The sequence below is a fragment of the Sorex fumeus genome, unplaced genomic scaffold (assembly GCF_029834395.1).
Source record: "Sorex fumeus unplaced genomic scaffold, SorFum_2.1 ptg000022l, whole genome shotgun sequence".
Lineage (NCBI taxonomy): Eukaryota > Metazoa > Chordata > Mammalia > Eulipotyphla > Soricidae > Sorex > Sorex fumeus.
The window spans coordinates 2114025-2368842 of NW_026606079.1; the positions used below are offsets into that span (position 1 = coordinate 2114025).

A 254818-nucleotide genomic window follows, 5' to 3' on the forward strand; every position below is an offset into this window, starting at 1 on the left:
TTCATTTCTGGGGCTGGAGAGATAGCCCAGCGGGTAGGGTGTTTGCCTTGCACGCAGCTGACCCAGGTTTGATTCCCAGCATCCCATATGATCCCCTGAGCACTGCCAGGAGTGATTCCTGAGTGCAGAACCAAGAGTAACCCCTGTGCATCGCCAGGTGTGATCCGGAAAGCAAAAAAAAAAAAAAAAAAAGTTTTAATTTCTGTTTAAGAAATACCTTTGAAACTTGTTGGAGTTGTCTGGTTCAGTTTGGATAGCTAAAGACAGAGCTCTTATTGCGTGTGTTTGTGTGTGTGTGTGTGTGTGTGTGTGTGTGTGTCTGTGTGTATATGCATGCTTAGAAGCTGGCTGTTCCTGTGTGTGCGTGCGTGCGTGCGTGTGTGTGTATGCGTGCTTAGAAGCTGGCTGTTCCTGTGTGTGCGTGTGCGTGCATGTGTGTGTGTGTGCGTGTGCGCGTGCGCGCGCTCGTGTGTGGCCTGAGAATCAGGAGAGTGGAGAGTCTGGTTCCTTTTCACAGACCAGTGGCCCAAGATCCAGAGAAGTGGCTATTGTGGTTCCCGCAAGAGGCGGCAGAGGGTGGGTGCCTCCATGTGAAGGACGCCGGGTACTTTCCTTGGGGGAAAATGAGCCTTTCTTCTCTCGGCCCTGCATTACTCAGCACCCTGAGTCAGATGGGGCCCTCATCCAGCAGCCTCACTGAGATCCAGAATCTTCTGGGGATGGGAAGGTTCGGGTGGGCTTTGGGGCCACGCCTGCCAGTGCTCTGTGCTCAGCCCGTGTAGCTCTTTGGCCAGATGTCTTGGCGCCCGTGGACGTCACGCTGACACATAAGTGAACCGTCGCGGGTTTTACAGAGGGGCTTCCCTGGTGGTGCCTATGGCCCAGGACCCTCCTGGAGGTGCTGGGGGCCCTCAGGGCTAAACCTCGCTGTGCTATGCTTTGCCAACCCTGTGCTGCCATTTCAACAACATACATTACGTTACCCAGTCCGTGTGCATAAATTAATTTGGGGTGCCTTGCCTTTTGTTTGTGTCGCCTTCCGTTTCTTGCAGCATTTCTTTTGTAGCTTTTGTCATATCGGCCACACCTGGTGGTGCTCAGGGACTCCTCCTAACTCTGCTTTAGGGTCACTGCTGGTGGTGTTTGAGGGACCGGGCCTCGGACTGAACTCAAGCCTCCTGCGTGCAAAGCAGGAGTCAGTCATCTGCACCTTCTCCCTGACGAGATACCGACTAGTGATCTTTTTGAGAAATCATTTTGGTTTTGGCCACACCCCGCTGTGCTTGTAACCTACTCCTGGCTCTGTGCTCAGGGAATCATTCCTGGCAGGCTCAGGGGATCCAGCCCAAGTTGGCAGTAGGCAAGTGCCCTACCTGCTCTACCCTGAGAAATCTTTGTTCTTGAGAAGTCACTTCTCAGTTGCTACTTTCAAAATGTCTTTCTGGGGCTGGAGCAGTAGTATAGCGGGTAGGGTGTTTGCTTTGCACGCAGCCGACCCAGGTTCAGTCCCTGGCATCCCATAGGGTCCCCTGAGCAAAACCAGGAGTGATTTCTAAGTGCAGAGCCAAGAGTAAACCCTGAGCATCACCAGGTATGACCAGTATGTGTGTGTGTGTGTGTGTGTGTGTGTGTGTGTGTGTGTGTGTGTGTAATATGGACCCCTTCCAGTGTAATGTGGATGTCTTTGAGTTTGGTTGGATCTCCTAGATGGACACGTGAGTAGTGTTCATCATATGTGGGGAGTTGTTTTTACCTTTCCTCAAATACTCTTTTCAGGGCCAGAGCGATAGAACAGCGGGGAGGGTGTTCACTTTGCACATGGCTGACCTGGGTTTGATCCCCGGCATCCCATATGGTCCCCTAAGCACCGCCAGGAGTAAGCCTGAGCATCTCTGGGTGTGATGTGTGATTCCCCCACCACCACCATCACCACCAAAAAATATCCTCTTTTCATCCCTTTCTGTCGTCTCCTTCTGGGCATCCCATAATGCTTGTGCAAGGACAGTTGGTGTCCCGCAGGTCTCGGGGGATATGTTTATTTTTCTTTATGAAAATTTTCCTTTTGTTTCTTTTACTAGATAAATTGAACTGTCTTGGAATTTTCTTACTCTTCTTCAGCCTGTTCAGTCCCTCCATTTAGCCCCTGTAATTAATTTTTCATTGGGTTATTGTAGCGTTCAACCCTGAAGTTTCTTTTTGTTGAATTGGTTCTGAGGCTGCTCCAGTGGTGCTCAGGGCTTACTACTTTCTGTGCCATTGCCCCAGCCCTGTCAACCCTAAAGTTCCTATTTGATTCCTTTGCAAAGTTTTTCTTTAGAGATGTTCTGTCGGGGCTGGAGCCATAATAGCACAGCGGGTAGGGCGTTTGCCTTGCAGGCGGCCGACCCGGGTTGGATTCCCAGCGTCCCATATGGCCCCCTGAGCACCGCCAGGGGTAATTTCTGAGTGCAGAGCCAGGAGTAACCCCTGTGCATTGCTGGGTGTGACCCAAAAAGCAAAAAACAAAACAAAACAGAAACATAGAGATGTTCTGTCTCTGGTTTAAAAAAGAAAGTTTTAAAGGGCTGGAGTAATAGCACAGTAGGGAGGGTGTTTGCCTTGCATACAACCTGCCTGGGTTCAGTCCCCGGCATCCATATGGTTAACCCTGCACCACCAGGAGTAATTCCTGAGTACTGAGCCAAGAGTAACTCCTGACCATCACCAGATGTGAACCCCCCCGCCCCGCACACAAAAAAAAGTGAAAATGAAGGGTTTTTTTTTTTTAAGCTTGGTGAATTCTATTCATTCATTTATTTATTTTTGCTTTTGGGTCACACTCAGTGATGCTCAGGGGTTACTCCTGGCTCTGCACTCAGGAATCGCTCCTGGCCATGCTGGGGGACCACAAGGGATGCTGGGGATTGGACCTGGTTCGACCGTACAAGGCTGTACTGTCCCTCCAGCCCCCAAATAAAGTTTTGATTGGAGGCAGGAGGGTGAATGCAAGGAACCGTTCCCAGGACTCACACATGCGAGGGGTTCCTGGGCCAAATCGTTGTTGTTGGTGATTTAGATGTGGTTTCTTTGATTGCTGATCACATGAGAAGCAGCCGTTTTAAAGTTGTCTCCTGAATGTTCAGTGTCTGGGTCTCCTGGGCAGTTTCTGTCACTTGTCCATCCCTTCTGTGTCTGCCCTACTTTGTATTTCTCCGTGAGCTTTCTACCTTTGGTTGAAAACTGGACATCCGTAAGATGTGTTCAGCGTAGATGTGTCTTCTGTCTCCCCGGGTGCTCTGGTTATGGTTCTCACGTGGTGACTTCTGCGGCTCACGGCGTCAGCACACTGCCCTGTGCCTTCTTCCGATACCAAGGTGTCCCGAGTGCTTGTCAACAAACACCCCTCCATCTCGGCAGTGGGGTCCAACTGGGGCACCTGCCACCCGGGAATCTCTCAGAGGCACAAGCTTCGGGGCCTGGCGTGTGGGCGGCCTCCGGGTTCCGGGTACACAGAGGAGTTTCCACGGCTCTTTCCCCCACAGCGCCTCGTTCCCCGACTTCTCTCAGCCTTTTGGTTGATGAATTATTTGCCTTTAGTAATGATTGCCCCTGGGAGCAGTGACTAATGCGTTTGCCTATAAATATTTTGGTGTGAACACTGCCCTCTATTGTCACCAACATCATTGCCGCCACCACCACAACCATCGTCACTGCCCCCACCACCATCGCCACTGCCATCACCATCACCACCTCTGTCACCATCACCTTTGCCACCACCATCACCACTGCCGCCACCACCATCACCATCTCTGCCACCATCACCGCCACTCCCATCATGCCCGTTGTCACCACTACTGCCATTCCCGCCATTACCACCCCATGCCACTGTCACTGCCACCACGTCCACTCTCACCACCACACCCAGCCCCCGGTGGGTAAAGCAGGCCCTGGGTCCTGCAGGGAGCATGGAGCAGGTCAGCCACACACTGAACGTCTCCACATCGCAGTCTGTCCCCTCCCACCCTCACCAGCACCTGGACCATTACTGCCGCCTGTATCTCCTTGCACTGCCTCTGGCAGACGGCACCAGGAGAAGGTAAAATGACACTGAATTCCATCATTTTCCAGAGTTCCTGAAAGTCATTCCTACCATTTGCACATCTTGGCTGGCATTTCACTTCTACCTAAGGGTTGCCCCGACGCAGCCTTTTTTTTTTTTTTTGCTTTTTGGGTCACACCTGGCAATTCACAGGGATTACTCCTGGCTCTGCACTCAGGAATTACTCCTGTTGGTGCTCTGGGGACCCTATGGGATGCTGGGAATCGAACCCGGGTTGGCTGCGTGCAGGGCAAATGCCCTGCCTTCTGTGCTATCACTTCGGCCCCCCTGCTCAGCCTTTTCTACTGGTATCTACTAGACTCTTCTCAGCATTTTGACTGATTCTGAGTTTGCCTGACATATACCCCACCCAGTTTCAGAAGGGCTTAAAGGATGGATCTGAGGCCAGGGGTTGCCTGTAGGCCGCCGCGGAACAACAACCCTGGTGTAAGTCCCAGCCCCACATATGCTCCCCTGAGCACAGAGCCGGGAGTCACACCTGAGCGCTGCCAAGTGTGACTCACAAAACAAAAGATGGCTTCCAAGGTAATAAGGCAAAGAACAAACTCATTGCTGGTGTTCGGTGTGTGGTCATCAGCTGGGAAGCATTCTTGTAAAAACCGTGCACTCCCCGTTGCTTCTGGAGGTGGAATCTTGCAGGTAGAAACGCTGCCTTGGGGGCCTGAGCGATAGGGCAGCAGGGAGGATGTTTGCCTGTACACAGCCGGCTCGTGTTCAATCCCCAGCGCCACATCTGGTCCCCTGAGCCTGCCAGGAGTGAGCCCTGAGCACAGAGCCAGGAGTAGGCCCTGAACATCTCCAGGTGTGGCCCAAAGGCAGAACGGAGAAAGGAAAGAAGAGGTGGCAGCAGCCCCTGCGGGCAGCCTCTGAGCGTCCGGCCGCAGGTGCCCTCGTGTGCCCCAGTCTGCGTGAGGGTCACAGCCAGGGCTGTGAACACTTCCCCTTGTGGTCCCAGAACGGAAACAAAGGACCCGGAAAACAGGGTTGGGCAGATGCCCAAGGACCTGGGATGTGGAAGCCTGGTCCTGGCTGGAGTAGCCCCCAAACACCTCCAGCTATGCTCATCCCCCCAAAAAAAGAGAAAAAGAGAGACTAAACCCCCACGATCTGTCATTTCCCCCTAAACACCGCCTTGAAGGGGGCCGGGCGAGTGCTCCCCGTGTGCCGCTGCGGCTGCTCCTGGCTTGCGCCCTGGCCCTGAGCGCTGGCGAGTGAGCAGGCACCCAGGGTGCAGACGCAAGCCGCTTGGGAAGCAGCTGGCTGAGCCTTCCGGAGAAGCGAAAGGAGCTTGGCGTCTCGGTGAGGATTTCAGGGTGCTGGAGCCGCAAGATGAGGCCAAAAGCCGGGAGGTCACTTACCACAGTGCCAGTGGCCCCGACCTCCAGAGCACCTGCTTCTAGAAAGTTCTGGGCACAGTAGCCTCAGCCCCGGCTGGGTGGGGATCGTCCATGGAGGGCGCCTGGGACCCCGGGTGAGACTGGGGCGGCTGCTCGGCGCCCTCTGCTGCCACGCTGCCGGGCACTTCCACTTCCCGCTCGTCCATTTCCCCGCAGCCGCCCTCCGCTGTCCCGCAATGGAGGCGAGTAAGAAGGTGGAGTCCCCGGGCCCGCTGCAGACCAACGCCCCGCTGAAGCTGCACCCCGACCGTGGCGCCGGCGCGGCGGTGCTGGTCCCTGAGCTCGGCGGCTACAAGGAGAGGTTCGTGAAGGCCGTGGAGGACAAGTACAAGTGCGAGAAGTGCCACCTGGTGCTGTGCAACCCCAAGCAGACCGAGTGCGGACACCGCTTCTGCGACAGCTGCATGGCCGTCCTGCTCAGGTAGTGCTGGCCGCGGCCACCTGCACCTCCCCCCGGGGCTGGCCTCGCCTCTTGGCCAGGGCGGTCCATGTTCTCCCTCCCAGCACGAGGCCCCGCCCTGTGGACGGGCTGGGTTTGGGTTCGGGTGTTGGCAGGACAGAAGCAGAGATGCCCGGGGAACCGCGTCTCAGAGTGCGTCCGTCTGCCCAGGCCACAGTCCCCCGTGTGGGGCAGCCTCCTCGGGCCCCGCTGCTTGCATGCCTCCCGGGTGGCGACTTGGTCCTGAGCCTGGGAACAAGGCGAGGTGGGGCGGGTGTCTCTTTGAACTGGCTTTGGAACCCTGCAGCCACGGGAACGGGCCGGCGTTTCAGAACGCCCTGGATTCGCCCCCATGGACTGACTCTCGCGCTCTGCGTGTGCCCAGTCAGTTCTGGTTTCTAAAACGAAATTTCACTTTTATTTTAATTGAGCGGGGCTTTCCAGGGGACTGAACTAAAGCTGTTCTGCTTAAAAATTCCCTCTGAGAAGTTGCCGTGAAAGCGTCTGCCCTTTGCTCGGCCGGACCCTCCCTGCCCGGCAGAGGGACTCACAGTGCTCCTGTCTGTCTCCCTCAGCGCCGCCAGCCCGAAGTGCACCGCCTGCCAGGAAGTCATCGTGAAAGACAAGGTATTGGGGTGTTGCCTGCCTTAAACGAGGGGACTCCCACGGAGTGTCGCCTCCGCTCTGGTCTCAGCACTGGTGCCATGGGAGCACAGACACCCCAGGCAGACGGAGCCCGGATGGGGCTAGATGGGGCAGTGGCACCAGCCCAGGTGCTCTGCCTCCTGCCCTGGGTATATGTGGGACCTTGAGGTGCTCCCTGTCTTTGCTCTGTCCTGGGTATGTGGGGGGATTGTAGGTGCTCTCGTCTCTGCTATGCCCGGGTGTATGTAGGGTCTGAGGTGCTCCCTGTCTCCGCTCTGCCCTGGGTGTGGGGGGACTGTGAGGTGCTCCCTGTCTCTGCTCTGCCCTGGGAATGGGGGGATTGCAGGTGTTCCCACTCACTGGTCATCCCCTGAGCTTGCCCCCACCCTGCAGCTCCCCATCAGACACGTGTGAGATCTGACACGTACCTGTGTGTCTCTGAGAGCTAATGGGTGTCACCACAGAGCCACCCCCTCCCCGCTGCTTCTCTCCGGTGCGCCCTCCTGGGCATCAGCGCGTCCCAACCTCCCGCCACTGTGGGTCTGAGTGACTCTCAGCTCAGTGTCCCTGTGTGCTTCTGCTCCTGCCAGGAGGCCTCCCCGATGCGACGCACAGGTCTCAGTTTGGAGGAGAGCCCCTGCCCGGGCTCTCCCACAGTGCCCGCTGTCCACATGCCCTGTCCCGGCCCCTCGGGGACAGAATGGCTGGAGGGCTGTCACCTTTCCTTCCAGAGCGGCCCTGGCACGAGGGATTTCGGTTCCGAACAGGAGTCACTGTCTAGGACCCCGCACGCTGGTGTGTGCCAGGGAGGCCTGGTGAGAGGGGATGCCGAGCGGCAGGGCCTGGGAAGGTCCTCTGGTCACCCTGTCAGCAGTGCTGGTGGCAGAGAAAGCACGACCTCTGACCTCTGTTCAAGAGAACCTAGTCCTCGAGGGCCTGTGACGCTGCTCACGCAGGACCTCTCAGTGTTGGCCAGGCCCCCGCCAGGGCCACACCTGCAGCAGCACAGCTGGAGTGAATGGTCTGAGATCCTCAGCCTAAGGCGGCACCCATGGAGGGAATGAATGATTGTGAGATCATCAGCCTAAGGCGCACAGCTGGAATGAATGAATGATTGACATTGTCTCAGCCTAAGGCAGCACAGCTGAAGTGAATGAGATCCTCAGCTTATGGCGGCACCACTGGAGTGAATGAATGATTGAGATCCTCGGCCTAAGGCAGCAGAGCTGGAGGGAATGAATGATTAAGATCCACAGCACAGCTGGAGTGAATAAATGATTTATATCATCAGATAAGGCAGCACAGCTGGAAGGAATGAATGATTGAGACCATTGCAGTCTGAAGCTCCGTCCTTTCCTCCGAGATCAAAAGACTTATTTTGGTGCCTGGAAGCGAGCCCAGGGCTCACCACCTATAGGTCCTTAGCCCCACCAGGAGTGATCCGTGAGCGCAGCCAGATGTGGCCCGAGACTCCCCCACAGAAAAGCCATCGTCAGGGCCAGGGCAGTCCGCAAAGGGCTGGAGCACGTGCATGCATGTGTGAGACCTGCACTTCCATCCCTGGCACCTCATGGTCCCCAGAGCATCACACAGGTGACCCTCGTGGCCCTTAGCACCACCAACTCAAGGCCTGAACTATTCAGCCTCACAGCTGTGCTAAGTGTTCCCAGGAGTGGTCCCTGGACCCCCAGCACTGCTTGGGAGGCTCTTAAAAATCTGTTCTTTTGGGACTGGAGAAATAGCACAGCGGGTAGGGCGTTTGCCTTGCATGCAGCTGACTCAGGTTCGATCCGCAGCATCTCATATGGTCCCCAAGCATCACCAGGAATGATTGCTGAGTGCAGAGTCAGGAATAACCCCTGAGCACTGTCGGGTGTAGCCTAAAAACAGGCAAACAAAAGAAATCTTTTCTTTTGACTTTGGTATCTTAAATTATGGGATTTTAAAAAATAATGGAAGTACAAGAACAAAAACAACTGGTGCTGGCGCGAATGTGGCGAGAAAGGGACCCTCCTTCACTGCTGGTGGGAATGCCGACTGGTTCAGCCCCTTTGGAAAACAGTATGGACAATTCTCAAAAAATTAGAAATTGACCTCCCATTTGACCCAGCAATACTACTCCTGGGAATATATCCCAGAGAGGCAAAAAAGTATAGTCGAAGTGACATCTGCAATTGTCTGTTTATTGCAGCACTCTTTACAATAGCCAGAATCTGGAAAAAACCTGAGTGCCCTAGAACAGATGACTGGTTAAAGAAACTTTGGTACTTTTACACAATGAAGTACTATGTAGCTGTTAGAAAAGATGAAGTCATGAAATTTACATACAAGTGGTACTACATGGAAAATATCATGTTAAGCGAAATGACTCAAAGAAAGGGATAGACATAGAAAGATTGCATTTATCTGGGGAACATAAAGTAACAAAATAGGAGACTAGCACCCAAGAATGGCTGAGATTAGTACCAGGAATTTTACCACACGTGCTAGGGGAAAAGGGAGCTCAGATAGAGAAGGGAGCACCAAATAAAGGGTGTTGGGAGGATCCTCCCAGGATGGAGGAAGTATGCTGAAAGTAGACCATAGACCAAACATGATTGTCACCCATTGCCTCTTTTGCAAACCACAACACCCAATAAGAGAGAGAGAACAAAAGGGAATGCCCTGCCACAGAGGCAGGGTGGGGTGGGGGGGATGGGGGGTGGGAGGGATACTGGGATCCGTGGTGGTGGGAAATGGGCACTGGTGGAGGGATGGGTATTTGATCATTGTATAATTGAAACTCAAGCACAAAAATTTGTAGGTCTACAACTGTACCTCATGATGTCTCACTAATAAAAATTAAAAAAAACAATAATGGGAGTGGGGCTAGAGCGATATTACAGCAGGGAGGACGTTTGCCTTACACGCGGCCAACCCGAGTTCGATCTCCAGCATCCCATATGGTCTCCTGAGTGCAGAGCCAGGAGTAACCCCTGAGAATTGCCGGGTGTGACCCAAAAAGCCAAAAAATAAATAAATGTAGCACTGTCCTCCTGTTGTTCATTGGTTTGCTCCAGTGGGCACCCGTAACATCTCCATTGTGAGACTCGTTACTGTTTTTGGCATATCGAATATGCCACAGGGAGCTTGCCAGGCTTTGCCAAGCTGACGGGATGGATATTCTCGGTAGCTTGCCAGGCTCTCTGAGAGGGATGGGGAAATCGAACCCAGGTTGGCCCGGGGCCACGTGCAAGGCAAACGCCTTACTGCTGTGCTGTCGCTCCAGCACAAATAAAATTTAAAAAAATAATAATGGGAGCCTGGGAGATAGTATGTGGGTAGGACACTTGCACATGGCCAACCTGGGTTTGATCCTCCACATCCCATGTGGTCCCCCAAGCGCTGTCAGGAGTAACTCCTGAGCACAGAGCCAGGAGTAACCCCTGATATAGCCAGGTGTAGCCCAAAACCCCCGCCCCCCAAAAAAATATCTTGATGGGTGGGAAATGTACAGTGGTGAAGGGACAGGTTTTGGAAAATTGTGTGACTGGAACCCGATTATAAACAACTCTGTAACTGTTTATCTCACGGTGATTCAATAAAAAAGGAAAAAAGAATCATGATGAGTTAATTTAGTTCCAAACTAGCTTTTGATTCTTTTATTTTTGTTTTGTTCAGTGTTCAGGGGTTACCCCTGGCTCTGTACTCAGGGGATCACTCCTGGCAGGGCTCAGGAGACCAAACAGGATGCAGAGGGTTGAATACAGATTGGTCTGTGAGAGGCAAAAAAAAAAACCTCTACCTGCTGCTCTATTGCTCCAGCCCTATTTTTAAGTCATAGCAGCTGCTGATTCTATTTCTTTGCCTGTGGAATCAAAAAAGATTTAATAAGACCCTCTCTGTTCTTCGCTCTTGGGAGTAGAAACGGGTGTGTCCAAAATGCCTGAGGTCTTAGGACATAGATGTTCTGTGAGAAGGGGTAGCTGCTGTCCAAGGGAAAGTAAAATGAAAGGTCCCACTCGTTTGTAAGGGAGAAGATTTTTATTGCACTCATCTCTGTTATAAGATTAAGGGATTTTAAATTCTCATCATGTTCCCCCTCCCTGTCCCTTTGTTGTGATGATGGGTGCTGGGGTGTGCCTGGGCCCAGCTGGTCCTTGCCTGGACCTCAGGAGACCGAGCCGAGGTCTTGGGGCTGTGCCCCAGGGGACAGTGTTTCTCCAGCCTCTGTCTCTCGGGCACTGCACGGCCCTGGCTTCTGCCCATGTCCCCTTAGGGCCCCCTTGGCAGGGCAGCTCTCAGACACCTCCAGAGTTCAGAGGTGACCGTGGTCCTGGCGTGGTCCGGCAGGTCTCCCCGAGCACCGTGACTCTTGCACACGGCATGTTTTCTCTCAGCCCGTCTGAGCAGAATGCAGGGAAGGAGAGGTGAAGTCGGTCTCCTTCTGCTCGCAGAGATCAGGACGGCCGCGAGCTTGCAAGGTGTCCTCCAAGGTGCCCTGAGGGTTTTGCTCCAGAGTAGCAGCGTGTGGAGAGTCAGAGCTGTTCCCTGAGAGGCCTCTCGCCCCCTCCCAGGTGTTCCGAGACAACTGCTGCAGGAGGGAGATTCTGGCCCTTCAGATCCACTGCCGCAACGAGGGCCGCGGCTGCGCAGAGCAGCTGACGCTGGGACAGCTGCTGGTACGTACCGGGAGCCTCGGAGGTTCTCTCAGAACCAGGCTGCTTGTGCCCAGACCGGGGCTGAGGTGCAGGGCCCTGGACAGCCCCAGCATGTTCTTGAGTTCTGCCCAAAGGGTCTTTTCCAAGGAAGGAGGGAGTCCCCGGCCATGTGACGGGCACCTGACGCCCTGTTCCCAGAGCGCGGGAGATGGTGGATGGCATGGGTGGGATGTGTGCCCTGTGCGTGGCTCACCCAGTTCCATGCCCAGCACAGCCAGGACTGAGCACAGAGCACTACTGCATGTGGCTCCCAAGCCAAGCCTTTCTGCAGGGTGATGGGCAGGAGCCGGAGCAGTTTGGGCCACACCCCGTGGTGCTCGGGGCTTCCTTGACCTTGTACTCGGGCATCACTCCTGGAGGTTCTCATGGGACCATTGTGGGGTGCTAGGGAACGAGTCCAGTTGGCACCGCAAGGCTACCTTACCCCTTTCCTGTATCTGTGACCCAGACAAACCCTTTTGGGATAAAATTCCACGTAGCTTCTGAGGTTTGCTGTGGGTGTCGGATTTTATCCTGCAAAGTTGGGCGGTTGAACCGGAATGGAACCAGGTGCCCGCAGACGGCCATCGGAGCCGTTCGCAGCAGGATGCTGCCGGAGCTGCTGTTCATGCTGTCCATGGGCCTCTGGACACGTCTGTGTTGCAGGTGCACTTGAAGAATGACTGCCAGTTTGAGGAGCTGGCGTGTGTCCGCGCCGACTGCAAAGAGAAGGTCCTGAGGAAAGACCTGCGGGACCACGTGGGCCGAACCTGCGAGTACCGCGAGGCCACGTGCACCCACTGCAAGAGCCAGGTCCCCCGGATCAAGCTGCAGGTGCGCCCCCTTTCCTCAGCCGCCACACGGGGGGCCCCCCGCGTCTCCCATTCTCTGCCTTCACTGGGTGTCTGAAGCCACGTTTGCTTTTCAGATGAATCTTTTGTAAAGGTACAGCTTCTCACTTGTTCTGGGGAATTGCCTCGGACTCCTGGCACACGCTTGGGGCTCAGCTCACTTGGCCGGTGGATTTCAGGAACGACGTGTGACACTGAGCGGGAGGGGAGGGTCTTCTCAGGAGTGACACTAGCACAGCCGGGGTAGGGGATGATGGTGGGATCACAGTACCTGCACACTGGGCCCGGGGGGTGGGAGCAGGGCGCGCATGAGAGATGGGGCCCAGTGGGATGGGCAGAGCAGCTGGGGACAGGCGAGGCAGCTACAGGCTGGAGCGGAGAGGGAAAGGCCAGGCTCAGGTGCCCGGGGCTGGGGAGGGCCCAGGACAGCAGTGTCCAGAGGCAGCATCTGCGCATGGCTGGGCTGGTGACCGGTGGATGACTGTAGAGGCCCCAGGGGAGGGCTCTTGGGTGCAGTTCTGGACCCCCCCCTTCGTTAAAGGTTAGGAGGGACCCTCCTCTTTCCTGGCCTCTGGGTCAGTCTGCTCATAGCTCCAGTTGTTGGGAAGAATTTTTGGAAACTGTGTCCTTCCCTGGGGTGGTGGGAGAGTACAGCGGGAATGGCAGTCTCTGAACATGGCTTACCCAGGTTCACTTCCTGGCCCTGCAGGAGTGACCCCCTCGCCCCCACCCCCCACACCCCCCACACCCCCAACCCCTGCTAGGAGCTTCCTGGGCCTTGCTGTGAAGGAGGGGACAAGGGGCTGCCTAGGCTGTGGGCAGACCGCTGCCTGCTGGGAGGGGCCCTCCCCCTCTTGCAGATTTGAGGTCCACGGTCCAGGGCGTCTCACTGAAAGACAGGGAAGGCCTCAAGCTGGGACTCTGGCTCTGAGCTCAGCCTCGTGGCAGGTTTGGCAAAACCACGCTGGTGGGTCCAGAGCAGCCCGAGAGCTCCCATGGCCTTGAACCTGCCCTGGGGCCCTGCAGTCTCTGAGGACCCCAGAGGCAGAGCAGCATGTCTGTGTGCATGTGTAGGCATGTCTGCATGTGTGCATACTGTGTCTGCATTCATGTCTCCATGTGTGTTTGCGTACATGTCTGCACATGTGTGCGCACATGTATGTGCGTGTGTCTGTGTCTGCATGTGTAATTGCCTCTGTGTGTGCATGCGTATCTGCACATCTCTGTGCCTGTGTGCATATGTGTCTATGCATGTGTGTGAGCCTGTCTGCATATCTCTGTATGCATGCATGTCTGTACATCTGTGTGCATATCTGTGCCTGTGTGTCTGCATTTCTGTGCATGCATGTATTTACATGTCTCTGTGCATGCTTGTCTGCGTGTCTACATGTGTGTTCACGTGTCTGTATGTGCATGCATGTGTGTACATGTCTGCATGTGTGTGTACATGTCCCTGGTGTGTGTCTGCTTGCATGTGGGTAGTGTAGTGTCTCTGTGCATGCTTGTCTGAGTACGTGTCTGTGCATTTGTGTCTGTGTCTGTGTCCGTGTGTGTGTGTGTGTGTGTGTGTGTGTGTGTGTGTGTGTCGTTCCTTCCCTGGCCTGCCGCAGCTCCTCAGAGTGCCTAGACAGCGGGTGTGGGTGGGGCAGAGAGCACCAGCAGCTTTGACGGGGCCCCAGACTCTGGCATTGGAGTCACCGTCACCCCGCTGTGACAGTCTGCACACTGATGGTGGTCACCGATAGAGTGACCTTCTCGGGAGAGCACTCACTCCATACTCTTTCTCAGTTTGGGGAAACACTGGAAGCTGGGGCTGTGCCCCCCATGTGTACTGCTGAGGTAGGCTCAGATGCTTCCTTCTGGGGTCGAGAGAGAGCACAGGGCTCAAGGCCTCTGCGTGTGCTTGGTTGAGGTGGGCTTACAAGCACCCAGCACTGCAGGGCAAGCAGCCCCGTAGCCTGAGCTCTTGGTTGACTTGCCCCTCCAGTGGCCAAGAATTGCAGGGGTGGCCCCAGACCCCTGAAGGCTGTTTGGCCTCCCCCTCTTCCCTCCCCATGACTTACAGTGAGTGGTGGGCAGGTGGTTCTCCCACTCTTGTGTGCCCGGGTCACCTCGCAACGCCTCTCCTCAGAGATTGGGAGTGGCCAGTGGCTGTGGGTCCAGATCTGTCCCAGGACAGCAGAGAAGCATCCCAGCACTTCCGGGACATTCCTTACCCAAACCCACATGACAGAAAGGCTGCTGTCCTCACTGCAGGGCCCTGACACCAGCCTGGCCCGAAGCCAGACTGACCCGAGCACTGGGCGTCTGCTGAGGGCCATGGGGTGCCACGTACTAGCCTCGCAGTCCTAACTCAGGGCTTCTCCGGCGACACCTGCTCTGCGTGGACTCGGAGCGAGCGGAAGCGAGTCCGCATGCGCGACAGGAAGGTCCCTGAAGGACGGCTGTTCTCTGTCCCCCCTGCAGAAGCACGAGGACACAGAGTGCCCCTGCGTGGTGGTGTCCTGCCCACACAAGTGCAGCGTGCAAGCCCTGCTGCGGAGCGAGGTAAGGGCTGGGGCAGAACCATCCGCGGAGACGCCTGCTGCCGGGCCGGGGACTCAGCAGCGCGGGGTTAAGCTGCAGGGTACCAGCACAGATTAAAAGACTTTTGCACTGAGGGGAGGGAACGGTTTGTCATGCAAAGGTGATGCTTTTAGTTTAGTGGGTTTTTTTTTTAATTCATTTTAACCTCTGTAAAGTAGGACTCACTGTAAGATCTCCTGGAAGTAGATCAGCTTAGAGACCCCCCAAGAACCAGTGGCCACGCCTGCTGCCCAGTCACTGTGTGGGGCAGCACGGCCGGGGAGCCGTTCCGGGCATCTCATCTGCACCAGGTTCTGCCCAACCCCCTCTGTGACTGTCCCCACAGCTGGGGGGCCTGTGACGCCTGCTCTCCGGCCTGCAGTCTCTGAGCATTTGCACACCTTGGCGTTCGAGCAGTGGGTGGTCTAGTGTCTGCAGTAAACTGAGGCCCTGTGTGGGCCAAGACTGGGACACGGGGCACAGAGAAGTCCCACGTCTCCCCACCCAGGCCTGTCCCCACGGGATGCAGTTCCAAGGGCGAAGGGCACGGCCTTGCCGTGCCTTCCACAACAGCAGAACCCAGAAGAGCCGCGACAGGCGTTGATGGTCCTGCGGGATGCCCGGGGCGGCTTCAGCCTCTTGCCTAAGACGGGGTTCCCACGGGCGCGGCAAAGCCGATGGTCAGGCTCCCCGCCCCTGGGCTCCCAGGGCGGAGCGGGGCGGACAGGAGCGTCAGCGAGGGCCACGTGCCGAGTTCCTGGCAGGACGCCGAGCGGGATCCTTGGCCACGCGGAGGCCTGGAGCAGGCGGGGGCTGAGGGGCTGTGTGTGCTGCGTGCGGGGCGTGGGGCCCGGTGCACCGGATGCTTTCTCTTCTGTGTTCCATGCAGTTCCGTTTAAAGTCCTTAAATGTGCATTTCAGTTTATGTTTTTTTTTCCTCCTTTTTTTTTGAATTTCTGGCACTGCAGATGACATGTCCCCTTTTGAACGGTCCGTTGTAGAGAAGCTGCGAGTCGAGAGCTGCTGAGTGACTGTCTCTGTGTGTGCATGGCGGCATGCACGTGCCGGGCCGGTGCTCACTCCTGCTCCACAAGCAGGAGTGGCCGTGGCCGTAGCTGGTGACACCATTTGTGATGGGACATGCCAGATGCTATCTGTGCCCTTGATATGTCGGAACATTTCCATGCAGATGTTTGTGCCACAACTCACGTCTCTTTCCCGTTGCAGTTGAGTGCGCACTTGTCAGAGTGTGTCAATGCCCCCAGCACCTGTAGTTTTAAGCGCTATGGCTGCGTCTTCCAGGTCAGTATTCACCATCTGTCCTTCTGCTCGCTGACATTCCGCCATGAGAGAGAGTTACCGTACGACCATTGTCACCCACGAGTCCTGAACTTGAGCGCTTGTCATGAGTCCCAGCCACACTCTGCCCATGAGTGCCCGCTGGCCCGGCCCGGGGGCTTCTAGACAGTCGGGGTCCCCCAGTGAGACTCTGTCAGGAGCGCTCAGGTGCCCCGTGGCCCACCACACCCGCCCACTGCCCTCGCTGCGAGCCTCTGAGCTCAGCCGTGCCTGGGAACTGAGTTTCCGCTTTCGTGTGCAGTGGATGTCGGGTTTTGTGCGTTCTCCGGCATCCTCAGACTCCCCAGGCCCGTGAGTAAGGAGGCCTTCATCTGCCACGGCGCCCACCCTGTCGTGTGTGGTCCCATCATTCTGTGTGTGTATATATATATGTCCATATGCAGAGGAACTGATATCGCATATATATATGATGCCCTCTACAGAGTATATATTTTGGAGATCATCCAATTCTTCGTGGCTTCTGAAGCCCCTGTCAGAACTCACGGTTCACACGGGCTCCTGCGGGCCTCAGGAGAGGCCGCGACCGTGCTCCCCACCTGATGGTCTGCATCTTACGTACTCTGTAGACTCTTCATGTCCTGTATGTGGCCTTCTGACGCCCCTTGGAGTAGAGAGGAGCGGTAGAGCCCCTGAGCCACGCGGGCCTCCTGACCCGCTCTAGACCAGAGCAGCAGCTGCCTGAGGTGGCCGATCACGGGGCAAAGAGCGAAAGCGAAATGTCTCAATTTAATTCCGTGACACTCCACTCCACGTGTGAACTGAGACGCCCCAGGCCAGACCGGGAGAGGGTGGGCCTGAGCCGCCCCGCCCCCTCCTCTGTCGCTGTGGTGCCCTCCAGGGCCCAGAGACCTGGGAGGGAGCAGAGCCCTCGTGAGCTTCTCCCTGCTCGAGGGTGGTCCAGTCTGTGTGTGTGTGTGTGTGTGGGGGGGGGGGGGGGGGGTGGGGTGGGGGAGGGGGGGCAGGGAGAGAGAGGGGGAGAGGCACCCAGGGGGCCAGCTCAAAGCGCTTCACTCTGTCGTGGCAGGGGACGAACCAGCAGATCAAGGCCCACGAGGCCAGCTCGGCCGTGCAGCACGTCAACCTGCTCAAGGAGTGGAGCAACTCCCTGGAGAAGAAGGTGAGCCGGGGCCGAGCCACGGCACAGGGGTGGGGGCTGACCCGGGTTCGACCCCCGGCATCCCGTGTGGTCCCCCACACCTACTGGGCATGAGCCCTGAGCTCAGAGCCAGGAGTCAACCCTGAGCACAGCCAGGTGTGGTACAAAAAACTAAAAGACCAAGGGGCGAGCGGCCACAGCCCTCACGCTGTTCGGAGGCCCCCGGCAGGCTCAGGGAAGGGGATTCTCTCGAGCTCAGGAGCGATGGTGCTGGAGCCGGAGGTGGTGCAGAGCCACAGGTACCTGCCAGAGTGCGAACCCCCAAGCCACCAATGCCCCCCAGACACTACCAGTGTGACCCCAGAAAACAGCACCAAAAAGAAACGGGGCTGGCAAGACAGCACAGCCATGGAGGAGACCCCCGGGTGGGCCGTGGGGGAGACCCCCGAGGGGCGTGTGGGGAGACCCCAAGTGGGCTGTGGGGCGACGGCACAGCCTCAGTTCCTGCAGGAGCGCATGCGCCCACTGTGCTGTGTGTGGCTGTGGGCTCCGTCCCCACCCGTCAGCAGGGCCCGCCTGAGCGCCCAGGAGGCTGCAGGACCGTGGGCGCCTCCTGGCCAGCTGCTCCGAGGAGAGGTGTTCTGAGAGGGATGGGAGAGACGTCTGCACTCGCTGCCGGGGCTGTTTGCTAGGATGCAGACTGAGTTGTAGGTGCTCAGCAAGCCCCTGCCGGGACCTGGAGGGAGGCAGGTGGAGCAGATGCCCTCGAGAGCGCCCGTGCTCCAAGGTCGGGCACGGCCGCTCTTGCCCTGGAAACGGGGGCGAAGCCGAGGGTGGGAAAGGGCTCGTGTGCGTGTGCGGCTCGAACCCGGAGCTCGGTAGGTTTGCCTCAGAGCCTACGCGCTGCTCCAGCGTGGCCGCGGCCTGGGTCTGGCGCTCTCCCTGAGCGCGTTCTGCTTCTGCTCTAGAATGCAGCTCTCGGGCCAGTGCTGCAGTTTGCTGAAGGTTCTCCCGTTGGCTTAAAAGGAGAGGTTTGTCCCAGTGGTGGTGGCTGTGGTGAGGCTTAAGGGGGCTGGGATGCGAGTCACCCCCCTTCCTGCCAGGCCTGGCCCACTCTGGGTGAAGCCAGGATGGCTCCCAGAGAAACAGCACAACAGGGCTCTTGCCTTGCATGTGGTTGGCCCTGGTTTGATCCTGGCACTGTGTAGGGTCCCCTGAGCACAGAGCCAGGAGTAAGCCTTGTGTGCGGTCTGAAAAAAAAGCAAAGCAAGGAAGCCGGACAGAGCAGCCCTGTGACCTCGCTGAGGACCCGCTCGGGGCGGCTCCGTGTTGCATGTGCGCCCCTCGTCCCAGCAGCAGATGAGACCGAAAAATGAGATGTTTGTGTTGTTTGCAAATGGGAATGTATTTCTCATTCAAAAGTCATTCTGGGACGTGAGGCACAGGACAGGGATACAGCGTCTGTCTGGCTACAGCCCATAGAGTCCGCCACAGCCTCCTCCCAGGCAACACCAGGTCACTTCTAAGGAGACAGGAACCTCCCCGCGTGCCGCCACCACTGCAGTCACCCCCAAATCCAACAACATTCTGTTGGAGTCTCTCAGACATCTTTATTGTCCTTAAAGGAATATGTGAGTTCACCAAGGATCCTTTCAAGATCTGGATTAGAGGGTGCTTCCCTTCTCTCTCACAGGAGCAGGCCAGCAGTCCTTGGGTCAGGTTCTTTGATGTAAAAGAATGAATTTAGGACTGGGGAGAGGGGCCGGAGCCATAGTACAGTGTACAGAGTACATAGTACAGCGCACTGGTCTGCTGCCAACCCGGCCTCAATCCCCAACGAGCACCATCAAATGTTTCCTGAGTTCAGAGCCAGGAGTGACCCTTCAGCACTGCTGGATGTGCCCCCTCCAAAAAACAGTAAACAAAATAAAGAAGGATGAGGAAGAGTCCCTAAAATGAGCAATGGAGAGTTGAGTATGACCAAAGAAGGATTTGAAAGAGTTCCAAAAATGAGAACATTCGAGCGGAGTGTGACTCAGTGTACGTTCATTCACGTGAAATGCTTCTCTGTATACTCATCCTCATGGTCACATTATTTCTGGTGACATTCTTGAGGTTTTGCTCAAGAGTTGGCGTATGTCCATGGTAGAAGATCGTATCAGGGACCAGACTCCTCTGACCACTGCAAGCAAGGCATGAAGTGTCACTTCAGAAAGGCAGCCCCACCTCAACCGCTTCCAGTGACCAGATTCCCTATGGCCCTGGAGACAAACTTCAGGCAGCAGGGCCAGCCAGGACGCTTAGGCAGATGAAGCTGGGAAAAGGAGAGTTCTGTGGGGCCATGGGAGACTCCTGGCCAGTCCACATTTGCTCCAGAATTAAGCAGAGGCTGTCGGCTGCTGAGTATTGTGTCAGGACTGTCGGAGGTTCCTTCCCCAGAGGAGCCCTCGGTTCCCTGTGCCGCCCTGAGTACTGCTCTGGGGCGTGGGGAGACATGCATGTGGCGACGCACGCACATAGATGTATGGGCACATGCACACAGGGATGCATGCACAGAGATGCATGGACGCACATGCTCATGGAGACACGTGCACATAAATATATGGACATACAGGCACATAGATTCATGGACACATGTACATGTGGGAACACACGCAGAGATACATGGATGCACAGGAGGACACATGCAACAATGCATGAATGCATACGGGTACACACAGATGCATTGACGCACACAGGGACATACACCCATAGATGCATGGACATGCATACTCACACATGCACATAGGTATATGTGCACGTAGATCATGGACACACTTAGGCTCACATATACATGTCCGTGCTCGCATTCACACACAACATGGGGTGAACTGTAAAAATACTGTTTTCGGGGCTGGAGCGATAGCACAGCGGGGAGGGCGTTTGCCTTGCACGCAGCCAACATGGCCAACCTGGGTTCGATTCCCAGCATCCCACATGGTCCCCTGAGCACCGCCAGGAGTAATTCCTGAGTGCAGAGCCAGGAGTAAGCCCTGAGCATCGCTGGGTGTGACCCAAAAAGGAAAAAAAAATACTGTTTTCTGGTCAAAGTCTGAAAGTCACTCTGGTAAAAGATTCGTGAGTTTTCAACAAAGCCTTTTAAAAGCAGCCCATTCATTCTGAAGTTGTATCAGCCGCTGCATTTTGCCTCATTTTATTAATCACTGAGATTTTGAGAAAGTTTATAGAATTCCCTGTTACCTACTATTGCATGTGTGAAGGGATTTTGTTTCTGAAACTCCCTGTTGAAAAGGCCTAGATTGTGAAGTTTTAATAATCATTATTATACAGTGTTGTCAGTAGTAAAACCACTTTTTGTTAGGGTAACCGAAGAATCTCTTTTGCAGGTCTCCTTGCTGCAGAACGAAAGTGTAGAGAAAAACAAGAGCATTCAAAGTCTGCACAATCAGATCTGCAGCTTTGAGATTGAAATCGAGAGGCAGAAGGAGATGCTTCGAAATAATGAGTCCAAAATTCTCCATCTGCAGGTAAGGCTCTGAGGACTGTGGGCAGCAGAGACGGGGCCCTGCCTGTCTGTGCTCTGCTCTGTTGTGTGGAGACGGGGCACCCTCTGTGCTGCCACGGGGCACCCAGTGCCAGCACGTGCTCACGGCTGCCTTAGAGTAGGCGCTGTGGCAGGACGGGACGTGTAGCCCCAGAATCTCAGTGAGTGCAGTGACATGTGGAACCCTGGAACTTCAGTGCGGGCCTGTGCTGAGTATCTCCTGAGCGAGCCCTTTGTCAGGACTTTGATGGGGCGACCTTCAGTGACGCCGGGGCAGACAGCACCAGCAGTTGAGTCCCGTGGCCTGCAGAAGACCAGTCAAACTTCAGTAGTCTAGAACATTCTCCCAGAATATCAATACAACTCTAGCTATGGGTTCCGGAAATGTTCTTGCTTTTTTTTGGGGGGGGGGAGGTCACACCTGGCGATGCTCAGGGATTACTCCTGGCCCTGCACTCAGAAATTACTCCCGCTGGTGATTGAGGGACCATATGAGATGCTGGGAATCGAACCCAGTTCAGCCACGTGAAGGCAAATGCCCTACCTCCTGTGCTGTTATTCCAGCCCCGTTCTTGCTTTTTATTTTTATTTTTTATTTTATTTTATTTTTGCTTTTTGGGCGGGCTGGAGTGATAGCACAGTGGGAGGGCGTTTGCCTTCCATGCAGCCAGCCCGGCCGAGCCGGGTTCGATTACTCCCCCCCTCTTGGAGAGCCTGGCAAGCTACCGAGAGTATTCAATATGCCAAACACAGTAACAAGAAGTCTCACAATGGAGATGTTACTGGGCCCGCTCGAGCAAATTGATGACCAACGGGAGGACAGTGGACAGTGTTTAGTTTGCTTTTTGGGTCACACCCAGCAATGCACAGGGATTACTCCTGGCTCTGCACTCAGGAGTTACTCCTGGCCGTGCTCAGGGGACCATATGGGATGCTGGGAATTGAATCTGGGTCGGCCGTGTGCAAGGCAAACGCCCTATGTGCTGTGCTATCGCTCCAGCCCCTGTTCTTGCTTTTTAAATGTCAGCCCATATCTGGGTTTCTTCGAAAGTGGAGGAAGAGCGTCATTGCTGATGGTGGCAGGAGATAGCTGTGGGCACCACGCTCCAGCCCATAGCAGCTTTCTTCAGGCCTTTCTGGTGCTGCTGAGCTCTGCATGGCCACCACTGGCCCCGCTGGGTGGCCCCTGGTACCCCGCAGCAGTTCTGGGGTGCCCCCTGCAGCAAAGAGTAGAGGCCCCAGAGTCTACTGCCCTACCGGGGGAGCAGTCGTGCCTGTGTCTCTAGTAGGGATGGCCCGAGCCATAGCACAGCCGGAGGCGGGGGTGGGGGCGGGAAGGTTGCTTCCAGCACCCCAGCACCTCATAGGGTCCCCTGAAGTAATTCCTGAGTGCAGAGTCAGGAGTGACCCCTGAGCATTGCTGGGTGTGCCCCCACCCCCCAACAGAAAGAAATCCATGTGGGCCTTAGGCAAGGGCCACGTGAGCTGTTTGCCCTAGACGGGTGGAAAGGGGGGCGCCCCCGGGGCTGGGGCACACCTGGCCCACCGGACCTACACTGCCAGGCCACGAGATGGCACGGACCAGGGTGTGGGCAGCAGGTGAGGAGCTGGGAGCCAGGCGGCCCTCCCACCGTCCGTGTCCAGTCGCGGACGCTGCCCCCTGTTTCTCTCTGCTGATGGCTCCGTTGGGCACGGCAGCTGGCCTGGTGGAGTTTCTTGAACCAGTTTCTTGAACCGTTGCCTCGGCCTGGGTCGTCTTCTCGGGCGGTGTCTGTGGCAGAGGGCGCTGTTAGGGACCGTCACTGTGCTTTGCCTTTTTGGTGCCTTTGATCTGGAAGCGCGTGATCGACAGCCAGGCCGAGAAGCTGAAAGAGCTGGACAAGGAGATCCGCCCCTTCAGGCAGAGCTGGGAGGAGGCAGACAGCATGAAGAGCAGCGTGGAGTCCCTTCAGAACCGAGTGACCGAGCTGGAGAGCGTGGACAAGAGCGCAGGGCAGGCGGCGAGGAACACGGGTGAGCCCGAGAGAGGAGGGCACGCAGATGAACGGAGGGCGGGCCCCGGGGCTGGGCGGCAAAGACCCTGCATGGCCGGCCTAGCCCCGCGCTGACCCCTCACCAGACGGGCAGTGGAAAACCGCTGGCCTCGTGGCCCTTGGCCCTGGAGTCTCCAGTATTGGCAGGGGGTTCCCCGAGGGGTGGGGAGGGGGGTGGGGGCCAAGTCCTGGCCCTGCCGTGCGCTTGCTCTCCGCATCTTCCCCATGGCTGTCCCCATCCCCGCAGGCCTGCTGGAGTCCCAGCTGAGCCGGCACGACCAGATGCTGAGCGTCCACGACATCCGCCTGGCCGACATGGACCTGCGCTTCCAGGTGCTCGAGACGGCCAGCTACAACGGCGTGCTCATCTGGAAGATTCGGGACTACAAGCGGCGGAAGCAGGAAGCCGTCATGGGCAAGACCCTGTCCCTGTACAGCCAGCCCTTCTACACCGGCTACTTCGGGTACAAGATGTGCGCCAGGGTCTACCTCAACGGGGACGGGATGGGCAAGGGCACGCACCTGTCGCTGTTCTTCGTCATCATGCGCGGCGAGTACGACGCCCTGCTGCCCTGGCCCTTCAAGCAGAAAGTGACGCTCATGCTCATGGACCAGGGCTCCTCGCGGCGGCACCTGGGGGACGCCTTCAAGCCAGACCCCAACAGCAGCAGCTTCAAGAAGCCCACGGGGGAGATGAACATCGCCTCCGGCTGCCCCGTCTTCGTGGCCCAAACTGTGCTCGAAAACGGGACGTACATCAAAGATGACACCATTTTCATCAAGGTCATAGTGGATACTTCGGATCTGCCCGACCCCTGACTGGTGCCCGGGGAGGTCGGTTGAGCAGAAGGCGACTCCTCCGGGGGGTTTGAACGGGCGTCTCCACCCAGGTCCGCGCGGAAAGGGCCTCGTGGGGCGAAGGAAGCAGCAGAGGTGCGGGGGCGCAGGAGGAGCCCGCGGAGGGGCGGCCGCCGCACGTTCCCACAGACTCCAACACCTCGGAAGACTGACCTCCTGGCCGGAGCCACCGGCCGCCAGAGGCTTCCATCTCCATTGTTCAAGCTCTAGTTACTCAAGGTCGGAAACATTTATGCTAACAAAAGAACCGTGATTGTTCTTCCGTAAACTTGGTCACCAAAAAGAACACGTGCGCAAACCCACACACACCCACACACACACATGCACATACGCCCCGGGGTAGCTGGACATGTCAGCATGTTACATACAAGAAGAAGTTATGAAATAATAATGCAATTCTGGTATATTCATTCTAAACTTCAAGAGTGCAATCTTGTTTCAAATATAGTATATTGTCTATTTTTAAGGCCTCATCTGGTCTCTGTTTTAATGATTTGTTTGTCAGAAGACCCTGAGGTAGGCCTCGGTCTTTCTGGAAAGTCTAAATTCAGAATCATTTTTAATTTCAAGTTCTACCGATACCGTTACTGCAGACATTGTACTTGAAGCCGTGGTAGACGATGTCCGGGAGGAAGCTGCACGCTGGCCGCGGGCTGGGAGCGCCGCTGAGCGCGCCGTTATTTCTCGTTGGAAATGTACCTTGCACTGAGATGGGTTGTAGTCAGTAGCTGCTCGGAGCTACGGGACAGGAGGTTCGCTCTGGATGCTGTGCATCGTTCTCAGTTCTATGATTGTTTCACCCTAAAATAGGGCATTCGAACTTTGGGGTTCTCAACAAAACGCTGTCGGTCTTTCATTCTGCCCCGCGGGGCCCCGGGCCGCCCTCGCGTGGGGCCGGGCGGGCGCGGAGCGGCTGCGTGGAGCCGTGGCAAGCTGTCCATGTGCCTTAGACGGGCGTGCTGCTCCGCCCGCGGCGCGCTGGGAAGTGCTCGCCTGGCCCGACGTGTGTGACCGCCAGCTCTGTCTCCACGAGGGCCCTGCTCTGGGGAGCGGGGTCTCCCCCACCCCCATTCTGAAGCTTCCTTGTCACACAGTCCCCGAGGCAGGTGTGGTGGAAGCGACACCCCCACAGCCCCAAGTTGAGCCCTCTGAGCCTCGCAGAGGCCACTGTGCCGAGGGCCACCCAGCGCCCCGGTCCACTGGCCCCTGCCCCTCCATGGTCCAACTGTGATTCGAAGCCGGAGCCCGGCCGCCAGGGCCCCTCTGCTATGCACCGTGCTTCAGGGTGCTGTTCCCATGGGTGCTACGTGACGGGTGCTTCCCAGGCCAAACCACGCGTGCCACCGTGCACCTGTGCCAGTCCCCAAGGACGTGCCCGCAATTGGCCGGCAGGGCTGCGCCTCAGACTGCCCGCCCGCCTCTGAGCTCCGGGGCTGAGCGGCGGGGACGGCGCGCCGGTGCCCAGTGGCCTGCGTGTCCTGGTGCTGCCCTGGGTGTGCCTTCGCCCCAGTGCCTGCTGGAAACGCCCGCTGTCCTGGCTTCCCCGTGGGCCCCGGCCCCCCGTGACCCCGTCCTTCGCTCACGTGCTCTCCGCTCCCGGGGCTGCAGCCAGCACGCGTGCCCGCGCTGCCCACCGGGAGCCACAGCGTGGGGCTCCTGAGGAACCTCGGCTGGTACCCCGGCAGGGTTCCCCGCGCAGGGCAGGCACCGGCAGGCCAGGCTTTGGGGGCCCATGGGACCAGGCTTCAGTGGCGGCTCTGGGGAGGGGCTGGTGCCTTTGGTCCCGCCCAGCCCCGTGCTGCAGACCGGAGGGCACCCCCTGTGCTAGTGCGGGGCTGGGAACCCCTGGTACCCTCTATTGGTGCTTGCCCACCCCCTGGCCCCCCAAGACAGCTCCCCCGAGCAGAGGAAACGCCCCGGTGGGCTCTGCCAGGCACCCCAAGGAGAAGAGGCTGGGCGGGGTCCCGTGGTGGCTCTTTGGGACGGTCAGAACCAGCCTTCAGATCTGGGCCCAGAACAGACAGCGGGGGCCGCCCCAGCCCCCCCAGCCCCGTGCACATGCTTGCTGCACCCGCACCGCCCTACCCCGCAGCCCTCAGGGCGCCGGGGCTAGAGACCTGCCCGCAAGCCCAGCCGGGTACCCCTGAGCCCCTGTGGCTGCCCCAGAGCACGCGTGACCCAGGCGCCCCCTGGGCCGCGGGCGCAGCCGCCCGGGGGCTCCAGGCTCAGGCTGCCAGCCCAAGGGGGTGGGAGAGCAGCCGCCCGCCTGCCCGGGCTCCCGGCCTGGCCCTCCCTGTCACTTGCCTCTGGCCAGCCTGGTCCGAGAGCCCGGGCGCCGGGGAGCTGGACAGCAGCCCCCAGAGCCGCCCCCGGAGCCTGCAGAGGGAAGCGGGCGCCCCATTTGCATCTGGGCCGCATGCCACAAGGAAGGGTCTGGCACCCACACCGATCTCAGCCCAGGGCCCGGCGCCGGCTTCTGTCTGCAGGTTCCGAGGGTTCTGATGTCTCCGAACTGGAGCACGTCCGCGGTGAGGCAGGCCAGGTCGCTGGGAGCAGGCGCGGGCCGCGCAGCCTAGTGGCCAGCGCTCAGCAGCTTTCCCCTCGGCCCCTTCCACATCGGCGAGCCACAATCATCTCCCACGTCAGCGAGAGGAAGCGTGTGGGCCCCGTGGACCAGGTGTCACATTTCTAGAACTGCGTCTTCTCTTCTTCAGTTCTGTCACCCAAACACCAAGACCAAAGAAGGCCCGTCTGACGTGACTGTGGAGTCTGCCGGGCCAGCCGCCGGACTGGCCAGTGACCGCCCCTCTGCTCCCCAGAACCCTGACCTGACGCCCCCTCGGCGGGGCGCGCTGCGGAGTCACCACCACGCGGGCTTCCTCATAGCATTACGATGTCGTGTACTTCTGTTCACTGTGGTTTCATTTGGTATTTATTTGTGTTCTGAGGTCTTGCAATGTCTGTTTCTGATGCTAATAACTGAAGTTTGTAAGAGTAGAATATTCCAGCTCGGCGCTCAACTGTGTAGGAAAATAAACCTGCCAAGGGTCTCCTGGTCTCTCTGTGACCTTGCTGGCGGCGCGGGGCTTCCTGCCATGGGGGTGGGGGTTCCTGCAGGGAGGCAGACCCCAGGGTTGCTGGGGAGGTGACATTGGGGCGCCCCTGAGGAGAGCCTGGCAGTTGAGGCCCAGGTCTCATTCCTAGCCCCAGTGGGAACAGTGCGTGGCCCAGAAACCACCAGGCGGGGGCGGGGGGCTCGGGGTTGCCTCTGGGACGGGGCACCAGTGTGTGCAACATCCAGCAGGTTGGCCGCTCTGCCCGGGGTGCGGGCTGTTTGGGGAGACTGCCCTGGTGGCCGCCCAGCTCTGCTGGATCCCGCCAGGAGCCCCCCGCCCCCGCCACACCTGACAGTCCTGGTGTCCTGTGCCCCTGGAGAAATGGCTCAGACACTGAGGGGCAGTGAGGCTGCCTGGGACAGTTCTGGGGTGGGGATGGTGAAGAGACCTGGGTGGGGCATTCTTCAGGGTCCCCAGGCCTGAGCTGGAGTCTGCAGGAGCAGGGCCTTTGGAGAGGTGACCGTGGAGGCTGAACACAGGGGCCATACTGGAGAGAGCCACACTGCTGAGCCTGCTCCCGGCAAGGGACAGCCAGGCCCAGAGGGCCAGACCCTGCCTGTGGACACAGCGCGTCAGGGACAGCGTGGGGAGTCGACCTCAGATCAGGTGTGAGGGTCCCCCACAACCCGAGGGTGCCCTTCCGCACCAGTAGGTCTGTCCACTCTCTGTCGGGAGGAGAGGATCGTGATAACCTGTCAAAACAGCAACCCTGGGCCTTGATTGGAGCCAATCACAGGCCTCCCTCAGAGATCCCTCCGGGTGCCTCCTGCCAGGCCTCTTCCCCAGCATTGTGAACCGCCTGCAGAGAGGGTGGGAGAAGGCCCTGGGCAGGGACTTCCAGAGCAAGAGACATGCAGACTCAGCCCCAGCGCCAGAGCTGCTGGATCAGTGCCAGGCCTGGAGCAGCTGCCTCGCACTGCATCCAACCAGCTTGAAAGCATGGTGGTCAGCTTCCAAGTGGTCCTGACATTAGTGACTGCAGCTGTGAATGGCGGCAGCGCCTCGAGTCTGGGCTCCAGAGCCTGCCAGGGATCCAACTACAGCTCTGGGGGAGAGTCGATGCCTGTGCCCACGCTTGGCAGGGCTGCAACATCTGGATGCCTGCTAGTCTCTGTTTCCAGGACCCCTCTCACCGGGCAGGGAGGTCACTAGTACCCCACAGCCGCCTTTTGCCCGTCCTCCACGTCCTCAGCTGCAGCTGTGAGTTGCTTCCATATCTCAGCAGTCACAGCACCTCTTCCAAGAAGCCTTCCCTGGCCTCCAGGTGAGGTCTCACCACCTCTGCAGACAGCAATCCCCACCCTCAAGCAGCTTCCTTTGGGCATTAGTGCAGCTCATTTCTCCCTCAGGAGGGTTCCCAGCGTTCAACAGAAACTTCAGGCTTAGTTCAGACATTTGCCAAGTCCCCCAGGCTCTGCATGAGACCCTAATTAGGGTGATGGAGGGAGGCCAGGAAGACAGAACCAGCAGAACCAGCCCCTCCTGGGGCGAGTCCCAAGGTCCTAAACCTCCAGCCGCAGCCTACCCCCATGGAAGCAACAGGGGCAGCGCACAGACACTGCCCAATGGGCTGGTCCTGGGTGAGGCAGAGCTTCAGCTTCAGCGGCCCCGCGGGAGCCCTCCCCCCCCCCCCCCACCGACTGGGGAGGGTTCACCCATCCTGACTGGCAGCAGAAAGCAGGTGCCAGCCCTGCCGGGAAAAAGGAAGTGGCTCCGTGGCTCCGGGAGGGAGTCTAAGGGCTGTCTGCCTTGAGGAAAATGCTGATGCGCAGGATACTCAAGGACCCGAGGGGAGGAGCGGGGGAGGGGGGTTGGGGGGAAGATGCCCCCTTCACCCCGCGGCCCACCAGCGCCCCTTCCCCAGTCCATCCACCAGCCACAACGAGCGTGGGGTCGGGGCCCGAGACCGTGGGTAAGTTCCCTTTGGAGCCCCCTGAACCCACCCCAGCCGGCAGGCACCCCAGCCCCTGGGTAACAGGTAACTTCCCTGCGCCCCGCCCCGCCGGTCACGCGGACCCGGGTCAAAGTCCCCGCAGGGAGCTGCGGGCTGCAGGCGAGATGGGCGCGCTCTGCCGGGCTCTGCTGGTGCTCCACCTCTGCGGTAAGGGGGCGACACCCGGGGGGCCCGAACGGGGACCCAGCGCTCAAGGCTGCGCTGCGGGTCTGTTTCCCCGCCCTGGGGGAGCCGCCCGCTGGCAGCCCATGGTTCCCTGGACTGGCGCCTTGGGGCGCCTCAGGCCCCGCCCTAGCAGCCCCACCCTGCAACTCCTGCCCCTGCAGGCCCGGCCTTCGCAGGTCCCGCCCCTCCGTTCGGGCGCCACCCACCCCTGCAGGCTCCGCCCCGCTCAAGCCCTGTCACTATGGCCCCGCCCCTGCAGGCCATGACCCCGCCCCTGAAGGCCCCGCCCCCGTGGCCCGCCCCACTCAAGCCCTGTCCCTGTGGCCCCGCCCCTGCATGCCCCGCCCCACTCAGGTCATGACTCCGCCCCTGCAGGCCCCGCCCCGCTTATGCCCCATCCCTATGACCCCGCCCCTGCAGGCCCCGCCCCGCTCAGACCATGGCCCCCGCTCCTCTCAGGCCGTAGCCCCGCCCCCTCACGCACCTTCCATGTGGCCCCGCCCCGCTCAGGCCCCGCCCCACTCAGGCCCTATTTCTATGGCCCCGCCCCTGCAGGCCCCGCCCCGCTTATGGCCCGTCCCTGTGGCCCCGCCCCCCTCAGGCCCCATTCCTATGACCACGCCCCTGCAGGCCCCGCCCCGCTCATACCACGGCCCCCGCCCCTTTCAGGCCATAGCCCCGCCCCCCTCACGCACCTTCCATGTGGCCCCGCCCCGCTCAGGCCCTATTTCTATGGCCCCGCCCCTTCAGGCCCCGCCCCGCTTATGCCCCGTCCCTGTGGCCCCGCCCCCTCAGGCCCCATTCCTATGACCACGCCCCTGCAGGCCCCGCCCCGCTCATACCACGGCCCCCGCCCCTTTCAGGCCATAGCCCCGCCCCCCTCACGCACCTTCCATGTGGCCCCGCCCCGCTCAGGCCCTATTTCTATGGCCCCGCCCCTTCAGGCCCCGCCCCGCTATGCCCCGTCCCTGTGGCCCCGCCCCCTCAGGCCCCATTCCTATGACCACGCCCCTGCAGGCCCCGCCCCGCTCATACCACGGCCCCCGCCCCTTTCAGGCCATAGCCCCGCCCCCCTCACGCACCTTCCATGTGGCCCCGCCCCGCTCAGGCCCTATTTCTATGGCCCCGCCCCTTCAGGCCCCGCCCCGCTTATGCCCCGTCCCTGTGGCCCCGCCGCCTCAGGCCCCATTCCTATGACCACGCCCCTGCAGGCCCCGCCCCGCTCATACCACGGCCCCCGCCCCTTTCAGGCCATAGCCCCGCCCCCTCACGCACCTTCCATGTGGCCCCGCCCCGCTCAGGGCCCGTCCCTATGGCCCCGCCCCCTCAGTCCCCGCCCCTGCGGGCCTCGCTCCGCAGACCTGCCCCGGCCCCGCCTCCCCGGTTCCTGAGCTTTGCCCCAGGCCCTGAGCAGCAGGGACCTGCTGTCGCCCCCAGCGCTGACTCGGGCCGCCTACAAATTCTGGGTCCCCAACACCAACTTCGATGACGCGACCAACTGGAGCCAGAACCGGACCCCGTGCGCCGGCGCCGCCGTGGAGTTCCCCGCGGACAAGGTGCAGCAGTCGCGGGGCGGGCGTGTGGGGATGCCCGGGTGCGTGGGGAGCAGGGGTGGGCGCGGGGCTGCGGAGATCTGGGGGGACCCGCCACTGACGCCGCTTCTCCCCGCAGATGGTGTCGGTGCTGGTGCAGGGGTCCCATAGCGTCGCGGACATGGTGAGTTCCCCCAGCCCCTGGCGCCTCTGACCCGCACTGAGGGAGCGGCCTCCTGGAAGGGATCCCAGGCTGGTCCGGGCACCCCCCTAGGCCTGACCAGTCCCCTCCCTGGGTTCGGGCGGACCCTTCCCCCAGCTGCTCCCTACCTCTGCACTGAGGGTGATGAAAGGGTTCGGACGAGTTCAAGTTTGGGAAATGCAGTGTCACCGGGACTGTGCGGGGCTCACCCAGAGATCACTGGGCTTGTGGGAGAAGTTGGTCCACACCCACATCCCACGTACAGGATCTGCTACCTTTCTCCCCTGGGAGGAGTCGGGTCAGTGAGGAGGTCTGTGCTCAGGGGACCCCCTCCTACGGCCACCCAGAGTCCTGACTTCCTGCCTAGGAAGAGGGGGCCGGTGAGGTTCCACCTGCTGCCCCCACAGTCGTCCTATCCCGGGTGGGAGATCAAGTGCTCCTGGCTCTCGAATCTGGGGGGCCGGGCAGGTAGTTGGGGTGCCGTTGACTTTGACCACTGCAGTGCACTTGACCTCATGGGTGGGCAGTCCCGGGAGTGGAGACAAGCTGCCTCAGCTGTTCACCCACCCCCAGCCTCAAGGGACTCACGTGTGGCCTGGAAATAGCGACTTCCAGATCCACGGGCCTGGGTCTGGGCCGTGCAGTGGGCTTCCGTGGCCCAGCACAGGACAGGGGTCAGCGTCATTCCTCCAGTTGGAGCTTCTTTCCCTGGGGGTCCCTCCCCCCCCCACTACCCTGGCTTGTACCCCGTTTCTGCATCTCTGTCCAGTGGGTGGCTTCAGAGGCTGAGTGTGGGCCTGACAGAACCCACATCCCCCCACCCCTACAACTCCGCCCTCGGGCTGGGGCCTCTTCCACGCAGAGGCACCAACTGCATGTTCTCCACAGCAGTCCTGTCCCCTGGGCTCTGTGGGGCAGTAGTTGGGGTGCAGCTTTGTTTTCCTCTTTAGAATGAGCTCTGCCAGGCCCTCCCGCCTCCCCCCAGCCTTCCCCTCCTCTCTCCCCAGCCCTCCCCACCTCACACTAAGTCCTCCTTGCCTTGCCCCCAGCCCTCCCTGCCTCACAGGTCTGGCTCCATGGCTCAAAGCCCAACACTCTCTGGGAATGACCATCCAGAGCTGGGCACTGGGTCTGAGAGACAGGACCTGGTCAGGCACTGTCCCTTCTGCTGACCCCTGGTCAGTCCTCAGAACTGATTATGGTCCCCTGAACCCTGCCAGGAGGGATCCTTGAGCACAGAGCTGGGAGTAAGCACAGCCGAGGGTGACCAAAAAACCACACTGTCCTCCCATTGTTCATCGATTTTTCGAGCGGGCCCAGTAACGTGTCCATTTTGAGACTTGTTGTTACTGTGTTTGGCACACTGAATATGTCACAAGTAGCTTGCCAGGCTTTGTCGCGCGGGCGAGATACTCTTGGTAGCTTGCTGGGCTCTCCGAGAGGGGCGGAGGAATTGAACCCGACTCGGCTGGCTGCGCGCAAGTCAAACGCCCTACCGCTGTGCTATCACTCCAGCTCAAAAAACCAAAAATAATAAGCTTGTTGAACTTTATTTATTCTTTTCACATCCCGAGGAGTTATTAGTGAGATTTGCTGGGCTTGAGCCATCCTTGCCCACCTGCAGGCACAGATCTAAACTTGCTGCAAGATAGAGTCCCCGCTGCGTGCAGCGCACCAGACACGCCATTCTCACCCATGAGTGTGTGTATTTGGTACAAGACCGGAGCTGATAATCCAGGATTTTTGCATCTGTGTTTAGAGGTAGCACAAGCGTATAATTTTGATCTTGTGTTCCTTCTGATCTTGAAATTCATAGTTAAACTGGCCCATAAGAAGAAGCTGGCACTTTTCAAAACTCTTTTTCCAGGTCGGAGTGGGAAGGGTATTTACCTTGCATGTGGCCGACCTAGGTTCGAACCCCGGTATTCCATATGGTCCCCTGAGCACCGCCAGGAGTACTACCTGAGTGCAGAGCCAGGAGTAACACCCCTGAGCATCACTGGGTGTGGCTCCCCCACCCCAACAAAATTGTTTTTCAACAAACAATTCGAGCAGGAAGGAATTATTGTTCGAGAGTTGGGTGTCTTACTCACCTATAAAAACATCTTGGGTGGGAGTTTGAGAGCAGGAAGTCTCTGGCTAACACTGAATTTCTTCATTGATTATTTAAATTGTTGATTTTTGTGTACATTTTGACATTTGTTAAAGAAATCAATATATTTCCTTCAGGTTTTCCAGTTTGGTGCTCATGCTGGTTTCTTAAATTTGTCAGTGTCTACCCACAGCTCCTTCAAGCCAGCAGCTTCCTTGGAGTAAATCTAAGTCTTTCTGTCTCTGCCATGCCCTCACCGGCCGTCTTGTTTTCATGAGCTTTTCAAGTTTGTAAAATGGTGGCAGTGATGAGCTTTGTCTGGGCCTCTTCTCTGGACCCCTCATCTCTGCTGTGTGTCCGCCCCATTTCAGACAGGGCATGTGGCAGTCATTCTGTGGGCGGTGAAGCTTATGGGCATTGGTACCTGCCCTGGCCTTGAGATGCAGCTCTGCTCCATATAAACTGTAGGCAGTTTTTTCCTTAGATACATAAAATATTATTACTGTCTTGTTTTTTCTTTTTGGGTCACACCCAGCGACGCTCAGGGGTTATTCATGGTTCTGCACTCAGGAATTACTCCTGGCGGTGCTCGGGGGACCATATAGGATGCTGGGGATTGAACCCTGGTTGGCCAGGTGCAAGGCAAATGCCCTACCCACTGTACTATCTTTCTGGCTCCTGTCTTTTTTTTTTTTTTAATCTATGTATATTGGGGCTGGAGCGATAATACAGCCGGTAGGATGTTTGCCTTGCAAGCGGCCAACCTGGGTTCGATTCCCAGCATTGCCAAGAGTAATCCCTGAGTACAGAGCCAGGAGTAACCCCTGCACATCGCCAGATGTGACCCAAAAAGAAAAAAAAATCTATTGGTATTGCGGATTTCAGAATCTTTCCAGCCCCGGTCACGGTCCCCTTGGAGTTTGCGCATGCCCGGGCAGACACCCTGTCTATGAGCCATTTTCTTGATTTCTGTTGGGCACCTGAGGCTGCCTGAGCGCACAGTTCCCCACTTGGATCCCATCTGGAAAGTTTCCCTGCAGTTACTTCTGTATTTTTCTTCCCCCCACCCTTGTATTTGGATTCTGCCAATCCCAGATTGAGTTTCATCTTTCCCTACCTCTTCCCGAGAGTTCCATGACAGGAATGGAAGTCACCTTCGCGTTTACCTCACTGTTAAGCTCCTCATCAACTCTAGTGTGTCTAATACCTTGTGTTTTCCCTTGGGGGGGAAGGTGTCTTTTTTTTGTTTTGGGGACACACCCGGAAATGCTCCCGGCTTACTCCTGCTCTGTGCTCAGGGATAAGTCCTGGCAGTGCTCAGGGGATTGAAGCCAGGTCAGCCATGCGCAAGGCCAGCACCTGCTCCAGTGACTGTCGGGTCACTCTGGCCTCTGGCTCTTCACAGGCCAGTCCCTGTGGGGCTCGCAGGTGCGGGTTGGGGACTTGCACACGAGGCGCTGCTCTCAGGGCTGTGCTCTGGCGTCCGGGCCAGGTCAGGCCAGTGCGGGAGGAGCAGAGCAGCCCCTGACCTGCAAGCTGACACGAAGCTAAGAAGTCCCAAGCGGAGCCGCAGGGATCCACCCTGCCTGTCCACCCCAGCCCAGGAGGGAGCGGGGCGTCAGGACCCCTGTCCTTACGTGGGGCCCGAAGGTCGGGGGAGCTTCGGGGAGACAGGCTGAGCCATCCCTGCTCGCTTGCCTCAGGCTCCACTCGCCCGACAGGGAGGGCTGCCCTGGCAGGGTCACCCCGTGCGGGCTCCCCGGGGCCCCTCCTCCAGGGCCCTGCTCCCTCGGGTCTGTTGGCACCCGGCTGAGAAACGCGGCTGGACGCTGAAGAATATGGCAACCGTGACCACCCCGTGACACCGCCTCAAACTGCGCTTCCTGCAGTTGCTGCCTCTGGACGGGGAACTGGTCCTGGCCGCAGGAGCGGGCTTCAGCGCCGCGGACACTGCCGCGGGCCGGGACTGCGGCGCAGGTAAACCCTTCGCTGGGGTGGGGAAGGGGCGTGTCCAACGGCCTGTGGGCGTGTCGGGGCGGGACGCGGGGCGGGGCCTGCGGTGGGGCTTCGGGCGGCCCCGTGTTGGGCGTGTCCGGATGGGGGCGGAGCCCGAGTGGGCGTGCCAGGAGGTGTGGGCGGAGCCTGGATGGGCGTGTCTGGGTGGTGGGGGTGGATGGACCTTGGATGAGCACGTCCCGGTGGGGACGGGACCCGGGGTCGGGGCGGGCCCTGGGGACGTGCTTGGGGAGTAGGGGCGGGGCCCCGGGGGCGTGCCCGGGATGTGAAAGCGAATCCCTGTGGCAGTGCCCGCGGGGTGTGGTGGCGGGGCTCTGGGGGCGGGCCGGGTCCTGGGGGCGCGTCGGGAGGGCTGGGCCTCTGGGTGGCCGAGTCGGGCGGCTCTCAGGGCCCGCGACCCCAGGTGCGCCCGCACGTTTCCGGGACCCGGACCGCTTCTCCTGGCTCGACCCGCGCCTGTGGCGCCCGGCGGATGCGGACGCGGCGCGCGGCCTCTTCCTCGTGGACACCGAGCGCGTCCCGTGCCGCCACGACCACGTGGTCTTCCCGCCCGACGCCTCCTTCCGCGTGGGCCTGGGCCCGGGCGACACGCGCGTCCGCAGCGTCTCGACGGGGGGCCAGGTGAGCGGGCGGGGGGCCGGCGGAGCGGGCGGGGGGCCGGGGCTGCGCTCACCGGGTCCTTCGGCCCCGCAGACCTTCGCGCGCCCCGAGGACCTGGCGGCTTTGCTGGCGTCCCGCGCCGGCCGCCTGCGCTTCCACGGGCCGGGCACGCTGAGCCTGAGCCCCGAGCCGTGCGGAGACCCGTCGGGCTGCGAGTGCGGGAACGCGGCGGTGAGTGCGGCGGGGGCGGCGCGGGGCGGGCCCGGGGCCCCGCGCGCGCTGACCGCGCTCCCCGCCTCGCAGGCGCAGCCGCACATCTGCCGGGCGCTGCTCGGGCCCCTGGGCGGCAGCTGCGCCCCCGCCGCCTGCCTGGACGCCCTCCTGCCGGCCGGGCAGTGCTGCGGCCTGTGCGGTGAGCGCCCCCTCCCCCGGCCGCGCCCCTCGCCCCCCCCCCCGGCCCGGGCACCGCCGCGGCTGAGCCCCTCGCCCTCCGGCCGCAGGAGCCGTCGTGTCGCTGGCCCACGGGCCCGCCTTCGAGCTGGAGCGTTACCGGGAGCGGCTGCTGCGCGACTTCCTGGCCCTGGTAACGGGGTCCGGCCCCGCCCGCTCCCCGCCCCTGGGGCCCGGCGCCCCCGGCCCCCTTTTAATCCTGCGCCCCCCCCCGCAGCCCCAGTACCAGGGCCTGCAGGTGGCGGTGTCCAAGGTGCCCGGGGCGCGCGAGGCCGACGCGCACATCCAGGTGGTCGTGCGGGACGGCGGGTCCGGCGGGCCCGCGCCGGGCTCTGCGGGGCGGCTGGCGCGCGCGCTGCTGGCCGACGTCGCGGAGCAAGGTAACGGGCGTCCCCGCGGCCCGGCCCGCGCCCCCGCCGCCTGCGCTCACGCTTCCGCCTTGCAGGCCCGGCCCTCGGGGTGCTGTCGGCCAGTGTCCGCGAGTCGGGCGCGCCGCTGCGGGGCGGCTCCGCGGCGGGACTGTCGGGGCGCGGCCGGGCCGCGGCGCTGGGGGTCGGCCTGGGCGCCGCGCTGCTCCTGGCGCTGCTGGCCGGGGCGCTGCTGCTGCGCCGTGCGCGGGGGCTCAGGTACGGGGCTGGGGCTGGGGGCCGAGGTACGGGGCTGGGGGCCCGAGGGCGCGGGCCCGGCGCTGACACCGGCCGGCCCGCCCCCAGGTGGAGGCTGCGGGACGAGGCGGCCCCCGCGGCGCCGCTGGGCTTCGACAACCCCGTGTTCCACGTGGCAGTTCCGGAATCGCAGGTGAGGGGCCGTGGGCATGGGGGTGCGGGCGCCCTCACTGCACGCCACCCCTCTGACGCCCCCTAATGTGCCACACAGCCCCCAGATCCCCCAGCCCTGCCCGCGGACCCCCGGAGCAGCAGCCACAACTACTTCATTAACCCCTTATTTGCCGAGGCCGAGGCTGAGGCCTGAGTGCCCGACCAGCTCCTCCTGCCCACCCCATCCCCCAAGCCCCCTGCGCCCCAGCAGGGCCCCAGCTGGCTCAATAAAGGCGTTTTGCCTCCAAGCGTGGCCTCACGGATGGTGGGAGATGTAGACTGGGGTGATACCGTGAAGTGGGGGTGTCCCCAGACCTGGAGGGTTCCCTGGGAAGAAGTGGGGTGCAGTGGAGGCCCCCGCCACCTGGGGCGGGTGGAACTGCTCCAGGCTTGGTGCTTCCTCCTTGGCACAGGCCCCGTGGCCACTCCCAGTGGCCGGTTCAGCTCTGCCCCCGGGAGGGGGGTGCAGGGGCCATACTAGCCCAGGCACGGGCCACAGACACTGCCAGCCCTGCCCGGTCCCGCCGCCAGCAGGGCAGCAGGCAGCCGACCCAGGTGGGTGGGGAAGGAGCTGCCTCCCCCCCACCCCCAGTATCCTACTGCCTGGAGAAAGGCGGAGCCTGCCCAGCCCCCGTTGACCCGTCCCTGGTACCACTCCGCAGTCTGGTCTGTCCATGGGTACCCAGTGGGAGGGGCCCTTCCGGCTGCCAAGACCCCCCACCCCGGGGGCCCCCATAGGCCTCACCCCCAGCTCCTGGAAGTCCCTTCTAAAAGCGTCAGCCCGGAGCAATAGCACGGCAGGTAGTATGTTTGCCTTGCATGCAGCGGACCTAGGTTCGATTCCCAGCATCCCATATGTTCCCCCCCCCCGAGCACTCAGGAGTAATTCCTGAGTGCATGAACCAGGAGTAACTCCTGTGCATCGCCGGGCGTGACCCAAAAAGCAAAAAAAAAATAATAATAATAAAAGCGTTAGCCCTGTTGGCCTCCAGGCTTGGGAGATGCTGGTCACTGGGGGCTGGAACCAAGCAGACTCTCAGCCACCTCTGGGGGTTCCTGACCCCGCCCTTCCCCATTCTGTGGGTGCTCTCAACCCACCCCCACCCCCCATCCTGCTCTTGGCCCTGTCCCCCCCGTCCTGCCCTGGGCCCTGCTGTCCCCTTCACATCTGAGTGGCTCTTCAGACCTGAGGCGACTGCACACTGCAGTGGGGCAGAGACCGAATCTCTGCCTCTGAGTCTGGCTACAGCCACGAGAGCCCGCACGGGAACACTGGCCGGGAAGGAGCCTGCAGTCTTTCATTTCAAGATGAATAGTAACTTGCTTAGAAGTTGAATGATTCTGGTAGGTGGCAACTGCAGATTTTAAAGATAAGGCCTGGGGCTGGAGAGAGAGCACAGCGGGGAGGGCGTTTGCCTTGCACGCGGCGACCCAGGTTCGATTCCCAGCATCCCGTATGGTCCCCTGAGCACCGCCAGGAGTAACTCCTGAGTGCAGAGCCAGGAGTGACCCCTGTGCATCTCCAGGTGTGACCCAAAAAGCAAAAATAAATAAATAAAGATAGGGCCAGGGCAGTGGTCAGGGGGCTGGAGCACATGCTGCACAGGTGGCAGCAGAGTCCTTCCCTGAGCACTACACGATGAGTAATCCCCCACTTCCGCCAAGAGCTGACACGGGAAACGGGCACTGCCAAATTATGGCTAGTAATTTAGAGGTAGCTGGTCACTGACTCAAGTAGCTAGCACAAAAATATTTAGTAGATGCTTCACAGATGGAGGGCCGAATTTTTAGAAAGTAACACCCAAATTGAGGGTTGGAGAGATAGTACAGTAGGTAGGGTGCTTGCCGTGCATGTGACTGACATGGGTTTGCGTCCCAGCATCCCATGTGGTCCTACAAGTAACTCCTGAGTGCAGAGTCAGGAGTAAGCTCCAAGCACTTCTGGGTGTGGCCCAAACTCCCCACCCCCTCCCCAGTACCTCCTGTTGCAAGACATATGTCCCCCAAGAGCCCCTTCCTGTATAGCATCTGGGCGCCTCTTCCAGGGTCTTCCCCCATCACGCATGTGGCATTCCCATCCTCCCAGTCAGCTGACGTCTTCATTTGTCTTCTGTACAAAGGCCCCGACTGTTTCAGCCATTGTGGGCTGAAATTGGGGACTTTTCACCTGTTAGTGCCGCTGCGCGGGGGAACTGTTTGTGATCGTGACTTGCTGTTGTGAGGACACACTGCTGCGGCCTCCTCGCCAGGGAGGGTCCTGGGCCACGTGTTCACACAGTTGTCAGGTTCACTCACACCTTGTGCGCACACACAGCTGGATGCAGTGCCGGAGAACCATCTGGAGCCCCAGGTATGAGGCAGCAGGACCACACTGGGACACTGAGCACTTGAGGGGGACCATATGGGGTCCCAGAGATTGAACCTCATGCAAGCCCAGCATCCCCGCTGTAATGGGGCTCCGGCTGCTGGTCCTGTTTGAGGTCTCACATCTCCTGTTTCATGTCCTTATGTTCCGTTAGGATGTTGTCAGGACTGAAGGCCATCCCAGCGGGGTCGGGGCCACGCCTGGCTCTTCTGAGATTGCACCTGGCAGTACTGCTTTTGTTTTATGGGCATTTTGACTCTGAATTAAAATATATATATATATTTTTAGCTTTTGGGCCACACCCAGCGACGCTCAGGGGACCATATGGGATGTCAGGGCCGGCCACCTGCAAGGCCAGTGCCCTCCCTGCTGTGCTGTGGCTCCGGCCCGTTTGGACTGTTAGTTCTGCCCATAGCATGTGCATGGGGTGCCTTTCTGGACACTGTAGCGCCACCTGCACGGGCCTTCGGTGCGTTTGCTAGGTCTGTCGTTTCCTTCTTCAGTGACTGGGACTGTTCTCGCTTCTCATCCCATCCCCTCCTGAGCCTGCTGCCGCTCTCACTGCTGCAGGGGTCTAAGAGGGCGCTGCCCGGGGCTGGGCCTGTGCCAGGGCATTTGCCTAGTGAGCCGGGCAGTGTCCAGCTGGTGGAGGGAGGCGGTGTTCGCAGCACTCAGCCCTTGACACCGGGGGGGGGGGGGTGCTCCTTTAGCGCCCCATAGCCGAGCACATGCTCCAGCTGCGGGATTGGGGGTGATGGGCTTCCTGCTCTGGGACTAGGTGTTGTCATGGCGGGTGCCACTGCCTTCTTCCTGGGCCACCCCGGCGGTGCTCAGGGCTTCCTCCTGGCAGGGCATGGGACCATGATGTGGTGCTGGGGTCAAACTTGTGCCTTGTCACTTATCATCCTGGCCCTTCCCAGCTGTGGCCGCACTGCCTCTTCCTTTAGAAAGTTTTTTTTTGGGGGGAGGGGCTCCCAGACAGTGCTCAGTGCTTCTCAGGGCACCTCCCAGTGGCGCTGGGCTCAGGCCTATACTCAGCCCCGAGCCACCCGCTGATCCTGCCTCACTGCCCTCGGGCGTTCTCCTGGCCCTCGCCTGAACGGGCAGGTCTCTCCTCGAGGCTCCCTCAACCCGTCTTTGGCATCCATCTTCCTTCTGTTGGACTCGTTGCCTTTCTTCACACATCTAAGCCCGGGAAAGAGAAGTTTCTTGAGTCTTGAGACAACACGTAGGTGGATGCAGATAATCGACACAGATAATCAACACGGAACCGCGTCTCAGGGACTGGACCCTGTGCCTTTCCTTTGGTGCCGACGGCAGTGGGGCTGGGTGAAAGCCAGGGCTCTGGCAGGCCTGACCCGAGACTGTCTCCCAAATAGATGAAGCGCGAGGGCTGGAGGGGCGGATTCTGCAAAAGGTCCCACTGTCCACCGTTCAGGAGAAACGACAGCACTCTGTGCCCCAGGAAATGTACTCTCGGGTTCAAGTGAACCCTGCCCCGAAGCACCCAGCATTACCCCCACCCTGGGTGTCCCAGTGCCTGCGGCTGGCACTGCCCACTTGGGGTCAAGCCGCTCTGGAAGCAGTGTGGCCGGGCTCAGCACAGTGGGCGTGGCCGTCTGTGCGACCCTCCCATCAGGATGTCTGTCCCTTTAAAGCAGAGGGCATACAAAGGGACCCCGAGGAACTGCTGGGTGTCCCGAGGGTGGCTCCACCCCTCAGGGGTGCTCTGCGCCTTGGGGTGGCCTCTTGTGTACCAGTGACTTACAGGTGTTCTCTCTGGGGCAGACACGTGGACACGGAGTGTCAGATGGCCCCAAGGTCCCACACCTGCACACCCCCGCCCCGCAGAGCCAGGCGCAGCTCCCCGAGCACTTCAGTCCTTTGCGTTTCTTCCATGCCACCCCAGCTGTCACCAGGGGCTTTGTCAATGTTCAAGGTGCGGCACTTACTGGGGCTACAAAATACTGGGCCGTGCGGCTTTCAGTTTAAACTGAAGTCTAAGATTTTGTTGTTTTGGGGCGACACCCAGAGATGCTCAGGGTTTACTCCTGGCAGCACTCAGAGGGCCATACGGGATGCTGGGGACTGAACCCAGGTCAGCTTTGTGCAAACTTTGTGCAAGGCAAATGCCCTACCCACTGCACTACTGCTCTGGCCCCAAAAGTCTAAGAGATTTTGTGTTTGACGTTTCAATGACTAAGTTTAAATACTGTATTTGTATTTAAATATTGGGACCAAAGGGCTGGCAAGACGGTACATTGGGGAAGGCACTGGCCTTACATGCGGCTGACCCGGGTTCCATCCCTGGCACCCCATCTGGGCCCCCGAGTCCAGCCAGGAGTGACCCTGAGTGAAAATTCAAGAGCAGGCCCCGAGCACAGCCAGGTGTGATACCAAAGAGAACAGACAGAACGTCTCTCCCCACACACAGAACCCAGAAAGAGCCCTGTACCACAGCTCTGCTCGGCTGCTGTGTGGGGGTGGCCACATTCATGAATGGAGCCCGCGTCCGAGTGGGGCTCGGTTTTCTTTCCCCTGCTGGGTCACTTATTGTCCAGACTTGCGCACCCGCCTGTGACATTCCGGGTCGGGTCGTAAGGGCAGTGCCACCGAGATCCCCCTCAGCGATAGGGGATCAAACTCTTGGTCTTGCACCGACTGGCGCTGAGTGGCGCCTTCGGTCTGTGAGCCCGGGCGGACCCACTCACGCCTCTGAGGCCCGCAGCTGTCACAGCCCCCCAAGTGAGCAGAGTTCCTCCCGGGTGGCGCCCCGTTCCATACAGAGATCTGTGTGCGGGGAAGCGGGCAGGTTCGGGTGAGGGGCTGGCTTCCCGAGAGCTTCTGTGTGTTGTGTGAGCAAATGACACGCGTGACATCGGCGGGGGGGTGGGGGGTGGGCTGCTCCCCTCCACAGCCCCCAGTGGCTGGTGTCGGGCTCAGGCCAACCACGGGAGAAGCGGCAGCCACTTTCAAGCGGCCCTTCTGCTTTATTAACAGAATTGTTCAAAAATGTTCTTCACGGTTCAATAATTACAAAGACTCAGACTTACATTAAAAAAGTAAAAACCAGCCCCACCGGCAGACAGGGAGGTTTCTCACCCACGGGGCACACCCACGGGGCTCCACAGCAGCCTGACGCCCGCAGGACTCGGGGCAGGAGCTGGGAGTGGGGAGGACACAACTGACTGCGCGGCAGAGGATGGTGACCGTGATGGCCGGCCGGACACACGTGAGGTACTGGGGGGCGGGCCGGGCGGTGTTGCAGCTGCCCACGGCCTCTGCAGCCCCTGTCAAGGCCACCGACCACCTCCACCCCCGCCCTCCAGCCAGCAGCCGCGAGCGGCCCATGACGTCCTGTTGTCCGGGGACAGGCGTGTCCCCTGGTGCTGTGTGGTCCTTCATGTGCAAACGGACAGTGTCGCTCAGGCTGGGCCTGCTCCGCCTCCTATCTACAAGGACTCTGCATGTCCCTGGCCAGCACTGCAGGGTCAGCCCGGATGCTGGGCCGGCCACTCCGGCTTCAGGCCTCCGAGGCTGGGGGCTCCAGGCCTTCAAGGGGCAGCTGGCCCCTGTGCGGGGAGTTGGGGCTGGGCGGGCCGCTGGGGTTGGAGCTGTTGGACGGCGTTGAGTGCTTGGTGGAATCCGAGTCGGGCTGTGGACAGAGAAGGGAGGGGTGAGCCCGCGCCCAGGGAGCCGCCTGCTAGAGGCGCCGTGGGTGCACGAGGGGACCCCCATGCCACGGGCGCAAATGCAGACGCGACAGGAAGCTGTGTCAGTCTCTGGAAGGAAGAAGGAAAGTCACATGGGTCCCAGGTGTCAGGATTCTAAGTACAGAAACAGGCGACTCACAGCAAACAGTGGGAAACACCCAGCACCTGCTAACCGCGTCCCGACAGGACAGGAAAGCACCACCGGGGCCAAGGCGATGCCTCACATCGGGACTGGGAGGGCCACAGGTTGGGATCCCCGAAGCGTGAGCAGAGCCAGGGGTCTGGGCAGCGGGAACAAGATAGAGCCAGGACAAGCCAGGGACTGGCCCGTAGGCGCGCGGACACACGTCGCACAACAGGACGCCTGTGGCTCTGGCCAGGCTCCAGACCATCCCATGGCACATGGGCCTGTGACAACGATGCAGCACGAATGACCCTCCGGCCACACATGCCCCGGCCACGGCGCTCTCCAAGGAACATGAACTCGTGCCGGCCCGTGGACTTGAGTCATTTCTTGGCTTGGGCTGCACTCAGCAATGCTCAAGACTCACTTCTGGCATGCTTGGGGACCATAAGGGAGGCACCCCCCGTCTGCTGCCCCATGGCCTTGGGCTTGCCGAGATGCGACTGCGGGCGCAGGGCCGTGAGGACAGACCCGCTGCCCGCGCGCTGAGGGGGCAGTGTTCGGGGGTGGAGGGCGGCTCACAGGGCAGGAGAGGAGCTGAGATCACGCGCCAGGCAAGCAACCAGCACAGAGAGATTCAGTTCTGGGGCCACACCTGGTTGTGCTCAGGGCTTACTCCTGGCAGGCTCAGGGCGTCCTATGCGCTGCCAGGGATCAACCCGCTGGGCTGGCCTTGGGCAAGGCAAGCGCCCTGCCCCCCGTACTGTCTCTCCAGCCTCTACATAAGGTGTTCTCACAAGCCAGCAACAAAGAGAGAAGTAATCTAATTTTAAAAACTGGGCACTGGGGCTGGTGAGAGCTTTCCGGGTTGGATGCCAGCCACTGCAGGGACCCCAGCACTCCCCCCAAACTCAGAAGGACTACAAAGTGTACTGGCGGGCATCATGGTCCACTACAGCAGTGTGGGCTGGGGACCAGCCGGGCGATGGCTATAGCTAACAGCTGGACCACATCCAGAACCCAGGGCCGGGAGGGCGTTTTTCCCAGAAACGGGAAAAGGTTTGGCTGAAGGGACCGTGACTCCTGCACGTGCGGCTGCGGCAGGGAAGAGCAGGGCAGAGTGGGCATCCACACACGGTTCTGGGAGGAGACACCTCGCGCCTGCAGCAGAGCTCACTGAGCTGTCCAGAAACACTGAGCCAGTGTGCTCTGCAAAATGCTGTGGCACCACAGAACTCAGCAGACGGCCACGCTGGAGGCGTGGCTGGAGGGGCAGAACACCCCCACTCTGAGAACGGGCACGATCTGGTCAGCCTCTGCAGGGAGAGTGAGCGCCCACGTGCAGGGAGTGTGTCTTGGGAAGTGCCAGTTTTTGGGGGGGGCCACAATATTGTAACAAACCATGTGAGGAACAAGACTCTGGACCGAGTCGTGCCATGACGCCCAACAGGAAGTGGACCCGTGGCCTGAGGAGCCGCAGAGAGAGCGGGGAGGCTCTGCCCGGGGCATGTTGGGCCCTGGCCGCTGAGCACCGCTGCCGCTCCCCGGACATCCGGGTGAAGCCGAGACGCTGAGGCTTTTCTGCAGGCTTGGCAACTTCCAAGATAGTTAAGGGGGAAAAAAGTGAGCGAAAGAACCTATTGCGAGCATCAGCCAAGAGCCCATTTGTTCCCGTTTCCGAGCCCCAGCCAGGCTGCCCAGGGGCACGAGGCCGTGTGTGCAAAGCTGTGCATGAGCCCCAGCGTCTGGGGGACGCACACGCGGACTCCGTGCAGAACCCGGGCCAAGCACTGTGGCAGTATCTCACCCCAGGAGAGCCACGCCAGCCCGCATGCGACAGAACATTCCGGTCACCGACCAGCCCGCTGAGATCTCAGCAGTAATCAAATACACAACGAATACAAGAGTCCTCAGGCCTCGAACAGCGGGATTGGGATGCTCTCAACCACCTGACATACCACACAGGCGCCCCCGGGGGCCCCATTGCCCCGAGAACGCAGCAGCTCTCAGGCAGGGCGGCCGAGGGGCCCAGTGGGGGCCGCCAGAAACTGGGAGCACTGATGGTTTTCACACCGACCTGAGGTCAAGGGGAACAAAGCTTTGCTCAGCCTGATTCCATCAGGTCACGGTCACATGAGCTGGAGAAGCTCAATCTTTCCTCATACCACCACACACACAGGGTCTCCCCTCCCACATACACACAAAGGGCTCTCTCTCTCTCTCTCTCTCTCTCTCTCACACACACACACACACACACTGGGGCCTCTCTCACATACACAGGGGTCTCTCTCTCTCTCTCACACACACACACACACACACACATAGGGGTTTCTCTCACATACGGGGGTCACATTCACAGGAGGCTCACACACCCAGGGATGACCTCTCTCTCACATATACACAAGGGTCTCTTTCTCTCACACACAGGGGTCTCTCTCTCTCTCTCACACACAATGGGTCTCTTACATAGGGGTCTCTCTCACAGGTGTTTCACACACAAGTTTATCTCATAAGGATCTCTCTCTCACACACACACGGGTCTCTCTTTCACACAGGGGTCTCTCACATAGGGTTCTCTCTCACAGACGGGTTTCACACACACACAGGGGCCTCTCTCACATACACAGGGTTGTCTCTCTCTCTCTCACACACACACACATACATAGGGGTCACATACACAGAAGTCTCACATACCCAGGGATCTCTCTCTCACATATTCACAGAGGTCTCTTTCTCTCTCTCTCTCTCTGTCTCACACACACACACACACACACACACACACACACACACGGGTCTCTCACACACATACACGGGTCTCTCTTTCACACAGAGTTCTCTCTCACACAGGCCTGTCTGTCCCTCACACACTGTGACTGGGTGCGACAAGCTCACGTACGTGAGACGAGTGAGGTCCCCTGCCCAGTGCCACCCTCACTCTTCTCCCACAGTCCCTGACCACTAGAACGGCCTGGCGGGAGAAGCCCCGCCTAGCCCACAGCGTCCCACCAGTGGCCGAGGACACATGGAGTCAGGAAGGGGTCCTGGCATGGGCCGGGCAGCTGGGGTGACGAGGGGCGGAGCCCAGATCTCCCAACAGCCTGGGCCCTCAGTCTCGCGTGGCGGGGCTGGCAGCTCTCACCTCTCTGTCAAACTCTTGGTCAGGGTCGGACATGCTCCGCAGAGGCACGGCCACTCCGGGCTCCGATGCACCTAGGGCACGGGGACAGCGTCAGCTCGGGGGTGTCCGAGCTCGGGGAAAGCAGCCCCGCTCCCCGGGCCCCGCCGCTGAGCCGTACCTGCCGACGGCCAGGAGATGTAGGGCTTGTTCCTGAGCGGAGGCTGCCGGGCCGCGCCGGGCCTCTCCTCCTGGGACGGGGGCATGGCACTCTGGCAGGGGAGCGGCTCGTGAGCGAGTGCAGGGCCTGGCCGGGCCGAGGGGAACCACCCCGGCTCCTCTCCACCTCCCCCGTACGCCGGGAAACGGCGGCACTCACCAGGGGCAGGTCCATGAGCACCTGCAGCCCGTCGCCAGGGCCCATGTGCGCCACGTGGTTGAAGTTGGTGGGGTTGGAGATCATCTTGGAGCGCAGCTCCGGGTCTCTGAGCATCTCTCTGTGGAGGGCCGAGCGTGAGCGCCCGAGGGCGCCGGCCCCCCACCCCCCCGCCCCGGCCCCCACTCACCGCCGCTGCTGCAGCCGCTCCTCCTCCGGCACCTGGAACACGAAGCGCCTCTTGCTCCGCGTGCGCAGCATCTGCTTCCTGCTGTTGTCCGACGTCTCGGGCACGTTGAGCGCCGGCCCTGGGGGGGGGGAGGCGGACGGTCAGGCCTGGGGCCGGGGGCGCCGGCGTGGGCAGTGCCCCTGGCTGGGCTCACCTGTGAGCTTGCTCCTGAAGTAGACGAGGCGGGGGGGCTCACAGCTCAGGAGGTTCAGGCTGCCGTCCAGGTTCAGGGGCCGGATCTGGGGACGGGGGGACGGGGGGACGGGAGGCCGTGGGCAGCTGCCCATGGAGCCCAGGCAGGGACCCCTCCCACGGCTGGCCCAGCCTTACCCTCCGCAGGCCGATGGTCTGCACCCACTCCATGGTGCGCACGTCGAACACGTCCACGCCGTACTCGCTGTACACCGTGACATGCGAGGAGGTGCAACCTAGGCAGGACGGAGCGGTCAGCGGCGGGCAGCCGCGCTCTCTGCGCTTTCACAGGCCCGGAGGCAGGAGGTCAGTGCAGAGGCCAGTGCTCTGCCAGCCTCACCTCCAGGCCAGAAAATCATTTGGAAAAACCTCCGCCTGCACGAAGGACCGAGTCAGTGTGACATTTCCTCAGACCGAACCCATCCCTGGCACGCGAGGAGCCCGGTGCCGTCTGCGCAATCAGTGTGTGTATCCCGGGCCCCCGCACAGGGCCAGCCCTGCACACGCCATCTCTCTGCCTGCCATGAAGTGAGGTTGGCAAGCAAATAAAACATCGATCAAAAAGCAGTGCTCAACTTTGGAGCAAAAAGTTCGCTAGCCCTGCCACCATGCTATAACGTGGCTTTCTCCAGGAAATTAACCCATCTACAACGTTCTGAACCCAAGAGGGAGAAGGGCTCCCCTACCAAGGCCCAACCCAGTGGGCCCCAGGCACTGGCAGGTTACGGGGAACTGCCCCTCTGAGTCTGAGAGAGCAGGGCGACTGTCTGGAAGGATGGAGGCAGCAGCTGGCCCAGGGGCCTGTCTGCAAAGGGCCCTCGTGGCTGCGTCGTGGATATGACAGAAAAATTAAACATGGTCGGGAAAGAGACAAGAGTGCTGGGCTTGGTCATCAAACCGCTGCAGAAGACATGTTTCACTGACTGTGAGGGTGCTGGCAGCCGAGGGCTGGACACTCCGAGGAAGGGTCCTGCCCTGTCCCTCACCAGGTCACTCGGCACAGCTGGCTCCCAGCACCCCTCAGTCACCTGCGTGGGTTTTTTAATTTTTGGGTTTTTGTTTTAATTTTTGTTTTTTGGGCTACACTTAGCAAAGCTCAGAGATTACTCCTGGCTGTGCTTGCAGGGATCATTCCTGGCAGTTCTTGGGAGCTGGGGATCGAACCTGGGTTGGTCGCCTGCAAGGCAAATGCCCTCCCCGATAAAGCAGCAGGAAGCCCATTCCCAGGCGGGAGGAGGGCAGGGGCGCATCAGGACCAGCACCCGCCCAGGGGTGCCTGTGGCCCGCCCTCACAGTCCGCCAGAAGGATCCTCAGGGACCTTCGGGGGCAGCACCGGAAATGCTCACCCACTCAACGCAGACCCCGGGCTGTGGTCAGCGGGGCTGGGGGTGCACGGCCGGACCCCTCCCAGCTGTGCCCTTTCCACCTGAGACCCCCGCCTGGAGCCCTCCACCACCTGGCGGGGCTTCGTCCTGGCCTCCAGCGTTGGTTTGTTTTGGGTCACACCTAGCAAGACTCAGGGGCTCCTCCTGGCTCTGCGCTCAGGAGTTCCGGCTGGTGGAGCTTGGGGGACCCAGGTGGTGCCCGGGATGCAGTGTGTGGAGAGCACTCTCCCCACTGTGCTCTCCACGGGCCCCCGTTTCCACAGGAGACACCCCAAGCTCTCTCGCCCAGGCGGTGGTCCGGCCCGGCCTCTTCCTGCCACCTTCCGCTGCAGCTGGGTGGTGTCAGCTGGAACGGTCGAAGCGTGCTGGGCCCTGCAAGGCCCTTCGGGGGCCAGAAAGCTGTGGACACGGGCCGGCCAGCCTGAGACACCGGCGAGGGGGTGTGAGCGGGCCTCGGGCGAGCGCAGGCAGGAGGCAGATACATACTGCAGGCGACCGGCGCCGCAGGCCACATGAGCTCCTGCGCGCGCGCCCTGCGGCCCTGCGGGTCCACGTAGAGGCCCAGGTGGCTGAAGCAGAGCAGGAACTCGTCGCTGGCGAGCTGCACGGCGCCCAGCGCGTCCAAGGGCTGCTGGGACAGGAAGGCGAGCGAGGGGTCGCTGGGGCTGACCAGGCTCACAGTCTGCCCGTCGCCCTGGGGGCTCCACAGGCAGAACCCGGACGGGTAGCCCACGCAGAGCCTGTCCCTGATCACGGCCATCCACTGCACGTGGCCCGGGACCGTGGTCTCGCAGAGCTTCCTGTGGAAAGGCTTAGTTCTCTGCAGCTCGTAGCACAAGACCAGCCGCTTGGCCGCCACGAACAGGCAAGTGGCCGCGCCCTTCCTCAGCGCCCCCACGGCGATGAGCTGGCAGCCTTTGGTCTCCGGGAGCTTGATGTCGGCGCTGCTCTCCGCGCCGTCCAGGGAGGCCCAGGGGCAGAGGTGCACGTGGTGGTTGCGGCCGCAGAGCAGGGCGACCACCCTCTCCCGGGGCGCCAGCTCGATCTGGTACACTTTCTTGTAGTCGGCGGCGCGGACGATCACTGCGGGGTGCAGGGACCGTGTGAGGCGCCGGGTCTGTCCCCGCCTCATGCCCCCTCCCGGGGAGACCCTGGACCTGCTCAGGCCGTCTTTGGGGAGCAAGGGGCGGTCTCTAGCTCACCTGGTGCTGCTGGAAGCATCTGGCCCCTCCCCGCACCCCAGAGACCTCCGCTCAGGGCGTGCCTGGCAGGCGAAGGGCCCCTCTCGGCGGGTCTCGGTGCTGCCCTGACCCGCTGGGGACCTGCCTGCTGCCACTGCCCTCCGCCCTCTGCTTTCCCGTTATGGAAGGTTCTGGGACCTGACCAGGTCTACTAGCGGGACAACAGGGGATGTTTACTACTCACCGTCGCGGTTGACCTCAATGACATATAGCCCTTCCTCCAGGCCGATGGCGATCCTGTCCCCATCTGTGGAGGGGCGGGAAAGCGTTACGGCCAGCATGGGGGCGCAGGGGCTCACGGAAGCCGTCACGCAGGGCCCACTGGCACGCACCCACGATGGCGGCCGCCAGCACGGTCTTGAGAAGGGGCAGTGAGCTGTCGTAGGCCTCCTGCGGGACGTGCACCGCCTGCGACCGCAGCTGGTTCTTGTGCAGGATGGCCTGGAGGCCCTCCAGGATCCCCACCCACTTCCGCTTCTCAGTCTCGTTCTCCGTCAGGATCAGCAGGACGCTGGTCTTCGAGGGGGTCCCCAAGAGGGAGGCTGTGACCTGTGCGACAGGACAGAGGGGTTGGAGAAGGACCTGAGAACAGCGTCCACCAAAAAGGCCCGTGTGGCCACGCAGCAGACGGAGGGGCCTCTCAGTCCATCCGGGGGACTGGGTCCCACGTGCCCTCCCGTGCTGCTCCCAGCTCCGTGCTGTGCCAGGGACAAAAGGGCACCCTCCACCGTCCTGGTAATGCAGACGCCGTGCTCTGGTCTCGACCCAACATGCCCGAGAGTACCCAGGACGCCTGGGGGCTGCTGCCACCTAAACCCACCAGTTCCTGCTCTCCACGGCCATGTCTGTCTTACAGACAAGGGGCAAATTCTAAACAGAGATGGGATTTGGGCCAGGCCCGGCAATGCTCGGGGGTTACTCCTGGCTCTGAACACAGGAATCCTTTCCTAGCAGTGCTCACGGGACCCTCTGGGATACTGGGGAGCAGCACCAAAATGCCCTTCCTACTGTGTGATCTCTCCAGCTCCATGAACAGAGATGGGATCGAACTGAAAAAGTCCCATGTGGCTGACCCTAGTTTAATCCCCGGCACTCCATATGGTCCCCCAGACATTGCCAGGAGTGATCTCTGAGCACAGAGCCAGGAGTCAGCCGTAAGCACTGCTGGGTGTGACCCAATAACTCGACACCCCTCCCCCACCAAAAATAAAAAGAAAAAACATAACCAGAGACATATTTGTGCTCTCACCCAAAATCCTACTGTTTACAGAAATACAAAGAACAGGGTCAGGGAGAAAAAAAAAGTTCTTTTTCTGGTTTTCTGGAAGCTTCCTAGTGTCCGGTGCTGAGCCTTGGAGTCGTAGGAACTTACCCTGAAGATGCACGGGATGTCTCGGCGCGTGGCGTGGATGACATCGGACGCCAGCACGGAGCTCACCGAGAACTCTTCGTCTCTGGGGAGAAAGAAGCGAGTCAGGACACGGAGTGGGGGGACGCTAGGGCGGCCACGGGGCAAGTGAGAAGCATCTTTGCTGAGTTGGCTCCCGGGTCTCTCGAGCACGTTCCCGACCGACAGCTGCGTGCCGAACCATCAGGGATGAGACTGTACGAGCGAGACTAAACTCGCGCTCGTTTAGGATGAAGGGAACAAAACACGCAGGGTGGAGGCCAGCATGTGGTCCAGGGTCGAGAGCGTGCCGGCCCTCGGGCCTCCGAGAACCAGCACGTGTGCAGTCCCCAGTCCCAGAGCCTGGCGCACACACCTGAGGTCCAGCACCTGGCTGGCCACGACGCTGGGCTGGGTGGCCTTGCCCTCGGGCAGGTCGTACAGGAAGAGTCTGCAGTCGCAGACCACCGCGTAGGCCCGCTGCCAGCCTTTCTTCACCCCGGTGGGCTTCGGCACCTGCGATCAGACGCACACGGTCGGCGGCTCACACCACGGGCCCCAGCCTCCCAGGGCTGTGCGTGTGCAGGGCCCGGCTGACCACGACTCCCGTCCCACTCCCTGGGGCTTGGCCCTGCCAGCACGGCGGCCCTGGGCGGGGACTGTGTCCTACCTTGACGTAGCCCTTGTAGGCTGTCCCAATGCCGCGCTGCACGTCCACACCCAGAGGCCGCTTGGCCTGCTCCGGGGGGAGGGGGCACACTTGGGGGGCGCTGTCCTTGCAGGACACGTGGCAGGCGAACGAGCACACTGCAAGAGGAGGCGGCTGTGAGTGGGCGCCGGCCCCCAGGGACACACGCCGCGCCGAGACACGCACCGTGGGCGCCCACTCACCCTCACAGGCGTAGCCCTGCCGGATGAGCCCCACCATCAGGGACGTGCAGTGGCTGCACTGCGTCGGGCTGGAGAAGGACTTGATGCTGAACTGGTGAGCTTTCGGCTGCGGGCGAAGGGCGAGAAGTGAGCCTGGCGCTGCGGCACGTCCAGACCATGCGGATGCCCCGTGGCCAGGCAGAATACATGCAGTTTCCCCGGGAGGTCTAGAGGCTGAGCCCCCAGAGGTGGCGAGCCCCCCCGCACCCCGCCAGAAGACACTTCCTCGCCAGCCTGCAGTGAGCCCAGCGCCAGGCGCACAGGCGTGAGTGGGCGGTAGCCCAGCACGCTGGATGGGCTCCACTCCAGCAGGAGGACGTTGGCCGGGAAACAGCAGGTGGAAGTTGGGGGGACAGGCTGGGGGTGGTTCAAAGGACTGAGCGCAGGCCCCCCACAGTCCCGACAACCCCTGGCACCACCAGGAACGGCCCAAAGATCCAGAAACAGGGCAGAGAGATGGTGGGCAGCCAACCCAGTTTGATCCCGGCACCCCACACAGTCCCGAGCCCTGAGCACCACAGGCCGCAGTCGCCCAATCGAAAAAAAGAGATCGTCAATCTCGAAAAGGGGGTGATGTATCTGAGACACAGGAGTCTGGGCCCCCTGGTCTGACCCCGGGTACTGCGTGGTGGCCATCACCACTGGGGGTCCTGAAGTGGAAGCAGAGTGGGTGGTCCAGGTGAGTCCACACTGGAGACCCCAACAGCGCGCCCCACCCCACCCCCAGCCCTCATCCAGCCACAGTTGGGGCGAGCCCCACGGCTAGCACAGGCCCGATCCCTGGCAATTCAGACGGTCTCCCGAGTGCAGAAGCAGGAGTGACCCCTGAGCTCAGCCAAGTGTCGGCACCCCCCTTCCCCCAAAAAAAATCACCAGGAGAGGGGCTGGGGAGATGGTACAGTGGGCAGGACGCTTGCCTTGCACACGGCCGACCTGGGTTTGATCCCTGGCACCACATGTGGTCCGCAGAGCCCACCAGGAGTGATCCCTGAGTGCAGAGTCAGGAGTCAGCCCTGAGCACAGCAGGTGTGGCCCCTCCCACAGCCTTCCCAAATAAAAGAATCACCAAGAGGGGTCCCCAACACCCCTTAGGAGACCCGGACGAAGGCAGAGGGGCCTTAGAAGCTGCGGAGAGCAACCATCAATCCAGGAACTCTATAAAGCCCCGAAGCCCAAAAGCCAGGTGACTGCCCTGGCCCACACTCGAACCCCAGGCTTCGTGCCGTCAGCGTGGCACACGTGACTCCATGTGGAAGCCCACCGCATCACAACCCCGGATTCCATGTGCAGACAGACATGGAGACTGATGTGGGGGTGGGGGGCAGAGGAGAGGCGGGGGCTCCTTCGAGAAGGGAAGGAGTCGGGGTACAGGGGGGCTGAACCTGAACCCAGGGCAGGTTTCCGCAGGCCTACCTTGGGTCCAGCCAGCGCTGGGGCCTGTGTGCTGGACAGCGAGCCGGCAGGTGGTCTATGTGGGGTCCGAACCATGCCCTGGGAGACAAGCAGGCAGTGAGTGGGGCCCCTTCCTGCCCTCGGGAGTGACCCGTGGGCTCGTACCCACCCCTGCGCCCGCCCAGACTTACTTCCTGCTGCTCCGGGCTCTCGGCCACGGCTGCTGACGGGCCCACCTCTGTCTTCGGGGCAGATGCTTCCTGCTCTCCCACAGAGCTGGCCTGGGAAGACAAGGAGGCCATGGTGGGCAGGGCACAACCCCACGGCGCCAAGGGTCCAGCGCAGACTCGCAGCCCTGGACTGTCCACTGGGTCCCTCCTCCCGCCCAGCCACTGTCCCGGCACTCCCTGGAGGAGGAACCAGGTGCACAGGGGGTGTGGAGGCATGGCCACTGGCCACCCCGTCTTCCTGCCCGCCTCCTCCAACAGACAGCACCCTGTTGTCCCTCCCGGGCAAGCTCAGGCACGTCTGGGCAGCCCGGCGCTTCTGAACCAGAAGCCCATTTCAGGTACCGCGAAGGCCAAAGAAACCCTGAAAGCTTGACTGCCACGAAGCCCCACCTCGTTGTCAATGAGCGAAAGCCCGCACTCAGGAGCGGGACATGCCGCCGGCCCCCGGCACCTCGCAGCTGCCTCCCGCACGGCTAGACCCCACCGAAATCAGCGTGCCGTCGAGAAAGACTGGCAACAGTGAGAGAGCTCCGAACAGTCAATGAAGAAAAGTGAATTCAGTGAACCCCATAATGAATCTGAGGTGAGTCATGGGCGGAAGGAGCGCAAACATCTGTGCTCTTGGGGCGAAGGACAAAGTGGGTCCATGCTAGCCAGGAAGCAGCAGCGAACCGGTCACCACACAGACGAGCACCCCGGGGCGGGGTCCGCGCCCCAGAGGCCAGCAGAGGAGAGCAAGGCGGCTGCATCCCGGCAGGGGGAAGGGCCAGAGACCCCCGAGCAGACTTGCTGGCTCGGCTCCACCCAGCGGCCTCCCCGCTCAGCACGAGTGCAGCGGGGGAGCTAAGTGAGCCCGGCACCGCCCAGCACAGCCTCGGCCTGTGGGAACTGGGGCTCGGCCCACGCAGGGGCGCAGCTGCACGGAGGCAGAAGCGGGTGTCTGGTGGTGAGGTGAACCACCGAGGCCGCAGGGAAACCAGTGTCAGCTGTTCAGACCTAAAGGGCCACTGAGCAGGTGTGTGTCCAGACCTGCAGGACGTGGTTGGGACTGTCACAGCGATGACCCCACCACGGTGCCCATGGCCCAGAGGTGCTGTGCTTGCTGCTGTGGCCTGGCACCAAGATGCTACAGGAGCCTGTAACAGGCAGGCGGAGCCGGGACCGGGAAACAAGCCACCTGCCACCCACCGCCCCGCTGTGAGCTGTGGGCACGTGCTGTCCGCCAGCCTCGCCCGGGACTGGCCAGGCCTCCTTCAGCACAAGGTGGGGACACGTGGGGGGAGAGGCAGCTGGGGGTCCGTTGGCACACTCACTTCCCCATTCTCAAAGGCGCATAACGTGCTCCTGAGGTGCAGGACGCCGAAACGCCAATAGGCCCCTCAGGGAAGTCGGCACGCTACGGGAGCCTGGCCCGCACCAAGTGTCGCTGGGGTGTCCTGCCCAGACGCGAGACCTGCTGAGCCTGTCACCCCCGTGGAGGAAGCCTGTCTGGGGGCCTCTCCAAACCACCCGACTCCCGGGGTTGTCCTGGGTCAGTGACCGAGACGAGCTGCCCGAGATCTGGTCACGGGGCTGCTCAGGTCCCCAGGTCCTCGGCACTGACTCATCTGTCACTTACTCTGAATGTCAGATCGTGCGCGAGAGGCGCCGTGTTGAAATACTCAAAAATCGAGTCCTGGAAGTCTGGAAGCTTGAGTCCTGGAAGAAAAAAAGATGCAACCTTTCAAGCCGGCGCACACCCGCCACACTGCCCCCGGCGTCCTCTTGACGCTTGCCCTCCTGCAGTGAACTCAAAGAACCAAGACCATCCCGGGGAGCTCTATGGAGGGGGCTTGGGGACAGAGCGGGGCTTTCTCTGACTTCCTCTCTGCTCGGACGCTGGGCTCCAGGGCTGCAGTCCAGCAGCTAAGTGGCCCCAGGACCACTTAGCACCAGCAAGTGAGCTGGTAAAGACAGGAGAGCGGGGAGGGCGCCAAGCGACCATGTGCCCCCAGCACCACTCCTGGCATCACACACGGCACAGCTCTGGAGGCCCCGGCACCACCGTGATGGCCCGTATCCCCCCAGCACCGCAGCCTCGGACCTTACACTCAACTAGTAGCTGGTCCGAGTGTCCGTGCCCCTCCTGGCCCAGACACCACCGTAGGGAAAGCAAGGTGAACCGTCCGACAACTGGGGACTGTGCAAACCCGAAAGGCTGACGACCTCAACAGACGCCAATGAGAGCCAATGAGCGCGCCGAGCGGAACCCCGCAAGGACACAAGAGAGGACAGACGCGCCACTATGAACACAGGCGTCAGACGGCAAGAGCAGTCTCTGTGCTTTGGGCCACACTGGCGGTACTCAGGGGACCAATGTGCTGACATGGACACAAAAAATAATCTCACTTCGTAAACAGAAAAGATGAGCGGTAGTACAGGGGCTGCAGCTACAGTTCAGAGGACAGGGAACTAGTGGCTTGCAGAGCCGAGCTGGGCTCGATCCCTGCACTCCGTAGGGTCCCCCCAAACCCTCCGGGAATGATCCCTGAGCACAGAGCCACAAGTCAGCTCTGAATACTGCGAAGCGGGCCTGGAACAAGAAGGAGAGGAGGGTGTGGGCTGGAAAGGGGGAGGGCCCCAGAGGCTGTGGGAAAGGAGACCGACACCTCCGGGACGGAAGAGGTGGGCTAAGGACACAGCCCTGACATGAAATCCTGTACACCACAGGGCCGAGGGCAGGTCTGGGAGCAAACGACGGCAGTACAGCCGCAGAAGAAAGGGAGTCGGGAGACACGAGCGTGCTCCCCCTTGCCATGTGATTGCAAACCGGGTGATGCTCGCGCCCTCGGTCCTCACATTGGGAGACGCTCCCTCACTGTCCTTACCCAGGGAAATGCGCCCCCCCCCATTCCAAGCATGAAGATGAACGCGACATCTACAGTGTGACTCTCCCCCCAAGTAGGCAGTCTCCCAGGTTGAAAATGGGCTTTGGGCCAGGCTAGGGGGGCCGAGATCTTTTCTTTTTTGCTTTTTGGGTCACACCTGGCAATGCACAGGGATTACTCCTGGCCTCTGCGCTCAGGAATTACCCCTGGCGGGCTCAGGGGACCATATGGGATGCTGGGAATCGAACCCGGGTCGGCCACGTGCAAGGCAAATGCCCTACCCGCTGTGCTATTGCTCCAGCCCCAGGCCGAGATCTTTTGATCTTCTCCGGCCCGACACTGTGTGGGGCTCAGGGGACAGGTGGCAGGGCTCTCCAGGAGGCCGACGGCAAGGAGGAGGGCAGATACTTTTGGAGCCGGTGCACACTGGCCCCAGTCTGCATCCCACACTCCCCCACCCCTGCACCGCAGTGCCCCGCACAGTGGGTTGAGGGGAGATGGGCCCCCATGCCATAAAACAGAACCCACAAAGGCTTCCGGTGAGTCCCAAGCCATGGCTGCCTTTTGGAGTGTGCTTTGAAACCATGGGATTTCTGCTTACAATTTTAAATGAGTGAATATAAAAGTAAACAAAAGATTTCACTAAAATGACTTTTAAATCATTCCAAACCTTGTAGCTTTACCTGTATCCGCTCGGATTTTGCCTTCCATCTTTTTCTTCAGTATTTCCATTTCCTCTAACAGTTCTCTGTTCCGCGCTTCCGAGTCCTTCAGTTTACTGCGACAGACAACGCAACGCTAAGCGGCGCCCGAGGGGGCGAGCGCCAGGGCCCTGCCCGCCCCGCCGGCGCCCGAGGCAGCACCTTTCGAAGGCGAGGTTGGCGTCCTTGACCTGGCGCAGCTCCTCCTGCACCAGCTGCTTGGCACGGATCTCCGCCTCCAGCGCCGACTGCAGCTCGAGACGCGCCGACATGTCCAGCTTCTGACTGCGGCGAACTTTCCAAAGGGGGTCCTGTTAAACGCGGTTTCAAACAGGGACACAGACATCAAGTAAACAGGTTCAACGAAAATTACCCAAAGAATCAAGGTACTTAGTTAACATAATGAAGGGTAGCAGGAGCTGCCAAGTTTTCTAATCTTCGACTTCTATCATCACATTTAAATGGTCCCCTTCAGATATAATCAAAGTACACGGATTCAGTTTTAGATATTTAAGGCCTTCGCTCCTCTTGAGAGAGCAGCTGAAGAATAACGCATTTCCGTCCGGACTGCGCACAAGGTTACTGTCGCCAGACCACCCCGGGGGGAAAGGGTGCTGTCCATCTGCCTGCTTCCCCTATGCGGCTCGGTGGCTGCCATCTTCCAGACGCCACTGGACAGTCAGGTTTGGACCCACAGTGATGAGACACGCAAGGCTTCACAGGATGGGGGTGGAGCCAGCCCTTTTCTCCCTGCCCCAACGAGACCCCGAGTCGCCACCCACGAACGGCCTCTCTGGCTCCTGATCAAACTGCTTAACGGCCATGATCCCAGAGACTCAGGAATGAATCTCGGAGCCCAGCAGGTTTTGGCAGAAACCCTCCAGATTTAAGTGTTAAAATTTCAGAATTTCAAAATCGCGCGGCCACTACTGCAGCCATGAACATCACATGCTATTCATAACCAGCATAAGAAAACAAATTATTGGGGGCTGGAGCAATAGCACAGCAGGAAGGGCGTTTTGCTTTGCATGTAACGGACCTGGGTTCGATTCCCAGCATCCCATATGGTCCCCTGAGCATCACCAGGAGTAATTCCTGAGTGCAAAGCCAGGAGTAACCCTTGAGCATTGCCTGGTGTGACCCAAAAAGCAAAAAAAAAAAAAAAAAAAAACCCATTGTCTACTGTTGTATTTTCAGCAAATCTGAGTGCTGAGTGTTGGGATAAAATCCCAAATAATAATGGTGGGTCACTGTCCTCCCATTGTTCATCAATTTGCTTGAGTGGGCCCAGTAACGTTTCCATTGTGAGACTTGTTACTGTGTTTGGCACGAATACGTCACGGGGAGCTTGTCAGGCTTTGCCGTGGGGGCGAGATACTCTCGGTAGCTTGCTGGGCTCTCTGAGAGGGGCAGAGGAATCAAACTTGGGTTGGCCATGTTGGCTGTGTGCAAGGCAGATGCCCTACCCACTGTGCTATCGGTCCAGCCCCCCAATGGTGGGTCTGGTGTCAAAATATTGAATATAATCAAAGGAGAGAGAAAGTAATGTGGAAATCATCTGCTCCACAGGTAGAGGGAGGGTGTAGGATGTGGGTATACTGGGTTTTTTGGTGGTGGAGAATGGGCACTGGTGAAGGTACGGGTGTTTCATCGTATGACTGAGACCCGAAAGCTTTGTAAATGCTCCCATGGTGATTCAATAAATAAAATTATATTAAAAAAATGAATAACGCATTTCAGGCACGGGTGACAGTCCTGGAGGATGTCAGCCTTGCGCACGGCTGACCCGTGTTTGATCCCCAGCATCCCTTAGAGACAGTCCCCTGAGCCTGCAGAAGTGATCTCTGAGCACAGAGCCGGGACTAGCCCTGAGGACAGGTAGGTACGGCCCAAAACAAAACAAAATGTCCGGTGGGAGCCTGAGTAAGGTGTGAGTCACTTACTACTCCTGTTGGAAACACACCAGCTCTTCGCAGGACTAGCCATGACTGACCACCACACGGGTGGCAACAGACGACGGATGAGGACAGAACGCCCAGGAAGGCGGGCAATGGGGAAATGACACGCCGGAGCATGGCACGGGGCCACTGGGCTTCCAGAGCCGTGTCACAGCCACCTGCTGCCCAGCACTGTCTCTGGTTTGCTTTTGGCCACCACTGTGGGTGCTCGGGGCTGCTCCCAGCAGAGCATGACACCTCCTGGTCCCCAGGCACCGCTGGAGGTGAGCCCTGAGCACAGAGCGGAGAGCAGCGCCCAAACCCCGCTGCGTTTCCTGCCGCGAGAGCAGGAGTGTCTCTGGAGCCCAGTGTGGGCGCAGCGTGGCCAAGGCCAGACCCTGACACACCCCTGACTGGGCGGCCTCACTCTGCTCCCCGGCACTCAGTCCATCGAATAACAAGTCAAAAATATATATATATATACACAATATACACACATATAAAATCAAAATCAAACAAGTCAGCAAAAAATGGGGCCGCTAAAACATGAGTCAAGCATGTCTCCTCTCTGCGCTCCCCGCAAGCTGGCCAGGCCACCATTTCTCCCGATACTGCCCGCGGACCTACCAGTGTCCTCGAGCCCAGGCTGGAACTCCGCAGCGTCTCCAGCTCCTCCGTCATCTTGGAGGCGAGCGCCTGAAGGTAGCCGCGGGCGTCTTTCTCGTCACTGACCCTGGGAGGGCAGAGGTCGCTCAGCCCTGACTCCCCCCCCCCATCCGTTTCCGCATCCCCAGGACCAGGTCCGCTGGACAGCCGTGCAGGAGCCCGAGGCGAGCCTGGGGGCGGGGCCGGGCTGCTCCGCGCTTACCACTGGATGATCTCGGCGATCTGGGCCTCCCAGTGGGCCACCGACTCCTTCTTGGCCGCCAGGTCCTGCAGCTCGTCCTCCAGATGTCTGTTCTGCGCCGTGAGTTTGTCCACAAAGGAGCAAAGCTAGAATCGAACATTTGCCATGTGGCCAGTTACTCAGGCCCCTCGGACACGGCCTCAGTGCTACCGAAACCAGCCCTTCCTGGCGAGTTGGGAACAACCATCGTGGATTTCCAAAGACGTTTTAGTCATATCAAAACATCCCATTAACACACTTGAAACTGAAAAGGATTTAAAATCCAACGAGGCACACGTTGGGGGAGACGGTGTCGGACACTGCAGTGCTCGGCGCTAATAGAGCCGCAAGTGGGAGTCCTCAGTAACTCAGGACTGAGGGGCCAGGGGCACAGGACAGCAGTAGGACGTTTGCCTAGCAAGCAGCTGACCCGGCTTGGATTCGCAGCACCCGCGTAGTTCCCAGCTCCACCAGGAGAGATCCCTGAGCACAGAGCCAGGAAGAAATCCTAAGCTCCGCCAGGCGTCGCCCAATGCCAACCAAAAACAATGGACTAAAATTAAGTTATCTGACGAGGCTAGAGCAAGAGTATAGCCGGAGGGGCGTGTACCTCGCAGGAGGCTGACGCAGGTCTGACCCCCGGCAGCCCGTACAGTGCCCTGAGCGCTGCCAGGCGTGATCCCTGAGCGCAGCGCAGGATAAGCGCTGAGCACCGCCGGCTGCGGCGCAAGCTTGTGGCCAAGCTGAGCAAGTCCACGCCCCGGCACTGCAACCCCCCGCCCGCCCCCACTCTACTAGGTGGACCCCCACCCCCGCAGGGAGCCCCCCCTCCCGCCCGCTCACCCTCTCGTTCTCCACGGCCAGCTTCTTGCTCTCCTCACACAGCAGGGCGCGCTCCCGCTCGTACTTCTCCTTGGCTGTCCCCACGGCCTCCTCCACTTCGCTGTGGCTGCGAGGGGAACGGGCAGATGCTGGGGGACCCGAGGCGGCCGGAGCCTCCCCTCCCCCCGCCCGCGCCCGCCGCCGGAGCCCCCACGCACCGCTCGCGCTTGGCCTTGTCCAGCTTGTCTCTGAGCACCAGGACCTCCTTCTGCAGGGCCAGCTGCTGGCTCTCCGAGTCGTGCACCTCCTTCTTCACGTTCTTCACCTCCAGCACGTGGGACGCCTCGCGCCTCACCAGCTCCTCCTCGTAGAACAAGACTTTCTTCTCCAGCTCGGAGCGGATCTTGGACAGCTCCTGCTGGTGCTCCAGCGCAGCGCCCGGGCCCCGGGCTCCCTGCTTCACCTGAAGACCGAGGTACGAGGGGACAGGCCACGGGGTCCTGAGTGACCCCCACGCGGGCACTGGAGACGCTACCTCCTCCCCCCTCCGCTCCCCCCACCACGACAGACGCCATCCGCAGACACAGGGCTGGGGACAGGGGTGCCGGTGCTGTCTAAGGAGTTCAAGCGAGACTCTCGGTGGCACTGCCCGGCAGAAGGGAGGTAGGCGGAGCTGTCTGCACTCCAGAGGGGCAGTGTCACTTGGGGTCACACTGACCCCAGCCGGGCCGGCTGAGTGCCAGGTGAGCGGGTTCCAGGCAGGCCCGTGTCCTGGCGGGACGACAGCCAGCCAACAGCAACAAACCAGCAGCCCCAGGTCGGTGCTGAGGGGCAAGGGTGGCAAGACGGGGCTGCGGGGATGCCACAGGAGTGCAGCCTCAGGGGGAGGCAAGAGGGAGGAGGGGGCAATGGACTCTGCAACGTCACGGAGAGCTCGAGGGCGCGAGGGGCACGCCAACGGGGGACCAGGGAGGCTGGGCCTGCGGCGGAAACCAGGCCGCTGGCACTGTGTGGGGCTGACTGGGCGGCCGACAGCGCGATGGAGAAGCTGCCGGCAGGGGCACAGGGCAGATGATGGAGGGGAGGGACGCCCTGGGAGCTGGCACCCAGGCCCAAGGCGGACCTCACCCCTGCCCAGCTCCTGGCCACCAGGGCCCCTGATGGCTGCCTGTCCCCACCGCCTCCAGCAGCAGGGCCAGGGCCTGGACAGGACCACCACAGAACTCTGGGAGCCGGGACCCCAGCGGGGGGAGGGATGGGCCCTTCGTGGGAGGGTGGGCAGGGAACTGGGCACTTCAGGGTGACACGCTCCGGGACAGGCAGGCCCGTGAGCCACCCCCGCTGGAGCTGCCAGGAGGCGTCACAACGGACAAGCGCCGTGTCCAGGACACTGTCCAGCACGCCAACTAGCCTGGACCAACTCGGTCTCCCGCCGCAAGAACACACCCGAGCCAGGCACTACCTTGAGGGCCTCAAGCTCACTTTCTATTTGCTTGGAGAAGTTCTCGCTGTGCTCACGAAGCTTGCGCTCCTTGGAGGCCTCGGCCCTGGCGTCCTCAAGCTGTGCTTCCAGCTGCAAGGACAACACGTGTTGCCACACAGAACACACACACACACACACACACACACACACACACACACACACACACGATGCGCTATCACACAGAACCACACTGTTACACGGCACATTCTACCACCCCAGAACACCGCCGTCTACACAGCCGGCCGGCCCTGCCCGGAGAGCACCCCGCCTTCAGTGGCCCTTTGACCTAAAAGGAAAGCTAAGCAAATCGTTTGCAAGTCTGTAATTCTCCTTTCCCCTTTGTTGGGGTCACACCTGGAGATGCTCAGGGGTTGCTCCCGGCTCTGGCGGTACTTGAGGCACCATGTGGGCCGCCATATGCAAACGTCCTGCCCGCGGTACTATCGCTCTGGCTCTTCGTCTGTGATTCTCACTCTTCATCAGGTTTGAGAACAAGTCACAGGCTAAGAAACACTTTTTTGCTGTTCTGTTTTGGGGCACACCCAGCCGTGCTCAGGGATCTGTCAGGGCTCGCGGGCTCATGTGGGGTGCCGGAGAGGGGCTCCGAGTTGGCTACGCGCAAGGCCAGCACCTTCCTACTATACTATCGCTCCGGCCCGAGAAACCCATTTTAGGGTTTCACTGAAATGTTGGTGGTAATAATACAAGCTTAAATTCTAAGTTCAATTCCCAATTCGGGATTAAGTTTCAAGGAGGGACAGAAATTTGTGAAAATGGGTTTATTTAAGGAACATGGAAGCAGCAGGTCCCTAAGAAACTGTGCCCTCGTCACAGGCCTAGGCCGGGCCGTCATCGACAGCCTCTCCTGGGGAGCTTTAACGCACATCCCGACACGGAATCCTCAGATCTGGAAGCAGAAGAAGAGTGCCAGGTTAGAGGTTTGCTAATCTGAACTATGCCGAATTCCGACAACAAATGCATCTGGGTTTCGAAATGACTAAGTTTCTCGGGTGGTCCTTCTCAAAGTGCCTATGACCCGACATGCGAGGCCCTGGGCCCTCCTCCGTCCTCCTCCCCTCCCTGACAAAGCTGCTGTGTTGCTCTGTGGCGCCAGGGAGGAAACCCAGGTTCCAGGCGCTCGGGGGTGCTGCTCCGTGAGCCGTACGCCAGCAGGAAGGCTGTCTTGCATGTGGCCAACCCGGCACCTCTTCTGGCCCGAGCCCCACCAGGAGTAAGCCCTGAGCCAGAGCACCGTCCTGTAGAGCAGTGCAGAAACGGGCAGGAGCCGAGGTGCTTCCCAGAACGCTGGTTTTTAAAAAGCACCAAAATAAGGGCCAGAGTGATAGCATAGCAGGTAGGGTGTTTGCCTTGCATGCGGCCGACCCAGGTTTGACCCCTGGCATCCCATATGGTCCCCTGTGCACCACCAGGAGTGATTCCTGAGTGCAGAGCCAGGAGTAACCCCTCAGCATCACTGGGTGTGACCCAAAAGACCAAAACAAATAAATGATTAAAAAAAAACCAAAAGTGCCAAAATACGAGAAAATACTAGTCTTCTCACTAATTAAATCTTTGGAAAATAGCCACTTCCCATCTGAAAATACGACTTTAACATGTGAATCATTGTGCTGGGGGGGCGGTGGGGGATCCGTTTTCCTCTCTACTGGATAAACAGTAAATATACACAAACAAAAGCTCTTTGAGGGCATCAGTGACTCGAAATGTGAGTCTGAGCCCACACTTCGGAAGTGTTGGTCTGAGGCAAATGAATGAGGCTTGAGTCTGTCGGGGCGCATCCCCTGGTTTGTCCTCTCCGTCTGTCCACACACTCTGGGCACCATCCATGGTGCACTTCTATCTCGCCTCTATCTGCCTCTAGACTTTATACAATTATCGCTACAGGAAACTCGACCAATTCACGGTGAGGCGTGGAGAGCCAAGAGCTACGAATCCGTGTGTGGCGACTGACTGGGCTTCTCCTGAAATTTAAAATGTATTTTATAGTAATTTTAATGGCCGTCACGTTTGCAGAAATGTTTCTTCTTTCTTTGGTTTTGGTTTTTGGGTCACATCCGGCAGTGTTCAGGGCTTACTCCTGGCTCTGATCTCAGGGGTCATTCCTGGAGGGGACTAGGGAACCATATGGGGTACGAGGAGTGTAGATAGCTCAGCAACATGTAAGGGAAGTGCCCGGTCCACTGGTCTATCTCTCTGGCTTCACAACCATTTCCTCGGGGCTGGATCAATAGCATAGCAGGCAGGGTGTTTGCCTTGCACGCGGCCAACCCGGGTTCAATTCCCAGCATCCCATATGGTTCCCCAAGCACTGCCAGGAGTAATTTCTGGGTGCAGAGCCAGGAGTCACTCCTGTGCATCGCTGGGTGTGACCCACAAAAAGGCCCTCCCGTTGATTTGCTCGAGCGGGCCCAGTAACGTCTTCATTGGCGACTTTGTTGTTACTGTGTCTGGCATATCGAATACTCTCGGTAGCTTGCCGGGCTCTCCGAGAGGGGCGGAGGAATCGAACGCGGGTCGGCCATGTTGGCCGCTTGTAAGGCGAACGCCCTACCGCTGTGCTATCGCTCCAGCCCACAAAAAAAAAACAAAAAAACACCAAAAACGTTTTCTGAAGATTGTGCAGAAGTGAAACAAACACGCCCCCGACAGTGCAGAAAGCTACCTCTTTCCTGCCCTTGTCAGCTCTGCGCATCTCCTGCCGCATGGTGTCGACCTTCTGCATGACCACCTCCATCTCCTCCTCTTTGTCCCGGAGCTGCCGGGACGCCTTCTGCTTCTGGGCTCGGAGCTCGGCCGTGCGCTCGCTCAGCTCCGCCAGCTCCTGCAGGGCCAGTTTCCGCTGCTGCTGGGCGTCTCGGAGCTCCCTGCCCTGAGATTTCAATCGCTCAGAAGCTTCGACCAGTTGCTAGGAAACAAGAATCAGAGTTTTCTGTACTTGCTTTTGTTGTATTTTTCCTCTGGGGGCCACCTCTGGCAGTGCTCAGGCTGACTCCTGGCTCTGTGCTCAAGGATCATTCCTGGAGGGGCTCAGGTACCATCCGAGCTGCTGGGATCAAGCCTGGGTTGGCTGTGAACAAGGCCAGCGCCTTAACCCCTTATTATCTCCCCAGCTAAACGACAGGCTTTATGCAGGCCTGACCAACATCTGGAGGCCGGAAACTCAGTGCATCACGTATTTGGCCGGGATGGAACTGCCAACGCTCTGACACACGTGCAGACCCAGGCTCCTCTGCCCACAGGGTGGCTGCTCTGGGGGTGCTCAGGGCCGTCAGTGCCAGGAAGGAGAGTGCACGGAGATTTCCGAGAAGAAAGCGGCACCTAGAAGCCATGCCGGGACCACTCGTGGAGGTGGAGGCCGGGCCGCTGGCGGCCCCTCGGCTATACTGAGGGCCTCGGCGCAGCCCTCCCGCTGCCTACGCGGGACCACAGCAGGTCCCTCAGCTCACCCAAGGCGAGGCGTGCAAGTGCAAGGGAGCGACCGGGAGGATCGACTTCATGAGAATGGCAATGCTCCCCAGAGCACTAGCTTCAACGCACTGCCTGTAAGGGTACTTAAGGACACTCATGGCATTTTTCAAAGAAACAGACCCAACACTCCTGAAATTCACACGGAACAAAAAACACCTTCGCCACCCCCACCCCCTAAACAGCTAAAACAATCCGTGGGAAAAAGAAGACGAGAGATATCACTTTCCTCAACGTCAAACTGTACTACAGCACAGTAACTAAACGGCACGGTACTGGAATCAACACAGACCTTCAGATCAACGGAGTAGACTCACATAGCCTGAGACAGGCCCTCAAGGACCAAACATATGACGTGGAGCAAGGAAAGCCCCTTCGACAAGTGGTGCTGGAAAAACTGGGCAGCTAAACGCAGAAAAATGAACTCAGACCTCTACCATGCACAAAAGTCAAATCAGAATGGATTAAAGACCCTGATATCAGACCTGAATCCATAAGGTACATGGAGGGAACGTAGGCAGAACTCTCCACGATACATCAAGGATGAATCACCACTGACCAAGCAAGAGGCAGCCAAGATAAACGGAACTGCATCAAACTAAGAAGCTTCTGCACCTCAAAGGAAATGATGACCAGGACACAAAAACAGCCCACGGGATGGGAAAAATCATTTACCCAATACCCATCTGATAAGGGGTTAATATCCAAATTACAGAAGGCACTGGCAGAACTTTCCAAGAGAAAACATCCAATCCCAAAAAGAAATGGGAGAAGAGATGAACAGAAGCTTCCCCAAAGATATACAAATGGCCAAAAGGCACACGAAAAAATGCTCTACACAGCTAATCACCAGGGAGATGGAAATCAAAAGAACAATGAGATATCATCTCACACCACAGACTGGCACGCATCAAAAAGAACCACCGGAGACCAGAGAGAGTACAGCAGACAGGGCGGCGGCCTTGCACACAGCTGTCCCGGGTTCGATCCCCGGCATCCCATACGGTCACCTAAGCACCTCCAGGAGTAGTTCCTGAGTGCTGAGCCAGGAGTAACTTGAGTATCCCTGGGTGTGGCCCCCAAACAAAAACAAAGACAAATGAACAAACAAAAAGAACAACCGGTGCTGACCAGGATGCGGGGAGAAAGGGACTCTAACTCACTTCTGGTGGGATTGTGACTGGGCCAGCCTTTCAGGAAAACAACGTAGGCATTTCTCAAGAAACTAGAAATTGAGCCTCCATATGACCCAGCAATACCGCTTCTGGGAGTATATCCTGGGGGCACAAAAACAGTGCAGAAAAGCATCTGCACGCCTATCTCACTGTCCACTAGCACCAACAGCCGGAGTCCGAAAACAACTCAGGTGCCTGAGGACGGATGAGTGGATAAAAAAACTACAGCCAATCGACATGGTGAAACACTACACAGCTGTTGGGGAAAATGGTAAAGGTAAAGGTAAAGGCCCTCCCGTTGATCGTCGATTTGCTCGAGCGGGCCCAGTAACGTCTCCATTGGAGACTTTGTTGTTACTGTGTCTGGCATATCGAATACTCTCGGTAGCTTGCCGGGCTCTCCGAGAGGGGCGGAGGAATCGAACTCGGGTCGGCCATGTTGGCCGCTTGTAAGGCGAACGCCCTACCCGCTGTGCTATCGCTCCAGCGAAAATGAAGTCATGAAATTTGCTGATACCTGGGTAAACGTGGAGAGTATCACGCTACGTGAAATGAGTCAGAGGGAGAGGGACAAACACAGAGTGATCACCTTTGCAGGATACAAAAAACGGTATGAGAATAATAGCCAACGACAATAAAAACACGGTCAGGAGGCCTGGTCCACGGGAGGAAGCTTGTCACAGGGGAGGGAGTGTAGTTGGGACAGATTAGGGAGCACGACAGTGATAGTTGGAAACCGTCACTGGGTAAGAACCGAGTGCTAAGAGGAGGAAAGGCGACACACATGACGACCTCTCAGTGACAGTACTGCAAACTACAGCGCCTAACGGAGAAAAGAAAAGGAAACCAGTGGCGAGAGGAGACAGAAAAAAGTGTCTCCCAAAGAGGAAGGCTGGGGATAGCAGGAGAGAAACCAGGGACACTGGTGGCAGGAAATGTCCACCGGTAAAGGAAGGAGTGTTGGAACACTGTATGACTGAAACCCAATCGTGAACAACTCTGTACTGTATATCACAGGGTGACTTAAAAAAAAAAAAAGGTGTGAAATTTGCAGGTTTAGAAAAGAAGGCACTGGCAACCGAGTTCAGTAACGGGGAGACCTAAGAGCTGAGGGTCAGCTCCTGTGGCCTCCTGTCCATTCACATGAGGCAGTTACTCAGGGCTCCCCCGGAACCAGCAAACACACAGTGTCTCCAACTGCACCCGAGGTTACTACAGCACCCCCAAATAGTCTGGGACCCCCATACACAGGGTAACACCTTTCACTTAGGGAAACACTTGCATAGGGAAACACCTTAGAAAACACAAACCAAACTGTGCTGACGCCTGTTCAGAGTTGGGCACACTGGGGGCGCGTGTGCCGACCTCAGAGCCGGGCACGCCAGGGGTGACTGCACTGGCACCTTAACTCAGAGCTGGGCAGACTTGCTGACAATCAAAGCTCCCAAGAGGCCAGCGGGTGCACCCATCTCCCAGTCTCGCTGCTACGGCCTCTGGAGCCCAGCGCCTCTGGAAGGAGGGGGAGGCTGCGAGGGGCCGGGCGAGCAGCCAGCCGGGATGGGGCACCGGGCATGGGACACGTGCGCACACTGGCCAGCCAGGCGGCTGCCGCGCCACCGGGAAGGCCCGTTCCACAAGGAACGAGCACTCCTGCTGTCCCGGGTGCTGGACACTGAGGATGCAGCCCGCATGCCAAGCGCAGGCAGAGCCGGGAGGGCCCCACGGTCCCCTGCGGTCCCCGCTCACCTTGTGCAGCTCCTCCTTCTCCTGGCGCGCCACGCGGTACTGCTTCTCCAGCCCCCGCAGCCGCTGCGTGGAGTCCTCATGCTCCTGGCGCAGAGCCACGGTGTCCTCGAGCTGACGCTCCAGCCTGCCTGAGTCTGAGCAGAAGGAAACACATCCGGGGCCCTGAGAGCAGAATCTGTGACCCGCTTCGCAGCAAGGATTTAGAACTCTGAACTTCGAGTGTCACCGTGCCGAACGGCCTTTCTCATCAAGGGTGACACTGACAATGGCACAGCCTGAGTCAGCCTACAGAACTGAGTTTGTCAACAAAGCAGGGCCAAGGGTGGGGCTGTGGACGCTGCAGACATTAGTGGGAGGAGGCCAACGGTGGCGGACAGGGTGCTGGAACTCTGCATACCTAAAACTTTACTGTTCACAGTATAATCCATCACGTCTAAACAAAACTTGAAAATCTGAAAAGGACCCCCCCCCCAAAAAAAAAGAAAAGAACTGCCTTCGACAGTGTGTGTGTGCTTGTTCTGGAAGAGCCACTGTCCCCTGTGCGCGGTCCACCACCGCTGGGTGACCTCAGGGCATCGGCCGGTGCGTCCTGATGTGCCATGTGCCACATGGAGCCAGAGCGCGAGTCTGCCCAAGCACCGTCACTCTGCAGTCGGGGGCAGTGCCGCTGCCAGGGCTGCCCGGGGCCACGCGCTCCTCACTCACTGTGATGGGGCTGAGCGCTGCGCGCACGTGGGGCTCCGACGGAAGGACAAACCGCTGCACGGGGGCCGCCACGCGCTCCCAGGAAGGAGGCGGGTCTGAGTCGGGGCTGCAGAGGGATCGAAACGGCAGCATGCAGTTCCAGGCGGAACGCACCACCCGACAGGACACCCTCGCTCAGGCCCCTGCACAAGTCTCTCGCAGCAAGACAGAAGCTCCCAGCAGCGACGAGCTCGGCCCAGCAGGGCTAAGGCCTCCGCTGTGGTCAGTCCGGCCGTTTCCTCCTCCCCAGTGGCCTCACAGAAGAGCCCGGCGGGGCCCCTGCCAGCCTGAGGCCGCTGACTGTGGCACCAGGAAACAGCAGCTGCTAGTGAGCTCAGCGCCCGGACCCCACCCTGGCGCACAGGGCTCCTTCTTGCCAAGTGTCTCATGGTGAGCTGCACAGGCGTTTCCCCACGCCCTGACCCGACACCACTCCGCAGGCTCACTGATGCTCTACCCGCCCGTCCACCTTATGGAACGGACTTCAAAAATCCCTTTCCAGGGGCTGGAGAGATAGCACAGCGGGTAGGGCGTTTGCCTTGCACGCGGCCAACCCGGGTTCGATTCCCAGCATCCCATGTGGTCCCCTGAGCACCGCCAGGAGTAACCCCTGTGCATCACCAGGTATGACCCAAAAAGTAAAAAAAAAAAAAAAAAGAAAAGAAATTTCTTCTCAAAGGACTCACGCCCACCCCGAGAGGGGACATCAGGCAGGGTGCTGGCCTTGCACAGAGCCAACCTGGGTCTGACCCTGGCACCACAGTCGGCCCACTGAGCCCGCCAGGAGTGATTCCTGAGCACGGGGCCAGGAGTCAGCCCCGAGCACTGCAGGGCATGGCCCCCACGCACACAGAAAGAGGAAAAGAGTCAAGCCTGAGAAGCCGGTCCTGAGCAGCGAGGCCGCGGACCCTGACCTGCGAGCTTGTTCTTCAGATGCTCGACCTCCTCCTTCAGCCTCTTGATCTCCTTGTCTCGGAAGGAGGTGCCCAGGGTCCTGGTGGCGCCGTGGAGGGACTGCACCGTCTGCGTGGACTCCTGCAGCTTCCGGCCCAGCTCCAGCTTCTCCTGCTCCAGCCTGCGGATCCTGCGCTCGTACGCCTCCACCTGCAGGCTGTTCTCCAGGTCCCGCTGCACGCCCTCGTCCTTGCTCAGCGCGCCGCTCTGCGTGACGCTCTTCAGGGAGCCCCGGTCGGAGAAGCAGCTGCAAGGCAAGCCCCACGGTCGGACTCGCCGGGAAGGCGTGGCGGGCGCTCCCGGCTCGACCCCCGCAAGCCCCCGGCCAGACTGCAGGCCCCCGAGGTGGCCTCTGCCCAACACAGACCTTTCTGGGGAGACCTCAGCCTCGTTCGGAAAAACAGAAGCCCTTGGTGTGCCGCTTGGGAAGTGAAGACTGAGCGGACGGCTCAAGGAGATGGGTCGGCGAGAGACGCCGTTTCAGAACCGGGAAAAGAAACTTCCCGTGGGAGACACGAGGGGCTGTGCGCGCTGCCTTCGGGGGTCAGCACTGTCACAACTGCATGCCAGCTGGTGGAGATGCGGGAGCACAGCCCAGCCCAGAAGACAACGGGGCCGCACAGGGCCAGGCCCGGCACACCCTAGCAGGCAGGCCTGGGGGCCGCGTGCTGGACGAGAGCCTGGTGAGCGGGAGCATCAGAAAGCTCGCGCCAGGTGGCACAGGCGCTGCGGCCCTGGGCACTGCGGCATCAGAGGCTCAGGCACAAGTGCCCTCACCGCCTCTCAATTCAGATGCTCTGAACGAGACCCGGGTCCCGAACAAGGCACTGAGGCGACAGCGTCACTCAGTTGCTTCCCTTCCTAGTCCCGGCCTCTCCCGGCTTCCTTTTCCGAGAAAAGCTGAGCTCTCCCCAGCAAGGTCTGTGGAGGGCAGAGGCCACCTTGGGGGCTGCACTCCAACCAGGGGTTCGGCCCCAGCTCTCCGGATTAAGCACTGCACCGGGGCCGCCGAGGCGACCTTCCAGAGGCAGGAGCGTGCTCTGGCCAGAGGCGCACCGTGGAGCCAGCGTGGCTGGCCGCAGTGCGGAGCGTCAGGCCAGCGAGCCCCCGTGTCCTGGCACTGGCTGGGTCATCCCCAGTTAGGGAGGGAGGAGGAGCTGCACCAAGGCTGCGTGGCCTCCGGGCCTTTCTGGAACTGCCGCCCCCTCTGTGCAGGCCACCCTGGCCTGACGCAGTTCTCAGAAGGCAGCAGACTGTCGTGAGCACCAAGCGCAGACGTACCTCTCGGTCGTGAACGTGAACCCAATGAACGGCAGGTGCAATCCAGAGAAGCCAGTGTGGGAGCCGGGAGGCAGGATCTCCTGCACAAGGACACGTCGCGCATGAGACACAGCACACGGGAGAGGGGGCAGGCGCGGGAGCCGGGCTCCAAGGCCGGCCGCACAGTGGGGTGCCGAGCACGGCGCTCCTGCAGGGACGCGCAGGCCACCCTGCAGCTGACGGTAACATTCCAGTTTCTTGAGTCACAAGAGCCCCCTCAAGGGCTGTAAAAGCAAGTCAGGGAAAAAACCCTCGAGATCAGAAAGGGAGTCGGAAGCACAGGAGAGACCCAGGGAAGTGTCTGTTCCCGGCAGAAACAAAGGTGTGACTCTCGTGGGCCTGAGACCTCAGGGCACGCTCACACGGAATGCGGGGCGAGCGGGGTGGCCACACCTCTGGGCGGAACGTCGAGCCTGACATGCTTCCATGCAGGGACGAGAACTCGGGTTCTCTCTAAGGTATTCCTTTCACCTCCTTAAACCTCAACGCCCTCACATGTACAGCCAGCTGCATGCAGGCACCAGAATAACTAGACCATGATTGGGTTTGATGAGCCCCGAATAAGCTCGCGATGAGCCAGCTCCGGGAAGGGGCGTCCCGTGTGTGGAGGCCCGGTGGACGCAGGCCCACGGGCCCCGGCAGCTCCCCTAGCCAGCACCTGCCTTGAACCATACACATCCTCCTCCCAGGGACCCCAAGCCCGTGTAACTCCTGAGAGCGAGCCAGGTGCAGATGCAGACAGTGGGGATGCCGGGCGTGGGGCGGGGGCAGCGCGAGGTCCCAGGCTGGGTTCCTCCCAGGCGCCAAGCGGTGAGAGAAAAGGCCTCAGCCGCTGAGACGCCATGGGAATGGCAGCAGACAAAGGAGCTGTCTCCCCAACAGAGCAGTTCTCACTTTGCAGGGCGTGGGGGGCACACCCGGCAGTGCTCAGGGGTCACACAGGATGCTGAGGATCGAACCCGGTCAGTCACGTGCAAGGCAAGCGCTCTCCCCGCTGTGCTCACTGTAAGGGTGACGTTAAGGGCCCCGTGGCCAGGCTGAAGGCACCCTTCTCCACACACCCGTGTTCAGAGTCAGTCTCCCAACCAAGCAGCCACTCACAGCGTTCCGGAGCATGTCATCGTCCACGTCGAAGTTGGACGTGTCGGAGGGACTGCTCACGTCGGGGATGTAGGGCGCCTCGAGGTTGCGGATGTTGTCCCAGTTCAAGCCCTCGAAGAACGCGTGCTTCTTGAAGTCCTCGATGCCGTTCTGGCCCAGCCGGCGCTCCCTGGCGCAGATGAGCCTCTGAATGAGGTCCTTGGCTTCCTCAGACACGTCCGTGACGTGGGGAGGGAACTGAAACCGCTCCTGGGGTAGGAAACCGGGGCTGAAACCAACGCCGTGAGAACACTCTCGCTCGGAAGACGCAGCTGCCACCGACGTCCCGGCGACTGAACGCGGACCGGCGCGTTCCAGGAAAGCAGGAGAAACGGCCCGTCTGCCCGCTTTATCCCTGCGTGACGTGCGGCCACACTTCGCACAGAGGGAAACGGTGCTCAGCGCCCCTCCCAGCGGCCCCGCGTGGCCCAAACGCAGTAAGCGGGGGACAGACAGGCACAGCTGCCTCCGAGGCCTCCTAGACCTCCCACAGCGCCACCTGCAGAAACGTGCCTGAGGCCTGCCAGCACACCTGACCGAGGAGACGCCAGCCCTACCTGCACTCCCAAGGGGGACTGCTCGCGTGCTCATGCACACGCGTACACACACACACACACACAACACACGCATGCACACGTGCACACACAACCCATGCGCTAAAGAGGCCAAACCCAGTCTGACATGACATCTGGCTACCAGCCGGACAGTGGTCAGTGGCCTTGCAAGCCTGAGGATGTGAGCCAGGCCTCCAGTGCCGAGCGCACCCTGGCCGTGTCACGAGCATCCAGCCACATCTCGGCCGAGGTGTGTAAGCACCACACGCAGGGCAGTCCCCACAGGGACGTGCAGGGAAAGAAGCCATCCTGGGGCCGGGAGCAGGTCTCGCCACCACGCAGGCCGCCCTGTGGCACGGCTCCGGGGGCTGAGGGGCACCTGCAGGCTTCGCAGGAACACGTGTGAGGAGGAATCAGGGTGCTCGGCAGGACTCTCCCGTCTGGAGCGTTCAGTGAGGGTGGTGGGGGAGAGAGAGAAAAAGAGAAAGAGAAAGAGAGAGAGAGAGGTGCCCGGGGCGTCTCTCGCCATCCACACACACGCAGGCCCTTCCCCGACTGAAGTGTTTACAGTGCACACAGATGAATCACGAGTGAAATGCAGTTTCGCTATGTGGAAAGTGCACTCAAAACAGACACTGTGTGGCTGGGGACGGAACACACACCCGGGCGTGCACGCAGTAGAAAGGTCTGCAAAGCCTGGTGTCTGCCTCCCCTCACGGAGCGCTGAGCACAGCAGGGCTGGGGGCCGGGCCCACAGCCCCAGGGATGCCTGCGGTGTATGTGACGGCAGGAAGTGCTCACAAGCAAGCGATGGGCCACAGCAGAAAGAGCCGATGGGACAAGGGAGAGACGGGTGACTGACTCGTAGAAGACATGGAGAGAATGAAGGAGGCAGAGGCAGCAGAGGGAAGGCGGGGTCCAGGCGGGACAGGGAGGGCAGGGAAGGGAGGGGAGTCACCCGCACCTCCACAGGGCACTTCTCCTCCAGGAGACGCCCCCACCAGTGACTCACCCCAAACTGCCCGCTTGGGTGGCCAGATCAGTGGGCCAGCAAGCCGGAAGCGGCCACCAAGCCGCTGCATTCCTGAGTCTTGCCCGTGTCCGACCCCACCCACTGCCCGGCTCGGCCGCCCAGCGCGGGGCTCACCTCGTGGTTCATGATCTTCCCGTAGGTCTCCACCAGGGACTCGGCATAGAAGGGGGTCTCCCCGTAGAGCATCTCGTACACGCACACGCCCAGCGACCACCAGTCACACTCGGGGCCGTACTTGCCCATGCCATCCTCCATCGCCTGCAGGATCTCAGGGGAGATGTAGTCGGGTGTGCCCACGGCCACCGAGGACTGGACCTGAGGGCAGACAGGGACCAGAGCTGACCAGCTGAAAGCATCGAAGACTGTCAGGGAGGCCAGTGCCTCCAGATGCAGACAGCTCCCTGAGGCCCAGACAGACAGGCCCGCGCTGCCCCAGAGGCCTGAACTCCCCACTCTGCTGCTCCCCGCTCAGCCCGGCACGGTCGAAGCCCCCCGAGAAGGGCACGTAACAGAGACGCTAGGGAGCCTGTCTGTGTGTCCCCTGCGTGCCCCCTGAGAGGGGAGCCCGGGGCACAAGGCCACCCGAGTCAGTGTGAATGAAGCAGTGGGCAACGCTGTCTCAGGGGCAGCCGGCCGGGCACGGCAGGGTGAGGACACTGCGGCAATGGTCAGTGGCACCCGACGGGGCGAGGCCACTGTGTGTCCTTCCCGAATAGCAGCAGCGTATGCAGAGCTGCCACCAAAACCGTGGCAGGGAGGAAGGGACCTTGCCCCGGGGCCCACCACAGCCACTGACTCAGACTGGCCGGCTCCGGGCCTGAATTCTACCTCAAACAAAGCGCAACTCAGAACCACGCGGGACCTCGGGCCCAGATACCTACAGTCCCATCGTCATTCATCTTCAGACACGACCCGAAGTCGGCCAGGCGGATGTGCCCGTTCACGTCCAGGAGAACATTGTCGGGCTTGATGTCCCTGTCAGGGAACAGCGGAGATCAGAGCACAGCGCGGCCGGCAGGGGCGGACTGAGAGGCTCCGGGCCAACAGCACCGCCACCTCCCTCCCGCCATGATGCTGACCCAGCACCGCCCCGGGCGACACTGCGACACTGGCCCTGCCCAGCGCGGCTCGTACTGGCCGGGGGTCAGAAAGGGGCCACGCAGGTGCACAGACAAGCTGCGCCCAGAGTGAGGCCGCGGGGAAAGTACAAGGGCACTGGCGCCCAGAGTGAAGCCGGAGAAGGAGCAGGCCAGGGCCGTGCGGGGCATCGGGTGGACGCTGGCCACTCCGGGGCAGACACCCTGAGCCAAGGCTGGAGGAGCAGGGCCACACGGCCAGGGGCTGCAACCCCCAGGCAGCCCGCACTACACCACACAGAAAGGACAGGAAGTGGCAGGGGCTGTGCCGGTGGCAATGACAGTGCCATGAGACCGTCCCGCCTGCCACTCTGGGAGCCTGTCGCCCTAGGCAGGGAGGGGACGCAGGGCCTCGGGGCCAGCCTGCTCCCGGGACAGGGCGTCCCCACAGCCACACTCTGCGGGGTCCACAGAGGAGACAGCCAGCGGTCCCCGGGACAGGGCAGCACCCTCCTGAGCACGGACAGACACAGGCAGGCCCGAAGGTAAGCAGAGGGAGCCGGGAGGCACTGCGCCGACACCTACAGCAACGGCCAGGGCAGGAGACCAAACCCTTCAGAGTCCAGACAATGGCCAACAGGACGAGACGGGGCTAGCGGAGCGCTGGTGCCCAGACCAGTCTGCAGAGGCCATGGGCCGGGCCGGCTCAGAAGGCGAGAGCACATGCAGTGCAAGCAGAGCCCCAGAGTAGATGCCCAGCACTGCCCGAGTGACCCCTGGCACTATGCAGGGGCACCAGCGGCGGCAGCACTCTTACCGGTGCACGTAGTGGAGCTGGTGGATGGAGTCGATGGCCAGCACCATCTCGCCGATGTAGAAGCGGGCCATGTCCTCGGGCAGCCGGTCCTCGAACTTACTGAGCAGCGTCAGCAGGTCCCCGCCCACGTAGTAATCCATGACGAGGTACTGCGTGGGGGCGGGGCAGAGAAGGCCGGTCAGCCCCGACTGCCAGTCTGCGCCCCGGAAGCAGGGGACGCTTCCCCGGCCACGAACACACTTCGGCAGCAAGAGCCCGGAGCTAGTGGCCAGGTGGAAGCAGAAAGAACTCTCCAGATCCTCCTCTCATGGGACCGAAGAGGAGGGGAGCGACTGAGACCACATGGAACGGGTCGGGAGAGCCAGGGCCGGGCCAGGCTGGGCCACGCTTGGCGCGCAGGAGGCCTGTCCCCCAGGCACGCGGGAAATGAGCCCTGACCACGGCCCCCAAAACAAAATGGTCAGCGGAAGTAGGAACATCGGCTGAGCACAGAACACAGGCACCGGAAAGCTGAGCACCAGAGTTCAGAAGGAGGGAGGACCGGGAGGCCCCTGCTGTGCTGACAGGAGCCCGGGGCGGGGTTTGGGGGCCCGGGGGGCAATGCCAGGGCCTGGACAGGAGGGTCTCACCCTCACACACTGACGCGCTTTTTCAGAGAAGACTCGAAGCTGGTGACCGCGGCAGGGCCAGAGAAGAGGCAGGAGCGGCCCCCCGGGGAGCAAGGCCTTCTCACGCAGCTTCCTGCCCCTCGCAAGCTGCCTCTGGGGGCCCCAGACCGCACCCAGCGGGCCCACAGACTGTGAAGACACACCCGGGTGGGTCAGCACGCGGCCCCAGGGAGGGGGCAGCCTCCCTAAGCCCTGGGCCTGACCCAATCTCGACCCACCATGGCTCCTCCTGCGACAGAAACAGTTTCAAGACTCACAAAGGACGCCTCTGCGGAGAAGCCCTCCCTGACTGCCTACCCTCTACCCCAGGGGGTCCACACGGTACACGGAGCAGGCTGGACCGCTGGCTTGTCTCCTACCACCTCAGCTGAGGAAGCCACAGGAGCCCTCTACCTGAGTCTCTCTGTGGAGCCTTGGAGCAGAGAGCACACACACGCACACAGGCACACACTGGCACAGGAGGGCGCACGCACACGCTCAAACACACAGACACACATGGGCACGGGCAGGCGTATGCACACGCTCACACAGAGGACTGCACACGAGACATGCACACACACAGACATACGCAGACACGCACACAGGCACGGGGAGTGTATGCACACGCTCATGGGCATGCACACACGAGACATGCACACAGACATACGCACACGGAGGCACAGGTGGTCGTGCACATGTTCACACACAGCAGACACAGGCATAGGCAGGTGCGTGTGCATGCTCATGCGTGCTCACACACACACGGGCCTGAGGGGGCTCAGGCACACACACACACAGGCATGCACGTAAGAGTCACGCGCGCACACACACACACACACACACACACACACACACACACACACACACACGCTGACCATAAGCTCTAAGGGTGCAACCATGAAGCACCTGGTCAGCAGACCCGAGCGGGGAGGGCCGCGCGCCAGAGAGAGAGAGCGCAGGGTGGGACAGCCAGGCATCAGAGAAAGGGCAGGAAGGAGGGACCAAGCGGGCAGAGGCCCCGGTCCCATGTCTACAAGATCCTCGGAGAAGCAGGAGAGCGGGCTGGGGAAGGTGGCCTGCAGGAAGGATGCAGCTGGCCCCACACTTCCACAGCCCACACGAGGTCAGAGGGCAGGGGCCAGCCTGCCTGAGGGCAGCAGAGGTGGGAGGCGATCCCTGGCCTGCAGGGCCACCGCCCTGTGCCACGCTCCCGCCAGCACCCTGACCAAGGAGGCAGCAACCGTCCCCAACCAGAAGAAGCCTGACCCAATGCGGGACAGCCCAGGCGGACACAGGGGCTGAACCAGCACTCAAACGCCATTCCCCTCCGGACCACAGGGGACAGTGACTGCCCAGAGACAGGTACCCCAGCGGGCTCTTGGGAGGACAGTGGGCGAGCCACGGCCTTGCCACCCGCTCCCTGGGCGGGGGTGGGCAGGGAGAGATGAGGGCCAGGCCCTCAGCCCACCTGTCGGACCAATCACAGGATCAGAAAACCCGGACGAGCACTGGACCTGAAGCGGCGAGGCACCCTCATGTGACAGTCCGGCCTGGGCAAGGGGCCGCAGGGAGGGGGTCCAGGGAGCCTGGCCAGTCGCTCGAGGACAAGAAGCCCACACAGGAGGCGAGTGGCCAGTGCCAGACACAGGTCTGGAACCCCAAGCCTGACTTCCTGCAGGCCCATTCTGTGGGCACCAGGCTCAGAGCTTTCGAGGCGCCACCAGGGCCACCTCTGCCCCCCCCCCCCACCCCCAGGATGGGGGCTCAAGATGGACAAGGCCACGCACCAGAGACCACACATTGATGTGGCCCACTGGCCCTTTTTCAGGCAGGAATCCGCCCCCGCTGCACCCAGGCTGCCCACGGCCCCCAGACCATCCCTGCACCGGGCGAGGCAGGGGCAGGAGCTAAGCGCTGGCGTCCGTGCCAGTGATGGAGCAGAGCCTCCGTGTGGCTGACAGACGCTGCGTCCCACAACGGGACCCGCCGTGTGCGCACGTACCAGGTGGTTCTCGTCCTGGAAGGCGTAGTGCAGCGTGGTGATCCACTGGCAGTCTCCGTTCACCAGCACGTCCCGCTCTTCCCGGAAGCAGGCGGTCTACGGAGAGGGGAGCGTGTCTGCCGCAGCCCGCCCCCCCCCCCCCCCCCCCGTGTGGCGCCCTGGACCCTCCCTTGGTTCCCCGGACCCCGGGACCCAGCCTGAGGCACAGGCTATGTCAGGGGCCAGTGGCCTCGCCACACCCGCGATCAGCAGCTCCCACGGGAACTGTGCCAGGGCCCAGTCGGGGTGGCTGTCCCTGGAGAGCTCCCTACGGGGACAGACCAGGGGCCACCTCCAACTGCGCCTGACAGATGTCAACGAACAGGGCACTGCCGGGAAGACCCACACACGAGAGCGACAGGGACACATGTGTGATCCCATGAGAGAGGACAGGACATGTGTGTGACCCCAGGAGAGAGGACAGGACATGTGTGTAACCCCAGGAGAGAGGATGGACAGTGAGTGACCCCAGGAGAGGGGGACGAGACAGTGAGTGACCCCAGGAAAGAGGGACTGGATAGTGAGTGACCCCAGGAGAGGGAGACAGGACATGTGTGTTACCCCATGAGAGGGGGATAGGACAGTGAGTGACCCCAGGAGACAGGGGTGGGATCGTGAGTGACCTCACATAGAGAGGAGGCCCCGTGGGTTCACAGTCCCGGCGCTTCTGGAACCCAGCCATGCTCCGGCCCAAACCCTGCTGTGTCTGACCCCACCCCTCGAGCCGGGAAGCAGCGGCCGGGCCTCGGTCACCAGGGCACCGTGCAGAGAAGCAGAGCTCAGACACAGGGGAGCAGCGGCAACTCTAGGGGTGTTCCTTGTGGGTGGGCTGGGGTGGCAGGGAGCACAGGGCCCAGTGCTAAGGAGATACCCGGTGACAAGCCTCTGCCAGATGGCAGGTGGGGTGTAGCAACGGAGGGACATTCCGGAAGGGGGGGGCAGACAGGGGAACACAGGACAGGGCAGGCAGGGAAGGGGGCCGTGAGCGGGCGCTGCCGTTCCCCTGAACAGGAAGGACAGAGGAAGCACGGGGCGAACCGAGACAGGGGTCAGGGGCTCCCCCATCCCACCCCACGCCTGGACACCTCCAAATTTCTCGGGACCCCGAGCCCGTTAACTCCTTTGGCAAATGGAGCAGAGTGTGGCGGGCACGTCTGGTTCCCGGACAGGCTTGGATCTGGTCAACCGACTGCGTGGGCGTGAGGGGCTGGTCTCACGGCTTCCTGGGGCTGCCCACCACGCAGCGCGGCCAGCACAGCCTCCCAGTACGACCCCGCGTCCTTACCTCTGCTCTTTTCAGCATCTCCCACTTGTTGAGGATCTTCATGGCGTAGATGCGTTCCGTGTTCTTCATCTTGACAACGGCAACCTGGAGGAGGATGCATTTAACCATGACTTCATGAACGAATGAAAAGCTTTTCCCCAAGTATAAGTGAAATCCGAAATGCCTGGAAGCCCGGGAAAAGCGGCTGTTATGCTAAGTTTTCTGCCCAGAGATTGGACATCAGCTTGATCGCTCAAAACTGTCAGTACTAAACAAGGCACAGGCTGCGGGGGAGGGTCCCTAGACCCCCACTTTGGGTTTGTCTGGAAATTTCAATGAGAAAGGAAAACGTGATCACTGGCACCCACTTTCCTGGGGCCCACCCTCACTCCTGCTGCTCTCTGCTAAGTGACACCCATCTGGGCCCACGGTCTCTGCAACAAACAGGAGCATGGTCTGACACAGCCAGAACGTTCAGTGGACAGTCTTTGAGGACAGTCTTTTTGTTTGTTTGAAACTTACCCACCTTTATAATTTTTATTTTATAGAGTAAAACAATCACGGGGCACAATGGAGGGCATATGTGACAATCATTCCTTTAGCATATACTTTGTGCTACGAAGCAGGCAGTTCAACCCAGGGACTCAGATCTCAAAGGAATTGTCTTCAGAAACAAGAACAGCAAATACTTGTGATGAAATATCACAGTGTTTAAATGGGGACATATAACTGCGCAGTTGTGATGTTGGTGGGTCCCACGGGTGGCTCACGCAAGTTGGGGAGGAGAGAAAGACGGTCACCTTCTCCCAGTCTGTCTCCGCCACCCGGGACCCGCTGGAAAGCCTAGGACTGGTAAAGTCTGCGACGAACCCCTGCTCGGCCTAGGCCTGAGCCCCAGTCAGCCCCACCAGGTGCTCGTGAAGCCACACCTGAAGTTCGCTTGGTCTGCCAGGCATGGGAGTTGATCCCCGCCACCCGATTTCTCAGGGACCCACGGACTCGGGCTGGAGCGAGGATTCGTTCTTTGCAGGAAAGGACAAATCAGTCCAAGGCCTGACCTAGGGTTTTCAGGGTTCTTGTCTCGCCTCACAAACAAAAATTTCTGGAGTAGAAGAGCAATGAAGTGAAGTAGATTTTATTTGGAGGGTTTTTGAAGATGTGAGAGAGAGAGAGAAAAAAACACTCAAGGGAGAACCCGCTTCTCCAAGGGCGGAGAGAGCCCCTACATTCCAGCATTAGAGATGTAAGCATGAAGGTCCACATCTCAAGAGGGGAGATGCGGGCGCCACATGTGCTTGAGTGCCACATGTGCTCGGCCACGTGGGCACAAGCAGCACATGGGCTTGGGCAGCGTGAGACTAAAACCCCTCAAACTGACTGGAGCAACCCAATCACTGGGAAAGCGAGACACAACATTCTGAACTCAAAAATAGAGGATGAACTTGCTGTTTTTAGTTTTGGGGCCACCCAGTGGTGCTGAGGGCTCACTCCTCCTCAGTGCTCAGGGGTCACTCCAGGTGCGGGTGCTGGGATTGAACCCAGATGGGCCACCTGCAAGGCAAGTGCCTTGCCCGCTGGCCCAGGGATGGAATTCTGGAGGTCTGTCAGGGCACAGGCTGCTTCTGAGGACAATGCAGAATGACCGAGGACATGCATGGATGGTGAAAGTCTCTGTTCCCCGAGAGACACGTGCAGCTTGAAACTACGTCACGGGGTCACAAACAAGCCAGCGGCGGGCACACACCAACCTGCCTGTGGAAGCCCTGGGGCTGCTCCCCAGAGCCACACGGCTCCCTGACACGCCCACAGCACTGCTGCTGCCACCAGGGCCGGCCTGGTGCACACGAGCCCCACAGTGCGGGCTGGAGACAAGCTCCTCTTTCCCATGAGCCCCAAGTCATCTCGTCCTCTCTCTCCCTCTCTCTCTCCCCCTCTTTCCCTCCCTCCTTCTCTCTCTCTCACATACATACACACACAGCAGTGGCAAAATGGTGAAGCAAATTCAACATTAAAAAAAAAAAAACTGGGGCTAGAGCGACAGCACAGTGGGTAGGGTATTTGCCTTGCACGCGGCCGACCCAGGTTCAATTCCCAGCATCCCGTATGGTCTCCCGAGCACCGCCAGGAGTCATTCCTGAGTGCACGAGCCAGGAGTAACCCCTGTGCAACGCCAGGTGTGACCCAAAGTGGAAAAAAAAAAACCAACCAACTCACAATCACAATATTAAACAACCTTTGTCTAGTGTACAATTTCTTATTTTCTATTATATAATAATTTGCTGAAAATCTTGGCTTACCAACAACCTCTGACCCAAAACTCAATCTTCGTTGCTATTCTCTGCCCTGATGCTACCAAGTCCCCACAGGCCCAACTGTCCTGTGTGCTGGGTGACGTGGGAACGGCCGAGCTGCTGACCGGGTGGGGAGGGGGAGGCGGGGAGAGCCTGACCTCCGCTCTCCTGACAGACAGGCCAGGCGGTGTGCGAGCCCGAGCTCCAGCAGCACGTGGCCCTAGTGGACACACAAACAGGCTTCTGGGCGGACCAGCATCAAGACCTTCCGGCTCCACACCTGGGGCCTGGTCTTCAGGGCGTCACCCAGAAGAGGACAGACGGCTGCAGCCTCCCTGTCCCAGCTCTGCCTCTGCAAGAACAGCGGGCCAGGAGTCAGTCCCTACGGTGGCCCCTCCACGGCCCTGAGAACATGCGGTGGCCCCGGGGAACTTGGCGGAATTGGCCCTCGCGGAGGAAAACCCAGGCGGAAGTGGCTGCTGTGCACGGCATGAAGCCTCCCGAGGCAGTGTGTGTGCCGGTCACCACGACAACCGACACCCGGCGAGAGAAGGGGAGCGCAAGACAAGAGCACCGGGCACCCCCCAGGCTGACTTCAGTCAACGGAAGCAAAAGGCACTCACTGAAGGGTACAGAGCAATTCCGGGCACGGTGACACACAAGGGAAATTCCGCTGCTACCAGATTCTCGAGCACCGGGACAAAGGACAAGGCGGCAGAGGACGGGGGCAGTGGAAAGGAGTGTCCACGGGGACAGACCATGCACTACGGCAAGGACAAAGTAGCCTGACGTGTGGGGCGAGGAACCCTGCACGTGTACACACACACATACGCACATTTGCACACATACGCATGTGTGTACACACACAAGCACTAGGTGCCCAGGCCACAGGAGAGAGCAAGGAGAGCAACGGGACAGGAGGCCAAGGGTCCGGCGCGCCTGACCACTCCATCAGTCAACCGTTGTGTTCGCCTACACTGGTTCTGCACAGAGGTTCACTTCTTCTCCGGACAGAAGTGCAGGGTCGAGCAGCCGGGCACGAGCTTTGGGATTCAAGTCTACCCCTCAGGACCGCTGGCCCCGGCCTCGGCTCTGCGCCTCCCTCCAGCCAGGCCTACTGTTCCGGGCCACGCTGACACGCGGGGCTTGCCTACTGCCCGGCACAGGGGCCGCCGTCTGCCAGCTGCTCTCTAGCCATAGAAGGGCCCTGGGCGCTACACCTCACCAGCCCAGCTTCCGCCCCAGAGGCGTCCAAGGGCCGTCCCAGCCTGGCTGTGCCCGGGAGCCAGAAAGGCGTTGTAAGGCTCAGGTGCCAGGGGCCCGAGGGTCAGCTCAGCATCCGAGCCAGGCGTGGCATGGAGGAGGCCTGGGTTTGGGCATTCAGGGTCCCCGAGCATGGTCACTGTCAGGGGTGGCCCCAAAATAAAAGAACCAGTGTGCTTCAGATGGAGCGCAATGCAACAGCGCAACCCATTAAAAAGACAACCAGAAACACAGCTGTCTCACACACAAACACACACACACACATACACAAATGGCCATGACCTAGGGCCACACAACACACACACACAGCCATGACCCCAGGGGACACACAAACACACACACTGCCATGACCCAGGGCCACATACACAGCCATGTCCTAGCGCCACACACACAGCCATGACCCAGGGCCACACACACACAAACACACACAGCCATGACCTAGTGCCAAACACACACACACACACAGCCATGACCTAGGGTCTCACACACAAACACACACACGGCCATGACCCAGGGCCCCCCTCCCCACATACGGCCATGACCCAGGGGGACACACAAACACACACACTGCCATGACCCAGGGCCACACATACAACCATGACCTAGTGTCTCACACACACACACACAGAGCCATGACCTAGTGCCACAAACACACACAGGCATGACCCAGGGTCTCTCTCTCACACACACACACACACACACACACACACACACACAGGTCATGACCCAGCCCCCCCCCACACACACACTGCCATGACCCACACACACACACATAGGGCCATGACCCAGGGGCACACACACACACAGCCATGACCCAGAGTCTCTCACACACACACACATGGCCATGACCTAGTGCCACAAACACACACAGGCATGACCCAGGGTCTCACACACACACAGACACACACACACACACACAGGCCATGACCCAGCCCCCCCCCACACACACTGCCATGACCTACCCACACACAAACACACACACACACACACACATACACACACAGGGCCATGACCCAGGAGGACACACAAACACACACACAGCCATGACCCAGGGCCACACACACACACACACACACAGCCATGACCCAGGGCCACACACGCACACAGCCATGACCCAGAGTCTCACACACACGGCCATGACCCAGGGCCACACTCACACACAGACACACGGCCATGACCCAGACACACACACACACACACACGCACACACACGGCCATGACCCAGGGCTCCTCATGGTCACTGAGGGCCCTGCAGAGTCGCAGACCCCAGCCTACCAACAGGGAAAGCGTATCAGAGCCACAGGAATGGAACTCTGGCCCGCCCGCACTGACACTGCCTTCCTCTTATGCCCACGCAGACACATGAGCCTGGCACGGCGTAGGGAAGGGAGCCAAGGGCATTCACTCAAGTCCAAGTCCAGAAAAGACTGCAAGAAGCCCCCACGCGCCCCCAACAACCTCCGTCGGAGAACAGCCAGAGGTCCGGGGAGGAGGCCTGGAGGGCTGGGAGGAGGCAGCGGCTGGGTTATAAGGGGGTCTCCACAAAGAAGCTGCTGGGGCCCAGAGAAGAGAGGGGAGGGGAATCACAGCCCAAAGGTCTGCGCCAGGTGAATCCCTCGGACCTTAGACCTTGCAACAGGCTCAACATTCTCCTGGGCATCAGGGAGCCCAGCCCAGGGGCAGCGGACGGGGCACTTGGGTCTGTTTTTCCAGCAGGACCGTCCCAGTTGTGGGGATGCGGGGCCAACAGGAAGACTGTGCGCACACCGAACCCCTCGGACCTTCCGTCAGCCTCAGGGCTGACAGCGGGGCTCCGGTCAGTGCTGGGGCAGGGGGCCACTCCCAGCAATACTCGGGCTGGCGGTCAGCGCTGCCAGGGCAAGACTTGGGCACCGGCAATGTCGGGGAGGCTCCGGGGTGCTGGAGCGCACACCCACCCACTGCACAGAGCAAAGCAGCCATTTGGGAGCAGCCCCGGCAGGCCCGGCCCAGATGGGTCGCTCATGCCCTGGGGGCGGAAGGGAGGAGCGCCTCTGGACAGCAGGGCTGCCCTCATTCAGCGCCACCTTTAGGTGACCCCTTTCTTTTGGACCGTCAGAGGGGCACTTCTCTCGTCCCCTGCTAGAAAAGTCTCTGGACACTTCCTTTCCGTGTGTGCCACTGTGTGGGTGCCCGAGCCAAAGAATCAGCACATAGTGAGGCAGCAGATACGGGGGTTAAGGAAGCTCACCAGGCATGTGACGGCCCCACCCCAGCTCCACAGAGCCAGGCGGAGCCTCAACCACCGGATCGGCCCCAGACTGTCCCGGTGCCCGAAATATCTGGATGTTCTCTAGGACAGATGCAGGCCAGGGTCAGCCCGAGTCCCAGCAACATCCCGAGGGCAGAGCTGCTGGGTCGGTCCCACGCCAGGAGCTTCCAGCCTGGAGGGCGGCACACACCCCGAGGATCCAAAGGTCCCCAAGTGCTGAGACGGCGTCCCAGAGGCAGCTGCAGGAGCCTGAGCCCGGCGGCCAGCAGGGAAGCAGCGCAAACGTCGGCGACCGCTCAGGTCCTGACACTGCCCGGGTCATTCGCCAGCCCTTGCCCTAGCTCGAGGCGCACCGCTCACCTCACCGAATGCTCCTCTTCCGATCACTTTAATGATTTCGAAGTCGTCTCGATGCAGCTGCATTTCCTTCACCAGTTGTGTGAACGGCTTAGCTGTAAATTTGAGGGAAAAAAAAAGCAAAATTAACGATTTACTCCAGGAAGTCAGTACTATATAAATGTCATGGGGGGACGGGGCAGAAGAGTTACACGGCAGACCAGGCTGAATCCTCAGCAAAGACCCAGGAGAAACCCTAAGCACATCAAGCGTGCCGTCCCACCCCACCAAAAACAATGTCACTGGACACTCCACAAGCACGACTCTTTCCAGCGCTCGCTCTTTAGGGGCTGGAGACAGCACAGGGGTTAAGGAACACGCTGTGCAGCCCGCTGCCCCGAGTCTGGCCTCCAGCACCCCAGTTCCCGGCACGGCAGGGCCCTCGTGTGCAGCACCTTATCCTGGGGCCCACACCGAGCCACCAGATGGCCAGGAGGGCCCCCAAGCACCACTTGGGAGAGGCCAGCTGTCCAGCAAACCTCTCCAAGTGGGTATTTTCCTGAATGGCTGTATCGTAGCTGCCACAAGCGGCCAGGCCACCCGCCACTCCTCACCGTCACCACGCAGACGCTGGTCGTCAGCACCCAAACCTCGCACCACTCAAACACCCCTGACAGGGGAGGGGCCCCACAGTGACCTGGAGGTGGCCTCGGTGAGGACAGAAGTGCCGCCCACCTGTCTGCAGTGGATGCTACCCCATAGACTGACCATGGGAAACGGAGCCAGGCTTGAGGACAGGGCCCCCCGGCACCCCATTCTGCAGGAGGCATGACCAAGCGATTCCCGGGAAGTTGAGCCACGACGCGGTCTCCCACAGAAAAGGCGTCGCCCAGTCCCAACCTGCCAGGTGTCCTTGCCCACCGAGGATTCTGCACTCGGCCTCCAGAGGGAGCCTTCCTCACCCAGCCCTCAGGGGTGCGAGCCACCCAGGAAACCATGGGGTAACCGAGGGGGACTTCCCAGAGGCAGCTCAGAGCCACAGGGTGGCCATGAGCAAGCCTGGCGTGAGGCCCCGCATCTGCTCGGCTCCGGAAGCCCCACGTGACACTGACTCGTGGTCTCACCACCAGGCTCAGAGCCCCACCACGGTGGCCAGAGCCCGAGAGGGCCCGTGAGTCACGAGAGGATCTTGACCCACGAGACCAGAGAGTGGAGGTCAGGGTCGCTGGAAGCAAAGGTCAGCCCTGGAGGTCATCTTCCTGCCTTCCGGGCATCACCAAGACCACATTCCCCAAATCTACCACTGAAGCCTTCTGTCTCGCCTGGGTCTTTTGGGAGGATCGGCGGCCTCCTTTGTTCCACTGTGAAGTGACACATCCCACAGCTGCCACAAGCCGGCGAGGCCACACTTCACTTGCGTCGGTCCACCCCAAACTCGACATGCAATCCGCACTTTCCAACCGACTCCCCACCACACCACTTGCCAGCAGTGCTATGAGCCACTGCAGGTTTGCAAAGGCTAAAGGATGCTCCGAGGAAAGTTGGGACCTTATACTGCTCAGCTGACATCTTGACACATGCAGTTTCCCTAATCCAACAGCCTAATCGTTCAGTACTGGCCATCTTAACACAGGTTCAAAGTTTAAATGGGAGAGCTAGAAAGATAGTACAGGGGGTAGGGGCTGGAGCGACAGTACAGCAGGCAGGGCACGTGGCTCGACTCCTGTCACCCTACATGGCCCCCCGAGCCCCACCAGGAATGATCCCTGAGCACGGTCCAGCGGGGACGATGCTTCTCTTGCATGAGGCCAAACTGGGTTGGACTCCTGGCACCCCAAAATTGTCCCCTGCGCGCAGAGCCAAGAGTAAGCCCTGAGTACCACTGGGCGTGGCAAAAAATGTAAATCCCATTTAAGTGGGAGGGGTATGCGGGGCTCCACAGCTGCGCTCAGGACCCGCATGGGGTCAACAGGATGCAAGGCAAGGGCCTCTTCCACTGTGCTCTCCACACGCAAAGGTTTAATATGTAAAGTTATTGTCTTAGCTGCAAGTCTGCGACAGACACCTTCCAGCACAGGTCTGGGTTCTTCACGGAGCAGGTCCCCTGCCCAGGAGGAAGGCACGCCTCCCTCCGTCTCCTGAGCCGCCAGCGGGGGGCGCTGCACTCCCAGCTCCAGGCCACTGACCACCCCTGGGCGCCAGAAGCCATGGGCAGCACTACGATGCCTACTGCCGTCTGGCAGCAAAGCACACGCGGGAGCTCTGCCTTAACTTTAAAACTGCTGGAAAAGCCAGGCCACGTTTTATTTTCACTTCACAAAGTCATCGTTTTGCTTTTATGGGTCACACTCCGAGGTGCACTCAAGGGACCACATCGGGGGTCAGGGATCAAACCCCAAGTCAGCTTTGTGCAAGGCAAATGACCTACCTGCTGTGCTACTGCAACAGAAATTACTTTTATATTTTTTATTTTTGATGTAAAACGGAGTTTATTTGGAGGTTTTTGAAGGAGAGGAGGGAAAAAGATAGAGAATATAACGTGCCCGAGTATGCGGGCTTCTGCGAGGGCAGAGAGAGCCCCTACACACACCCCAGCATCAGATACAGAAGCAGGAAGGTCCACATCTCAAGAGGGGAGATGCCAGCGACCTGTGCTCAAGCACCGCATGTGCCTGGCCACGTGAGCACAAGCAGCAGCACATGAGATCAGGCAGCATATATGCCGAGAAATTACTTTTAATGGAGTTATCTCCGGAGTGACAGTACAGCAGGTAGGGTGTCGACCTTAGGTAGGTTTGATCCCTGGCACCCCATATAGTCCCGAGACTGCCAGGAGTGATACCTGAGTGCAGAGCCCAGAGTAACCCCTGAGAACTACCAGGTGTGGCCTGAAACCAAAAAAAGGTATTTTCAGTAAAACTGAATTCATTTTCTTGTTATTAAGGCTTAGAAAATCATCAGCTTGGGGTTGGAGCGATAAGGCACTGGCCTTGAATGCAGCCAACCTGGGTTTGATCCCCAGAATCCTATATGGGCCCCCGAGCACCACCAGGAGTAAGCCCTGAGCACTGCCGAATGTGGCCCAGAAATGAAAGACAAGAAAAGAAAAAAAGAAAGAAAAGAAGAGTCAAGTCATCTCTGACTCAATAGCGCCTGGCGTTCAGCCCTATTTTTGCCAAATGGATTTTTTCTCACCGCTGTGGCCACCACAAGCGGTGGTGCTCAGGGTGGGACAAGGGGTGTCAGGCAGGGATCAAGCCCAGGGACTCACTGTACAAGTGCTCCCCCACATACCGCAACACGTAGGGTCAGTGCTCCCCACATCCCTCAATGTCCGAATGTTCCCCCTCACAGCATGAGTGCTCCCACACCCCTCAGCGTGTTCCACATTCCCCTCGCAGCGTGAGTGCTCCCACATCCCTCACAGCACCCCATACTCATCACAGCACGAGTGCTCCCAGATGCCTCACAGCATGTGTTCCCCACACCTCAGTGAGTGCTTCTATAACCCTCACAGCGTGAATGCTCCCATGTCTCACAGCGTGAGTGCTCCCCTATATCCTTCACAGTGAGTGCTCCCATTCCCCCTCAGAGTGAATGCCCCCCACACCCATCACAGCATGAGTGCTCCACCACATCCCTGGACCCCTAGATGGCTTTTTTAATTAGTATGTCTGGGACAAGGAGATAGGACAGCAGGTGGGGCACTTGCCTTGCAGGCAGCTGACCCCAGTTCTATCCCTGGCACCATAAATGGTCCCCAAAGCACGGCCAGGAGTAAGCCCTGAGCACAGCCGGATGCGGCCCCTCCAAAATAGTAGCATGATGAAAGAATAATACCATCGCACATCTTTGGTTGCTGCTTAGAGTAGCTGGAGCGTGCTTGGGTGTTCACTCTGATTTCCAGTTGAACCATCTCTCTGCATTTAAGTGGAATGCAGGACAGGGTCCCTTCCGCTCTAGGCAGAGGAAAGAGGGGGTATCTGCTCTGGGGGCCCCAGGAAAGACCCTAAGTTTAGGCATCCCTCGAGAGATGCAGGTCCTAAGCGCATGGCTTGGTGGCTCGTCCTGGGAAAGGGTCTTGATGACTTTCCTCTGCTGCAGGGCCCGAGGGCCCCAAAGAAAGCCCCTTGCACAGCCTCCTCCACCTTCCGGCAAAGACCCTACTCAACTCTCCTCTTGCTTTTTGGTTTTGGTGTCACACCTGGCATCTCAGGGGTTACTCGTGGCTCTGCACTCGCACTCAGGAATCCTCCTGGTGGGGCTCGGGAGACCATATGGGATGCCGGGGATCAAACCTGGGTTGGCCACGTGCAAAGCCACTGCCCTCCCCGCGGTCCCAACTCCCCTGCTGTCTTGGGTTGCTCTGGACTCGTCAGGGTTTCCAGAGCTGGGTGAGAGCAACTCCTCAGGGCTGCTGGCAGACAGGAGCCCTGCAGAGACAAACTCAGACGACGGCGAAGAGAAGGAAGAGCAAAGCAACCAACAGAGGGACACGTGACCTTCACGCCGCACCTTCCAGGTTCCGGGACGCCGTGAGCTGAGCGCCAAGGAAGGCGGTCAGCAGGGACGAGGGGACAGGGAGGCGGAGAAGCAGTGGTGTCAAAGGGGTGTCAAACAGGCAGTCTGTCCCGGGCCCGGCAGATCAGGCGGAAATCGCCTCAGCCACATCAAGGAACTGCCCGCTGGGAAGCAAAAGGGCAAAGGGAAACCCCCGAGTCCCAGAGAGAAAGCAGGTCTCGCTCCAGCAGGCCCTCGGCAGGGAGCCGTTCTGCCGGGCTCTGGGCTCTCTGAGTCTGGGCCCCTGCCAGGGCCGGAGGAGACGGCCGCTTCATCGGGACTAGGATCAGGGCCCAAGGGGACCTGCACCAAGGGAACCAAGTCACTGGACAGTGGCGGGGGGGGGGGGGCCAAGAACAAACCCCCCGACTACGCTGGGCCAGGTCTGCGGGCACCAGAAAGCTGGTCTCCAGGAGGTGGCGAGCACAGGAGCGAGCAGAAGCAGACACTGCTGGGGGTGCTGGTTTCAGGGTGACCCCGAGAACCAGTTTGCAGCAAAGGAAGCCAGAGCCGGGCCTGGCCCAGGAACGACAAGGCCAGGGAGAACTGGTGCCACCCGCAAGTCAGGTCGCATCCAAGACAGTCACCCGAGTGGACCCCGGGACGAGAGGCTGACCCACCAGGGAAGAGGTGCCCGTGCTCCCCGCCACCCCCCCCCACACACACAGCAGAGCCAACAGCAGCGCCCGCGCTGGGGGGAAATGCTGGGTCGCACCCGCATTCCCCTGCCAGACCCTGGAACCTGAACTGACTCCGGAAGCCAGACTCAAACCTGAGCTAAGGAACTTTCCACACTCCCGTGACCTAGAGGCTGACCGGCGTGCCCAGGTGACCAAGCAGGGAGGTGGCAGCCCTGCGCTCACAGGACACACCCTGCTCTGGCTGCCAAGGACAAGGACGTCACAGTGGGGGCCCGCGCCCATGGCGTGAAGGATGGGCTGGGAACAGCATGTCAGGGCTCAAGTTGCAACCCTGAAGGTTACAGCGGGTCCAGGGCAATGGGCACTGTGTGAGTCTCATTCCGACCCTCGGGAAGGGGCGGGCAGGGGAGCGTTACCTGCAACTTCCCTGTACTAGACGTTGGTGCCAATATGGCCCTTTTCTGCAGAGCCCGGCCCTGATCCTAGCCAGCGTGGAAATGCAGCCTGTCCCTCCACTGCGCCCCCCCAGGGAACATCACAGGGGGCTCAGGAAGTGGGGGTGGGGGCCTCTGGGGGAGAGGAGGAGCTGCCTGAGAAGGGCCTGAGAAGGAAGTGGGTCGGGATGACTCAGGAGACAGCAGGGAGCGGCGGGCGGGGCCGGGCGGGCAGGACCCTGTTCCACCGGCAGCTCCAGGAGGAGCCACGTCCGGCCGCTGCCCCGTCCCTCAATCCCAGGGCCTTGGCACGCTGCCGCCCCCATTCAGCTGACCACGGCTCCGTCCCTAGCTCATCTCGGGGCATAAGGAAGTCTGTTCCTCTCCACGCACAGAGGGAGGTCAGGGCGCCCCCAATGGTCTCCCCTGCAGCAGTGAGCGCAGGCACGACCCCCAGGACGCAGGGCTGGAGCCTGGCAGAAGCAGGCACGGCGCAGTGTCCTGAGCACCCGTTCCCAGCCTGGCTGCAGCAGCTTCCAGCAGCCCTGCACGGCTTCCCTACCCAAGCCGAGACTGTGGCAGAAGGGCCGGGGCTTCTACTGACTGGCGGGAGGCGGCCCTTGACGGGAGGCACCCAAGACCCTACTGGTCTGACGCCCATGTCAAGAAGGCTGGGTGTCTCCAGAACTTTCCTCAGCTGGGAACGAGGCTGCAGGGAGAGCAGGCTCACCCCGAGATCACACCGCTGCGGAGCAGTGAGACACCTCCCACACTGCCGCCCCTGGACGGAGGGGCCCCATCACGGTGGCAAGGGAACAGCCTGGCACAGGCTAAGCGGAGACGAAGCCGAGTGCCCAGGAGGCCGCAGAGGCCCGGGCGCCCGCCAGCGAGCCAGCCTGCTGCCACCACCTGCGGGCAACGCTGTTGACTGGTGGGCTAGAGTCGTGTTGGCCACAGCTGCATGCAACACAGCAGAAGAGGCCGCCAGCACTCAGCCTAGAGCCGGCCGCAGGGTCAGCCAGAGCACAGCCAGCTGCAGCGCCCACTGCCAGGCCACCCGTAAGCAGGGGCTCCTGGAGACTGGCCGATCCCCTCTGAAGTGGGCACAGCAGTCTGCCAGTCTGTCTCTGCCAGGCGCCAGGCACATGCCAGGCTCCCACCCGGCTGTGAGGCGGGATTCAGCAGGGCTGCGGGCGGGCCCTGGCTCCCGTCTCCGCCCTTCCCGAGGCCGGTTTCCGAGTCCCCGCACCAACAGGAGCAGGCAGGGTCTGCGGGAGCGAGGCCCCAGCCTGGGCAGGACGGGGTCGCCCGGGGGCCTCCCCAAGCCGGGCACAGGCCGGTGTCTGTCAGTGCAGAGTCCGCTGGCCCCCAAAGAGACGCCCATCTCCCCCATGCGGCAGGGGCTCAGGGGGCAGTGAGAGGCCCACCAGGCACGGCTCCCAGGCCACTGGGGCCTTCCCGCACACACGACCGCCTGTGGAGCAGCCACAGCGTCCACGCACCCAGCCAGGGCGGCATCCTGTGCCCGTCTCCTAGAAAGGGCCTTGCTTCCGGGGCGCGGGGGTGCTGGGCGCCGTGCTAGAGGCGAGGGCAAGTGCGGGCTCTGCTCCCTCCAGAGCCGCCCCTCACACCCGCCCAGCACGGCTCTCGCGGGCTCTCCCTGGCCTTCTCCCCGCATGCTGAGCCGCCTCCTCTGGAGTCCATGTGATGCCCGTGCGGGGCGCTGCTGCTTTCGGACCCCGCAGGGAAGAGACTCTGGCTCCGGCTGGTCAGGGCCGGTGAAGGGAGGGGGCAGGGCACAGCAGAGGCTGCGAGGACGAAGCTCCAGGCCACGCCTGGGTCAGACGTGGTGCTCGCGGCCGAGTCCCGAGAAAGGAAGCATCGTGGCCAGGCTGGAGGGGCAGGGAAAGAGCGGGAGAGGGGGGCCACATGGTGAGGCGGCGTGGGGACATTTCGGGGCCTGTGATGCAGCATTCAAACGCTGGTGGCCACTGACAGAACTCCGACCTGGTCGGCATGTACCAGCAAGGTGCTGGAGTCAGGGGAAGCCCAAAGCACTGCCAGGAAAGGGAAAAAAAAGACCAAAGTCTCGGGGGTAGGGGGGCTCTGGCTACAGATAACCACCCCCCAACCATAGGCCAGACGGGGAGGACTCTGAATAGTCGCCACCGCGAGGGGACCCAGGGGGGCACGCTGGAAGGGACAGAGGAAGCGCGGGAAGCTGCTGGGGGGAGCAAGGACGAACGTCACCAGCTCAGCATGCAGATCGGGCAGGGAGGACGGGCTGTTCCCAGAGCTTCCCTCCAGGACCTGCCTCCAAGGATGGAGCACAGGAGGCCGCGGCCCGAAGCTTGAGAGCCAGGTCCTCACCGGGTTCTGCTTCCTGGCCTAAAGGATGCACAGACACACGTTTCTAAATGGTCTATGGAGCACTGCCAGGCCTGAGCCCTGAGAGCAGAGCCAGCCGTAAGCCAGCATGGCCCCAAACCAAACCAAACCAAACCAAAGGACGGTGGCGCTGACGCCAAAGGAAGGCGATTTACCCGAGTCACCAGTGACTTGGGGCGGCGAGCAACTGAAGAACCCCCATCAAGGTTCTGCAATGACTAAGACATCGTGCTCTCCAAGAGCCAGTTCGATAAACTTGTCTTTACATCTACACCACTGCTGGCGACAGGCTGTCATGTCCCAAGCACCAAGGCAGTGTCAAGCATGTCCAGAATCATCTCAGGCACTCACAGGAAATTACTGGCCACGTGTGATAAACAAGCCAATGGAGAAAACACAAAGCCCAAACCCATCCCCCCACTGGCACCGGGTCCCAGACACTCGAGATAAGAGCCCTATCGCTGAGCGACATCCGTGCCCATGCCTTTTCTCTTCCTGGGGGGCGGGCGCTGTGTCCATCCATAGCGAACGGTGCTCGGGGCTACTTGCAGCATTGCGCCCAGGGAGCTACAAGGTGCCAGAGATAGAACCAGGGGCTCCGATGTGCAAAGCCCCGTAAACCTTCTTCCCACACCACCACATACCACTTTTGTTCATTTGTTATATGTGACTTTTCAGTTAATCTTTCTATGTGTTTTTAAACTGAAAATTTCTCATTTTAATTTTGTAAAATTTAATAAAACTTAAATTTTCGGTTTAAAAGCACATGGAAAGATTAACTTCACTAATTTTTCTAGCTTCTAATCTTCTACTAGGCAATATCCAAAATTTCCGTGCCAAATTCATAAAGTTCTGGATTTTTTTCTGCAGACCCAAATGACTACGTTTCCTCTCAGGGAAATGACTACGTTTCATTTCTTCTGAGAAATGGACAGAGGGGGCCAGGGCCCTTTGAGCTGAAGGTGAGTTGTACCATTTCTATTTCTGTCAAACTGATGTCCCACAATCCCTGAGCCCCTCTTTCAACAGGGCATTGCATTCCCACCCTTCAATACCCCATTTTGAGTTTGGCCCCACACCACAAAAATTCCATCCTGGGGCTAGAGCGACAGTATCCTACACGCGGCCAACCCGTGTTCTATCTCCGGCTTCACATACGGTGCCCCTGAGCAGCACAGGAGAAATTCCTAAGTGCAGAGCCAGAAGTAAGCCCTGAGAACTGCCAGGTGTGCCCCCCACCCCCAAAAGAAATTCCATCCGATATGAAACCCAGCAGAAACAAGCAGAGGATTTCTACCAAGGTAACGCTTTCCAAACATTCGCAGCAGGGGCCAGAGCAATAGGGCAGGTAGGGCATTGGCCTTGCATGAGGTGGACCCAGCACCCTGGCATCACATTTGGTCCCTAAAGCCCCGCCAGAAGTGAGGCCAGGCAGAACTCAGACCCACGAAAAATCAGACCCACAAATCAGAGGGAGAAAGAGGCCAGGGGTAAGGCACTCGCCCTGTGTGCGGCTGACCCAATTCCATCCCCAGCACCCCAGATGGTCCTGTCGCCACCACGAGTGATCCCTGAACACAAACAGGTAGAAATCCAACCTTTCTCACACACATACCCCCAAAACAAGAAATCTAATCCAGTATACTATTGCAGGAAGCCTCAAAAGAGACACAACTTCAAAATGATCCACATGGAGCTGGAAACCACAGGAAGTAGAATCCTAAGTCCCTGTCTCAAGCCAGACACAAAATTCAACCCGAATGAACGAGCTCAAACTATGAAACTCCTAGAAGAAACTCTTAAATCTGTGACCTCAGGATGACAATGGATGGACGTTCTTAAATATGACAATAGAAGCACAGGCCAGAGAGAAGAAACTGGACTACAACCAACAGTTAAAATGTGCTTGAAATGTGCTTGAGGGGCTGGAGCGGTAACACAGCGGGGAGGGCGTTTGCCTTGCACGTGGCTGACATGGGTTCGATTCCCAGCATCCCATATGGTCCCCCGAGCACTGCCAGGAGTAATTCCTGAGTGCATGAACCAGGAGTAACCCCTGTGCAATGCCGGGTGTGGCCCAAAAGCAAAAGAAATTAAAATAAAATAAAATGTGCTTGAGATTAATTTAAAAAATAAAAAATGTGCTTGAGAGAGAGAGAGACAGAGGTGCCTTCCCCAGAGGCAGGGAGGGAGGGAAACTGGGGACACTGGTGATGGTAAATGTACACTGGTGAAGGGAGAGGTGTTGGAAACATAACTGAAACCCAATCATGAACACCCTTGTAACTGTGTCTCTCACTGTGACTCAATAAAAAAACTAAAATAAAATAAAAACATCTGTGCTTCAGAAGATACTGCTAAGACATCAAACAAAAGCAGCTACAGAATGAAGAAAGTTATGTGCAAACTCATATACTGGACATCTGGTGGGGGGGCTCAAGGGGGAAATAAACCCTCCTACATATCATTTAAAAAAAAAGGATTTTGTGGCTAGAGAGATCTAGTACAGAGGGTAAGGTGCCTGCTTTGCACACGACCACTCCAAGTTTGATCCCAAGAATCCCAAGTGGTCCCCTGAACACCACCAAGAGTGATTCCTGAGTACAGAGCCAGGAGTAATCCCTGAACACTGCCAGGCGTACCCCCCCCCCACCAAGATTTTTTAAAGACAAAGAATTTAAAAAACACAGGACCTAAACAGATATTCTTGCAAAGAAGATACACAAATGGCTAAAATAAACAGGGGAAAATCTGTAATACAATCTGCCATGAGGAACGTGCAAGGCCCTGACTACTACAGTGAGGCTCACTCCCTAGGATGGCGAGTGAGAGGCAAACAGAGATGCCCCAGGACTGCATTGCCCCCGGGTGTCCAGGAACTTGGGTGATGTCCAAATCAGCAGGGGTCAGAGTGACAGCTAGCAGGGGCACTTGCCTTGGAGGCTCAACCATTAGCACCCTTTTTATGGTCCCCTGGGCTCACGGGAGTAATCCCTGAGTGCAGAGCCAGGAGTGAGTGTGGCCCAAAATCCAAATGTGTGTGTGTGTGTATACACACATGTAAACACATACACATATATATGATTGCGCGCGCACACACACACACACACGATATCCCCAAAGCAGAAACAAACCAAATGTGATGTCTTAGACAAAAGTGGGACGGCGCACTGTGGTATGGTTCCATCTGTGAAGGCCTTCACCATTGCGCGCGTGCGCGCGCGGGATGTGGCTCTGTCCGCGGGGCCTCCGCATCACACGCGCATACACACTCTGCGGGGTGTGGCTCTGTCTGTCTGCAGGGCCTACACCACCACACACTCGTGTTCACGCACTCGGCGGGGTGTGGCTCTGTCCGGGCGCCTTCGCTGTCCGAGCCGAACGCACCCTCGCATGTCCCTGCAGAGGGCTTCGCCCCGCTGCCAATGCTCACAGCAGGGCAGGATCTCCTCCTTCGCGGCTCCTGGGCATTAGGGGACTTCGGCGAAAGGGGGCAACAGGCAGGCCGGGACCAGGCTCGTGAGTCAGGGGAGCTGCGCCACTGCTGCTGCGAGACACCTAATCTGAGCTCCTGCTTCCTGGTAGGTAAATGTCGGCTAAAGCCAGGATGACGGGTGACGGGGATTAGAGGAGGCCTGGGCGTAAGCCGAGCTCCCCGGTGTCATCACGGCCCCTCCCAGGGCGGGCAGCTCGGCAGGTACGAGGCCAGCACGCGGCCAGCGCCTGGGCACACAGCCCTTCCTCCACTGGCCTCGCCCAGCAGGCGGCCGCCACTTCTCTCCTGCCTCCCGGGGCTGCTGCTCTTCCGTCACACGGGCAGTCTAAGAGGAAATGAAACAGAACAATCCGGGCAGAGGTGAGGGGGGCACGTCCCCGCGTCGCCCCTGAAGCTCACCAGCCTCACACCACATGCACACACGCAGGAAGGAAGGAAGCCTGTCGGCGGCGCTGCTCTTGCCCGAGAGGCCGGACGGGCAACGGGCAGGAGGCGGGCGCACAGGCCCTTCGTACACCAGCTCCCCCGGGGGGGCCCAGCAGGCCGGTGGCCCGGAGCGCGGGTTCAAAGCCGTCGGCGGCATGCCCACGCATGCCTTAACCCTCGCACGCACTCTCTGCGGCCCTGGCACACGCTTCCCTCTCACAAGAAGACGTGGCGCTTGTGAAGGAGCGTCCAGAGGTGCAGAACCGGTCCCCGCAAAGACAAGGCGAGACCGAGGCGAGAGGGAGCGGTGCTGGCCGAGGGCAGGTCCCACCCAGTCTCGGCCGAAGCATCCTGACGGGGCCCTATGGTCATCCACAAGGTTCTCACCACCCCCACCCTGGCCCAACCCTCTCACCCTAGCCTTGCCCTAACCCTAACCTCACCCTTACCCCCCCATGCCCACATCCCCCACCCGAGCCCTACTCCGCCCTCACCCTCACCCAACCCTACCTCTAGGCCTACCCTACCCCAACCCTCACCCGCACCCTAATCTCACCCCAGCCCTCACCCTCGCCGCACCCCTAACTCTCCCCTAACCACAGAGGGGACAGCACTTAGGGAGGCTGGAACATTTCCAGGGACTCACTCAAGAGGCCCGCCTGGACCGGGCCAGGGAGGGCCTCGCCTCAGGCCCCTACACGCATCACTCCACCGCCCTGTGCCTCATCCCCCCCACCACCCTGTGCCTCATCCCCCCCACCGCCCTGTGCCTCATCCCCCCCACCACCCTGTGCCTCATCCCCCCCCACCACCCTGTGCCTCATCCCCCCCACCGCCCTGTGCCTCATCCCCCCCCACCACCCTGTGCCTCATCCCCCCCACCACCCTGTGCCTCATCCCCCCCCACCGCCCTGTGCCTCATCCCCCCCGCCTGCCACCAACCAGACCCCAACTAAGCCACATACAGGCAGACAGGTGGGCTCGCCACCCCACCCCATGGCGGCCAGGGCGCCAGTGCTGCAGGGAGCAGGAGGCCTCTCCACCCTCCAGCCGGGAAGGGGCCCCCGGCACAGAACGGGGAGTCCTGAGCATCAAAGGGAGAAACAGAAACAGGGTCACAAAGGGGCTGATGGCCATCACCCGGAGTTCGAGGCGACCAAAGTCCGAGGAAAGGGACTCCCGGAGGAGCAATGAACTCTGTCCATGCAGGTAACCGGCAGGCCCAGGGCCAGGTGGGTCCCCAGTGCCACAGGCCCTGCCCCCATCCCTGCCCCGAAGCCGCCACTGCCCACCAACCTGGGCCAGGAGGCCCGGGCCCGCTCTCGGCCTGGGATAGCCCAGAAGCGGCAGAGCCGTGAGCAGCAGCAGACAGCCCTTCCTCGCTCCGCAAGAGCTTGCAGCTCAGGGGCGCTGGCAAGGCGCTGACCCCGAGCGGGTCAAGGTTTCGGCCTCGGGTTCAGATGAGAAAAAAACAACGCAACGCTCCTAAACCAAGAAACTCAACCGAGGCATGACTGGCGCTGGTCAACGCCACCGGCTTCGTGGCTATGTTTGTTTGGGCTTTGGGCCACCCCGGCAGTGCGCGGGGCTTCCTCGGGCTCTGCCCACCAGGGTCACTCCTGGAGGGTACTGGGTATCAAACCCAGGTCAGTGCAAGCAAGACTAACGCCTGTCACAGCAGCGTCTGTCTCTGTCTATCTGTCTCTCACTCTCTCCCACTGAGGAGCAGTGCTCAAGGCGTGGGGTCACCCTGCCTGACTGTGCTGGCCTGAGAGTTCAAGGTTCAGGCTGAGCAGTGCTAAAGGGCCCCCAGGAAGCAGGCAGTGCCGGCATCAGTTCGGGGCCCCGCACGGGAGGCTGCCGCCCTTTGAGCGACTCCCTGTCCCAGAAGGTGCTTATCTTCTTAGGGTGTGTACAGACAGTCAGCGCATGACACCCACTGGGAAGCCATCTTCGCTGGGGTGGGGCAGAAAGGAAGTGACCAGTGAGCCCGGCCAACTGCAGGGCACATTCATCTACTCTGCCTTTGAAATGTCCCCTGACACAAAATTTAATATTTGGGAAATATTACCGATCATATCCAATTGTCATCACTCTTAATACTGATACAAAAATCAAAGCAAAATGGGGATTTTCCTATAAACAGCGGAAATATTCAAGCCACCTGGAAGAGAGACAGTGACAGTTTCCAGCAAGGGGTCACCTGCTATTAGATGATCTCCTGGAGGAGGACAGTGGAACCTGCTGCTACACCAGCCCCGGCACTGCTGGGAAAGGGGGTTCCGTGTGTGACACTCGGCTGGCGTGACTGCGGTGCAAAGCCAGCCCCAAACACGGCCCTGTCCCCTCTGCTCGCAGCCGCGTGCCCAGAAGACTCGAGGAGTTCGTTGGTTTTATGGCTGGCATTCCTTCTGGGTCATAAAAATTTTACGAGCTGGTAAAAATCCAGAACAAACCCTGCAAGGCTGAGGCGAGAATGGCCCAGTGCACAGCACAACAGACAGGCCCAGAGCCTGAGCTCGGCCGGGTGCCCGACACGCTTCCCAAAGGTCCACTGAGTCACGCCCGCCGCTGGAGGCGCACCTGCTGGCTCCCTCAGACCCAGACGAAACAGCACTTCAACTTCTCCACGCTAAACATCCATGTTACCAACATCTGAATCTGGGGCCTGGGGAGGTAGTACAGGAATTAAGGTATCTGCCTTGCATGCAGCCAATCCTGGCTCAATTCTGCACCTAATCTATGGTAGGGTATGGTCTCCCTAGCACCAATAGGTAGGACCCCCCCAAAAAACTCAATGTAAATGCAAATGAGGTATCTTAAGCAGCATTACACTTGTAATACAATCAACAATGAGAATGACCAAAGCAAGAAAAAGTGGTAGTATAAATGGTATTAAATGAGAAAGGTATGACGCTTTCAAGGTTTTTCCCATATTTTAAATTTTTATTATTTATTACAAATCAGCTGTTATCAAGATGCTAGCAAAGACAAGCTTCTTATCGACTGAGAAACTACTCAAAAAATATCACCACGCAACAGGGACAACTGATAATTCCTGCATTTTTAAGGTAAATTTTCTAAATAATCCAGAAAAATGGACAAGCAAGGACTATCAGTCTTTGAAGAACTTCATTAGAAGAAAAACTTTCAAATGAACAAAGAACTGATATCAGAGAAAACAGGTGAAGCAGAAGAAAACTCTTAAAAATTCTAATTTACTATGCTCAGGAAAAAAAGACGTCAGCCACCTGCCGCCGCTTCCAGATTCAAGCAATACTCTCAAAAGAAAATTGCTTCATTCCTAAGATTCCATTCGTAAGAGTTCCAATGAAAGAAGGGTACAACTCGACATGTTTAAGACAGCAAATGGTCAAAAATGAGACAAACCACCACCCCCTTCGCCCCCCGCCTGGGGGTCCTGCAGAGACACGGCCCCAGTGACGAGGAAGAAGAGCAGTTATTGGAGATGCGCTCAGAGGCCAGAGCCACAGGACAGCGGGGAGGGCGTTTGCCTGGCACGCAGCTGACCCCGGTTCCATCCCAGCACCAGATGTGGTCCACAGAGCTCGCCAGCGCCATGAGCACTGTGAGGTGTGGCTCCCCAACAAAAGTATTTGAAAAAAAAAAAAAGAAATGTGTGGATTCGGTTCCAGCCCTTAGAACTGGCATACCCAAACAGGATGGCATAGTCAAAGTTCTGACTAAGGTTGCTAATCCCCTGAATTTGAGTACCTGAATTAAACTGAATCATAAAATGAGTCACAGATATAAAGAAAATTAAATTATTCATACAAAATTCCACGTTAAGGAGCCGGACAGACAGCACAGGGGGTAGGGTATTGCTTGCATGCAGGCCACCCAGATTCAATCCTGTCATCGCATATGGTCCCCTGAGCGCCCCAGGAGTGGTCCCCAAGAGCCAGGAGTAAGCCTGAGCACCTGGGAGTGGCCCCAAAACAAACAAAAACAAAAACCCTAGAATTCCTTGTAAGGAAGAAACAATACAGAGAGTAAGTCTGCCCTGGCCAGCAGATGGCCAGGACTGATACCTGAGCAGCCAGGCGTGGCCCTCACCAAAGAAATCCCATTAATGATGGAGAATCTATAAGGAGTGGCTCTCCAAGACATTGGCTTTCGCTTGTTCCGTGTGGGGGCCACACCCACTGCACTGAGGCTTAAGACTGTGTGCTCAGGGGTCACTCCTGGGGACCCCATGTGGTACTGGGGATCAAACCCAGGCAGATGCACACGCGACAAGCCCTGCCTGCTGTACTCTCCCTCCAGCCCCAAGAATATTAATTATAAAAGTCAAAAAAGGCCTGCAAAGGTAGTGCGGGAGGTAAGGCCCTGGCCTTGCACACAGCCAACCCCAGTTCAATGCCAGTGCCACTACCATGTCCCACGTCAAGTCCAATCGACTCCTGAGCACAGAGCCAGGAGTAAGCCCTGGGAGCAGGTCCAGGTGGGCCAAACAACTACAGAAAGAAACAGACAAAAACAGGAACCAACAGAAGACTAAACTTAGGGAAATAACCCATGTAAGAACATTCCCCACCAAAACACATCATATTCAGGTATTATAAACAAATATTGTAAAATTTCACTCTAAATGAATCTTGAACACAAGACTGGAAAGCTTCATAATTCTTTATAAAACTATCAGCACTCTGTTGCTGAAAACACAGGAAAGTTAGAACTATGGACTGCCTCCGCGGGGCGGTAAATGAGAGTGAGATCTGCCCCACAGGCTCTGTCCAGCGGGAGCACTGAGCCCAGGGTGCCCTTCCTTGCTCTGGGGCGTAGTGCCCTATGCCCACTCTCTCCCTAACCCATATGGACAGGGGCTCTCGCTGAGCGCCCAACGCCGCTCTCTCCCGCCCACCCATGTGGGCAGGGGCTCCAGCTGAGGGTCAATGCCCCACTCTCTCCTGCCCGCCTATGTGGGCAGCCAACAACACGCCTCTAGGTGTGAACGACACAAAATCAGAGTTGAGCAAAGACGACTGATACATGTTACCACTACATTTCAGTGCTAATTTCTCATAAACGTTTTGAATTAGAAATACATATACCCGTGACGTATTCCCTATGCCAAACACACTAACAAGAAGTCTCACAACGGAGATGTTATTGGGCCCGCTTGAACAAATGGATGAACAACGGGAGGACAGTGCTACATTGATGGTGAAAGTCCTTCAGGGCCAGAGCACACAAAAGCAAGCAGAAGACCCTGGGTTGGATCCCTTTCTCCAGGGCACTGCCGAGAGCTCCATCTAGCACGCAGCAGGGAGTTGCCCCAGAGAACTGCTGGGTGTGGCCCCCAAACCAACAAAAATCTGCCAGTTAGGGAAAAGCCGAGAATCATTTCCAAAAGAAAAAAGTGAAACTACATATAATACTGAACATGGGAACAGCTACTTGCAAGGCAAGCGCCTACCTGCCGTTCTATCACTCCGGCCGCTGGAGCGATAGCACAGCGGGTAGGGCGTTTGCCTTGCACGCGGCCAACATGGCCGACCCGAGTTCGATTCCTCCGCCCCTCTCGGAGAGCCCGGCAAGCTACTGAGAGTATCTCGCCCGCACGGCAGAGCCTGGCAAGCTCCCCGTGACGTATTCGATATGCCAGACACAGTAACAACAAAGTCTCCAATGGAGACGTTACTGGGCCCGCTCGAGCAAATCGATGATCAACGGGAGGGCCTTTACTTTACTTACTTTACATATAATACAATGATGGGGGAAAGAAGACAATTTTACTTTCTGTACAACTCCTTCTGTCCTGTTTGAATTTACCTGATCATAAGCACATGCTAATTTTATCATTTTTTGGTTTGGTTTTGGCTTTTCAGGTCACACCCAGCAATGTTCAGGGGTTCCTCCTGGCTCTGCACTCAGGAATTATGCCTGTCTGTCGGCACTCGGGAGACCATATGGGATGTCAGGATCGAACCCAGGTCGGCCACATACAAAGCAATGCCCTACCTGCTATGCTATCGCCCCAGTTGCCAATTTTATCAATTTTAAGCAAGGCAAACGCCCTGACTATACTATCCTCAGCTACAAAAGAGTATCTATCTCTTAAGAATATAAATGCCAAACTCCTCAACGAAGCATGCCCATCCAGCAAAAAAAATTGTACAACACATTCAAGTGGGATTTCACCAAGCTTGGTTTGACAGAGAAAAATCAACTAATGCAAAATATCCCCTGCTCATAGAGCAGGGGAGAGAGCAACATCATCTCCTCAGTAAGCAGCTGACAAAAACACGCAAGGAACTAGGAACAGAAGGAAATTTCCTCGACCTCATAAAAAGGCATCCACAAAACTCCAAATTGGAGATGCTTTCTCCCTCGGATTAGGAGTAAGAGGAAAAGAACACGACACTCTCACCACTTCTCCCCACCGTACAGAGTACGTCCCAACAAAACTCAGACAAGGCAGACTGGAGAGGAGGAGCAGCACGATCTCCAGCTGAGGGTGATGAGATTTTGTATACAAATCTCAGGGTCTGGGCTACAGAAAGTGCTCATCAGCCCAGCCCATGCCGGCGTTCGATCCCAGGCACCCCATGGTCTGCCGAGCACTGAGCCAGGACTAACTGCTGGACATTTATTCAAACAAAAACTCCTAGCGTGCACTGACACCGAGGGCCAGGACACGAGAGATCAATGTGCCCTCATCTGCACTTGGGGCGTCACCCAGACTGGATCCCCTGCACATCACCAGGGGTGGCCCCAAGAAAAGCAAAACCAAAAATAAAGCTCGGCCTAGGAGGGGCCGGAGAGATAGTGCAATGGGTGGGGCATTTGCCTTGCACATGGCGGACTTGAGTTCGATCGCCAGCAACCCATACGGTCCCTGAAGCACACATGGAAACCCCTGAGCACCACACCACAAGGTGTGACATCAAAAGACAAAGGATAAAGTAAAATGAAAGTACCAATCTCAAATTCAGAACTGTGAATGTAGTTAATGCAACCAACAGAACACTTAGAAAGCTAAAACAGGGGCTGGAGAGAGAGCACAGCGGGTAGGGCGTTTGCCTTGCACGTGGCCGACCCGAGTTCGATTCCCAGCATCCCATATGGTCCCCTGAGCACCGCCAGGAGTGACTCCTGAGTGCAGAGCCAGGAGTAACCCCTGTGCACCGCCAGGTGTGGCCCAGAAAGTAAAATAAAATAAAATAATAATAATAGAAAGCTAAAACAATGCACACTGTCTGACAGACATTTTAGCACAATAAAGTAAAAACAAGCTAACTCTAGAAACGCCAACATATTTTTGAAAAGGCATTGAAAGATATACAAAGTAGAATGATCTCCTGTGTTTAAAGGGTAGGGGAGACAGAGCATTGTTACGCGGGCAATACTTCCCAAATGGACCTACAAACTCACCCAGCCAGCATAACCCCAGCTAGCTTCTTTGGAGAAATTGTTGGTTGAGTTTTATTATGCGGTATAATAATTACTATTACTGTTACTATTATTTTGGTTTCTGGGCCACACCTAGTGATGCTCAGGGCTGACACTGCCCTAGTTGGATAACTCCTGGCAGTGCTGGGGGACCCTGTGGGGCGCCAAGCTGGTTGTGCACGAGGCAAGCACCCTACTGCTGTACTGTCCCTATTTTTTTTTCCTTTTTGCTTTTCGGGTCACACCCAGCGATGCCCAGGGGTTCCTCCTGGTTCTGCACTCAGGAATCACCCCTGGCAGTGCTCAGGGGACCATACGGGATGCTGGGAATCGAACCCAGGTCAGCTGCGTGCAAGGCAAACGCCCTACCAGCTGTGCTATTGCTCCAGCCCTTTCTGTCCCTATTTTAAAAGCCACAGAAATTCAAGAAACCCAGGATGGCCGCAACAATATTGAAAAAAGAACAAAATGAAGGTGCCCATACTCTCGAACGGAGGCAGTGCAGTGCTGGCACAGGGGTGGACAGTCAGGGGTCAGAATCACCTGCTCCCGGTGACCAGTCTGGACACAGGTGCCAGTCTGGGAGTAAAGGGACGAAACGCGAAAGGATGAACTTGGGCCCTTGGGCTGATCAGCCGGGGGGAGGGCACCTGCCTTGCACACAGCCAAACTGGGTTCAAGCCCCGGCACCACCCATCAGATGTGAGCCCTGGGTGCTGAGCCTGATCAGCCCTGAGCACTGTTGGGTATGTCCCCCAGTATGATAGACTGTGGGTCTAGCTCCTCAAGCCCCAAAGAAAGAGCTACAGCGAAGACTCAGAACACAAAAGTGTGAATCTCTGCTAGGGATTTCAGGAAAAGAAAGTCGAAACTAGGCTGGCTCCAAGGCTGCTCCCGCCAAACACACCTCTCACTGCACGTCCCCGTTCTCTCTGAGGGCTTCTGCCACGAGAGATGATGAACACATATTTCATCTTTTTTCCTCCTCTCACATCTAAGCGAATTTCCTTCAATAAAAGCTATCTTGGGGCTGGAGCAACAGCACAGCAGCGTATGCCTTGCACGTGGCCGACCCGGGTTCGATTCCCAGCATCCCATAGGGTCCCCTGAGCACCACCAGGAGTGATTACTGAGTGCAGAGCAAGGAGTAACCCCTATGCATTGCCAGGAGTGACCAAAAAGCAAAGCAAAAAAAAAAAAGCTATCTTACTTGGGCCAAAGACACAGTACAGTGGGTAGGGTGCCTATATTGCACTCGGTCAACCTGGGTTCGATCCCCGCATCCCTTATGATCCCCCAAGCACTGCCAGGAGTGACTCCTGAATACAGAGCCAGGGCGTGGTCCCCAAACCAACCAACCAACCAACCAAAACCCCTAACTTGCTTCACTAACCAAAAAAAAAAAAAAAATCAAAACTAAAGTTCTGGAACTAAATGTAAAGAAGGCTTAACAACTCTGAAAATGTGAGAATCAGTGAGGTGTACAATTTAAACTGGTAAATTATGTGTGGATTATGTCTCAATAAAACTGTTACCAAAAGAGAAAAGAAATAATTTGGTAATTGTAAATGGCAGAGAAGCTCTTCTACTAAAATAAACAAATTTAATCAGTTAGCTATGTTGTTTAAGTTTCTCTCATATTGCTGAGAGACATCTGGTTTCTATTCAATAACCCTCTTAACATTATTTCACAAGGATTATCAACACTTCATAAACACAAATCTTGTTTTTAAAAAAAATGATTAAATATTTGTAGGAGGAAATATATTCAGGCTTATCGCCTGGGTTACACAGAACCATAATAATGCCTGACATTCTGAAAAACATTTCCTGTTCTCGTACAGGATGATATAAATGCCACACATTTTAATTAATAGGTGAAAAGTAGACACAGAGCAATCCCAATAACTTCCAATGCCAATCCCAATAACTTCCCGATATTGAAGCAGTAATCCACCAACATTTTCCCAAGTAGCTTTTATAAAAGTGATTTGTTAACAAATCAAAGATTTTGCAACAACTAACTTCAAATACTTTGGTTAAAAAAAAAAATAACAGCAAGGGGGAGCTGGAGCGATAGCACAGCGGGTAGGGCGTTTGCCTTGCGCACGGCCGACCTGGGTTTGATCCCAGCATCCCACATGGTCCCCCAAGCACCGCCAGGAGTAACTCCTGAGTGCAGAACCAGGAGTAACCCCTGAGCATCACTGGGTATGGCCCAAAAAAGCAAAAAGAAAAAGAAAAAAAAAAGAAACCAGCAAGGGGCTGGAGCAACAGTACAACAGGTAAAGCACCTGCCCTGCACCCACCAGGCCCAGGTTCAATCTGCAGCACCCTATAACAATTCCCCAAGCCCGTCAGGAGTGATTCCTGAGTGCAGTGACCCGAGTACCGCCATGTGTGAGCAGAGTCTGGGCCCCTGCTGCAAGTGATGACTCTGCCCCCGCAAGTGCGACCCCTACCGAGCCCCCCACGCAGTGCCTGGTGTCTCAGCTGAGTGAGCGCCCACTGAGCACTGGGCAAGCACACCCAGCAGGCACTGCAGCGTGGCGTGTGGCCCTCAGTCAACCCTCCTCGGGAAAGCCACAGCTCAGGACAGCCTGCACACAAGCCCAGGCATCAGACAAAACAGGAAGGGGCGGGGACATGAAAACTCTCTCCATAAAATCCATCTAAAACCCCCAGGCCAAAGTGGCAGTACGGAGAGTCGGACAGTGGCGAAGCTGGGCTCAATTCCCAGCACCCCAGATGGTCCTCTGAGCCCCCTCCAAGTGACCCCTGAGCACAAACTCAGCAGGAAGCCCAAGGTAACCCTTTGCCAAAAAATGGTGGCAGAGCTACGAAATTATTTTGGGGGGAAAAAAATCCATTGTTTTATTTTAGGGTCAAAAACGCCACCTCCGCCTCTCACTGCTGTTTCTTCGGTCTTCAAAAGAAATGAGTGCGGGGCCAGAGCGACAGGACAGCGGGGAGGGCGTCTGCCTTACACGTGGCCAACCCAGGTCCAATCCCCGGCATCCCATAGGGTCCCCCGAGCATGCCAGGAGTGATTCTGAGTACAGAGCCAGGAGTCAGTCCTGAGCACTGCCAGGTGAGGCCCCAAAAGGCAAAAAATAATAATGAGTGGAAAAATCTCTTGAATCAATGATTTTTCCGACATACCAAAAGCTTCGGAGTGGAACGAATGTTGCCTTGGGGAAGACTGAGAGGGCCAGGATGTGGCTCGCTGGGGAGTCACCCTGATGGGTTTAAGGCCACTAGGCCCATCCGCCCGGGCACGCTGGGCCTCTACAGTCTCGCAGCGGCCGCCCGCCCTGGCCCTCAGCCAGTCCCGCTCACACCCAGCCCCTCTCTCCCTCGCCACAGAGCTCGGGCCTTCCGGGCTCCTGCTTCATCCTACTTCCGGGAAGAACATCTCATCCCGCAGCAAGTCACACATCCGATCCAAGGAGAGAAACCTAAGGAAGTGAGCGAGGGTCTCAGTCGCCACCCCCAGGAAGCCGCTCCAGGAAACGCGGGTCTTGTTTGGCTCATCACTTCGGGCTAAGAAAGACTTGACTGAGGGGCCAGGGGGGCAGCTGGGAGGATGAGCGCAGGCTCCCACGCCACAAAGCAACAGAACCGCGTGGACGGAGGGCAGGACCGAGCCAGGGAAAGGGCAGCACGGTGCCCAGTGTGCGTGGCAGAAAGCCGGGCAGCTGTGGTCACCCCGACTCCTCCTGTCCTTCCACTTCGCCCACCTGCCCAGACCGCTGGCAGCCAGGCCGCTACCACACGCACTGCCCTTGAGGGCAGCGCTGCCCTGCCCTGGCCAGCGCACACCAGCACGGAAGGAGCCGACAAACACAGCACCCGCACACCAAGGCCAGCAGCCGGGCAGAAACAGAACACGGGGCTCGGGAGCGAGAGGAAACGGCCGGGTCGCCGGGAAAAACAATGCCCACAGAGAAGTTCCCCAAGTGTGCCACCTTCACGACACTGCCAACAGGACATGCACACCCACCAGAGATGGCGTCTCCCAGCACCGCCCACAGGAGCACCTGGTGTGGTGGCACGCAAGGGAAAGGGTCTGATGAAAAGAAACACCGTGGGGCTGCAGCGAAGGGGCGGGGTTCATCCCTGAGCAGAGCCAGGAGTAAGCTCTGAGCACCATGCGGTCTGGTCCAAATTTCCTCCCCCCCAAAAAAAACTAAAACAGAACAAAACACTCAGAAAACATAAAAGCTGTGGGCTATAGACACACGACTGCGGGGAGGGCGCTAGCTTGCACAAAGCAGACCTGGGTTCGATCCCTGACACCACATACAGTCCTCCCAGGCCGGCCAGGTGTGATCCCTGAATGCAGAGCCATGAGTAAACCCTGAGCTCTGCTGGGTGTGGTGAAAAAAAAAAAAAGATGAAAGCCTTCCACAGCCTTCTTTTCCACAGCAGGAAGTCAATGCAGAATGTCCAAAAAAGGAAACGTCCTGGTGTCCTGGACAGAGAGATAGGCAGAGGCACGAGAGGCTGGATCCCAGCCCCACATAAGTCCCCGAGTGCATGTGTATCCAGGATGACCCCTAAGCACTGCCATGTGTGCCCCAACACACAGAGAGACACACACACAGACACACACACACACACACACACACAGAAGAGAGTCTGGGGTTAGTACAAGCTTGCGTGCGATGTACAAAAATGCAACTTGAGTAACCTGTAACCTCCTATCTCCAAGTGTTTCTCCCACGTGACCCCTCCCTTCCGCTTTCCCAGTCTGTGCAGTTAACCCTGGTCTAATTCAGTCACTGCTACTTGGTTCTGTCTCCAGCAGCCAAGACTCCTCGTAAGTATGGTCAGAGGGGTGAAAAGCAGTTGCTTCAGGGGCTTAAAGTGGCCCAAGTGATAGAGCTCATGACCTGAACGTTCAAAGCCAAGCCCAGCACCATGTGTCACCGGAGACCACCTCCTGTCCCCCCCTACCCAGTGCCCCCACAAACATTCTGCACGTGACAGGCAGAGCCCAGACTGTGAGCCTCCAGGACTGCTATTCTGCGGGCAATTCCGTAACAGTCCTTGACTCTATAAACCAAGTACATGCATTACTTTAACAAAGATAAAATTACGGTATTCCCTAATACCACACGTACAAGGGCGGCATCATATTTAAGGAAAATCAACCCAGAGGGTCTGATCAGAAGGGCTGCTGCTACGAAAACATCAGACTATGGATTTCATGTACAATGTATGGGGGGGAGAGGGACAGGGAGAGAGCTCAGTGGGAAGGGCGCTTGCCTTGCACGTGGCTAATCTCCAGCATCCCGTATGGTCCCCGAGCACTGGCAGAGTAACTCCTGAGTGCAGAGCAGAAGTAACCCGAGCATTGTCAGGTGTGGCCCCCAAAAATAAACAAAAACATTATTTTGTATGGTACCGAAGAGACCACAAATCTGATATTTTAAAGGCAACAGACTACAGAGTCTCTGCGTGTTTCCAAAAGCGGGAGCAAGGAAAAGAAAAGCGGGCTTCGACAGCCAACTTTAAATCCTGGCAGGGAGGCAGGGCTGAGAGAAAGCTGGGCTACTCCGAAGCAGGTACCCGCAGGAGCCAGAGGCTGCCCCTAGACCCCTGGGGGGGGGCAGGGGAAATGTCCAGAGCATGCACGTCCCAGGGAGCAGGGGCACAGAGGGCAGATCACGGGATCACGCACTGTCTAACCGACCCATGACTGATTCTGGAGGCCAGAGGAATCCCACTAACTTAGGTACTTTTTTTCCCCTTTGGGGGTGGGAGAGGGCACACTTGGCAGTGCTCAGAGATTATTTCCGGTTCTGCACTCAGGAATTATTCCGGGAGGAGCTGGGGAACTCTACAGGATGCCAGAGATCGAACCCGGATCGGCCACGTGCAAGGCAAGTGCCTGACCTGATGTGCTATCACTCCAGATCCCGAATTCCAATAACTTTAGAGACTAAGTCCCATATGTCTGCAAAACCATCTTTACAAAATAAAATTTGACTGCAATTATTCGATTCTAATTTCTTTTTATTTTTAATTCTAAATCTAAAATCTCCTATTACGTAATTGAGCCTTTTTGCAATTTTGCAACTTATAAACAACTTTGCTGCCAATTACCTTTCAGTCAACAAAACTGATCAAATATTAGGCAGTCGAGATAATGGGGGTGGGGAGTTGGGACACTTTCCTTGCATGTGGCGGTCCCGGATTCAATGCCTGGCTGTCCCACAGAAGTCAGTGACCCCTGAGCCCAGAGCCAGCAGATCTGACCCATGGACCCACCAAAAACAACTGACTGAAAACCCACTACATGAAACGATTGTTTAAAGTCTAACCGTTGTGGAAGACGATTTCAATCACCTGCGCAACATAAGGAGGCAGAAGTGAAGACAGAACAAAATACACACAGAGAACAAGGCCCACAGGACTAAGGTTACCTGAGGGAGAGCGGAGAAAGGTGTCTGGTGACTGGGGAGGGAGGAATCTAAGAAAAGGTGACTTTGCTTATGGAAAATAGAATAAAGGAGGACTGGAAATGGCTCTGTGGCAAAAGGCACCAGCACGGCAAGGACCTCGGGCCTCCCGACAGGGGAACAAAACAAAAGGGGGAAATGAAATAAAATAAAGGAAGGACTGTGATCTTCCTTTATTTCACTGGTGGCATTTTGGGGGGGGGGGGGCGCATCATAATCTGGGAGTGCTCAGGGATCGTTCCTGGTGGGCTCACGGAACCACACAGGGTGACGGGGATCAACCTGGGTCGGTTGCGTGGAAGGCAAGAGTCTACCCGTTGCACTGTCTCCCCAGCCCCGATTTAAAGGAAAAATCAACTCACAAAGTTTCTCTGGCGGATCTGCAGTCCCAATAAGGCCTCCCCCCAAATCGGCACACACAGTTCACACAGTGAAGACATTTCCCTCCCAGTCAGATTCACGAGTAAGAAAGAGCACAGCTGGGGGAGCAGCTCCCAACTGAGCCGGAGAACTGGGCTGGAGAGAGAGTCCAGTAGGCACTTGTCTTGCAAGCAGCCAACGCTGGTCATCCCATATGGTCCTGAGCACAGAGCCAGAGTGATGCCAGGTGTGGCCCCGAAACGGAAAAACTAAAACAGAAAACCTAAACTGGCTGGGCAGCTGCCTGGCGTACACATGCCCAGGTTCCCGCCTGGGCACCACAGGACCTCCTAGGCACAGGTGGGCATAGCCTTGGTGGCTCCAAGCACCCCTAGGGAGTGCCCCCCAATCAAAACTAAAACCACAGACAGTCACTGGGACACACTCGACAATCCGATATATCGAAGAATCAAATATTAACTCAGGACAGTGAATACTAGGTTGGTCACATTACAGCAGTGAGTCAAAAAAGCATGCTGACTTTTGCTTATTTCCGATTTTTCTTTAGTCTTATCTTCCTTTGGCTTTTGTGTGGTCCCTTCCAGAAAGATCCTCTAATTTCATGAGTCTCAAAAAATCCATCTGCCTTTTCACCAGGGAAACCATTGGACAGTTATGGCATCCTTCGTCTGGTGTGGGACTCACAGTCCCACTTATCAGCCTCACTGGCGTCAGCACAGGCAGGACCACGCTAAGGCCTTCAGGCACTGCCAGGTGGAGGCAGCGGGCTCGGGTGGGGGCTGTCAGCCCTGCCAGTCCTGCTGGAGCTTTTGTACGCGCCATGAGCAGTCTGCTTGAGGAGCAGTTCACTGCGAATCATGACCGTTCTCAGGTACTTCACACGCAGTACCTTGAAGTGAGAGCTGATTCAATGGCAATTTTCTGCTCTGATTGTAGACGCCGCTGCTCCCTACAGAAGCCATTACGGACACGAGGTCTTAGGGGAGGCCAGTGGGGGCTGGTGGGGAACATTCCCCAGTTTTCAACTCTCTCCTGTCCGTGCACGGTATCAATATGCACTTTAAATAACTTCAGAAAATGTAACCGATGACACAATTCTTACTACACAGTATTTCCTTACAATTTAGATCTTAATATCCAAAAGACCCATTTCTTAAGTTTATTATATATATATAATTTTAGTCATCGCAAATTACAAAGTCATTCATGATTGGGCTTCAGATAAACAGCGTTCCAACACTAATCCCTGCACCTGTGAAATGTTTTGTATGTTTTGGTCTTTGTTAGTTTGGGGGCCACACTTAGCCATGCTCGGGGTCAACTCCTGGGTTTGTGCTCTGAATCACTCTTGGCTGGGCTCTGGAGACTCGAACCTCGGTCGGCTACAGGTGAAGCAAAGGCTGCAGTATCACTCCAGCCCAGAACAGATTTTTTTTTTTTTTTGCTTTTTGGGTCACACCTGGCGATGCACAGGGGTTACTCCCGGCTCTGCACTCAGGAGTTACTCCTGGCGGTGCTCAGGGGACCCTATGGGATGCTGGGAATCGAACCCAGGTTGGCCGCGTGCAAGGCAAACGCCCCACCCGCTGTGCTATCTCTCCAGCCCCAGAACAGGTTTATTTTTTAAGAGTTCCCGGGCTGGGGAGGTAGTTCAAAGGACTGGAGTGCACCTTCCCACAGGCTTGATCCCCAGAACTCCACGAGGCCTCACCTGGCAGTCCCCGCCCTCCCACGAGGACTCGTGTCCCGTTACCCAAAGGTTCCATCTGGAGAAACCATTAAGATTCTAACACACCTCGCCATACCAGCATCATCATCCGGGAAGCCTGCATGACTCACTGAGAGACCGCCCTGAGCTCTCAGGAACTGAGGCACAACTGAGGGAGCACTGGAGAAGGAACCACAGAACGCAGAATAAGAAAACTCCCAGCGGGGACACACACACACACACACACAGCCAGCCTCCCCAAAAAAGACGAAAAAACACTCTTCCTCACAAAGGAGGCGCTCACAGTGGGAGGAAACAGTAGGATGGGAATCCGGGGACACCACCATCTCCACCGCAATCCACCCGAGGCCCACCACCTGTTTGCAGCCTTGTGGGGCGTCCAGGGGAGGCCTCGGGATCCAAGACCTACAGGTTGCAACTTCAACCCCCCTCCCTCAGACCCAAGTGTAACAGTAGCCATTACATTGAAGCCAGGAAGAAAATAATTAACACATGTAAGTTTCAGGGATTTTTCATGTAGAAAAGATTAAAGACAAGAGCAGATTTACCTCTTTAACTACCCTAGTTGCTGCTATTGTAGAAATTTAGAAGTTTCGGTAGACTCCCCTTCAAATGGGACCAAATTTGCATTTAAAATAGAGGAAAGAAATATACATGCGGAGCAGAATATTTCCAACTTTTAATTAAGGTCCAGGACTTCATACAGGAAACTAATCAAACTATAAACATAATCAAGAGAAAATTAAAGACAAAACCTACAAGAAAGACTAGCCTGACTTGTCCCCTGAAACCACCGGGGCAGTAAGAAAACAAGAGTCAGAATTCATCTTTCAAACTCTGAGCCCCCGCACCAGGCGCGGGGAGCCCAGGCCCGAGCAGAGCGTGGGTCTTGCACGGGCGAAGTCCTGAGTTCTCACCCCTGGCACTGCACTCCCCACCCCTACCCGGCACCGCTAGGCATCCAGAGAGGGCCCCATTTTTTAAAATCCTACTCCTGGGACCAGAGAGAGGTCAGGGCGTGTGCCTTGCATGCAGCCAACCTGGGTTCGATGCCAGCACCCCATAGGTCCCCTGAGCACCACCAGGACTAGTTCCTGAGTACAGGGCGAGGAGTAACCCCTGAGCATCACCAGGTGTGACGGATAAAGAAAAAGAAAAAAAAGGGGGGGATTCTTTGACTGGCAGACACCCGGTAGTATTTGGAAGGTGAAGGAAAGGCTTTGTCTTGAGTTTTGCATGACATCAGCAGTTTCAAACATCACACATGAATGAACCCCAAAAACTCAATAATCCACAGAGAAGATACTCTCCATACCTGATATGCATCTATGATTTATGACTGTATTTCCTGAGCCATTTCACCTGGAAATCGAGAACCTGATAATGCGCCAATTCTAGCTGAAAGGTCATTCTGCCCCTGCAAGGGGATCGAGGAAGCCATGGCGACACCCACACCCACCATGGGAACACGGGAGCGGGTACAAATAAGTGCATTTCATTTGACTGCATGGAATCATCCAAAATCCTCAAATCTAAGTTGATCCTTAGTCACCCGGAAATCCACCTTCTGTGCAAACACAGCGACACCATCAAGAACATTCCTTGCAGTCACCATTTCCAAAGACCCGGGATACAAGTTCTGCTTTTCTGTTGGGGTGTTTGGCTCACTCCTGGGCGTGGAGGGCTCACGGGCTCGAACCCAGGCTGGCCGGCCAGTGCAAAGCCAGAGACCCCGCCGCCCTTCTCTCCAGCCCTGGGCAGTTTTGAAATAGTTCTGGGTGGCCGCCTGGCCTCTGCGGGAGGAGCCAAGGTCAGTCCCGTCAGGTAACGGCCCTCCAGGCCGCTGCCCGCCGGGAGCCCACCCAGGCCTGCGTGAGGGGCTGCGGCGGGACCCCCTTCCAGGGGCCGAGGCCTCACGTCCTCCACTCCCACCCCACACACAGGCCCTGGGAGCCGGCCGCGGAACCGCCCGGGCTTCGGGTGGGGAGGGACGCACGCGGGACGCCCAGAACTCCACGCCCAGGGGCGCCCGAGGGGTCCCCACGGGTGACAGGCCCGACGTGGATCTCGCGGGCGCGTCCACACGTCCGCGCGGCGCCTGGCCCCAGGGACCAGGGCGGGTCCGGTCCGAGCCGCGCGGGTCCTGGGGGCGCACAGGGACCCGCGGAGGGCGGGGGGCGTCCGAGAGGGTCTGAGCGGGGTCCCGGGGGCGCTCAGGAGGTCTGAGGGGGGGATGAGGGGATCCTGGGGGCCCCCGGGGGCCGGCCGCCGTGAGGGGCGTCGGGGGTCGCGCCGGGACCCGAGGCGGCCCGGAGGTGACCCCCACCCGCGGACGGACCGCGCGGCCCGGGCTGCGGGAGCGGAGGGAGCGGATATCCCGGCAGGAAGTGGGCGCCGGGCCCGGCGCGACGGCGCGAGCAGGACGCGAGGATGCGGGGGCGCGGGGCGGAGAGGGGGAGGTCGGCGCGGGCAGCGGGGGCAGCGGGGGGGAAGGGGCGGGGTGCGACCCCGGGGTGCGGGCCGGAAGAAGCGAGCCAGCAAGCGAGCGGGCCGCGGTGGCGACGGGAGAAGGGTTTGCGGGGCGGGGTGCGGGCCCGGGCGGGTGGCAGGACGCGGGCGGGGGGGGGCGCGAGCGGGATGCGGGGCGGGGGGGACGCGGACCGGGAGGGGCGCGGGGCGGGGTGCGGCCCCGGGCGGGTGGCAGGGCGCGGGCCGGGGATCGCGGCCCGGGGGGTGCGGGCGCAAGGGTGCGGGGTGCGGGCCCGGGCGGGTGGCAGGACGCGGGCCGGGGATCGCGGCCCGGGGGCGGCGGGCGCAAGGGTGCGGGTGCGGGTGCGGGCCCGGGCGCGGCGCACTTACCCCACTCGAGGAACTCGGCCACGTACTTGTCGCGGCGCAGGGCCGAGTGGCTGCACTCGGTGTAGAGGCACACGAGCACGTCGAGCAGCGTCTCCACGCTCAGGGCGCTCTCGTGGCGCCAGGGCCCGTCCAGGAGCAGCTGCTCCAGCTTCTTGAGGCGCACCTTGGCCGACATGGTGCCGCGCCGCCCCGCGCCCGCTCGGCCGCCGCTCGGTCAGGGCGAGCCCCCCGGGGCCCGGCGCTGCGCCCGCCCGCCCGCCCGCGTCCGCGTCCGCGTCCGCGTCGGCGCGCCCCGGCCTAGGCCGACATCTTGGGCTCGGTCCCGGCGGCGCAGCGTCTGGGGCGCCGGGGCCCGCGGGTCCATGGGCCGCCGCCCTCGCCTCGGCGCCGCCGCCCACCGCGCCCGGCCCGGCCCGGCCGCGCCGCGCCGCCCCCGGCCCCGCCCGGCCTCGGCCGCGCCCTCGCCGCCGCCGCCGCCGCCGCCGCCCCGGAGCCCGGCGCTGCGCAAGCCCGGCCGGCGCCCGAGCCCGACCCCAGCCCCGACCCGGCGCCCGGCCCCGCGGCCCGCAGCCAACCAGGGCGCGGCCGGCGCGGGGGCAGCCAACCACGGCGGGGCCGGCCGCGCTGACCTCAGCGCGCGCCCCGCCCCGCGCTCCCGGCTCCCGGCTCCCGAGCGCGGCCCTCGCCGCTTGCCGTAGGGAAGCCGGGATGCTGGGAAGCCGGGGGCGGGGCGCGGGACGGCCGGGGGCGGGGCCGGGGCGGGGCCTGGGAGCCCCGGGCGCCGGCGAGGGGCGGGCGCGTGCGCACCGGGCTCGGGACGGGGAGGGCGTGCGGGTGCGGGTCCTGAGCGCCCCTCCGGGCGAGCGCTGCAGCCGGCGGCCCGCGGGGGTCCTTCCCGCCAGCCCCTCCGTGCCCCTGAGCTGCGCGCGCGCAGCTTTCCCAGCCTGCCTGGCTGAGTTCGCTGACTGGTCCGTCCAGACCCTGCTGGGCACGCGGCGAACCCCGGACCCGTAGTGCCCACTTCGTGGCAGTGCCCGGAGTCGGGAGGTCACAGGCCCTGGCCACGGGAGAATGGAGCCGGGGACGAGTGGGGAGGGTCTCACGAGGAGCGTATGCGGGGCCGGTGGCGGCTCCAAGAGACGGGACTGTGCGGTGACTGTGCAGGGATTCGGTGCGTTTACGAGCACAGTCCCCCTGGGCGGGGAGAGCCGGCCGCGGGATGGAGCGGCGCCCCGTCGGCTCTGCAGGGCAGGAGGAAAGCGTGCCAACCCGGCCCTCCGTGCAGAACCAGCCCTGACGCTGCAGGACGCTGGATTCAATCCCAGCACTGCCAGGTGTGGCCCCAAAACTAGAGAGAAAGAAACGGAACTGGCCAGATAAAGCCCAGCCCCACTGCGCGGCGCCTCGACCCTGGCGGTGGAAAAGCCCAAGCACTGTCGGCTGTCGGAGTCCCTGGTTGCCTCGGGATGGGCTGGAGAAAGGGGCCTTTCGGGAGGCCGGGAGCACGCGGTCCCTCAGAGCATTTCCCACGGACTTTCCCGTAAAGACCAACAGCTTTCCCTTGGCCTTTGCTGGGGTGTGCTGGGGTGAGCCGCCAAGCCTGCGTGTCCGGGACATCCCATTGTCTGTGTAGCAATGTCCTTCCAGGCCCAGGCTGTGTGGTCTTGTCTCTCCACAGCCACCCACTCAGCCTGGCCCTTTCTTCCTGTGCTCAGTGCGCTCCAGTGCCCGCAGCCCACTGGCTGCCCGCTGCTGTCCCCAGCCCTCCGGCCTCTGGCCTCTGCACCTGCTGAGTCCTGGGAAGCACCCCCCCCATACACACACACCTCCGTCAGCCTGTGCTGTGGCCCCTCCGGAGCGGTGCAGAGTCCTGGGCTGCCCGCCGGGCCCTGTGGCCTCCTTTCTACTTGCATGGTGCTGCCCCACGGGTTTTGCACACCGTGAAAATGCAACCTTTCTCCGGGCCTCTATCGACTCCTCCCAGAGAAGCCGCCTCCGTGTGGCTGTGAATTTCTGACAGGACTGACTTAGCCCGAGGAGTGTTTCAGCAGGGTCGGCTCAGAGACAGCGTGCGTGCACTGCAGCCAGACACCAAGCCCAGAGAGATGGCCGGGCTCTGCGTGGGTGCCAGAGTCTCATTCTCCCTGCAGTACCGATACGCCAGAGCTGGGCGACTGACTTGGCAATAAAAATGTAATTTTTCATAGATGTGGCTGCTAGAAGTGTGAAGTGTGGGATCAGAAGGGCTGTGCTGGGGCTGGAGTGATAGCACAGCGGGTAGGGCATTTACCTTGCACGCGGCCCGACCTGGGTTCAATTCCCAGCATCCCATACGGTCCCCTGAGCACCGCCAGGAGTAATTCCTGAGTGCATGAACCAGGAGTGACCCCTGTGCATCACTGGGTGTGACCCAAAAAGAAAAAAAAAAAAAAGAAGGGCTGTGCCCACAGGGTTCACAGAGCACTCTTCTGGCTGTACCCTCACATGGCAGAAAGAGGGCGCTCTTCCCAGCCACAGCTCCCCCCAGGACCCAGTGCCAGCCTGGCCCCACCTGCCTAGTGGGCTCAGCCGTGCTAGGGCTTCAGAGTATAGGGGTGCAGAACCCTCACAGGACTCTGTGGGGGAGGGGGACAGCCTGTGATGCTGCAGCCCTGCCTGACCTCCACACTGGGTCACTTCAACCACAGCAGTGACTGGGCCAGGAGCGGGACTCGAGTTTGATTCCTGGGGGCACCATATGCCCCCCTGCAGCCACACGGGGAGTGGCTCAAGTGTCCAGGCCCCCAGAGTTAAACCCCTGCATGTGACTGACTGAATCTCCCCCCACATGAGGCCAGCATGCAGCCCCCTCAGTCAGGTTCCACCTCCTGGGAACAGCTGCACACTGACCCTCTTGCTCCGATATCCCCCGGGTTTGCAGGCATATGTGGGACTTTCAGAGGCTGGACGCTGCAGGGGACGCTCTACCTTCCAGGGGACCAATGGGCAGGTCGTGCTCGTGCAGCTTATATCTGCCACAGGAGTATCTCTGGCACCCCAAGGTGCCCTCCAGCCTCTGCTTCCAGGCCAGTTCAAGACTGTATCCCACTCCACGTGCCTCGTGGCATGTCCCCAAACCGTCTCTCCCATGCCCCCACCTGCTCTGGGCTAGGGGACAAGGGTCAGCTGTTTGCCTACTGCCTCCAGTGGGGACCATATGAGAGGTTCACATCCGCCACCTCTGCATCACCTGTTCTCGGGAGAAAAGCCACTGTCCCTGGGCAGGGAGTCACTTGTTCACCTGCTCCCCCGGGCTGAGAGTCTGGGAATGACGATCTCCCATGAAGGACGCTGTGGGCTGGGATTGTCACATTGGAGTGGGCATGGCCGCAGGACAGAGAGCCCCGGAGAGGTGCTGCTCTGGGTGCCCCCAGCACGAACGTCAGATCCACTGCCACCACCTTGGCACTTGTACCCCAACATGCCCTTTTAGAGTCTTGAGAAGAAAGCAGGTGATGGAGCAGAAGAGAGAGTGCGGCCCCGAGAGCACTCGCCCCAGGCGCAAGCCCCTCTGCCCCCACCCCCGAAGGAGGACAGGCCCTGACTTTGCAGTGGGAAGAAGATATCAAACAATCGTCATGATCCTGGAAGCTGGGACCAATGGATAGTGACGCCTGACACACCAAACAACAGAGGGAAGCAACGTGACTGTCTACCAGGGAGCGGCCTTGGGGGGCTACCAGACCCTCCAATGGGACACGGTGGAGAGTCTGGGCGAGCCAGGCAGCTGGAGCATCTGGGCAGGCTGTGGGAGCACAGCGGTGGGACAGGAAGTGGGAGAGGCCAGCAGTGCACTCACAGCACGTGGGCAGGAGCAGAGTCAGGCAGATGGTCACTCCCGGCACCACTGGCTCTGGCTCTCATGGCACCTGCGCACCCCCACGGTCCCATTGGGAGTGGCCTTGCCCCTTCCCCAGCACCGCTGGGTAGGGCCCCACCCCCAGTATCAGGAGACAAGGAGTAGCGGTCACAGCTCCTGGTACTCACACAGGTAACTGCTCTTCTGCAGAATGGAACCCGTGATTTGTGGCATTTTCAAGAAGGCAGTGCCTGCGATGTGGAGTCAGCCTGCAGCAGAGCCCTGCCCCACATGTCCCCGAGCCCAATGTGCAAAACAAAGCCCAATTTATTGGGTTACAAAAATATCCAGCACCCCATAAGGTGAAATCATGGTGTCTGGCAGCCAATGACCAAGCATCAGACTAGCAAGAAAACAAAACGTAGCAAAGAGCGAAGAGAGGGATCACGTAAGTCCCCTCGGGGGTATCAGGACCAGCTCACGCCAGTGAGGGTAACTCCAGTTCCGACCTTCAAAAAGTCAATAGAATCACTGAACGCATTTTCAAAAATCCTAATAGAACTTTTGAGATGAAACAATTTCCAAAATGAAAAATATGTTGGACAGTAGCAAAGTAGGCATTACATAGGAAAAGAGGAGTGATTTTGAAGGTAGAGCAACAGAATTTATCCAAAATGAAAGAGAATTATTTTCAAGAATGAAAAGAACTGAACTGTGGAACCATTTCAAGTGGCCTGACATATGGGCCCAGAGGTCAGGAAAAACGGTAAGTTCATGGCAGAAACAATCTCCTACTTAATTGACAACTACAATCTCACAAATCTAAGAATTTCATTGAACTGTAAGCATCAGAGGCATGGGGGGGCGGGGGGGACTCCTGTGCTAAGTTGCATCCTAACCAAGTTCTCTAAAGGGGGCGCAGGATGACAGCCCGAAGGACTGAGCTGTAGGAAGGACTGATGCTGTTCATTCTCCAGCATCACAGGGACCACTGAGATCCAAGCCAGGAGAAGCTCCCCAGTGCTACCAGATGTGGTACCAAAAGAAAACAAAAACATTAGAAAGAGAGAGGAATAGAGGCAAAGATGCATGAAATTGCTGGTTGGAAACTGATTGGGCAGACCCTGAGCAACGTACCTAAAGTACCAAGGAGAAACCTACCAGCCTAGATTTCTGTACTCAGCCCAGCTAACTTGCTAGCACAGGGGATGAGAGTGAAAACACTTCTGAATGTAGGACCCCCTGCACTTTGCCTGAGGAGACAGAAGTCAGGGCTGGGTGGCCTCTGCATTTTACAGTCGTTTGTGTCACTGATTGGACACCTTCCAGGATGCCTCTCTTGACTGGTACCCAGAGCACCAATGGGCTTTTCAGCAATCCAGGCTCTGGAGACTTCACCTGAATTTTATTTTATTTATTTATTTATTTTTTGCTTTTTGGGTCACTCCCGGCGATGCACAGGGGTTACTCTTGGCTCATGCACTCAGGAATTGCTCCTGGCGGTGCTCAGGGGACCATATGGGATGCTGGGAATCACCGGGGTCGGCCGCGTGCAAGGCAAACGCCCTACCCGCTGTGCTATCACTCCCGCCCCCTCTCCTGAATTTTAAACACTCAACAGATCACCAGCTTAGAGCATAAGCAGGAGACAGAGCTCCGTGATGCAAAGCCCGCCCAGAGGTGCACTCGTGCACACTATCTGTGAAGTGTCCAGGGGGCCGGCTCTGAGGGGCCACCACGTCCTGCCCACCCTCTTCTCCATTTCAAAGGCTGCTCCTGGCTGGTACCTGAGGCTTAGCAGAGATCAAACATCTGGGCCCAGGACAGCAGGAAACTGTAAACCAAGCCGCTTTCCTGGCAGACAGCATGGCTTCCCTACATCGCCGAGCGTGCTCGCAGTGCGGCACTGTCAGAGGGACCTGGGCCACCCCCCCGCCCCCGTACCTGGAGGAAACAACTGCCTGGCTTGATGGGCACAGCCCCGGGTGTGCTCCTACTGTTTGCGCAACTCACTGCCCGGATAGCGTGCTTCGAGCAGGTCAGCGGGGAGAGATCGCAGTGTCTGTGCCAGCCAGAGTGCAGTGCTGGGGAAGCCCTGAAGGCCAGGTGGAGACAAACCCTCCACAACGGGGAAACTTCAGCTTTGATTCATGACCAGTGGCTCCCGAGGGGGCCAGTCGGAGACTTAGAATAACGCTGTTCCCGGAGAAAGGGCGGGGGCGAGGGGCCAGGCCGGCAGATGCCCTCTCTCGGGGTGCCATTCTGGGACCGAGTGCTCCAGAGCACCTCCCGGGCAGGAGACTCAGGACCAGTTGCCTCTTCCCCTGCCCTCCCTGCAGACACCCCGGCTCTCTTCTCATCCCGGCGCCCTCAGAGCCCCTCAGACGGCGCCACTCCCCAGGGGGCCCGGGCAGCCACGTGCTGGCCCCCGCGGGGAGAGACAGTTCCAGGCACCGACCACACACAGTTCGGGGGGCGGATGCCTCCCCAGCCACAGCCCTGCTGCCAGCACCCCGGACCGGAGGACGCTTTATCTACCCGTCTCCATGACGACGCATGGTGGCCGGAGCAGGCAGCAAGCCCGTGGCCTGAAACTTCCCGAATCTGCCAGCACCCCATCACTCAGAGGCAGCCGGCGGAGAACACGATGGAATGTTCTGGCCCTGACCAGTCCTGGTGCCGGGTGAGCGCTACCTGCAGGGCACATGCCTCCCACCTCGGGCTCCTCCGTGCCCTCCCCCACAGCAGCAGGAAGCCAGCGAGGGGCCGCTGAGGAATTCCTGCTTTCCTTCCCGTGACCTTGGGCTGGTGTCCCGGAGAGGAATGCGTCCATCAGGAAGTTGTTCTGGACGGGCCGGCCCACACCTCCCTCCCTCCAGCATTCTTCCACCTGGTGCCCTGGGCCAGTGGCGGAACTCGGGGTTTCTACAGGGCGTCCCGGGGACGAGCGAGCGAGGGGCTCTGAAGAGGCAGGCCCTGGGGACACAGGTGGGTCCCTGAAGCATGACTTCTAGGGCCAGGAAGGGGGGAGGAGACAGAAGCGGGGTTGGCCCCTCACAGGCCTCTGTCCACCTCTGCTGCCCACACTCCCGTCCTCAACCCCTGCCCACCTGCTCTTGAGCTGCTGCCCTCTGACCGGGGCCCAGGTGGACGCATGCCTGCTGCCCTCATCCTCAGGATCACAGGCTGGTGGCACATGTGTGCCCCGGGCACGGGGACACACTTTCCCTGCAGGAAGTGGTGGACGGTGGAAGGACATGCCGTTGCCCGCAGTCATCCCCCCTCCCCCGCCCCCGTCCCCTCTGCTGTGTGCCCGGCCTGTGGGCTGGGAGCGGGGGTGGGGGGGGTGGGCATAGCACCCCACCCTCTACCCCAGAGCTTGCCCCATATTTACTCTTTAATCTCGTTTTCCCCTTTCTGAACTGCACCAGGCAGACAGAGGCCGCGTCCAGGGCCGTGCAAGGGATCATTCTCAGTACTGTCCTCGGTGTCCCTGCTCCAACAGCGTCTGCTGGGACTCACACCCGAGCCCTCGTGCGGAGGATCCTTCACTGGGGGTAAGGAAACGGCCCCAGGACGCAGCTCAGCGGCTTGGCTCCTGCCGCACCCTCCAGGGCTGCAGCCTCGAGCCCGGCGTCACCAGTGTCATCTCCACAGCCACGGAGAGTGTGGCTTGGGAACGACTCTAGACTTTGTTCTCGGGACCACGTGGGGTAAAGAGGCCAAAGCGGGGTCCCCCTTTGCGTGTGCTCTGAGCATCTCCCGGCCCCGGGAAGGTAACTGGGCCTTAGGGAACGAGGAAAGATGACTGTCCATCAGTAAGCAGAGGAGGCCGCGCTGAGGGGCCACAGAGCCATGGGACCATGACCCACCCAGCCACTCAGCCCCCCGCTGCCTGCAGCTCTGTCTGGGGCAAAAGTGATGCCAGCAGACTCAGTGCCCTACCCCCATCTCTGCTCTCCTCCATCGGATAGGCACGGAGAAGGGACTAAGGACCAGGCAGAGCAGGAGGCAGACGTGGTGGTGGGGGAGGGGAGCCGTGGCTGGGACACAGGCAAGAAGCTGGAAGCTTGGAGGACTCCCTGGGGGAGGCAGCTGCAGCTGGCACAGGCAGACCCCAGGGCCGGCAGCAGCCTCCTCTGCGAGACTGCCCCTCCCTGCAGCCCTTGTGGCACTGTGACCGCCGGTGGCTCCTGAGGTTTCCTGCCGCCCTTGTCTGTGGTTGTTTCTCTTCCTCCTCCTCATGTCTGCAGGAAGGTCGGGGGCCGCCACCCTGGGGAGGGGGTGGGGTGCACGGAAAAAGGGCAGAAGATTCTGGATCTGGAGGCCTGTGGCATGGCCCGATGGCGCCTCGTCCCCGACCCCTGCCGCAGATGGCGCAGGAAACAGCCAGTAGGGGTGGGAGGCGCAGGCGGGGGCGCAGGGCTGCCCTGGACCCCGCACCCTCCCTGGGTCCAGCCGCGTCACCTCCGTCTCACGAGCCTTCCATGGCCCCCACCGCCTGCTGTGGGATTTCCTCCTCTCTCCTTTTCCTGAATGGCTGGAGCCCGCGCTCTGCTTCCGGCAGGTCCCGCAGGCTGGGACGGGCCAGTCCCCAGTGCTCCCGGCTGAAGAGTGCTGAGTCTGCCAGCCCCACCCTCTGAGACCCCCCCCCCTCCCCGTAGGGACAGGAGTCGCCCCTTTTCAGAGGAGCCACCTGAGGCTGAGAAAGCTGAGGAGCAGGGCTGGAAGCACGACAGACCCATGGGCGCTGCCACTTTCCACACCTGGCAAGGGTTGGAGACACCAAGGCAGCCAGAGGGTGGAGGCACCAGGAAAGCCAGAGGATGGAGGCACCAGGGTAGCCAGATAATAGAAGCACCAGGGCAGCAGAGGATGAAGGCACCAGGGCAGCCTGAGGGGGAGGCACCAAGGCAGTTAGAGGGGGGAGGCACCAGGAGAGCCAGAGAATGGAGGCAGGTGGGCAGCCAGACAATATAAACACCAGGGCAGCCAGAGTGATAGAGACACCAGGGCAGCCAGAGGGCAGAGGCATCAGGGCAGTCAGAGGGTGGAGGCACCAGGAAAGCCAGAGGATGGAGACACCAGGGGAACCAGAGGAGCCTGCGATCTGTGCAGCTGAGCGAGGAGGCCAGGGAGACGCAGAAGATACCACCCCTAGCCCTGGCCACCACTTCCCTGTGGCTCTCCGGTGTGACCCCAGGCTTCGCCAGCAGCCTTGGCCCCTTATACTCCTAGAGACAGGTCACAGGCTGTGTTGAATAACCACAAACCGTGTCTTGGGTGAGAGGACTGAGGTCCAAGCAGGGACAGGGAGGAAGGAGTGGGCTAGAAGGACAGTGGTGGCCTTGGGCGCTCGGAGGGGAGCTGCGGTGACCCTGCCCCAAGCTGTCAGCGTGAGCACTATGTCACCATGTCACCTAAACTACGGAGACAAGGCTAATACAATTCCAAGTGTTCTCACCAACATGAGGGGAAAATAAAGCCGGAGCAAATGGAGATTTCCTGTACTGCGGCAGGGATTTCAGAATGGCTCAAAGCAGAGAGAAAAGCGACGCTGACGGGAGAGCCCACACAGCTAACCCTGGATGATGTGGGGTGGGGGGTCGGCTGGGCTGCGGGAGGGGTGAGGCACTCTAGGATGGGGTGTCCAGGCGGGGTTCAGGGGCTGGGCTGGAGCAGGCCCTGCGCCCCAGAATCCCGCCGGCCCGGGGCCTGTCCCAGGCCGGCAGGTGCTCCTGGCGCTGGGGGCTGCGGGGGCTGGTGGAATGGCTCAGACGCAGGCCCGGCACCCACTCGGCAGGCGGAGTTGGGGGTCCTTGGGAGCTGGCCCCAAGGCACCAGGCCCTAGACCATCTGCGTCCCGGGACAGGCCCCGGCCAGGGCTCAGCAGGTCGCGCCGCAGGGCAGGATCCGCTCCCAGGGGGCCGAGGGCAGCGAGGTCCAAGTCCCCCGTCCCCAGCACCCCCTCCCCTCCATGCGCCGGTCCCGGGAAGGCGCGGACGCCGACACCGGATTGGGGGGTCCTTTCCCGAAAACCTCTGCGCACTCCACGCAGAGGCACGAGGGGCACACGCTGCAGGCGCGGGGCGTCCCCGCACCAGGACCCCTGGCCGGCCTCTGTCTGTCCGGGCGGCAGTGACCACCAGGGCCCCGCGGGGTCGGGGTGGCGGTGGGCGGGCCGGCGATGACGCCAAGGGGCGTGGTCGGTCCGGCCGGCCCACCACCACCTGGACTCGGCTTCCGTCCTCCCTGTGCCCACTCACCTGGCCTTCCAGCCGGAAGTCCCCGCCCCGGGAGCGGCCCCTCTGAGCCTCAGTTTCCCCAGCTGCGCAGGACAGGGGTCGAGTGGAAGAGGGTGTCCAGGGGACCCCTCCCCTTCTCTGGTTCCTACAACAGCAGCCCCGCTTCCCGGTGGGGAGGAAGTGGGGGTGGGCGAGACCCCCTCCCTCCCCCGTTGCCTGCGCCCGTCCGACGGCAGAGGGGGGTAGGGGGGCGGCCCAGATGTGTGTGGGGTAATGTCCCGGGTCCAGCCTTACTGGCAGGGCAGCTACGCCCACCTCCTGGAGGGCCAGATCTGTGCCCCCGCTGGCCAGGGCCTCACTGAGACACGTCACATGCCTCCAGCATGCATGGTGGTCCCACAGAGCCCAGAACCCGGTCAGCCCTGCCCAGGGCCTTGCAGGCGCCGTATCTGGTTCTGTGCTCAGGAGCCATGCCTGGTGCCGGACAAGAGCCCACCGGCTGGGGTGCCAGGGGAGGGCTTTGCCTCCTGTGCAGGCCAACTACTATCAGTTCTGGCCATTTACATCTGCAGAGAAGCATCCAGAAGCTTGGTGCACTCAACTAAAGTTAGGGTCTGGGGGGTTAGTGTGACAGTTAGGGAGTTGGAAAACCCTGCCTGTTGTTGGAGGCTAGGCGGGCACAAAGGGGGACCCTCCCAGGGCTGTCTCACCTGGCTCAGAACCCTGCTCCCCACTCTGCACCATGTCAGGGACGCAGTGTTGGACCTGCCTCTCCGCGAGGGAGACACCGGGAGCAGGCACTGCTGGGGCACTGGTCGCACTTCCAAATAGGTTTGTGATTAGCACCAGGTACTTTGCTTGGCTGCGACTGACCAGCAGGGAGCCCGTTTGGGTGTTTTGCCCCAGGATGGCCACAGGAGGGCGCCGGGCACCAATCTTACAGGCCGGAGCCAGGACAGCAGCACCCGGGCCCATAGGTGGCCCTTGCCTCCAACAGTGGAAGACCTGGCAGGGTGAGGGGTGGCACCAGTGCCCCCAGGCACTCAGAACCAGTTCAGCTAACCCACCCCGTCTGCTGCGCTGGCTAGAGAGCGGCTGGGCACTTGCTCCCACGTGTGCCTCTCTGCAGGGGAAAGTGTGAGGTCTCGAGTTCAAACCCCAGTGCCAGCACGTGCAGTCCCATCCTGGCAGGGATCTCAGCCCCACCAGAGCCAGGTGTGTCTGGGCCCTGAAACTGCAGAATGAGACCCTCAGAGAACAGCAGGACCAAAAAGTAGCCACGGCCAGGTGTGTAAGCCACAGCCGATTGCACAAACCCGCGGCCAAGAAGGTGTGTGAGTCTCCGTCAAGGAGGTGGGAGGGAAATAAACAGGCTGTTTGTAGTTTAATAAAAGGACCCCCCCCCCACCGGGGGGCTGCAAGATAGAGTGTGACCTTGCGCACAGCCAACCCTGCTTCCATCCCCAACATCACATTTGGTCCCCCGAGTCTGCTACGAGTGATCCCTGAGCACTGTCGGGTGTGGTCCCCGGGCAACAATGACACAAAGGCCCCTGCCTGCTGCTTCTGTGCTGTGAGCACTTCCGGGGCCCTGTCGCCTGGCATCTGGGGACGGCCGCCCCAGGACAGAGTCAGCAGGGCCGGCAACACGGCTACAGGCCCCTCCGGGCGGGAAGAATTTGTGCGTGGAGGTGGGGGTCCCTCTAGGAACGGCAGCCCCCCGGGCACCTCCCTTCTGCCCAATCTTCCTCGGCACCTGCGCCACAGGGCCCCATGAGGCCCGCATGGCCGGGTCAGGCCTGGGCAGGGCGTCCTGCTGGGCTGGGCCACGGCTGGGCTTGATGACGCCAGTCAGCTGAGAAGGACACGTTCCCTGTAAACGACTCACGTTAATGTTTGCCACGGAAAAAATGTCTGAAGAGCAGTGAGCAAATCCGTCCGACGAGGGAGGAGGCTGGAGCGATGGTGTGGCAGGTGCGGTGCCTGTGTGCGGCCCGCCTGGGTTCGACCCCCACACCAGAGCCAGGTGTGGTGCAAAATAAAAAAATAAAAATGCAGGGGCTGGAGCGGTAGCCCAGCGGGTAGGGCGTTTGCCTTGCACGCAGCCGACCCAGGTTCGATTCCCAGCATCCCACATGGTCCCCTGAGCACCGGCAGAGCTGGGACTCTGTTTGGCCATACCTGCTGTGTGCTCAGGGCTTACTCCTGATTCTGTGCTCAAGGGATCGTTCCTTGCTGGGCTCAGGGGCCGAACCCAGGTGGGACCCGCGCAGGGCAAGTGCCTTCCCTGATGTCCTGTCTCTCCGGGGCTCTGGGATCCGCTGACTGGAGGTAGGCAGGAGGGCTTCCTGGTCGAGGCATTTGGTCCGTCGGTGCGTGGTCAGGCCCGAGCCTGACTGTAGCCGAGAGCCTGTCAGTGAGGTGGACAGCCGGATGCTGAGGGGACAGACACGCACGCACAAAGGGTGACGGTGAGGAGCCGAGCGGGGCCTCTGGGCTCCTGGTGTCCCTTGCCAGCTCCCTGGACAGGAGAGACCAGTTCTGTTACGGCAGCTCTTGAGCTGCAGCTGCCCGTGGTCACCCTGGCCACCCCCTCTGCTGTAGCCCAGACTCTCACTGGCCTGATTCAGGCCACCAGGATTTCCCCTAAGTTTCTTCCTGGCACTCCAGCACCCCGAAGGTGGGGCCCCTCTGCTCGGAAGTCTCAGGCCCCCCGGCCGACTCCCCCCAACAGCCCCACCTGGGCCGTCCGTGGCCTGTCTGTCCCCGTCTCCTCCCTCCGGAGTGGCCTGGCCTCTTCCACTGAGCCCCCTGCCCCCGCTAACATGTCTGCCCCCCACCCAGCACGGCTGCCCCCCCCCGCGCCCCCGGCTCTCAGCACCCCTCAGCTTAGGGCCAGGGCAGACAGCCTGTGCCGGCGCCTCTGCTGTGGACACCCCCTCCCCCCGCTGCCCTTGCTCCCTGACCTCAGCCTGACCACAGGGGGGCCGTGGCCCCCGGGCCCAGGCTGAGTCCAGCTGCCAGGAGTCAAAGGTTGGCGGCAGAGCAGGACTGCGGGGGGCAGGGGGGGCTTGTGAAAGTGAAAGCAGGGCTGGGAGAGGCTGGGTGGGGGGCGGGGCTGGTGGGCTCTGGCGAGCGCGGCCCTACCGGGAAGTCCCAGCTGCTGGTCACTGGCCGGGCTGCTCCAGGGTGGCTGCCCGCATAACCGAGCGCCTGCGGCCTGTGGCCCGTCTGGGGAGCCCCTGTGGCATATCCTGGGGCGTGTCCCATCCACTTCCGCCTGTGACTGAGCAGGTGAGTGCCCTGCAGGTGGGCTGGGAGGGCGGACGTTCGGGCACAGCCCTGGCTCGGCTACTGGCCTTCGGGGCCCAGGGCCTCCGCGGGCAGCCAGACCGGAGTGGCCACTCCAGGCAGAGGGGACTCAGGCCCACACAGGTGGACACACAGGGAACGCAGACGCCGCTGTGCACAGAGCGTGGGGCAGCCTCCGCACACCTGCCGGGCTCGCAGGCGCAGGTAGGCCTGGGCCCCAGCACACGCACCACCTCCGCACTCCAGAGTCCAGCGGCTTATCTGCCCTGGGGGTTCAGAATCACTCGCTACCTGGGGGCTCTGACCCAGCGTCTGGGAGCTGTAATTACCCTTCAACCGTGGGAAATTTGGCATGAGCTGGCACCTGCCCAGAGCAGAGGTGCTGACTGGGACCAGGGCTCAGCAGATCAGGGAAGGCTTCCTGGAGGAGGAGTCACTTGGAGGCCTGCCGGCGAGAGAAGGTGGGGCAAGGGTGCTGCGGACAGAGGGAACAGACTGTCTGAGGGTGCAGAAGGCAGCGCTTCTCGGTGGTGAGAACGGGGGGAACGAGGGCAGCCCTGGGAGGAAGATAGGTGCGGGGGGCCCCCCCGGGCAGGTCTGATTCGAGCAGGGTTTCTGGGTCCATTTGGGGGGTGCTCCCCAAGCAGTGCTCAGGGGTGTCTACAGGCTGTTGTCTGGATTCAGGATGACTGGGGGCACCCAGCCACTGTGGCCACGCTCAGGAGGGCAGCTGACTGGGAGAGAGACTCAGGGCCACTCAGGGCCAGGTGTGGCCCCCGACCTCCCTCTGTTCGGGTCACGCAGCCTCTCAGCCGTCTTTGCTCGGTTTCCTGCCTGGTACTTGCGCCAGCCCCTCCAGGCCACCCGCGGCATCTCCCTGCTCCCAGGCTCAGCTCGCAAGGGAGGGCTGGGGCGTGCGGGGATGCTGTTTTGGAGGGTGTCCTGGAGGGGGCACAGCTGTGGCCGCTGACTGGTGATGGGGCGGCAGGCGACAGGAGAGGGCCAGCACCGGCCCCGGGCGGCAAGCAGGGGACAGTCAGCTGGGGGGGCATTGGAGCAGGGCACATCTAGGGAAGCTTGGGTTGGGGGCCCCGCTGGGCACATGGCGCTGTGGGTCCGGAGCAAGACACTGGGCCTCTGTGGGCCCCCGGGGCAGCTGCCGCCAAGGGGGACCAGCAACGTGCCAGAGAGAGACTCTGGGTGGGCAGCGCCTGGCAGGCATGGGAGCACGAGAGCCCCAGGCCAGACACTGGGGCTCCAGCAGGGGCCTCGCCACTGGGGCAGAGCTCGCTGGACCACCAGACATGGGGCACTCCTGGCTGCTGGAACCCGGGTCGGGTTTGGAGCCCCCCAGGACGCTGATGTGCGTGGCCAGAGGCTGGTGAGGGGGTAAGGCGGGCAGAGAAGGGAGCTCAGGCGATGTGGGCGCCACAGGAGGTTGAAGTGGGGCTCATAGACCCCGGGGTCAGGGAAGGTCCAGACCAGCTTGGGGAGCTTCAAGAGCAGAGAGGGGTGGGGGTTCCCTGGAGGTGAGGGGGGGCAGTGTTTTAGGGTCGGGGCCCAGGAAGCTGGTGGTCCTATATGGTGTGTTCTACTCCCCCCACCAAGCCCCCACTAGCTGAGGAAGGCTCCTGCCTCTCTGAAAGGGGGTGATTTGGGGGGTCCCACCAAGAGCTCCTGGGCATGGGGGTGACCCACCAAATGGCAGGATGCCCCAGACCAGGGGCCTGCCCTCCCCCACCGCCGGATAGGGTGGAAAGCCCATGCGAAGGTCCTCGTCCTCACTCGGGGCCCAGTGCAAGGGGGTACTGGTGCCTCCTGGGCTGTGTCCCCTGCCCTGGACAGCCGGGCAGGGTCCTTGCTGGCGCCACGGCCGTCCTGCCCTGTGGCCGGGCGGGGCTGATAAGGCTGCTGTCAATCACTGGCCGACCCGCCCTCCTACTTCTTCCAAGCCAGCGGCCGGAGGCCTCTGCCTGATCCTGGGAGCAGTTCTTACCGGAGGGCGCAGGGGTGAGGGTCCGTGCCCACACACTGCCCCCAGAGAGGTTAGTGCCCCGGCTGCCAAGCCCTGGGCAGGCACACGGGGGCGCTGGCCTGGGCCAGGGGCTTCTGCAGTCCGGCTGTGCCTGTGACCCCCATTTCTCTCATCTTGGGGCTCAAGTGAGACCCCGGTGGCCTGCCAGCGCCCTGCCCCTATGCGCCGTGGGTGTTGGTGGGTGCGGGAGGGCCCCTGGCTCAGCTTAAACGCAGACAAGCCAACAGCAGGTCCTGGCTGAAGGCGCTGCCGGCCTCTGGCTGCAGACCCATGGGGGCAGGAAGGGCCCCCATGTACCCTCTGGGACGCACGTCGCTGGGTGGGAAGGAGATTCAGCTGGTAGAAGCAGCACCGGGATGTCCCCTCTGGGTTAAATATAGACCCGGGGCCCCTCCTGTGGAGGCTGCAGGCACTGATAAGGCCCGCAGGCCCGCCCACGCTGACAATCTCCCCGCCCGCACCAGCCTGGGGAAGCCCAGGGAAGACGGTGGCCACGGGCGACCCCGATCCCCTCTTGGATGGGAACGATGGGGGTGAGCTGTGGGGGTACGGTCAGGGGCTGGGGCTGTGGGGTCCCGTGGCCATTTCAGGCCAGGCTCCAAGTCTGGACCCTGAACATCCACCCCCATTTGTTAATAGTTGGGGGGGGGGGCAGCCTGGTGGTGCTCAGGTCCAGTGGTCTTGGGGGCCACCAGGGTCTTCCCTGGAGGGACTGGAGGTGGGGCATGGCGTGCCAGGGATGGACCCCAGGGCCTTGCACGTGCGAGGCAGGTGGTCTGTCGCTCACGCCCGTCCCTGCCCCCTCTCTGATGCGGGTGGGCGGGGCTGGCCTGGCCACACCAGTGAGGGTGGGGGTGTGGGCAGCTGCCTGGTGACGCTTCCCCTCAGACAGACCCGGGGTCTTTCCCCGGCGCTAGCTTCGCATTGGCTGGGCCCCATAGAACGCGCCCCCCAGGCCCTGGCCTCCTTTCCCCCCAGATTTGATGCAAAGATGCCCTCACCGCGGACGGTGAGGCCTGCGCCGGACCTGCCGCGCCCCAAGGAGCCCGCAGAGCCGAAGACCCCGAAGCAGCCCAAGCGGCGGGCCAGCAGCGGGGACGCGCCCAACACCCCCCACGAGAACACATGGCCCAGCCTGGGCCTGGGCACGCTTCGCCGGGCATTTGTCCGGGCCAGCCACCGGGTGCCCAAGCGGGCCACCGGCCAGGCCTCCGGGGAGGAGGCGGGCCGGCTGCTCCGAAGCCCCCAGCTCCTGTTCCGCTCGCTCCGCCGGCCGCGCACCTCTGACCAGACCTGGGCCACGGACCAGCCGCAGAAAACCGCCACGCAGGGGGCGGCCCACGGCCAGAAGGTGCCCACGAAGGCCAGCGGTGGCTTCAGTCGGCAGGTGTCTGCTGACAGGGAGCCAGTGGGACCAGAGCCTGAGACAGGTGAGGAGCTGTGAGGGCAGGGGGGAAACTGAGGCAGGCAGTGCCCAGGGCCCAGCCCTTCACAGGTGCTCCTGTGGGCGCGGGCCTGGCCTTCCCACCAGGGCAGAGGAGAAACGGGAGGCTCAGAGAGGCAAAAGGACTGCTCTCCGCTCCCATGGGGGCAGCGGGGGGCGCTGGGTCTGAGCTGGAGGCCCAGAGAGAGGTGACGGGCACAACCCGCTCACAGGGCGGAAGAGGCTGCATGGAGGGTGCCCAGGGTGGAGTGGCTGAGATAGGCCTGGGCAGGAGGCAGGGGCTGATCTGAGCGGCTGCGGCAGGGCTTGGGCGTCCCAGGGGGTTGTTTGGTGTTTGGGTGGGCCCTGGGCGGTTCCGTCGCTGCCCCTCTCGTCGACTTTGTCCCTTTCAGAAGACAAATCTGTGGCCGACCTCATCACTGAGCGGCAGCTGCTGGCGGCCTTCAAGCAGCTGCAGCACCTGGAGGATGCGCTGTTGGCCGAGAAGGCGTCGCACACCTTTGAGGGGGACCCCACGGGCTTTGCGCGTCGGGCCATGGACTTGTGTCTGCACTACGACGGGCTGGCGGCCGAGCTGGGGGCCGTCGTGCGCGAGACGCTGGGCCCCGACGGCGTGGACACGGCCGCGCTGGCCGAGCTGACCAGCGTGGTGCTGGCCGAGGAGGAGGCCCACCCGGTGCCCCCCGCCGACGGGGACTTTCTGCGCACCCCGCGCCGCTGGCGCCACCTGTGGGAGGAGGCGGTGAAGCGCAGCGCGCAGGAGCGCGTGCAGCGCGCGGGCACCGCGGGGGCCTCGGGGGGCGAGGTCGAGCGGGCGTCCGACCTGGCCCAGCTGCTGGCCGAGCTGGGCAGCACGGTGCGCTGCGACCTGCAGAAGGTGCAGCGGGAGGTGCAGCCCGTGTACGCGGCCGCCGGCTTCCCCGCGTGGGAGGTGTACCTGCGCGCCTTCCACGCCGCCGTGGCCCAGCGGCTGCAGGAGCTGGCGCAGGGCGCCCACGGCTGCGAGCAGCTCTACCTCCTGCTGGACTGGGCCGCCAACATCTACGGCAGGTGAGGCCCGCGCCAGGCGCTGCCCCCAGCCGAGGCCAGGGCGCAGGGCCTGTCTTCCCGGGAAGGCGGAGGGCAGGGATGGCAAGAGCGCGCGGGGGCCGTGCTAGCCAGCCACTGCGGAGAGGAGGCTCTCGAGGGTTCCCCTGTGGACCGTCCAGCTCGGGTCTGCACTGAGCAGTGCCGACTCCCGCTGAGCCCCGGGAGGAGGGTGCCGGAGTCCCGGGCCCCCTAAGCACGGCAGATACCGGACCTCTCCACCCTGCACTATGGGTTGGATAGTGGCCAGTCCCTGAGCTGCCGGATGCTCAGATCTCACACCTGGGCGTGCCCCGACCTTGAGGCTAGAGGTCAGCACCGAGGCAGCGTGGCCGAGGTCCACTGGGACGTGGTTCTGTAGCGTAGCCGGAGTCAGGCGGTTTGAGTAGTTTGGGTGGGGAGCACAGCTGGTGGAGGGCGTGGGGCCGGGAGGGCTGGGCCAGCCCAAGTCCAGGTTCGGGTGCTGCACTAGCAGCTTTGAACCAGCCAGAGGGCAGTAAGGGGCAGCTGCTGTCCCATCCGAGCCCTGTCCTGGCCCTCAGCAACCGCTCTTTGCCTTTCAGCCCTGACTTCCTGGGCACCCCAGACCTGGCTTTGCCCGCAGAGCCATTGCCCCCTCTGCTGGCACCAGACGTGTGGGCGCGACTGGAGAGCGACTATACCAGCTTCCTCGAGGTCAGTGGGGCCACCTGGGAGGTATCCATACAGGGGAAATGGCCAGACGGGGGCGTGGCTAGATGGGGCGTGGCCAGGAGGGGCGCGTCCAACTAGGGGCGGAGCCAGGTGGGCGTGTCCGTGCAGGGGTGGGCCTGTCCGTTTGGGGAAGGGCCAGATGGGAGCGTGTCCGAATACAGGCATAGCCAGATCCGGCAGGCCCTCAGGGGCGGGGCCAGATAGGGGCGTGTCCCCCGGGGCAGTGCCGATGACGGCTTGTTCAAACAGGGCGGGGACAGACAGGGGCGTGTGTGCAGGGTGTGGCCAGGTGGGGGCGTGTCCATCCAGGGTGGGCCAGGTGGGGGCGTGTCCATGCAGGATGGGGCCAGGTAGGGGCGTGTCCGTGGAGGGTGGGGCCAGGTGGGGCCAGGTGGGGGCGTGTCCGTGGAGGGTGGGCCAGGTGGGGGCGTGTCCGTGGAGGGTGGGCCAGGTGGGGGCGTGTCAGTGGAGGGTGGGCCAGGTGGGGGCGTGTCTGTGGAGGGTGGGCCAGGTGGGGGCGTGTCCATGCAGGATGGGGCCAGGTAGGGGTGTATCCATGCAGGGTGGGGCCAGGTAGGGGTGTGTCCGTTCAGGGTGGGGCCAGGTGGGGGCGTGTCCGTGCAGGGTGGGGCCAGGTGGGGGTGTGTCCATGCAGGGTGGGGCCAGGTGGGGGCGTGTCCGTGGAGGGTGGGCCAGGTGGGGGCGTGTCCGTGCAGGATGGGGCCAGGTAGGGGCATGTCCGTGCAGGGTGGGGCCAGGTGGGGGCGTGTCTGTGGACGGTGGGCCAGGTGGGGGCGTGTCAGTGGAGGGTGGGCCAGGTGGGGGCGTGTCCATGCATGGTGGGGCCAGGTGGGGGCGTGTCCGTGGAGGGTCGGCCAGGTGGGGGCGTGTCCGTGGAGGGTGGGCTAGGTGGGGGCCAGGTGGGGGCGTGCCTGTGAGGGACGGGGACCGGAGGGGGCGTGTCCGAGCAGGGTGGGGCCCAGAGTCCCAGGCCTGGGGCCGCATGCCCACTGTGGCCCTCAGCCTCGCGGGGCCGGACATCATCCCGAGCCGATCCTGTGGCTCCAGGTGGGTGGAGAGCGGCTCGGGGCAGGGGCTGCACAGCTCGCCCTCAGGGGCCGCCTCACTGCCGCGCCCTCCCCCGTCGCATAGAGCAAGATCTCCAGCTGCTTCGACAGTATCCTAGAGCTGGAGCAGAACCGCTGGGCGGACGCCGAGCCCCCCGAGGTGCTGCAGGGCCGCTACCACACGCCTCTGTCTCCTGATGTCCACATGGTGAGGTCCCGAAGGGGGCCGGGAGGGACTGGGCTTGTGCTTGGAGAGTGAGCAGTGGTGGTGGTGGCACCCTGAACCTGGAGGGACACCTGCACCTCCTCTGGGGCCCGTGGGGCTTAATTAGATGCCCGCAGAGTGCCAACTTGGGTGTTTGGGAGTGCCGGCTGGGGGTGGGTCCGAGACTGAGACCGGGCAGGGAGGGGGGACTTGGCTGGCCCAGGGATGGGGGACGGGCCAGGGAGTCGGGACCGTGGGCGCAGACGCCTTGAGCCCCTGGTGTCGCTTGCAGCTGGTGGCAGAGCACGTGAAGGCAGCCGGCGCCATCTCACGGGAGCTGGAGGCCACCACCTTGCAGATCTGCGCGCGTGGCCTCGGCCTCTTCGTGCCCCGGTGCGGGCGCCTCCTCGCTGGGGCGGGGTGGTGGAGGGTGACCTGGGAGCGACGGCGGCTGGGAGGGCCCGTGGGCTCAGGGTGTGAGATCCAGGGGGCGTGGAGGGGTGCCCCACCCTAGGACGCGCGGAGGGCGAGCTCGGAGTCCCAGCGCGTCTGGGAAGGCTCCCCAAGACCTTCGCGTACCCCGCCCTCAGGTTCGAACGGGCTTTCCTGGAGTCGAACGCGGTGGGCGAGCCGCACCTGTGCGCCAACATCAACGCGGTGGAGGAGCTGCGGTGGGTCTCCAGGCCCCGGGCGGGGCGGCACGGGTGCGGCCAGCAGGGGGCGCGCGGGCCCGGGCGCCGGCACGTGGGCGGCCTCCAGGGGGCGCGCCCGCCGCATATTGGGGGGCTCAGCGGCCACGCACGACCGGCCCTGCCTTCTGCTACCAGAGCGGCACGTGTCCGTGTCCGGCGGGACCCGGCTGGCACATCGGGGCTGGTGCGGGCGGGGGGAAGGCGAGTGGAATTGCGGCCCACTCCGTCACCCGTCCCGGTCCCCCACCCCAGGACCAGTCTTCTGACCCGGTTCCCAGGCACCTTTGAGGGGCTGGAGAAGCCCCTGGGGGCGGCCGCCCGCAGCTTCCAGAAGCGGCTGCTGCAGTGTCTGCAGCGGGGCACACAGGTGAGCTGCAGAGGCGCGGCTGGGGTGGGGGGCGAGGGGGAGAGGCAGCGCCCCGACAAGCTCCCAGCTGGGCGGGGACAGCAGGAATGCACCCACCGAGAGCTGGGAAGTAGCTCCCCAAAACAGGAGGCTGGAGACCCCCATGCAGGGGGCATGTGGCGGGGAGAGACGGGTCGCAGGTTCATGGTAGGGGGTGCCGAGAGCGGAGAGGGTGCTGCTAGGAGACCCCCGCCCCAGCCTCTCTTCAGGGTTCTGTGCACCAAGGACTGGCTGAACCAGGACGCGCTGCAGCCGCTGCTCGACCAGGTCGAGGCCTTCGCCGGCCACCTCCAGCGTGTGGTCCCGCCGCTGGCACAGGTATGCGGGGGCCCGGTGGGCGCAGGCCAGGCTGGAGCCCTGAGCCGACCCTGAGCTGCGCCCCCAGGAGACTCTGCAGGAGGCGCACCGCTTCGTGGTCCGGGACTACCTGGCGCAGGCGCTGAGGCCCCGGGAGCGCTTCCGGGGTGCGGACCGCGTGACCGGCTCGCAGAAGATGAGCCTGGACGCAGATGCCATCAACAGCACCTTTGAGGACCTGGTGGGTGCCGGGGGCGGCGGGGAGGGGGCGGGCCTTGGGCGGGCGAAGGCGACCCCCGAGCCTCGAGGCAGATGGGGCAGCCCCCACCCGCTCCCTGCAGGGCTCCCAGGCCACGTGGCTGCGCCAAGCAATTCCCAGCGTGGCCGACATCGTGGGGGAGACTTACAAGGACTACATCCAGCGCCACCTGGAGACCCTCATCGACAGCTACCCCGACATCAGGTGCCTCCACGGGAGCCAGGGGAAACGTGGGGTGCTCTGGGAGTGCTCCCCTCCCCTGCCGGCTGGTGGAGGGGGACCTCTGGATGCCGGGGAAGGAAGGCGCTGCCGGCTCCCAGAGGGAGTTGGGGGGGCTGATGAGTCACAGCCCTGGAAGTCCCAGCCGCTGTTTTGGATTCCTGGAGATTCTGGGAGACGGCCCGGCGCCCCGCGCCCACGGCCCACTGCCCGCCTCTCGCCTCCCCTTCTTGGTGCCGCACGCACCGTGGGGTTCCCCTCCAGCCATCGGGGGTTCCCCAGTCGGCGGCCGTCCCTCCCCATCCCCGCGCTCCCCGTGGCACTCCCGGGGCCCCCGGAGGTGCAGTGACGCCCCGTCCCGGCAGGCGCGACCACGTGCTGGCCATCCTGGCACTGCGCAGACTCGGGCGCCGGCGGAACCAGCGGCTGCTGCAGCGCGCGCACGAGATGCTGAGCGCCGAGAAGCGGGACGCTCCGGACCATGTGCTCTTCGGGGAGATCGAGGTGCCCACTTCCATGGACGTGCTCATCACCTGCATCTAGCGCCCCTGCCCCTTGAACCTGCGCCCCCCCCCCCCCCTTGGTATTCCCTCCCAGGTTCCGCGAGCATCTCCGGCATGTGTGGGGGACGCGTCTTTCTATTTGTGGCGGACCCTCCCAGCAGTGCTCGGGGGAACGCCCGGCGGTCCAGCGGTCCTGCACAGCTGGCCATGGGCCCAGGAAGCTGGGGATCGAGTCCTGCCTCCTCCTCCACATGCCAGGCCTGCGTGACCCACTGAGCCTGTCAGCCCTGCGGTTCCTCCTGCCCAAACCCCAAGGCCACCCCAGTCTGCGGGGAGGAAGAGTATTTATTTTGTAAATAAATGTGAATTAAAATGGAACCTTCCTAAGGAAGGGAAGGGCCTGAGGGGGCAGGTCCGGGTTCCCAGGCCAGCCTAGACGATTCTGGAGTGAAGACAAGGAAAGGCAGACAGCCCCTTTCTGCTGTCTGGAAGGGGAAACTGAGGTAGAGCGGGAAGGGGCCACCCAGGTGCTGGGCCTGAGGTCTCTCCAGCAGGGTGGACCAGCGCCAAGACTCACTCTGTACCTTGGAGCATTTACCAGAAGGGAGAGGGACTTCCTGGCAGTGAGAGAGGGGGGCAGGCCGCAGGGGTGAGGCTGCACCCCATTCCTCTTCCCCACCCACCTCTGCAACGTTGGCCCGAAATCCGACCCCAGCTGCAGCCCCTGGGAAACAGTGAGGGGTGGGGCCCGGACAGGTGTGTGTGTGGGGGGGGGGGGGGTGCCGAGGTAGGAGGATCAGATCAGGCATGTGCCCTTGCTGGCTGAGGGCCCGGCTGGCTGACCCCAGGGGCAGCGAGGCAGTGCCAGGCAGAGCAGCCTCACTCCTTCCTCGGCCCCAGAACAGGAGTCGGGCGGAGTCTTACTGGCATCCTAGGGGGATGTCACCAGCAGCCCCTGGCAGGGAAGGCTCAGTGAGCTGGGGCCAGGGCAGGAATGAGGAAGAAGGGAGCAGGGGAGCTGCGGGGAGGGGGACCCAGTGCCAGCGTGTGAGTCATGGCCCCCCTGAGCCCTGCAGAGTGGGGAGGCCCCTCCGATGAGGCCCAGGGCCATCTTCCTGGGTGTCCTGAGGCCCAGAGACGGGAAGTTGGGACTTTCCTGGCACAAACCTCTGTGGCCAGGGATGTGTGCGTGCACGCATCCGTATCCAGAGGGCTGGGACTGGCTTCCCCAGCCTGTGTGGGTGCAAGCAAGCCACATGGCACCTCCCGGGGCCGTCAAACCCAGAGCACAGGCGCCACCCCTTCTACCCTGGTCTGTGGTTGGGCCGGATGAGGCCTTGCAAAGAGCCCCAAGTGTTGGGCCACCCTGTTGCCCAAGGCCAAGAGGGACTGGTCCTCACCTGCCTCCGGATGAGCTGAGGTCAGGCTGATAAGGAAGGGATGCGTGGGGGTTGTATATGTGAGTGTGTGTGTATGTGTGCAAGAGTATGTGAGTGTTACGAGGTTATGATGTGTGTGTAAATATAGGAGCAGGTGTCTTTGTATGAGTGTGGGGTTGTTTATGTAGGAGTGGGTGGAAATGTAAGTGTACTGAGAGCATGTACGAGTGTAGGTAAAAGTTTATATGTATGTATGTGTGTATATGTGAGTGTGTATGTGTGCATATATAGTGCGAGTGAGTATACTGAGAACATGAGTGTGTGTGTATGAGTGTCTGTGTTTGAATGTGTATTATGAATGTGTGTGAAGACTGTATATGGGAATGTACATGTGTGCATATGTGTGTATATGTGTGTACTGTGCATGTGTATGAGTGAATGAATTTTTATGAATATGTGTCTGTGTGTTGCATTCGGAGATGGTCGTTCCGTTGAGAGCGAATGGGGCAGATAGGCAGATAGGAACAAGGCTGTTTCTCATAAACATTGTCTTCGTAAGATTCAGCTGTAGTCCGACCTTTCCACACTCACGGTCAAAGTCGGCCAGCATTTGTGCCGCTTGGCTGATGTTTGGTGTTATTAAAACAATGTCATCAGCAAAGCGGAGGTGGTGTAGTTGCCGACGACCCCCTATCTTCACTCCCATTCCTTCCCATTCCAGTCGTCGCATGATGTTCTCGAGGGTGGCACTGAAGAGTTTCGGTGAAATGGTATCACCCTGCCGCACCCCTCTCTTGATATCTGTTGGGTAACATTGCTTTGTCCCTCTACAAGAAGCTTAGGTTTTATCTGGTTACACCCATCAATCTGGTTACACCCATCACAGTGCTCCTGAAGCACTTCCACTTCCATTGTGTTTATCTGTAAACTGTCTTCCCTATGCTCTCCTTCCCACCCAGCTAATCAGCTTTCCCCTTAATCAGACTGTTAATTTGTAAGATCAGTTTCCCAGCAATCTATGATTTTATATGTATGAGTGAAATATTGCCTTTCTCCTCTCCATATGCCTTATGAACAGTTTACCTTAAAGTAATATCCTTTTTGTATAGATACAGAAAGAACGTTAACATTATGCTAGGTAACTTAGGATTTGATTGGCCTTTGAATATTATTCACTCCCGGGCATCTGCTTTCTCGACTTAAGCCTCAGTTGCCCTTAGTTCCTAACACCCCAAAAGCAGGGTCCCGACGAGGGACTGAATGGACCCAGGGCAAGCGGTGAGCTACCCTGGCAGCGAAATGGGCCAGGCCAAAGTGCCACGATTCTTAACTATAAGTTAAGAGTTTGATCATAGACAAATGCTGTCATGATCTAAAGGTAACGACGAGACTAGGATTCTGCTAGGGGTGGGAAAGACTATCTGGCCTGAGCACCGTAGTCTGAGATCAAGATGGCCCTAGGAGAGCAATTCTATAAGTTTAAGATATTTCTTACTGTATCCATACCAAATGATTTCTATTATATATGCTTATATGCTTGTCGGACAAGGAGAGGAGAGACACACCCATGGGATCCTGCCCTAGGGTGGGTTGTCCTACTGAGAAAGGATCTGTCCTAGGAGCGGCTTTCCCTGAGGCTAAGAGTTCTACCCCTATTGATTGTGACCGCACCTATGTGTAATTGTTCCCCCAATTCCTCATGGAGAGAGGATTTAACTGTACTGTAGGAGCGGGCTGGGGGCAGAAGGAAGAAGAGAGTTCAGAGAGGATCAGAAAGAAGAGGAGGATAAAGGGGGATGGAGAAGGAGAATGAAGTAGCATGGGGGCAGAGACAGAAGGAGAGACGAGGAGAAACAGAGAGAGACGGGAGCAGAGAGACAGAAGGAGAGAGGGAGCAGAGACAGATGAGGAGAGAATCAGAATAAACTACGACTAATATCTACCAGCCTGGCCCTCATTCCTTCCTCCACCTGACCATCGCCATCGACCTCTCCGGGGTGGGAGAAGGGTGAGACTACCGAACGCGGGTGGTGGGAGAGATAGAGCCACCGCCGCTGTGAGTGCCGTGCCCCCCACTTTGTGTGAGTTTACACAACATCAACGATCACTTCACTTCTTTGTAGAATGGTGAGATCCTGGTAGTGAATCTGTAATAAAGCTCACGGAGGATCTTGATGTATTGAGTTTGTACGCCCTGATTGGCTAGGGCTTCAATGACCGCTTCCGTCTCAACAGAATCAAAGGCCTTCTTTAAATCAATGAACGTTAAACAGCGGCATCTTGAACTCCCGAGAAACCTCAATGAGTTTGGTTATTGTGTGGATATGGTCGATGGTGCTGAATTCTTTGCGGAACCCGGCTTGCTCGCATGGTTGTCCTTCATCTAGTGTGCTGCCAATCCTGTTTAGGATGACTCGAGTGAACAACTTGTAGATGACAGACAATAGGCAGATCGGGCGATAGTTGCCAATGTCATGGATGTCTCCCTTCTTGAACAGTAGTACGGTCCTGCTGGTTTTCCATTGGGACGGAACCTTGCATTCAGACAGGTAGCGAGTGAAAAGCCGAGCCAGTGTGTACCTAGGTCGAGAAGTCAACATGACAAATGACCTGGCACCCGAGCTGCGCAGGAGGAAGAGAGCGGCTTGGAACGCCTTCAAGAGCTTCGAAGAAAGAGCTAAGAGGACAAAGAACCTCCGGCTCCGGGCACATCTCTTTGATTCCACTGCTCTTCCTGCATTAACATATGCCTCAGAGACCTGGGCCCTACGCAAACAAGATGAGAACGCCATTCAGGTCTCCCAAAGAAGAATAGAAAGAGCTATGCTTGGAATATCACGTTTCACTCAAATGAGAGAACGAATCCGGAGTTCTGACATCCGTCGACGATCAAGAATCAGGGACGCTGTCTCATTTGCCAAGGTGTCGAAAATCAGATGGGCTGGTCACGTAATGAGATTTAAAGACGACCGCTGGACTAGAGCTGTTACCGACTGGATTCCACGGGATGTCAAAAGACCGCGTGGCCGCCCACCTACCAGATGGTCAGACTTCTTCGTCAAGATCATGAACGATTGGTTTGAGGCTCTTCATGTTCCCAGAGCGAACAGATGCCATTGGGCTACACTAGCACGCGACAGGGACAAATGGAGACGTTACTGGCGCCCGTTCGAGCAAATCGACGACTAACGGGAAGTTAAGTGATTAAGTGATTAAGTGATGTGTCTGTGTGTGCATATGTGAATATGTAAGTGTATGTGAGTATACCGAGAGTATCCTGCCCGCACGGCAGAACCTGACAAGCTACCTGTGGCATCCTCGCTATGTCAAAAACAGTAACAATGAATGGTTCTCATTCCGCTGACCTTGAAGGAACCCCCAATATGTCATCGGGCTACACTTGCATGTGACAGGGACAAATGGAGACGTTACTGGGCCCGCTCGAGTGAACTGAAGAACAACGGGGTGATAGTGATAGTGATGTGAGTATACATGTGAGTATGTATATGAATGTACATGAGGGTTTATGAGTGCATGTGAGTGTATATGTGTATGGGTGATTATATTGGTGTGAATGTACATGTGTGTACATTTGTGCATGTTTATGAGGTGTGTACATATGTGTATGTGTGAATATGTGAGTTATCTGTGTGTATACGGGTGTGTGAATTTATATATGCGAGTGTGCCTGTGTGTATTTGTATGCGTATATATGTATATGTGTGATGCAAGTGTATATGCATGTCTGTGTGTACCTGTGTGAAATTATGAGTGTGTATATGTGTGTATGTGTGAGTGTACCTGTGTGCATTTGTATGTATATATGAGTGTATATATACTAATGTGTATGTGTGAGTGTGTATATGTGTTAGTGTACCTGTGTGCATTTATGTTTGTGTGAGTACCCCTGTGCATTTGTGTGTATATAAGTGTGTATGAAGATGTGTGAGTGTATATATGTGAGTGTGCCTGCATGTATTTGTATGCGTATATATGTATGTGTGAGTGTATATGTGAGTGTGCATGTATGTGCCTGTGTTTTTGTGTTTGAGTATGTAGTTGTGCAGATATAATTGTGTACGTGTGAGTGTACTTGTGTGCATTTGTAAGTGTATATATCTGAATGTATATATGCGTACTTTTGTGCATTTGTGTGTGTGTATGTGAATGAACCTGTGTGCGTTTGTAAGTATATGCGTGAGCCCATATGTGAGCGTGTGTATGTGTGTGGCATGTTGATATCCCCCACCTCTAGCTAGGGTGAGTGGGGCGGCCCAGAACCAGGCCTTACCAGCTGATCCCTGATCCTCTCAGCCTGGCTTCCCTTGTGGGACCCCCCCTGTTCTCCCTGACGGGGTTCGGGGTGGCTCCCCAGGACATGACTCTGCCCATGTGGCAAAGACATCACGGCTGGGGGGTCTCCTCCAGCCCAAAGGTCTTGGGGCAAGGCTGCTCTGCGAAGGTCCTGGGGCTCCTCCCAGGAAGGGCCGGGGGTGTGGAGAGCTGCGTCCAGGCTGCTCAGTGTCCTGCCCAGGGCAGCCGCGAGCCCCCACAGGAGCGCCTCCAGGCCATCAGTGATGCTTCTGACCCCCGACGTGGCCCCGGGCAGCAGCGTGTCCCTCCCTCTTCCTTCCTGGCCTGCTGACCCCGGCCCTTCCTTCCTGCCCCGTCCCCCGGACCCAGAGCAGCACCTCAGTGGCCGTCCAGGAGGGGTCAGCTGCGAGACTCCCACGGCCTTCTCTGTCCCATCTCGTTTCCTCTGCCACCCTCTGCCATCCGCTGCTCCTGGGGCCCCGCCACTGCCTCCGGGTGCTGAGACATCGCGCCCCAGGCCTCCTGCTCGCTGTGCACGTCCCTCTGTCCCTCTGCGGCTGTCGGTCCTCGGCTGACAGAAAGGCCTCGTGTGAAGAGCTCCCGTTTCTCACCGTGTACCACCATGTGCCATGCGGCCGGGGCTGCAGGCGTCCCAGTGTCTCCCAGGACGACAGGAGGCAGGATAGAGCCCCCAAAGTATGATCTTAGGGTCTCAGGAAGGAGGAAGAGTGACAAGTCCTGCTATTTTGAGTGGGGGAAACTGGGAATTTTTGCTTTTCTCTTTGCCATGGACTGAGACTTCTTGGTCTGGGACTTTAGCACTGCAACTTCCAGACTGTGTGACGCTGGGTAAGTGTCCCCACCTCTCTGGGCTCCAGGAGCAAACAGCGGAGCAGTGCTGGTGAGATCCTGCGGGGCGGGTGCATTTCACGCAGTGTGTACTCCCCACGATGACACTCCTTTCCAGGGGACTGAGAGGGACCCCAGGGTCAGAGTCACACATCTGAAGAGATCAAGTAGCCCCTCCCCGTGTCCCCTATTTCCAAAGCCTGAGTGTCAGGTGAGGGGTCCCTGGAAGTTCAGGGGACAAACCCTTGTGTAATTTGGGCGACTCCCGCCCCGGCTGCCTGAACAGCCACGTGACCGACTGCAGTGGGCCCTGTGGAGGGCTGGGCTCTGCTTTCCTGGAAATCAGGGCACCGCTGAGAAGGTTTGGGGCTGTTGTTGTTTGGGGCAGGCCCAGGCCTGAAGGGGCAGGAACTAATTGTGGTCAGAGTGTGTGTGAAAGGCCAGGATGCAGTGCCCAGTCAGGATACTGCACTGAGCTCAGGAAGGAGCCAAACTCTGAGCCACACCAGGATTCTGACATCGACTCCTCTTCCAGGAAGCCCTCCTACATGGCACTCCTTATTTATGAGCACCTGCTTTGGTGGCCTGGGGCCCTGCTTTTTCCTGAGCAGTCCCTCAGGAAGTGGACTAGGCTCATCGAGCCTACTGTGGCCTCAGTTTCCCCACCTGCTAGACATACTAGGAGTGTGTGGCCAGCTTCCTCCTGTGAGGGGCTCTGCCCAGCAGTTTCGGGGGTCCCACAGTGTAAAATCTTACGCATGCACAGGCGATGGGCCCCTTCTCTGCTAGTGGCTGCCTGTGAGGGCGGCCCTGGCACCTCCCTCCCCACCCCTGGAGAAGCCGGCTCAAAGCCTCCAGCTTTGGTGCCTCTGACTCCTCCCAGACTCAGTTCCTCACCCGTCCACAGGGTACTTGGTGCCCGGCCTGAGTGAGTGAGCAGAGGTCCCAGGGAGGACCCAGTCAGGGGGACCTTCGGAGAGAAGCTGGAGGGGGAACCGCAGGGCGATGGGAAGTGCAAGTCATTCCAGAGGGGAAGTGGGGGAGGGGGGACCTCCCTCTCCTGAGGGGGAGGGGACAACATGCTGGTGGCCCTGGGGGAATCCACCCCTCCCCTGAGACACCCAGACTCCCACCTGCTCCCCATCTCCCCCCTCCGCCCTCCTCAACACCCCCTCCCCTGCAGAGGCTGGGAGGACACGGGGAGGTTTGGGCGGGAGCCCCTAAACTGTCTGTGTCACAGTACTGGCTGGCTGCTCCCTGCGTCGCCTCAGAGTTCGTCTGCCTGTCCCTCTGTCTGTCCATCCATGCATCCCTGCGGCGACCCCTGCCAGGCTGGGTTGCAGCTTCCCGTGGACCAGCGGCCAGCGCTGGCCTTCAGCTCCCTTCATCTTTGTGTCTGGGGGAAGGTTTCCTGACCTCCTGCCTCCCTGGCTCTGGCCACTGAGCGCCCCTGCCTTAAGGGGGGGGGGGGTGCTGCCCCAGCTCTGGGAGAACCCGGCTACCTGCAACACTTCCTGGAGGAGGGGGAAGTAGAACTGACCTTCGCTGCCTCTCCCTGCAGGGTTCAGGGGAGGAGCGGCGGTGCTCCCTTCTTCCTGAGGGTGAGGGGCAGCAGCTCTGTGCATCTGCCAAGGTGGGCAAGACCCTCTGCCCACCCCAACCCCACCCTCCCCGCTGTCCTGTTCTCAGAGGACTGAAGCTAAGGGTTAGGGGTTCAGGGGGTGACTGGTGTGACCCCACATCCTGACTCAGCCCCTGGGGCAACTGGGGACAAGATGGGCTGCCCAGTGGCGCCTGTGAGGCCTCCCGCCTGGCCCCCTTGCGAGGGACAGCAGCGCCTGGGAGCTGACACCCCCCCCCCCCGCCCCCGCCCCCGCCCCCGAGGCATTTCCCAATGTTTGGGGTTGGCGCTTGCACAAGACAAGGCAGCAGGCCAGGACTGCCCGCCCTGTCCCTCCCTGCCCGCCCCAGCTGCTGGGCTGGGGGACCTGAGGGGGGAGAACTGGCCTCACGTCCCCGGAGGCCCCCTCTCTGCCTGCAAACGCCCCCCAGAACAGATGGCTGATGTCCACCCTGCCAAGGCCACCCTCGGGGAGGGGACAGAGAGCAGGGCTGGAGGACATTCCCTGGGGGAAGGTGCTGTCCAGAGAGCAGGATGACCCCAAGTGAGACAGGGACAGGGACCAGGATGGGGGTCACCAGCACCCAGAGAACCAGGGAGGTGGAGGAACTGAGGCCCAGGAGGCTTGTGACACAGCAAGGGTTTGAGGGGCAGAGTCAGGCCAGCTGGAGCCCAGGGAGGGGTGGGGCCTCAGGTTTGGGGGAGCTGGCCTCACTTCCGCGGGCAAGTCCGGACCCCCACTCCTGAACCCCAGCAAGGGGCGCTGCCTGGGTCCCTGCGGACACGGACACGGGCGGGGGCGGGTGGCCCCTGGGGGAGAGGTGCCCGGGTGATGCCTCCTGTGACGCCGTCGCGTCGGAGCGCCAGGAGGTGGCACAAAGGGGCGGCGGGACGATGGGGCGGCCAGGTGCTGGCCCCCGCGGTGTCGGGGAGGGGAGTCGGTGGGCGGGGAGGGGAGTCGGGCCGGGCGGCGGCCGCGGGTTTTCCGCAGGGGCGGGCACGGCGGGGGCGGGGTCGGCTCGGCGACTATTTGTGGCCGCGCCGGCGGCGGCGGGGACACAGCGGCGGCGACAAGGTAAGGAGCGCCCGGCCCCGCTGGCCCCCGCGGAGAGACCCAGGCCCGCGCGGCGCGGCGCGGGGCGGGCGGGGACACGTGTCGTGCCGGGGCCAGGAGCCGCCTGCCGGAGTTGGGGTGGCCGCAGAGATCCCAAAGGAGGGCGAGGGGCGCGCAGGAGGAGCGCGGGGCTCTAAGGGGGGCGCGGCCAGCCCGGCCCGCCCCTTCCTGCCTGTCCAGCCCGTGGCCACCCCAGGCCTGACCTTCCTGCCCTCCTCTGCTCTCCTGGGCGGGGAGCCTGCTAGGAGCTGGCACCTGGCTGTGTGGTCTGCCACACACCCCCAGCAGCACTGGAAGGGTGTGCACCCGTTTCCCCAGCGGGGAAACTGAGGCTGGGAAGGAAGGGGGCCTAGTGGTCCAAATGCTGGGCTGTCTCTCCGCGGTCTCACAGTCCAGTTCAGGTCTCTGGACTGGGCAGGGGGCATCCTCTCCCTCAGCCGGGGACTCTGGATGCAGGATGGACAGGCGGAGCAAGGGGCCACCGGGCCTCCACCTGGTCCCCAGAGCGCCCCTGCTTGGTCCCAGAGAGGGGTCTTGGCCCTGACAGCTCAGGGGACCCCGGCGCGCACAGTGCACTTGGCGAGAGTCCTGGGGAGGAGCTCAGGCCGCAAGCCCCCAAGTGGCCCGGGGACAGTGAGGGGAGAAGCCCCTGGGGACCGGCAGACAGTGGTGACTCACGTGCCTCCAGCCCCCCGCCCAGCCCCCGTGTCCGGCCGCCCAGGCTGGGGCTGATGGATGGTATCCTGCTGCATGAGTCACCGCTTTATTTTCGGGCGCAGGGCAGGTGCGGCAGTGACCGTCACCCCAGTTACCAGGGAGGCTGGCCCTTTCCGCCTGCCTGTCCCCGTTCTCAGCTCTCCCACCCCTTCCCTCCCTGGCCTCGGGCCTGGCTGAGCCCAGTGTGGGTACCGGGCAGGGTCCAGCGACATGGAGCAGGCCACCTGGTGTCAGGTGGGCAGGGAAAGGCCAGCGCCCCGGGAGGGACGTGAAGAGTCACAGAAAGTGAAAGAATGACGGCGTATCACCTCGGGGCGAACAGGAACCCCAGAGAGGGGTTTGGCCCAGACAGCTCGAGGAACCCCAGGTGCTCTTTGCTCTCAGGTGGTCCCCAGCCTCGCCCTCCTGTGTCTGCCATGCCTCACCCCTCCCCCAGGCAGACAAGCCAAGGACGGGCTGCTCGTCCTCGCCCCGAGCCCGCTGCCCTTCTCCCTGCCGTTGCTGCGAGGGGCCAGTGGGGCGGTGGGGGTGGCTGTGGACACAGACAAGCTCTCATGGCAGGAGGCAGCCTGGCCTGCTGTGACGCCTGTCCTTGTCAGCCTGCAGCTCGGGGATGCTGAAGATGACAACCTACTTCCCAGGCCACCCTGGCCAGCAGCTGCCACCGGGTGCCCTCAACCTCCCCAAGGACCTGGGCACGGCCCTGGAAGCTGAGGTGGTGCCCGGGCAGGACAAGGATGAAGCTTCGCGGAAGGAGAAGAAGGCCAAAGGCCTGTCCACCATCTTCAGTGTATTCAGCAAAGGGCGGAAGAAGAAGGGGCAGCCCAGCACGGCGGAGCCCGAAGGAGTGGCGGAGGCCCCGGCCAGCCGAATGCCCACGGGTAGGTGGTGGGGGGTGGGCTTGGATGCCCACAGGTTGGCGGTGGGAGGGGGCCTCAGATGCCCACAGGTTGGCAGTGGGGGGGAAGCTCTGATGCCCACAGGTAGGCGGTGGGCGGGAGGGGGGGGCGGGCTGGCTGGCTCAGATGCCCACAGGTTGGCGGTGGGGAGGCTTGGATGCCCACAGTAGGCGGCCGGAGGGGGGCTTGGATGCCCACAGTAGGCGGCGGGAGGGGGGCTTGGATGCCCACAGTAGGCGGCGGGAGGGGGGCTTGGATGCCCACAGTAGGCGGCGGGAGGGGGGCTTGGATGCCCACAGTAGGCGGCGGGAGGGGGGCTTGGATGCCCACAGTAGGCGGCGGGCGGGGGGCTTGGATGCCCACAGTAGGCGGGGGGCGGTGGGGGGTCTCGGATGCCCACAGTAGGCGGCGGGCGGGGGCTCGGATGCCCACAGTAGGCGGCGGGCGGGGGGCTCGGATGCCCACAGGTAGGCGGTGGGGGGTGGGCTCGGATGCCCACAGTAGGCGGTGGGGGGTGGGCTCGGATGCACACAGTAGGAGGCTGGAGGGGGGCTTGGATGCCCACAGGTAGGCGGGGGGCGGGGGGTCTCGGATGCCCACAGTAGGCGGCGGGCGGGGGGCTCGGATGCCCACAGTAGGCGGTGGGGGGTGGGCTCGGATGCCCACAGTAGGCGGTGGGGGGTGGGCTCGGATGCCCACAGTAGGCAGCGGGCGGGCGGGGGCTCGGATGCACACAGTAGGCGGTGGGCGGGGCTCGGGGCAGGCGGCGGCGCTGACCCCCGACCCCGACCGCCGCCCTGCCTGCCGCAGTGGAGGAGCTGAAGGCCGCGCTGGAGCGGGGACAGCTGGAGGCGGCGGGGCCGCTGCTGGCGCTGGAGCGGGAGCTGCGGGCCGTGGCGGCGGCGGGCGGCGCGAGCGCCGAGGACCTGGTGCGGAGCCAGAGCAAGGTGGAGGCGCTGTACGTGCTGCTGCGGGACCAGGTGCTGGGCCTACTGCGGCGGCCCCTGGACGTGGCGCCCGCGCGGCTGCGCCAGGCCCTGGCCGTGCTGGCCGAGCAGGAGCGCGAGGACCGGGGCGCGGAGGCGACGCCCGGGCCCCCCGCGCTCGAGGCCACGCGGCCGCGGGGCTGGCTGCGCCTGTGGCGGCGCGACGTGGCGCGGGAGGCCGAGGAGCGGCTGGGCCAGGCGCCGGCGGCCGACGCGCAGGCGGCCAGCGCGGGCAGCTCGGAGGTCGAGCGCGTCTTCCTGCACATGGGCCGCACCACCAAGGACGCCCTGGAGGCCGCCGTGGCGCGGCTCCAGCCGCTCTTCCCCGCCGAGTTCCAGGTGGTGGCCGTCTACGCCGAGAGCTACCACCAGCACTTCGCGGCCCACGTGGCCGCCATGGCCCAGTTCGAGCTGTGCGAGCGCGACGTCTACACGCTGCTGTGCTGGGTGCGGAACTTCTACCCCAAGTGAGCGGGGCCGCGGGGGTCGCGGGGGTGGGGGGCGCCGACAGAGCCCCTGGCGGGAGGGAGCCTGGCCCCCAGGGGCGGGGTTTGTGCGGTGCCCACCCAATCCGGTGGAAGAGTGCAGGTAGGGGGCGGGGTTTGTGCGGTGCCCACCCAATCCAGTGGAAGAGAGTGCAGGTAGGGGGCGGGGTTTGTGCGGTGCCCACCCAATCCAGTGGAAGAGTGCAGAACAGGGGGCACGGTTTGTGCGGTGCCCACCCAATCCGGTGGAAGAGTGCAGAACGGGGCACGGTTTGTGCGGTGCCCACCCAATCCGGTGGAAGAGTGCAGAACAGGGGACGGGGTTTGTGCGGTGCCCACCCAATCCGGTGGAAGAGTGCAGGTAGGAGGCGGGGTTTGTGCGGTGCCCACCCAATCCAGTGGAAGAGTGCAGAACAGGGGGCACGGCTTGTGCGGTGCCCACCCAATCCGGTGGAAGAGTGCAGAACAGGGGGCGGGGTTTGTGCGGTGCCCACCCAATCCAGTGGAAGAGAGTGCAGGTAGGGGGCGGGGTTTGTGCGGTGCCCACCCAATCCAGTGGAAGAGTGCAGAACAGGGGACGGGTTTGTGCGGTGCCCACCCAATCCAGTGGAAGAGAGTGCAGGTAGGGGGCGGGGTTTGTGTAGTGCCCACCCAATCCGGTGGAAGAGTGCAGAACGGGGCGGGGTTTGTGCGGTGCCCACCCAATCCAGTGGAAGAGAGTGCAGGTAGGGGGCGGGGTTTGTGCGGTGCCCACCCAATCCGGTGGAAGAGTGCAGGTAGGGGGCGGGGTTTGTGCGGTGCCCACCCAATCCAGTGGAAGAGAGTGCAGGTAGGGGGCGGGGTTTGTGAGGTGCCCACCCAATCCGGTGGAAGAGTGCAGAACGGGGCACGGTTTGTGCGGTGCCCACCCAATCCGGTGGAAGAGTGCAGGTAGGAGGCGGGGTTTGTGCGGTGCCCACCCAATCCAGTGGAAGAGTGCAGAACAGGGGGCACGGTTTGTGCGGTGCCCACCCAATCCGGTGGAAGAGTGCAGAACAGGGGGCGGGGTTTGTGCGGTGCCCACCCAATCCGGTGGAAGAGTGCAGGTAGGAGGCGGGGTTTGTGCGGTGCCCACCCAATCCAGTGGAAGAGTGCAGAACAGGGGACGGGGTTTGTGCGGTGCCCACCCAATCCAGTGGAAGAGAGTGCAGGTAGGGGGCGGGGTGTGTGTAGTGCCCACCCAATCCGGTGGAAGAGTGCAGAACAGGGGGCACGGTTTGTGCGGTGCCCACCCAATCCGGTGGAAGAGTGCAGAACAGGGGGCACGGTTTGTGCGGTGCCCACCCAATCCGGTGGAAGAGTGCAGAACGGGGCACGGTTTGTGCGGTGCCCACCCAATCCGGTGGACGCATGCAGATGGGGCGGGGTTTGTGCAGTGGAGGCGTGCGGGGCTAGGACGGGAGACCTCGTGGAAGGATTGCCCGAGTGCCTCGAGCCTCCTGGTGACGCTTGGGGCCGTGTGGTGCCCAACCCAGGGCCTCTCGCCCGCAGGACTCGCACTTGCCCCTGGAGGCGCATCCCAGGCCCTTGCATTTTCATTTTCTGGGTCCTGGCCACCTTCACAATTGAAGGGAAACTGAGACACTGAGCAGGGCATGGGCCTCCACATTCCTCCCAGAGTTCCTAGTCCAGGGACAAGAGAGGCGACTGTGAGAAGCAGGGCACGAGCACTATGAGAGGAGGCAGGAGGGACCCAAAATCCCTCCTCAACCGCTCATGGTGGACAGAAAGGCAAGGGTGTCACAGAGAAGGAGAGGGGTTTTCCCTGCAAGAGGGTCGTCTTCCGGGGTTAGAAGCTGCACGCGGTGTCAGCACCCGGCTGATGCCCTGAGCACCTCTGGATTTCGGCGTGGGCATGGGGTCATCCCGTGCAGGGCTACTGGGGGTTGGGGGAGACCTCCAGTGTGCAGTGTCAGTATGACTCCTTAGGAGAGCCAGAGCCGGCCCCTGGGCTGGGAGGTGCCAGCTAGGGAACCTGGTCTCAGCTCAGCTCCCTACATGTGACATACCTGTGTGGAAATGCTGCCATGTGGGAAGTTCCAGTGGGCTGCCCTGCCCCCAGGAAAAGCCTGCAAGAAAGGGCAGGCGACATGGGAGCAGTGCCCAGGATCTCTGGGACTCTGCTGGTGGCCAGGCAGCCTCCAGTATGTTGGGGGCAGGGCTGGAGGAAGACCCGTAGGGATGAGGAACCCACTGGGCATCAAAAGACTGGCACAGGGCTGGGCTGGGGAATGCCAGGCAGCTCAGAGCCAGTTCCTTGTTTTGGCTCACCAGGAAACACCCCACTTAACCCCTTCTCAGTTTTCCTGTCCAGTGAGTGACCTTGAGGCCAGGTCCCAGGATTGCTGAGTGCTGAGGTCCCTCAGCTGGAGGCCTGTGTTATCAAACACAGGCCTGTGTCACGTGGGGAGCAAAGGGAGTCAGCTTTGCGTTCACCGGGGAAGGGGATGGGACCCTCTGAGCCGCCCACTGGCAAAAGCTATTCAGCAAGTTCCAGGGCTTGACCGACTCTGGGGACTCAGGAGCCCATAGAGGCGCCAGGCAAGTGAGTGGAGACGCCCTAGCAGGGCAGTATGGGGAGCAGCCCTTCCTGTTTGCTCTGGGTCACCCTCTGTACGCATCAAGGCGAGCTGCTGGGGGTGACCGCGGGGGGGGGGGGGGGGAGAGAGGGAGAGAGAGAGAGAGAGAGAGAACACTGCTGTAGTGCTCTAGGTTTTAGGGGGCGGGGGCGGGGGGGCCTCAGAGGAGGGTAACTCGGCACTGCAGGGTTCCAGGAGCTCTGGGGGGAAGGGCAGAGCCAGGAGTGGGGGTAGATTCTGGCAGTGGAGAAGAGAGTTGTGGGGCAGAGTTGGGGGCACCATCCATTTGGGGGTATTTTTATGCAGGGGTAGACAGACGTGGTAAGAGGGTAAAAGGAGGGTGTCTGGCCTGAACCCATGGAGCCATTGGAGGATCACCTGAAACGTAGCGGACTGGGGACCGCATTCTGCCCCAGATTGGGTGGGATATGGCAACTAGGGCATCGTGGCACACAGATGGGTGCCATTGCCTCAGGCCAGCCCTCTTGCCCACAGTGACATCATCAACAGCCCCACGCTGGCAAATGAACTGCAGGGGCTGAAGCTGGGGAGCCTCCTGCCCCCCAAGCAGGTCCAGACGCTGGAAGCCACGTTCCTGGCCAACGAGGTGGTGAGTCCCACGCGGGCCGGCGGGAGGGCGGCCCTGCAGTTGGGACTGATGGGGGCAGGGTGATGGCTCTGGCTTCCCTGACGTTTCCTCTGTCCTCAGGCCAATGTGAGGGTGCTGATGGGCCGAGCCCTGGAGGTGGAATCCCCTCGCTGGACCCAGGACATGGACCCCCCGTGGCTGGACGGCCACCGCCACAGTGAGCTGACCATTGACATCATGCAGGTAGCGCTGCTTCAACGTGTGCACAGGAGCTTGCCCCGCCCGTTTATCGCTGGCACCGCCCACTAGGACTAGCCCCGCCCTGTTGCCACCAAGCCCCGCCCCGCCCCGTTTAGCCCCGCCCCATCTCCACCCTGGTCCAGGAGCGCCCCCATCTCTCAGCTCACCAGGTCCTTTACCCTGCAGATCCTCTCCCAGAGCCACGCCAAAGCCAAGAGCATCAGCCCGGATCTGAGCTCGCAGATCAAGCCCTTGCTGCTGTCGGAGATGAATACGTTCCTGCGGAGGTGGGGCTCTGTGGGGTGCAGCGTGGAGCAGGCGGCGGGCACCCCAATGCAGCACGCGGAGGGAAAGCAGTGCTTTGGAGCGGGGAGGGCGCTGCCCCTGCAGAGAACTCAGTCAGTCCTGGGCACCACATAGGGTCCCCCGAACACTGATGTGATCCCCCAAATCTCTGCCCCCCACCGAAACAGTGTACACCAGCCTGTGAGCCCTGCCTCCTCCTAAGGATATCTCAGCCTCCTCCCCGCCCTCGGGGGTCCCCTTTATCTAAGCGGTCCCTGCTATGGCGGGGTCTGGGAGGAGGGGGCAGCAGAGGCATTCCCTGGGCCCCTGACCTGCAGCCGTTACCTGGAGGGCCCTGGCGTCCCTGTCTCTGCGTGACCCCATCCACCACCCCCAGCTACAAGCGCACCTTTGATGAGTTTCTGGAGAGCTGCAAACAGCTGAGAAATTACAGGGCCAACGTCATGGCCAACATCAACAACTGCCAGCTGTTCCGGTGAGGGGGATGCGGGACGGGGGCGGGGGGAGGGAATAGCCTGTGCTGGGATGCTGGGGGTGGAGAGGCGGAATAAAGGGCGTGAGAGGCGGGTGTGTAGCTGTCACCACTGAGTCAAGGAGCTGATGAAGGCCTGGGTCCCTCCCCCAGCACAGCCTTGGAGCAGAAGTGGCAGACCCAGCAGGACCTCCAGAACCTCCTCCTGGGCCCCCTGGCCGAACTCAAGAGCCACGGCTTTGACGTGCTGCTCCAGAACCTCTTTGGGGACCTGCAGGTGGGTGGGCCTGCAGGGGCTCGTGGCAGGGAAGGGGATGCCAGGGGCACCGTGGGGAGTCTGGACACCCACCGTGCTCCGTGCCAGGCAGACTCCCCCTAAGTCCCCCGGCTGGGAAGACCGGGTGCCCTGCCTGCCCTCTGCAGTGTCCTGCTTTATCGTCAGTGTCCGGGCCACATGTGTGGCCACAGCCACGTTTATGCAGGATCTGTTCACGTTAGAGGTGGTGAAGCAGGTGCCCAGAGAAGGGCACGTCCCGACCACCCCACTTCCCGTCTGGGGACAGGGACCGAGTCCTGCCCGGGACCCCGGGATCCCCCTGTTGGGCTGCAGGCTCTGCATGTGTGTGTGTGTGTGTGTGTGTGTGTGTGTGATACATGTGCGCGTACAGTGTGTGTGAGTGTGTATGGTGTGTGTTGTCTATATACGTATGGCGTGTGTATATGTGGTGTGTGTGTAGGGTGAGTGTGTTGTATGTGTGCATATGTGTGAGTCAGTGTGTATGGTATGTGTATATGAGTTGTGTGTGTATGTGTTGCGTGTGTGCATGCATGTGTATGGTTTGAGTGTGTGTAGAGTGAGTGTGTGTTGTGTGTATACATGTGGCGTGTGTGCATGTGTGTGTATAGTGAGTGTGTGTGTGTGTGTGTGTGTGTGTCTGGTGGCCCTTCCTGTTGTGGGGTTGTGGCCTGACATTCAGGCTCTTCCGTCCCAGCCACAGTTCAAGAGACTCTTGCAGAGCCGCAAGCCCGTGTCCACAGAGACCGTGGAGGAAATCGTGTCCACAGTGGGTGCGGCGCTGCCCGAGTTCTCCGCGCTGCTCGCCAGTCTCCGGGAGGTGAGGAGGGGTTGGAGGCGTGGGTGCTGGGCCCTGGGGCAGCCCTGCTGGCCGAGCTCACGGTGGCCGCCCGCAGGAGCTGCTGGAGCTGGTCCACCTGCACCTGGTGAAGGAGTTCATCCTCTGCCTCACCAAGCGACGCCTGGTCCTCAAGACGGCGGAGCAGCAGCTGGACCTGGCCGCCCAGATCCAGGCCAGCGCCAACCTCATCCAGACCTTCTGCACCCAGAACGTAAGCCTGCCCACCGCCCGCCCTGGCCTCTCGCCCCCTGCACCCCTCCAACCCTGCCTGTGCCCGCAGGGATCGCCCGCCACGTGGCTGCAGCAGGCCCTCCCCACGCTCGCCGAGATCATTCGCTTGCAGGACCCTAATGCCATCAAGATCGCCGTGGCCACTTATGCCACCTGGTATCCCGACTTCAGGTGAGCGCCCAGGCCCTCCCTGTTCGTCTATCCATTCATAGTTTTCTCCCTCCTCCCCTTCCTCCCCATCCATCACTTTATTCCTCCCTTCATTTGCCTGTCCATCCATCCATTCGTCCATCCATCCATCCATCCCATCCACCCCTTCCTCTTTCCATCTGGGCTCATGCATCACCCTTGTGCCCGAGCCTCCCTCCATCCCCCCACCCACCCATCATCCATCTTCATGTCTACCCTCCCCCGTCCCTTCATTTCCCTTTCATTCTCCCATCCATCACTTCCTCCACTTCCTCCACTCATTCACGCACCCACATGCCCAGGTACCCACCTAGTCGTGCATCCAGGTGCTCTTTAGTGGGTGCGGTAAATGGGTGAGACAGGCAGTCTCGTTCCCCCCGCGAACTCTGAGCAGCTGCGGGCTGCCTCCCCTGCTGAGGCGCTGGGCACTGGAGCCGAGGTCAGAGCATCAGAAGCACTGGTGGGAGTGCAGGGAGAACCTTCCAGGAGGGGGAGCGAGGGTGGAGCCGGCTCGAGACCCCTCACGGCGCCTCCTCCTCACCAGCAAAGGCCACCTGAATGCCATCTTGGCCATCAAGGGGAACCTTTCCAGCAGCGATGTCAAGAGTATCCGGAGCATCCTGGACGTGAGCGTGGGGGCACAGGAGCCCTCCAAGCCCCTGTTCTCGCTTATAAAGGTCAGCTAGTCCCGGGCCTGCTGCCCCAGCTTGGACTGCTTCACCTCACGTCTGTCGGGCTCCTACCTCCAGCCTCCGTCTCCACCCGGCTGGCACCAGATGCAGCCCATGGGGGGCCCGCAGGCCCTCCCGAGAAGCCCTTTGGAGAAGACTGTGTGCTGAGGTGCGGGCTGGGCAGGGAGTCTGGCTGTGGCCCCCTACTCGGGGCCTATCTCCTCTGGGGCCGAGTGGTCTGGCCAGAGCTGAAGAGAAAGAAGGAGCGTGAGGTCACTGGCAACGTCAGAGGGAGCCCCGATTGCCTCGTGGCCCCAACTCAGACCCTGAAGAATCCTGTCTGCATTCCCCAGCTCGCCCTCCCTGCTGGACATGGGGTTTGGGGGGTAAGGGGCAAAGCTTGACCGCTGACCCCAATCTGGGTCTGCTGTGGGACTGGTCACTACTGTCACGGTTTCAGACGGGGCCAGTGCTTGGGGCAGTGCAGACAGTCCAGCGCAAACCCACGCCTCACCGGCTGAGGCCCTTCTAGAAAGTTCCAGGGGCTAACTCCTCACCTTCAGAGGTCAGAGGTCTCCCTGTTCCAGTCTTGGGAACCTCTGACCTTGAAGCAGGTGGTAGCAGGGACCCACATCCAGCTTTTCGTGCCCGCCTCCCTGGACAGAGCACCCCGACGCTGGGCTCCCTTGTGGAACCCCAGGGTGCCAGCTGTCTGTGTTTCGGGCTGGGGACATGGGGCCCTTCTGGACTGCCTACCAGGGGGGAGGGGGTGCCACACCTCTGCGTGTCAGGAGAAGGTCCTCCTGGGAAGCCTGTACAGGCGCAGCTTCTGGGCGCCCTGGCTGGGTCGGCGTCAAGCTGGGCCCTGGGGCCCTTCGAGGATCTGGGTCGGTGTCTGCAGTCCCTGGAGCGGCGTGTGGGACACCTGAAATACATTTCTGACACTCACTGCCTCTGCGTGCTCTGTCTGGGCCGGCCGGGGAAGGGGACGTCCACACGCCGGTGGGCTGACCTCTGCGCAGCCAGGGCACAGGGGACACCTGTGTAAGCCTGAGTCCCACCCAGTATGGCCCACCCCTCTTCACCTGACCTGGGCCTCAGTGCACCCCAAAACCCCCTCTGTGCTTCGTGTCATTCCCCATCACCCCGTGTCCTCGCCCGTCACCTCTCCGTGCCTCAGCTCTTCACTGTTGGGAGTCCCCGTCCCCCCTTATCCTGACGTCCTTTCCTGACCAGGCTTGCAGCCCTGTGGGTCCCCTGGAACTCTGGCATAAGCCCTGAGAGCAGTGCCCCTGTCTGGGCTAGGATGTGGGGGGCAGAGTCCTTGGGGGCATTCTGAAGAGTCCAGGCTCAGTAGAGGGTCCACTGGACAGAGGGGGCTGAAGCGGGGAAGGGAAGGCACTTTCTAGAACGTTTCATCCAAGGGACCTCGGGGCACCTATGCCCAGAGCCAGCACACCCCAGCTCTCTGTCCTCAGCACCCATCACTCCTTAGGGGGCCTCCTCGCCTTCCCAGGCTGCAGGGAGCAGCTGAGTCTGGGCCCCCACGGCTGCTGGCCGGTTCCCACCGTGCGCAGCCCCTTCACCCACGGGGCAGTGGAGCGCTCGGCGTGGGGCAGGGGTGGGCACGGGCTGGCGTGAGGTCCTGTCCGGGTCACCAGTGGCCCTGCAGGTTCTAATGCGTGACTTCCCTGGCAAAATCCGCCCAGGGAGGAACTTCCGGGAGGGAGAAGTGAGTCATGGGTGCTCCTGGGAAGGAAGGGAGCAGCAGAGGTCAGCGGGAGTGACCGTAAGTGGGGGCTGCCCCTGCTGGTAGCCATTGGGAATGTGCCCAAGTCTCTACCCAGGGCTGATCTGACACTCCGGGAAGCCCCCAGGAACCCCAGCTAGTTCAAGTGTTGTGTGTGTGTGTGTGTGTGTTTTTGTGTTTGCACATGCACATGTGGGTATAAGTGTGATTATGTATATATGTGGTGTATATGTGTGGTGCATGCGCATGTATGTGTGGAATGTGTGTGGTGTGTATGTGCATGTATGTGGTGTGTGCATGGTCTGTATGTGTGCAGTGTGCACTTGTATGTGGTCATATGTGTGTGGAGTATTGGGGTTTATGTGTGTGGGATTTGGAGAGTTAAGGGGCAGCCCTGGGCCCCCATCCCAGCTGATCCGATGGGACCTGCAGGGTGCCGGGTGGGCTTCTGCTTTAGCAGAAAGTGGCTGGGGCCAGGGATCCGAGGGAGCCGAGTATGGAGGGGCGAGGGGCCAGTCCTGGGAACTGGGGTTCGCTCGGCTCTGTGGGCCCCTCTGGCCACTGGGTCAGGCATGCTGGGTTTCCGCAGAGGAGCTGGAACGGGGGTGGAGTGGGGGATCTGGGGTTGGGTGTAGCAGGATCCTGAGTTCCCCTGAGAAGTAGGGGGCACGTGCTGCTCCCCAGATGAGGGTGAGTTCAGCCCTGGGAGATACCAGAGCGGAAGTTGGTTTTTTTTTTTTAGGAGTACTACTATTTATTCAGCCACTGATTAGCTGATTAAATTGGGCATGAACTCCACCTTAATTTTTTAATTTATTTTCTTTTTATAGGGCTGGAGCGATAGCACAGCGGGTAGGGCGTTCGCCTTACACGCGGCCAACAAGGCCGACCCGAGTTCGATTCCTCCGCCCCTCTCGGAGAGCCCTGCAAGCTACCGAGAGTACTCGATATGCCAGACACAGTAACAACAAAGTCTCCAATGGAGACGTTACTGGGCCCGCTCGAGCAAATCGACGATCAACGGGAGGGCCTTTACCTTTTACCTTTACCTTTTTATATTTATTTATTGAATCACTGTGGGAAAAGTTACTAAACATTCAGGTTTAAGTCTCGGTCATACAATGATCAAACACCTTTCCCTTCACCAGTACTCATTTTTCACCACCAAGAACCCCAGTATACCCCCCCTCACCCCTCCAAATGCCATGAGGCAGATGATTTCTACTTAACTCTTCTCTACATTGATTACATTCATTATTTTGACAAAAGATGCACCATTATTGTTTAGAATTTCCCCCCAAACAATCAGAATTGCTGAAGTTTTTTTTTTCATTTTTTATAATTTTATTTATTGAATCACCGTGAGAGCAGTTACAAAGCTTTCGGATCTAAGTCTCGGTCATACAATGAAACACCCACACCTTCACCAGTGCCCATTCTCCACCCCCAACAACCCCAGTGTACCCCCATCCCACACCCTCCCCCTACCTGTGGGGCAGATGATTTCCACATTACTCTCTCTCTACTTCGGTCACATTCAATATTTCGACACCAGACCCACCTTATTATCTGAGATTTTATCCCAACACTAGGGCTGGAGCGATAGCACAGCGGTAGGGCGTTTGCCTTGCACGCAGCCAGCCTGGCCGACCCGAGTTCAATTCCTCTGCCCCTCTCGGAGAGCCCGGCAAGCTACCGAGAGGATCTCGCCCACCCGGTAAAAGCCTGGCAAGCTCCCCGACGTATTCGAGATGCCAAACACAGTAACAACAAGTCTCACGAAGGAGACGTTACTGGGCCCGCTTGAGCAAATCGATGAACAACGGGAAGACTGACAAAGACAGTGACAGTGATCCCAACACTCAGATCTGCTGAAAAGGCAACCATAGACAATTTGTGTTCTATTGCTGGTTATGAATAACATATGATGTCGCATGGCTGCAGTAGTGGCTGCGCGATTTTGAAATTCTGAAATCTTTACACTTAAATCTGAAGGGATTTCTGCCAAAACCTGCTGGGTTCTGAGATTTTCTCCTGAGTCTCTGGGATCATGGCCATGAAGTGGCTTGATCAGGAGCCAGAAAGGCAGTTCGTGGGTGATGACTTGGGGTCTCGTTGGCGTGGGGAGGACAGGACCGGCTCCACCCCCATCCCGTGAGGCCCAAAATGTCTCGTCACTGCGGGCCCAAACCTGACTGTCCAGTGGCCTCTAGAGGATGACGGCCACCGAGCCACCAGGGGAAAGCAGGCGGAGAGACAACACCCTTTCCCCCCAGGGTGGAAGTTTGAGACCTGTGTGAAAGGAGGCGGGGGTCTCCTGAGCACCTCTGCTGCGGGAGCCCCATCCTGCATAGACCCCACAGGCCAGCGCCGCTGCGTGCAGACCACAGACCCACAACCCTGGGGAAAGCCGCAAGGCGCCTGGTGTGGGCCACCAGCTAAGGGCAAAGGCAGGGCGGCAGGGCTGTAGGCGACAGAGCAAGAGGGCAGGTGGTGTGGCTCGCTGACACAGCCTGGAGCGACCACACCAAGAACAGTGAGTGTGTATATGTGTGTGTGTGTGTGTGTGAGTGTGCGTCTATGAGTGTGCGTATGTGTGTGCGCATATGTGTGTGCGTGTGCGTGTGTCTGTGCATGTGTGTACATATGTGCATGTGTGTGTGCATATGTGTGTATGTGTATATGTGTGTGGTGTATGTGTGTGTGCATGAATTTTGTTTCTTTTGGAGCATACCTGGCAACACTCAGGGCGTCCTCCTGGCTCTGAGCTCATATCACTCTCGGTGGTGCTCGGGGGACCACATGGGATGCCGGGGGTCAAGTCCAGGCAAGCACCCTCTCCACCGGACTATCCAGCCCGTCTATCCCTTTCCTCCCTTTGCTATTCTGGGAACAGCCCAGCATTCGAGGAACCTGTGTAATACACCAATCTGGCAGGAATTGGGGCAGGGCACACGAAAGAGTAGGTAGCACCAGCTCTGGGATCACGTCCTTTCTCATTAGCCAGGAACTCTGGCGTCTGGTGAGGTGAAGGCCTGAGGCACGAGCTCTGGCTCCCTGTGGTCAGTTGCAACCCTGACGCAGGGACAGCTCATCCCCCCAGCCGCTGTCCTTGGAGCAACGTGGCAGGAGTGAGTATGTCCTCCACGCCCGGAGCCCTGACGGCAGCTCCTCATCACGGACTTGTGCGCGACCCCCTGACAGGACCCCAGGGATCCAAATGCAGCACTGGACAGTCCACTGTTTGCCCGCTCAGGAGTCAGTCAGTAAAGACTGTGGCGTTTGGGAATAGCTGCTTGCACCGGGAGAATCAGTAACGGAGGTCCGTTCCCAGAAGCAGGCTCGGGAAACACCCACATCCTGGCGAGGCAGAACATGAGTCACACCTGGACTGAATCCTCAGTCACTTCAGAACGTCGGAACTCAGGGAAGCTCAGTTAAAAACAGGGCTCAACCTTGTGGACAGCAGGTATGAGCCGGGAGTGTGGGGGCGACTAAAACCTCATGGGAAGGGGGGCGTTCCGGTCCGTCCTTCACGCCCTACCGAGGTCACCAGTTGCCCCCCACGAACGGCTCTCCAGCACGGCCACAGCCCCAGAAGCACAAGGGCTTAATGCAGAACCCAGCAGCTTGGAGCAGAAAAGTGAAAGGACTATGCGTTAATCCAGGCAATCATTTCTGCCCAGAGGGGAAAGGGTGTTGCTCCCTTCCGCCCTCCTCCCTCTGGAAAGAAAGATGGCGGCCACATGGGGGCCTTGTGGACAGCAGATATGAGCCGGGGGTGTGGGGGCGACTAAAACCTCATGGGAAGAGGGGCGTTCTGGTCCGTCCTTCACGCCCTACCGAGGTCACCAGTTGCCCCCCGCGAGCGGCTCTCCAGCACGGCCACGGCCCCAGAAGCACAAGGACTTAATGCAGAACCCAGCAGCTTGGAGCAGAAAAGTGAACGGACTCTGCATTGATCCAGGCCATCAAGTCTGCCGGAGGGGAAAGGGTGTTGCCCCATTCGCCCTCTCCTCTTTGGAAAGAAAGATGGCGGCCACATGGGAGCCTTGTGGACAGCAGGTATGAGCCGGGAGTGTGGGGGCGACTAAAACCTCATGGGAAGGGGGGCGTTTCGGTCCGCCCTTCACGCCCTACCGAGGCCACCGGTTGCCCCCCGCGAGCGGCTCTCCAGCACGGCCAGGACTCCAGAACACAGAAACCAATTTCTTAACTATCTGACTTTCAGTAGAAATACTTCCAGGGTCAATAGGTAAAAGAGCAGAAATCCAAAACCAACATTTAATTCTTGAACCCAGCTGTAGAAAGCAAATCACTTCACAATGCTTTTTCAGCATGTCTGATTTGGGGGGGGGGGGTAAACTCTAAATAATAGTGGTGAATCTTTTATTGAAACAATGAATCTAATCAAAGCAGATAGAGTGTTAACTAGAATTCATCTGCTTCACAGGGACGGGGAGGGGTGGGGGGTGGGGTTTTATTGGGGTTTTTCATGGTAAAAAATAAGTATTGGTAAAGGGAAATGTGTTTGATATTTGCATGACTGAGACATAAACCTGAAAGCTTTGTAACCTTTCCCACAGTGATTCAATAAATAAATTAAAAAAAAAAAAAAAAAAAACAGGGCTCAAGAAGACATTAAGGGGGCTGGAGCAATAGCACAGCAGGTCGGGAGTTTGCCTTGCATGCGGCTGACCCGGGTTCGATTCCCAGCATCCCATATGGTCCGCCGAGCACCGCCAGGGGTAACTCCTGAGTGCAGAGCCAGGAGTGATCCCTGAGCATCGCCGGGTGTGACCCAAAAACCAAAAAAAAAAGAAGACATCAAGTTTCTGCCTCATGTGACCCTTGGCACAGAGATGACCAACAGCAATCAAAACACCAAAAATGCTCACCGAAAGTGCTCACAAAGCCAAGGGCTCAAAAATGCTCACAAAGCCAAGCGGCTGGAGCGCGTAAGACCCTCGCCTTGCCCGCGGCTGGTCCTAGTTCGATCCCCGGCACCCCATCTAGTGCCCTGAGCCCCACCCGGAGTGACTCCTGTGTGCAGAGCCAGGAGTGACCTCTGAGCATCTCTGGCTGTGACCACAAAACAAAAACCAAAAACAAAAGTGAAACAAAAGCAGGCCCATGTCGAGGGGAGAATCTGATTTCCAGAGTTGCCACATTCTGGCATCCACAGTCAGTTTTCAACAAGAATCACAACAAGAGCCACAGAAAAAGTGAAAGAGACTCATCACAGGGAGGGATGGACAGCAGGGAGGGCACTTCCTTGCCTTGGCGCGGCGACCTGGAGACCGCAGGAGTGATTCCTGAGCAAAGACTCAGGAGTAAGCACTTAGCACCACTGGGTACAGACCCCCCCAAAAGAGGGGGGCTGGGGAGATAGCCCACCAGGTCGGGCACTTGCTTACCCAGGTGCAATCCCCAGCACCCTGTATGGTCCCACAGGCACCACCATGAGGGATTCCTGAGTGCTGAGCCAACACTAACCCCCTGAGCACCACCCGGTATGGGCCCCCTCCAGAAAAATGAAAGGGAAAGAAAGAAAGAAAGATACATCTACACAATGGAGTACTATGTAGCTGTCAGAAAGGATCAAGTCATGAAATTTACATACAAGTGGTACCACATGGAAAGTATCATGCTAAGCGAAATGAGTCAGAAAGAGAGGGACAGACATAGAAAGATTGCATTCATCTGGGGAACATAAAGTAACAAAATAGGAGACTAACACCCAAGAATAGCCGAGATAAATACCAGGAGGTTTACTCCATGGCTTGGAGGCCAGCCGCACACTCTAGGGGTAAAGGCAGCTCAGACAGAGAAGGGAACACCAAATAAAGGGTATTGAGAGGATCCTCCCAGGATGGGAGAAGCATGCTGAAAGTAAACTCTAGACCGAACATGATTGCCACTCGATGGCTCTTTTGCAAACCACAGCACTCAAAAGGAGAGAGAGAACAAAAGGGAGTGCCCTGCCACAGAGGCAGGGTGGGATGGGGGGAAATAGGGGTGGGAGGGATATCAGGAACATTAGTGGTAGAAAATTGGCATTGGTGGAGAGATGGGTATTTGGTCATTGTATAATTGAAACCCAAGCACAAAAATGTGTAAGTCTGCAACTGTACCTCATGGTATTTCACTAATAATAAATAAATAAGTAAATAAATAAAAATAGAAAGAAAGAAAATCAGCTAGAACCATCTGAGAAAAAATGACATTCCGGTAGGGCTTGGGAGTGGCTCAAAGGCCTGCACCTGTGCTGGCACACAGGGATCATGGCTTAATCCCTGTCACCTCATGGCCCCCTCAATACCACCGAAAACGACCTGAGCACCAAACCAGGAATAGCACTGAGCACTGAGCTAGGTGTGGCCTGAGTAACGAAAATGACGGACTGGAGAGATGGAAGAGTGGGTCAGGCACTTGATTTGCATGCAGCCAACCCAGGTTTGGTTCTCAACATTTGAAGGACCGGAGGGATAGTACAGTGGGTAGGGAGTTTGCCTTGCATGCAGTTGACCCAGGTTCGATCCCTGGCATCCCATATGGTCCCCCAAACACCACCAGGAGTAATTCCTGAATGCAGAGCCAGGAGTGACCTCTGAGCATTGCTGGGTGTGACCCAATATAATAATAATATTAATAATAATAATAATAATAATAATACTTGAGTCCTGTCAGGAGTGATCCCTGAGCTCAGAGTCAGAAGCCTTGAGCACGACCAAATGTTGGCCAAAAACAAGCCCCAAAACAAAAATGAATAATTAAAACTGACGGTAAATGTACTAGACCAAAACTTAAAGACAGACCTGTTAAAAATGTTCACGATTCTAAAGGAGGATATAGTGGCAAAGCCAAGAAAATGATGTGTGTAAGACAGAAACATCAAAAAAGAGACAAAACCCAAAATGTCAGCTAGCTGCCACCTCAAAGACACAGAGAAATGAAGCGCTCCATCAGGAAAAGCCACTGGGTGCAGCACCCTGATGGTTTGCAAGACTATACTCAAAGCTTGGCGCACCAACAGCTCTGGCCCAGAGACGCAGCAACCAGTCCTGGGTGACACCACAGCACCCGAGATCCCTCCGGGCCCCATGCCAAGCCAACTTCGCCAGGGCACCCCAGATGGAGCAGGCGCAGTCTCCCCATCTACTCCGGATGGACCCTGGCATCCAAGAGCCCCCACAAGCAAGGCCCAGCTATGCGGGCTCCAGGACTAAATCTCCAGGCTGCACAGTGCAGAGGCACCGGGTTGACCCACCCTGGCTCCCTGCCTGCTCGCAGGCCTGGCTGTCACCCCCACAATCTGCCTCCGGGCGCCATCTTAGCGCACCAACGACCCTGGTCCAGAGACGCCCAACTGAATCCCAAAATGAATTAGTGCCCCACAGAGATGTCTCTGAAACCCAAACATCTACAATCAGGGATTCCAGAAGCACGTGACCGCTTTGCAGTCATGTGAACTCTCATAATATTCAAAATAAGCGATGGAAAATAAGTTATCTAGCATCTGCCCCTGGCAGGCAGGCTTGAATGTTGGGAAATTCAGGCAAAACATAATGCCAAAAAGTAGAGAGTATTGGGGAAATTGTCTTCAACAGAGGCAGGGTGAGGACTGGGATGGAGGGTGGTGGGGGGAGGATTATGGAGGCATTGGTGGTAGAAAATGTAGACTGGTGGAGGGATGCGTGTTCGATCATTGTATGGCTGAATCTCACACATGAAAGCTCTGTAATTGTAGCTCATGGTGACTCAACAAAATAAAAATTAAAAAAAAAGACTATACTCGGGGGCTGGAGCGATAGCACAGCGAGTAGGGCATTTGCCTTGCACGCGGCCAACCCGGGTTCGATTCCCAGCATCCCATACGGTCCCCTGAACACCGCCAGGAGTAACTCCTGAGTGCAGAGCCAGGAGGAACCCCTGTGCATCGCCGGGTGTGACCCAAAAAGAAAAAAAAAAGACTATACTCGATTAGGCGTTCCTCCCAGCTCAGTGCTCAGGGGTCACCCCCAGTCTCCTGCACGCAAAGCCAGCCCAGAGATGGTGCACCTGAGAGCAACAGGCTTTGGGGGAACCAATGGTGGCGAAAGGCTTTGGGGGACCAACACGTCCATTCTTACGGGTGCACAAACAGAGCTGGGGCCATGCTCTGTTCCTGAGACTCAGTGGCCTCAGGCAATGCCTGACCCCAGGGCAAAGAGCAATGCCGTTAGTCCTTCCACTTGCCCTCAGAGATACGCTGCTGCAGGCTCACCTACAGCCAGGGGGTCATGAGGCTGCCTGCCCCCAAAACGGGGAGCAAGAGAGCAGCTGGGGAGCCTCCATGGGAAGTGCACGTGTCTGCGGGAGGATGGGTGGAGAGTGCTTCATGGACAGTGCGGAATGCAGACAGCACACCTGTTTGCATCTTCAGCCCCACTTGGCCCCTGACCATCACCTGGAGCGTCCCCGAGTCCTATCTGGGCCAGCCTTGAGCATAACAAAACAAACAAACATACCAAAAACCCAAAGTCTTAAGGACAATAAAAATCAAAAGATTACTTATTTTCAGATGAAACGGGCCAGAGAGAGATATAGCAGTAAGATACCCACCTTGTTCACGCTCCCGGCAGTGGTACAAATGGTCCCAACTCTGCCATGAGTGATCCGTGAGCACAAAGCAAGGAGTCAGCCTTGAGCACTGCCAGGTGTGACCCCAAACCCCAAAATATGGTCACGGTCACGGTCCTCCCGCTGTTCATCGATTTGCTCGAGTGGGCCCAGTAACGTCTCCATCATGAGACTTGTTGTTACTGTGTTTGGCATATCGAATACGTCACAGGGAGCTTGCCAGGCTCTGCCGTGCGGGAACCCAAAAATAAATAAATAAAAATAACAATAAATAAAAGGGAGAGGACAGAGCTATGAAGGAGCAGTTTAAATGCTATTTAAATTAAACTGAGGGCTGGGAGTAAGCCCTGTGCATCACCAGGTGTGATGCAAAAAATAAATAAATTTGCCCTACCCTCTGCATTTGCCCTACCCGCTGTGCTATCTCTCCAGCCCCTCTTTCTTTCATTTTTGACCCACACCTGGCAATGCTCTGGGGTTCCTACTGGCTCTGCGCTCAGGGATCACTCCTGGCAATGCTCGGGGACCCTATCCTATGGGATGCTGGGAATTGAACCTGGGCTGGCTATGGGCAAGGCAAATGCCCTACCCATGCCACTATCTCTCTATTCCCCTTGATTAGACAGTTTCACTTAATCACTTAACTTCCCGTTAGTCGTCGATTTGCTCGAGCGGGCACCAGTAACGTCTCCATTTGTCCCTGTCGCGTGCTAGTGTAGCCCAATGGCATCTGTTCGCTCCAGGAACATGAAGGGCCTCAAACCGATCGTTCATGATCTTGACGAAGAAGTCTGACCATCTGGAAGGTGGGCGGCCACGCGGTCTTTTGACATCCCGTGGAATCCAGTCGGTAACAGCTCTAGTCCAGCGGTCGTCTTTAAATCTCATTACGTGACCAGCCCATCTGATATTCGACACCTTGGCAAATGAGACAGCGTCCCTGATTCTTGATCGTCGACGGATGTCGGAACTTCAGATTCTTTCTCTCATTTGAGTGAAACGTGATATTCCAAGCATAGCTCTTTCTATTCTTCTTTGGGAGACCGAATAGCGTTCTCATCTTGTTTGCGTAGGGCCCAGGTCTCTGAGGCATATGTTAATGCAGGAAGAATAGTGGAATCAAAGAGATGTGCCTGGAGCCGGAGGTTCTTCATCCTCTTAGCTATTTCTTCGACGTTCTTGAAGGCATTCCAAGCCGCTCTCTTCCTCCTGCACAGCTCGGGTGCCAGGTCATTTGTCATGTTGACCTCTTGACCTAGGTACACATAGCTGTTGCATTCGGAGATGGTCGTTCCATTGAGAGCGAATGGGGCGTCAGGAACAAGGCTATTTCTCATAAACATTGTCTTCGTAAGATTCAGCTGTAGTCCTACCTTTCCACACTCACGGTCAAAGTCGGCCAGCATTTGTGCCGCTTGGCTGATGTTTGGTGTTATTAAAACAATGTCATCAGCAAAGCGGAGGTGGTGTAGTTGCCGACCATCTACCTTCACTCCCATTCCTTCCCATTCCAGTCGTCGCATGATGTTCTCGAGGGTGGCACTGAAGAGTTTCGGTGAAATGGTATCACCCTGCCGCACCCCTCTCTTGACATCAACGATCACTTCTTTGTAGAATGGTGAGATCCTGGTAGTGAATCCGCAATACAGCTCACGGAGGATCCTGATGTATTGGGCTTGAATGCCCTGATTGGCTAGGGCTTCAATGACCGCTTCCGTCTCAACAGAATCAAAGGCCTTCTTTAAATCAGTGAACGTTAAGCAGAGCGGCATCTTGAACTCCCGAGAAACCTCAATGAGCTTGGTTATCGTGTGGATATGGTCGATGGTGCTGAATCCTTTGCGGAACCCGGCTTGCTTGCATAGTTGTCCTTCATCTAGTGTTCTGCCAATCCTATTCAGGATGACTCGAGTGAACAACTTGTAGATGACAGACAATAGGCAGATCGGGCGATAGTTGCCAATGTCATGGATGTCTCCCTTCTTGAACAGTAGTACGGTCCTGCTGGTTTTCCATTGGGACGAACCTTGCATTCAGACAGGTAGCGAGTGAAGAGCCGAGCCAGTGTATTGATGAGTACTGACGGCAGGTTCTTCAGGTGTTCAGGTCTGACCTTGTCTGGGCCGGGTGCTGTTTGTCTCATTCACCTAGACAGTTTAACCCTTTGAAAAAAATTAAAGGGACTGGAGTGATAGCACAGTGGGTAGGGCATTTGCCTCGCACGCGGCCAACCCGGGTTCGATTCCTAGCATTCCATATGGTCCCCTGAGCACTGCCAGGAGTGATTCCTGAGTGCAATGCCAGGAGTAAGCCCTGTGCATCACCAGGTGTGACCTGAAAAGAAAAAAAAAATTAAAGAGACTGATGATGTAACGAGTCTGTTTTTGTGCGATTTTCTATATACCCTGTAACTTTTTTGAGCCTAATATTTTGCACTACTATTTTCTTCTATGTAAAGGCCCTCCCGTTGTTCGTCGATTTGCTCGAGCGGGCCCAGTAACGTCTCCATTGGAGACTTTGTTGTTACTGTGTCTGGCATATCGAATACTCTCGGTAGCTTGCCGGGCTCTCCGAGAGGGGCGGAGGAATCGAACTTGGGTCGGCCATGTTGGCCGCGTGTAAGGCGAACGCCCTACCCGCTGTGCTATCACTCCAGCCCTTCTTTTGGGAGTGAAATATTTAAAATCATTTTCCTTTCCAATTTTTGGGGGGCCACCCCAAGTTGTTCCTAGGGCTTACTCCTCCTGGCTCTGTGCTCAGGTTTCTGGCAGACTCTGGGGACCTTATGGGATGCTGTGGATTGAACCCGGGTTGGCCATGTGCAGGGCAAGCACTCTACCAATTGCCCTATCGCTCCAGCCCCTTCCTTTTCTATTTGTATACAATCATTATTCTCTTTGTTTTTAATTATTTTCCTTTTCATGGTTGAGGGGGCACTGGGGATTGAACTTAAGGTCTGACACAAGCAAGGCAAGTATTCTAGCCCTGTTCTAGGCCCAAACCCTCAATAGTTATTTTCTTTGGTTTCCATGGGAATTGCATTTAGTGTTCTGACGTTGGCCCTCTCGAATTTGAACCTATGCCAGTTTAATTTATTTTTATCTTATTTGGGCATTTGCCTTGCACGCGGCCGACCCGGGTTTGATTCCCAGCATCCCATATGGTCCCCTGAGCACCGCCAGGGGTAATTCCTGAGTCCATGAGCCAGGAGTAACCCCTGTGCATCGCCGGGTGTGACCCAAAAAGCAAAAAAAAAAAAAGAAAGAAAGAAGGGGGAGGCAGAGAGAGTACGTGGGAGGGGAGAGGGAGAGGGAGAGGGAGAGGGAGAAACTGCCTGATGGAAAGGCAGAGGTTGGCAGAATGGATGAAAACGCCCCATCCATTCTGGTTCCTGTGGGAGAATGGTGTGGAGTCCACAGCCACGAAAAGTTTGCATTTTTGTTTTGTTTTTGGGCCACACCCTGAGAAGTTGAGGGATGACTCCTGGCTCTGCACTCAGGATTTACGGCAAACGCCCTCCCCGCTGCACTAGCGCTCCGCCCGACACAGAGCTTGAAAGTGAAAGAATGGAAAAGGGAATTCCAGGCCACGAGGGCCGCGTGCCAGTCCTCTGAGTCAGCCCCCCCACCTCCCGCCAGGCTCGCATCTTTTCTGTTTCACAAGATGGACATCCCAAGGAATCCTCTCTGGAGCACTCACACTTCCGGATCATACAAAGCTAAAATCATCGAGAAGGTTAGAAAGACACGGAGCTCAGTTGAGCAGAGAGCGACCTCCCAGGGTTGGTCCTTCCCCGCAAGCCTGCCACAAGTGGGGGGCACAGGGGAGAAGACAGGCCGCTTCCCTGGACAAGGATGTGACTCCAGGGCAGAGCACGTTCCAGGCCCCAGTTCAGTCCCTGGTGCCCCTGAGCACGGCCAGTTGTGGCCCCCAAAGACAGCGAGACGCACACTCAATAGCTGGAGTGGGAAACTGGCTCTCCTTGTCCGGAAGAACGGAGTTGGCCTTACCCAACGCCATGACAGAAACGACTCAAATTGGGTCAAAGACCCAAACAAGAGCCTTGAAGCTGTAAAACACTGGACATGGGCTCTAGAGATGGGCAGGAGGAAGGAGCTGGCCTTGCATGCAGCTGTCCCTGGTTCGACCCCCAGCCCTGTACGTGGTCCCTGAGCACAGAGCCAGACACAGCATCACTGGGTACTGGTCCTGCCCCCCCAAATGAAAACCACACAGGCACACCTTCATGCCCCTGGATCTGAGAAAGCCGTTAGAGCAAGATGCCAAAGGCAGAGGGAACAGTGAGAACTAGACACACCACATGAGGGGACTGGAGCAATAGCAATAGCACAGTGGGGAGGGCGTTTGCCTTGCATGCAACCAACCTGGGTTTTATTCCCAGCATCCCATATGGTCCCCCAAGCACCGCCAGGAGTAATTCCTGAGTGCAGAGAGCACTAAGCAAGAGACATTTAACCCATCAAAAAATGGAGAGAAGACAAGAATAGCTGAGAGTATCAGGAGGTTCACTCCATGGCTTGGAGGCCAGCTGCACATGCTAGGGGAAAAGGCAGCTCAGATAGAGAAGGGAGCACTAAGTAAAGGGTGCTGGGAGGATCCTCCCAGCATGGGAGATGCAAGCTGAAAGTATTCTATAATCCGAACATGATTGCCACTCAATGCCTCTTTTGCAAACCACAGCACCCAAAAGGAGAGAGAGAACAAAAGGGAATGCCCTGCCACAGAGGCAGGGTGGGATGGGAGGGGATGGGGGGGAGGGATACTGGGATCATTGGTGGCGGAGAATGGGCACTGGTGGAGGGATGGGCACTTGATCATTGTATAACTGAAACCCAAGCACAAAAATTTGTAAGTCTACAACTGTACGTCATGGTATTTCACTAATAAAAAATTTTTAAAAAATGGGGAGAAGAGATGTACAGAAACTTCTTCAGAGGCACATGAAGAAATACTTTACATCACTAATCATCAGGAGATGCAAATTAAAATAACAATGAAGTACCCCCTCTCACCTCAGAGACTGGCACACATCCCAAAGAACAAGAACAACCAGTGGTAACCAGATGCGGGGAGAAAGGGACCCTCATTCACTGCTGGCAGGAATGCCAACAGCATATTCATTTTGGAAAACAATCTGGATATCCCACCAAAAAACTAGGAATTGAGCTTCCATATGACCCAGCAATTCTGCTCCTGGGAATATCCCCCAGGGCCCAAATAACACATTGCAGAGAAGCCGTCTGCGAATCTCTGTTCATTGCAGCACTGGGTGTGAGCCGCTGCTAGCCACGACCAGGCTTGCACCTGTGCTGCGGGGCTCCAGGGTGCTCTTCCTGCTCCAGCTGTGACGCTCGTCACACGCCAAGCTCGCCCTGCCACTCATCCCCAACGTCTCAGGGCACAGAGATGGATACACGACTAGCGGGTTACCCCGGGTTCGTTTTAGGGAACTGTCTACTCCTCAATGCATATCTCATCCGCCGTCATATAGAATCGACCGCATGGGGAAGTCATTTCTGAGCTGGAGGAAGTTGTGCTGGGCTGGGGACTTGTGCTAGGTGCTCCAGGCACGCGAGCAAGCCAGGCTCCTGGGCGCTCCAGCAGGCATGCATGCCAGCGCCTCGCTGCCAGCCTCTGAGGCAGACGCAACTGTCTTCCATGTGCTTCAGAACTCATCGAGGTATATGGTAGAAAAGATTGTCTTCAAAATAAAAATGAAAACATTATAAAAGTTTAGCTCAGAACAAAAACAGGCACCATCCACGGAGAAAGGCAGCCCAGAGGATGAAGGAATACTTGAGTATCATACTTGAAAAGGGGTAAGGACCAGAATATATTGATAACTCAGCAATACCAATGAGCTGATTTGAAAATGGGCAAGTAGGGCTGGAAACGCTAGTACAGCGGGGACGGGTTCGATCCCCAGCACCCCAGATGGGCCGAAGCCCCACCAGGAGTGATCCCTGAGCCAGGAGTAAGCCCTGAGCACTGCTGGATATGACTCCAAAACACACACAAAGAAATAAAGTCCAATCCCGGTGTCCTGCAAGCTCCAAGGAGTTGATCCAGAAGCTCGGCTGGCCGTGACCCCAGCACTGCACGACGTCTCTGGTCATGACCCCAGCGCTGTGGGTGATCTCCAGACGTGACCCCAGTACTGTGGGTGATCTCTAGATGTGACCCCAGTGCTGTGGGTGATCTCCAGATGTGACCCTAGCACTATGGGTGATCTCTGCCGTGCCACACCAGACATGGGTGAGTCTCCCTAGAACTGGGATCTGAGCACTGCACCATGGGGATCACTGGGGAGCACTGTGAGGGCTGCAGGAAAAACTACCTCTCCAGGGCTGGACAGGGTCCCACAGGGGAGGGCGCTGGCCTCGGAGGTGGCTGACGCGGATATGACCCCCAGCATCACAAATGGTTCCCTAAACCTACTGGGAGTGATCCCTGAGTGCAGAGCTAGGAGTAAATTCTGAGCATTGCCAGATGTGGCCCCAAAAACTAAAAAGGTAAGGAAAAAAAAGAAAAGGAGGGAAGAAAGAAGGGAGAGAGTAAAGGAGGAAGAAAGAGAGGGAGAAAGGGGCTGGAGCAATAGCACAGGGGGTAGGGCGTTTGTCTTGCATGCGGCCGACCCCGGTTCGATTCCCAGCATCCCATATGGTCCCCTGAGCACCACCAGGGGTAATTTCTGAGTGCAGAGCCAGGAGCTACCCCTGTGCATCTCCGGGTGTTGGAGTACAAGGAGCTTAGGTCTATCAGGTTGCACCCACCACAGTGCTCCCGAGTCATTCCCATCACTTTGTTTGTAACTACTTTGTGCTCTCTTCCCCAACCAATTTGTAAGGTCGGATCCTTCTAGGACACTGAACTTGTACTGTAAGTTAATATTGCCTTTCTCCTCTCCTTATGTCTTTTTTTTTTTTTTTTGCTTTTTTGGGTCACACCCGGTGATGCTCAGGGGTTACTCCTGGTTCATGCACTCAGGAATCACTCCTGGCGGTGCTCAGGGGACCATATGGGATGCTGGGAATCGAACCTGTGTCAGCCATGTTGGCTGCGTGCAAAGCAAACGCCCTACCCGCTGTGCTATCGCTCCAGCCCCTCCTTATGTCTTTTGAATAGTTTACTTTAATGCAATGTCCTTTTTGTATAGATACAGGAAGACAATTAATATTATGCTTTGTAACTTAGGATTTAATTGGCTTTGAATATTATTCACTCCTGGGCATCTGCCTTCTCAACTTAAGCCTCAGTTGCCCTCACTTCCTAGCACCCCAAGGGCAGGGTCCCGACGAGGGACTGGATGGAACCAGGGCAAGCCGGTAAGTTATGTGCTACCCTGGCATCGAGATGAACCAGGCTAGTGTGCCACGATTCTTAACTATAGATTAAGAGTTTGATCATAGGCAAATGCTGTCATGATCCAAAAGTAATGACCAGTCTAGGACCCTGCTGCTAGAAATAAGAAAGATATCTGGCCTGAGCACTGCAGTCTGAGATTGAGATGGCCCTGGGAGAGCAATTTTATAAGCTCAAAGTATTTCTTACTGTGTCCATATAAAATTATTTATACTATGTATGCTTATATGTTGGTTGGACAAGGAGAGGAGAAACACACCCAGGGGCTTCCGTTCTAGGGTGAGTCGATCTGCTAAATGAGAATCTGCCCTACAAGCGGCTTTCCCGTGTGTCCTGACTAGTTTGGATGAGGCTGAACATTTCTCCCCTTCAAACTGCCTTCAGTAAATAATTTCAGTACCTTGTAAGAGGCAGTTTTCCTTTTCTCACAGATCACTGGTACGAGCCATTCCTGATCTTTGAGATGTAGATTCCAGGCTCTAGGCAGGCTAGTCTTTGGGATGCAAAGCTCAGATGCTTGTCTTTGGGAAGTAGATTCCAAGCTCTAGCAGACTGGTCTTTGGGATGCAAATCCAAATGCTTATAGCTTGTGAAAGGTTTCAGTCTTGGTTTTGTATCTTCTTTCTGGAGGTCAAGATTACTGGCCTGCAGATGTTAAGAAACAATGTATGTTTTGCCACCTCAATGTTCTTTTTGTAACTCCGTTTGATGACATCACTGTATTGCGCCCTTTAGAGGTACCATGATCTGTATAAGGGAGATTTCAGGGCTCTCTGAGAAAGCTCGTGCCGGAGAGAACGGGGGTGATATGCTTAGAGAACCAAAGAGACAGGTCTGAGAGAATGGGGACAGAGGCTGAGAGAACAGGGAGCACGTGCTTGAGAGATCTGGGCCCTCTATGACATACACTTCTTCCATGAAATAAACTGCTGCTAAGACCAACCAGCCTGGCCCTCGTTTCCTTCTTTCGCCTGACCATCGCCATCGACCTCCCTGGAGTGGGGAAACGGCCTGAGACTACTGAACGCGGGCGGCGGGAGAGATAGGCCACTCCTGTCCCTTTGCAGTCCCTTTTTGTGTTTACACATCCGGGTATGACCCAAAAAGGAAAAAAAAAAAAGAAGAAAGAGAGGGAGGAAGAAGGGAGGGAGGAAAGAAGGAGGGATGCGGGGGGGGGGCACACCCCAGCAAACACCTAAGCTAGCTGAGGTCGTTACACCCACAGCATCAGTGATGGTGATGTCAGTGGGCCCCACGGGTGACGTATGTGAAGCGGGGAGGAGAAAGACAGTCACTTTCTCCCTACCCGCCTCTGCCACTCGGGACCCAGGGTTGCTGGGTTCTTGTCTCGCCTCGCAGAAAGGAATTTCAGGAGTAGATAAGCAGTGAAGTAAATAGATTTTATTTGGAGGATTTTTAGGTATGGAGGGAGGGAGAGGGAGTGAGAGAGTAAAGTTAGACACGAAAGCATGAAAGTACACATCTCAAGAGGGGAGATGCGGGCGACACATGTGCTCGGGCGACACATGTGCTCGGGAACCACATGTGCTCGGCCACGTGGGCACAAGCAGCACATGGGCTCAGGCAGCAAATGCGCGCGCTTCCTTTGTTCAAGGTGGCCTTTATAGGGTTCCTCCAACCTGCCCCCACGTGGGGCTTCTTCCCAGGTAAAAGTCCGTTGCTAAGGAGGTTACCAGGGAGGATGGGAGTGGTGATGGTCTTCTTTGAAATTCCTTTCCTGGCCTTTTGTTCCTGGAGGAGCTCCTTTGGGTCTGTTGCTGGAGCCAGACTAGGGTCTTATCAAGCTTTAGTTCCTGTTTTGCTATTTTTTGCAAGGCTGGCTTTTGTCATTGCTTTGGGAGGGGGCCTTCCCTGTCTACCTGCCTACATCAAGGAAGCCAGTGTTCATTCAGCTAGTTCCGACCAGTCCCAGCAATGCTCAGGGCTTGCTCTCCGCTCTGTGCTCAGGGGTCACCCTTGGCAGGGCTCAGGGGACCCTGTGGGCTGCTGGGGTTCAGGCCCAGGTTGGTCACATGCAAAGGAAGCGCCTTACCTGCTGGACTATCACTCCGGCCACAGAGTCATTTTCAAAAACTAAGCAAAAGACAGGCGGGAAGGAGAAATCACTCCCAGTTCTGGCCCAGTTGTGAGGAAACTAGGGGACAGGTTGGGGAGTGGACACCATGGTGGTGCTTTACAGGGTGCCTCTGGAGAGAGACCAGCTCCAGCCCTGGGCATTAGGAAGCCGCTTTCTCTTTTTGCAGATAAATTGAGCTCCGTGCGTTGTTTTCTATTTTTGTTCTGTTCCTTTTTAAGCTCGACCGGGTCCAGTAACATCTCCATTGTGAGACTTCTTGTTACTGTGTCTGGCATATCGAATACGTCACGGGGAGCTTGCCATGCTCTGCCGTGTGGGCGAGATACTCTCGGTAGCTTGCCGGGCTCTCCGAGAGGGGCGGAGGAATCGAACCCGGCTCGGCCAGGCTGGCTGCTTGAAAGGCAAATGCCCTACCAGCTGTGCTATCGTTCCAGCCCCCAAAGGTTTTATTTTGAATGATAAGACTGGATTGAAGGATTTTATTTGATAAGGAGTTGAATCTAGTTTGTTCATCAGAAAATCAATCTTGTTTCCTTCTTTAAAACAGAAACTTGAGATTGGAGAGATGGTAAAGGGAGGGCATTTGCCTTGCACACGGCTGACATGGGTTCAATTCCTGGCATCCCGTTGGGTCCTCCGAGCACTGCCAGGAGTAATCCCTGAGTGCAGAGCTAGGAGCAACCCCAGAACATCAACAGGTGTGGGGAAAAAAACAACCCGCAACCCCACTTGAAACTTGGAGCTATAGAGAGAGTCTAACTGTGGGGAAGGCGTGATCCCTAGCACAAGTTCAGGAGTAAGCCCTGAACAGCACCAGCCGTGACCCAAAACCAACATACAAAAACAAAAGACAAAAACAAATTTTAAAACACTGAGCCCGTGAACGACCGTGACTTACTAGCTGGGGCGTTTCTCCGCTCTGTGCTCTCACACCCGCCCTGCCCATCTCTGAGGCTCGGGGGTCCGTGGCAACGGGGACTAGAAGCCTTGACCACGCTGCCCGGGGAAATGCCCCAAGCCAGGGCTGGGTTGTTTGGGGGCTTGGAAGGCCACACTCCGCAATGCTCAGGGCTTACTCCTGGCTCTGCACTCAGGGATAACTCAGGAGACCATAAGGGCTAGAGATTGAACCCGGGTCAGCCCCATGTGAGGAAAGCGCCTGCCCCTGCTGACGGCCCGCATTCTCTCTCTCTCCCTCTCTCTCCTCTCCCTTTCTCTCCCTCTCTCCTTCTCCCTCTCTCCCTCTCTCTTTCTCTCTCCCTCTCTCTTTCCGCCCCCTTTCTCCCCATGTCTCTCCCTCTCTCTCTTACTTTTTTTTTTCTCCCTCCCTCTCTATCTCTCCCTGTCTCTCTCCCTGCCTCTTTCCCTCTCTCTCACTTTCTATCTCTCCCTCCCTCCCTCCCTCTCTCTCCTCCTTTCTCTTGTTTTGTCTTATTTTTTTTTTCTTTTTGGGTCACACCCGGCGATGCACAAGGGTTACTCCTGGCTCTGCACTCAGAAATTACTCCTGGCGGTGCTCAGAGGACCATATGGGATAATGGGAATTGAACCCAGGTCGGCTGCGTGAAAGGCAAATGCCCTACCCGCTGTGCTTCACTCCAGCCCCTTGTCTTATGTTTTAACTTTAGGGAGAGGAGCCCCGAGGGAGAGAGCTCTGGGAGGTGCGGGGTGGGGGAGGGGAGATTATTTGTCACCTCTCTTCAGAGAAGACCTCCGCACTCCAATGTTCCACGCAGCTCTGTTCATCATGAGCGAAACCTGGAAGCGCCCGAGTGCCCCCGAACAGATGAGTGGGTGAGAGAGTGTCCACGCACCCAGTGGACTGTGCTCAGCCCTAAGGAAATGAGACCAGAGAACTGCAGCTCCTGGGATGGAGCCGGAGAGCATCGTTGGTTCCCCTGAGAGTGATCCCTCGTGCACATGGGATAGGAAGTAACTTAGACAAAAAGCAATGCTGGGGCTGGAGCAATAGCACAGTGGGTAAGGCGTTTGCCTTGCATGTGGCCGACCCGGGTTCGATTCCCAGCATCCCATATGGTCCCCTGAGCACCGCCAGAGGTGATTCCTGAGTGCAGAGCCAGGAGTAATCCCTGAGCATCGCTGGGTGTGACCAAAAAAAAAAAAAAGAAAGAAAAGAAACAATGCTCAAGGTGCAGCAGCTGAGGAGTGGCCTGTGGGAGGAAGTTCCCTGGTCTGACGCTCAGAGCTCAGGGCATGGGAAGGTGAGGGGGAGGCGTGACGGCTGGTGTTGGTGACTCTGCCAGATTTCTAATGTAAATCAAAAACCTGCTTTTCACCCTGCCCCAGGAACAAGCTGAGGAATATCCCCTGTACACAGGGAATCTCACTGTAGGGGAAACTGGAAAACCCCAAAATACCCAGAAAGAGGAATAAGAGACAGGAGCTACTGTTCTCACAGGGCAGGGGAATGCCCCGGGCATGGCTGAGGGAACTGCAAAGTCCAGAGGTTGCTGGGCAGGACTCAGAGGTAAATAGGTTCATGTGGCATGCAGAAGTGACGAGGTGTTGGCCTGGGGATGGCTCAGAGGATGGGCTGGGAAGGGGCAAAGACTTAGGGTCTGCACTGCACACACAGTCCTGAAACCATCGGATTGGTGAGGGACCCCTTGGTGCTCCCAGCTCTTAAAGCAAAGCAGTCTCTCATGCAAACGGGTGCACACGTGTAGGACCTGTGCTTAGAGACTGCTAGCATTGTAAAGAATTTATAATTTCTTTTCCTTTTTTTTTTTTTTTTTTGCTTTTTGGGTCACACCTGGCTCTGCACTCAGGAGTCACTCCTGGCGGTGCTCAGGGGACCATATAGGATGCTGGGAATCGAACCCAGATCGGCCGTGTGCAAGGCAAATGCCCCACCTGCTGTGCTATCTCTCAAGCCCCAAGAATTTATATAGCACAGCGGGTAGGGCGTTCGCCTTACAAGTGGCCAACATGGCCGACCCGAGTTCGATTCCTCCGCCCCTCTCGGAGAGCCCGGCAAGCTACCGAGAGTATTGGATATGCCAGACACAGTAACAACAAAGTCTCCAATGGAGACGTTACTGGGCCTGCTCCAGCAAATCGACGATCAACGGGAGGGCCTTTACTTTACTTTACTTATTTTGATATTTTTTTGTTTAGAATTCTCTATAGTAAAGTGGGTTTTTTGTTGTTGTTGTTGTTGGGGTTTTTTTTTTGCTTTTTGGGTCACACCCAGCGACGCTGGGTCACACACAGGTGTCTTTTTGTGGCTATCTCTCAGCGTTCTTCACACAATCATGGAGGTGCTGAACCAGTCAATTGTATTCCTCGTCAATGTTGTCAAAGATGGCATCTTCCCATGTTGCCGCAATAGTGCCAAAGAGCTCCCAGTTGGTGGTCGTTCTGGGAGTTATCTTCTTAAACTTTGCAGCCCTTTCTCCCCGCTCTGTGAAGTACAATTTTGCATGAAGGAGATGGTGGTTCCGATCCTGTTTGGAATTTTGGAACAACAGCGACATCAGTCAGGCAAGACTATTGATTGAATATGATATGGTCAATTTCATTGTGGAACCGCTCACTGGGAGACTCCCATATCCAACGTTTAGATTCGGCCTTCTGGAACTGTGAGTTACCATGGATGGTCTTGGTCAACATGATGAACTCAGACAGTCTCTCACCCTGTTCGTTCCATTCTAGGCCATGGGTCCCAATGTGGAGTTTTTTGGGCTGATCTTCTCGGTCCTATCTTGACATTAAAATCACTGACAGATCTCTGCCTAACACCATGTACAAAAGTAAGATCAAAATGGATTAGAGACCTCAACATCAGATCGGAATCCTCAGAGCTCTCTCCCTCAGGGCTCTGCTCCCTAAAGTTAACTTTGAAGACAAAGTGGGCAAAACCCTCCATGACATTGAAGCTAATGGTATCTTCAAAGATGTCATACCACAAGCCAAGCAAGTGAAAACAGAGATAGACAAATGGGACTATCTTAAACTAAGAACCTTCTGCACCTCCAAAGAAATAGTGACCAAAATACAAAGACAGTCTACAGAATGGGAAAGGATATTCGATGAATACACATCCGACAAGGGGTTGATATACAAATTACTGGTTGAACTCCACAAGAAGAAAACATCCAACCCCATCAAAAAATGGAGTGACGAAATGAACAGAAACTTTCTCAAAGAAGAAATCCGAATGGCTAAAAGGCACATGAGAAAATGCTCTACATCATTAATCATCAGGGAGATGCAGATCAAAACCACAATGAGATACCATCTCACACCTCAGAGACTGGCCCACATTCAAAAGAACAAAAGCAACCGATGCTGGCGTGGATGTGGCGAGAAAGGGACACTCCTTCACTGTTGGTGGGAATGTCCACTGGTTCAGCCCTTCTGGAAAACAGTATGGACTATTCTCAAAAAATTAGAAATTGAGCTCCCATTTGACCCAGCAATACCACTCCTGGGAATACATCCCAGAGAGGCAAAAAAGTATAGTCGAAGTGATGTCTGCACTTGTTTGTTCATTGCAGTACTGTTTATAATAGCTAAAATCTGGAAAAAACCTGAATGCCCAAGAACAGATGACTGGTTAAAGAAACTTTGGTACATCTACACAATGGAGTACTATGTAGCTGTTAGAAAAGATCAAGTCATGAAATTGATATACAAGTGGTACTATATGGAAAGTATCATGCTAAGCGAAATGAGTGAAAAAGAGAGGAACAGACATAGAAAGATTGCACTCATCTGGGGAACAGAAAGTAACAAAATAAGAGACTAACACCCAAGAATAGCTGAGATAAGTGCCAGGAGGTTTACTCCATGGCTCGAAGGCCTGCCGCACACTCTAGGGGTAAAGGCAGCTCAGATAGAGAAGGGAGCACCAAATAAAGTATGTTAGGAAGATCCTCTCAGGATGGGAGATGCGTCCCAAGAGTAGACTTTAGACTGAACATGATTGCCACTCAATGCCTCTTTTGCAAACCACAGCACCCAAAAGGAGAGAGAGAACAAAGGGGAATGCCCTGCCACAGAGGCAGGGTGGGATGTGGGGGATGGGTGGTGGGAGGGATGTGGGGGATGGGGGGTGGGAGGGATACTGGGATCAGTGGTGGTGGAGAATGGGCACTGGTGGAGGGATGGGTATTCGGTCATTGTATAACTGAATAACTGAAACCCAAGCACAGAAATTTGTAAATCTACAGCTGTACCTCATGGTGTTTCACTAATAAATAAAATAAAATCACCGACAATGATCTTGTAGAAGGTGTGGTCTTCTTTATAGAACTTCTCCAGCTCGATGTAGAACTTCTCAATTTTTTCCTTCATCATAATTGGATGTTGGTGCGTAAACAAAGAAGATAGAAACTGCTGGCAGTGAGCCACATCTATTCAAGTGTAAACGTTCAATTTGGTTTGTTAGGCATTCGAATGAATCAATGTTTATGGCCAAGTTCATGTTGACAAGGACACCAACACCACCAACGCCTCTTTTGTCACATGTTCTGAGGAACAGTTCTTCTCCAGTGTCGAAAACGGTGTGATGTGATTGATGCCTTCTCGTCTCCGTCAGACCAATGATTGTCGTACTTGATCTTTCATACTTGTAGCATCAGGTCCTCGATGGATGCATCCAATGCCAGTGTACGTGCATTGAAAGTACAGACAGTCATTTTTGTCCTTTGTTTTGGCAGCCTAGTTTGGCCCTGAGGTTTTATCAGCCTCTCCTTCCTCATCCTTCTTAACGCTGCCGTATTGGTGGCTCTTTCAGGATTAGGGGAATGAGACCCATTCTATTTACTGGTTTTGGCATATCAAATACATCACAGATAGCTTGCTAGGCTCTGCCATACAGGAGAAACACTCTCGGTAGCTTGCCAGGCTCTTCAAGAGGGATAGAGGCTTTTAGGGTGGCCTCTAATTGTCCTTTCAGGTGTTCCCATGATTCAAACCATATTTGAACCCCATCAAATATGGTGCGGTAATCTTGTATTAAGTGTTTTATGATGTATCACGCAGCCGCAAAGCAGCCGCGCAGTCCAGAAAACATCCTGGAATGTGGCGGCAGCTGGGTAGTGGAGGTAGTGGAGGTCTGCCGGGCCGCTGGGAGCAGGCAGAGGATCTCTGTTCCTGGGTCTGTTGAGCCTAGAGTCCAAGGTCACAGAGTTCCTAAGATCCTTTTCGCTTTCTGGACACTCAGGCCAAGACTCACGCACGAGTGAAGACCCACAGAACCAGGGAAGCAAAACCCTGCACAAGGCTAGACTCCGCACCCCCAGGGGCTGGGCTGGCTCTGTCGAGCCCCTTGGCTCTGCATCCCACAGGGCTGGCGGGTTCTGTCAGGCCCCTCAGGTCCCTGGGACCCCCGTGCTGCTGCAGAGGACACGCAGTTCATTTCCTCCCAAACCATCCAAGGACTGTTCCAGAATCTTTGGGCAGGTTTGAGGTATATGACCATGTTCATGACACTGGCTCGGGGTTCTGAGAAGGAAAGCAGGTGACAGGGACATGAGGGCTGATGTTCCCCCTTCGCACTGAGAGGGGCCTGGAGCGGCCTTGCTGAGTCATCCCAGGATGCTGAGATGGATGGGGTTCCTGTCCCAGGCTGTGGGGACACAGGGTGACCTGCAATCTCCCTGCAGCCAGGGGCAACACCCTGTGAATCTCAGCTTCTCTGAGTCTGTTCCAGAAGCTGTCGTGGTGACCTATGTCCTCATTCTTCCTGTCCACACGACTCACACCCCAGACCCTACCCTGGGGAACAGGCCACCAGATCTGGGCCCTGTCCTTCCCTGCCCATGGCAGCCCTCGCCAAATGCCACCCATCCCGGCACGATGTCTGGTCACGGGCCACAGCACAGGACGGGGTGCAGCCAGCCAGCTTGGCCTCAGGACTCCAGAACAGCAGGGCCTGAGTGAAGAGACGCTGAAGTCCTCCTTGCCCAAGCTGACCTCACACCCCTCCCCTCACATTCCCCCACCATGTGTCCTTGTCAGTGTCCCCCCGTGTGTCCCCGTCAACGTCCACCCATGTGGCCCTGTCAGTGTCCCGCCCCCAGTGTGTCTGTCAGCATCCCTGCCAGCCTCTCCTGGTGTGTCCCTGTCAGCGTCCACTCCCGTGGGTGGACTGTCATGCCTGTGAGCTCACAGAGCGGGGACAGAACCCCACCCTGTGGCCGCCCTTGACCCAACACCCGGGCTCTGTCGCTCCTCAGTGGCAAAGGGGCGCATAGCGCTGGGCTCTCTCCCAGGAAGGAGCCCATGCAAGTGACGGACGGACGCCCCAAGAAGGGGTCCCCAGCCGGACCTGGCGCTTCCCGGGGGCCCCGAGGCCCGCGCTGCCCCCTGCGCTGGGACAAGCCCGTGGGAGGGGAGCAGTCCTGCCCCAGTGTCCCCGCGGCCGTCTCGGGGCAATGACGCGGACTGCCCGCAGGGGGCGCCTGCGGCCGCGGTGCCCGACACGCCAGAGCCACCACCAGGGGGCGCACGGGCTCGCTGCAAGGGACCGTCGGCCCGGCCAGCGCGTCCCAGCCGTTCTGGTCCCCTCCAGGAGGTCCCCAAGACCGGCACACTCCCGCGGGGCCCCCCGCTGGCCCTTGCCTTCAGGAGGTCACAGCCAGGGAGCCGCGGTGGGCGAGTGACGCGGCTTCTTCCCGGGGAAGGGAAGGGCCCCTCCTCCAAGACGCCCCCCAGCCTGGGGCTCAGGGGTGCCACAAAGGAGTGGCATGCAGTAGAACCCGCTCAGAGGGGTCCCTGAGTCCAGTGAGAAGGGGACGCTGCGGTCCCAGAGGGAGAACTCGCATGACCCCAGGCCAGCTCTGGGCTCAGGAGGCGGGGCTCCTGGGGAGGCACCCCACCCAGAGCCTGCTCCCACCAACGCCCACCTCACTCAGCCCCAGTGCCCCTGGGCTCGGGATGGGCTGAGCCAGGGTCTTCCAGCGTGGAGGGGCTGCCGGCAGGGCTTGCCTTGCAAACGCTCACCCGTGTCCACCCCAGCACCCCCCATGGGTCCCTGCTCCCACCAGAAGTGAGCACAGAGCTGGGAGCAAACCCTGAGCACCTCCAGGTGTCCCCAAAACAAACGAAAAGCACACAACATTGAGAGCCTTGCAGAAATTTACTCATGAGCCACTGGAAATGTGTGTAGCCCTCCGGACCCCTCAGACCACCGAAGCACCAGAAGTACACACCCGCCACAGGCCCGCCGGCCCCACAGAGCACCCCACACCTCCCCAAGGGGGTGAGACAATGGGATGGGAAGTGGGGGCAGATCAGGAGCACAGGAGGCTGTGGAGGGAGGTGGGAGGGCTGAGGGATGGGGTGCCACGTGTCAAGGGGTCCCCCAAGCAGTGTCCATGCCTCCTCTCTCCACCCATCCACTCTTCATCCACCCGCTCCATCCACCCCCTCCGTCCACCCCCTCCGTCCACCCCCCTCTGTTCACCCCCTCCGTCCACCCCCCTCCATCCACCCCCCGTCCACCCCCTCCGTCCATCCCCCTCCGTCCACCCCCGCTCCGTCCACCCCCTCCGTCCACCCCCTCCGTCCACCCCCCTCCGTCCACCCCCTCCATCCACCCCCCCCGTCCACCCCCTCCGTCCATCCCCCTCCGTCCACCCCGCTCCGTCCACCCCCTCCGTCCACCCCCCTCCGTTCACCCCCCTCCGTCCACCCCCCTCCATCCACCCCCCCGTCCACCCCCTCCGTCCATCCCCCTCCGTCCACCCCGCTCCGTCCACCCCCTCCGTCCACCCCCTCCGTCCACCCCCCTCCGTTCACCCCCTCCGTCCACCCCCCTCCATCCACCCCCCCGTCCACCCCCTCCGTCCATCCCCCTCCGTCCACCCCGCTCCGTCCACCCCCTCCGTCCACCCCCCTCCGTTCACCCCCTCCGTCCACCCCCTCCATCCACCCCCCCGTCCACCCCCTCCGTCCATCCCCCTCCGTCCACCCCGCTCCGTCCACCCCCTCCGTCCACCCCCTCCACCCACCCCCCTCCGTTCACCCCCCTCCGTCCACCCCCTCCATCCATCCCCCCGTCCACCCCCTCCGTCCATCCTCCTCCGTCCACCCCCTCCGTCCACCCCCCTCCGTCCACCCCCTTCGTTCACCCCCTCCAAACACCCCCTCCAAACACCCCCTCCATCCATCCCCCTCCGTCCACCCCCCTCCAACCATCCCCCTCCATCCATCCCCCGTCCACCCCTCCCCTCTCCATTCCCCACTCGCCTTCCATCCCGCTGCAGATCACGCCACAGAACAGATGCTCGAAATCGGGGCCAACAGTCACATGCTTTCCCACAAACTATCTTCCAGATAAAGCACATATGCTGATAAGAGGACCTTGTCCTCTGCGTCATGCGGTCCCCGGGGAAACACTGTCACCATCTGCCGCCCAGAACAGACTGCAGATGCCTCAGGAGCCCGTGGGAAGGAGGCAGGGCACCGCGGCCCCTGCTTGCAGGACCACACGCTCTCCCCACTCTCCTCCCATCTGCTGGCTGGGCCTTGGCCCGGGTTGGAGCCTCTCAGCCTTCGGCTGTTCTCCCGAAGGCTTCATACCCACCCTGCGCCGGGCTGCGGCCTGTCGGTCTGGCCAGGCCCTGAGGCTGCTCCTAGTCACCCGCGAGCTCTGGGCTCTGACTGTCTGTCCTGAGCGGGGGGCTGTCCATTCCCCACCCCAGATTGCCAGATGCTTCCTCTTAAACACCCCAAAGAGAAATGTGGCCCCAGACAGGCATGGGTCCCTCGGCGTGATCCAGCCGCTCCTCAGGGGCGAGGTCGTCGAGAGCTCGTGCCCGGGTTGCTCCTGGCAGTGCTCGGTTCCTGCACAGTGGCGCTCCGCCCCTCGGACTGTCCACTGTTCGCCTGGCCATGAGAACCTCGCGCGGGGGGGGCAGCTCCGTGCTGGGGTCACTGCTCCACACTGGGCGCCCTGAGTGCCCACAGGCAAGGGATTGAGGCCCGTCCCAGCTCTCTGCACCCTTGACTCACCTCTCCACCCCCCTAGCCAAGGCCGAAGGGACAGAGCAGAGCTCAAGTGTGTGGCCTTGAGTTGAGCTCAGAACCCAGCACTGCCCCAAACAGCTAATAATTTTCTACAATGGCCTAAGTACATAGGGTGGCATTCAAAAACATTGTGTCTGTGTTCATTATAATCTTTATATGTAAGGAGAAAATATTTCAGCTCAGATGAGCTAACCAGTGTTTTAAAAAACAACAGACATAGGGGCTGGAGCAATAGCACAGTGGATAGGGCGCTTGCCTTGCATGCGACCGACCTGGGTTTGATTCCCAGCATCCCGTATGGTCCCCCAAGCATCTCCAGGAGTAGTTCCTGAGTGAAGAGCCAGGAGAAACCTCTGTGCATCGCCGGGTATGAGGCAAAAAAAAAGGAAAGAAAGGAAGAGAGAGAGAAAGGAAGGTAGACAGAAAGAAGCAAAGAAGGAAGGACAAAAGAAAGAGAAAGAAAGGAAGAAAGAGAGAAAGGAAGGAAAAGAGGAAGAAAGAAAGAAGAAGAAGAAGAAGAAGAAGAAGAAGAAGAAGAAGAAGAAGAAGAAGAAGAAGAAGGAAGGAAGGAAGGAAGGAAGGAAGGAAGGAAGGAAGGAACTGAGGCTAATAAAGTCAACAGGGCTCTTGCCTTCCACGTGTCGACCTGGGTTCAATCCCCAGCACCCCATGTGGTTTCCCTGACCCTCGCCAGGAGTGATGGGAAGGGAAGGGAAGGGAAGGGAAGGGAAGGGAAGGGAAGGGAAGGGAAGGGAAGGGAAGGGAAGGGAAGGGAGAAGAAAAAGAAGCCTCAGTTTCCCCCTGTCCATGAGGGAGGAAGACAGTTTCCCCAGCCAGATGTTCCATCTCTCCCCCCATCGAACTAACACGTTTCACCCTCCGGTGCTCAGCACCGCTGGACTTCCCTGCTCCATAAAGCCCTGCCCTGGGGCTGAGGCTAACAGGGAGACCAAGAAGGGGCCAGGATGCCCGGAAATCACTTTCCCTGCCAACTGTCACCCCTTTCTCCCATCAACCTGACATGCATCTTAGCTTCAAGGTCCTGCTCCTCAGGACCATGAAGTTCTGCCTTGGAGTCGGGACTGGTGGAGACCAAGATAAGGGGGCATAACGCCCAGAGAGATTTAAACCAGCTACATCCCTGTGGTTTTCCAGCATCTTCTGTGAACACTTGCCAGCTGATAAGAAATTCAAGGAGCCTTTAAAAGGGCTCACACAAAACCCCTGACTTTGAATTAATCCTGTGCTAGACTCCTCCCCACTTGGGGAGTTCTAGTCCTTTCTCTTCTTCTTTCCAATCAACGTCTCCACTTTCCAGCTCTGAGCCTGAGCGTCTGTGTGACTCAACTCTTTCATTCTTAAAACTATTGAAGAACCCGAGAGCCATGAATGGGCAGAGACACGCAGTTAGTGCTCCTGCATCACGTTGGCACCAGCCCAAGGCGCCTTCCACCAGCCCACGAACACACACATACACACACACACACACACACACACACACACACGCACACACACACACCCTGGCATCTCACTAGGAGCCAGACCCAGGAACTCAGCTCTGAGGCCGGGTTTCCAGTCTTAGAAAGCCTCTCTATCAGCAGACTCGGCACCAACAAAGGGGTTTCCCATTTGTCTGCACAACTGGATTTTTGGATTTTAGCAGGTTTTCTGTGATTTTCCTATGATTTTTCCTTTTCTTTTGGCAGTGCTGGGTTTCAACCCTGGCCTCATGTCTGCAAAGAAGGAGCTTCACGCTGGGGCCACATTCTAGTGACAGGTTCACTTTTTGGTCAGGAATTCAAAGCAGGGGCAACATCAACGGGATGAGAACTGGCTCTGAAATCTGCGAATGTAACTTGAAAGCCATTGACTTGGGGCTGGAGCGATAGTACAGCAAGTAGGCACTCGTCTTGCACGCGGCCCACCCAGTTTCAATCCCCAGCATTCCATAGGGTCCTCCTAGCACTGCCAGGAGTCATTCCTGAGTGTAGAACCCGGAGTAAGCCCGAAGCACCACCAGGTATGATGCCCACCCCCCATTCCCCCCAAAAAAGCCATTGACTCACTAAGTGAAGTCTGGCGGGGGGGGGGGGTCTTAACACTAGCGCTATGGAGGGGAACGGGGTGGACAGTAGAGCTGGTAGGGCTTTTGCCTTGCTTGCAGCCTACCTGCATCCCGTATGGTCCCCGAGCATCGCCAGGAGTGATCCCTGAGTGCAGAGCCAGGAGTCTGCTCTGAGCGCCTGCCTCAGCACCTCCAGCCAGGAGGCCTTCACATTTTGTAACTTTAAGGAAGGATTTGTTTTCAGCTATGTATGTTTTTCTTCTTTTTTTATTACTGAATTTGGGCACACAGTCAGCTATGTTCAGGGCTTCTCCTAGCTCTGCGCTCAGGGATCTCTCCTAGAGGACTCCTGGGGCCAGGCCGTGTGCAGGGGATCAAACCCAGGCCCAGAGCAAGTCAAGCCCCCTGCCTACGGGGCCATCTCTCTAGCCCCCATGTTTCTTTTTAGTCTGTGTTGGTTTACAGTTCTTCCCCAGCCAGGAACATCCAAAGAAATGAAACCACACCGGATTGTTTGTTTGCTTTTGGTTTGGGGGCCCCAGGGGTGCTGGGGGTCTGCCCTTCTCCACCCTTCAAAAGAGCCTTCTCCCCAGGGCCCACAACCTTAGAAATTTTAAAGCTTAAAACAGCCAAACTACTTGGTCAAGTAAAACTGCACCAGTAAATGACCTATTTATAGCTCGGGGCCGCTCTCAGTGCCGGGTCCTGGTGGGCCCCAGCCCGGGTGGCGCAAGGCCAGGACCTGCCCGGCCCAGCTGTCTCCCGGGCCCCCCAGCAATTCAAAGCTCATCAACAGGGCTTTCTGCTCCGCCCTCAAAAACAGGACTCGGGGCTCGGACTACGGACTTGTAAAGCCTTGCAAGCCAGCAGACGCCAGCCCCTCCGCCCACGCGAGGGGCCCCCACCCCTTCCCTGCGGTGACTTTCCCTCCCTTTCCCTCGGTCGGTGTCACCTTACACCAAGCCAGGGATCCCAGGGCCGGGGGCTGGATGAGGGGCGGGATCGGCGCGAGGGAGTGGGCGGGGCCACCCGGGGAGGGCGGGGCGAGTGGGCGCTTCTTCAGGGGACGGGCCTATAGCAGGAGGGTGGGCGGGGCACCGGGGCCGGGCGGGCCTATGGCAGGAGAGTGGGTGTGGCCACGGGCCGGGCGGGGCCAGCCCGGGGAGTGGGCGGGGCGGGGCCGGGCGGGAGGGCTGCCGGCGCAGCTGCTGGCCGTCGGGGCAGCTGGGCCCTGGAATCTGCCCCCAGGAATGCGGCCGGCCCGCCGCGCCCCACCGCTCCTCCCCCCCCAGGCGCGCTCTCGGTGCTGGAGGGCCCCCAGGAGGCCTGCGTTGCCTCGGCCTCGGGGAGGGGCCGGCCTGAGAGCTAGAACGCCAGCACTGAGGATACCCTTGACCTCCTCCGCGTGCAGATTCGGGGAAGGTCCCCGGGACCTTTTTCTGTTTTGCGGAGGTAGGGACGCACCCAGCGGTGCTCAGGCCTCACCCCTGGCTCTGTGTTCAGGGGTCATTTCCGGTGATGCTCCAGGGACCACGTGTGGAACGAACCCGGTCGGCAGTGTGTGAGGCAAGCGCCTGGCCCCTGGACTATCGATTTATCTAGCTCCCCAGATTAATTTTTACAAATGCAAAACTCGAGGGGAAAAAACCCATTTGGAAGAACTGTAAAAAATCCTCCCAGTCGGTCTGGTCCTGCGAGCCTGCAAGACCGCCTCTCGCCTGCTCTGCTCCTTCTTTGGTGCTCACGTTCTCTTTCTCTTCTCTCACATCTTCAAGCAAGTCTCGTTCAGTTAACAACCGTCCTGCTTCATTCGCCTGATCCTGAAAGTCTTTTTCATCAGGGAAGGCACCGGCTCCCAGAGACTGACAGGTCCAGGGCAGGCATTTCCCAAGCATTGGTGGCCGAGTTGGGTGGAGCAGACGGGAGCCGCGCTTTGCTTGCGTCTCCCTTGTTCTGCCCTCTCTAAGGAAGAGGAGCAAACTGCAGCCCACATGGGTGTGAATCCCAGGGACTCAGAACGAAAGTTAAAGGCCCAGAAATGCTGCACCAGGCTGAGCACAGTCCCTGGCACAATCCAGGGACATCGAGGTTTAGTCAAGTGCCCTAGAATCATCTTTGGTCTAGGGCACACGTGGCGGTGCTCAGGGCTGACTCCTGGCCCTGCATTCAGGGATCACTCCTGGTATGCTTAGGGGACCATATGGGTGCAGGGGACTGAACCCAAGTTGCCCATGTGCAAGGCAAGCCTCCTATCTGCCTTACTCTGGCTCCAGTTGAAGTTGGTGGCCTGCTCGATGGCTTATGTGAGGCGGGAGAAGAGAGACGGTCACTTCCTCCCATCCACCTCTGCCACCTGGGACCCACGGGGAAGGCAGGACTGATGACCTAGCGATGAGCCCCTGTGTGGCACCAGCCAGAGCCCCCCCCCCGCCAGCCCCACCAGGTGGTCATCAAGTCTCACCTGACATCCGCTTGGTCTTCTCGGCACGGGAGTTGATCCCCGCCACCCTATTTCTAAGGGAGCCGTAGTCTCAGGTTGGAGTGAGGATTTGCTCTTTGCAGGAGGAAGAGTCAGTCCTAAGCCTTACCCAGGCTTAACAGGTTTTTGTCTTGTCTCGCAGAATTTGAGGAGTGGACGAGCAATGAAGTAAAACATTTGGAGGGTTTTAGGAAGGGGAAGGAGGAAGAGTGAGAGAGAGTAACGCGCTAGGAGAGAGTGTGGGCTTCTCCAAAGGCCGAGAGAGCCCCGGCACACACTCAGCGTTAGATACGAAAGCATGAAAGTCCACATCTTAGGAGAGAAGATGAGGGCACCACATGCGCTTGGCCACGTGGGCACAAGTAATACATGGGTTCGGGCAGCATGTGCACCCTTCCTTTGTTCAAGGTGGCTTTTAGAGGGTTTTTCCCAGGCCACCCAACATGGGGCTTCTAGCTAAGATAAAGAGTTCGTGGGACAGGAGCCATAGTACAGCAGGGAGGGCCTTTGTTTTGCACATGGCCCACCCGGGTTCAATCCCCAGCATCCCATATGATCCCCCAAGCACTGCCAGAAGTAATTCCTGAGTGCAGAGCCAGGTGTAATCCCAGAGGGAAAAAAAAAGGCATTCATTGCTAGGGCAGTTGCCAAGGAGGATAGATTCGGGATGGTCTTCTTTGAGTTTGTTCCTGCTGGATCTTCTCTCGGAGGGTGGATCCAGCCTTCTCTGGTCTGGGTGGTCTAAGCCTCTAGGATTAATCAAGTTAAAGGCAGGAGAGGTGAGTTCTTTAGGCCCTTTCTGTAGGGAGGGGCCTGGTCTCAGTGTCTGATGCAGAGAGGGTCCTGTTGGTCCTGCTTTCTGTATCCACAAGGTGGGTCAGGCTGAGGACTGGTGGCTTTATTACTTGCCAGGAATTTCCTTGCCTCGATGTGGGTGGGGGAGGGCCTTCCCTAATCTACCTCCCAGCATCATCTCAATGATTGCACCCCTTCCTCTTGAGCTACATAGGGTGGAATCAGTCAGATAGCAGAAAATAGCTGGGTTACGTCATCACGTGAACGGCACAGAGACGGGGGGCACAGAGACGGTGGCAGAGTAGAGCAGCAACTGGCCACCCATCCCGGAAGATGGCCTTGTATCTGCAGCGGCTGGCGCCTGCAGACCCCACTTGAGATGTGAAATAAGGAGCTATTAACTATTAGAGCCGTAACACTAGGGACGTGGGGGTCAGCGTGCTAACTTAGCAGCTGATGTCTGATGCCATCCTCGAGAACGCAGGCATCAGCTGGTTCCATTATAACCGTTGGGTCATTGGTGACAGGAAATTAGCCTCAGAGGATTGGCACCTCCAGCCCCACTTAGGTGGCCGTAAAGCCACACCTGATGTCCACACTTCATCTTCCTGGCACAGGAGCTGATCCCCGCCACCCCATCTCTCGGGGACCCCTTGGCTCAGGCTGGAGCGAGGAATTGCTCTTTGAAGCTAAGTCAATCCTAGCCTTTCCTACGGCTACCAGGTACTTTGCACTATCTCCACAGAAAAGAATATCGGGAATAGATGGCCAGTGAACTAAAAAACAGATTTTATTTGGAGTTTTTTGGGGAAGAAGACAAAGCAAAGGGAGAGGGAGTAATGCACTCAAGGATAACACGGCTTCTCCAGAGGCAGAGAACCCCAGAATCGATCTCAAGCATGGACGCAGTCACATTGGCATAAGCGGCACACAGGCTCAGGGAGCTTCTATGCCCTTCCTTTGTTCTTGAGATGCCTTTTATAGGGTTTCTCCAACCTGCCCTACCTGGGGCTTCTACCTAGGTCGAAGTCCCGTTGCTAGGGAGGTTGCTAAGTGGAGGTAGAGTTGGGAGGGGTCTACAGTCCTCTTTCAAATTCCTTTCCTGGTCTTTGTTCCTGGGGGAAGCAGTCCTCTCTTGGAGGGGGGTTCAGCCCTCTCAGGTCCTGTGGTGCCAGGTCAAAGTCTTGGACCCTGTGCACACAGGGTGGGTCCTGACAACTAGGTGGCTTTGCTATTCTCCAGAATTCCATTGCCCTGGGGGCCCCTTCCTAGCTGCCCACCTGCCTTATCACTGGGCTTTCCCCAGGCCTTCCTGGGCCTTGCCTTTCTCTCAGGAAAGAAGTTCAGAAGATGTCACTGTCCTCCCATTGTTCATCGATTTGCTCGAGCGGGCCCAGTAACGTCTCCATTTTGAGACTTGTTGTTACTGTGTTTGGCATCTCGAATACGTCACTGGGAGCTTGTCAGGCTTTGCTGTGCTGGCGAGATACTCTCGGAATCTTGCCTGGCTTTCAGAGAGAGGCAGAGGAATCGAACAAGGCTCGGCCTGGCTGGCTGCGCACAAGGCAAACGCCCTACCACTGTGCTATCACTCCAGCCCAGAAGATGTGCAATGAAGTAAAAATAGATTTTATCTGAAGATTTTTGATGAAAGGGAAGGAAGGGGGGAGAGAAAGAAATGTGTTCTGTGGAAAATGGGGGCCTCTCCAAAGGTGGAGAGCGCCCCAGGACACAGCTCGAGGTGGAAGATGCAGGCGACACATGTGCTTGACCAGCTGGGCTCGGGCACCACATGTGCTCAGCCATACGTGCTCAGGCAGCCCGTGCCTGCACTTCCTTTGTTCCAGGTGACCTTTATAGGATTTCTCCCAAGCTGCCCTGTGAGTTCAAGCTTGGATGCTGAGAACATTCCCCAAGGCCAGTCAACAGTGAGGCAGGAAGGAAGTTACAGGGCCACAGGCTGGCCGTATCAGTGACATTTTATTCCAGCTCCACAGGTTAGCTCTTAGCTAGATAGAAATGTGAAGGGTGGGGTACGCCTAGGTGGGGTTGAACATTATCATAACACGATCACGATCACGACCATCCTGCTATTCGTAGATTGCCTCGAGCAGGCCCCAGTAATGTCTCCTTCGTCCTAGCCCTGAGATTTTTTAAAAAGTGCCATATTCAAGGCTCTTTCAGAGTTAGGAGAATGAAACCCATCATTGTTACTGGTATTTGGCATATTGTGTATGCCACGGGGAGTTTGCCAGATTCTGCCATGTTGACAGGTTACATTCAGTAGCCTGACACTTTGTCCAAAGTAGGAATGAGATAATAAGATGTCATAATAAGATGTTGCGAGGCTGCGAATGTGGCCGCGGTTCCAGGAGCTGGGTTTTATAGTCTCTGAGTCTTGGCCGCTGATGGGATTACATGGCGCCAGGGGGCCAGTTGGTGGGTGTGCAGAGTCTCCTGCCCCCGCGCCTGGCTGTCCTCACTGGGGCCCCTTGGATGGGAGCGGGTTGAGTTTCCCTCCCCGCCCCGACCAGGGCTCCCGCAGCTGAAGACCTCCAGAACCAGCCACCACCATGCTGAGACCACTCTCCACACGCATGAAGGTACCGGCAGAGGAACAAAGGCATGCGGGTCCCGGGACTGAGATCTCCAAGCCTGCTCGGATAGGGGCTGAGCATCCTCCACCCAGATCCTTCAAATTCCAGTAGGCAGGGGTCACACCCACCAGCTGGCCCCCTGGCCCATGTAATCCCATCATAACAAGAAACAGGTATAAAGCCACTCCTTCAGGGGAAGTTCTGGGGGATTAACTCCAGGACAAAAATCTGCATTTTTAGGTACTGGAGCCATAGCACAGCGGGCAGGGCATCTGCCTTTTACCCCAACACTTGGGATTTTACCCCAACACTCGGATCTGCTGAGCAGTAAAGAGATGCGATCAAGGAAGACCTCAAAGAGAGAAGAGCAGAAGTACTGGTAGAAGTGGCAGAAGCCGGGAAAAGTATTCATAACACCTGCCTGTCCTTCGCCAACTACAAGACCAAGATGACTGCCCTCCAACGTCCTGATGGATCCATCACATCCTCCAGAATGGCAATGGAGAAGATTATCCATGACTTCTACTCAAATCTCTTTGATAGCCATGTCCACTTGCCGACATACCAAATTCCACAGGATGGATATGTCGTTCCCAACGTTCTCCCTTCTGAAATCTGACATGCCATTTCATCAGTAAAGAAACGAACAGCACCCGACCCAGACAAGATCAGACCTGAACACCTGAAGAACCTGCCGTCAGTACTCATCAATACACTGGCTCAGCTCTTCACACGCTACCTGTCTGAATGCAAGGTTCCGTCCCAATGAAAAACCAGCAGGACTGTACTACTGTACAAGAAGGGAGACATCCACGACATTGGCAACTATCACCCGATCTGCCTGTTGCCTGTCGTCTACAAGCTGTTCACTCGAGTCATCCTGAATAGGATTGGCAGAACACTAGATGAAGGACAACCATGCGAGCAAGCCAGGTTCCGCAAAGGATTCAGCACCATCAACCATATCCACACGATAGCCAAGCTCATTGAGGTTTTTCGGGAGTTCAAGATGCCGCTCTGTCTAACGTTCATTGATTTAAAGAAGTCCTTTGATTCTGTTGAGACAGAAGCGGTCATTGAAGCCCTAGCCAATCAGGGCATTCAAGCCCAATACATCAAGATCCTCTGTGAGCTGTATTGAGGATTCACTACCAGGATCTCACCATTCTACAAAGAAGTAATCATTGATGTCAAGAGAGGGGTTCGGCAGGGTGATACCATTTCACCGAAACTCTTCAGTGCCACCCTCGAGAACATCATGCAACGACTGGAATGGGAAGGAATGGGAGTGAAGATAGATGGTCAGCAACTATACCACCTCCGCTTTGCTGATGACATTGTTTTAATAACACCAAACATTAGCCAAGCAGCACAAATGCTGGCCGACTTTGATCATGAGTGTGGAAAGGTCGGACTACAGCTGAATCTTACAAGACAATGTTTATGAGAAACAGCCTCGTTCCTGACGCCCCATTCGCTCTCAACGGAACGACCATCTCCGAATGCAACAGCTATGTGTACCTAGGTCGAGAAGTCAACATGACAAATGACCTGGCACCTGATCTGCGCAGGAGGAAGAGAGCGGCTTGGAACGCCTTCAAGAGCGTCGAAGCAATAGCTAAGAGGACGAAGAACCTCCGGCTCCGGGCACATCTCTTTGATTCCACTGTTCTTCCTGCATTAACATATGCCTCAGAGACCTGGGCCCTACGCAAACAAGATGAGAACGCTATTCAGGTCTCCCAAAGAAGAATAGAAAGAGCTATGCTTGGAATATCACGTTTCACTCAAATCAGAGAAAAAATCCGGAGTTCCGACATCCATCGACGATCAAGAATCAGGGACACTGTCTCGTTTGCCAAGGTGTCAAAAATCAGATGGGCTGGTCACGTAATGAGATTTAAAGACGACCGCTGGACTAGAGCTGTTACTGACTGGATTCCACTGGATGTCAAAAGACCGCGTGGCCGCCCACCTACCAGATGGTCAGACTTCTTCATCAAGATCATGAACGATTGGTTTGAGGCTCTTCATATTCCTCGAGCGAACAGACGCCATTGGGCTACACTAGCACGTGACATGGACAAATGGAGACGTTACTGGCGCCCGCTTGAGCAAATCGATGATTAATGGGAAGTTAAGTGATTAAGTGACTCGGATCTGCTGAAAAGTCAACCGTAGACAATTTGTTTTCTATTGCTGGTTATGAATAACATATGATGTCACATGGCTGCAGTAGTGGCCGCAGGATTTTGAAATTTTGAAATTTTAACACTTAAATCTGATGGGATTTCTGCCAAAACCTGCTGGGTTCGGAGATTTGCTCCTGAGTCTCTGGGATCATGGCCGTTAAGCAGCTTGATCAGGAGCCAGAGAGGCCATTCGTGGGCAATGACTTGGGGTCTCATTGGGGCTGGGAGGACAGGACCGGCTCCACCCCCATCCCATGAGGCCCTGTGTGTCTCGTCACTGCGGGCCCAAACCTGACTGTCCAGGGGACTCTGGAGGATGGCGGCCACCAGGCCGCCAGGGACAAGCAGGCAGAGGGACAACACCCTTTCCCCCCTGGGGTGGCCCGGTGACAGTAACCTACTGTGTGGTCCGAACGCATTTCTGCCCAAAGCCGCTGGGTTTCGAGATTTGTTTCTGAGTCTCTGGGATCATGGCCATTAAGCAGTTCAATCAGGAACCAAAGAGGCCTTGCCTCCAATTATATAGCTGAGTCGGAGGTGGTTTGTGGGTGTGTCTTCCACATACCTAACTTTTGGCCATTTACTTTCTTGGTAAACTTTGCCCCACGTTTTTGGGGTCTGGCCAAAGGCACAGCAGCAATTTTGGGGTATCTGGAAGTCTGAAGGCGCCATCAGGCTGCTGATGCACTCGCCTCACAGGTACAGACTGACCTGCTGGCGGCACCAGACCCCTATATGCTCTTAACTTCTTAGGGTGCTTAGCCTGTCTCTTTCCCATGCCAAGGTGGCTTACGGCTTGCCCTGTATCCATCCAAACCCTCGCCAGGCCAGGACCCTCCTTTTGGGATGTTAGCAACTAAAGTCAACTGAGGTTTAAGTCAAGTAAATATAACGGATGCCCAGGAGTAAATATTATTCAGATTCAATTAATTTCCATGTTACAAAAGCATAGCATCCACTGTCTTCCTGTGTCTATACAAAAAGGACATCGTTAAACCGTGCAAAAGACATAAAAGAAAAGCAATATAGAATTAGGAGTGCCTGATGGAATTAGGTGTGCCTTGGGAGCACTGTGATGGGTGCAAATAAAAAACCTAAGCTCGGGGCTGGAGCGATAGCACAGCGGGTAGGGCGTTTGCCTTGTATGCGGCCAACCCAGATTCGATTCCCAGCATCCTATATGGTGCCCTGAGCACCGCCAGGAGTGATTCCTGAGTGCATGAACCAGGAGTAACTCCTGTGCATTGCCGGGTATGACCCAAAAAAACCAAAAAAAAACTCCCAAAAACCTAAGCTCCCTGTGGGAGGAGCAAGGATAAACCCATATTATCCAACACTGCCCCACGTGGAGCGTGGAGCGTTCTAGCTAGGTAAGAGTGTGCTGCCAAGGGTGTAGAGTTGGGAGTGCTTGAGTGCCCTTTGAAACTCCTTTTTTTTTTTTAACGTAGGAAACTCCTCTTCTTGACCTTTGTTCCTGCGGGGCAGGTCAGGCCTTCTCTGGTCTGTGCTGGTTCCAGGCAAAAGTCCTGTAGCCACAAGGTGGGTCCTGCCATCTTCGGGGCCAGGTGGTTCTACTCCCCAGGAATTCCCGGCCATGGGGCCTGCCTTGCCTACCCGCCTAGTCAGCAGCAAGGTGGTTTAGGGAAGAACTCCTAGGACCGAACAAGGACTGACCCTTGGGGCCGGGCATGGGCTTGAAGCCCCTTTCTGTTGTGCTGCCCTCTGGGCAGACTCGTGGGTCTGTGTGTCAAGGGGCCAGAAGTCAGGCTAAGGCCACAGGCGGGCTCACCTGTGTAGCTCTGCCCCAGCCATCATCCTGCTGAGAACCCAGCCTGCCAGTGACAGCGACTGACCCTGATCTCATACGCAGCCTCCTGGAGAAACCAGCACCTGTGCTCATGAGCACGGACTCTGTGGACAGATTCCCTTTCCCATCTGGATACTCTGAACTTAAGCACAACATGGCAGAAACTACTGCAGATCCACACTCTTGGGGAAGGAGTGTTTAACGACAACTACAGCAAATAGGCAAAGAACCCGGAGCAGCCGTGATTCCGATGAGGGCAAAGAAATCAGACGGAGTAAAACTAACCCTGGGGAGATGCAAATCAAAACAACAATGAGATACCATCTCACACCACAGAGACTGGCACACATCCAAAAGAGCAAAAGCAACCGGTGTTGGCGTGGATGTAGGGAGAAAGGGACGCTCTTTCACTGTTGGTGGGAATGCTGACTGGTCCAGCCTTTCTGGAAAACAATATGGACATTCCTTCAAAAACTAGAAATTGCACTTCTATATGACCCTGCAAAATCACTTCTGGGAATATATCCTGAGGATGCAAAAAGGCACAATATAAATGACATCTGTACCTATATGTTCACTGAAGCACTGTTCACAATAGCCAGAATCTGGAAATAATCCGAGTGCCCGAGAACAGACAACTGGTTAAAGAAACTTTGGTACATCTACACAATGGAATACTATGCAGCTGTTAGGAGAGATGGAATCATAAAATTTGCTTACAAGTGGATGGACATGGAGAGTATCATGCTAAGTGAAATGAGTCAGAAAGAGAGGGACAGACACAGAGGGACTGCACTCATTTGTGGAACATAAAATAACATAATATGAGACAGACACCCAAGGTCAGTAGACACAAGGGCCAGGAATATTGTCTCTTAGTTGGAAGCCTGTCTCATGACCTGGGGGAGAAGGCAGCTAGGATAGAGAAGGGATCACTGAGTCAATGATGGTTGGAGGAATCATTTGGGATGGGAGATGTGTGCTGAAAGCATATAAGGGACCATACATGATGGCCTCTCAGTATCTGTATTGCAGACCATAATGTCCCAAAGTAGAGAGAATGGGGGAAACTGTCTTCCATGGAGGCAGGGGAAGGGTTGAAAAGGGGGGCTATACGGGGGCCATTGGTGGTAAAGAATGTGCACTGGTGGAGAGATGAGGGTTTGATCATTGTGTGATTGAAACTCAAACATAAAAGCTTGCAACTATCACACAGTGAATCAATAGGCCCTCCCGTTGATCGTCGATTTGCTCGAGCAGGCCCAGTAACGTCTCCATTGGAGACTTTGTTGTTACTGTGTTTGGCACATCGAATACGTCACGGGGAGCTTGCCAGGCTCTGCCATGCGGGCGAGATACTCTCGGTAGCTTGCCGGGCTCTCCGAGAGGGGCGGAGGAATCGAACTCGGGTTGGCCATGTTGGCTGCGTGCAAGGCAAACGCCCTACCGCTGTGCTATCGCTCCAGCGCCCCAGTGATTCAATAATAAAAATTAAAAGCACTGTAGCACTGTCCTACCATTGTTCATCGATTTGCTCGAGTGGGCACCAGAAACGTCTCTATTGTGAGACTTGTTGTTACTGTTTTTGACATATTGAAAAATCATGGACAGTTAAAAAAAAACAAACAACTAACCTTGGGGCTGGAGCCATAGTATGGGGGCTCAATGCCCAGATTCCTGCCAGGAGTTATCACTGAACACAGAGCAAGGAGTAAGCCCTGAGCACCTCTGGGTGTGACCCCAAAACAAACACTACACTGTAGTACTTTACTCCCTGTTCATCGATTTGCTCTAGCGGGCCCAGTAACATCTCCATTGTGAGACTTGTTGTTACTGTGTTTGGCATATTGAACACGTCATGGGTAGCTTGCCAGGCTTTGCCGTGCGGGCGAGATACTCTCGGTAGCTTCCCGGGCTCTCCGAGAGGGGCAGAGGAATCGAACCCAGGTCGGCCTGGTTGGCCTGGTCGGCCGCGTGCAAGGCAAATGCCCTACCTGCTGTGCTATGGCTCCAGCCCCAAAACAAAAACCCCCAAAACAAAAACTCTCAAACCCTGATCTGGAGAGGTAGGGGAGATTGAAGAGGCTGGCCTTGCATGTAGAAAAGCCCAGTTTGGTCCCCCAAGTGCTATCTGAAGCCCTTTCTGGGCACAGAATAGCCCCCAAGCATCACGGATAGTCCCAACACCTCCCCCTGGTAAATCCTACAGACTCCACAAAAGGACTGTTGGGAGAAATCACCACAGAAACATTGCAGGATGAAAATCAACACAAAAAAGTAAGCTGACCTTCACACACTAACAAATAATTCAGAAAGAAAATAAAGAAAACAGGGCTGGGGCAGAGAGCCAGGAAAGGGGAGAAAAGTACATCCCCTGCACACAGCCAACCCCAGTTCAATCCCTGGCCCTGCCCATGGTCCCCCAGCATGCCAGGATCCCGAGCACAGAGCGAGGAGCAGGCCCTGAGCACCGCCAGAAGGAAGGAAAGACAGGAGGGAGGGAAGAAGAGCGGGAGGGAAGGAAGGAAGGAAGGAAGGAAGGAAGGAAGGAAGGGAGGGAGGGAGGGAGGGAGGGAGTTGGGTTGTGACTCCAGTCCCCCAAAGGAGGAAATAAAGGTAACAACGCAGCGGGCAGGGCTGTGACTCTGTGGTAGGGTGCCCACCTTGCCTGTGAGGTACCAGTTCCCATTCTCAGTGCCACCCCCACTTTGCTGAGTGTCATCCCCAGCACAGTCCTTTGGATCCCCAGCAGTACGTGACCAACCCCCGGACATCAAAACATTTATGGTGCCTAGCCTGTCTCTTTCCCATGCCACGGTAGCTTACAGTTTGCCCTGTATCCGTCCAAACCCTCGCCAGGCCAGGCCCCTCCTTTTGGAATGTTAGCAACTAAGGGCAACTGAGGCTGAAGTCAAGTAAATGTAACGGATGCCCAGGAGTATATATTTCAACAAAGGGGGTGGAACAGAAGGGAGGAAATAGACATCATTTACAATCACACCAGGACTAACCACGGACTTAGAAACACTGCAATGAAGACCATGAAACACTGCTGGAAAACCGAACGCCATAAACAGTGCTCGTGGATTGCAAGACGTACCACTGCTAAAATGCCAGGCCAGCCCAAAGCAGTCTACACGGTCAATGCAATCTCGAGCAACATCCTAACAGCGTTTCCCCTTCAGAAACAGAAACAGCCATTATAAAAGCCATATGGAATCTCAGAGGATCTCTGCTAACCTTGTGAGTAATCTTGGAAGAGAGCAACAAGCTGGAAAGCGCTTCTGATTTCAATCTGACAGCAAGGGCGCAGGAATGTAGAACGCAGTGAGCCGGGAGGGGCTGGGAGGGACTGCCAGGGCGCCACAGACCGTCCGGCAGAGACCCCGAGCCACTGTCCCGAACACAAACCCCACCGCCAGGAACACTGCGTACCAAGCCAGCAGCCCACCCAGCCCTGCTGGGGTTGCCCTCCCCCGCAAACCGTGCTACTGCCGTAAGGACGGACATGGGCGGCCAGTGAAATGCAACTGAGAAACAGGCCCTCATCTGCATGGACAGATGACTTCTGACAAAGAGCCCACCGCTCGGTGGTCATCGTGCAAGAAGTGATGCCTGGCACATGAAATCTGTGCGTGCAACGGGAAGAAGACGGACGCTGGGCCAGAGCCAACGCCGACTCCCAGCGACCCGGACCTCGGAGCCCCAAACTCTCCCTTCACTCATTGGTTCCTTAGGAGAGTTCACTAGGTCCTCACAGACTTGGGGGGCGGCCGTCGTAACGCAGGAACGTGGGGCAGAAATCCTAGGGGCCATTCAGAGACTGTTCCTGAGATAAAGCACCCAAGAACCAAGGAGAGGAGAGGACACAGCTCACGCAGTTAAAGCTGGAGTTTCAAGGGCCCCCCGCCCCCAAAGAATTCTCCCATCCCCAGCGATCTGAGTGAGGGGAAGGGAATGGGAACCCCCCCAAGACTGTGGCCTGGCCCTGGAGTATTTGCCCGGCCCACCTGGAGCCGAGCAGGCACTGGAGGAAGGTGAGAGATAGAACATGCTGGAAACAGCTGAGTCAGCCGGTCAGGTTTCCAGCTCCCTGGCCTGGGCACTGGGCCCTGGCCGCCACGTCACACCCCATTGCAGCCTGCAGACTCCTTCCCTCCCCATCGCCCCACTCGGGCCTCACTGGCTCCCAAAGCACTTGAGGCGACTCCTGCATAATGTCCAAAAATTGACACTTTTGTTTTTCTCTGTTTGGGGGCCACACCCAGTGATACTGGTTGCCTGGGGCTTACTCCCAGCCTGCAGTTCTGGGGCCCAGCTCTCTCTCAGGGCGGGCTGTGTTCTCCGCACACCCAGCAGGGCAGGGCTCCTGGTGCCTGCCTCTGCTCAGCAGGCAGGAGCAACTTTGGGCCAACAGGTGGGGCCAGGAAGGTGCTTCTGGGGGCCCCCTGCCGGCTCCCATCCCACCTCCCCATTCCAGGGAGAAGGAGAAAAAGACCTCTCGCCAGCCCTCCCCACCCGCCTCTAATGTCAGTGTATGTATAATGTTAAAACCCACCCTTGGGGCCAGAGAATGAAGCTGTTGAGTGTCTTGGAGGTGGCCAAACTGTCTTGGCATCGTATGGTCTCATGAACCCCCCAAGAGTGATCCCTGAGCAGTCAGGTTTGGCTCCAAAAACAGAAAGTAAAAAGTAAAAAATCCACCCTTGTACCCCCAAATCCCATATAATTTCAACAAAATTCTCGTGTTTCTAATACTCCCATAGAAATCAAATAGAGCCCTCATTTTACGGATCACTGTAACGAAAATTTGTTAAATTTCAAAGTAGAGACATAGCTGAGATTTCTTATTTCAGAAGTGCTGAAATGATGAAGTTGGGTTCGGTAAAATCGCTAATTTGAACTAGTAAGCTACTGCAAACATGTTGGCAAGGGGGGCTGGAGCCGGGCCAGCCCAGAGGCGCTTGACTCGCCTGTGGGCAACCTGGGTTCAACCCCTCAGGCACCACAGGGTGTGGCCAAAAAAAAAAAAAGAAAAAGACACAAGTCACGTGTATTTATTTGGTTGGTTTTGTTTCGGCCCGCTAAAGCCAGGGCTTTACCCTTCACCCGCGGTACCATCCCTCGGTGCTGAGATACTATTTTTAACGCATTTAATTGTGCCTGGCTGGTAATGCCCGTCGCGTGGAGCACCAGAACCCTCAGGGCGGGTCTCTCGAGCTGAAACCAGCCTGGAAAAGGCCACTTTTCGGGGGAAAAACAAAAACAAAACACAAAGAGGGGGCCACGTCGCGCGGGCCATCCACGTTCCCTGGAAAAGAACTGGACAACAGGGCGAGCGGCGCTTCCAGACAGCAGAGGACCCAGAAACGTGTGGAGTCGTTTTATTTGCCAGAATCGACTCTGGGCTACAAGCGCAAGCGGGGGGCCGGCCGGGCCGGGCAGGGCAGGGCAGGGCAGGGCAGGGCAGGGCAGGACAGGGCAGGGGGCCGCCGGGCCCCGCGCGCGCGCGCTGCATCTGGAAGGCACGGAGAGGCCGGGTCCCCGCGGGTGTGGACGCGAACGATCCGCTTAACCCTCAACAGTTCGCGTCCCATCTCCCACGTCGGCTCGACTCTCGGGGGGCTGGTGGCGGCGGGGCCGGGGACTCAGGCGGCTGCCGGGTCCGGGTCCAGGTCCGGGCGGGGGCGGGCGGGCGGCGCTGGCGGCGGGGGCGCGGGCGCGGGCTCAGCCGATGAAGCGCTCGGCCGGCCAGGTCTGCACGCTCGGGGGCACGCGGGCCACGGCGGCCGGGCGCGGGGCCAGCGCCTCCATCTCGCGCACCACCTGCGTGAACACTAGGTCCACCAGCATCTTGCTCTTGGCCGTGACCTCCAGGAACGGGCAGCTCCACTCGCGGGCCAGCTCGAAGCCGCGCGCCGGCAGCACCTCGCGGTCGGCGTCCAGGTCGGCCTTGGTGCCCACCAGCACCAGCGGCACGGCCTTGGCGCCCCGCAGCCGGCCCATGCGCGCGCGCAGCGGCCGCACCGCCTCGAACGAGGCCTCGCTGCACACGCTGTAGAGCACCACGAAGCCGTCGCTGTTCTTGATGTACAGGTCCTTGAGCGTGACCAGGTGCTCGGCGCCCACCGTGTCCACGATCTCCAGCAGCGCGGGCGCGCGGTTCACCTCGATCACCTTGCTGAACAGGTCCTCCACCGACGGCTCGCACTGCTCGGGGAAGCGGCCGCAGGCGAACTGCGTGGCCAGCGCCGTCTTGCCCACGGCCACGCTGCCCAGGAGCACCACCCGGTAGTCCCTGGCGGGCCGCAGCGCCGCGGTGGCCATGGCCGAGCTGGACGCGGAATGGCGCGCGCCGGCGGCGGCGGCGGAGGGGCGTGGGGGGCCGAGGGCGGGCAGAGGAAGTGCGGGGGCCGGCCGGGGCGCCGTGGGGAGGGGACACGGCCGCCCCGCCCCCCGCACCCCTGCGCCCGCCGGGAGAGGGGCGCCCGCCCCCCGGGGTAACCCGATGCCGCGCGGCGCCTGGGCCGGAAGCCGGGAGGCCACGGCGCTCAAGGTCAGCGGGGGGCGGGGGCGCGCCCGGACCCGGCCGGACCCGGCCGGACCGAGTGGCCGTCGTCGGGAGACCGCCCGGAGCGCCCCGGTTCCGAGCCGGGAAGCCTGGCCCGGGCTGGAGCTGGGTCCCCCGGGCGCCCCCAGCCCGCCTACGCCCCTCCCGAGTGGACCCCCAGCAGCCCACCCCGGCCTCGGCCCCGTGGGACCCCGCAGGCAGGCCGGGGAAGGCCGAGAGCTGAATGCGAGTGACCCCCAGAAGCGGGGCCCCCAGGCCCCTTCGGCCACCTTTCGGGCCAGGGGAAAGGCGGGAGCACGCCCGAATTCTGCGATGCTGGGCCGCTTGCCTTCCCTGCAGCCCACCGGGGTGCGTCCCCCAAGCCCCACCGGGAGTGACTCCCGAGCACCTCTGGGTGTGGCCCCCAAATCCAAAACGACTACATCAGAAGCCCTGGGGTTGTGCCCCACGACACCTGGAGCCGCCCACCCGCCCTTTCTCTGTGTTGGGGTACCACTGAGTCACCGGAGCCCACCCTGCGCGCTTGGCCACCGGCGGAGTCCTTTCCCCAGAAGCCCCGCCACTGTCAGCAGGGGCGCCGGTATCGGGTCACCGCCCTGGCTACCTTCAGGACAGACTCACCTCCCTCCCTGCCGGCGGCGGCTGCGGCAAGGAATAGCAGGCCACCAGCCGTGTGGGAAATGGCCAGATTTGGTGGCTGGGATTGGGGCCCAGCACGAGGCCCAGAGCTGCCCGTACTGCTGAACCCTGCCATGAATCCTCAAGAACCCTTGGGGATACCTCGCGCCCTCTGAGCACGGTTTGGGATGGCAGCACCCACTTTTATATTTAGGGGCTGCACCTGGCAGTACTCTGGTGCTCGAGGGACTCTGCAGCCCAGGGACCCAACCCAGCAAGCCAAGCTCTGCCCCCCCCACTATTCCATTGCCCCAACATACTCGTCAGCAGCCCCCACAGACCACTGTTGGGGGCACCAGGAGGGAACCACCTCAGGGGTTGCGAAAGGTCTGGTCACAGACCCAGGGTAGGGACAGCAGACCGACCACACCAAGCGCCGCCGCCTCTACACACTGCCTCTTCCCTCCCCACCTTCTCTCCCTTCCCCCATCTTTCTCCCTCTCTTCCTCTCTTGATCTCTTTTCCTGACTCTCTTCCTCTCTCTCTCTTTCCCCCCACTCCCGCTCTCTCCCTATCTCTGTCTGTCTCTCTCTTTCTGTGTGTCTCTCTCTCTTTCCCTCATGTTTTGGGCCACACCTGGCGGTGCTCAGGGGACCCCACAGGAAAGAATGGGAGCAGCACAGGCTCATGAAAGGACAGTCAAGCAGTCAAGTCATTTGAGATCTCCCCAAAGAGAAAAGGATTTCTAGAAATTACCAGCATTACTACGAGCACAAGACGGCGTTGGGCACTGCACAGCGGGTGAGTGTGGCTGGAGAGAGGCCCTGCGAGCGGCCCCGGACCCCCTGGACCCCCCGGACCACCCAGCAGAGCAGTATTGGCTCCTTGCTCAGAGAGAATATAAATGGCTCTTTGCAGCCTAGATTTTTATTAGACGATAAAAGTATGTATTGGGGGACTGGAGCGATAGCAGAGCGGGTAGGACATTTGCCTTGCACGCGACCGACCCAGGTTCGATTCCCAGCATCCCATATGGTCCCCCCCGAGCAACTCCTGTGCATCGCTGGGTGTGACCCAAAAACGCAAAAATAAATGAATAAATAAAAATAAAAATATGTACTGGGGTTGGAGCGATAGTTCAGCGGGTAGGACATTTGCCTCGCATGCGGCCAACTCAGGTTTGATCCCCGGCATTGTCCCCACAAGCGCTGCCAGGAGTAATTCCTGAGTGCATGAGTCAGGAGTAACTCCTGAGCATCACTGGGTGTGACCCCCCAAAAAGTATGTGGCCTTTGGGCCGCACCCAGGGGTGCTGAGGTTTTCCTCCTGACTGTGCTCAGTGGTCACTCCCAGGAAGGCTCAAGGAGCTGTATGGGGTACCAGGGGCCACACCGGCTGGCTGCATGTCCATGTGGAATGCACAGGCCCGCCCCTGCCCCGAGCCAGTAGGGTCTGTCCCAACTCCCTTAGTCTAGGCTCTTCCAACAGTAGAGCCCATGGCACAGGGCATATTTGAGAGCAAGGCCTCAGGGATCAGTAATGGGAGGCTGGGTAGGGGCGGTGGGCTGAGCAATAGTCCAGCAGGAAGGACGTTTGCCTTGCACACGGCTGACCTGGCTTCGATCCCTGGCATCCCATATGGTCCCCCAGCGTTGCCAGGAGTGATCCTGAGTACAGAGTCAGGAGTAACCCCTGAGCATCGCTGATTTGACTCAAAAAGGAAAAAGAAAAAAAAATGGCATCGTAGTCCGTTCACTTTTCTGCTCCAAGCTGCTGGGTTCTGCATTAAGTCCACCAGTTGCCCCCCCACGAGCCGCTCTCCAGCACGGCCACGACTCCAGAGCACAGAAACCAATCTCTTAATTATCTGACTCTCAGTAGAAATACTTCCAGGGTTAATTAGTAAAATAGCGGAAATCCAAAACCAACATTTAATTCTTGAACCCATCTATAGAAAGCGAATCACTTCACAATGCTTTTTCAGCATGTCTGATTGGGGGGGGGGTAAACTCTAAATAATAGTGGTGCATCTTTTATTGAAACAATGAATCTAATCAAAGCAGATAGAGTGTTAACTAGAATTCATTTGCCTTGCAGGCATTGGGAGGGGTGGGGGATGGGGTTTTATTGGGGTTCTTTGTGGTAAAAAATAAGTATTGGTAAAGGGAAAGGTGTTTGATATTTGCATGACTGAGACCTAAACCTGAAAGCTTTGTAACTTTTCCCACAGTGATTCAATAAATAAAGGTAAGGTAAAAGGTAAAGGCCCTCCCGTTGATCATCGATTTGCTCGAGCGGGCCCAGTAGCGTCTCCATTGGAGACTTTGTTGTTACTGTGTTTGGCATATCGAATACGTCACGGGGAGGGTCGGCCATGGAGCAATAGCACAGCGGTAGGGCGTTTGCCTTGCACGCAGCCAACATGGCCGACCCGAGTTCGATTCCTCCGCCCCTCTCGGAGAGCCCGGCAAGCTACCCAGAGTATCTCGGCTGCACGGCAGAGCCTGGCAAGCTCCCCGTGACGTATTCGATATGCCAGACACAGTAACAACAAAGTCTCCAATGGAGACGTTACTGGGCCCGCTCAAGCAAAATAAATAAATTATTTTTAAAAAATGGCATCGTGGTAGAGATACAGGCTGGGGGCATCAGAGCCCTTTGCTGACAGCTGCTGCTCTGACGATCACCATGGAACGCTCCAGAACTGTAGCTAGAGACCCCACCTGCCGTCAGGTCTCCGGGGCTGGGGGGGGAGGGGGGCTCCTCTGTGGTTTCCTTTCTTAGTGCTTTGGCCACACTGTCCAGAATCAACGATGTGGAACCAGAGGTGGTGGTGGTTTGGTTTGTTTGGGTCACACCCAGTGCCCAGGGCTCACTCCTGGTTGGGTTCAAGGGACCCTAGATGGTGCCAGGGTAGACCTTAGGTCGGCTGCGTGCCAGGCAAGTGCCCGACCTGCTGTGCTATTCCTCCGGACCCAGGGGAACTTGGGCGTTGCTCCGGTCATGCCTAGCTTCGGAAATGCCTTTCCAGGGGCCTGAGCACCAGCGCAGAGGTGCCCCCAAGCCTCCGGAGACCCTTCCGACAGCAGAGTGAGCTGGCCCCTCTCTGCTGCTGCGCTCACAGCCGCTCCCTGCTGCAGGCTCTGGGCTTCCCGCTGGGCTGCAATATCCCCCAACCCCTGCCCTCCTGCAGGCACACCTAGGGGTTCACCGCGAGGCAGGTGGGTTCTCTAGCTACAGTTCTGGAGCGTTCCACGGTCGCCTGCACTGCAGCGTGGACATGCCTTCCCAGCAGACCGCCGTGCTACTGGGCAGCGCCTCAACCGCAGGCTTTACGTTAAGACCAAGTTTGCAGTCACTGATTCCTTCGAGTTCTCATTTTGTTTTGTTTGGGGCACACCGGGCGGCCCCCAGGGCTCACTCCCGGCTCTGTGTTCAGGGATCACTCCTGGAGGTGATCGGGGGACCGTATGGGGTGCCAGGGATTGAGCTTGGGTTGACCATGTGCAAGGCAGGTGCCCTCCATGCTGTACCACTGCTCTGGCCACTGATACTTTAGGTTTTTACTGGAACAGCCGCTGAATTTCAGTGTCTGACCAGTAAGAGCTGTCTCCCTTCCATGTGTTAATTTTATGATTGGTGGTTGACAGTTGGTTCTGGTGTTGGCCCTCACACACTCCTTGCCCCCCAGACATGTGACCGCGGCACCATCCGGAGCCTGCCAGTTGGTGTTCCAGCTCAGACAGCTGGCGCCCAGCACTGCCGGCCTGCCCCAACCCCCCAGACATGCAGAGTTTCCAGCTACAAGGAGATGCCTCCAAAGCGAGCTTCCTAAGAGAGTCAGACACACAGTTCCACCATCAGTCCAAGGAGGGAAAGGTCCCCCAGAGCCGCCACGGGGCTGGTTTCACCCCGACTGTCCTTTGGGGCTAGAGCACAGTGGGTAGGGCGTTTGCCTTGCAAGCGGCCAACAAGGTCGACCCGAGTTCGATTCCTCCGCCCCTCTCGGAGAGCAAACTACCAACAGTATCTCGCCCACATGGCAAAGCCTGGCAAGCTCCTCGTGATGTGCCAAACACATTAATAATTGTCACAATGGAGATGTTGCTGGGCCCGCTCGAGCAAATTGATGAACAACAGGAGGACAGACAGACAGTGTCCTTTGGGGCGGGGACAGTGCCTGGAGAAACATTCATGGCCCAGTGCCCGCAGCTGTCAGTTCCAGAAGCCCCGAATTCTCAGAGACTTCCCTGAGGGCTCAGGTCCAAGGGTGGGGGGCAGAAACCCACCGGGGGCAGTTCAGGCAGGGGACAGAGCGCCGGGCTCAGCCTTGCATAGCCGGAGCCCTGATTCCTGCCAGGGACCCAGACGGAATAGAAACGAGCAGCAGAAGAAGGGTCCGAAGAGAGAAGACAGGACAAAGAGAAATGGAGGCTGGAATGTGCTGCCACCCAGGTCCAGGCCGGGAACAGAAGCCTCCAGAAGCCTCGGCCCTCAGGCCCTCTGCTGGCGGAAGGGGCTCGCTGCGGAGAGCGCTCAGCCCGCACACACTCCCACACTTACTCTCACACTCACACTCACTCCCTCACATTCTCACACAATCACACTCTCACAATCTCACTCACACGCCCACAATCACTCACACCCACAATCACACTCACTCACACTCTCACACAATCACATTCTCACACACTGACGCCCACTCCACACTTACACTCCCTCACACCCACAATCCCACACTCTCACACAACCACTCACACTCTCACACTACTCTCTCGCTTCCTCTCACAGCCACAATCACTCATACTCACACTCACACAATCACACTCTCACACGCTCACTCCCACACCCACAATCACTCAGACTCACATTCCCTCACACCCACAATTACACACTCTCACACAATCACTCACACTCTCTCATACTCCTTCACTTCTTCTCATACCCACAATCACACTCACATCCTTACATAATCACAGTCTCTTGCACTCCCACTCCCACACTCAGAGTCACTCATACTCATGCTCCTTCACTCCCACAATCACTCTCACATTCTCACACACTCACACTCTCACTCCCTCACTTTCTCACACCGACAATCACACTCACTCACACTCTCACACAGTCTCTTGCAGTCACACTCCCACACCCATAATCATTCACACTCTCACACTCCCTCACACCCACAATCACACTTACATTCTCACACAATTGCTCACAGTCACTCTCACTTCCTCTCATACCCACAATCACACTCACACTCTCACACAACTACACTCTGTCTCACTCCCACTCACTCCCACACCCACAATCACTCATTCTCACACAATCACACTCTCACACTTCCTCTCACACCCACAATCACACTCTCAATTTGCACTTTTCCACTCACACTCACTCCCATACCTGCAATCACTCACTCTCACACTCCTCACACCCACAATCACATTCACAGTCTCACACAATCACACTGTCTCACTCTCTCCCTCACTTCCTCTCACACCCACAATCACTCATATTCTCACAGTCACACTCTCTCACACTCACGCCCACAGCCACAATCACTCACACTCTCACACTCCCTTACATCCACAATCACACTCACACTCTCACACAATCACACTCTCTCACACTCATAAACCCTCACACCCACAATTACAACCACTCATACACTTTCACCCAATCACTCACTCTCTCACACTCTGATGCTCACACTCTCACACCTTTTTTTTTGGGGGTCACACCCTGCGATGCACAGGGGTTACTCCTGGCTTTGCACTCAGGAATTACTCCTGGCGGTGCTCGGAGGACCATATGGGAGGCTGGGAATCGAACCCTGGTCGGCCATGTGCAAGGCAAATGCCCTCCCCGCTGTGCTATCGCTCCAGCCCCTCACACTTTCACATTTACCCTCACACTTATTCTCTCACCCTCACTCATGTGCGCTCACTGCCCTGCCAGTGTCCTCACCCCCGCAGCCCTGCCTCTGAGGCAACTGCCCCCACCCTGGCTGGAGAGGGGGTACTCCCTCAGGCCAGCGGTGTCTCTCTCATGGCTCACTCTGTGGGTGTTGGGGACAGCGTTCCTCTCAGTGCCAGTCTGTGGGAAATGAAATACACACAGACAGAACTGGGGAGCCTCGCGACAGGGCTTTGTTGTGAATTGTACCCCCGTTGCTGCCCCCTCGTCACAGAGGAGCAGCCTGATCTGGGGGCCCTTCAGGGTCAGTTTGAAGAAAGCGGGTCAGCAGGGACCTGGAGGAAAGGTCCAGCTCGCCTCCTGCCGTCCTGGGACCCGCACGGCTGTGGCCCTGTGAGTGCCCCCTGCCCAGAGACCCGGGCCTGAGCACTGTGGGCGCCATGCCATGAGGATGGAGCTGGCCCTGTGAACCGTCCTCCCGGAGCAGCGGCCCAGGGGAGCACGCAAGAGCCCCGAGTTCACCCTCAGCACGGCCTGGTCCCCAAGCACAGCCACAAGTCAACTCCGGTAACAAGTCTGCCAGGTCGGGCCCCAACAAACAAGCAAATCCCAGCCCGGCATTCTCCAGAAGGAGCCCGACCTTCTCAGCAGCAAGGGGCCGAGCACTGGCTCCTGAGTCCAAACAGGGAGAGAAAACACTAGCCTCGACTTGGCCATTTGGAAAGCGACGGCGACGTGACTTGTAACAGAAGCAGAAAGAATTTTTCTGAAGTGGAACATGTGCTTCACTGTGTGCGATGCCACACACATGCACATGCATGCCTGCTCTGATGTACACGTGCACACATGTGCCCCCGTGCTCATGAGAAGGAGTTATTCGAACCAAGGCGGTGCCCAGGGGGAAGAGGCAGGGACTGTTCTGTCACACTTGTGCTTCGGAGCGGGAGTCGGCAGCGGGAGCACCCGGAGGTGGCATTTAGGGACAGAGAGGCCAGTGAGCTTGGCCAACCAATCTGCCCAGAGTGCGATTCCCCTGTGGCCTGGGATGGGTGATTTTTTTTTTTTTTGCTTTTTTGGGTCACACCCAGTGATGCACAGGAGTTACTCCTGGTTCATGCACTCAGAAATCTCTCCTGGCAGTGCTCGGGGGACCATATGGGATGCTGGGAATCAAACCTGGGTCTGCCGCATGCAAGGCAAACGCCCTACCCGCTGTGCTATTGCTCCTGCCCCTGGGGTGGGTGATTCTTGAGGGAAAAGAAAGGGCAGAGTGTAGACGAGGGTGCAGGGCCAGGGCACCCAGATGCCTGAGCCGCAGAGGAGGGCACAGAAGGGAGGGACGGTCAGGAAGGGACAGGCAGGGAAGCCTTCGGGGGACCCACATCTGCCTCTCCAGTCCCGCTAGCTGCACCACACACAGCTTCCTGCCCCCGTCCCCTGGCTTCTTGGCTCCTGGCTATAGCTGGAGACAAGAAGGCGTGACCCTAAGTAAATGATGGCTGGAGGACTTGCTCAGGATGGGAGATGCGTGCTGAAAGTAATCTATGGACCAAACATGATGGCCGCTTAGTACCTGTTTTGCAAACCGTAACACGGAGAAGGAGAGAGAGAGTAAGAGGGAATGTGCCTGCCACAGAGGCGGGAGGAATACTGAGAACATTGGTGGTGGAGAAAATGGGCATGGGTGGAGAATGGGCATAGGTGGAGGGATGAGTACTGGTGATTCAGAAGAAGAACGGGGGCTAGAGCAATAGTACAGCAGGAAGGGCATTTGCCTTGCACATGGTCGACCTGGGTTCGATTCCCAGCATCCCATATGGTCCCCTGAGCACCGACAGGAGGGAATCCTGAGTGCAAAGTCAGGAGTGCAACACCAGGTGGGTCCCTCCCAAAAAAAAAGAAGGAGGAGGAGGAGGAGGAAGAGAAGGAGGAGAAGGAGAAGGAGGAGGAGGAGGAGGAGGAAGAGGAGGAAAGAAGGAGGCACATCCTGGATGGCTGCAGGAAGAAGGGGGTTATTGGGGGGTTGCCTTTCCTGGCTGGAGCAACAGCCCAGCAGGTGGGCGTTTGCCTTGCATGCAGCAGACCCAGGTTCGATTTCTTCGTCCCTCTCGGAGAGCCTGGCAAGCTACCGAGAGTATCCTGCCCACACGGCAGAGCCTGGCAAGCTCCCCGTGGTGTATTCGATACGCCAAACACAGTACCGAGTCTCACAATGGAGACGTTCCTCGTGCCTGTTGGAGCAAATCGATGAACAACGGGAGGGCAGTGCTACAGTGCCTTTCCTGGAGACAACGGCCCCTTTTGGGCCCCTGGCCCCATGTCTGAGCACGTGTGTTGGTCATGCTCGCTGACCTGCATCGCCACCTTGTGGCCACAAATGGAAGATCCCTCGTGTGGGCCACCACCCAGCTGCTGGCTGGGGCTGGGACAGGGGATACATTTCCTGAGAGCCCGTGCAGCTAACAGCTCAGGATTCTCTTCCCCTCTTTCTCCCTCCCTCTCTCTCTCTCTCTCTCTCTCTCTCTCTCTCTCTCTCTCTCTCTCTCTCTCTCTCTCGTTCCCCTTCTGTCGCCCGGCAGTGCTCAGGGATCACTCCTGCTCGGGCTTGTGGAACCCCGTGGGGCCCGGGATCAGCCCAGGTTGAGCCACGCAGGGCAAGAACCTACCCACTGTACCGTCTCTCTGTTTTGTTTTGTTTTTGATTTTGTTTTTTTGCTTTTCGAATCACACCCAGCGATGCACAGGGATTGCTCCTGGCTCTGCACTCAGGAATTACCCCTGGCGGTGCTTGAGGGACCATATGGGATGCTGGGAATCGAACCCAGATCAGCTGCTTGCAAGACAAACACCCCACCCGCTGTGCTGTCGCTCCAGCCCCCTGTACCATCTCTCTGAAAGCGAAGCGGCCTGACCTCCCGAGTGGCCACTGGCAAGGTGGGAGTCCGAGAAGGCTGTGCCCAACCGCTGGCCTGGCCTGCCCCCTGACCCCAGAGACAAGCGCAGGGTGTGTGCTCATGCCGGGCCGGCTGCAAAACAGCCATATCAGACCTTTTGGGCAGATGTTGGGTCCCCGGGTCGTGACCACAGAGCACGGCCACCTGTGCTGGGTACTGCAGGCTGACTGAAACTGTCTCCATCCAATCAGAAGCCCTGTGCAGCCCGGACAAAGCTTGTGAGGTGCCAGGCTGGCAAGCAGGGCTCCTGCCCCCAGTGCACCCTGTTTCCACGAGTCCCAGACAGTGGCTTCATGTGTGTGCACCAGCCCTTATGTACTTGGGGCATGGAATGACAAGGAGAGTCTGTGGTCACAGAGGAGTGGATCCACGGGCCCTACTGGCTTTTGGGGCAACAGAGCCTGGGCCGAGGGTGCCCGCAGCGGCTCCATGCCCCATCTGGCCTCATGTACTCTTGGCCACTGCCGAGTCCTGCTTGTCAGGGGCAGTTCACAGTCACGGGGACGGTTCCCCGTGAGTCACGGGCAGTGTTCCAAGCAGTTCGGTATATAATTGGGAAAGTTTATAAGCTTTGACAAACTAGTTTGTAAACAAAATTAAGCATCAAAGGCCCTCATAGGCTACTATTAAAGATGCCTGAAGTTGCAAACAGCCTAAGTTGGCTTTGTTTCTGTTTGGGGGCCACATGTTTCTGGTGGGCTCAGGGAGCCACATGGGGGGCCAGGGATTGTGGGATACCATGGGGTTGTCCTTGCTCCTCCCCAGGAAGCTTCAGTTCATTGAGTTTCTCCCACAACAGTGCCCCCGAGGCACACTCAATTCCATCAAGAACTAATAATCCTATATTGCGTTTCTCTTTCCTTCATGTCATTGGCATGGTTTATTTAGCAATGTCCTTTTGTACAGACACAGGAAGACAGTTCATGCTATGCTTTGTAACATGGGAGCTAGTTGACTCCAGAATAATATTTACTCCTGGGCATCCATATTTACTTGACTTAAGCTTCAGTTGCCCTTAGTTCCGAGCGCTCCAAGAGCAGAGTCCTGACAAGGGACTGGATGGACCCAGGGCAAGCTGTGAGCTACCCTGGCATCAAAATGGGCCAGGCCAAGCACCCTAATACTTAACTATGAGTTAAGAGCACGGTCATGGACAAACTCTGTCATGACCTAAAAAGAAGTAACCGAATAAGGACCCTGCTGGGGTTGGGAAAGACTCACCTAGCCTGAGGACTGTGGTCTGGGGTATATAGCGAGATGCCCCCAGGAAGAGCCAACCTTTAAGCTTAATATATCTCTTACTGTGTTTGTACAAAATGGCTAGAAATATTACAAGAAGTAAATTTACTATGATTGTCTAAATGGATTACTAGCTGAGGTAAGGAGAAAGCAATCACCCTGGATGGGATCCCGCCCTTGAGCGGATCTCCTACTAGTCTGGAGTGCTGAACCCTCCGATGAGATTCTGTCCTTGAGTTAATCCCCTAGAACTTCCCCTGGAGGAGGGGCTTTACCTCTGTTTGTTGTTTTGACAGTGTTCAACCCCCACCTATGGGCACCCCACCCTTTATGATTTCTTTATAACTATGCTGTAAGGGGAAAGAGAGGACCAGAAGTTGAGGACTAAGAGGGGACTGGAATATAGAGGCTATGAGGACCATGAGGAGACGAGGATGATGGAACTAGGATGTCTGGGACTATGACCGAAACTACAACTACGCCTGGACTGTAAGGGGAGAGATTGGACTGCGCTGGGGAGGAGAGAGAAATAAACCAACTGCCGACCAGCCTGGGGCCCTGTTTCTCTGTTCCCCTGGTCCTTCATCTGTCCATCGCCATGGGCCGGCCAGAGGAATGGCTCTGAGTCCCGCACGTGCCACCGCGTTTTTCTTGGAAACTCAGGAGGGACCAAGCCGGACTGGCCGCGGTCAAGGCCAAGTTCTCCTGCCCCTCAACTCACCTCTTCCCCTCCTCTTCCTCCTGCCCCTCCTGCCCACGAACTCCCTGGACAGTTGACCCAGATCCTCGCTGAGCCGGGAGGCTCCATGGGCAGTCACGGTGAGCAGCGATAAACTGGAATTTACAAGGAAGCTGAAAGGGACTCGGGCAGCTCCCTGGCCTCCTACCCACTGCAGTGGCCCCCGGGAAGGGCCGAGACGGCCTTGGACGGCCTTGGACTTGTATTAGCCTACATTCTCTTCCCGCCCTGTGACCTGGTTTCCCATTCCCTCCCTGAGCAGCCCCGGGAGCACTTTCCCTGTAACCCCAGCACCCACCAACAAGGGGTCTGGCCGGGCTCCGGGAGGTGGGCAGGAAGTGGACGGTCCCTGCCCAGGCCCTGGGTGCAGCAGCTTCTGGGAAGCGAGTGAGTCTGGCAGGAGTGCCAGGGGCTTGAGGACAGACCTCCAGCTCCAGGGTCCCATGCCGGCCCCGGGTCTTAGCTGCTGTTTCCCAAGCCTGGAGGAAGTGGAGACAGGCCCGTGGGTGGGAGTTGAAGGTTCGGGGGGGTGGCCCGATAGGGTCTGCTTCCTCTCCCAGGCTGCCTTCGCAGACTCCGCTCTAGGCCCCCACATGCCCCACGTCTCCCTCCCACACCCAAGTGTTTCCTGGCTCCTCCGCGGGGCCAGATTGTGTTCGAGACCAGCATCGCTGCCCAGCCCACAGCCACCCCACTCTGCCCGTGGCCGAGGCCCCTCTCCTCTCCCCATGCCTGTCCAGGCAGGTGCCGCCACTGAGCCACCTCCATGTGTCTCCCTGGGGGCCTAGACGTGGCCCTCCCTGTCTGCAATGACCCGGCTGGCCACTTCCTCCCCAGCAAAGGCCACCGGGCGGGGCGGCTCCCAGACAGCTGCCGCCCTCTCCCAGAGTCCTGGCCCTAGGGCCACCTCGTCCACCAGCAGACGCCTCAGAATGAGGGGCAGGAAGTCTGCGGGGTGACCAACAGCACCTCCGAGGGGTTTCAGGGGAGGAACCCAGAGGGGAGCGGAAGAAAGGGGGAAACTCGCGGAAGAGAAGAGACAGCTGCCCCCCGGGCACAGCCAGCACACACCGGCGTGAAGCAGCGCTCAGCCCGCCTGCCCGCCTCTCTCTCTCTCTCTCTCTCTCTCTCTCTCTCTCTCTCTCTCTCTCCCTCTCTCTCGCTTTTTTTTCCCTTCTGTCTTTCAGGCCACACCGGCTGTACTCAGGGCTTCCCCCTGACTCTACGCTCAGGATCACTCCTGGCAGTGCTCAGGCAACTGCATGGGGTGCTGGGGATCGAACCTGGTTGGCCGCGTTGAGGCAAGCGCCCTGTGGGCTGTGCTATCGCTCCTGCCCCAGCATTCAGCTTCCTGACCCTGACAGTTGAGATGGATGCAAAAACCACCGCAGACAGTACTTTATTATTGAACCCACTGTCCACTGTCCACTGTCCTCCCGTTGTTCATCAATTTGCTTGAGTGGGCACCAGTAACATCTCCATCGTGAGACTTGTTGTTACTGTGTTTGGCATATCAAATATGTCACGAGTAGCTTGCCAGGCTCTACCGTGTGGGTAGGACACTCTCGGTAGCTTGCCGGGCTCTCCGATAGGGGCGGAAGTATCGAACCAGGGCCAGCCGCATGCAAGGCAAATATCCTACCCACTATGCTATCATCCGGCTTATTATTGAACCCAGTGCTATGAAATTATTTTTATTACTCTACTTATTTTAGGGATTTGGGTCACATCTGACCGTGCTCAGGGCTTACGCCTGGCGCTGCACTCGGGGATCACTCCTGGCAGGCTGAGGGACCATACGTGTTGCTGGGGATCCAACTAGGTCAGCCACATGCAAGGCAAGTGCCTTCTCCCTGTGCCAGTGATCTGGCCCCTAGTTCTAGTTTGTTGTTGCCATGTGTCACTAGCCATGGTCCTGTTGCTCCCTGGCGTCCAGGGACCCAAGAACACAGCCAGGTTGAAAATTAGCGATAGGATGGACACCCAGGCAGGTGCTCACAGGGCAGAAGGGGAGGAAGAGCCACTTCAGACAGTTCGTTAGGGACAGAGCAGACCTGACAGGGACTTCCACGACACTGACCCCTGTCAGCACATCCTCGGCTAACAGCCCGTCTCAGGGAGAAAGCCTCCACCGGCAGTACTGACCCTTCACTCTGTAGTACTGATGCTCCACCAGCAATGATCATCCATCCTGCAGTATTGATCCTCACCCTACAGTATTAATCCTCCCCCTGCAGTATTGATAGTCATAAAACCCAGCTCCCGGAAGAGAACAGCACAGAGTCTCCTGCCCCAGTGGCTGGCTATCCTCACTGGGGCCTCTTGGAGGTGGGCGGGTTGAGTTTTCCTCCCTGCCTCAAACAGAGCTCCAGCAGCCAAAGACCTCCAGAACCAGCCACAACCATGCTGAGACCACTCTCCACACACATGAAAGTACCGGCAAAGGAACAAAGGCATGCGGGTCCCGAGGCTGAGATCTCCAAGCCTGCTCGGATGGGGGCTGAGCATCTTCCACCCAGATCCTCCATCTTCCAGTAGGAAGGGGTTACACCCACCAACTGACCACCAGTGCCGTGTAATTCTATCAACAGCCAAGACCCAGGGACTATAAAACCCAGCTCCTGGAAGAAAACAGCACAGTCTCCTGCCCCCATGCCTGGCAGTCCTCGCTGGGGCCCCTTGGAGGGGGGTGGGTTGAGTTTCCCTCCCCGCCCCGACCAGGGCTCCGGCAGCCGAAGACCTCCAGAACCAGCCACCACCATGCTGAGACCACTCTCCACACACATGAAAGTACTGGCAAAGGAACAAAGGCATGCGGGTCCCGAGGCTGAGATCTCCAAGCCTGCTCGGATCGGGGCTGAGCATCCTCAACCCAGATCCTCCATCTTCCAGTGGGTGGGGGTCACACCCACCATCTGACCCCCAGCGCCGTGTAATCCCATCAACGGCCAAGACTCAGAGACTATAAAACCCAGCTCCCGGAAGCGCGCGGCCACGAATGCGATAATCTTATTATCTCATTCTTACTTTGGACAACCTGGCAGGTTTCCGAACGTTACCTGCCCACACGACAGTCTGGCAAACTCCCCGTGGCGTACCCAATATGCCAAATACCAGTAACAATGATGGGTCTCGTTCTCCTAACCCTGAAAGAGCCTTGAATATGGCACTTTTTAAAATCTCAGGGCTAGGACGAAGGAGATGTTATTGGGGCCTGCTCGAGGCAATCGACGAACAACAGGATAATCATGATCGTGATCGTGATCCTCAGCATTGATCCTCCTCGCTGCAGTATTGATCACATCCTTAGCATTTATCCTTCAACCCTCAGCATCGATCCACCACCCTTCAGTATTGATCCTTGTCCCCCTGATCCTGATCTCTGCACATCTCAATTTAGTCACTGGGATACTGACAAAAAAGTGGCAGCGATTTTGGCTTCTGGGACCCAGTGACAAAATGCACACGGAGAGAGTTCTGCAGGGCCAGAGTGATAGTACAGTGGGGACGGCATTTGCCTTGCATGCCAGGTCTGACACAGGTTTGATCCCGGCATCCCACATGTTCCCCTGAGCAACTCCGGGAGTGATTCCTGAGTGCAGAGCCAAGAGTAAACACTGAGCATCACTGGGTGTTACTCCTCAAAAACAGAGAGAGAGAGAGAGAGAGAGAGAGAGAGAGAGAGAGAGAGAGAAGAGAGGGAGAGAGAGGGAGAGAGAGGGAGTTGGACGGATAGGGAGGGAGAGGGGGAGTGGGAGAGGAAGAGAGAGGGACGGAGGGGAGGGGGAGAGGGCGAGGGCGAGGGGGAGAGAGAGAGAGAGGGAGAGAGAGAGAGTTCTGCAGCCATGAAAAGGCCCTTGCAGGCATCTCTCAAGCAAGCAGCCTATGTGTGCTTTCTGCACCCCCTGTCCGAGCCCAGGGGTCACCCCACAGAGAGTCCCCCACTGGGCACAGGGTTCTGGAGGGCTGGCGGGGAGCTTCCAGAGCCTGGTCAGGGTGCTCATGGCACAGAGAGATGGGGGTCACAACCTTTCCCCATCCCTTCGGCCACCACCCGGCCCCTGCAGGGGGACCCCAGGCCTCTGCCCCCCCAGCTCCAGGCCAACCCCTGAGCAGAGGGTGCCCCCAGCACCTTGATTCCTCTCCCGAGTCCCCCTCCTGGCTCAGGGCCTGTCCCTGTCACTGTGCCGTGTCACACCTCCTGCCAGCAGTGGCCCCGCACCCGTGGCCATTTCCCGTGGGAACTGTGTGGCCTCCTGCAGCGACATTCCCAGGCTCCCCATCATGCTCCCGTGGCCTCTGCGCCGGCCCTGGCTGCCAAGCACAGAGCAGACTGGCCCGTTACCCGGGGTCTGCAGGGGCGAAGGCGCTCTTGCTCGTTAGCCCCAGCTCCACAGCACGGTCACGGTCCTCCCGTTGTTCATCCATTTGCTCAAGCAGGCCCAGTAACGTCTCCATCGTGACACTTGTTGTTACTGTGTTTGGCAGATCGAATACGTCACGGGGAGCTTGCCAGGCTCTGCTCTACAGCTAAACTTTCAAAAAGGCTGTGTTGTGCACCCCCACCAAGCGCACCCCTTCCTTCCCAGCCCCCCCAAGAGGCCCCTGCACTTCCTTCCTGTCAGCACACTGGCCTCTGTCTCCTGCCCTGGAGCCACAGCCAGACCAGGTTGGCCTTCCTGGTGGGCCTGACCGCAGCCTGGACAGCCCGGCCCGTAGGGGAGGTCAGCCCAGACAGGACACCCAGGGGGCCACCCCCAGGCCCTCCCTCATGCCCCGAGTCGTGCTAGCCCTGGGCTGAGAGCTGCTGCCCCAAGGATCTGGGCTGGAGGTCACTGTGACTGACGGTTTGCCAAAGGAGGGGCGGGCGCTGGGAGACAGTGATAAACAGGCCGTCAGCTAGGGCAGCTTGGAGAGGGAGGGCACGGGGATGGGGGGGGCGGTGGCAGGGCCGTGGGGGTCCCTCTGCAGCCAACAGAGGTATCACATGGTCCCCAAACTAAAATGACCAAGGTGAGCACCAGCCCCTGAGGGTGGTGGGCTGTCTGGGCGACGCCAGCCTGGGGTCCTGGGCGGGAAGCCCAGGTCACACCTGCTCCGGCAATGCAGTCTGTGCCTTGGTGTGCGGGACAGGGGCCCTGCCTACGCGTCAGACACACAGCCCTCGGAGGGGCCAGTGAGGGGTCCTGGGCGTTTACCTACACCCGACAGGGGCCCGCCTGATTCCAAGTTCCCCAAGTAACCCTGCGGCTAAGGAAGCGGGACCGGAAGTGGTGGTGCTTCCTCCAGGCCCAGGCGTGGCTTTCTGCCCGCTCCCTGGCCGGCCCCTTCCTTTGCTCTCTCCTGGTGTTGCAAAGGTCAGCCCTCAAAGTCCACCCCTGGGACTCTCTGTTCCTATTTCCTGGGCTAATCACAGCTCAAAGGGCCAAAATGAGACAGGAGAGACAGTATAGTGGGGAAGGCGTTTGTCTTGCAAGCAACCAGCAACCACTATGGTCCCCCAGCCCCACAAGAGTGATCCCTGAGCACAGAGCCAGGAGTAAGTCCGGAACACTGCTGGGTGTGGCCCAGAGAAACAAAATGAAAGCCAAAAACAAAAAAAAGCCAAAAAGACTCATTTGAAGCCCAGAGCTAATAGTGCAGAGACTGACATTATTGATATTTGCCAAGGAGCTTGTTTTGGGGGACACTGGGGATGAAACCCAGGGCACCGGACTCATGAAGCAAATGCACCCCCACCCCACCCCAGTCACATGTCACATCCCAATCCTTTAATTTGAAAAATAAAGTATAGCAGAGAAAACAAATATGTTAGTAGTATTTGATGCCGGGGTTGGAGCTCCCTCGAAGTGCTCCCAAGGCTCAGGCCAACCACACCTGCAGTTCCACGCAGCCTGGGGTGGAGCGGCTCAGGTCTGGAGCCCCTGAGACACTTCTACTCCACACGGACATGGGTTGTCCATGGAGCACCCTCATTTTGGTATACATTTTGATGGACTCGGGTTATTATAAAAGTGTTTTGTTTTTTATTTACTTATGGTAAGATGCACCTAAAATTCACCATTGTGGAACACTATAGGACTGAAATCCAGTCATAAACAACTTTGTAACTGCGTATCTCAAGGCAATCCAGTTTTAAAGAAATTCACCATGGGAACTTAAAACTGACCTGGGGGCACTGGGTCCAGCAGGGCAGGGCCACAATCATCTGTGTCCCTCCCAGCAGCCCCCACTCTCGTTCCTTTTCTGCATCTCGGCATGTGTGAGGTTTTAGGAGTCTCCGAGATTGAGGCCAGGACTGGGCAGGTGGCTGCCCTCAGACCGGCAGCTTTCACGAGCAGGAGCGCACACCACCGTGAAGACCCAGGTGAGGGGCAGAGGGTCCTGCCTGCCTGTGTCCACATCCCAACGCTGTTCTCAGGCAGCTCAGGCATCTGCTAGAGGGGAGGCCCCGAGAGAGGACAGTGGTGGAGGACAGTGGCTGCCTGGTCTCTGCACGCCGCCAGGAACGACCCCCTGTGTAGAGCCTAGGATAACCCAGCACCGCAGAAAACACTGGCGTGAGCTTTGTAAATACTTCCTGAGAGTACGGGGGTGAGCAACTGGGCCAAGAGACTGATTCCTGCAGTCACACTCAGAGGACACAGAAGCACCTTTCTTTTTTCTTTTTTTTTTTCTTTTTGGGTCACACCCGGCGATGCTCAGGGGTTACTCCTGGCGGTGCTCGGGGGACCATATGGGATGCTGGGAATGGAACCTGTATTGGCCATGCTGGCTGCGTGTAAGGCAAACGCCCTACCTGCTGTGCTATCACTCCAGCCCCAGAAGCACCTTTCTGAGCTAACCTATAAAACGGCACTCTGGGCCCTGCGCCCCGCTCACGCTCAGAAGAGCCGCGCTTCACTTACAAGTGTCACCTCCCAAGACGTCAAGAGGAGCATTCCGTGTCGGAGTGAGGGCCCAAGACAAAGCATCGCTCGCCAGCTTAAGGGAACTCGCTGTGCCTTTACTTGCCGCTCCACCAAACACGGATTATTTCGAGCCACTGTGTGGCTCTAGGCGCTTTTCCACCCTCCAGAGAATGAGACACAGGAGACTAGCCCCGAATCGGTCGAAGTCTTGTTTAAATGGGAGGTGAGGGCTGGAGCATGCGCTTGGCACAAAGTGTGCCAGTTCTACCAGGGCACTGCATGTGTCTCCCAAGCACACGTGAATAACCCCGAGTACCAGGCTGGGTACGGCCTCAACCAAGAACGAGTGGAAGGAGAGAACCATGCCCAGGCGGGGAAACTCAGGCCTCCCGCACGGTTCCTGCATCGGCGGGGGGCATGGGGAGCGCTGGCAGAGAAAGGCTGCACCCCTGCACCCCCAACACAGGGGCACAGCTGCTGAGTACTGCCCGCCCACCTGCCCAACCTCTCCCTGCCTCAGTTTCCTCATCTGCAAGGTTGAGTAACCAGTCACTCTGCCCTGAGAGGCTGTTGGGTGTCCAGAGGAAGTTTCGCAGGACTAGGGGAGGCCAGGGGGAACTGCCCTGGGCCAGGGGCAGCGCGGGGCTCTGGTGTCTGGGGTCCTTAGAAAAGGACCAGAGAGCGCCCCGTGAGCTGAACATAAGATTTGTAGGTGGGAGTCCTGGATTTGGTGTCTGGCACCACATGGTCCCCTGAGCCCTGCCAGGGGACAAGAGGAAAAGCCCAAGGCCAGAGAACAGGAAGTAGGGGAAGACAGGTACCCTGGGAAGGTCACATGACAGAGGGGGACCTTCAGCAGGAAGCCACAGGCTGTGAGCCACCTCCAGGGTGGGGGAGGGCACTAGAGGCCCCACACAGGACCCTGAGTCAGACATCAGCCTCCAGAAGCAGCAGCCTAGGGAAGAGCGACCTTAGCTGGGAATGGAACCCCACAGGAGAGACCAGGGGGCTGGGGTCCACCCCTGAGACCCCCAATAACACCCAACCCCCCAGGAACATAGCAGTGGGCCTCTGCCCTCAGCTCACAGACAGGGATGCCATCTCTGCCCTCGGAGGTACCAAGAATACAACAGCTGCGCCCGTTCCTCACAGGGGCCTCAGCCAGGATGCCATACCTGGGTGTACAAAACATGCCGTGGTCACTGCAGGAGAGGACACGGTGTCACGCAGCTGCGTAGACTATGGTGATTCCGGGCAGGAACCCGGGGGGCTCTGGGAGAAGCGGCACTCTGGCCCTTCCAGACCTCGGAGCGCAGTGTCATGCTGAGTAAGTGAAAGGGGAGCCCACCCCGGGTGCCAGAATCGGGCGTGGCCACCTCCTGTGTGACTGGAGGGTTCCTGCAGGGGACAGAGCACACCTGAGAGGCGACCGGCTCTCCTGCCACCCATTTCCACCAGCTCCTGAATCCATCGCATTTTGCCCTTGGTTTCCTCTTTTTTTTTGGGGGGGGGGCAGGGGAGTGGGTCCACACCTGGTGATGGTCAAGGATTACTTCTGGCTCTGCACTCAGGAACTACACCTGGTGGGACTCGGGGAACCATATAGGATGCCGGGGATTGAACCCGGGTCAGCCATATGCAAGGATGCCCTGCCTGCTGTCCTCTCGCTCCAGCCTCACCCTTGCTTTCTTCCTGCAAGAATACCTGATCAGGGGGCCAGAGCGATAGCACAGTGGGTAGGGCGTTTGCCTTGCACGCGGCCGACCCGGGTTTGATCCCCGGCTTCCCATATGGTCCCGAGCACTGCCAGGAGTAACCCCTGAGCACTGTCAGGAGTAACCTAGCTGAGCATTGCTGAGTGTGACCCAAAAAGGAAAAAAAAAGAAACCTGATCAGTTCTGGTCTAGGTCTCTGACATGGGAAGAGGAAAGCACCGCATTAGTGTTCCAGCACTTTCCCCTACCTGGACACCTCATCCCTGCTTCCCTCAGCTCACACTCACATCCTTTGGTCTCAAATACAGGCCCCTGACTCACTGTTCAGCCCGGCACAAGTATGTAAAAACTGGCGCGATAGCACAGCGGGTAGGGTGTTTGCCTTGCATGTGGCCGACCTGGGTTTGATTCCCAGCAACCCGTATGCTACCCCAAGCACTGCCAGGAGTAATTCTTGAGTGCAGAGCCAGGAGTAACCCCTGTGCATCATCGGGTGTGACCCAAAACAAACAAACAAACAAAAAACTGGCCAGGGTGTGTGTGGGGGGGGTCAAACTTCCTGTCCCAAAAAACCTCTTCTCCCTAGACACAATCCTTTCCCTTTACTAAAAATTTAAGGACCACCCTATATTTCGTCAACATAATGCTTAAGAGATCCACAGAGAGGGGCCAGTCCAAAGAGTCGCCTGGGAGACACCTGGCCCTACTTGTTTATGGTGACCTCCTGGGTGGAGCCTCTGTGGCAGGCGGGGCCTGTGTCTTCCTCTCTGGCAACAGTTCAGAAATGTTGACTGTTGCTGTGGGTCCAATTACCAAGACACTGGCCTGTCTGTCCTCCCCAGATAAACTCCAGGGCACTCCCAGTACCTTTGAACTCTGCTTTCTACTTACAGAGCTTTGACCTGGGTTGAGGAAAGTGCAGGCTCAAGGCCGCCCGTAGCTCAGCCCTGAGAAGGGGTCTGAGACTGGCCAGCGGCTGCCTGTAGCAGAGAGCAGGAGGCTAGGGAGGCTTGGCAGGGTGGCGGGGGGGGGTGGGGGCAGCCACACAGCCTCTCTTGAGGAGGGCAGCGCCGGGCTCCTCAGGCCCCTCCGCTCACACACCTCTGGCTTGTCCACACCGACTTCAGCAGTTTGTGAACTTCCTTTTTCTGCACTACTCAGGCCTGCAGCCCGGGACAGGTGCTGAAATTCAGGCGTTCACTGGGTAAGGATTTCACAAGCACCAAGTGCAAGTTTTTTCGCCAATGAAGCGAACCTGATTGGGGTAAATAACAGCCAAATGAGGCCGAGACCCAGAATAGGTGGCAGAGTTGGGCAATCAGCTTGGCGTCAAACAAGCTGGACTTCAAACGCTGGCTAACATTTATTAGAGAGGTGACTTTGGGGAAATTACTTAACCTTCCTGAGTCTCTTTCCTCATCTATAAACCGAGTAGACCAATACTTCTTCGCTGGGTTGGTAAAAGAATTAGCTGGGGTTTTGTACGTAAATCGCCTTGCATTGTTGGTACCTAGGTTTACCTGAGAGGCTGAGTCACGTAATGGCACAGAAAGGGCACAGAACTTGTCACCCCTCACATCTGGGATTAAATTCTAGCTCTGCCAACTGGGGCTGAGATCTCGGACAATTCCTTTTTCCCACTCAGCCTGTATGTTCATTTGTAAAATGGAAATTAAAAGTCTTCACAGGGGATAAGTAAAACGATGTGTTCCAAGGATTTGTGAGCCACTAGTTTACGAGAAACCTTATCAAGTAATTTTTCCTGTTTTTGTTTTATCCAGTAGTTTTTAAAAGTTATCCATTACAGGACTGGATAGGCAAGTTAAGGCACTTGCCTTGCACATTATAATGCATGTAGCTGACCTTTTTTTAAATCCGCGGCACCACATAGACCCACTAGATTTCTGAGCAGTGGAGTAAACCCTGAGCACTGCTGGGTGTGACCCCCCCCAAAGTTGTTCATTACATAGAAAGGAATGGTATGCATAATAAAATTAAAAAATCAGCAAAACTTCTTTAGTAAAATTAAGTATTTGGGGGAAAGGCATAAAAAAAACCCCTCCTAATCACCTGGTATTAACAAATGGTCTCCTAGCCCCACAGCGTGACCCCTGAGCACAAGTAGGGCTTGCCTCCAACGCCCTCCCCCCACGTTTCAGAAGAGGAGGCCTCTTACCGCAAACTAGTTTCATGCCCGTATTTTCTGTTTCTAAAATAAATTTTCATGCAACCAAGTAAAAGCCGAGTGTTCGGATACTGCTGTGTCGTGTTCCACAGTCAGTGGAATCAGGGTATCTCCGTCTACCTTCTGGCAGGGCCGATAGAGACCCCGCCCCGGCCCCCATCCCAGGCATCACTTGGCCTTGGTTTTATTATTACACACAGATACACACTATCTAATTGTAACAAAAGCCCCAGCAGCAAGTGGCACAAATGGCTCCTCTGGCTTCTGGGTGGTTCCTTGGATTTTTTCTTCCCACCCCCGTGTCAGCTGAAAAGGCTTATAAATCAGGGGAGTGATTTTGATAAAATTGTATCTTTCGATGCTAACCTTGCAAATGCTACTGGCAAAGTGCAGCTCCCTCGCCTCCTCCTGCCTTGCCTCCGAGACTAAACCCAGACCTGCTGTGACCCATTCGGGGCCCGCCACGCTGCGGGGCTGGGAAGCGCACGGCGGGTTAGAGACCCCAGAGGGGTGGGGTGCAGGTTCCCGCAGCCGCCCGGCTACTGGGCCCTAGCTCGGAAGTGCATTTTCCCAAGCGCGGGAGCTAGAGTTGCAAGAAAAAACTTGCACGGGGTGTGGGAACGGTTGTTTCCCGGCCGGCCCGGCAGAGGCGGCCCCGCAGGAAGGCTTCGCTCCGGACGCAGCGAGCGGCAGGAACCGCCCCGGGAACGGCAGCTGCGGCCTCTGCTCCGAGTCCAGGGGACCGGAAGGGGCCGCGCCGGGAGCCGGCGAGCCGGGGGACCCTCCGGGGCCACTTATTCGCGTCTCTGGGAAACGGGGTGGGCCGGCGCGACGGGCCCGGCAGGGAGGGCGCAGACCCGCGGGCGGAGGGCGGAGGGCGGCCCGGCGGGGAAGGCCGCGGCCCTCGGGTGCCGCCCTGGGCGGGGCTCGCGCCGGGGGAGCGGGAAGGGCGAGCCCCGCGCCCGGGAGCGCCGAGGAGCGCGGGGCGCGGCGGGCGGGCGGGCGGGCGGGGGAGGGGGCCAACCGCCATCGCCCCGGGAGCCGCAAACCGACAAAGCCCGCCCGCCGCTCTCGCGAGAGCGCGGAGGCCTCTGGGAAGGGCGGGGGAGGGGCGCGCCGCCGCGGAAGGGCGCCGGGAGCCGGGGCCGGGGGCGGGGCCGCGCCGCCGAGCGGAGGCCGAGGAAGCCGAAGGGGCCGGGCCACGCGCGATTGACGCGGCGGCGCGGCCAATGAGGCGCGGGCACGGCGGGGCCTCGGGCCAATGGGCCGCGCGGCCGGGCGCGGGGGGCGGGTGCCGGGGCCGAGGGTAGCCTGAGCGCGGCGGCGGCGTTGTTCAGTCCGAGCGAGAACATTCCAGAGGTGAGTCGGCTGGCGGGCCGGCGGCCCCGCGCCCCCCGCCCCCAGTGCTCCCCGCCCCCTCGAGCCCCGCGGGCCGCCGGCTGGCGGGGAAGGCGCCCCGACGCCGCGGCTCACGGCGCCGTCTCTCCGCCCCAGGTCGCCAGGCCCCGGGCGCTGAAGGGTGTGGACCCCGGACGTCGCTGGGACAGCCCCTCCCCGCTGCTCGGCGGCGCCTGGCCCGGCCGCTGCTCCGCGCTGCCTCCGCCGCCGCCCCCGCTCGGACTCGGGTTCCCTCGCGCCTCACTTCATCCCAGTCCCGGGCGAGCAGCGTTGGGTTTATGTCTTTATTTGACGAAAACGGTGAGTGCGCGGGCGGGCGGGCGGCGGGCGGCGGGCGGGCGGCGCGGGCCGGCGGGAGATGGCGGCCGCACAAGATGGCGGCGCGCCGCGTGACCCGCGCGTGTGGCGCAGTTCGGCGGCGGCGGCGGCGGCGGCCCCGCACCCCGCCCGCCCGGCCCCGCCGCCGCCGCCGCCGCCCCGCGCGCTGAGTCAGGCCGCGCTGCCGCATTTGTGAGTCATCGCGGGGGCGGCCGGTTTCGTTTCCCGGCGCCCGCGGGCCGCGGCCGCGCGCACATGGCGGGGCGGCGGCACCGGGCCCGGCCCGGCCCCCGCGGCCCCGAGCGCAGGTGGAGGTGGACGGGGCGCCGCGGGGGCCCGCGGGGGCGCGGGGCTGTTGGTCAACAGCGGCTCGGGGGCGTTGCCGCGGGGGGGGCGCCGGCGGGCGGGGCCGGGCCGGGCTCCGGTTGGGTTCGGCCCGGCGGGGCGCGGGGGCGCGGGGGGCGCCGGCGTGCCGAGTCACCTTGACCGGGGCGTGCGCGTCCTCCCTCTCCTTTCTGTTTCAGAGCTGTTGCGCAGCCACTGGTACCTGTATTGGGGAAACATAGCATACAAGCAAGACGCTTACAGCCTCAGCGGCGAAAATTTTTTCATGTCAGAGACCGAGAACTCTTGCAGTCGTTTATGTCATCCCTTCTTCTCCAGACAGAAGATACCAAAAAGTTGCAATCAAAGATCTCTTCATCTTATTGATAAGGCCACTAATAAGCCAAAATGTCTGTCAACGTCAACCGCAGCGTGTCAGACCAGTTCTATCGCTACAAGATGCCCCGTCTGATTGCCAAGGTAACCCACCCCGCGGCCTTGGTGCGGGACCGGGGGGCGTTTGGGCGGAGCGGGGCTCGAGTCCCGTGCAAGGGTTTGCGACGGCCTCTCCGGGAGTGGGAGAGCGCAAAATTGAAATTCTTGTCTCCTTTAGGTTGAGGGCAAAGGAAACGGAATCAAGACAGTTATAGTCAACATGGTTGACGTTGCAAAGGCGCTTAATCGGCCTCCAACGTGTAAGTAGAGTCTCCGGGAGAATCTGCTGGACAGGCGTTGGTTGGGAGTCTCAAAGCCTTTGGTCTGCAAATCCTGCTAGAATTCTGTACAAAGCGCTGGAGGCTGGAAGGGGACCTGTTTGGAACCTACTTAGCACTAGCGCTGCCTGGGTGCCCGATACCGTTCTTGAGCCCAGTAGTTGAAGAACACAAGGGGTGATGCACTGTGTGAATGTGGCTGTTTTTCTCTTCGATAGATCCCACCAAATATTTTGGTTGTGAGCTGGGAGCACAGACCCAGTTTGATGTTAAGAATGACCGTTACATTGTCAATGGATCTCATGAGGCGAATAAGCTGCAAGACATGTTGGATGGATTCATTAAAAAATTTGTTCTCTGTCCTGAGTGTGAGAATCCTGAAACAGATCTGGTATGTTTTTTCTTCCAGTTTGGCAATGAATGATAGGTTCATAATTTCTTTGCCAGCTTTGCTTTTCTCTTCTTTTTTTTTTTTTTTTTTTTTTTTTTGGCGTTACTCTTGGCCCTGCACTCAGGAATTACCCCTGGCGGTGCTTAGGGGATTGTATGGGATGCTGGGAATCAACCCGGGTCAGCCTCGTGCAAGGCAAACGTCCTACCCACTGTGCTATCACTCCAGCCCCCTGCTTTGCTGTCTTAATTGGAAATAAAACCTCATTTTTTTATGCTATTCCCAAACATCTTGATGAAGTAGATCACATTGTGGAAAGAATTGTTTTGCATGTTAACCTGGTATCTTTAATGTTATTTTCCCCACCACACGTTCTTGGTTCCTTGCAGAGTTTTTATCACATGTTGTGTCTGCGTGACATACTTAGTTGTTTTTTTTTTTTTCTCTTCTTTGGCAGCATGTCAATCCAAAGAAGCAAACAATAGGTAATTCCTGTAAAGCCTGTGGTTATCGAGGCATGCTTGACACACACCATAAACTCTGCACGTTCATTCTCAAAAACCCACCTGGTAAGTCTTTATGTGAACTTTGAGGTCTTAAGGAAAGCAGCTGGTTGTGAAAACAAAACTCAGGCGGGAGCAATAGCACAGTGGGTAGGGTTTTTGCCTTGCACGCTGCTGATCTGGGTTTGATCCCAGGCATCCCATGTGGTCCCCTGGGCACTGCCAGGAGTAATTCCTGAGTGTAGAACCAGGAACCCCTGAGCATTGCTTGGTGTGATCTAGAAAGCCAAGAAAAGAAAACTCAGGATGTTTCTTTTAGTACTATAATTAAGTCATACCATGCCATTATACTGAGGGTTGCATCTGGTAGTGTTTGGGGCACTTGATGTCACCAAAGATCAGACTCAGACCCTTGTAATGTGCATGGTGTGTACTCATTCCTGGCCCCTACAACATTGATAAGCACAGTCTCTTAAGATAGGTGAAATAGATAATGGTAAAGGTTGGGGGGGGAGTTAAGCAAAACGCTGCTTCTTTCGGGTGTTTTTTTTAGCTCACGCAGTTTGGTTCATCAGAGGATGGATGCCTGGTCTAATCTAGGTTTCCTGCATGCAAGATAAGTGCTCTAAGCCATTAAAAGGCTCTGCTTTGGGGATAATTTTTTCTGTTAGGAAGCTTGGCTCCTCCTGTGTTTGTTCTTTGTCTTGATTTGGAGTCGCACCTAGCTGTGCTCAGGGCTTACTCTTGGCTCTTTGGGGATCAATCTTGGAGGGCTCGTGGCCTATTGGGATGGACCCCTTAACCTACCCTTGTTATACTTTGAGTGCCTTGAGTGCAAGCAACACTCTGTGGCAGATGGATCAAAACGGTCTGACACAATTTGCGCTTGCTATAGCAAGGAAGTCTTACCTATTCCGGTGTTCTCTTCTCCATGAGAAAAGCCGTTATATAGACTGCAACAGCGTTTTAGTTGTTGGCTACATACCTGGTTGCTATATGGCATGGTTCAAAGTTGAGGAATGGAAAAGTGTTTGGCATTTGCTTCAGTGTAGTGGGTTAGAATTGTAGGTGGCTTTGTGTTCGTGATTTTCTGAAGGGGTTCTAAAGCAAAAAAACGCAGCATTTTTAATCTTTCAAAACACCTACAGGCCTTGCTAGTAAACTTTTGCCTTTGTTTCACTTTAGAGAATAGTGACAGTGGTACAGGAAAGAAAGAAAAGGAAAAGAAAAATAGAAAGGGCAAGGACAAAGAAAATGGTTCTGTGTCCAGCAGTGAGACACCTCCACCGCCGCCACCAAATGAAATCAGCCCTCCTCCACATGCTGTGGTGAGTGCAGGGCTCGAGGGGAGGAGCACTAAAATGTGTTAAATGTATTCCTTCTGAGTTAGCTCAAGTGTTTTGAATCAGGTGTTTTGGATTCATGTGTTGGTGATATAATTAGAGTGAATCTATAGGTAGGCTGTTAGCTTTATTGATAACCTTAAATGTGTATAGTTTATATGTGTATTTATGTAGCGTTCAGCCAAAATTTTGTTCTTGTAAATAGGAAGAAGAGGAGGATGATGATTGGGGGGAGGATACAACTGAGGAAGCGCAAAGACGAAGAATGGATGAAATCAGTGATCACGCAAAAGTTCTGACACTCAGTGATGACCTGGAAAGAACTGTTGAGGAGCGGGTCAATATCCTGTTTGATTTTGTTAAGGTAAACCAGTTGCTTTGAGAGTTGCTTTGACGGCCGGAGAGAGTATAGCTGGGGTGATTTCCTTGACCCAGGCTCCCTGAGTTCGGCCAAGTGTGGGTCCACCCTCCCCCCCCCCCCCCAAGAAGTTAATGTTTCTTTGGTGACTAAGTTTTAACTGAGCCTTTGGATCTTTTGATTAGGCATCTCTTGACTGCTTTTTTCTTGGGGGTGGGGGGGGGCGATTGCTTTTGGGCCAAACCCTGTTTTGCTCTTCGGTGCTGTACGTTGTGTGTCAGAGATCAAATGAATTGCCTCTTTCTGAGGCAAGCACCCTGTGTGCTGTTAGTCTCACCCCACCGCCCACACACCTTGTTTCAAACATTTTAATTTTACTTTGCTCATACAAATGTTAATATTTAAGTGTGGTTTGAGATAGTGTGTAGCTTTGCTTGCTGTGTACTTTCTAGAAGTGTTACAAGCTTCTAGAATAAAATTGGGGTATAAGGGACCATATGATGTTGCTTGCTATGTGCCCCCTTTTTTCTTAAATCATGGTGAGATACAGTTAGAGTTGTTCATGATTGGGTTTCAGTCATAAAATGTTCCAGCACACATCCCTTCACCAGTGTACATTTCCCACCACGATACCTCCAGTTCGCCTCTATGGCAGACACTTAACTCTTTCCTTTTGGGAATTATGCTTTGCAATAAAGCTCCTGAAATGTTATATCACTTTTACCTCCTTTCATCACTCAGTTCTAGTCTAAAGTGAACATTTCCAAGTAGTCGTCGTCATTATGGTCCTCCTCTGTCCTAGGTGCCCTTCTCATCTCTTCACACACTTGTGGCAAGCTTCCAACCATCGATTAGTCCTCCTGGCCCTTATTTCTACCGTCCTTGGTTGTTAATCCATGGTTTGTGTTTTTTATGTCCTGCAAATGAGTGCAGTCATTCTGTCTGTTCTCCTTCCTCTGATGCATTTCTCTCAGCATGGTACTCTCCATCCATGTCCATCCATTCCTAAGCAAACTTCAAGACTTCATTTTCTTGGTGGCCGCGTATTAATTTATTATGTAGGTTTGCTATGTACCTTTTAGAACAAAAAATTGGGGTGCAAGAGTTGGCGGTCAAATAGTATCTTTGGAGAAAATGTGCTGCCAGTTCAGTGAATTGCTTTTTATTTGTAGAAAAAGAAAGAAGAAGGTATTATTGACTCATCTGACAAAGAAATTGTTGCTGAAGCAGAAAGACTGGACGTAAAAGCCATGGGCCCTCTTGTTTTGACTGAAGTTCTTTTTAATGAGAAGATTAGAGAACAAATCAAGAAATATAGGCGCCATTTCTTGCGAGTAAGTAGATTTGATTTTTAGAGGGCACGGGGGAGGGGCGGGGGGGTATATGACGAATTCTGGGGTTTGACCCCAGGGTTGTGCTCCAGCTCTTTGAGCCATCTCTCCTGCTCTAAAAACATTTGCAGATTCCTTAAATGAGAGTAGAACTGTGTTAAGAAATAGCATTCTCACCTGTCCTCATTTATTCCATGCTGTCCTGAAAATGGAGATAATAGATTTCTCAAGTGTAAAAGTACGTGAAACATTGTAGTGTATTTATATACGATAACAAATACTTTGTGCATTGATGGCTTTAAGCTATTACAGATCCTAAACTTAACCTTTAGGACAGTGAATATATTTCAGTATTAGCTTTGTCAACTAAGGCAGTTTGTTAACATCAAATTATCTGTTTGCAGTTTTGTCATAACAATAAGAAAGCTCAACGGTATCTTCTTCATGGGTTGGAGTGTGTGGTAGCAATGCATCAAGCTCAGCTCATCTCCAAGATTCCACATATATTGAAGGAAATGTATGATGCAGACCTTTTGGAAGAAGAGGTCATCATCAGCTGGTCAGAAAAGGTGAAGAAAATTTGACAATATCTAGTTCAGTGCAAACCCTGTGTTTGTCTAGTAAACTTGTAGGTATTTTCCACCATTGCAGCTGTTCTGAAGGAACCAGATCTTAGAATGACTTATAGACATTAGTGGCTACAAGTAAAATCTGGGGGTGATTTTTTTTGGGGGGAGGTTATCTTAAATCTTAAAATTGTACTGATTATTTTTTAGGCGTCTAAGAAATATGTCTCAAAAGAACTTGCCAAAGAGATTCGTGTCAAAGCAGAGCCATTTATAAAATGGTTGAAGGAAGCAGAAGAAGAATCATCTGGTGGTGAAGAAGATGATGAAGATGAGAATATCGAGGTAAGAGTTGTGGAGTTGTGTTAAAACCTATCTATGTGTGATCCAAGAAAAATTTTTAAAAAACGTAGTGTTAGATCACACCCAGTGATGCTCCAGTTATTCCTGACTGTACTCGGGAATCATTGCCGGCAGTGCTGATGGGATTCCTGTGATAGAACCTGGATTGACTGCATGCAAAGCAAACACCTTCCCTACTGTATTCCCAGGCCCCTGAACTAACATTTTTAAAATGATATGAAGGTCAATGATAGGAAAAGTCAACTGTTCTTCCACATACATGTAGCCAAATGTCTTAAGGGTTTGATTAATGCAGGTTGAGTGTCTGGGAATGCTTGTTTGTAAAAATTAGCAAGATATTCCAAGGAAAGGCAGTGTCATTTGTGCATGACAATTACGAAAAATGAGAGCTTTCAGGTAATTTTTCTCCTTTGCAGACAGTACACCAGGATTACTATTTTTTATAACCCCACTTGTTGGGATTAAGATTTATAATTAGTTAACATTTGTGTTCCCAGGTGGTATATTCGAAGACTGCCAGTGTACCGAAGGTTGAAGCTGTGAAGTCTGACAACAAGGACGATGACATTGATATTGATGCCATTTAAAGGGGTGGGTGCAGCCCAGCTTAACAATGTAATGCTGCGAATTGTTCTGCATCATCAGCCAGAAGTGCAACATGTATGTGCAAAAGCTAAAATGGCTTAGCATCATGCTACACTTTCTACTAAAATTGTATTGCTGTGAGTGGTCTGTAATAAGCCCAATGAGACATCTAGGGAGTCCATACACATATCTGTGAGCAGATGTAGTTTGCTTATTTATAGCATGTTTCTTTTTGAAAAATTAGTGGTGGACACATTTGGATCACATTTATACAATTATAAAAAATAAAGATTTGATTTTGGTCATTCTTCAGATTTTTGGCTCTGAATGACTTAAGCTAAAATAATTGGCTCCTTTTTAAAATGTTGCTCCATCATTTAACTTGAGAATTCTTGGAGCCTACTAGATATTGTTAGGTGCTGAGACTCCAAAGAGATCTTCAGCAGAATGTAAACACGACTTAACCTGTAATTACCTTATTCAGCCATTAAGTATAATACTTTAAAGTCTTATTTCCTGTCCTCAAATTGGCATTTGGTAGGTATTTGTACTTCTCATGCCAAGGTGGACTGATAATCAAATGACAGTGTGCAACACCTTTATCTTAGAAGTAAAAATGACCTGAGTGTCCTATAAATAATTTAAGAGCAGGTTTTGAAACTTGAATTGTGGGTTTTTTTTTAAATTTTTGTTTTGTTTCGTTTTTGGTTTGTGTACACTTGCCCCCAAATTGTAGTCTTTGAAGTAATGTACATTGCACGTTGGATGAGCCAGGGGAATTACTACATTAATAACAAAAAAAAGCATTTTATGTGTATGTAGCTGTTGCTTTGTACTGAGAGAAACTCTCAAACTTTGGGATATGATTAAATAGTAATCTATGATTTATTTGGGGAAGCAGGAAAAGGTGCACTTAATCTCTAGCAAAAACCATAAAATTTCAGCCTTCGCTTTTTTGGTTTAAATGACTATTTCAAAATGTCTAAATATACTGTACTTTTTGTTCAGTGTGGATTTTACCCTGATACTATGGTTTGTTCCTTAATGCCTTTTACGTTTGGACACAGCTTATGCTTTTTCTGATTTGGGTTGCTATCTTGCCAAATAAGTGTTAATGTCTCAAACGTTTTTCCTTTTTTTTTTCTCTCAAGATGTTTTATTTAAGGAAAGTTAAAAGAGTATTTCAAAGTCAGAGCCTATATTTTGGTCTAAGACTTGGGGTATTTTTTATTTCACATTGAATATAGCCATGCACCCAAGAAGTGTGTGATGACGGCCACTGAATGCGGGGGTGACTAAGGTCTGAACCAGTCACCTGGAGCTTTAAGATTTGGAATAACTTTATTGTAAATTTCTTGCCCGGTTAACTGATCCAAATGCAGTTGATACAGGTTCTACCTGAGAGATTCTTCTTACATTCGTTCCTTAGCACATAAAGTTGCTGCGGGGGTCAGGATTCCATGGGGTTTGTTTTATTTAGAACACTGGCTTACATTATTCACCTCTCTGACTCCTTATTTGTGATCCACCTCACAGATTATAATGAGACCTTAACAAATGTATGTAAAGTTTTTTCACATTGAAATTAATACAAACATTTGATATAATAAACCTTATTAGCATAATAGTTTAAGGTATTAAAGATCTAGCATTCTTACTGGAGAGATACAATGGTCTCCAGCTGCCTTTTGATTTTGATGAGAGTGAAGCAGGAGCCATAAACCTGGATGGAATGTGCTTTGTCACACCAAAGAAAAAGTTTTTGCAACTCCAATCTTACTAGATTTCACATTCTTTGTCATGAGCCAATTTGCTTTCATTCATCCAAAAAATGCTAAGTGAGATACCAGTGACCTGATAAGCCAAGTTGGATTCAGCATAAGCAGTGTCAAGCTAATGAGGTTTAGGTAACAGATCTTTTTTTTTCTTTCTTTTTTCCCTTTAATCTGAAAAATATATTCAGGGCTTCTAAACACTAAAGAGAAAATTTTGGCTTAAACCAGTGTTTAGTCTGGTGCCAAATTTCCAGTGGAAATCGAACCTACATAATTTTATTCACAGGCGACCAATAGAGTGAATCCTTCACTTTGCTCTATTCAACTGTCTTAAAGTTTCCTGTTTCAAACAGCTATGTTACTTGATTAAAACAATGTTGAAATTATATTTTGTCTTGATTTAATATTAAAATTAACCCAAATTTTTATCTTGGAAGATTGGAGCACTGTGAAATACGCTCATTTTTATAGTTGTTACTTGGGTGTTTTGGTGGTATCTTAAATGGATGCTTAGTAGGGAATTAAAATACCAAAGTAGTATTTTCTGTAATTTGATACAGCTATAAGAAAAGTGATAAGACCTTTGTTTTGTTTTTGTGCCACACTTAGAAATGCTCAAGGTCTTAATCCTGGCTTTGTGCTCAGGGATGCTTCCTGGTGGGCTCAGGGCCTGTCCATATGCGATGCCGGGGATTCAATCCAGGTCATCAGCCTGCAAGACAGAGTTCCTTACTTGCTGTTATCTATTTTCCCTCTAAACAAGTGCTTTTTCTATTTTATTTCCTCGGGAGGATGGGGTATTTGTTTGGGGTCACAGGCTATAGCACTCAGGGGTTACTCCTGGTGCTGGGGGGAACCATATTAGATGGTGCCCTACCCCTCTGTATTGTATTCTCTTTCCAGTCCCTACACAAGCCCTTTCTCAAGTTGACACATGTACTTGGTTTGGGCCCTAAACCTTCAAGAAGGGAAGTGTGCTCATTAACCCGTGATTAGCATCTTGCAGTCTATTGGTATTGTACCTGCCCCGCTGTGCTCTGGCTGGAAGGAAGCCTTTGACCTAAAGATAACTGTGAAACAAGATGGCCTCCTGGAGAGTGGAAAGTCCGAAAAGAGTACTGTTGGAAATGACCCTTTTGAGTTCTATAGATCTGTTGACTTGGTTATATTTTTATTTTTAAGCCCCCCCTTTTTGGGGAAGAAGGGCACACCTGACAATGCTCAAAGGTAATTAAATACCTGGCTCTGTGCTCAGAAAATAGTCCCGATCTTGCTCAGGGGACCATATGGAATGCTGGGGATTGAACCTGGGTCAGCCACGTGCAAAGCAAAACGCACTATTTATTGCCCTGGCTTTGTTATTCTGAGGCAGAGGTTTCTAGTCTGACTCCTTCCCGGTCTTTTTTTTTTTTTTTCTTTAAGAACGCTAGAGTTCACTTAGAGCATTTTCTTTTTCTTTTTTTTTTTAAATAGGTCAAGCCATATTCTGAATTCAGATTGTCCTAAGAACTCTAGAATCCTATTTTCTTTAATGTTTTTCTAAATTGGAGCAGTTCTATTCAAGGATTGAAGAATAACTAAAACATGTTAAATTAACTCAGTCTGCTTTGTTGGTTTGATGGGTTTTCAGTTTCAGCCAAGTCAGTGCGAAGCATAGTGTTTGCTGGTCTCTGCCGTCTTCGGTTGAGTAGCATGCTACAAGGGCACCGTCAGATTTCTTCTGTCCCCAATCTCACTTAGGCCTTGATCCCTAAGAATGACAGTATGGTGGGAGTAACACGGGCAAATGACTTGTCAAGCATCTATAATTGTGAATACAACCTCAGAATTTGAGCTTTGCGAGCTTAGTTCTTGGAGGTTAGGTGCCTGATCTTTGTGGCTGCCTGCATTGGGAGTAGGAGACTGTACGCAAACCCTGACCCTTGGCCCAGTAAATCTCTTTAAGGACAAACCGCACTGGTCTTTGATACTTGAGCAGCACTTAGTGCAGCGCTCCCATATGCAAGTGTACACCCCTGGCCATTGAGCCATCTCCCCTGCCCTGCTCTTTCCATAGTGAGAAAGCGGATCCATTCATAGGAGCTAAGATGTGGGACTACCGCCTTTACGACAGTGCCAGTAGTTGAATCCAGGCTTCACATGTGGCAGTTCACGTGCTAATAGTGCTGTTACATCATCAACCATTGTGGTGGTATTGTTTTCTTGGGACCTTGACCAGGAGGAGGCACAGTGTTTGAGTAGTTCTGGTATCTCTCCATTTGGTTTTTTGCTTGGTACTCTTTTTTTTTTTTTTTTTTTTTAAATAAAGGAGGAATGTACCTTTGAACGATGGAATCAGGCCTGGGTCTTGTCAGCCTCCCATTAAAACAGATTTTGTACGTGTGTTACTTTGTTGCACAGTTTTCACTGAAACCATTTTCTAGTTATTTCCTCTACTTGGCAGCCTCATCAAACCTCCCAAGAATACCTATCACTACATGGTTATTGTGGGAGAAATAAGAACTGTCCTTACCTCGGATTTTATGGTCTGCTGGGGCGGTAGTTGACCTTTTCAAAGCTGTTGTACAGTTTTATGGCCAGACAACCCTGAATGCACCCTGTCTCATCTGTTCTCGGAAGCTGAGCAGGGTCCATTACCTGGGGGTGACCCTGCGCAGTTGGAAAAATAAGAGGCCTAGATCAAGCACAGCGGGTACTTACCTTAGTTTGATCCTCAGCACTCCATATGATTCCCCCCAAGAACCACCAGGAGTACCCTAATTGTTGCCAGGTGTGGCCCCAAAACATTTTTCTCTTTCACGTCTTTGAAACCAGAAATGAAAGGGTAGGACTTTAAAAGCAGCTGCGTGTGGGGCTGGAGTGTTAACACAGCGAGTTGGGCGTTTGCCTTGCACGCAGGCGACCCAGGTTCGATTCCCAGCATCCCATATGGTCCCCTGAGCACCGCCAGGAGTAATTCCTGAGTGCAGAGACAGGAGTAACTCCTGTGCATCGCTGGGTGTGACCCAAAAAGCCAAAAATTAAAATTAAAGAAATAAAAGCAGTTACATTTAGTGTGTTGCCCAGGGGTGTGGGGAGACCCAGACCCACAGAAGACCTGGAGAAACTTAAGGTTTATGGTTGAGACTGACATTTTTAAATTATAAATAGGGCTGGGATGTGCTTGCCCTATGTGTGAGGCCGAGTTTGATTTCTTAAGTTATCTGTTAGATTGGAGTGTTCAATAATAAACAGGAAACTCACCCATTTAAAAGGAAAATGTGAGATGCTTTCTGAGAAAGACTTGATTGGGGATACGCTGCCTGCAGAGAAAGAACAGCTGTCCTAGGCTTGGGGGAGATCACGGAACTGGGGCTATCAATCCCTGGCAGTTCATGGTTCCTAATGGCAGGACAGGGTATAGGGACAACTCAATAGCAAAGAATCTTTACAGTGTTTTTGAGACATACCCATTGGTACTCTGGGAATACACAGGTTTTGGGGACCATACCCAGGTTGGTCAGTGTGAGGCAGGCACCGTGCCCTGGTACTTTCTCCGCGCCCAAAGTGCCTACCATCCAAGCTTGAGGCATGTGAAGCTGCAACCTCAGGCTTGTGCCACAGGTCTCACATGCCTCAGTGCCTTCGTGGCAGATGTTTGAAACCCCAGCACGACACTGTATAACTTCATTTGTCTTTTTTTTTTTCCTTCTTTTGTGTCACATCCAGCTATGCTCAGGGGCTGCTCCTGCTCAGAGCCATTTGTACTCATGAATTATTTCTGGAGGTGCTGGGGGACCATATGGGATGCCAGGGATCAAACCCAGGTTGGCCGAGTGCAAGGCAAATGCCCTAACCACTGTACTATCACTCCGGCCCCACTTGCAGTTACCTTGGCAAGAATCGGGAATGGGATGCACTGAAAGCAACATCAAGGGTCAAGTGGTGGAGTGGTGGGTCGTCCTGGGGTTAAGGTGTATGCCTTTACACGAGGCCAGCCATTGGTCACAGAGCATGGCTGGGGGAATCCCTGGAATCCCTCCAAGTACCTCTGAGGTGGGGTCAGTTAATTCCCAGAACCACAGTACCCTGCATTAAGCTGCCTGCCTGACCCCGAATTACCAGGAGTGACCCCTGGGTCATCTGAGCACCCCATGGAATGCCCAAAAATAGCAATTTGAGGAGCCAGAGGGAAGAGCCCAAAGGGGAAATTTAGCATATGCTTTGCATGCAGGCGGCTCAGGTTCAGTCCCCCAGACTCAAGCACTGCTGGGAAGACCCCAAAAATCAGGATCGAGTTCAAGAGGTAGCTTAGTGGTAGTGTGCCTACGTTACGGCATGAAGCCACTGGTTCCAACTCCACTTCCACCCCATGTTGTCAAATATGGTCCCCCAACACTTGAATAAGTGAGTGAACCCTGGATATGACGACAAGGGAAGGGTGAGATGATAAAGGAGAATATTGGAAAGGAAAAAGGTTAAGCTTGGAGCCAGAGTGATATTACAGCAGGCTGATCCAGGTTTGATCCCTAGCATCCTCTGTGGTTCCCTGAGTACTTCCAGGAGTAATCCCTGAACATCACTGGGTGTGAACCAAGAAACATCTCAATTCTTTCCCTAATGCTGCAGATATGCTTGAGGCCAGAGCCCATAGTCTAATGTGCAGGGTGATGGCCTTGTATGTGGTCAACCCAGGTTCAATCCCTGGATCTCAGGTAGTCCCTAGAACCCACCAGGAATGATCTCTGAGCACAGAGCCAGGAGTTAACCCTGAGACAGCTGGGCGTGATCCAAAACAAAAAACTTAGATTAAGGAGCTAGGGAAAAAAATCTAGCAGAAGAAAATTAACTAGACGCTGCAGAACCCCAGGTTTTGTAGTGTCTTAGTATCAGAGGGCCCAGTTGGCAGCGTTCTCCTGACCTCCCAGCACTGCTGTGTGAAGGCCTGCACCCAGCTGGGCATGAGTCCTAAACCAAAGGAAGCCGAAGACCCAATCAAGGGTAAGGAGAAACACAGGCTGAGTGTGTCATGTGGAGGCCTGAGTTTCATCTGAGCACTGCACAGAGCCAGAAGTAGCCTGGAAGCACCACCAGTGTCTGGAGAAAGAAGCAGACCAGCAATTATAGTGTTCAAGGTCTTGCGCACTTTGTGGTAGAAAAAGTGCAGTGACTTTGTACATTAAAACCTTTAATGGGGGTTGGAACTGTAGTATAGTGAATAGGGTTCTTGCCTTGCACACAATTGACCTGGGTCCGATCCCGGCATCCCATGTGGTTCCCCAATCCCTCCAGCCATGATTCCTGAGTACAGAGCCAGGAGTAACCCCTGAGCACCATAAATGGCTGGCGAGGGGGAGAGGGGAGAGGGCGGGTTCTTGAACATGGCTGATCTGGGTTCCATCCACAGCACACAGTAGGTCCCTGAGCCTGCCAGGAGTGATCTCTGAGTGCTGCTGGGTGTGTGTTGCCCTGCTCTCTCCTTCAAAATAAGAGTTGGTTCTCTAAAAACGATCAACAGTTAAACTAGATAAGCTATGCGGGAGGGGATCTCAAATGACAAATTCAAAATGAAACAGGACATCAATGATAATTCTGCAGAGATAAATTACAAGAGCAAAATACACAGTTGTACACCAACAAATTAGCTTGATGATACAGACAAGTACTTGAAACGGCATAGTCAAGATGAAGTCGCAGGAGCCGACTCTGGAGGACGACCGAGATGGCTGTTAGACTGCACAGCTATGCAAGAGGTGGATTGGCTTCTCTAGCTGCTCTCCAGGCTGAATCTTCCTGGCCATCCTGGGAAGTGTCCTGGTATGTTAAATCAGGTGCACAGCCGAGTGACTGGGCCAACGACTGCCAGTCTCCGAGCCACGCCCTTTGGAGTCACCACTGCATGGTTATGGCCAAGACCCTGCCCTGTCAGGAGGTCCAGTCCCCACCCACACCCAACATTCTGCATATAGATGGCCTGTTCTCACAGCTTCACCGTTTATCTTAAAGAGAAGCCAAGATGCTGAATCATCCCAGTTCCACATTGCCTGTGAAGTTTCACAATACCGAGATCCCAGTGGGAGCACAGCAAATTAGATGGGAAAAGTTGTGTAGAAGGCCACTAAGTTAAGTAAGCAAAGGCCTTGACACACAAGTCTCAGATCGCACCTAACAGCTCCGTAAATTTCCAATGACTTTAGTAACACCATTGTGAGATATGTTGTAACAAGGGGCATAAATTATTTTTTGCCCGCTAAGGGGGCAGGCAGAGAGGGATTGAGGACATTGGAGGGGGGATGGTCACACTACTTGGTGGGATTGGTGGTGTTGGAACATCGAATACCTGAGACAACTGTATTATGAACAAATTTGTAAATCATATGCTTAAAGTTTTTTTTTAAAAAAAAGATACCCAAGGAATATGAAACCTGGAAACGAGGTAATTCACAGAAAGAGAATCAGAAATCCAAAACCTCCAGAAAATGAAGCTTTGCACCTTTAGTTTTACTGGCTCATTGTTTTTTTTTTTCATTTTTAAAAACCAAACCTAAATACCATACTTCTAAAAATTGAAAACACAGACTTCCTAACTCAGGGCACTATTATCCTCATGCCAAAGTCAGCACTGTACTGTAGCACTGTCCTCCCATTGTTCATTGATTTGCTCAAGCGGGCCCAGTAATGTCTCCTTTGTGAGACTTCAATTACAGTGTTTCGCATATCAAATACACCACAGGTAGCTTGCCAGGCTTTGCCATGTGGGCGAGATACTCTTGGTAGCTTTCCAGGCTCTCCAAGAGGGGCGGAAGAATCAAACTCGGGTTGGCCGTGCCAGCCGCGCTCAAAGCAAACGCCCTACTGCTGTGCTATCTCTCCAGAAATCCAAAACCTCCAGAAAATGAAAGCTTTGCACCTTTAGTATTATTGGCTCATTTTTTTTTTATTTTTAACAACCAAACCTAAATACCATACTTCCCTAAAAATTGAAAACGCAGAAGACTTCCTAACTCGAAGAGGGCACTATAATCCTCACACCAAAGTCAGATACTACAAAACCCAATAACCCCGCAAAAACAATACTCAACATGCTGACGTGCTCGTGAAATCTTAGCAAACTGAGAAGCGTGTTGAGAGGATCATACATCCTGAATTGGTGAGGACCATTCTTGGAATGAAATGATGCGTCTGCACAGAAACCTTGGTTCAGTGCAATAAAGCCGTGCACTGAAGAATGGGAGTGATGTCACAACACATGGAGAGCATTTGGCAAACGTCATGGTAAGCACACCCCCCCGGACTAGGAACAGAAGTTCCTAGCACTGGCCTTGACTTCCCACTTCGCCCTGAGAATGGGAAGGAATTCACATGCTTTGCATACAGCCCGTCCCAGTAGGATCGCTGGATTTGCAAATGGTTGTGTGCTCCAGAGCCACTCCAGGGAACCGAAAGGGGTACTGGGGACCGAATTAGGATTAGTCTCCAGAAAGACAAGTGCCTGATGTGCTGTCATTGTCAAATGCCCCCTGTCATTTTTCTTTCTAAAAAAACTGCTGTTTCGAGGCCACATGTGGTAATGCTCAGAGTTTACTTCTGACTGCTCAGGGATCACTCCTGGGTGCTGGGGGATCATGTGGGGTCCTGGGGATGGATCCCAGAGGGACTGAGTGGACTATGGCTCTAGACCCACCCTTCCTTTTTGTTTTTTACCGAGGGTCACACTTGAGTTGTAATGCTGGCTCACATTTCACTTGTAATGCCATGGCTCCTGGAATCTGGAACCGTGGAGGAGTGGGGTCCCATTCAGGATTTGGGGAGATGCTGGAGATCCTACTTACTGCCTCGGGCGTGTGAGATAGTACAGGGGTTAAGGCACTGGGTTTGCATGCAGCTGACCCCAGTTCAATCTGCACCATCTATGGCCCCTGAAGTCCTGCCAGCCGTGATCCCTGAGCTCTACAGGGCGTGGCCCAGACCCCCACTCCATGAAGAGCAGACGCATACTCCACAGTGCTGCGTGTCTGGCACCCTCCCCTCCTCAAGCCTCCTCTCCTATAACAGTTCCTTAATTAATCAGACTTTGGAGTGAGCCTTGTTACGCAGTAAATGTAGCCTCCTCGTTCATTTGCTTTGAGAAGGTGTCTCTCAGAGCCAGAGGGGTGAGACACTGGGTTCAATCTTGGGCAAACACGAAATGGTATTTACTGGCCTGGAGAGAGACTTCATGGGGTAAGGCACTTTCCCTGCATACCACTGACCCTAGTTTGGTACCGGTCACTGCATGTTTCCGCCTTGCTGAGCACTGCTAGGAATGAACCCCAAGTCCAGAGTCATGAGGAAGCCCTGAGCATCGCTGCTGCTGGTGGTGGTGGTGATACGGGGGTTTTTTTTGCAGCAGCCGGGGAAGCAGCTGAGCAGTGAAGCCCTGTCTTGTCTAGCTGAGACCTGCACTGACATTGTAGCTAGGGATGTGACTTCAGGGTCGAGCGTCTGTCTTGAATTCAACCTATGGCTGCTGAAATCCCGAGAACCATCCTGGGGATTCCCAGCTCCACAGCAAGGGCGCAACCCAGGGGCGGGACATGATGACAACAAAATGAAGCAAAAGAGTTGAGGGAAATTCCTCTGAGTCCTTTTTGAAAAATGGCAACGCTGAAACTGTAGCGGTGGGAGCATCAGGGCAGAAGTGCGACCCCTGGCGGCAACGTTCAGTGAACCAAGGTGTGCAGATCCCCCCAGCCAACACCCTTGCCTTGGGGATGGTAGAGAGCCCTTCCCCTCTGCCACACAACAGCAGCGTAAGGGAGGGAGGGGGAGCTTTTTTCTTGTTTAATGGTGCCCTTTTTTGACAGCGGAGGACACTCAAGCAGTACTTGAGGCTTACTCCTGGCTCTGTGCTCAGGGATCACTCCTGGCAGGCTTGGGAAACCATAGGGAGTGCTGGGGATCAAACCTGGATCAGCTGCGTGCAAAGCAAGTGCCCTTCCTACTGTCCTGTCTTAGCCCCAGGCTCCTTTTGGTAGCGGTTTTATTGTCTGCATGTCTGCTAGCCTCAGGTGCAAACTCGAGAGTGCTCTGCCGAGCTCCCTGCATTTCGCTGGCTCTGGGGCCAGTTCCGTCTTACTCGGCTTTAAGTCCATCCGCTATCCTTCCAGCGCTGCACACATTACGTGCTCCGAGTCATTCATCCTCCTCCCTGCCCGTAAAAGGAGGCTTTGACTGGGAGGCCCCGCGGGGAGGGCGTGAGGTGGGGCTCAGGGTGGGTGACTCAGGGGGCTGGCTCAAACAGCTCAAGTCTGAGGCTCTTCTAGGGAGGGAATCTCACCCCAGCCTCTAACAGGCTCGGTGCTGCCTCTTCGTGCTCCTGAGAAGCACGTGGCCATGAGAAGCCCAGTCCGCAGGGCCTCCTCTGGGGGTCTGTGCCAGCATTTGGCCTGGACTCATGCCAGAGCAAACATGGGCCCATTATAACCTCAACATGGGTTTTCCCGCAGTGTGTGGGGTGCATCCACTGGGGGCTCAGATGTAGGAACTTCTACAGGGACACTTCGTTATGGGCAGGACATGGGGGACTGTCAGTTTACAAGAAACCGTTTTTTGTGGGGATGGGTATGCGTTTGGGTCATACCTGGTGCTTCTCAGGGTTTGTGCTTGGTTCTGTGCTCAGGGATCACTCCTGGTGATGCTGGGGATCAAATTTGGACAGCCTCACACCAGGCAGACACTCTATCCTCTACATCATCACTTCAGCCTCTGTACAAAGAATATTTGTTGTTTGGGGGCTACACTGGCTGTGCTCAGGGCTTACTGTTGTCTCTTCACTTGGTGGTCACTTCCGGTGGGCTCAGGGAACTGTATGGACTGCCAAGAATAGAACTCATATGGAACCCCTAATGGGGTGCTGAGGATGGAACCCAGCCATGTGCCAGGCAAGCACCCTACCCACCGTACTGTCACTCCAGCCCTGTGTACAGGAATTTCTTAATGTGATCCAGAGAGTTTTCAGTGGACTACTGAGTGTGCCCTAGAGCACTGCAAATTAAAGTGAAGTCCTTTGCCAGCAAGAGGAAACAGTCTTGTTTCTTTAAAACACACATACATACATACATAACACAAAATAGCCAGTGATAAGACAGCAGGGAGGGCACTTGCCTTGCAAGTGGCTGATCTGAGTTCGTTCCCCAGCATCCCATATGGTCCCCTGAGCACCGCTATGAGTGATTACTGAATACAGAGCCAGGGGTAACTTGAGTATTGCCAGGTATAGCCTCAGAACAGGAGAAAACAATCCCCCGCTACCCCCTCACACAAAACAGAGGTTGGAGAGATAGTACAGGAATTAATGGATTCGCCTGCATGTGGCCAATTTCAGGTTGGTCCCTGGCACCATGTGTTCCCCTAAGCACCACCATAAGTGACCTCCAAGTTTGGGGCTGGGAGTAGCCCCCGAGCACTTCTGGAGGTGTCCCAGCTCCTTCCTGTCCCCACCCCAGACAGACCATAACAACTGCCCATATTTCAGCCACACTATCTTGGCCGCCTTGTCACTTGAAGTTAGGGGTTTCGGGCACAAATTTCAGAGTCGAGACAGCTGCTCTCAGGCCTATCCCTGGGGCGTGGGCGTGTCTGCTGCTGTGGCAGAGATCTTGCAGGTGTGATCGGGCTGAGATCTGGAGATGGAGGCTGGGCAGGACCCAGGGGACTCTCTGCGGCCCCCAGCATAACTGTGGTGAGTAGGTGGCTGCAGACGGAGACCAAGGGGGCCTCAGAGACTGGACGTGTGACACAAGCCCAGAAACTGGGGACAGCCCCAGCGGGTATGCGGCCTTGGCAGCCCCTCACTGGGCTTTCCATTGGTGTGCTGGTGCCCAGCAGGGGCCACTCTCCCAAGTGACCCCACGGGACCCCTGGGCTCCTTCTCTGCTGTCTGGAGCCCTTCCAGGGACTGCCCATGACCTTCTGCTTCAGTAGGACCAGTGTGACGCTGCCTCCCCTCCCCTCCCCTCCTCTCCCCTCCCCTCCCTTCCCCTCCTCTCTCTTTCCCTCCCCTCCCCTCCTCTTCGCTGCTGTGGCAGTGACCAGGGCGCTCAGCTGGCTGCCCTGCTGGCACACAAGCACTCGAGCCCCAGCCCATGTCTTTACCCTTCGCTCCTCCTTTGCTGCGGTGTGCCCTGAGGTCACAGGTGCCGGGTCATGCACTCTGGTGACACATCTCTGGTAGTGCTAAGGGTTTGAGATAGTGGAGTTGCAGCTCCTCGGTGCTGAATAGCTGGGTGGCCTGGAGCCCAGTTAGGCCCTCCGGGTGCCATGGGGGAGCCCAGCCCAGCCCAGGTGTTTTCTCCATGAGGTCGCAAGTCTCGGCGCCATCGGCACTGGATTCTTTTTTTTTTTTTTTGGCTTTTTGGGTCACACCTGGCGATGCACAGGGGTTACTCCTGGCTCTGCACTCAGGAATTACCCCTGGCGGTGCTCAGGGGACCATATGGGATGCTGGGAATTGAACCCGGGTGCAAGGCAAACGCCCTACCCGCTGTGCTATCACTCCAGCCCCGGCACTGGATTCTTTGATTCTGCTTGTTTTCATTTCTGAGCTCTGTATGAACAAGATCATCCTTAAATCCTTAAATCATTAGTCTCTGAGTTGTGTTTTCTCCGCCCCCTTTTTTTTTGTTTTTGGGCTACACCTGGCAGTGCTCAGGAGCTACTTCCACTTCAGTGCTCTTGGGCCACACCAGCGGGGCTCAGGGCATGACCCCATCCTGCGCTCAGCTAGCTCTCCTGCGCCCATTTCTCTCCCTTGACTGCTTCTGTTTTATTTTTCAAAAGGATTTATTTTTAATTTTTTTTGTTTTGTTTTTGGGTGACACCCAGCTGTGCTCAAGGCGTATTCCTGGCTCTGCACTCAGGGATCACTCCTGGCCAGCTCAGAGAACCATATGGGATGCCGGGGATCGAACCTGGGTTGGTCACATGCAAGGCAAGCGCCTTACCCACTGTACTATTGCTCTGGCCCCCTTTCTGCTATCTTCTTCCTCTCTCTCTCTCTCTCTCTTTCTTTCTTTCTTTCTTTCTTTCTTTCTTTCTTTTCTTCCTTCCTTTCCTTCCTTCCTCCCTTCCTTTCTTCTCTTCCTTCCTTCCTTCCTTTCTTTCTTTCTTTCTTTCTTTCTTTATTTCTTTCTTTCTCTTTCGCTTTTTTGGGTCACACCCGGTGATGCTCAGGGGTGACTCCTGGCTCTGAGTACCACTCAGGAATCACTCCTGGTGGTGCTCAGGGGACCATATGGGATGCTGGGAATCAAACCCGGGTTGGCCTTGTGCAAGGCAAACGCTCTACCCGCTGTGCTATCGCTCCAGCCCCTCCTTCCTTCCTTCCTTCCTTCTTTCCTTCCTTTCTCTCCCTCTCTTCCCTCCTTCCTCTCTCCTTTTTTTCTCTTCCTCCCTCCTTCCCTCCCTCCCTCCCTCCCTTCTTCACTGCTTAGGAGTTACTTCTGGCTCTGTACCCAGGAATCTGTACCCAGGAATTACTACTGGTGGTACTGGGGGACCATATGGGGGCCCAGGATCAAACTCAGGTCAGCCATGTGCAAGGCAAGTGCTGTCCCGCTGTGCTATGGCTCCAGCCCCACATGCTCAGGAATTTCAGAATAAACCCAGTAGTGGTTTGGGCTTGTCAGCTCTAACTTTCAGACACCAGGTTGTTCTCCAGATGTTAATTTGTTAATTCAACTGATTTTTTTCCCAGAACAAATTTTTGGTGGCTGCTGCCTTGTCCATCAACCTTTCTGCAGCTGCGGCTTGGCCATGTCCTGCAGACCGGCCCGCAGCCTGGCGCTCAGAGCAAGGAGTCGGCCCCGTGTGGGAGCGACCTGGGGAGAATCTGGAAGAAGCTTCCTAATTTCCACAGCACCGACAGAGAGCCAACCTGGGGACACCGGCCTGAGGACATCAGGTGTTCCACATTTCTCACACTCCTCAGTTCTGGGGCGCTGTGCTCTGTTCCCATCAACTGTACCATCCCACACTGAGGAGGAAAGGCTCTCTTGGGTGTCACATACACACACACCAAGGGCCGGCCCTGCTGGGTGTCACACATTGAGGGTTGGCTCTGCTGGTTGTCACTCACATTGAGGGGTGGCTTTGCTGGATGTACACACACACACACACACACACACACACACACACACACTGAAGGGCAGCTCTGCTGGGTCGCACACACACGCGCGTGCACTGAGAAACAGCTCCTGGTGCCAGCAGTTCTCAGTTTTCTGGCCTTCTCACCTCTCCGAACTTGGCATGGTGTGACACATAAGCCTGAGCATCTGACACGATGGTTTAGGTTGTTGGGGCTACAGTCGCAGACACCCCAGCTCTTGTGGGGGAGCCAGAGGGGGCTTAGTTTTATAGCAGAAGTCTGGGGGCCTGGGGGCCTGGGGGCCTGCATGTGCACAGCTGTGGCGTCAGAGAGCAAATGCAGGGCCTCACACATGCGACACTGCAGCCCTCTTTCCAAGAGACTGGAAGGAGAGCGCAGGTGCAGCAGGGCTTAAGGCGCTTGTGTGTGGCTCATCCATGTTCAATCCCTGGCCTCTGAGGACCACCAGGTGTGATCTCAGTGCCAGGAGTATGCCCTGAGCAGTCAGGTGTGGCCCTAGCCCTGTCTCCCTGAAATTGGAAAAAAAAATTCTTAACATAGGGCACATTTTTGGAAACTCAAAAAAAAAAAAAAAAAGATGGCAGCCAATGGGATGTGATATGAAGACCAACGAGAGAGAGCGCCAGTGATGACGCTTCAGTCCCCGTTTATTAGTGGCCACAGGGCCACCCTCCGGCATACACACCAAGAAATGCGTTCTTTTTTCCTTTCTTTTGAGGTTCCCTTTCACCTGTTTGCCTCTCCTTTTGGGAGGGAATATTTTTTTTGTTTGTTTATTTTGATTTTTTTCTGGGCCCCACATTGGTGCTCAGGGCTTCTTCCTGCTCTGCCCGCAGAGATCACTCCTGGGGACGGAACCCAGGTTGACTGCCTGCAAAGCACCAGCCCTCCTTGCTGTCATATTGCTTTGGTCCTTGCGTCCCTCTTTTTCTGCATATGACAGGTACATCTTGCCTCTCATTTCCAAGTCTTGCTTTGGGGCACTCCATACAGCAGTGCTCAGGGCTTACTCCTGGCTTTGTATCTAGGGATCACTTGCGGGACCTTATGGGGTGCCAGAACTCAAACCAGAGTCAGCTGCATGCAAAGCAATTGTCCTCTCCACTGTACTCTCTTTCTGAAACCCCAGAGTACCACGGCGTTATTTGATGTAAAATACATGAAGAAACTCAAAGTGCTTCTGTCTTGTCCTTCCTTCCTTTCTTTCTTTCTTTCTTTCTTTCTTTCTTTCTTTCTTTCTTTCTTTCTTTCCTTTCTTTCTTTCTTTCTTTCTTTCTTTCTTTCTTTCTTTCTTTCTTTTTCCTTCCTTCCTTCCTTCCTTCTTTTCTCTTTCTTTCTTTCTTTCTTTCTTTCTTTCTTTCTTTCTTTCTTTCTTTCTTTCTTTCTTTCTGGGGGTTGCCACATCTGACAGTGCTCAGAGGTTACTCCTGGCTCTATACTCAGCAATCACTCCTGGTGGTGCTCGAGACCATGGGGGAGTCTGGGGATTGAACCCTGGTCGTCTGCGTGTAAGGCAAGTGCCTTAGCTGCTGTACTAAGTGTCTTGTCCCTCAAAGTATATCTTTAATCCCTGCCCTTGTTAAAATCAGAAGCATCTATTTTAGTTAAAAAAAAATTGGGGGAGGGGTTTGGGTCAACACTTGGTGTTGCTCAGAAGTTATTCCTTGGTCTGCATTCAGTAATTACTCTTGGCGGTACTCAGGGAACCATGTGGGATACCAGGGATCAAACCGTGTCAGTTCTGCTCTACTCCTTGTACTGTATCTCTGACCCAGAAGCAACGTTGAGTCGAGTGTTGTCAGCTCCGCTGTTACTCTCCCCTGAGTGTGCAGCTGTGAGAGAAACATCTGTGGGAACCTGAGTCCAGCTCCTCTGGCCAAAGCACAATGTTCTGCATGCTCCGAGCTTTCTCTCATCTGAATCCCTCTGTGGGTCCTGAGAATGTTTTTCCAGCTGTCTTGTGGGGCTCCCGTTGCGGGATTCAGAGTGGGGTCCAGGTCCGGTTCTTGCCTTGTCTCCAGTTGCCCTCTTGCTGGGCATTTCCCCAGGCACCTCACCTGGCTCCCATGTGCCTCTTGTCAGGAAACCTCCACCCCCACCCCATCACTGACCCAGATCCCAAGATGGGCTCAAGCCCTTGCTGAGGCTCCCACACACATTTTAGTCTCGTGCTCAGGCACATTTTAGTCATGTTTGAAGCTAATTCTGCTCCTGGGAGCTCAACTTTCTCTGCGTGATGCAAGAGGGAGAAGGACTTTATTTTACATTTTTATGTTTTGGGATCACACTCAGCAGTGCTCAAAGGCCACTTCCAGTTTGAGGCTTGGGGGTCATTCCTGGCTGTGCTCAGGGGTCCATGTGGTGGCGGGGGATGGAAGGGCCTTCCTCAGCCTGGGCTTTCCCTCTAGCACCCTGGGAACGAGAGTGCTGCTGAGTGGCTGCTAAATCTCGTAGGCTCAGACACACGACAAGGATTGAAGCAGATTGTTTAGGTGCCACACTTCATGTGCTCTAGCGGGGCAGGGACTTCACAGCACTGAGGTTCAACCCTGGCCTCCAATCAAAGTCAGTGCTCAGCCTCTTGAGAGCTCTCTTCAACCCAAACACTGAAGCCAGGCGTTTTTAGAGGTGGGGTGTGGGTTCAGATCCCAGCTGTGTGATCGCCTGACTTGGGTGTTTCGGTCAAGTCTATAGGCTGGTGTAACTTGGGGCCAGGAGATGTGTCTGCCCAAGGGTCAGGGTTATTCTGAGGCAACAAATATGTTCCCACAGGGTAGCTGTCAGTGGTAGCACATAGTTGCACCAGTGCACCCCATCCATCGCTGGTGACGGTGCGCAGGGGGGTGTAGTCCAGAGGATGGGGCGGGGTGGGGCAGACTTTCCAGTGCTCCTGCCTCGATGCCTCCACTGTCCACATCGGCCCCAGGGACGTTCCAGCCCCCCAGCAGCTACGGATGGGGCCTAAGCGCATGTTGCTCGGGTCCCCGCCGTGCTCCCGACCTCCTCGAGACCTACTTGGGACAGTTCAGCAGGGTCCAAGTTCCCATCCTCCCATCCCTGCTGGAGGCCGGACTGGAGCCCACCAAGGCTATGGAATGGTCGGGTCACTTTGTTTGCGGACACACCCGGCGGACCAGGCATCGAGCCCAGG

General features: G+C 57.5%; 7 protein-coding genes and 1 non-coding gene across 10 annotated transcripts; 6 read left to right on the forward strand and 2 right to left on the reverse strand.

The window, feature by feature from the left end:
- The first annotated feature begins 5652 nt into the window (after positions 1–5652).
- On the forward strand, positions 5653–26615 carry TRAF3 (TNF receptor associated factor 3). 2 transcript variants are annotated; one of them, XM_056113685.1, is made up of 10 exons: positions 5653–5917; positions 6511–6562; positions 11137–11241; positions 11926–12093; positions 14577–14657; positions 15903–15977; positions 17059–17151; positions 20517–20657; positions 22513–22687; positions 22955–26615. In XM_056113685.1, the coding sequence occupies exons 1-10, from the start codon at positions 5673–5675 to the stop codon at positions 23524–23526; spliced, it is 1707 nt and encodes a 568-aa protein (XP_055969660.1). In that variant the 5' UTR covers positions 5653–5672; the 3' UTR covers positions 23527–26615. The 2 variants fall into 2 exon arrangements, with proteins under 2 accessions (XP_055969660.1, XP_055969661.1); XM_056113686.1 differs by lacking the exon at positions 15903–15977.
- A 2104-nt stretch (positions 26616–28719) lies between these two features.
- On the forward strand, positions 28720–36664 carry AMN (amnion associated transmembrane protein). Its single transcript, XM_056113772.1, has 12 exons — positions 28720–28782; positions 30238–30356; positions 30472–30516; positions 34516–34603; positions 35046–35263; positions 35336–35473; positions 35546–35654; positions 35743–35825; positions 35910–36072; positions 36138–36318; positions 36406–36472; positions 36569–36664. Exons 1-12 carry the CDS (start codon positions 28740–28742, stop codon positions 36662–36664), a joined length of 1350 nt encoding a protein of 449 aa, XP_055969747.1. The 5' UTR covers positions 28720–28739.
- A 5592-nt stretch (positions 36665–42256) lies between these two features.
- CDC42BPB (CDC42 binding protein kinase beta) lies at positions 42257–117026 on the reverse strand. The gene is made up of 36 exons (XM_056113744.1): positions 116819–117026; positions 86046–86137; positions 79902–79985; positions 78578–78673; positions 75929–76077; positions 74917–75010; positions 74150–74350; positions 72410–72658; positions 71270–71349; positions 69949–70235; positions 68291–68424; positions 64567–64809; positions 61866–61976; positions 60622–60866; positions 60425–60530; positions 59564–59688; positions 59323–59428; positions 56921–57069; positions 56741–56835; positions 54809–54888; positions 53152–53241; positions 52982–53059; positions 51530–51635; positions 51309–51445; positions 51015–51154; positions 50624–50705; positions 49584–49800; positions 49436–49498; positions 48497–49093; positions 46763–46860; positions 46587–46671; positions 46394–46511; positions 46207–46324; positions 46009–46099; positions 45852–45922; positions 42257–42530 (listed from the first exon to the last, which is right to left on the reverse strand). Exons 1-36 carry the CDS (start codon positions 116991–116993, stop codon positions 42399–42401), a joined length of 5124 nt encoding a protein of 1707 aa, XP_055969719.1. The 5' UTR covers positions 116994–117026; the 3' UTR covers positions 42257–42398.
- Positions 117027–133239: 16213 nt separating this feature from the next.
- EXOC3L4 (exocyst complex component 3 like 4) lies at positions 133240–139159 on the forward strand. Its single transcript, XM_056113756.1, has 11 exons — positions 133240–133678; positions 134085–134742; positions 135342–135453; positions 136624–136746; positions 137036–137136; positions 137334–137414; positions 137688–137802; positions 138040–138159; positions 138227–138379; positions 138480–138601; positions 138982–139159. Exons 1-11 carry the CDS (start codon positions 133240–133242, stop codon positions 139157–139159), a joined length of 2202 nt encoding a protein of 733 aa, XP_055969731.1.
- A 9017-nt stretch (positions 139160–148176) lies between these two features.
- Positions 148177–158833, forward strand: TNFAIP2 (TNF alpha induced protein 2). Its single transcript, XM_056113697.1, has 14 exons — positions 148177–148189; positions 148274–148357; positions 149550–149627; positions 149713–149994; positions 150823–151465; positions 154597–154711; positions 154811–154933; positions 155117–155217; positions 155613–155711; positions 155862–155985; positions 156701–156823; positions 156900–157055; positions 157125–157246; positions 157809–158833. The coding sequence occupies exons 1-14, from the start codon at positions 148177–148179 to the stop codon at positions 157948–157950; spliced, it is 2205 nt and encodes a 734-aa protein (XP_055969672.1). The 3' UTR covers positions 157951–158833.
- A 46268-nt stretch (positions 158834–205101) lies between these two features.
- Positions 205102–206163, reverse strand: LOC130023253 (ras-related protein Rap-2c-like). The gene has a single exon (XM_056113767.1). The coding sequence runs from the start codon at positions 206047–206049 to the stop codon at positions 205450–205452; it is 600 nt and encodes a 199-aa protein (XP_055969742.1). The 5' UTR covers positions 206050–206163; the 3' UTR covers positions 205102–205449.
- A 23623-nt stretch (positions 206164–229786) lies between these two features.
- Positions 229787–238927, forward strand: EIF5 (eukaryotic translation initiation factor 5). Of its 2 annotated transcripts, XM_056113759.1 has the most exons (12): positions 229787–229932; positions 230068–230271; positions 230814–231093; positions 231227–231308; positions 231545–231717; positions 232175–232286; positions 233406–233548; positions 233769–233927; positions 235094–235255; positions 235657–235821; positions 236029–236163; positions 236679–238927. In XM_056113759.1, the coding sequence occupies exons 3-12, from the start codon at positions 231022–231024 to the stop codon at positions 236766–236768; spliced, it is 1293 nt and encodes a 430-aa protein (XP_055969734.1). In that variant the 5' UTR covers positions 229787–229932; positions 230068–230271; positions 230814–231021; the 3' UTR covers positions 236769–238927. The 2 variants fall into 2 exon arrangements, with proteins under 2 accessions (XP_055969734.1, XP_055969735.1); XM_056113760.1 differs by lacking the exon at positions 230068–230271 and having other exon boundaries at positions 229819–229932.
- LOC130023295 (small nucleolar RNA SNORA28) lies at positions 233057–233183 on the forward strand. Its single transcript, XR_008792444.1, has one exon. It is a non-coding gene; the product is annotated as a small nucleolar RNA SNORA28 (small nucleolar RNA).
- Positions 238928–254818: the final 15891 nt, after the last annotated feature.

Excerpts from the sequence above, each read along its gene's own strand:
- TRAF3 (XM_056113685.1), top strand. The coding sequence starts at position 5,673 with ATGGAGGCGAGTAAGAAGGTGGAGTCCCCGGGCCCGCTGCAGACCAAC. Across the intron at positions 17,152-20,516 it reads GCAACTCCCTGGAGAAGAAG|GTCTCCTTGCTGCAGAACGA; the intron begins GTGAGCCGGGGC and ends TCTCTTTTGCAG. Across the intron at positions 22,688-22,954 it reads GCAGGCGGCGAGGAACACGG|GCCTGCTGGAGTCCCAGCTG; the intron begins GTGAGCCCGAGA and ends CCATCCCCGCAG.
- AMN (XM_056113772.1), top strand. The coding sequence starts at position 28,740 with ATGGGCGCGCTCTGCCGGGCTCTGCTGGTGCTCCACCTCTGCG. Across the intron at positions 30,517-34,515 it reads CCCATAGCGTCGCGGACATG|TTGCTGCCTCTGGACGGGGA; the intron begins GTGAGTTCCCCC and ends CGCTTCCTGCAG. Across the intron at positions 35,655-35,742 it reads GCAGTGCTGCGGCCTGTGCG|GAGCCGTCGTGTCGCTGGCC; the intron begins GTGAGCGCCCCC and ends CTCCGGCCGCAG.
- CDC42BPB (XM_056113744.1), bottom strand. The coding sequence starts at position 116,993 with ATGTCGGCCAAGGTGCGCCTCAAGAAGCTGGAGCAGCTGCTCCTGGAC. Across the intron at positions 71,350-72,409 it reads ATGACATGCTCCGGAACGCT|GAGATCCTGCCTCCCGGCTC; the intron begins GTGAGTGGCTGC and ends GTCCTTGTGCAG. Across the intron at positions 45,923-46,008 it reads CATCTCCTGGCCGTCGGCAG|GTGCATCGGAGCCCGGAGTG; the intron begins GTACGGCTCAGC and ends CCCGTGCCCTAG.
- EXOC3L4 (XM_056113756.1), top strand. The coding sequence starts at position 133,240 with ATGCCCTCACCGCGGACGGTGAGGCCTGCGCCGGACCTGCCGCGCCCC. Across the intron at positions 134,743-135,341 it reads GCCGCCAACATCTACGGCAG|CCCTGACTTCCTGGGCACCC; the intron begins GTGAGGCCCGCG and ends TTTGCCTTTCAG. Across the intron at positions 137,415-137,687 it reads AACGCGGTGGAGGAGCTGCG|GACCAGTCTTCTGACCCGGT; the intron begins GTGGGTCTCCAG and ends CCCCCACCCCAG.
- TNFAIP2 (XM_056113697.1), top strand. Across the intron at positions 148,358-149,549 it reads GACACAGCGGCGGCGACAAG|GCAGACAAGCCAAGGACGGG; the intron begins GTAAGGAGCGCC and ends CCCCTCCCCCAG. Across the intron at positions 156,824-156,899 it reads TGCTCGCCAGTCTCCGGGAG|GAGCTGCTGGAGCTGGTCCA; the intron begins GTGAGGAGGGGT and ends GGCCGCCCGCAG.
- LOC130023253 (XM_056113767.1), bottom strand. The coding sequence starts at position 206,049 with ATGGCCACCGCGGCGCTGCGGCCCGCCAGGGACTACCGGGTGGTGCTC.
- EIF5 (XM_056113759.1), top strand. The coding sequence starts at position 231,022 with ATGTCTGTCAACGTCAACCGCAGCGTGTCAGACCAGTTCTATCGCTAC. Across the intron at positions 231,309-231,544 it reads GCTTAATCGGCCTCCAACGT|ATCCCACCAAATATTTTGGT; the intron begins GTAAGTAGAGTC and ends TCTCTTCGATAG. Across the intron at positions 233,928-235,093 it reads TCCTGTTTGATTTTGTTAAG|AAAAAGAAAGAAGAAGGTAT; the intron begins GTAAACCAGTTG and ends TTTTATTTGTAG.